This window comes from Hemitrygon akajei, chromosome 4 (genome assembly GCF_048418815.1).
Source record: "Hemitrygon akajei chromosome 4, sHemAka1.3, whole genome shotgun sequence".
NCBI classification, from domain to species: Eukaryota; Metazoa; Chordata; class Chondrichthyes; order Myliobatiformes; family Dasyatidae; genus Hemitrygon; species Hemitrygon akajei.
In genome coordinates this window covers 12792258-13080615 of record NC_133127.1, presented here as the reverse complement: position 1 = coordinate 13080615, position 288358 = coordinate 12792258, and the positions used below count along the sequence as shown (strand labels likewise).

Sequence of the window (288358 nt, the reverse complement as noted above, 5' to 3'; positions counted from 1 at the left end):
GGGTTAGTAAGTTTTTCGATAACACAAAGATTGGAGGTGTTGTGGATAGTGTGGAGGGCTGTCAGAGGTTACAGCGGGACATTGATAGGATGCAAAACTGGGCTGAGAAGTGGCAGATGGAGTTCAACCCAGCTAAGTGTGAAGTGGTTCATTTTGGTAGGTCAAATATGATGGCAGAATATAGTATTAATGGTAAGACTCTTGGCAGTGTGGAGGATCAAAGGGATCTTGGGGTCCGAGTCCATAGGACACTCAAAGCAGCTGCACAGGTTGACTCTGTGGTTAAGAAGGCATATGGTGTATTGGCTTTCATCAGCCATGGGATTGAGTTCAAGAGCCAAGAGATAATATTGCAGCTATATAGGACCCTGGTCAGACCCCACTTGGAGTACTGTGCTCAGTTCTGGTCGCCTCACTACAGGAAGGATGTGGAAGCTATAGAAAGGGTGCAGAGGAGATTTACAAGGATGTTGCCTGGATTTGGGGAGCATGCTTTACAAGAATAGGTTGAGTGAACTCGGCCTTTTCTCCTTGGAGCAAAGGAAGATGAGAGGTGACCTGATAGAGGTGTACAAGATGATGAGAGGCATTGATCATGTGGATAGTCAGAGGCTTTTTCCCAGGGCTGAAATGGTTGCCACAAGAGGACACAGGTTTAAGGTACTGGGGAGTAGGTACAGAGGAGATGTCAGGGTTAAGGTTTTTACTCAGAGAGTGGTGAGTGTGTGGAATGGGCTGCTGGGAATGGTGCTGGAGGCAGATATGATAGGGTGTTTTAAGAGGCTTTTAGATAGGTACATGGAGCTTAGAAAAATAGAGGGCTATTGGTAAGCTTAGTGATTTCTAAGATAGGGACATGTTCGCCACAACTTTGTGGGCCGAAGGACCTGTATTGTGCTGTAGGTTTTCTGTTTCTATGGGCCACAAGAGCACAGTTATCTGTATACTGCAGCTCCAGGACCTCTTCTCTCCGGAGTTTGGTGGTTGTGTGGAGCCTCCTGATTGCCATCTAATCTGACGTCCACTGCCACACCACTGCTGTCCTCAATCTCATTGTGGAGAAGCTTGGTTTCACACAAGAGGAAGATGTTACACTGCTGCCTCACCCCTGTGCGTACAAGGAAGGGCTCGGACTCTTGTCCTCCTATGGTCACCCAAGCAGTCAATCCATTGTGGAACTGGTGGAGAATGTTAACAAATTTATTGTGACAGCCAAACCTGAGGAGGACATCCCATAAGAGCTCACTTTGCACAGTGTCGAATGCTTTGGAGAGGTTGACAAAGGCCATAAACAGGTCTTGATGTTGCTCCCAGCATTTCTCCTGAAGCTGCCGGGCTGTGAAGATCATGTGGATCGTGCTCCTGTTCTTCCTGAATCCACACTGCGATTCAGGTAGCATTCACTTGGTGATGTTGCTGATGAGCCTCTGAAGCATCACCTTAGCCAGGACACAAACACACACACATACAACAGACACACACTCCCACAAACAGACCCAGGTCACCCCAACCACAAACTGTTCCAGTTGCTACCATCCAGGAAACGGTATCACAGCATAAGAGCCAGGACCAACAGGCTCTGGGCCAGCTTCTTTCACCAGGCTGTCAGACTGATTAATTCATGCTGATACAATTGTATTTCTATGTTATATTGACTATCCAGTTGTACATACTATTTATTATAAATTACTATAAATTGCACATTACATATTTAGACAAAGATGTAACGCATTTTTACTCCTCTTGTCTATGAAGGATGTAAGGAATAGAGTTAATTCAATTCACAAACACACACGCACACACAGACACACATACATACACACAGAGACATGCACATATACACACACACACACACACTCACAAAGATCAGAGTCTTATTACACAAAAAGTATTAGACAGAGAATTAAAGGGCTGTTAAAATGATAGCTGTTAGAGACTCTCTTCGAGTGGAGATGCTTATTTGTCACAGGTAGATCGAAAAATTGAAACATACAGTAAAATACATCATTTGCAGCACAAATGTGCTGGGGGCAGCCCACAAGTGTTGCCATGCTTCCGGTGACAACAGAGCATTCCCACAAATCAATAGTTTCAGACGTTGCTAATGACCAGTGAGTCTCATCTCAGTGGTTGGTAAGTTGATGGAGAAGATCCTGAGAAACATGATTTAGGAACATTTGGAGGAGTATAATATGATTAGGAATAGTCAGCATGGCTTTGTCAAGGGCAGGTCCTGCCTTACGAGCCTGATTGAATTTTTTGAGGATGTGAATAAACACATTGATGAAGTAAGAACAGCAGATGTAGTGTACGTGGATTTCAGCAAGGCATTTGATAAGGTACCCCATGCAAGGCTTATTGACAAAGTAAGGAGGCATGGGATCCAAGGGGACATTGCTTTGTGGATCCAGAACTGGCTTGCCCATAGAAGGCAAAGAGTGGTTGTAGATGGGTCATATTCAGCATGGAGGCCAGTGACCAGTGGTGTGCCTCAGGGTTCTGTTCTGGGACCCCTACTCTTTGTGATTTTTATAAATGACCTGGATGAGGAAGTGGAGGGATGGGTTAGTAAGTTTGCCGATGACACTAAGATTGGAGGTGTTGTGGATAGTGTGGAGGGCTGTCAGAGGTTACAGCGGGACATTGATAGGATGCAAAACTGGGCTGAGAAGTGGCAGATGAAGTTCAACCCAAATAAGTGTGAAGTGGTTAAGAAGGCATACGGTGCATTGGCCTTCATCAATCGTGGAATTGAATTTAGGAGCTGAGAGGTAATGTTGCAGCTATGTTGGACCCTGGTCAGACCCCACTTGGAGTACTGTGCTCAGTTCTGGTCGCCTCACTACAGGAAGGATGTGGAAGCCAAAGAAAGGGTGCATAGGGGATTTACAAGGATGTTGCCTGGATTGGAGAGCATGCCTTATAAGAATAGGTTGAGTGAACTCGGCCTTTTCTCCTTGGAGCAAAGGAGGATGAGAGGTGACCTGATAGAGGTGTACAAGATGATGAGAGGCATTGATCGTGTGGATAGTCAGAGGCTTTTTCCCAGGGCTGAAATGGTTGCCACAAGAGGACACAGGTTTAAGGTACTGGGGAGTAGGTACAGAGGAGATGTCAGGGTTAAGGTTTTTACTCAGAGAGTGGTGAGTGTGTGGAATGGGCTGCTGGCAATGGTGGTGGAGGCAGATATGATAGGGTGTTATAAGAGGCTTTTAGATAGGTACATGGAGCTTAGAAAAATAGAGGGCTATTGGTAAGCTTAGTGATTTCTAAGATAGGGACATGTTCGCCACAACTTTGTGGGCCAAAAGGCCTGTATTGTGCTGTAGGTTTTCTATGTTTCTATGGGCCACAAGAGCACAGCTATCTGTATACTGCAGCTCCAGGACCTCTTCTCTATGGAGCTTAGAAAAATAGAGGGCTATATAGGTAAGCCTAGTAATTTCCAAGGTAGGGACATGTTCGATGCCTTAAAACCAGTTGCTCCGGGCAGATGGGGCTTGTTAACCACAGATGGTATCTCACCTAGGAGAGGGAAAACTCCGATTTCAAACATCCGCTGGCTTGTGGGTATACCTGCTCATGGGAAAGGCTTTGGGAGTAAACTCCGAGGGAGAGTCTAGAGTCGGAGTCCCGAAGGCGGCTGACTGCTGTACCCAGCACCGACACGGCAACTCCTGCGATGCTGCTGGCACCAAACTGTATCAACTTTCATCGTTCCTTTGGACCCGTCATCAGCATGGAGAGGGGGGTCCCACTGCATGGGCAACAGACGGATCTCCATATCAACTCTGCCCTGGCTTGTGCCCTGGAGAGGCCACTCCCAGTGACTACCAGAGGCGCAGTACCCATGGTCGACCACGATCGACGGAGGCCACAACAGGGACATGTTCAGCACAACTCTGTGGGCCGAAGGGAATGTATTGTGCTGTAGGTTTTCTGTGTTTTTTCTCTATGAGAGGCAAGATCCCAAATAGTGCGGCAGCAAACAAAGGGAATGAGTCAGAAACAAAACTAGAAAGAGTGTAGTGATCATAAAGGATGGCAAAGTTTCAGGAGATAACAATGATAGGGAGAGTGCATTACTCTATTGGGTTTAGTTCAGAGCTGTCTGCAGTAGCCCAGTACACAAACAGTCAATTTGTCTGATTTTTTGAAAGGATAAAGCCCTGAGTAAGTATAGTTTGTAAAGCAATATCTCCATTTGTATATATCACCTTTCTTCACAGGAGCTCGGATCAGACATAGAAATAATCAAAGAGCCAATTTTACAATCACTGACTTTTATTCTGGGCAAGGACTCATTGGAATAACTTTTAAATACCAATTGTGAATAAGCTCTATTTAAACTGTGAAGATTTATATTTACTGCTCATGAATTCATGTAAAAGCCAATTTATAATTGTCAGTTAAAAGCTTTAATGTCAACCAAAGGTTGGCTGAGTTCACCAGCAGAAACTGAAGTTTTACATTGTAAATGTGTTGATTTTCCGGTTTAATACACATTCACACTTAATCTTCTGATCTCTGTGCAAATAGTTTTTAACTTATCTAAAGTGGGTAAAATCAAATCTCTGTTGACCCTTACTTCAATTATTACCATTTAAATTTCAATCTGTTCAGGCACTGAAACACTGACATAGATATAGTGTATCACAGAAACACACACACACACACACACACACACACACACACACACACACACACACACACACACACACACACACACACACACACACACACACACACACACACACACACACATATCCCTCTTTCTGGTGAAGCCAGAGTGCCAGCCTCTGACTCTGACGCAGAATCGAGCCAGCAGACCATAAGACCTTAAGAAATAGTAGCAGAATTTGCCCCATCGAGTTCGTTGTTCCATCCTAGCTGAATGAATACGCCCCTCACCCTCATTCTCCTGCCTTCTCCCCTTTGACACCTCTACTAATCTAGAACCTATCAACCTCTGTTTTAAACATACCCAATGAATTAGCCTCCACAACCGTCTGTGGCAATGTGTTCCTCAGACTCAGTACCCTCTAGCTAAAGAAATTTCACCTCATATGTTATAACGGAACATCCTTCTAATCTTGGGCTGTGCCCTCTGGTCCTAGACTCCACCACCATAGAAAACATCTCCACTACCACTCTATCTAGGCCTTTCAATATTTGATAGGTTTCAATTAAATCCCCCTCATTCCTCTAAACTCCAGTGACTACTGACGACAGAGTCATTAAATATTCATACGTTAACCAATGCGTTAAACCCTTTCATGCCCGGGATTATTCTCATTCTCAGGAAGTCTGGAATGAAGACTGCACGCCTTCTCCACTGGCTTTCGACACGCTGTGGATTCCTGCGACTTCCAGGTGCCCTGTGAGCGGTCACGGGCTTCCGATTCCAACAAGTTGGAGGGGCTTTTGAACTTCTAGAGGGAGACTCTGAATTTATTTATGAATCATTTACCATGTGATTTTATGCCATAATGGATACATAAACAAACACAAAGATCAAAGTAATTTTATTATTAAAGTACATACATGTCACCATATACAACACTGAGATGTATTTTCTTGTGGGCATACTCAGTAAATACATAGAACACAATAGAATCAATGGAAGACCACATCCAACAGGATGGACAAGCAGCCAATGTGCAACAGACAACGAACTGTGTAAATACAAAGGAAAAAGACAAATAATAATAATAATAATAATAATAAATAAATAAGCAATTAATATCGATGAAGAGAACTTGACTGTGAGTCCATGGAGAACAGTTCACTGATGGGGCAAGTGAAGTTGAGTGAAGTTATCCCCACTGGTTCAAGAGCCTGATGGTTGAGGGATATTGACTATTCCTGAACCTGGTAGTATAGAAACATAGAACATAGAAAAACCTACGGCACAATACAGGCCCTTCAGCCCACAAAGTTGTGCCGAACATGTCCCTACATTAGAAATTACTCGGCTTACCTATAGCCCTCTATTTTACTAAGCTCCTTGTACCTATCCAAAAGTCTCTTAAAAGACCCTATTGTATCCGCCTCCACCACCGTTGCTGGCAGCCCATTCCATGCACTCACCACTCTCTGAGTAAAAAACTTACCCCTGACATCTCCTCTGTACCTACTCCCCATCACATTAAGCTGTGTCCTCTTGTGGCAACCATTTCAGCCCTGGGGAAAAAACCTCTGACTATCCACACAATCAATGCCTCTCATCATCTTGTACATCTCTATCAGGTCACCTCTCATCCTCCTTTGACTCCTCAACCTCCTGTACCTTCATCCTGATGGTACCAGTGAGAAGAGAGCATGCCCGGGGTGGTGGGGGTCATTGAGGATGCTGCTTTCCTGCGACGGCATTCTGTGTAGGTGTGCTCAGTGGTGGGGAGCACTTCACTTGTGATGGAATGGACCATGTCTACTACATTTTGTAGGATTTTTCTTTTCAGGGGCAGTGATGTCGCCAGTCAATATATTCTTCACTACACATCTATAGAAGTTTGACAAAGTTTTAGGTATTATTCCAAATAAGGGAGTAGTGATGCAACTGGGCTCTCTTTGGAATTGCACTTATGTGCTGGGCTCAGAACAAATCCTCTGAAATTTTAACATCGTGGAATTTTAAATTCTTGGCCCTCTCCACCTCTGATCCCTCAGTGAGGACTGGCTCAAGGAATTCCAGTTTCCTCCTCATGAAGTCAATAATCAGCTCCTTGGTCTTGTTGACATTGAGTGAGAGGACAATGACTCAGTGATAGACACACACAAACCTATGCTGAGCTTCAAAACCATAAAACACACACAGCTTTTAAAACACCCAGACACACACAGCACAAAATGTTAATCTGACCTCTGGGCTTTAAGATTCACAGATTCTATGAACATATAATCTTGCTGATTTTTATATTTTATTGGGAGGGGGCTACAGCACAGGATCGAAGTAAGCTCCAGGGACTTGTAAACTTAATCAGCTCCATCATGGGCACTGTCCTCCGTAGTATCCAGGACAACTTCAAGGAGCAATGCCTCAAAAGGCAGCATCCTTCATTAAGAACCCCTATCACCCAGGACATATATATATATTTACTGTAATTCACAGTTTTTTTTATTACTATGTAGTGTATAGTATTACTGCCACAAAGTTAACAAATTTCACAGCACTCTCCCACCAAAGGAAACATCCTCTCCACACCCACTCTATCAAGGCCTTTCACCATTCGATAGGTTTCAATCAGGTCACCCCTCACTCTTCTGAATTCCAGTGAATACTGGCCCAGAGCCATCAAATGCTTTTCATATGACAAGGCATTCAATCCTGGCAACATGAGTGAATCTACAGATGCTGGAAATAAATAAAAACACAAAATGCGGGCAGAACTCAGCAGGCCAGGCAGCATCTATGGGAGGAGGTAGTGACAATGTTTCAGGCCAAAACCCTTCATCAGGAGTCAAGGAGTCCTGATGAAGGGTTTCGGCCCGAAACGTCGTCACTACCTCCTCCCATAGATGCTGTCTGGCCTGCTGAGTTCTGCCAGCATTTTGTGTTTTTATTCAATCCTGGAATCATTTTTGTGAACCTCCTTTGAACCCTCTCCAGTTTCAGCACATTCTGTCTAAGATAAAAGGCCCAAAACTGCTTTCAATATTCCAGGTGAGACCTCAGCACTGCTTTATAAAGTCTCAACATTACATCCTTGCTTTCAGATCCTATTCCTCTTGAAACGAATGCTAATGTGGGCTTCCCCACCACAGACTCAACCTGCAAATTAACCTTTAGGGAGCCCTGCAGAAGGACCCCCAAGTCCCTTTGCACCTCAGTTTTTTGTATTTTCACTCCATTTAGAAGCAAGTCGAGCCTTTCATTTCTTCTACCAAAGTGCCCGACCACACACTTCCTGACACTGTATTCCATCTACCATTTCTCCTAATCTGTCTAAGTCCTTCAGTAGCTTCTCTACTTCCTCAAAGCTACCTGCTTTGGTAGTGAGGTACATTAGGGACAGTTAAGAGATTCTTAGACAGGAACATGGATTAAAGTAAAAAGGAGGGCTATGTGGGAGGGGAGGGCTAGATTGCTTTTAAAGTTGGTTATAAAGGGTCAGCACAACACTGTGGGCAGATCTATATGATATATATACATACACAACTCTGTGGTGTGTGCATGTGTTTTCAAAGATCAAAGTAAATTGAATATCAAAGAACACATATATCACCATACCCTATACAATCCTGAGATTCATTTTCCTGAGAGCATACTCAGTAAATCCAATAACCATAATAGAATAAGTGAAAGACCATGTGTCTTTCTATGTATGCATGTGGAAGATATACTGAAGAGTGAAAAACATATAAATATGAGATGTGATATATATGATACATATGTATAAATACTGTATATATGAGAAAGAAAAGAAATATAAATAGAAGGACGCATAGACAAATTAGAAATCTATAGAGAAATGACTATAGAGAGAGAGAGAGACGGCACGGATGCAAATACGCAGATATTCCGCGGACATATGGAGAATATAATCTAAAGTGTATGCGCAAACATCTCGGATGCAATTGGAGTCCATTTCCAGTGTCATCCTTGTAGTTCTGCCCCTTCCCTTAAAAAAACACGTAGGGTTATGATGTTATCGCAGGTACAAATCACCTCACATTTAAAGTTACCTGCCCTCCGCGGAAAGAAACAGCGACTGGTCTCTTCCCCTCAGAAGCTCGGCAGGTCGATGCCGAGACGGACGATTGGAGTGCCCGCTCCTTCGGGGATGCTAGGAAAACAACCCGCTTAGAAAGTCAAGTTGGTTCAGTGGAGGCGAGAAAAAGATTTCAAGAGAGAGGAAAAAAAAAGACGCACTCGGATCTTCCCAGAGGAGGAAAACAGAAATGTCATTTGAAGGCAGTTCGAAGTGAAAGTCTCTGCGCGTCCCGGCGAGCTGCGGCTGAATGTATCTTGTGAGCTGTTTGGAGAGAGCGCTAAGCTAGCGCTTGGATTTTTTAAAACAGGGAACTTGGACACACAGACACAGGTTGGCAATTCATTACATCTGGTTGAACAAATATTTACCCGCTTGTTTGGAGAGCGTTTAATTTTCCTGCCGCACTTACCGAACCAGCGACTTTAACCCGTGATTCTGAGTGTGAGTGTGAGTGTGTGTGTGAGTGTGAGTGTGAGTGTGAGTGTGAGTGTGTGTGTGTGTGTGTCTGTGAGTGTGAGTGTGAGTGTGAGTGTGTGTGTGTGTGAGTGTGTGTGTGTGAGTGTGAGTGTGTGTGTGTGTGTGTGAGTGTGAGTGTGTCTGTGTGTGTGTGTGTGTATAAATGTGGTCTGATATCCTTTAGCTTTTTAAAATAAAACCGCAACAACAACAAAACATAAACAAAGTCTTTCGGAAGGTGCTTCACCTCGGCGCGGAAACTTTGGAATTTTGTCTGACACAAACTAGGATTATCTTGGACTTAAACCTTCTCCACACTTCCAGCCAGACTCAGATCCAAGATGCTTCTTCTGCCTTGGAGATTTATGTGCCTGTAAGTTTAACAATTTCATACTTTGCCTCGCGTTGTATATTATTTTTGAAGCCGGCGCGTTAGTCTGGCTGGGCAACAGTTGGAGTTTCTATTAAAGAAAAACTGCGAACATTCACGGTACCGTTTTGCTCTCCCCTTTGCAGGTACCTGCAGTTGCTTACCCTCTCCTTCCTCATCCAGGTGAGAGATGACTTTTCTTTTACATTTATTCCTTTCTCGGAATGCCAGCGAGTATATGCTTTAAAAGTTAACGCCTCTGTACATGCATTGTATTGTGTAATATTAATCTGAAAGGCTTAATCGCGGATAAAATCACTATTAATGCGTTCACTTTCGTGTGTGATTACAGAACTGTTAAAGCAGTTAAGATATATTAATCGTGCTGAATATGGGGACGCATTATAGGGCTATGTGAATATAGCTTTTTGTTAAAAAAAAAAGGTTTCCAATTTAATATGCCAACATAATTAAAGGACTTCCATTAGTGTGCGATTAGGTTCGGTGTTGAGTTAAACCGGGTAACGCAGCGCGCAGGTGGTCGGGAGCTCTGGACCACTGCTCGAAGCGAACCTGAACTCGGCTCGGAGCACACTGTCCCGATGTACCGTACTCATAGAGAGTGGCGCAGAGACACATAGCGCGACACACACACACACACACACACACACACACACACACACACACACACACACACACACACACACACACACACACACACGCACACAACTCGCAGACGCAATGACACACGCATACAAGCGACACAGAGCAAGGCACCAAATGACACTCACGACTGACACAACTCAGCCCTGAAGATGGGTCTCGACCCGAGACTCATTTCCGTAGATGCTGCCTGACCTGCCGAGTCCCTCCAGCAATTTCTGTGCGTTGCTTTGGATTTCCAGCATCTGTAGACTTTCTGGTGTTTGTGACACGGCAGACAAGCACACGCACACACACACACACACACACACACACACACACACACAGACATAGTCACAGGTACATGGACTCACATACAGAATTGTACATGTAAACACATATTGTACACAGGCACAGATAATTGCAAACATATCCAAAGACACACAAAAGGCATCACAGGTATGGGGGGGGGGGGGGATATCTGACAATGTTAAAGATTAGAAATAAAAACTATAACTGAATGAAACATTGTTATGGCTTTAACAACTAGGCACTGTCTGTGTGGAGTTTGTAGGTTCTCCCTGGGACCTTGTCGGATTCCCCCGGTGTCCCATATCCTAAAGATGCGTGGATCCTTAGGCTAATTGATTCGTTAAAATCCGCCAGGAGATCAGAATCGGGAGGGAGAATGTTGGGAGCACAGAGCAGGAAAGTATAAACGTTAGTTTGATGATCAGTGCAGACGCGACAGGGTGAAAGGTCTGTTGGTGTGTTGTTAAAGTGGAGGTTGATAAAGTCTAGAAGGTTACAAGGAGAGGGCATGAGAATGGTGTTGTGAGAGGTAATATATCATCAATGATGGGCCGATTGTCCTAGTTCCACTCCTATGTTTTACGGTCTATGACATTGTCTCCAAGTGTACAGTATGCACGAGATTATATACACCCAACAAGTAGTCGACACACAGGATAAAGAAGACATCGTACAGCATTCTTCCAGTTGAAGAGGGAAGACAATGTTCAAACCTCTCCCTTCAGCAGCTAGTCATTGAATAATACAGTATGGAAACAGTCCCTTCGGCCCTACTCACCCATACTGAACAATCTAAACTAGTCCCATAAAAAACAACACGCACAAGATGCTGGAGGAACCCAACAGGTCAGGCAGCATCTATGGAGAGGAATAAACAATAAATAAATAAATAAGTAGGTGCTGCTGGTTCTGATTCATTTGCCTGTGTTTATTTTCGTGGACATACACACCTAGAGTATAAATGCCATGAAAGTTATCTGCTTGCTGCAGTACAATACATAACAAATATAACAGAACCTGATGTTAGGGTGACAATTTAAGCGCTGGGTGCAATTGAAAAGGTCAGTGTCGGGGTCAGAGATGAGGGATGGGCTTGTTCAGCTCGCTGTTCCACGACGTTTCCTTGCTCCGCATTGAACTGAGGCTGTGGCTTTGTGCCTGTGGATGGACTCTCTTTTGTGAACTTCAGTTCTGAACACTGCTTGTTTATATTGTTTGCACGATATGCTTTTTCTCCCCCTGCTTGTTGGGTGTTTGCCAGTCTTTTTTAATGGGCTCTTTTGGCTTTCTTTTGTTTTGTGGCTGCCTGTAAGGAAACAAATCTCAAGGTTGTATAATGTATACATTCTTCAATAATAAATGTACTTTCAGCTTTGAAATCAGATGACATTAGTGCACATTGAAGGAGATATAGTGTGAGGTAGCATGCCCCTCAAGTTGCATTCATGCTGTTCTGATTATTTTTGCTGTACAGTTATGTATAATTTATGCCCCTCTGTAGATGCTGGGCTCCTCCATCAGTTTGTGTGTGCTGCACAAGATCTGCAGAAGGTCTTGTGTTTGTAGCATAGCTCTTCACATTGATTCAGGGATCTGTTGGCAGTGGGGAAGAAACTGTGGTTGAACTGGAGACGTGGTCCTGTACCCTCAGCCCATATCCCTCTAACCTTTTCCTATCCGTGTCTCTGTCCAAATGTTAACGTACCCTGCTCAACCTCTTCCCCTGGCAGCTCTGACCACCCTCGGAGAGTAAAAATTGTCGCTCAGGTGCACTTGAAACCTTTGCCCTCTAGTTTTAGATTCCTTTGTCATGGGAAAAAGACTGTGTACATCCACTTTCTATATGATTTTATTAACCCTATAAGAACACCCCCCCCCCCCTCCATCTCCTACACTCCATCAGAGCTCCACCTGTTGGAGTCCTGATGAACAGATTGAGCCTGAACATCAACTGTTCATTCTCTAACATAGATGCAACCTGACCTGCTGAGTTCCTCCAGCATTTTATGTGTGTTGCCCAAGGTCTCCAGCATCTGCAGAACCTCTTGTATTTATGGCAGAGTTAACGCTGTCTCAGAGCAGAGCCGTGTTGGCATGCCTGCTGCTCTGCTCAGGCTGACTGAACCCTCTGTTCTGATCTGAGAAGATGTGGCTCAAGGAAAGGTTTGAGTAAAGGCAGGGCTTTGCTGATGAGTCCTGTCTGCCAACAGAGTTGTCCTATCTCGTGCAGGCAGACTGGTGAGTACCTCTGCCCCTTCCTCAATGTTTCTTCAGCATCTGAGTAGACCAACATCCATCAGAGAAGAGACTCAGATTCAGACTTATTATCACAGCTACATCCAAACATAGAGTGCAGAGTATTATTTGCTTACCTTCCAACACCCAAGTATGTGCTGGAGGCAGCCCGCACGTCTCGCTACACGTTCTGGTGCCAACGCGGCATCCCCACAATATTCGGCAGTAATCTAAATTTGCTGTGTTCAGTACAATAATCTAAAATTACTGCTGACTTCCATCTTGAACTGGTTTTTAAACAACAGAGTTTTAGATCTCAATCAACTCACAACCTTTATAATATTTAACTTTTATGATCTCACGATTCTTTATAATCTTGCTATAAACCCCTTCAGCAACAGAACTGGTAATTCCCCATGATGTCCTTTAAGCGTTGTTTTTTTTAAAGACACAAACATATTCCCAACTCTAGTTTCAACAAAATAAGTGAAAATCATAATCTAAATCATGGTAGACTGGAACTTACTATTCATTGTCTGGCTTCTGGTTGACACCAGTGAGACCACCATTGTTGTGTGTGAGAAGACGGTGATGATCCAGTTTCTTGTGTCTCTGTACATCTGGTGAAACTTGTACAGTGCAGTTGGGCAGGAAGCTCCAGGTCTAAACTTAATGACAATGAAATGTCAATACTGTACATTTCCAAATCAGGAAGAGGTGTGACTTAGAAGCCTTAGGTCCCACAGCACCAGGTTCAGGAACAATCAATACCCTATGACCATCAGGCTCCTGAACTGGCACGGGTAATTTCAATCACCACAACTCCGACCTGACTCGACAACCACAAACTCACTTCCAAGGACTTGTGTTCTCAGCATTAGTTTTTATTTTTAAAGATTAGCTTTAATTGTCACCTGTATGTCAAAATGTGGAAATAGGCAGTGAAATGTGTCATTTGCGTCAGTTGCAAACACAGTCGGAAGATGTGCTGGGGGCAGGCTGTTAGAATCACCATGCATCCTGCACAAGATGGCATGACCTTAACTTACTGACCCTAACCCGCACATCTTTGAAATGTAGAAGGAAACCGGAGTACCTGGAGGAAACCCACGTAGTTTGCCCCCAGAACATCTTTAGGTGTGTTGGTTGCTAAATCAAATGACGCATTTCACTATGTTTCTATGAATATGTGATAAATTAATAAATAAATCTGAAATCTGAGTCAGGCAGTGGAAGAATTGAATCCAGGTTGCTGGCCCTGTAAAACCTCACACTGCTATGCTACTTTGCCGCCTGAAATATTTAACTATCAGGAGTGCTTTTTTTATTTTTGCACAGTTTGTCTTCTTTTGCACATTGGTTGTTTGTCAGTCTTTGTCTGCTTATGTATAGTTTTCTTGGTATTTTGTTTTTCCTGTAAGAATGTGAAACTCCATATAGTACAGGGTAACATATATGTACTTTGATAACACATTTACTTTGACCTTTGAGTACCTGTTTAGCCTGGTGTTCCCGAGTGCTCACTGCCTTCAACCATCTTGATGGTTAAAGGTCTGGGTTGTGCTCAAAGAGCAGCCTGTAATAACAGTGTATTGTACACTTTGATGGTACAGACCATAGCCATTATACTAGTGGTAATAGGAGTGAATGTTTATTATGGTAGGAAGGTTCCCAGTGAAAGAAAACATTTAAATTCATCTGTAAAGTATCACAATTAGACAGAAAGGTGACTAGTTCAAGATGGCTGTGGTGAAGCACAGCGAAGACTTGCTGGCAGCAAAAACAACTATTAATTACTATATTGGTCACACTTTTTCCTCGGAAACGATCACTGCAATCAATTGCCTGTAACTTCCCTTTAAGCTTTTGAACTGTCTGTAGCATCTGCCATTTTTGCCATGTGAACTGAAGTCTTGAAGGTGCAGGATGGTTGCAGAGTGGCGTGTACAGGCCCAATCGAGGAGGTGCGGCCCAGGTCCGAGAGCAGTGAACAAGCTGATGCTTGGCTGCTGGACTGGACTTGGAGGCAACTTGAGGCGGCAGAGACGAGGCGAGGCAGAATCGAGGCAGCAGGGCTTGGGCCCAAGAGCGAGGAATGACCCTCTTTTTGTTTGAGTTAAGCGCCGGGCCAGATTGATAAGGTTAGGGTGTCAGGGCTGGCGGTGAGGGATAGGCCAGTGTTCAGCTCGCTGCTCTGTGAGGTTTCCTTGTCTGCACTGAACTGAGGCTGTAGCCAGCAACAAACAGGCTCCCGGATTGGCTGCAGCAATGACTGGCTTCGTGCTGTGGACCCACTTTCATGAACTTCAGTTCTGAATGTTATTTGTTTACTATTACTGTTTACACAATTTGATTTTCAGCACATTGGGTGTTTGATGGTTTTTATTTTTTAATGGGGTCTGTTGGTTTTCTTTGCTTTGTGGCTGCCTGTAGGGAGATGAATCTCAAGGTTGTATATAGTATACATACTTTGATAATAACATTCAAGATGATTGTCGATACAGTCAAATTCTTCATCGTTCCTAACTTGTTGAAGTCGTGAAATCATTTCAGTTTCACTCTCAACCGTCTGATGCTAGTTCGAAACTATTCAGAAACAGTCTCCAGCCCCAATTAAGCAGCACTGTGTCCCAAATGAATGAAAGGAATAGCGGCTACTTTCTCAATTCATTTTTGTTCTTTAAGAGTTGTCCCAAATAAGCGGCTGCTCCAATTAACTGATGGCCCAATTAACCACAATCCACTGTGCTATAAATTATAATAAGAACTATGTATATATTTTAAAAAGTTAAATAAGAGGTGCTAAAAAAGAGCAAAAAATAGTCTTCAAGGGCTTACGGACTGTACAGAAATTTGATGGCAGTGGTGAAAAACAATTCCTGAAACATTGAGTGTGTAATTTGAGGCTCCTGTACCTCTTCTCTGATGGTAGCAATGAGAAGGGAGGATAACCTGGGTTATGAGGGTCTTTAATGATAGATGTCACTTTCTTGAAGCATCGCCTTTTGAAGATGTCCTCAATGGTGGGGAGGCAATTGACCAGGATGGAGCTGGCTGAGTCTGTAGCCCTCTGCAGCTTTTCCTGATCCTGTGCCATGCCTCGCCCACACCAGACGATGCTGCAACCAATCAGAATGTTCTGCATGGCACATCTGTAGAAATTTGGTATCTGTGATTAGTTAGAGTTCTACAGCACTCAACATTTTACATCATTAGTGGTTAGCATAACATTTTTACAGAACAAGCTGTAAGAGTGATGTCCAGTTCCACTGCTGCCCGTAAGCAGTTTGCACATTCTCCCCCCGACCACGTGGGTTTCTCTGGGTGCTCTGGTTTCCTCCCTCATTCCAATTCTAAAGACGTACTGAACGGGTTAACGTTAATAAGTTGTGGGCATCTTACGTGGGCGCCGAAAGTGTGGCTGCCCCTCAGCACATTCTAAATGCAAATGATACTTTTCACTTTGTTTCAATGTAAATTTGTGGCAAATAAAGATAATCTTTAACGTTTTGCAGAACCTATGGACCTGAATAAACAGGGCACTCAACTGTACTGCGTATTTCCTGAAGCAGTATAACCTGGGGATTTGTAAATATTTCAGTGACTCTGTGAGGTTTCATATTCTGTGTTTATTGCAGTTTGTGTCATTCGTTCTTTTCTTATGCACTGGTAGTTTGATGTTTTCTTTGTACGGGTTCCATGGTGGCTGTCTGTGGGTAGATGAATCTCAGGGTTGTATACTGCATACATACTTTGTACTTTGAACTTTGGACTTTATAGCATATAAAATGGAGAGAGTGAACTGAAGATTGCAAATTCAGTGTTGAAATCAGATATCAAGAACCAAAGTAAGATTGTCTTGAGAGGGAGGAACGGAGTGAGGGGGAGAGAATGTGGAATCCCTTCCCTGTTTTCCCCTTTCATTAACAGTCGTCTTATTAGATTAAGGTTTAAGATTAGCTTTATTTGCTACACGTGCCTTGAAAGATTCAGTGAAATTTGCCAATTGTGTCACTGTCATTGCCAACAATGCACTGGGGGCAGCCCATAAATGTCGCCATGCTTCTGGCGCCAAAACAGCAAGCCCACAGCCCGCTAACCCTAACTCGTACATCTTTTTCTGAATGTGGGAGGAAGTCAGAGCACCTGAAGGAAACTTGTGTGGTCATGGGGAGAACGTACAAACTCCTTGCAGACAGCAGTGGAAATCAAACCAGATCAGTTATCACTGAACTGTTACACTGCCTTGCTGCTCTAAATCTTCACAATGCAAGGCTTTGCAGAGCAGACTCGATGGACTAAGTGACTTAATTCTGCTCCTATATCTTATGGGCTGTGGTGATTTGGCCTCTTTCCCCCTTACATAGCTCATTGCCAAACTTTGCTGGATCACAGTCAGTCAAATACCAGGGCAGAGGAGATAACTTAGATAACTTGTATACCAATGTACGGCTTGTTAAGATCAATAGCAAGAAACTGGCCAGTTTTTATAAGTGTTGATATTTTTTAAATCTCTGAAAAACTCAGAGCTCAAAGAAAGGAACTGCCAGGTGTGGAATAATTAGTTCAGTAGCAGAGGGACTGATCAACTGTGCTAAATGCAGTAACACTTTCACGTGTTCATTGTTTAGGATTTAGGGTATTTCGGTCAAGAACAGCATTTATCGCATTTCCGTAATTCGTAACTTTGGGTGGTGGGGTGGTAATAAGACTCTGCCAAAGGATGTGTAAGGCGCTCCTTCCCTCTGCTAGCCTGCAGGTCACCCTTGGGCAAGGTGTAGCACCTGCAACCATTGACACCAGGCAGACAATCTCTGAAGAGTATTGATAATGGCTGGGGTCACCCGTCTTGTAAAGACACTGCCCAGAAGAAGGCAATGGCAAGCTATTTCCAGAGAAAAATTTGCCAAAAACAATTATAGTCATGGAAAGACCATGATCGCCCAAATCATATGATACAGCACACAATGATGATGATGAATTGGTAAATTGGTCTTTTATGATCATGTATACAGTGGATTCCAGTTAATTGGGCTATTGGTTAATCGGGGTAGCTGCTTTTTTGGGATAACTTTGAAAAAAACAGAGACAAATTGGGAAAATAACTGGGATTCCCTTTATTTATTTGAGACACTAATTGGGACAGAAGACCGTAGCTAGCTAGTGTTAGTGGCAGGCACTTGCGTGGACATTCAACACTACACCATGCTTAGAGCAAAGTTTTTAAATAGCATCAGTTATGTGTGTTGATGTTCAAAAAGCAGTGATTGTTGTCACTGATAGTTGGTAAGAAATAAGCAGTAAGACAATTCAGAACTGTTTTACTCACTGCGGTTTCAAGCATTTAAGCCTGGAGATACCTGAAACGGACAGGAGTGAAAATAAAACTATTTCACTACTTCAGCAAGTTAGAAACTATGAAGAATTTGAAGATATCAACAATCATCTTGAACGTTACAATGAGAATGAAGATTTGGAGGTTGAAATCATCAAAAGCATTGTATGAAGGCAGTCCGTTATCCGCATTAGGAGTCTGCACTGATTTTATTCACTTGAAGTCAATCCAAAGAACACGGTAGCACACATTTGATTAATTCCTCTGTTGATAACTATTAGGAACTAATACACACTTTCATGGTACTGTAGTAATACTGGTGTTCTAACTTATTCTGTATTTCATTTCAATGCATAAATTGTGACTCAATGTAACAGAAGTTTTTAATATAGTGTTTTGATACAAAAAAGAATTTTTGGAAATACCTACTGTATTTCCATGAAGCTTCATCTCAATTGGAGCTTCTGCTTAATTGAGCCAATATGTACTGGTCACATTGTGTCCCAATTAACTGGGATCCACTATATTGAGATAGAGTGAAAAAAATTTTTTTTTGCATGCTTTGTGTGCAGATCATTCCAAACCACAAGCATATCAGGGAAGTACAAGGGAAAAGAAGTTACTGAACACAGAATAAAGTGTTACACTTAAGAGAAAGTGCAGTGAAGTAGACAAATAAGGTGCAAGAGCTATGATGAGGCAGATTTTGAGGCTGGATGTTGAAGTTGACCTGTCCTGGGGTTGGAGAGTTGACTCTGTGTGTGTCATGCTGTGTGCTGGCAATGTCAGAACCCAAGACAGGAGGAAAGACAAACTCAAATGTAGAGAGAGCAACCCAAGTTTATTCATAAGAATTCCAACAAAACGTTGGTGGCTCAGCCAAGAGACGCCATGTACACAACATTCTCAAAACGAGAACCCCATGATTGGTGCTAATCGGGTGTCTGCTTAAATAATACAAATAACACGGCATCACCGAGCACATCAGAATAAACTTAACAAGATTAAACAGAAAGCACCAGGAGACTGCATTACGAAGAGTGAGTCAACAGAGAAAAACACAAGGAACTTTAAACAATCAATGGCTTTCATTAAACAACAATTAACCAATTCAGGTGCTCTTAAAGCCTTGGGGCCCAATGCTCTCCAGCTCCTCACGCAGGCGTGGAGAACTCATTACACAGTGTGCGTGCATGGCTGGGAGGGAGGAAAGGACCTTGTTTTACTGTGTTGTTTTGTTGCAGTTGTTCTGTCGTTGTTATCTTGTTGCTTGTGTTGTTCTGTGAACATTATGGGCATGCCATGTTGGCGCCGGAAGGTATCGCGACACTCTGGGCCGTCCCCAGCACATCCCCTGGTTTGTGTTGGCTGTTAACGCAAACGAAACATGCGATGAAACGTGTGGTTTGTGTCAATTCAAATCTGCAAGGATCGTACTGGGCAGCCTGCAAGTGTCGCTATGCATGTCCACAACTCACTAACCCTAACCATGTGAAACCCACACAGTCACGAGGAGAATGGACAACCTTCTTACAGACAGTGGTGGGAATTGAACCCCAATATAAAGCATTGCACTAACCACCGTGTCTTTGTAAATCTTAGTTAAGAGACGGAAGCAGGTAGGGCACAGTTGAAGCTGTATCAGGTGAGAGACGGGATCTCATGATGTGACGATATCTGTAATCGTCGAAGAATTTGAATTTGAATTTACTAAAGTCTTACATCTGTCCCACGATGTGAGGGAGTAAAAATTTGCATTATGACTCCGTCACAATGTGCAGACAGGTGAATTTATAAGTCTAATGGCTTGTAGAAAGAAGCTGTCCTGTAGCCTGTTGGTCCTGGCTTTAATGCTGCGGTACCGTTTGCTAGACGGAAGCAGCTGAAACAGTTTATGGTTGGGGTGACTGGTGTCCCCAGTGATATTTCCGGCCTTCTTGCTACACCTGCAGCTATTAATGTCCTCAGTGGAAGGAAGTTCACATCCACAGATGCACTGGGCTGTCCGTGCCACTCTCTGCAGTGCCCAGCAATCAAGGCCGGTGCAGTTCCCAAAACCAGGTGGTGATACAGACAGTCAGGATGCACCAGGACAGAGTGGCCTGCTGTTTGATCGTGGGTTCCTGGTCCAAAATACAAAGTAAGTTTATTATCAAAGTACATATATGACACAATATATAATCCAAGAATCATTATAGAATCATTGAAAGATTGTAACTAACAGGACAGGCAAACAATCAATGTGCAAAAGACAACAAACTGTGTACATTCAAAAAAATTATAATAAATAAATGAGGAATACCTATCTAGAACATGAGATGAAGAGTCCTTGAAAGAGAATCCATAGTTTTCGGGAACATTTCAGTGACAGGAAGAGAGAAGTTGAGTGAAGTCTGGTTCAAGAGCTTGATATTTGAGAGGTAATAACTGTCCCTGAAGCTGGTATTGTGGGTCCTGAGGCTCCTGTACCTCCTTCCTGATGACAGCAGCAAGAAGAGAGCATGGCCCAGATGGTGGGGGTCCTGTTAGATGTGCTCAATGGTGCGGAGGGCTTTACCCATGATAGACTGGGCCGTATCCATTATTTCTTCTAGGCCTCTCCATTCACTGGCAATGGTGTTTTCATACCAGGCTGTGATGCAATCAGTCCGTATTCTCTCCGCCACAATCTACAGAAGTTAGTCAAAGTTTTAGATGACTTGCCAAATCTTCGTAAACTTCTAAGAAAGAAGAGACACTCCCATGCTTTCTTTGTGCTGGACTCAGAACAGATTCTCTGAAATGATAACCCTGCAGAATTTAAAGTTGCTGATGCTCTTCACCTCTGATCATCTGATAAGGACTGGCTCATGGATTTCCATTTTCCTCCTCCTGTGTTCAATAATCCGCTCCTTGGTCTTGCTGACACTGAGTGAGAGGTTGTTGTTGTGGAACCACTCAGCCAGATTTTCAATCTCCCTCTTATACGCTGATTCGACACCATCTTTGACTCAGCCAATGACAGTGGTGGCATCGGCAAACTTAAATATGGCATTGGAGCTGTGCTTAGCCACACAGTCATAAGTGTAAAGTGAGTAGAGCAGGGGGCTAAGCACACAGCCTTGTGGCTCACCTGTGCTGATGGAGATTGTGGAGGAGATGCTGTTGCCAATCCGAACTGACTGTGGTCTGCACGTGAGGAAATCGAGGGTCCAGTTGCACAACAGAGTCTTGCTAAAGTAAACTCAAGCCAGCATTTTTCCACTGAGCTTGGGTGAGATGAGAACTAGAAGTCAGAGGCTAATGGTGAAAGGTGAAACGTTGAAGGGGAACATGTGGGAGAACTTCTTCACTCAGGGGATGGTGAGGGTGTGGAATGAGCTGCCAGTGGAAGTGGTGGATGTGGGTTCGATTTCAACCTTTAAGGGGAGCTTGGATAAGTACATGGATGGGAGGGGTATTGAGGGCTACCCTGGGCAGCCAGACTGGCCAATCTCTCCCTAATCTCAGGTAATGTTACTCCCTATATGTGCCGACAACCTTCTCACACATCTTCTTTGCAGTTATTCCGATTTAAAAGGCAACTTTCCTACAACAGAGTGGCCAATATGGTGCCAAGTGTGGTAATGGAGTTATAGTGAGTGGGCACTGGGGAAGAGGGGTTACTGAGTGACAGTGAGAGGGAATTGGATTGGGATTAGAGTCAGTATCCGGTTTATTACCACTGAGATATAATGGGTTATTTGCAGTACAGGGCAAAGATATAAAAATCTATAAATTGCCAACATAAGTGGTGCAAAAAAGGGAATAATGAGGTAGCATTCATGAGTTTATAGACTATTCAGAAATTTGATGGTGTATGGGCAGAAACTGTTTCTGAATTGCTAAGCTTAAACACAAGAGATTCTGCAGATGCTGGAAATCCAGAGCAACCCACACAGAATGCTGGATGAACTCAGCAGGTCAGACTGCATCTATAGAAATGAGTAAACAGTCGACGTTTCAAGCCGAGACCCTTCATCAGGACTGGAAAGGAAGGTCTTGATGCGGGGTATCAGCCCAAAATGTTGACTATTTATTTTCCTCCAACGATGCTGCCTGACTTGCTGAGTTCCTCCAGCGTTTTGTGCGTCTTGCTCTGGATTGATGAGTGTGGGTCTCGCACCACCTCCCTGTCGGTGGTGACGAGAAGAGGGTATGTCATGGACAGTGAGGGTCTTTAATGAAGGGTACCACCTTCATGAGTAAATACCTCTTGAAAAAGCACTCAGTGGCGTGGAAGGTTGTGCCTGTGATGGAGCTGGTTGAGTCTACAACCCTCTGCAGTCTCTTGTGACCCTGTGCATTGGAGCCTCCATCCAGTCAGAATGCTCTTCACCATAGATCTATAGAGATTCAGTGGCAATACACTGAATCAAAGGGTGATGGAGGGAGAGAGGGGTAACTGTGTGTGGGGGCTGAATTCAGGTTAATGGATGACTTACTTGCTGCCCATTATGCCGCTGGTGTTCAGAGGAGCCATAAAGGCTTTTCATCTCTGTCTGTTCTTGGCCACTCAGATGTATGTAGAAGGATTTTTCATTGCTGTGTCCGTAACTATTTTTACTAGTCGGGGATTGTTAGCCCTGAGCTGAACCTTTGAACCTGGAGCACTTCAGGTGGACCACTTTTAGTCTGGCCTCTACCCTTTGATCTGCTTGGCATGGGTGACCCTACCAAGAGCCAAAGCGTAAAGCCCTGACTCCAGCCAGCATAGATCTCTGGGTCAGTGAGGCACGCAAACCTCCAAACCCTATGACAAGATTGTGGTCCTCTTGAAGGAATAAATTTGGTCATCATGCAGTCAATAAACGGATGCTAGGCAGAGAGGTTACCATGCAACAATATCAAGGAGATGGATTATATTCGTACTGTGTTGGTTGCTAATGCAAACAACTCATTTCACTGAATGCTTTGTTGTACCTGTGACAAAAAAAGATAACCTTTTGCCTTTATTAGTGGAGATACAATCAATAAAGTGCAGCGGCATTGAGAGGGGTTACCCAGCGCCTGTTCGTGGAAGCTGGGTTAACATCAGCTGAGTCTGCGCAGTGCCCAGGGAGAGAAGTTCAAAATTCAAAGTTCAAAGTAAATTTGTTACTTAAGTACTCTTATGTCACCATATACTCCCCTGAGATTAATTTACTTGGAAGCATTCACAGTATAACAGAGCAATACAACAGAATCACACCTAAAGACTGACAAACAACCAATGAACTAAAGAGGACAATCTGTGTAAATAAAAAATAAATAGGTAAATAAATAATGCTGAAAACATGGATTGCTGAGCCCTTGAAAGCGAGTCTATAGGTTGTGGAATCAGTTCAGTATACGAAGTTACCCATGCTCAGGATCAGCAGTTTGATGATTTAAGGGTAATAACTATTCCTGAACCTGGTGGTGTGGGACCTAAGACTCTGGTACCTCCTTTCTGATAGCAGCAGTGAGAAGAGAGCATGTCCTGGGTGGTGGGGGTCCATGTTGATGGATGCTGCTTTCTCCTTGTGAACGTGCTCAGTGGTGGGGAGGGCTTTTGTTGTGATGGACTGGATTCTGTCCACTACCTTCTGTAGGCTATTCCGTTCTTGGGGGATCGATGTTTCCCTACCAGGCCGTGATGCAACCAGTCAGGGTACTCCCCATGGTGCATTTATAGAAGTTCGTCAAAGTTCTAGATGAGATGCCAAATCTTTGTTAACTTCTAAGAAATTAGAGGCATTGCCATGCCTTCTTTGTGATGGCACTTGTGTGCCTATCCCTCTGTTATGAAAACACCAAGGAATTTAAAGGGGCTAGGAGGCTTCTGAGTTTAAGATAAAAAGTGTATTTACTCTTCATTAGAACTGTTGCACTTCAGAGTACTTCAGAAGAACATGAAACGACACAAGTACAAATAGTTACACAGATCTGTTGATAACCTCAATGAGAACAGAGCAGGAGGATTTTTGGTGTTGTTTTTGTAAAAGTACATCCTTTAAAATGAGGGTCTTGACTTAAACAGGGGTACATACAAAGATTCGATTCTGCTTCTGAAAAGAATTGCTGGTTGACGGAAGGGAACCCAGAGCGTGACAGTCTCTTTCCAGTGCACTCTGGAAGCTGACGTAGCGTGGTTAGTGGGCGATGTGCAGTGGTGTATGACACATTTGTGAGCCATTAGCCTCAGATACCATCAGCTGTCCTTCTTTACCTGTGTGATCTCTCAGGTTTGAAAGCTGTAATTGAGGCTGGAGCAGCGGATGTCTCGGGGATGGTGGGCCGGGGGGGGGGGGGGGGGGGGGAGGGTGGTGAGATGCGGGTGCAGGGCTTTGGGAGGTAGGTGGCAGGGAGCTGAGTGCTGATGGTTATCTGCCTCTAACTTCTGTCCCACAGCTGCCCACAGACAGGCAGCAGGGGGTTTTTATTTCAAACTACACCTGCTGTTGTTCCTCTGCTGGGCAGCCGACTTGTTTCATCCAGACAGTCACCCTCACATCCTCCTCAGTGTGTTCGACAGCCCCCATCTCAACACCCGGTGCTGAAGGTGTTAACTCTGTGGGAGGCAGCACAAGAAGTCAAGAGGGCTGAGGAACCAATAAATTTAGCGTTTGAAACAATCATTTAATTTATTTATGCAAGGAACTGAAAGGGTAAAAAGACCCTGATGGGAGTTGTATACAGACCCCCAAACAGTAGGAAGGATGTGGTCTACAAATTACAACGGGAGATAGAAAATGCATGCCAAAAGGGAATGTTACAATAGTCATTGGGGATTTCAATATGCAGGTAGATTGGGAAAATCAGGTTGGTGCTGGATTCCAAGAGAGGGAAATTCTAGAATGCCAACGAGATGGCTTTGTAGAGTAGCTTGTGGTTGAGCCCATTAGAGAATCCGCTTTTCTGGATTGGGTGTTGTGCAATGAACCAAAATTGATTAGAGAGCTAAAGGTAAAAGATCCTTTGGGGCAAAGTGATTATAATATGATTGAATTCACCCTGAAATATGAGAAGGAGAAGCTAAAGCCAGATGTATAGTATTAAAGTGAAGTAAAGGGAATTACAGAGACATGAGAGAGGAGTTGGCCAGAATTGATTGGAAAAGAACACTGGCAGGGATGATGGCAGAACAGAAATAGCTGTAATTTCTGGAAGCAATTCGGAAGGCACGGGATAGATACATGTCAAAGAGGAAGAAGTATTCTAAAGGCAAGGTGACACAACCGTGGCTAGCAAGAAAAGTCAAAACCAACATAAAAGCCAAAGAGAGGGCATATAACAGAGCAAAAATTAGAGAATAGGGAAGCTTTTAAAAACCAACAGAAGGCAACTAAAAATGTAATTAAAAAGGTAAAGATGGAATATGAAACTAAGCTAGCCAATAATATTAAAGAAGATACCAAAGGTTCTTCAGATATGTAAGGTGTGAAAGAGAGGTGAGAGTAAATATTGGACCACTGTAAAATGATGTTGGGGAAGTAGTAATGGGGGACAAGGAAATGGTGGATTAACTGAATAAGTATTTTGCATCAGTCTTCACTGTGGAAGACACTAGCAGTATGGTGGAATTGCAGGGGTCAGGGGTCATGAAGTGTGTAAAGTTACTATTACAAAGAGGGAAGGTGCTTGGGAAAATGAAAGATCCCAAGTCACCTGGACCAGATGGTGTACACCTGGAGCATTGTGAGCAGTTTGGGCCCCTTGTCTGAGAAAGGATGTGTTGAAACCGGAGAGGGTTCAAAGGAGGTTCATAAAAATGATTCCAGGATTGAATGCCTTTTCAAAAGACTAGTGTTTGATGGCTCTGGGCCTGTATTCACTAGAATTCAGAAGAACGTGGGATAACCTCATTGAAACCTATCGATAGGTAAAAGGCCTTGACAGAGTGGATGTGGAGAAGATGTTTCCTGTGGTGGGAGAGTCCAAGACCAGAGGACATGGCCTCAGAATAGAAGGACACCTTTTTAGAATGGAAATGAGGATGAATTTCTTTAACCAGAGGGTGGTGAATCTGTAGAATTCTTTGTCATAGGCAGCTGTGGAGGTCCAGTCTTTATGTATATTTAAGGCAGAGGTTGATAAATTCTTGATTGGTCAGGGCATGAAGGGACATGGGGAGAAGGCAGGAAATTGGGGCTGAGAGGAAAATCGGATAAGCTGTGATGAAAAAGCCAAATGACCTAATTCTGCTCCTATATCTTCTCTTGATCTCTCTCTCTCCCCTCCCCACTCTCTCTTTCTCCCCTTCCCTCTCCCTCTCCCCCTCTCTCCCCCCTCTCTCTCCCTCCCTCTCCCCTCTCTCTCTCTCTCTCTCTCTCTCTCTCCCTCTCTCTCTCGTCACTCCCATTCTTTGCCTGTCTGCCTCTCTTCATCTCTTTCCCCATCTTTCTCTCTTTCTCTTTCTCCTCCTCCTGTTCTCTGTCTGACTTCCCCCCTCTCCCTCCCATTTTCTATTTTACTGTCACTCTTTCTCTCACCGCCTCTCGTTCTCTTCCCCGATCATTTACTGTTCTCTTCATCTCTTTCTTGCCAATCTTCCCTCGTAAAACATTGTTGCACCTGGAGGACGATTGAAACTTTCATGCTAAGATAGCATTCTTAGTGAGCAGGAGTGTTACTAATTAATTACTGTATTAATTGTAGTGTTCTGTGTTACCATGTGCACTGTTCACTCTGTGAGCACCCTGGTGCATGTGACAATAAACTCATCTGAACCTGACAGAAGATGTAGAGATTCAGAATTATAGTGGACTATAGTGAAGCCATCCAGAACCTAGGGAAGAAGATCTGACGCACGGACATTGGAAGAGCTTGGATCAGGAGGTGGGGAGCCACTGTCATTGTACAGCAGAAAGCAGACCCTTCACTCCAACCCTTCCATGCTGGCCAAGGTGCCCAGCAATGCTCGTCCCATTTGCTTTGACTCTCACCATATCCCTCCTTTCTTACCAAGTTCAAGTATAATTGTCATTCAGCCCTACATGAATTCAGCCAAAGGAAAGAGTGTTATTCCAGGGCCAAGATTCAAAACACAGTACCAACAATCACACACAGCATAAGGCACGTATAGCACATACCAGTGAAATATACAGTCACACGCACCCATATAAAAACTAGTCCAAGTCCCTGAGTCCATGAATGTTGCAGCAGTCTGCATTCAAACTCAATACAGCTTGTCTTCTGCCGAGCGAACACAGGAGGGCAGCACCAATACCAGCTTGGACACCGCACCACACCTCAACTGGCACTGACTCCGACACCTCTCTCCTGGACAATTCCAAACAGGCAACACCATGGCCTGAGGCCTAGTCCTTGCTATGACGAAGGCCATGAAGTTCCCTCATCGTTGGATCTGCCGATGAACCAGTGAGCCAGACTTGCAGTATTCCTCATTACCAGTGTCAATGTACCTGTCTAACTCTTTTTTAAAGGTAATTCTAAATAAACAAATAACTGTACCCACCTCTAGCGCTTCCTCTGGCAGCTTATTCCATATCCCCATTACCCTATGTGTGGGAAAACCTTTCCCTCAGGTCTCCCTTAAATCTTAAACCCTCTCACCTTAAACCCATGAGCTTTAGTTTCGGATGCCTAAATTGGGAAAAAGACTGACCTTTTTTCGATTCATAAACCTCTACAAGGGCAGGTTATTTATCCTTCTGCCACTTAAAAGGAATCTGAGGGGCAACTTCATGCAGAGGGTAATGGCTGTATGGAACTAGCTGCCAGAGGAAATGGTTGAGGCAGATGAATTATAAAGATTTAAAAAATACTTGGATGGTACATGGATAGGGAAGGTTTAGAGGGAATTGACTGGTCTGGATGGGAATCTTGGTCAGCATGGATGATTCATAGCATTGTCGAATATTACAGCACCAAATCAGGCCCTTTGGCCCATCTAGTCCATGCTGAACAGTATTCTGCCTACTCCCATCAATCTGCATTTGGACCAGAGCCCTCCATACCCCTCCCATCCATATACTTAGCCAAAATTCTCTTAAAAGTTGAAATCGAACCCGCGCCCAACACTTCCTCCAGCAGCTCGTTCCACACTCACATCACCCTCTGAGTGAAGAAGTTCCCCATCAGATCCCTTTTAAGTGGCAGAATGGCATTAAACCAACCCTTGTAAAGCTTGAAGGTGTCACGGTACACTGTGATATTACAGTGTATTCTAACGGAGTTGAATTCTAACACTACCTATAGGGAGTTTGTGTGTTCCACCCCATGAATGCATAGGTTTCCTCCGGGAGCTCCAGCTTCCGCCCACAGTCCAAAGATGTATCAATTGGTAGGCTAATTGGTCATTGTAAATTGTCCTGTAACTAGTCTAGTATTAAATAGGTAGGCTGCTGGGTGGCATAACAACAAATTTCACTATATATATATATGTTAAATTAAATAATTAGTGCAAAGAGAAAAAGAAGTAGTGAGGTAGAGTTCATGGGTTCAATGTCCATTCAGAAATATGGTGTCAGAGGGGAAGAAGCTGTTCCTGAATCCTTGAATGTGTGCCTTTGGGATCCTGTACCTACTCTCTGATGGTAGCAATGAGAAAGGGGACATAACTTGGGTGATTGGGGTCCTCAGTGATGGATGTCACCTTTCAGGGTCATCACTCCTTGGATGTCCTGGATCCTGAGGAGGCCAGTGCCCATGATGGAGCTGACTGAGTTTACAGTGTTCTGCAGTTTATTTCGACCCTGTGCAGTGCCCCCATCCCCTATACCAGACTATGATGCAGCCAGTTAGAATGCTCTCCACGGTGTACCTGTAGAAATTTGCAAGTGTCTTTGGTGACATACCAAAACTCCTCAATCTCCTAATGAAATATAGCTGCTGTATTGCCTTCTTTATAGCTGCATCAACATGTTGGGACCAGGTTAGATCGTCAGAGATATTGAGACCCAGGAACTTGAAGTTGCTTATCGTTTCACTACTGATCCCCTCTATGAGGACTGGTGTGTTTTCCCTCACCTTACCCTTCCTGAAGTCCACAATCAATTCTTTGGACTTACTGATGTTGAGTGCAAGGTTTTTGCTGTGACACCACTCAACTAGCTGATCTATCTCACTTCTGTACCCCCTTTCATCACCAACTGAAACTCTGCCTATTTATCTTCGGCAAATTTATAGAATCTGCTTGTGTAGGTCTGTAGAGAACACAAAGTACACTGCAGGTGCTGTGGTCAAATCAAGACGTACACAAACGCTGGATGAACTCAGCAGGTCGGGCAGCATCCGTTGAAAGGAGCAGTCAACGTTTCCGGTCGAGACCCTTCATCCTGCTCCTTTCAACGGATGCTGCCCGACCTGCTGAGTTCATCCAGCTTTTGTGTAGGTCTGTAGAGAGTAACTTATAATGAGCTGCCATGCTCTGGTGCTACTGATCTCTTATCACTGTTAATTACAGTTCAAAGTCAAATTAAATTTATTATAAAAGTACATATATGTCACCATCTGCTACTTTAAGATTCATTTTCTAGCTGGCATTTACAGTAAAGTAAAAAATAAAATGAAATTTATGAAAAACTATACATAAAGACTAACAACCAATGTGCAAAAGAAGACAAATCGTACAAATAAAAGACAGATCGATATATATAGAGAGAGAAATAAATAAATAATACTGAGAAGATGAGTTTTAGCCTCTTTGACTCTGTAGTAATAGAAAACTACAGTGCAAAAATGCCATTGCTTCCTGGCCCATCTTGGTCATGCTGAACATCAGTACCATGCAAAATTCAAAGACTGTATATATATAGCTAGGGTGCCTAAGAATTTTGTACAGTACTGTAGTGATTTTATGTATTACATTGTACTACTGCTGCAAAATTTCATGATACAAGTGAGTGATGATAAACCTGATTCTGATGTTCTTTGAAGCCATTCTTTACAACACCGGTTACCATATAGAGTGATCCTTAGGCATTTTTTGAATAATGGGCAAAATCAGCCTATAGACACCTGTGGGAGCCCCCTGTTCATAACCTGGGCATGCTCTGTAAGAGTGAGGTCATTACCACAGGAAAAGTACACTGAGTGGAGGATAGTACAAACCATCCAAATATAATCCAGGAAGTCAAGGATGGCATCAAACTGAAATAAAGAAAAAAATAATGCTGTGAATGTTAGTCAAAATTTCAGGAACTTTTCCTGTTAGTTTTTGCTGGTTTCTAAGATTTTGGCTGATGGTAAAATTTGTCTGGGAAATGATCTCAAATAGTATTTGCTAATCTTCTTGAGAAACACCTCTTAGCATGGAAGGTCCTGATGGTGCGACAGTGTTCAATACCAATATATGTTCTATATATCTGCTTCTCTACCATCCCTGGCAGACTACTCCGGGCACCACCACTCTCTGTGTAGAAGACTTGCCTCTCTAAACATACCCTCATCACCTTAAATGGGTGGCCGGGGAAGATGCAAGTCCACCAAAGGAGGTGTAAGGCAGTCCTCTCTGCAAGTAGGCAGGTCACCCTTTGGCAAGGTCAGGATCAGGGTCACGTAAAGCCATGGGAGCAGGTGGTGGATGGTCATTTGAGCAGCTGGTGAATGTCACAAGTTCTGGTATGATTCTACCAAACTTCTGTAGATGTGTGGTGGAAAGGGTGCTGACTGGCTGCATCGTGGCCTGGTATGGGAACTCCAATGCCTCTGAGCAGAAAAGGTAGTGATTCAATCCAGTACATCATGGGTAAAGCCCTCCCAACCACTGAGCACATGAAAAGCCATTATAGGAAAGCAGTATCCTTCATCAAAGATCTTCACCACCCAGGCCATGCTCTTTTCTCATCAGGTAGAAAGTTCAAGAGCCTCAGGAGTATACCACCAGGTTCAAGAACAGTTACTACCCCTCAACCACCAGGCCCTTGAACAAAACCAATGATCTCACTTTAAGGACTCTTTATCTTGTTATTTCATGCTCTCGTTATTTATTGCTATTTATTTACTGCTATTTGTATTTATTTGTATATGTATTTGTATTTATTTATAGATTTATTTATTTTTGCACTTGCAGTTTATTTTCTTCTGCACTCTGGTTGATCTTTCACTGATCCTGTTATCGTTAATATTCTATAGATTTGCTGAGTATGGCCACAGGAAAAAGAATCTCAGGGTTGTATGTGGTGACATACATGTACTCTGATAATAAACTTTACTTTGAACTTTGAGCTTTGGTTATGTGAGCACTGATGCCAGGCAGACAATCTCTGAGGAGTATTGATACTGGCTGGGATCACCTGTCTTGTGAAGACACTGCCCAGAAGAAGGCGATGGCAAACCACTTCTGCAGAAAAATGCTCTAAGAACAATTATGGTCGAAAGACCATGATCACCCACATCATACAACATGGTACATATTGATCACCTTAAATGTATGCTGTCGAATTCTACCCTGGGGAAAATATTCTGTCTACCCCATCTACTGTATATTCTGATTATTATTGAAAGCAATTTCATTAACCAAGATGAAAGGTCTCGTCCCAAAACATCGACAGTTTATGTATTTGCATCGATGCTACCTGGCCTGCTGAGTTCCTTCAGCAATTTGTGTGTGTTACTCTGGATTTCCCGTGTCTGCAGAATCTCTTGTGATCTCTGACTGAGCTTCTTCTCATTGTCTCAGTGACACGTTCTGTGGTTCGGTCAAATTGTATTTGCTATCACTGTTGTGAAAAGCCTTTTAGCACAGAAAGGATGGCTAACAAAAGCATCGTTTGTTTGTTGTGTCATTGCTGATGGATAGAAAGGTTTTAAAGGGATATGGGCCAAATGGAATTATCTCGGAGAGACATCTTGTTTGGCATGGATGGGTTGAGCTATTTCCGTGCTGTATAACACTGTGACTCTAAAACATCCTAAACCGATACATATTGTATCACACACTAGTTTCGCCGCCTGGCTTCAATCACTCCTTGCACTGAGGATACAACTTGTTTTTCTGACTGTTTAACGATTAAACATTTACTTTATTTGTCACACATACTGTACATCGGAACATACAGTGATATGCCCTGTCTGCATCATCATTCGCGATGTACTGGGGGCAAGTGTCAGCAAGCTTCTGGCATACAGTACTGTATAGAGCTAGGGTGACCCTGACTTTTACACAGTACTGTATTCATCAATATGGAGCGGAGAGCGAGTTTGTGAATAATATACACATATATATACTGACTGTAATTGATTTACTTGAATTTTTTTTCTCTATATTATCATATATCACATTGTACTGCTGCCTCTGTTAACAAATTTCACAACATATGCTGGTGATATTAAACCTGATTCTGATTCTAATTACTCTTACAACAGAGGAGATATCCGACCCATTAGGCTTCCAGAGGAGAAACCTGATCAGCCCTATTTTTTTTCCTGATTATTTCCCCATACTCTTCTGAGATTGTCTGCCTGGCGTCAGTGGTCGCATAACCAGGATTTGTGATCTGCACCGGTTGCTCATACGACCATCCACCACCTGCTCCCATGGCTTCACGTGACCCTGATTTTGGGGGAGGAGGTCAGGTTGCTACACGGGTGCTACACCTTGCCCAAGGGTGGCCTGCAGGCCAGTGGAGGGAAAGTAGCACCTGACACCTCCTTATGGTAGAGATGGACCTCCACCCCATCACCCTCTACTCCAAGTAGATCTCTTCAGCCCACAAGCTGAACCACCACTAGGAGGACAGGACAAGAGCATGGGAACACTACTTCCTGCAGGCGCAAGTCATCCTGGCTTGGTGTTATATCACTGGGATTAACTTATAGAAGGGTCCTTAACAGTGTTAATATACATAGGGATCTTGGGTCAAGCACATAGTACCCTGAAAGCAGCCATTATGGATAGGGTGGTAAAGAGGTGGCAGTGTGGAGATACGTCTCTACCAAAGGAGGTGGAAGTCCATCTCCCACCCCCCATCCTCATCACATTCTACAGAGGATGTATCAAGAACATCCTGAGCAGCTGCCTGGTTTGGGAATTGCACCGTCTCGGATCGCAAGACCCTGCAGCGGATAGTGAGGTCAGCTAAGATCATCGGGGTCTCCTTTTCCACTATTCCGGCCATTTACACTACACGCTGCACCCGCTAAGCTAACAGCATTGTGAAGGACCCCACGCACCCCTCATACAAACTCTTCTCCCTCCTGCCATCTGGCAAAAGGTACCGAAGCATTCGGGCTCTCACGACCAGACTGTGTAACAGTTTCTTCCCCTAAGCCATCAGATTCCTCAATACCCAGAGTCTAGACTGACATCTACATCATTTATTGAAATTTGTCCTCTACTGTGCCTATTGTCTTATTTATATAATTATTATACTGCCCTGCATTGATTTGTGCACTTTATGTAGTCCTGTGCAGGTGTGTAGTCTAGTGCAGATTTTATGTTTTACATAGTCTAGTGTAGCCTTGTGCTGTCTCACATAGTCTAGTGTAGTTTTGTGTTTCATGTAGCACCATCCTGGAGGAACATTGTTTCGTTGTTACTGTGCACTGTACTAGCAGCTTATGGTCAAAATGACAATAAACTTGACTTGAGGAGCTCCTTCCCTTCACTACCCTGCAGGTCACCCTTGGGCAAGGTGTAGCACCTGCTTAGCCCCTGATCAGGGTCAGGTGAAGCCATGGGAGCAGGTGGTAGATGGTTGTATGAGCAGCTGGTGCATATCACAAGTCCTGGTTATGTGACCACAGCCGCCAGGCTGAAGAGTATTGATAATGGCTGGGTCTGGGTCTGGGTCTGCGTCTGGGTCTACTCTAGACCTCACTCTACACTTGGGCTCTCTTGTTAGGGTCTAGTACTTGATGCCATGGGGGAGTGTCTAAGGGAGATGTGAGGGGCAAATATTTTACACAGAGTGGTGGTTGCGTGGAATAGCCAGCCAGGGGTGGTGGTGAAGCAGATTGGTAGAACATAGGACACAGTGTTGCAGAGCATGGGCCCTTCCCTGTTTCACAGCAAGGTTAGGAAGTGCAGCAGCCAGCATAATACTTTACAGTGGGGTTCAAACTCGCCACTGCCTGTAAAGAGTTTGCACGTACTCCCTGTGACAGCATGGGTTTCCTTCGGGTGCTCCCGTTCCCTCCCACATTCCAAAGACATACAGGTTAGGGTCAGTAAGATGTGAGAATGCCATGCTGGCGCTGGAAGTATGGTAACACTTGCGGGCTGCCCCCGGCACACCCTAGGACTGCAGAGGTCATTGATTCAAACGACACATTTCACTGCATGTTCCAATGTTTCAATGTTTGCGTGACAAATAAATCTAGTTCTTTTACTCTTTTTCTTTTTAAATTATGAGGGTAGACAGTCAGAATCTTTCTTTTCCCATGGTAACAACATCAGTACACTTAAGGTGAGAGGAGAAGATTTAAAGGAGATGTGAGCGGCGAGTATTTTACACAGAGAGAGGGGCGTGCCTGGAACCGGCTGCCGGGGTGGTGGTGTAGAATATAAGACATAGAGCATGGAATACAGAAGAGAAAAAAGCGGCAGATTACCGGCCCTTCCATACTAAAAGTTCAATGTTCAAAAAGTTCAAAGGAAGTTTATTATCCAACCCTGAAATTCATTTACTTGTGGGCACTCACAGTAAGAGTATGCATTTCACAAGAACGTTAGCAAATGCAGTTTGACATCACTCCCTGGCTGAACCGCAAGAAAATGAATTTCAGGTTGTATATGGTGACCTACTGTATATGTACTTTGATGATAAAATTGACTTTGAACCACAGAAGCTGTAACTGGGACAATGAGGGAGAGCCCAGTTACAGGAGTATCCATTCATAATCAGAACGTTCAGTGACAGCACTGGGACAGTCTGAGTTTGTGGTGAGACAGATTTTATGATTCACCACAATCTGGTACACCAACATTCTCAGCTTATTCAGAAAACAGAATTTACTTACAGCAAATTCTCTCAATACAGGCCATCACCAGGTTAAGAATGAACATAGAATGTCGAACAGTACAGACCAGCCTAGGCCTTTCTGCCCACAACTTGATGCCGACCTTTTAACTTACTCCACAATTACTCTAACTCTTCCCTCCTCATTATCATCATTATGTGCTGTGTCATATGACATCATCATTCATTGTTATGTGCCTATCTAGATAACTATGTGCCATGGCGTATGATGTGGGCAATCATGACCTTTCTATTACCATGATTGTTCTTGGCAAACTTTTATACAGAAGTGGTTCGCCATTGCCTTCTTCTGGGCGGTGTCTTTACAAGACGGGTGACCCCAGCCATTATCTATTCACCACCCCCAGCAACGTGTTCCATTTCCCTCCCACTCTCGGTGGAAGAGATAAAGGGGTAAAGAAGAAGGAAACTGTTAGGAAGGCCCTTCTATTCCTTGCCTGGACAATATTCTCCAACAATTCATCAGGACTGTAACTCTCTATATTGTTCTTCGAATGTATCCCTCTAGCTAGGCCTTCCCAGGATTCTGATTTGCCTGGGTCATATTTTCTACACCTTTCCCAGACTGTATCCTCCACAACTTGCCTGAATTATAATCTCCACAACTTTCCTGGACCGTATCATCCACACCTTTCCCAGACCGTATCCTATATAGCTTTCCCAGACTATATCATCTACGCCTTTCCCAGACTGTTTCCTCAACATTTTTCCCAGAACGTATCATATACATCTTGCCTAGACTGTATGCTCTACACCTTTCCTGGGCTGTATCCTCTGCAACGTTCCTGGACTTTATGGTCTACACTTTGCGTGGACCGTATCCTCTACACCTCGCCTGGCCATGTCCTTCCACGCCTTACCTTTTCTGATTGCCTTAGCTAGACCACCTTCCAATTGTCCAAGATTCCTGTTTCTTCTCCTTTTCCTTCTTCAGCTATCCAAACTAATCATCAAATTGGAACATCATCAGGAAATACCACGGTGCGATTTTCTGAACTTCTGTAGTGCTGCGGTCAGTGCACTCTTTGGGGCAATCCTCTTCCAAGATCCCTAAGACATAGGAACGAATTTAGCAATTCAACCTACCGAGTCTGGTTGGCCATTCGATCATGATTTATTTATGATTCACAATTTATTTTCCTTCTCAACCCTATTCTTCTGTCTTCTCCCCATAACCTTTGACATCTTGACTAATCAAGAACCTATTAAACTCCGCTTTAAGTATATCCAATGACTTGGCCTCCAAAACAGTTTGTGGCAGTGAATTCCACAGCTTCACCACCCTCTGGCTAAAGAAAGCAGAACCAGAATCAGGTTTAATATCCTTTCTATATCGACTGTATCTAGGTCTTTCCATATTTGTTAGATTTCAATGAGATCCCCTTTCATTCTTCTAAACTCCAGCAAGTACAGGCCCAGAGCCTTCAAAAACTCCTGAAATTTTAACCCTTTTATTCTCAAGATCATTCTTGTGAATCTCCGCTGGGCTGTCTCCAATGCCACTACATCCTTTCTGAGAGAAGGGGCCCAAAACCAATCACAATACTCCAAGTGCAGTCTGATCAATGCTTATAAAGGCTCTGACTCTCAATATAGGAGTCCCTCAGGGGTGCGTTCTGAGTCCCTTCCTTCATTCTCTGTACACTCGTGACTGTATCACCACCCACAGCTCCAATCTGCTAACTAAATTTCCTGACGACACTACATTGATTGGCCTTATCTCAGACAATAATGAGACAGCCTACAAAGAAGTCATCACCCTGACACAGTGGTGTCAAGAAAACAACCTCTCCCTCAATGTGGCAAAAACAAAGGAGCTAGTTGTGGATTACAGGAGGAATGGAGAGGGGCTAACCCCTATTGGCATCAATGGATCTGGGGTCGAGAGGGTAAACAGCTTCAAGTTCCTCAGCATCCACATCACCGAGGATCTCACATGGTCTGTATACACCAGCTATGTGGTGAAAAAGACACAACAGCACCTCTTTCACCTCAGACAGTTGAGGAGGTTTGGTATGGGCCCCCAAATCCTAAAAACTTTCTATAGGGGCACAATTGAGAGCATCCTGACTGGCTGCATCACTGCCTGGTATGGGAACTGTACCAACCTTAATCGTAGGACTCTGCAGAGAGTGGTGTGGATAGCCCAGCACATCTGTAGTTGTGCACTTGTAAAAAGAGCCCGTAGGATCTTTGGGGACCAAAACCATCCCAACCACAATCTATTCCAGCTGCTATCATCCAGGAAGTGGTACCGCAACATAAAAGCCAGGACCAAGAGTCTCCGGGACAGCTTCTTCCACCAGGCCATCAGACTAATGAACTCACGCTGATTTGAGTGTACTCTATATTACATTGACTTATAAATTATTATACAAACGTAAATTACTGTGATATGATTGCACACGGCACATTTAGATGGAAATGTAAAGATTTTTACCCCTCATGTATGAGAAGGAGGTAAGAAATAAAGTCAATTCAATGATATTCTAATCCTCTAAAAATGAATGCTAACATGCATTTGCTTTCCTTCCCACCAACTCAACCTGCAAATGAACCTTGAGGGAATCATACACAATGGTGTGCATGTGACAAATAAAGCTAATTTTATCTTGATATAGCAAAATATCCTTTATTTTGTATTGGCCTAATGCCTTTGGACATAGAGACAGAAATGCCATCCACTATGTCATTGTTGACATCTATTAAAGCATGCTGTCTTTATGGAAAGGTGTTTTCCAGCTTGGGAAGTGAGTGAGACGGAGACGATGAATCAATCCTGACATGTCTGGGTATATCTGATGATGCACCTTGGAGAATTGTTTGGCTCTGCCACAAGGCCCTTTTACACTAGAATCTGTCCCAAATGAGCAGATTGTTGACAGTCGGTGGGGGTGGGGGGGGGGGGGGTGGTGGTGGTGGTGGTGTGAGTGTGTGTGTGTGTGTGTGTGTGTGTGTGTGTGTGTGTGTGTGTGTGTGTGTGTGTGTGTGTGTGTGTGTGTGTGTGCTTTCTTGAATCAATGTCCCCTCTAAATTCAGAGACCAGTAGCGAAAGACGAACCCTGGCAGGGTGCCAATATTCCTGAAACATTTGCACAGTTTGTAAAGGGCTGCGATTAATCAAATTGCTTTGGATTCCTTGGGACTGCCACCATCGGGCAGGAGGCACAGAGGTCTTAGGGCCCACACCACCTGGTTCAGGAACAGTTATTAAACTAGGCTCCTGGACAGTGGATTACTTCACTCACCTCAACTCTGAACTGATTCCACAACCTATAGGGACTTTCAAACACACTACATCTCATGAGAGGCATTGATCATGTGGATAGCCAGAGGCTTTTTCCCAGGGCTGAGATGGCTAACACGAGAGGGCACAGTTTTAAGGCGCTTGGAAATAGGTACCAAGGGGATGTCAGGAGTGAGCTTTTCACACAGAGAGTGATGGGTGTGTGGGATGCACTGCCAGTGGTGGTGATGGAATGGGATACAATAGGGTCTTTTAAGAGCCTCTTAGATAGGTACATGGAGCTTAGAAAAATAGAGGGCTGTGCGCTAGGGAAATGCTAGGCAGTTGCTAGAGCAGGTAATGTGGTCGGCACAACATTGTGGGCTGAAGGGCCTGTAATGTACTGTAGATTTCTATGTTCTAAGTTCTATATCCTCAGCATTATTTATTAACTTAACTTTTTTTAGTTGTACAATTTGGTTTCCTTTGCACATTGGTTATTTAACAGTCTTTGTTATGTAAAGCTTTTTCATGAATTCTACTGTATTTGTTTTCCTGTGAATGCCTGTAAGAAAATGAATCTCTGGGTAGTATATGGTGACAGATATAAATAAATAAACTTTGAACTTTGATGTAACAGAAGGAAACCATCCTCATTTGGTATCTTGGAGCGCATGATATTGTTGCATCCGCCCTGTCCATTGCTCCCGTGACCAGTTCCATTGACCACGGTTCTGAAAACAGGGTACAATTCACCATCACTGTTATGGGAGTCAGGAGTGCCAAGGGTGAACTGCTCCAAGTTCCTGGGTGGCAGCATCTCACCGGGTCTATCCTGGGCCCAGCCACTGATGCAGTCATGATAGAGGCACACTAGCAGCCATACTTCATTAGGAGTGTGCAGAGATGTCACCAGAGACTCTAGCGAATTTCTGCATGGTGGAGACGTGCTGACCGGTTGCATTACAGCCTGGTGTGGTGGCTCCAGTGCACAGTTTCAAAAGAGGCTGCAGAAGGTTGTAAACTCAGCCAGCTCCTTTACGGGCACAACCTCCTCCACCATTGAAGACACCTTCATGATGCGGTCCCTCAAGAAGACAGCGTCCCAAGGACTCTGACCACCTGGGCCCTGCCCTCTTTTCATTACTATCATCGGGGAGAAGATACAGCAGCCTGAAGACCCACACTCAACGTTTTAGCAGCAGAATAGCAGTTAGCATAATGATATTAAGGTGGGAGATATACGGGAGGCAGGGTTTAAGGGTCGGCACAACATTGTGGGCCGAAGGGCCTGCACTGTGCTGTACTATTCTATGTTCTATTACAGCACCAGCTGTAAGAGTGGGGTTGATTTCTGCTGCTGTCCGTAAGCAGTTTGTACATTCTCCCCGTAACCATGTGGGTTTCTTCCAGGTGCCCCAGTTTCCTCCCACGGTCCAAAGACACACAGGATAAGTTTACCGATCAAATCACCAATTTGATTAGATGTAAATGATACATTTCATTGTATGTTTTTCTGTACATGTGACAAATAAAGCTAATCTCTTCCTCTCCCCCTCCTTCGCCCTCTCCCTCTCGCCCTCCTTCTCCCCTCTCTCTCTTCTTCTCCCTCTCCCTCCCTCCCACTCTCCCTCCCCTCTCATAGAAACATAGAAAACCTACACGCACAATACAGGCCCTCCGGCCCACAAATTACTATAAGCCTAGTAATTTCGAAGGCAGGGATGAGTTCGGCTCTCCCTCCGTCCCACTCTCCCTCCCCCTCTCCCTCACCCTCTTCTTCTCCCTCTCTTTCTCCCCCTCCCTCCACCCAGTCTACTTCCTCCTCTCCCTCACCCTCTCCCATCAGATGGCCAAAACCACCTCTTTTGCACTATTTATTTATTTATTAATTATTATTCTAATTATAACTTATTTAAATTATTTGATGTCTTACCCTGTCCTGCTGCCACAAGGCAGTGAATTTCTCAGCATCTGTAAGTGATAATAAACGTGTTTCTGACACCTGGACCTTTCAGACAGAAGGGTGGATCTGTGGCCTCACGCTGCATATACTGGGTACGGGGACCGGGAGTTACTTGTCTGTAGGACCAATGTGTGTCCTCCCAGTAGGTCCAAGGTTCTGCCTTTGGGGTGTTGAGTGGGTGATTCCAGGGCGCCAGTGCACTGAATCAACCTCGACAGGGGCCGAATGTAAGTGCTGGCTGGCAAGTCCGCAGGGAAGGCTGTTCAGGGAATTGGCGGCGTGCCACTCACCGCTGGGAGGGCCCTGAAGCAGGGGGTGTACATGTGGACAGGACAAGAATAGACAGAGCAGTGGTCACTCGATGATGCAGCTTTGTACACATTCTCTCCGACCACACCGACTGGGAACTCCCAGAGGAGGCACCGAAACCAAGGAAAAAACAAACATGGAACATTTTACAAGAATTCCTTTCCAAATCCTCTCGGGCAAAAATAAACCTGAATCAAAACAACACCAAACATCAAAATATCAAGTTAATGGATAACAAATTAGAGTAAATTGGAACATGGGTGAAGCCTGTTCCCTCTTTTGGCTGGGCCACACCTACCTCACTATCCCATCATTGAGTTTGTATCTTTTTTTACTTCAAGTATTAGTCCAAGAGTTTCCCATTCCTTGCATCACGCTGGTGAATCATGCCATACACTTTCCATGGTCTTAGTGCCTTTCTATAATGGGATGGCTAAATCTGAACTCTGTACTCTAATCACTGCGTGACTGTTGGGTTTATACAAATTATTCACGGTCTCTCCTCCCTCTTACAAGATCTAAAATGTTGCTGCTTTTCTTATTTTTACTTAAGTAAAATAAGAACCATAAGACAGGGGAGCAGAATTAGGCCATTTGGCCCATTGAGCCTGCGCTGCCATTCAATAGGATCATGGCTGGTCTGCCTGTGGATTTGCATCCACCTGCCTGCCTTTTCCACATAATTTTCCTGCTATGCATATCTATCTATCTATCGATCTAGCATCTCTCATCTCAGTTGCTATCTCTATCTATCACTATCTCCGTCTCTGCATCCTTCTCTATCTCTGTCTCTGTCTCTCTCTCTCTGTCTCTCTCTTTCTCTGTCTCTATCTCTATCTCTGTCTCCGTCTCTTCATCCTTCTCTATCTCTGTCTCTGTCTCTCTCTCTCTGTCTCTCTCTCTATCTCTGTCTCTGTCTCTCTCTCTATGTCTCTATCTCTATCTATCACTGTCTCCATCTCTGCATCCTTCTCTATCTCTGTCTCTGTCTCTCTGTCTCTATCTCTATCTCTGTCTCTGTCTCTCTCTCTCTGTCTCTCTCTCTATCTCTGTCTCTGTCTCTCTCTCTGTCTCTCTCTCCCTGTCTCTATCTCTATCTCTATCTCTGTCTCTGTCTCTCTCTCTATCTCTGTCTCTGTCTCTCTCTCTCTGTCTCTATCTCTATCTCCATCTCTATCTCTATCACTGCCTCTGTCTCTGCATCCTTCTCTATCTCTGTCTCTGTCTCTCTGTCTCTGTCTCTATCTCTGTCTCTGTCTCTCTCTCTGTCTCTATCTCTGTCTCTGTCTCCAACTCTGTGTCCTTCTCTGTCTCTGTCTCCGTTTCTGTGTCCTTCTCTGTCTCTGTCTCTCTCTCTCTCTGTCTCTATCTCTGTCTCAGTCTCTGCATCCTTCTCTGTCTCTGCATCCTTCTCTGTCTCTATCTGTCTCTGTCTCTGTGTCCTTCTCTGTCTCTGTCTCTGTCTCTCTCTCTCTGTCTCTGTCTCTATCTCTGTCTCTGTCTCTCTCTCTCTCTGTCTCTCTCTCTCTATCTCTGTCTCTGTCTCTCTCTCTGTCTCTCTCTCCCTGTCTCTATCTCTATCTCTATCTCTGTCTGTCTCTCTCTCTATCTCTGTCTCTGTCTCTCTCTCTGTCTCTATCTCTATCTCCATCTCTATCTCTATCTATCACTGTCTCTGTCTCTGCATCCTTCTCTATCTCTGTCTCTGTCTCTCTGTCTCTGTCTCTATCTCTGTCTCTGTCTCTCTCTCTGTCTCTATCTCTGTCTCTGTCTCCAACTCTGTGTCCTTCTCTGTCTCTGTCTCCGTTTCTGTGTCCTTCTCTGTCTCTGTCTCTCTCTCTCTCTCTGTCTCTATCTCTGTCTCAGTCTCTGCATCCTTCTCTGTCTCTGTCTCTCTCTCTGTCTCTGCATCCTTCTCTGTCTCTATCTGTCTCTGTCTCTGTGTCCTTCTCTGTCTCTGTCTCCGTCTCTGTCTCTGTCTCTGTCTCTCTCTCTGTCTCTGTCTCTCTCTCTCTCTCTGTCTCTATCTCTGTCTCAGTCTCTGCATCCTTCTCTGTCTCTGTCTCTCTCTCTGTCTCTCTCTCTCTCTGTCTCTATCTCTGTCTCAGTCTCTGCATCCTTCTCTGTCTCTGCATCCTTCTCTGTCTCTATCTGTCTCTGTCTCTGTGTCCTTCTCTGTCTCTGTCTCCGTCTCTGTCTCTGTCTCTATCTGTCTCTGTCTCTCTCTCTCTCTGTCTCTGTCTCTCTCTCTGTCTCTGTCTCTCTCTCTCTCTCTGTCTCTATCTCTGTCTCAGTCTCTGCATCCTTCTCTGTCTCTATCTGTCTCTGTCTCTGTGTCCTTCTCTGTCTCTGTCTCCGTCTCTGTCTCTGTCTCTGTCTCTCTCTCTGTCTCTGTCTCTGACACTCTGTTACTCTGTCAAAGATGAAGAAGATTAATCTTATTAATCACATGTACATTGAAACATACAGTGATGTGTCTTTTGTGTTGCCACTCGAGTCAAGGTAGCATTCCCGCAACGTACGAACCCTTACTAATGTGTGAGGAAACTTTTCTCAGCATTGTGTTGTTTGATGTGGACAACATCATGCTTTTATGTTGTACTGTGATTTAATAAATTGGAAAGTTAGTTTCACATGGCATTATTGATTTATTTATTTTCGTTTATCTGGTGATACAGTGCAGAGTGGGTCCTTCCAGCCCTTCGAGCCACACCACCCCAGCAACCCCGATGAACCCTACCCTAATCACAGGACAATTTACAATGACAATTGACCTACCTGGTACGTCTTTGGACTGTGGGAGGACCCGAGGAAAACTCATGCTGTCCAAGGGAAGGTTTTACAGAGACTCCTTAGAGAGTGGCACCAGATTTGACCTCCAGACTCCAGAATGCCCTGAGCTGTAATAATATTGCGTGAACCACTACGCTGTCCTGGCACTGCAACTTTTAAATACAAGGTTTACAAGATGCCTGGACGGGTAGGAAAGGTTTAGGGGGATGTGGACCCAAAAGCAGGCCGATGGGATTAGTTCAGGTGAGCACCTCGGGCTGCATTAACAGCTTGGGCCAAAGAGCCTTTTTCCATTCTGTCTCACTCTCTGACTCTGTGAACTAATTTAGAATGCACAGACCACAATCTGCTGGGTTAGCAAACTGCAAACATTCACCAAACCACTCAGATGAAGAAACTTGTCTTTATCTCACTCCCTAACCCTTATTTTGAGTCCAGTTTCTGAACTTCTGGTCCAGAGGATTCAGATTCAGATTTGTTTATCACATGTACATCAAAACACGCAGTGAAACGCGTCGTTTGTGTTTGCAACCAACACGCTGGGGGCAGCCCACAAGTGTTGCCACACATTCCAGCGCCAACAGAGCATGCCCACAATGCTTGGCAGAACAATGCAGAGCACAACAAGCAACAAAACAACGACAGCAAAGCAGGCCCCATTCATCTCTCCCTCCCATCCACCCATCCATACGCAGTCCTCCATCTCCAGGGCTGGCCTCCAGGCTCCAGGCTTCGGCCATTGGCTTCGCGTTTCGGACTTCCGATTGAACTGTCCTCCCGGCATTTACTCCGGAGCTCCCTGGGCTGTATTAGTGTCATGCGACCCGGGTCTCCCACATCCAGTGCATGTCATCCACAGGGATCATTTCATCACATCAGTTCACCGGGGTAGTACTAGGGAAAACAGCAACAGAATGCAGAATAAAGTGTTGCAGTTACAGAGACAGTAAGGTGCAAGGCCATGATGAGGCAGACTATAAGGTCAAGAGTCCATCTAGTGCTCTTATAATGGTGAGATAGAAACTGGAAGTCCATTCAGAGTTCTCATAGCAATGAGATAGAAACTATCCCTGAAACTGGTGGGACAATGCTCAAAGCTTCTGCATCTTCTCGCAGTGGACGCTGGGTGAAGTCCGAGGTGCAAAGGGACTTGGGAGTCCTCGTGCAGGGTTCCCTAAAGGTTAACTTGCAGGTCGAGCCTGTGGTGAAGAAGGCAAATGCAACGTAGGCGTTCATTTCAAGAGGACAAGAATACATAATCAAGGATGTAATCAGCTGAGGGTTTATAAGGCATTGGTGAGGCCTCACTAGCAGCATTGTGAGCAGTTTTGTGCCCTTTTGTTTGATAAACGATGTGCTGGCATTGGAGAGGGTCCAGAGGAGGTTCACAAGAATTATCCCAGGAATGGAAGGGTTAATGTATAAGGAGCGTTTGATGGTTCTGGGCCTGTGCGCATTGGAGTTTAGAAGAATGAGAGAGGATCTCATTGAACCTATTGAATATTGAAAGGCCTAGGTATGGAGTGGATGGTTCCTAAAGTGGGGGAACCTAGGACCATGGGGCGTGGCCTGAGAATATAAGGACTTCCCTTTAGGACAGACATGCAGTGAAATTTCTTTAGCCAGAGAGCGGTGATTCTGTGAATTCCTTGCCACAGACAGCTGTGGAGGCAAAGTCATTGGATATATTTAAAGCAGAGGTTGATCGCTTCAGGGTGTCAAAGGTTACGGGGAGAAGGCAAGAGATTGGGACTGAGAGGGAAAGTACTAAATCAGCCATGGTGAACTTGATGGGCTGAATGGCCTAATTCTGCTCCTATGTCTTATGGTCTAAGAGAGGATATGTGGGTGGGTGGGGTCTTTAATTATACTCCTGGTTTACTGAGGCATCAGGAAGTGAAGTCAGAGTCTGTGGAGAGAAGGCCAGTTTCTGTGATGTTATCGGAACTGATCCATTCTTTCTTCAAGGTACAGTTCATTTTCCTTTCACACAGCCATTATCCACAGGTCTGCTTCTCGATGTGGCCATCATGCTGATACTCAATGAGGAAAGATTGAAGCAAACAACAGCATTCCAAACCAAAAATTCAGTCCTCAGATCTGAATCCCGGAGCAGCCCAGAGTAGGCCCAAAGCCTCACTTATCAGTTCCTCATATTAGCGACACGGAACACAGCAGCCAGGGCAGTCTTCATGGCCTCAGCGCCATGGAGACGTGATTTGCTATTGGGTCTGAGATGAAGTACAATTGTTGTCACCCAGGCGTAATGGTCAAAGGAAGGAGAATGCATACCAGTACAGTCAAGCCAGGAGGTTGTGTGTTCAAGGCCCAGTCTGGTGACCTGAACACACAGCCCTGGGTAATGTCCCTGGTGCGGAAGGTACAGAGAGAGGTATTAAACAGAAACCCCACTCACACTCCTGGTGGGTGTAAAAGATGCAGTTCGGACAAAGTTTATCCTTTGACTCTCACATCTGTGTGTGACAACAATTGAATTTTATCTCAGACACAATCGCAAGGCATGATCAGCAGCTTCGAGTGCATGCAGTCTATGTTTAGTAATGTAACCAGTGTCCTCTGCATTTGACATGTGCAGCAACGGCTTGTTGCTCTATGCATTCTTCACGACAGGTCTTGCTGGGACCTGCACTGGAGAATGCACAAAAGGACTATTCCTTGCTGGGACCTGCTTTTGCATTGTCAAGAAAGAAGAACAGTTCAGCACAAGAACAGGCCATTTGGCCCAACAATGTTGTGCATAACGTCCTGCAACTAACGGGCTCCTGGATTGGCTGCTGTGATGACTGGTTTCATGGCTGTGGACTCACTTCCATGAACTTCAGTTCTGAAAGATATTTGCTTACTTTAATTGTTTGCACGATTTGGGTTGTACATTGGGTATTTGCAGTTCTTTTTTGTGATGGGTTCTGTCGGGTTTCTGTGTTTTGTGGCTGTCTGTATGGAGACAAAACTCAAGGTTGTATGTAGTATACAGTATTGTGCAAAAGTGTTAGGCACATATATATATATAGCTAGGGTGCCTAAGACGTTTATACAGTACTATTTGTCAACATCTAGCGGAGAGCGAGTTTATAAATCTGGTGGGAACAAAGGACGTTGGGAATGGCGAGGGTGGAGCGCCGCAGGAGGGGTGTGGGACAGGTGGCAGAGAAGGAGTGCCATGGGTGAGGGGTGGTGTGGGTGTAGACACACACAACCTTGACACACCAGGCAAGGTCATTTGATTCCAAAAGAAATTGTTTTATTGATCATTACAGAATGTTTCTCTGGTGCTTCCCACTACGTCCCCTCTCCCTCCTCTCTCCCTTCCCTTTTTCCCAACCATGATTTCCTTCTCCCTGCCCCCTTCCCACTCTCAGTCCTCAATAGAGACCCATACCAGAATCAGGTTTATCATCACTCACATATGTCATTAACTTTTCTGCAGCAGCAGTACAGTGCAAAACATAAAATTACTACAATACTGTGCTAAACCTCTTAGGCACACTAGCTATATATATGTACCTAAGACTTTTGACCAGTAGTCTTACTTTGGTAATAAATGTACTTTGAACTTTGAAATTCCTTGGTGTTATCATATCAGAGAAGGGTCAGAGCCGTCTCTATTTCCTGAGGGGACTGAGGTCCTTTAACATCTGCTGGACGATGCTGAGGATGTTCTACGAGGCTGTGGTGGCCAGTGCTATCATGTTTGCTGTTGTGTGCTGGGGCAGTAGGCTGAGGGTAGCAGACACCAACAGAATCAACAAACTCATTCGTAAGGCCAGTGATGTTGTGGGGGTGGAACTGGACTCTCTGACAGTGGAGTCTGAAAAGAGGATGCTGTCCAAGTTGCATGCCATCTTGGACAATGACTCCCATCCACTCCATAATGTACTGGTTAGGCACAGGAGTACATTCAGCCAGACTCATTCCACCGAGATGTAACACTGAGTGTCATAGGAAGTCATTCCTACCTGTGGCCATCAAACTGTACAACTCCTCCCTCGGAGTGTCAGACACCCTGAGCCAATAGGCTGGTCCTGGACTTATTTCCAGTTGGCATGATTAACCTATTATTATTTAATTATTTATGGTTTCATATTGCTATATTTCTTCACTATTCTTGGTTGGTGTGGCTGTAATGAAACCCAATTTCCCTCGGGATCAATAAAATATGTCTGTCTGTCTGTCTGTCTATCCTGGGCCTTATATGTAAATACCATCTCAAAGGAGGCACAACAACACCTCTTCTTTTTTACAAGTTTGTGTAGATGTTACCATCATGGAGAGTGTCGTAACTGGTTGCATCACGGCCTGGTATGGAAACGTCTACAAAAGGTAGTCAATACAGCCCAAGTCGATCTGACAGGCAAAGCACTCTCCACCACTGAGCACACTGACAAGGAGAGCTGCCACAAAAAGCAGCAACCATCATTAAGAACCCTCACCATCCAGGCCGTGCTCTCTTCTCGCTGCTGCCATCAGGAAGGAGGAACAGGAGCCTCAGGACCCACACCTCCCGGTTCGGGAGCAGTTATTACCCCTCAACCATCAGGCACTTAAACTGGTGTGAATAACTTCACTCACCACAACACTGAACTGATTCCACAACCTATGGACTCACTTTCTCTACAGCTCACGTTCTCAAAATAATTTATTTGTTCAGCACATTGGTACAAAAGGTTTGTCGGTACAGTTTTTCATCAACTCTATTTCTTTCTTTTCCAATGTTTGCAGGAGAAAAAATCTCAGGGTGTGTATGGTGAGATATACGTACTTTGATAATAAATTTACTCTGACTTTGAACTAATTAAGCCAATAACATCTGATTAAGCTAATCTCTTCTCCCTGTATACAGTCCATATTCCCCCATCCCCTGCATAGTCATCTACATATATTAGCATTTTAAACACCTCGTTTGTCTTTGCTTCCACCAACACCACTGACTGTGCATTCCAGGCACCACCATTGTGTAAAACAAAAGCTTGCCCTGATGTGAGGAGCAACACCTCATATTCTGTCTGAAGTATTGTCCAATCAGATGGCATCGATTTCTCCAACTACCGGTAATTTTTCCCTCTTCTCCAATTTCCCACTCTGGCCTCTTCTTCTCACCTGCCTCTCTCTGCTGTCCCTCTTCCTTCCCTTTCTCTCATGGTCCACTCTCCTCTCCTATCAGATTCCTTCTCCTCCAGCCCTTTATCTTTTTGACCTATCACCTCCCAGCTTCTCACTTCATCCCTCCCCACCCACCTGGCTTTACCTATCACTTTTCAGCTTTCTTCTAATCAATAAGCTGCAAGTCCTTGGCCTCAATGCCTCCTGCAATTGGATCCTGGATTTCCTCCCATGCAGACCCCAACCATTTGGGATTGGCAACAACATCTCCTCTGTGATCTCCATCAGCATATGGAGATATGCTGCATATGGTGATATATACGCACTTTAATAATAAATTTACTTTGAACTTAGAACTTTGAACTTTCCTCTCTCCCCCCCTTTTCTGGCATATTTCCCTTCCTTTCTGGTTCTGGTGAAGGATCTCGGCTTGTAATGTCGACTGTTTATTCATTTCCATAGATGCTGCCTGACCTGCTGAGTTCTTCCAGCATTTAGTGTGTGTTGGACATCTTCTTTGTACCTTCCCCCTCTCTCCTTAACTGTATGCCCTTTGGTATTAGATACTGTGAGCCTGCAAAAAAGATACCTGTCCAAGCCTCTCTTAATTTTATAAACCTCTATTAGGTCTCCATGCAGAAGGCAATCTGGGTAGATGACATACAAGTGAAGTAAACAGCTCCATGTTTGTTCCTCAGCTCTCCATCTCTCGTGAATACACAACCACCCAACTTCCTAGTATCGCATCAGCATTCTCCCTGTGACCATGAGTGTTTACCCCGTGTGCTCCAGTTTCCACTCAGATCCCAAAGATAAGCAGGTTAATTGCCCTTCCCGTCTAGGTGAGTGATTGAATCTGAGGAAAGTTGAGATCGTAAGGACAATAAAAATATGGGAGCAAGGCCGGATTAATACAAATGGGTGTTTGATGGTCAGGATAGACTCAACAGGCTGAATGGCCTGTTTCTGGGTAATGTGAGTCTATGACTCTATAACATAACTCCATCATGTAACACTACTGAAATAAGCACAGGAGATTCTGCAGATGCTGGAAATTCAGAGCCAACACACACACAGTGCTGAAGGAACAGCAGCTCATATGGAAATGAGCAAACAGTCGATGTTTCAGGCCAAGACCTCTCAATAGGACTGGGAAGGAGGGGGAAGATGTCAGAATAAGAAGGAGGGGGAAGGGATGGAGGACAAACCCACCGGGTGGGTGGGTGAGGGGGATGAAGTAAGAAGATGGGAGGTGATAGGTTCACCTCCCAGCTTCTTTCTTCATCCCTCTCCCCCACTCACTTGGCTTCACCTTTCTTTCCAGTCCTGATAAAAGATTTTGGCCTGAAACGTTGACTGTTTATTCCTCTCCACAGATGCTGCCTGACCTACTGAGCTCCTACAGCATTTTGTGTGTGTTGCTCTGGAATATTTGTATTTGCCTTTTGCCTCAGTTTTGCACAACTGCCTTTTAGTAACAGTACCTCAAAACAAATGGTGAGATGCATAAAATTGGATAATTTAATTAAAACATATGAACTAAATGCTCTTTTGAGTAGTGTACCATCAGAAGTTTGTTATGTGACGTGACTGCTGGTGGCTTTTCTGGTTTATTTTTGTCACAAGTACCAAGATACAGTAGGTAAGAAATTCTCTTTTTGAGTACTGCACCATCAGAAATGGGTGGTGGGGTGGAGATAAATCTCCACCAAAGGAGGCGTGAGGTGCTAATTTCCCACCACTGGCCTGCAGGTCACCCTTGGGCAAGGTGTAGCACCTGCTTAGCCCCCAATTGGAGTCATGTGAAGCCATGGGAGCAGGTGGTGGATGGTCGTACGAGCAGCTGGGGCATATCACAAGTCCTGGTTGTACAACTTCTGATGCCAGGCGGACAATCTCTGAAGATTATTGGTAATGGCTGAGGCCATCCATCTTGTAAAGTCACTGCCCAGAAAAAGACAATGGCAAACCACTTCTGTAGAAAAAATTGTCAAGAACAATCATGGTCAAAAGCTATGATTGCCTGTGTCACGTGACAGAGAATATGAAAATGATGATGATTGTCAGAAGCTTCTCCCTAATTTCATGTGAGGTGACTGCTGCTGGCTTTTACATATTGGAATTGGTTTATTATTGTCACATGTACCGAGATACAATGAAAAGCTTGTCTTGTATATTGTTCATACAGATTAGATCATTACACAGTGCATTAAGGTAAAACAATAACAGTGCAGAATAAAGTGTAACAGCTACCGAAAAGATTCAGTGCAGGTAAACGTAACAGTGTAAGATCATAATGAGGTAAGTAGATTGTGAGGTCAAGAGTCCATCTCAAAGGTTCAAAGGTACAATTAATGTCAGAGAAATGTTTACAATATACATCCTGAATGCTTTTTCTTTGCAACCATCCACGAAAACAGAGGGGTGCCCCAAAGAATGAATGACAGTTAAATATTAGAACCCCAAAGTCCCCCCCCAGCTACCCTCCCTCCCACACATAAGCGGCAGCGAGCAACAATTCCCCCCACCCCCCACCAGCAAAAAAAAGCATCGACACCGCCACCGAGCGCTCAAGCATGAGCAAAGCAACAGCAATGACAGAGACTTGCAGTTACCCCAAAGACTTCACATTTCACCCGGTATTCGACATACCACAGGTTCTCTCTCTCCCTAATGAGGGAGGAAGAGGTGTCTCCATTTTCCCAGCGAGTGGGGAGACATAACAAACAACTCATTGGTTTATGATGCTATACGTCCGTTACATCACTTTTATCAAGCTCTGTGCCTGAAGATTCCGAAGATACTGGGTCTCCAGCCACACAGTCGCAGATAATCGGACTCCCCCGATGACACGTGGGTCTCCTGTCGTGACGCCGACATTTGCCCGAGATCCTAGGCTTCTGAATCCGAGTTGGACCCTTTGGCATGCCGAACGAACATCACGGCCAATTGTGGAACCCTGACAATGGGTCCCATTCCTGCAAAGAACCGTACTCAGCATTTAACTCCAGGACAGGGTCTTCAAAAGAACCCTGAAGGGGAAAAGCAGAGATATTAAAGATGGAAATAGAACTGTTTCCATAGATGCAAGCAAAGGAGTCACGATTAGGTGCCATTAACCCTCCTAAGCTCCATCTACTTCCATCTTATCATATGAACGAGCCATTCAATATCCTTGTAAGATGAGGATAGAAGCTGTCCTTAAGACAGGTGGTGTGTGCTTTCAGGCTTTTGTATCTTCTGCCCACTGCGAGACATGAGGACAGGAGAGAAGAGGATGAGAGTGGAGGAAATATATATATATTTCTTATTGTGATTTATAGTTTTTTAATTATTATGTATTGTAATGTACTGCTGCCACAAAACAACAAATTTCACAACATACTGTATGCCAGTGATATTAATCTGTTCTACTCTGAGCTACGATGGAAGTGATGAGTACGGATTCAGTTTCAACATTTTAGAGAAATTTGGCTAGGTACATGGATGGGAGAGGTATGACAGGTTATGAGGTGGGTAGAGGTTGGTGGGACTAGACATGGACTAAATGGATGATAGGTCTGTTTCTGTGTTGTACTGTCACATGACCCTGTGACTCTAATCCCAATCCGAAGTGGAAATCCTATGTACATTATAGGGAATGGAAGTCCCTATAGGGAATATCAGTCCATGTGTATAGGGTAGGGAATGGCAGCCCATGTATATATGTACGGGAATAGCAGTCATTACATATGTTATAGGGAATGGGAGGCCAGTGAATGTCATAGTAAAGCAATCCCTCAGTATGTTCTTGAAAACATTAGGGCCCATAACAAATGCTTTGTATACATAGAACATAGAACAGTACAGTATAGTCCAGATTGTTTGACCCACAATATCGTACCAACCTTTTAACCTACTCGAAGATCAATCTAACCCTCCCCTCCTACATAGCCCTCCATTGTTCTATCATCCATGCGCTTATCTAAGAATCTCTTAAATGTCCCTAATGTATCTGTTCTACCACTATCCTGGCAGTGCATTCCATACACCCACCACTCTGTGTATAAAAAAACCTGCCTCTAACAACCCCCTATACTTTCCTTCAATCATCTTAAAATGATGCCCCTTCATATTAGCCATTTCCACCCTGGGAAGATGTCTCCACCTGTCCACTGTATCTATGCTGCTTAACATCTTATACAACTCAGTCAAGTCACCTCTCATCCTCCTTCACTCCAAAGAGGAAGGCTCTAGCTCGCTCAACGTATCCTCATAATCCATGCTCTCTGATCCAGGCAGCATCCTGGTAGATCTCCTCTGCACCCCCTCTGAAGCTTTTACATCCTTCCTATAGTGAGGTGACCAGAACTGAACACAATGTTCCAAGTGTGGTCTAACCAGAGTTTTATAGAGCTAAAACATTATCTTGGAGCTCTTGAACTCAATCCCCAAACTGATGAAGGCCAACACTCCATATGCCTTCTTAACCACCCTATTAACTTGGACTGCATCTTTCAGGGATCTATGGACGTGAATCCCAAGATTTCTCTGTTCCTCCACACTGCTAATAATCCTGCCATTAACCCTATATTCTGCCTTCACGTTCTACTTTCCAAAGTGAATCATTCACATATGTTGTAGAAAATAACTATCTTGTTATTGCTGTGTAACAGACCATCTAATACAATTAAATCAGAGAGATTCCACACTGGACTTCTGAAAATGGTGTATCCTATGTATTATATGTATATAATTGACAATACCATTTCTTAGTATATTTAAAAGTCATATTTAGCCCATCATATTTCAGTCTTATGAATTATACACATGACTGGAGTACAATAACTCAAATGGCTCCTTTAGTATGTGTGGATATTCAGTATAAAATTCACTGGGCACCAGGCAAGCATATTAATCATAGTGATAAAAGAAGAGACTGTGCCAAGATTAAATGGAATGAAAATTAGGCAAAGTAACATACCATCGATCAGGAACTGAAAATAGCCGAACAGATGGTGAACAGGGAACAAACCAGTTACATTCCAGCAAGCAAATTACTGAGGCTATCAAAGTCGAGATTTCCATGGATAAGATTAGAATTAATTTGAACCTTTTTTAAGAAAAGTAATTAGACCAGGAGAAGATCATTTTCATATATTCATGATCAACATTTGACAATTCTACAGTTTCCGAGTGTGCCAGAAAGCTGGCCACTTTTTACTTGTCAGTAACAAGCTGATTATCTGAATGTAACGTCATTGTGGCTTGTGGGATCTTACTCTCCGGTAAATTGGCCGGCAAGTTTCTTGTATCACAATAATGACTGTACTTTGAAAGTTCATCATTGGTTATAGATGTCAAGTCCCCTGAGACTTCCTAAATATTTGAAGCGTACTCTCGAACACAGAGCATAGAACATTACAGTGTAGTACAGGCCCTTCAGCTCACAATGTTGGGCTGCCATTTTCGCCTTCTCTAAGACTTCCCTCCCACACAGCCCTGCATTTAATTATCACTCATGTTCCTGTCTAAGAGATCTTTAAATGCTCCTAACAGATCTGCCTCTACCACCACTCCTGGCAAGATGTTCTATGCTCCCACCACGCTCTGTGTAAAAACTTAACTCTGACATTCCCCTCCCCATCCCAATACTTACCACCTGATCTATCATCCATATGCTTATCTCAGAGACTGTTAAATGCTCTTAATGTATCTGCCTCTACCAGCACACATGGCAGCAAGTTCCATGCACCAACCACTCTCTGTGTAAAGAACTTACCTCTAACATCTCCCAACCCCCCCCATACTTACCTCCAATCATCTTAAAATTAGCCATTTCCACCCTGGGACAATGTCACCCGCTATGGCTCTTATCATCTCTATCAAGCCACCTCTCATCCTCTGATGCTCCAAAGAGAAAAGCCCAAACTTGCTTAACCCATCCTCAAAAGACATGCTCTCTAATCCTGTTAAATCACTTCTGCACTTCTGTAAAGCTTCTTATAATGAGGCGACCAGAACTGAACACAATACTCCAAGTGTGGTCTAACCAGGGTTTTATAGATCTTCAACGTTCCCTTGCAGATCTTTAAATAGGATGAATTTGAAATAGGAATCAAAATTCAAAGTAATTATCAAATAGATTTATGTCACCATATACAACTCTGAGGTTCATTTTCTTGTGGGCATACATAGTAAAACAAATAAATACAATGGAATCAATGACAGGCTACACACAAACAACAGTGGGCAAACAACCAATGTGCAAACATAGACAAACTGTGCAAATACAAAAATAAAACAAATAATGATAATAATATTAAGTAAACACTCAGTCATCCAAGTTTCTCTGCTAAATTCTCAGGGATGGTCAGGACTGTTGCTGTGGAAGTACATTAACCCTACTGTTCCCAAATACCTCAAAATCATAACCTTCTCCCCGCAAACATGAGGAAATCTGCAGATGCTGGAAATTCAAGCAACACACACAAAATGCTGGTGCAACGCAGCAGGCCAGGCAGCATCTACTGGAAGAAGCACAGTCAACGTTTCGGGCCGAGACCCTTCATCAGGACTCCACAGTTGATGTTTCAGGCCGAGACCCTTCCTGATGAAGGGTCTCAGCCTGAAACGTCAACTGTGCCTCTTCATATAGATACTGCCTGGCCTGCTGCGTTCCACCAGCATTTTGTGTGTGTTACTTTCTTTTCCCCACCTGCTTATCACCTCCCTCTGGTGCCTCTCCTTCTCTCTCCCCTTTCCCCCATAGTTCACTATCCTCTCACACTATATTCCTTCTTCCTCAATCCTTTTCCACCTCTCACCTCCCAGCTGCTCACTCCATCCACCCTCCCCGAGTCATCCACCTTCCCCCTTACCTGGTCTCACCAGTCACCTGCCAGCTTGTATCTCTTCTTCTCCCACCAACTTCTTGTTCTGGCTTCTCCCCCACTTCCTTTCCAGTGCCGATAAAGGGTCTTGGCCTGAAACGTTGACTCTTTATTGCCCTCCGTAGATGCTGCCTGACCTGCAGAGTTCCTCTGGCATTTGTGTGTGTTGTTCATAAACAGTGAGCCGGTTTCTAAGTGTGGTGAACAGATGGAGACAAGACATGAAAATGCATGGCTGACTGGGCCAGACTCCTTCTCTCCTTTTGAACGAGGAGAGAATGAATGGAAAGTTACAGATGGCAAAATGTGAGTTGCTGCACGGTAGGGGATTGGATATAAAGGAAAAGTACTCGGTTAATGCCAGGACCCTTACCAGCACTGATGCTCTGAGGAACATCGGGTCCAAGTCGATGGCTGCCTGAAACTGGCCGCATTGATTAACAGTGGTTAAGAAGGCATATATCACATCATATTTGTCTTTATTTGCTGAGGCCTTGAGTTCAAGAAAGTAAGAGATTCTGCAGCTGCTGAAAATCTTGAGCAACCAACATGGGACGCTGACGGAACTCAGCAGGTCAGGCAGTATCTATGGAAAAGAATAAACAGTTGACGTTTCAGGCTGAGACCCTTCATGGGGATCGGAAAGGAAGACAGCAGAATAAAAAGGTGGGGGTAGGGGAGAGGAGACAAGCTAGAAGGTGACAGGTGAAGCCAGGTAAGGGAAAATACGAGGGGGGATAAATTGAACTGTCTGAACTGTAAACATGGTGCTAACCACTACGCTACCATGATATGCTGAGGAAGGAATCCAACAGGAGAGGACAGCGGGCCTCAGGAGAAAGGGAAGGAGGAGGGCACCAGAGAGAGGTGGCAGGCAGTTGAGGAGATTGAGTGAGAAGGCAATTGGAAAAGGGAAAGGAAAGTGAGAGAGGAGGGAGGGGGGAGAAATTTACTGAAAGGTAAAGAAATCAGTTTGGAAGCAGGTCGAAACCCTTTGACCTTTCTTTGGAAAGGATGCAAAAGAGGTTGACCGGGATGCTGCCTGGATTTGAGGGCATGTGCTATAAGGAAAGGGTGGATAAACGTGGGTTGCTTTACTTGAGAAGCAGAGGCTGAGGAGAGAGCTCATAGATTTTATGAGAATTATCAACAGCAGAAATGGATTAGATAGCTGGTATCTTTTTCCCCGTTCAAAATACAAGAGGACTTTTATAAATGACCTGGATGAGGAAGTAGAAGGGTGGGTTAGTAAGTTTGCTTATAACACATAGGTTGGGGGTGTTGTGGATAGTCTGGAGAGTTGTCAGAGGTTACAGCAGTTCATCAACACGATGCAAAACCAGGCTGAAATGTTCAACCCAGATAAGTGTGAAGTGGTTAATTTCGGTAGGACAAATTTGAAGACAAAATATGGTATTAATAGTAAGACTCTTGGCAGTGTGGAGGATCAGCGAGATCTTGGGGTCCGTGTCTATAGGACACTCAAAGCTGCTGCGCGGGTTGACAGTGTTGTTAAGAAGGCGTGGGATGAGTTGGCATTCATCAACCATAGGATTGAGTTCAAGAGCCGTGAGGTAATGATACAGATATATAAGATATTGGTCAGGCCCCACTTGGAGAACTGTGTTCAGCTCTGGTCACCTCACCACAGGAAGGATACTATAGAAAGAGTACAGAGGAGATTTACAAGGATGTTGCCTGGATTGGGGAGCATGCTTTATGAGAACAGGTTGAGTGAACTTGGTCTTTTCTCCTTGGAGCAACGGAGGATCAGAAGTAGATCTGATAGAGGTGTATAAGATGATGAGAGGCATTGATTGTGTGGCTAGCAAGAGACTTTTTCCCCAGGGCTGAAATGGCTAACTTGCGGGGGCATAGTTTTACTGTGCTTGGAAGTAGGTACAGAGGGGATGTCAGGGGTAAGTTTTTCTCACAGGGAGTGGTAGGTGTGTGGAATGCTCTGCTGACGATGGTAGTGAAGGTGGATACAATAGGGTCTTTTAAGAGAACCTTAAATAGGTAAATAGAGCCTAGAAAAGTAGAGCTATGCAGTAGGGCAATTCCTGGCAGTTTCTAGAGTAGGTTACATAGTTGGCACAACATTGTGGGGCGAAGGGCCTGTAATGTGCTGTATGTTATGTGTATGTTGTAGGACATGCATTTAAAATGAGGGGGGGGGATATTCAAAGTTGTGGGTGCCTGGAGCGCTCTGACAGGGCTGATGGTGATGGAGGTAGATATGATCGAGGTACTTCAGAGGCTCTTGGGTACAGAGAATGGAAGGAAATGGACTATGTACAGGCAGAGGAGATTGGGTATTATTAGATTAGTTATTTGGGAATAACATTGAGAAGATGGTGGTAAGCCTCCTTCTTGAATCGCTGCCATTCTCTTGTGAAGGTGCTCTCGTGGTGTTATTGTTGTTATTAATTGCCCATTACATCACTGCCGTTTAGGTCCTCATCTCTGTCCTTGGCCACACGGAAGCAATCTTCATTGCTGTTTCCGTAACTATTTTGTTTAACCAGTCAGAGTTGTCAGACCTGAGCTGAACCTCCGACCACTCCTAGTTTGACCTCTACCCTTCGACCTGTTTGGTGTGGGTGACCCCATCAAGAGCCAAAGCAGAAATCCCTAATTCCAACCTGCATAGATCTCCGAGTCAAAATGTAGAAGACAGTGTAATCGTAATCACACCCGAATTTCTCTCTGGATCCATAGCAACAGGAGTTTAGTAAGGCGTATTTTGTATGAAAAGGTCAGGGTGTCAGGGCCGTAAGAGAGGGACTGGGCCCGTGTTTGTTGCTCCACAAGGTTTACTTGTCTCTGCACTGAACTGAGCCTGTGGCCTGCAACTGGCTTCGTGGCCTTGGACCTACTTTTTGTGAATTTCAGTTTTGAATGTTATTTGCTTACTTTTATTGTTTGCATGGTTTGTTTTTTCTCTACACATTTGAGTGCTTGACAGTCTTTTTTAAATGTGGTCTATGGGTTTTCTTTGTTTTGAGGCTGCCTGCAAGGAGACAAATCTCAAGGTGGTAGAGTATATAGTATACATACTTTGATAATAAATGCACTTTGAACTTTGAATTTTGAAAAACTCCCTTCAGTCAACTGTGTCCATACTGACTTGTACTCACTCATATTAATCACACTTACCAGCACATGTTCCACAGCGTTCTATGAGTTGGAAATTTATAAGATTAGATGTTTCCGAAATGCTCTGAGACCTCGAGTCAGGGAGAATTAGGGAGACATTGCTTTGGAAAAATATTACTGTCATTCCCTTTAATCCCTTGGCGTCTTACTGATTACCTTGGGAAATACAGAATAAAGTGCTGTCCAATGAATGGAGGGATTGTGGTTTGTCAATACTTTGTCCCTTCACACTGCAGTGTGTTGCATTTTAAATATTTTATGTTTTTAATAAAAATGTGGCCAATAGATCACTGGTTCTTTTCTCATAAAAAATTTACAAATATTGCTGATTTGTAAATTCCTAATTAAACAAAATGAGGCAGATAGAGATAGAGCTTTCTTATTCAGAATCAGGTTTAATGTCGCTGGCATATGGCGTGACGTTTGTTGTTTTGTGCAGCAGTGCAATGTGATACATAAAAATACTATAAAATATAATAAGACATAGAGGTGAGGCTAAGCAGCATCAACTTCATGGACCCTGTACAGATTACAAAGGAGGAGATGTTTGCTAGCTTGAGACAAATCAGGCTGGATAAATCCCCAGGGCATGACAAGGTGTTCCCCCAGACCCTATGGAAGGCAAGTGCAGAAATTGCCGGGACCCTAGCGGAGATACCGGAGGATTGGAGGATAGCTAATGTTGTTCTGCTGATTAAGAAAGGCTGTAAAAATAAACCAGGAAATTATAGGCTGGTGTGTGACATCAGTAGAGGGAAGTTATTGGAAGGTATTCTAAGGGACTGGATATATGAGTATTTCGATTGACACGGACTGATTAAGGATAGTTGGCATGGCTTCCTGCACGGTAGGTCCTGCCTAAAATATCTTATCGATTTTTTTGAGGAAGTTTACCAGGGAAGTTGATGAAAGCACGGCAGTGATACTGTTCACATGGACTTTAGCAAGGCTCTTATCCAGGCACTGGATGGGAGGTTGGTCAGTCTCTCGACACTTAAGGGAGGTAATAAATCGGGTTAGATATTGGCTTTGTGGGAAAAGCCAGAGAGTGGTAGTAGGTGGTTGCCTCTCTGACTGGAGGCCTGTGACTAGTGGAGTGCTGCAGGGATCGGTGCTGAGTCCATCGTTGTTTGTCATCTATATCAATGATCTGGGTGACAATCTAGTTAACAGGATCTACAAATTTGCAGATAACATCAAGATTGGGGGTGTAGCGGACAGCGATGGAGACTGTCAGAGATTGCAGTAGGAAAAATGGGCTGAGAAAATGGCAGGTGGAATTTAATGCAGACAAGTGCGAGGTGTTACATTTCAGTAGGACCAACGAGGGTAGGACTTCCACAGTGAATGGTAGGGCACTGAGGAGTGCTGTAGAACAAAGGAGTCTTGGAATACAGGTCCATAATTCATTGAAAATGGTATCACAGGTAAATAGGGTCAGAACGAAAGCTTTTGGCACATTGACATTTATAAATAAAAGTATTGCATACAGGAGATGGGATGTTATGTTGAAGTTGTATAAGATGTTGTATAAATTATTGTATAAGACAGTATTTAGGAGTATTGTGTGCAATTTTGGTCATCTATCTACAGGAAAGATGTAAATAAGATTGAAAGAATACAGAGAAAATTTACAAGGATGTTGCTGGGTCTGAAGGACCTGAGTTATGAGGAAAGATTGAATAGGTTAGGACTTTATTCTTTAGAATGTAGAAGGTTGAGAAGAGATTCGATAGAGGTATAAAATTATGCAGAGTATAGATAGGGTAAATGAGAGCAGGCTTTTTCCACTGAGTTTGTGTGGGATTACAACTAGAGATCATGAGTTAAGGGTGAAAGGTGAGAAGTTTAAAGGGAACATGAGGGGAAACAAAGAGTGGTGAGAGTGTGGAATGAGCTGCCAGCACAAGTGGTGCATGCAAGATTGATTTCAACATTTGAGCAAAGTTTAGATAGGTGCTAGAGTTATGGAGGGCTGTGGTCCCATTGCAGGTCAATGGGAGTAGGCAGGTAAAATGGTTTGGTGTGGTCTAGATTGAATGAAGGGCCTGTTTCTATGCTGTATTTTTCTAAGACTCTATTGACTAGATTAGCAAGTCCAACTTTAAGATTCTTTAATAGCTGTCGAAGGGGGGTCACCAAAGGGGACATAGGGGAGTGGATTTCTAAATGGTAGAGGGAGTCCAAAACTAGGGACACAGGTTGAAGGTGCAAGGGGAAGATTTAAAAAAGACTTCTTCATGCAGAGAGTAACAAGTATATGGAACGAGCTGCCAGAGGAAGAGGTTGAGACAGGTATAGTAGTTTCATTTTAGAAGCACTTGGACAGGTACATGGAGGGACGGGACTTAGAGGGATATGGAACTAAAGAAGTTGGGACTAGCTGGGTGGGTAGAATGGTCAGCATGGACTAGTTGGGCCAAAGGGCCTGTATCTGTACAGAACTGTTCTATGACTATAATTTGATCATTGTTCTCACAGAAGTGTTAGTTCAGCAAGCGTATGACCACACCCGATTTCAATGGGGTAAAGAGCAGAACTAAAACCCTGTTGCTCAAAGTACAGGTGAGGTAACCCAGAAGTCATGGTGTGGTACAAGGAACTATGTAGGCCAGCTAGACCATAACTTCCTGACACCAAGGCAGGGTAGATGACAACTGTAATAAAAGCCTCCAGCAACCATTGGTCTAGTCATTTAGCTATGACACTTACACCTTTTCCATTAACCTACCAAGCATTCCCTCAATATCTGAATGGCTACAGCACTTGATGAGGCCTTCCAGATCATTCTGCCTATCATGGGAAGAGAAATAATTCTTGAAGTTCTCTTCAGAAACTTGAAAATTCTTTCTTGCATTATTTTTCTTTAAAAACATATGCTCTGAAATCTCACTTGTAGCTCCTTGATCTTACTACACACCTTTGATGGTAGTGTATGGACAGTGCAATAGTGTAGTTATTCAAAGTTCAAATTTACAGTTGAAACACATGGTTATTTGAGTTACTGTCAGCTTGAACCAGTCTGGCCATTCTCTTCTGATCACTCTCATTAACAAAATGTTTTCACCCACTGAATGTTTTTTTGGTTTTTTGCCCCATTCTCTGTAAACTCCAGAGACTGTTGTGCATGAAAGTCCCAGGAGATCAGCAGTTTCTGAGATACCCAAACCACTCAAGCTAGCATCAATAATAATTCAATGACCAAAGTCACTTAGGTCACATTTCTTCCCCTTTCTGATGTTTGGTCTGAACAACAACTGAATCTCCTGACCATGTCTGCATGCTTTTATGCATTGAGTTGCTGCCACATGATTGGCTGATTAAATATTTGCATTAATGAGTGGGTGTAGCTAATAAAGTGGCCATTGAGTGTGTGTTGGTACCGGAAGCACAGTGATACTTGCGGCTGCCCCAGAACAATCTGTGGACTGTCAGTCACTGATTTAAAATGATGAATTCCATTGCATGTTTTGATGTAAATGTGATGAATAAAGCTAATCTTTGTTGATACCTAATGGTCGCATTGTAATGTCGTAAAACGTGAAATAGAATGGAGGATACAGAGCAAATCTGTATCAAATTTTACTGTGCCCATGGTCTGTTTTTTTTAATCAATTATGCTATTGTTTGCACTGTTGTAACTATATGTTGTAAATATGTGGTTTTGTGGAGGTCTTGTAGCTTTAGTTTTTGGTCTTATTTGTCTGGTGGGATTGGAGTTCATTTCTGGGGAACGCGCTAAGACGGAAGCGCGATGTTAATACGCAGCAGCCTCTCCGGACTCTAGATTGGGGATTGCCAAACTTTATGTGGATTTTCTGGTGTAGTCTGTTTTGTCATGTGTTTTTGTGATATCATTCTGGAGGAACGTTGTCTCATTTTTTAACTGCATTGCATTTGTGGTTTTTAAATGACAATAAACTGAATCTGAATCTGAAATCAATGGTTCCATTTAATATCAGAGAATGCTATCAGTGCACAACCTGAAATTCTTATTCTTCGCAGACATCCATGAAACAGAAAAAAACCCAAAGAATGAATGACAGAAATATCAGAATCCCAAAGCCCTCCTCCCCCTCCCCCATTGCTCCAGCAAAATCACTGACCCCCACCCCCCGCTCCCTTCCCCACCAGGCAAGATGCTGGAGGAACTCAGTGGGTCAGGTAGCATCTATGGAGGGAAAATATTTTGGGTTCAAGACAAGCTAAAGGGAAAGTATAGTGTGGGTAGGGAAATGATGTGCACAACAGTGGCTTTGCTTTAAAAGTACTTTGTTTTAAAATACTATGACCTAATATAATAAGCAATGGAAACCCTATCTTACTTGCAATCTGATTATCATTTAGTCTTTCTGTCCCTCATTGTCCCCACCCTGTCACAGTCAGCTCCTTACCCTTGTCCGTGCTCTCTTTGTTGAGTTAACAGGACTCCAGGCAGACCACAGCACACTTCCGGACCTATGTGGAGAACCACACCAGGCACTCGGACGACCTGAGCCGGAAGCAAATCCGAATTTACCAGCTCTACAGCCGGACCAGCGGCAAGCACGTCCAGGTGCTGGGCAAGAAGGTTAACGCCAACGGGGAGGATGGTGGAAAATACGGTAAACGTCTTGCTGTGTGTGGCTTGAAAGATGGAACTGTATGGGTAGGAGGGAGAGTCCTCCAGCCCCTCATACCTTTCCACCATCCCATTAACGTATGCCTGATGTGGATCATCACCTATACCTAACATAACATAGACATAGAGCATAGGACCATAATACATAAGAATAGAATTAGGCCATTGAGTCTGCCTTGCTATTCCATTATGGCTGATTTATTATCCCTCTCCACCCATTTCTCCTGCCTTCTCCCCATAACCTTTGATGTCCTGACTAATCAAGAACCTATCAACCTCCGCTTTAAATATACCCAATGACTTGACCTCCACAGCCGTCTGTGGCAATGAATTACACAGGTTCCCTGCTTTCTGGCTATAGAAATTCCTCCTCATCTCTGTTCTAAGTGTAACAGTTTCTTCCCCCAAGCTATCAGACTCCTCAATATCCAGAGCCTGGACTGACACCTTACTGCCCTATTGTCCTGTTTATTATTTATTGTAATGCCTGCACTGTTTTGTGCACTTTGTGCAGTCCTGGGTAGGTCTGTAGTCTAGTGTAGATTTTTTCTGTGTTGTTTTTTACGTAGTCCAGTCTAGTTTTTGTACTGTGTCATATAACACCATGGTCCTGAAGAAACGTTGTCTCATTTTTACTGTGTACTGTACCAGCAGTTATGGTCGAAATGACAATTAAAAAGTGACTTGACTTGATTTGACTTGACTCGAAAGGGATGCCCTTGTATTCTGAGGCTGTGCCTTGTGGTCTTGGATTCTCCCACTATGGGAAGCATCATCTCCACGTCCACACTTTAGACATAGACAATACTGAAAAGATGATAAAATGCAAAGGTGACTGCCTGAAGAGTGTGGGTTGGGAATGGGGAGAAATAGGCTAGAATTTTATACACACCGTAAGACTGAGAGGGAAAATAAATCGGACATGATAGAATGGTGGAGCAGACTTGATGGGCTGAATGGCCCGAGTATGCTCCTGTGTCTTATGGTCTTATGGACTTATAGCCGTTTGTAAAGTAAACAAATCTTGGTAGGGTGAAATCAAGCAATTTCTTGATGTAGCACAACATTAAGAGGAACTAATGGATCTCGGGAAAATACTCAGCAGTGAATTCCAGAAGGACCTTAATAATGCACACGCTCAGTACAGATCAGTTCTTCAGGAAGCGACAGAGAAGCTAATTTGATAGAGGTATGGTGGTTAACGTAATGCTATTTAGCGCCATGCGAACCAGGTTCAATTCCCGCCGCTGTCTGTAAGCAGTTTGTGCATTCTCCCTGTGACCACATGGGCTTCCTCCCATTGTCCAAAGACAAGCAGGTTATCAAGTTAACAGCCATCGACTGAGTTAACAGCCAAACACTTTGTCTCAGGGTGGAAATGGCCAATACAAGAGGGCAGCACTTTGGAGGAAAGTATCGTGGGGAATGCCAGAAACAGCTTTTTTACTCAGAGGGTGGTGGGTGTGTGGAATGTGCTGTCACGGGTGGCGGTAGAGGCAGATACATTAGGGGCATTTAAGAGACTCTTAGACGGGCACAGGGATGAAAGAAAATTGGAGGGCTGTGTGGGAGGGAAGGACCGCACTGATCTTAGAGTAGGTTGAAGTGAGCTGAAGAGCCTTTGATATGATGTACTGTTTTATGTCCGAAACCCAGTTTAACTTCCCAATTTACACTCTCTGCTCTATTCTTCAAGTTCTGCTGCCTTCTTCTCAGTTATCCTTTTCTTGCACCTCCTTTGATCATCTTAATCCACCTCAGTTATATCTCTGCTGATGCTTAGTTTGGACAATAGTGGGTACAATTGAGTGAGGGTGTCAAAAGCACAGTGAGCATGCTGGGGAGGTAAGATGAAGAATGGGAGTGGGAAATGCAAAATCAGACTCTGTCGATCCCTGACTGGGAGACATTCTGTAATGATCAGTAAACCAGTTGTGTGGACCTTTGCCTGGTGTCTCAGGGCTGGGTGTGTCTGCTCACTCCAGCACTCCTCCTTTGCCACCTGTCCCACACCCCTCCCGTGGCACTCCACCCTCACCATTCCCAACATCCTTTGTTCCCGCCAGATTTGCAGACTTGCTCTCCGTTCCACGTTGACAAGTGCAGTCATGTGTAAAAGTCTTAGGCACCCCAGCTATGTATACGTGTCTCAGACCTCTGCACAGCACTGTGGGTCAGCTCAACGTCGTGGGCTGAAGAGCATTGAGGAACCTGGCGTGTCAGGCAGAACCCACGGAGCAAAATAGACAGCCGACGTTTCAGGATGACAGCTGTCTTGCTGAGCTCCCCCAGTGCTTTGCGTAAGACCAGCAAGTATTTGAATGCATTGCAGAGAGGTCAGTGCTCATTCTCCTTGCGTTCCCGCGGGTTTCAGGAAAAAATGAAATATTATTTTATTTGGAGATACAGCACAATGACAGGCCCTTCCAGCCCAATGAGCCTCTGCTGCCCAATTACACCCTTGTAACCAATTAACCTGCTAACCTGTACGTCTTTGGAACGTGGGAGGAAACCCGAGCACCTAGGGGAAACCCGTGTGATGACAGGGAGAGTGTCCCAACGCCACTGGTGTTGTAATAGCGTTACACTAACCACTACGCTAACATGCCGCCCAAATGTCGCTGGTTCACTTTGAGTGGAGAACCTCTATCTTCTCTCTTACATCAGGCAAGTGTGAGATCTTTCAAAGATCTCCATCTCCAGCCTGGAAGGAATACTATGTCTGGAGCATCACTGGCAGTGTACCAGCAGTCAGCCCCTGTCCTGATCTGAGATTACTACTGCAGCTACCACAGGTAGCAGTTTATGAAAGCATCTTGTCAACAGGCAGATGTCTCCATACTTCTCATCATTGGCATTTAAGTCGGACAATAGCCCCCTGTATCTCATGGTATCATAGGAGATTGGGGCTGAGAGGGAAGTGGATCAGCCATGCTGATATGGTGGAGCAGACTCAATGGGCCAAATGGCCTAATTCTGCCCCTATATCTTGTGAATAATACCCTAGGTAAAAGTCACCACCTCATGATAGGCACTCTTCCTCTGGTCTTCTCCATCTGTTGATTCTTGTCCCTCCTGGGCATTCTTTTTGGAGTTATTGGGCCGAAGGGCCTGTTCTTGTGCTGTAGAGTTACCGAGTCACACAGCACAGAAACAGGCCCTATGGCCCAACTCATCCATGCCGACTGCTTTGCCCAGCGAGCTGGTCCCATCTGCAGAAACATGCACAAAATGCTGGAGGAACTCAGCAGTTCAGGTCTGCACCTCCGCAGAGGAATGAGGAGTCAATAGTACTCGCCCAGACCCTCACCAGGACTCAACGTGCTTGGGTACATTGGGATATAGATCAAGTTGCTTAGAACACTACAGCACAGTTCAAGCTCTTCGTCCCAGGACGTTGTGCTGACCTTTTAATCTCTTCCAAGATCAGTCTAACCCTTCCTTCACGCATAGTCCTCCATTTCATTTTCATCCATGTACCTATTGTATCAGCCACCAGCATAAATTTCTTCCTAAAGATGCACCAACTCAAGCAAGCTACAAACTTTTGTTGGTTTGCAGAGTTGGGGAGTGACTGAAGGTCAAGAGGCGAGGTTATGACTGGCAAATTGGATCAATGGTCTGCTTGGTATGGTTTTCTACCCACCCTGTGAGCCTGTGTAAGATGCAAGCCACTTACATACTAACATCCAAACCTGGCAGGGCTGACAGAAGATAGCACATTCTACGCATCCAACACGCTCCGTGTTACCAAATCTACCTCTGAAATCCCGCCCATACCTTATAACAACACTTTAAAATATGGCTCTTTATTAGCCATTCCTGCCTGGAAAAAGGTGTCTAATATTCTCTCTGTCTTATCATCTTGTACACCTCGTGTCAAGTCACCTCCCATTCTCCTTCGATCCAAGGAAAAAAACCTTAGCTCACTCAAAATCTCTTATAGGACAAGCTCTCCTAGAGGCATTACAGTGTCTTTTTCTCTCACATTAGTGCAATCTAACGTAACTCAATATGCAATCTATCGAATGCATGGTGGGGAGTTTTATCACCACAGCCTCAAGCAGAGAACCATTTCTTTGATAAGATGCTATCTCTGTGTTGGCAGAACATTAAAGGTAGATTTATCATTTACCCGTAAACGCCTGTCCTTTCAAATCTCATCCACATTTGTAACTGTTTCTTTATTGAGTCATAGTCATACAATCGTAGAGCACTACAGCACTAAACTGGCCCTTCAGCCCATCTAGTCCATGCTGAACTATTATTCAGCCTAGCCCCACCGATCTGCACCTGGAACATAATCCTCCGTACCTTTTGAGTTCATGTACTTATCCAAACGTTTCTTAAAGGCTAAAATTGAACCTGCACCCATCACTTCTGCTGGAAGCTTGTTCCACACTCATTCCAGCCTCTGGCTGTAGATCAGTTATAAAGGGAACCATTGAAATATTTTACCCGTCACACTTAACCTATGACCACTAGCTCTAGCCTCACTCAGCTTCAGTGGAATAACCCTGCTTGCATTTGCCCTACCCATAACCCTCATAATTTTGTGTATCTCTGTTTGTACGACTGGACCTAGACTTCTGAAATCGAGAAAGTGGAACTGCCCCAGTACAATGGCTTTTCCACTTTAAAACTCTCCCACACAGGTTTCCTGTTGTCATCAGACATGATTGACAGCCACCATTTCAAATCTCCCCATGTTCTCCTAGACTCCAGGGACTAAAGTCCTAACCTATTCAACCTTTCCCTGTAACTCAGGTCCTCAAGTCCCGGCAATGTCCTTGTAAAATTTCTCTGCACTCTTTTAATCTTGTAGTTATCTTTCCTGTAGGTAGTGACCAGAACTGCTCACAATTCTCCAAATTTGGCATCACTAATGTCTTACAGAATTTCAGAATAAGATTCAGGTTTAATATCACTGGCATATGTTGTGAAATTTGTGGTTTTGCGGCAGCAGTACATTGCAATAGGTAATAATAGAAACCATAAATTACAATAAGATGGATAGATAAATAAAAATAAATTAAATAAGTTGTGAAAAAAGAAATGGAAAAAAATTCCAATGAAGTGTACATGACCGTTCCAGAAATCTGCTGGCAGAGGGGAAGAAGCTGTTAATGGAACTTTGAGTGTAGGTCTTCAGGCTCCTGTACCTCCTCCTCGATGGTAACAAAGAGAAGAGGACATGTGCTGAGTGATTGGGGGGGGGGGGGTCATTCCTGCTGGGTGCTGACTGTTTGAAGCATCACCTTTTGAAGGTGTTCTTGAAGGTGGGAAGATTAGTGCCCATAATGGAACTGGCTGAAGTTACAACTTCCTGTGGATTTTTCTGATCCTGTGCAGTGGCCCCTCCATACCAGTTAGAATAACATCCCAACATAACATAACATCCCAACTCCTGTAAAATCCTTATTGACATAAACTTTTTTATTTTTCAATAAAGTAGCTCTAACAGTTACTGGAAGCAGGTTTCTTTCAGAGGCTTTGCAGATACTTACCTGGGAGACCAGGGCTGCAAACAGTAAGTTCTGAGCAAGCAGAGGACTTGCATTCGAAGAGCTCCCCACACCACAGTTTGATATTTCAAACTTTTACATTCAATACTCTTCTGTTTAATCAGCTCTGCTGTCCCTCACATTTAAACATTTCTTCCTCTAGATTGTTAATCTGACCAACCATTCTAGTTAGCCTCCTGCCCCCTTCTATCTATGACCTCAGTCACTGTACTGCACTGTGAACACTGTAACCCACCTTTCATACATTGTGAATAGTCAGTAACACACACAAAATGCTGGAGGAACTCGGCAGGTCAGGCAGCATCACTGGGAGTGAATAGATAGTTGACTTTAGAGCTGAGACTCTCTGTCAGGAATGGAAAAGGAAGGGGGAAGAAGCCTGGATAAGAAGGAGAATGGAGGAGAAGGTGGACAAGTTGGAAGGTAATAGATGAAGCCAGGTCAGTGCAGGGAGGGCAGATGAAGTGAGAAGCTGGTAGGTGATAGGTGGAAAAGGCGGAAGATTGGAGAAGAAGGAATATGACAGGAGAGGAGAGTGGCCAGGTGGAAAAGGGAAAGAGGAAGGGCACGAGGGGGAGGTGATAGGCAGCTGAGGGGAAGCGCTAAGAGGCCAGAGTGGGAAATAGAAGAAGGAACGGGGAGGAGGAAAAATATTACCGGAAGGAGAAATCATATTCGTGGTGTTGGAGGCTACCTGGATGGAATATGAGGTGTTGCTCCTCCAACCTGAGAGAGGCCTCATTGTGGCGGAAGAGTAGGCTGTGAGCTGACACGTTGGTATAGGAATGGGGATAGGAATTAAGTCGTTGGGCTATCGGGACATTCGCTTTCTGTGGATGAAGGGAAGGTGCTCAACAAAGTGATCCTCCTGATTGACGTCGGGAGTCACTGATCCAGAGGAGGCCGCATCGGGATCACCAGACACAACAGACAACCCCAGCAGACTGGCAGGTGAAGGACTGTCAGGGACACTGAATGGAGGTGAGGGAGGAGGTGAATGGACAAGGGAATCACAGAGGGAGCAACATGTGTGGAAAGCAGAGTAGGGGGAGGTACAGATGCGTTTGGTGGTAGGGTATTGTAAATACATGCAAGCATTTCTGTATTTATGCCCATTTTATTCCATACTCATACTTCTAATTTTATTTTTATATCATTCTTTATTCTTTAACATTGTTCAGTGTTGTTTTATTTAGTTGCATGTCACTCCAACACACTACAGCAAGTTCCTAATACTTGGAAACGTACATGGTGGATAAAGTTGATTCTTGATCCTGTCCTATTGGAGAGGAACATTTTCCACACAGCAAGCTCCCACAAGTAACAGCATGATTGTAATCAGAATCAGACTTCTTATCACTAACTTACAAAACATGACATTTCCTGTTTGGGGACAGCTTTATCATGCAAAGACATAAAAGTATTATGAATGATAAAATATTTAGTTTAAAACGTAAGGAATGACAATGAAGTGTTCATAGGTTCACAGACCATTCAGAAATCTGATGGCGGAGTGGAAGAAGCTGTTCCTAAAATATTTAGTGGGTATTTTCTGGGTCCTGTACCAACTCCCTGATGGTAGCAATGAGAAGAGGGTATATCCTGGGTGATAGGGACCTTTAAAGGTTGGTTTGCAGGTGCAGCAGGCTATCTAGAAGGCAAATGGAATGTTGGCCTTCATTGCTAGAGGGATTGAATTTAAGAGCAGGGAGAGTATGCTGCAACTGTGCAGGATACAGGTGAGGCTGCATCAACTGTGTGCAGTCTGGTCTCCTTAAGGAATAATATACTGGTTTTGGAAGCGGTGCAGAGGAGGTTCACCAGGTTGATTCCAGAGATGAGTGGGTTAGACTATGAGGAGAGATTGAGTCGCTTGGGACTGTACTCGCTGGAATTCAGAAGAATGAGAGGAGATCTTATAGAAACTTATAAAATTATGAAAGGGATAGATGAGATAGAGGCAGGAAAGTTGTTTCCACTGGTAGTTGAGACTAGAACCAGGGGACATAGCCTCAAGATTCGGGGAAGTAAATTTAGGATGGAGATGAGGAGGAACTGTCTTTCCCAGAGAGTGGTGAATCTGTGGTATTCTCTGCCCAATGAAGCAGTGGAGGCCACCTCAGTAAATATATTTAAGAGAAGGTTGGTTAGATTTTTGCATAGTGGGGGAATTAAGGGTTATGAGAAAAGGCAGATAGGTGAAGATGACTCCACGTTCAGATCAGCCATGATCTTATTAAATAGCAGAGCAGGCTCGACAGGCCAGATGGCCTACTCCTGCTCCTATTTCTTATGTTCTTCAAGATTCAAAAACTTTATTGTCATTCTAACCGTACATCAGCTCTGCAGGGCAGAATGAGACAGTGCTTCCCAGGAGCAGTGCAATCATAACATAACAAACGCAACACTAAATAATAAACATAACAATAAATAGTAAAACACAACAACCACATGTCAGTTAAAAACAAGTTATAAGTGTCCAGTGCAAGTTAAAAGTGTCCAAAGCAGAGTCAGGTAGAGAAGCTATTTAGCAGTCTGACTGCCTGTAGGAGGAAGCTGTTTAGTAGACTTGTGGTTTTAGTTTTGATGCTCCTGTAACGTTTACCTGATGGCAGAAGAGCAAACAGTTCATGGAGAGGGTGTGAGGGGTCTTTAATGATATACCGTGTCTTCTGGAGGCATCGACTCTGAAAGAGGTCTCGGACAGAAGGTAGGGAGACCCCAATAACCTTCTCTGCTCCCCTAACCACCCTCTGCAATGCTTTTTTGTTGGCAGCACTGAAGCTGGAGTACCAGGTTGTGATGCAAAAGGTCAGCACACTTTCAACCACGCCTCTGTAGAATGGAGTTAAGATGTTAGTGGGGAGTGATGCTTGTTTAAGCTTCCTCAAAAAGTTCAATCTCTGCTGGGCTTGTTTCACAATCCCAGTGGTGTTCCTGGACCAGGTGAGATTGTCCGAGATCTCACCTGGTTGAGATCTCTTATGATCTCAATGACGGATACTGCCTTTTTGAGGCATCACCTTTTGAAGATGTCCTCAATTCTGGGGACGTTAGTGCCCGTGATGGAGCCAGTGGAGTTTACAAACACTGCATTGGGAAATAAAACTAATGCTCACCCTGATGAATTCCTCCACAGATTATTTTAATTTAGACATACAGCACGGCAACAGACCTGATATGTTTTGTAACTTTAAAACATTGAACTAATTCAAAGAAGACATGGGAGTCCGAATTACGGGTGTAACTTCACCTTCACTTTAAGCGATGTGCGCACATATCACATGGTAGCGTGAATACATATACAATTAACGTATTTTTATATATAACCCGTAATTATTATTTAATGAAACAAGACAGCTTAATCAACCAATATTACTCAAATATATCTGTAATATTAAATACACAACAAGACCTTCTGGCCCAACGACACCCATGTGACTGGGAGGAAACTGGAGCACCGTAAGGAAATACATGTGGTCACAAGGAGAATGTACAAACTCCTTATAGGAAGCAACAGAATTGAAACTGGGTCACTGGCACTGTAATAGCACAACACTCGTGTGCCACCTCTTAATTTTTTTTGCTCCAGAATCCAGCATTTGATGTCTCTATTAATTTGCTAATTTCAAGTTCAAGTTCAGTTTATTGTCATTCAACTGTATACCCCCAAACGAAACAATGTTCCTCAAGACCCAGGTGCAGAACACAGTGCATATGACTCAAACACAACACAAAGTAATATTACCACAAATAAATTAACAGATAATAACGCGCACGTGCAGTACAAGTATAAAAAGAGAACCTATGTGCGCTTCATACGCGATGGTGGTGGCAGGAGTTGAGTCGCCTTATGGCCTGGAGGAAGAAGCTGCTTCCCATCCTAACAGTTCATGTCATAATGTTATGGAGCCTCCTGCCTGATGGCAGGGGGTGAAAGAGCTTGTTGGACAGGTGGGAGGGACCACTGACAATGCTAACAGCTCCTGATAAATATTTCTAATGAGTGGAAGCGAGTTTTGATGATCCTCTGAACAGTCTTTGCAATCCTTTGTAGGGACTTGTGGTCAGATACCTTTTGATAATTGGGTAATATTTCCTTTGACTAACTTTACTTTTTTTACATTCACTGCTAATTTGTTTCTTTTCTCTGCTTTAACCCCCTCTAATCGTACACATTTAGCCAGGTAATCCTTGTTTCTTTCTGTTATACCACTACAATAGACTAACTTAGCTCTCTACTTTTTTAGTAGAAATTGACATTCAGTCTACTGTTTTCAAATTTGGCATTGATGAGATTTTTATAGCTAGGAGATATGGGATAAAGTGTTCAGATAGGAAACAGCCCTAATTAATTTCAAATTTGAGTTCAAGCTTATTGTCATTCAACAATACACACATACACAGCTAAACGAAACCATTCCTCTGGGGCCAAGGTACACACTATGGTACCGTGGTTGCATAGCAGTTAACGTGACATGTTTACAGCTCAGGGCATCAAAGTTCAGAGTTAATTCCATCATCCTCTGTAAGAAAGTTCAAGTTTATTGTCATTCATGTGTACAACTAAATGAAACATTGGCCTTCTGCAAAATATAGAACACTTACACACCTCGTTACTGCTGTAGTCTAGCAGTTAGCACGATGCTTTTACAGTTTGGAGTTCAACATCGGCATCCTCGGTGAGGAAGTTTGTACATTGTGTCCATGGGTTTCCTCCGGGTGCTCTGCATTCCTCCCACAATCCAAAGACATTCTGGTCAGTCGATAAATTGTCCTGTGATTAGGCTTGCTTTTAATCAGTGCGTTGCTGGGCGGTGTGGGTCAGTGGGTGGAAGGGCACTGTAGCTCTAAATAAAAACATAGTCACACACAGTATAGTTACAATCCAAGGAACAACGCTTTACAGCACCAGCGACAGGGGTTCAATTCCTGCCGCTGCCTGTAAGGATTTGTGCGTTCCTCTCTGTGAAGCCCGTGGGTTTCCTCTGAGTGCTCCAGTTTCCTCCCATAGTCCAAAGGCGGACCAGTTGATAGGTTAACTAGTCATTGTAAATTGTCCTGCAATTAGGCGAAGATTAAATCGGTTGCTAGCTGGGCGGTGCGGCTCGAAGGGGCAGATGGGCCTATTCCACACAGTATCTCAACATATAAATTAAATATCAATGCAAATCCCTGACTGACAAGGCCTGAAGATCGACAGTAACAGTAACACTTTATTCTGTATTCTGTTAACACTTTTCCCTCAATGCACTGATGTGATGAAATTATCTGTATGGACGGCACACAAAACAAAGTTTTTCACTGTACCTCGGTACATGTGACAATAATAACTGATTTACCATCCAAGCAGAGACAAGTTGGGCCAAAGGGCCTGTTTCCATGTTGTGATATTCAATGACACCAACAGGCTTCAGAATACGACTCACATTGACTCTATTCTATTTCTTCATTTCCTTGTAAATGCCTATAAGAAATCAGATCTCAGAACAGTGTATGGTGACATATATGTACTTTGTTAATAAATTTGGGGCAACAAGGTAGTGTAGTGATTAGCTCAAAGTTTTACCGTACAGTCGACCAGGTTCGATTCCCGCTGCTGCCTGTAAGGAGTTTGTACGTTCTCCCCATGACCATGTGAGTTTCCTCCGGATGCTCCAGTTTCCTCCCACAATCCAAAGACGTACTGGTTGATAGGATGATTGGTCATTGTAAATTGTCCTGTAATTCAGTTAAATCAGGGGATACACGAGGTCCTTTCAGTTAGTCCTGACGGAGGGTCTCAGCCCGAGACGTTGACAGTGCTTCTTCCTATAGATGCTGCCTGGCCTGTGTTCCACCAGCATTTTGTGTGTGTTGCTGAAATCAGGGGATAGCTGGGTGGCGCAGCTCAGAACACTGGAAGGGCCTATTCTGCACTATATCTAAATAGACATTGAACCCATTGAACACTACCTCACTGCTGTTTTTTATTTCTGTTTTTGCACTAATTATTTAACTATTTAATATATATATAATTTACTATAATTCAGTTTTTTGCTATATATGTATTGCATTGAACTGCTGCCTTCAAGTTAACAAATTTTGCAACACGTTCTAGTGATATTAAACCTGATTCTGAAAATTTACTCCAAACTCCGAACTCTGAAGGTTGAATGGACTACTCTGGTTCCTGTGACCCCAGTGTACAGACAGCATGGAAGCAATTGAAGGAGCGATGTGGGTAAACTCCATTCCTCAATAGCAGGTCAATTGTTTGACGTACTTAAAGAGATTCGCTCTTTTGCTCATAATGCACAGTCAGCACTTTGAAGTGCCAGTGCGTTCTTTGATCCCGTCAGATTACGAGTCACCCTGCCCCAATAATGTCACATCAGTGCTCAGTGAATGACTCAACAGAATCAGTGTGGAACCATGTGCTGAGAGAGGCGTGTGCACCCTTTTCATTTGTGTACATAGAGCTCTTTATATTTACATTGGGCTAATCAGTCTTGTTGTGTAAACACATGCCCTGGTGAATTAAGTAGGTCAATAGTATGGTAGCACTTTAGGGCTTCTTAAAAGGAAATCTATTTTCCTGATAGCCGTGTATAACTTACTTTCCTGCCCGCTTCCCCTGAAAGCGGCCCGTGATTTCAGCGGCATTGTTTTCTAGAGAATCTCCTGCTCACAGCCCTCGGCTTATGAAGCAAGATCTGCTGATTCCACCCGTAAAACAAACACACACACACACACACACACACACACACACACACACACACACACACACACACACACACACACACACACACACACACACACACACACACACACACACACACACACACACACACACACACACACACACACACACACTTTTTCCCAGGGTGGAATTAGTTAATACAAGGGGCCGTAATTTTCAGAATGAGAATCAGGTTTAATATCACCGGCATATGTTGTGAAATTTGTTGTCTTTGCAGCAGCAGTACAATAAAATACATTATAATAGAAAAAAAATCTGTGAAACTGTGAATTACAGTGAGTGTATATATATATATAGTAAATAGTTAAATTAAATAAGTGGTGTAAAACAGAAATAAAAAAGTAGTGAGGTAGTGTTCATGGTTCAATGTCCATTTGGAAATCGGATGGTAGAAAGAATTGTGGAGTGCATGCCTTCGGGCTCCTGTACCTCCTCCCTGACGGTAACAATGAGAACAAGGCATGACCTGGGTGATGGAAGTCCTTAATGATGGACATCACCTTTATGAGGGATTGCTCCTTGAAGATATCCTGGGTATTACAGAGGATGGTACTCATGATGGAGCTGACTAAGTTTACAACTCTCTGCAGCTGATTTCGATCCTGTACAGTAGCTGCAGCACACCCCCCCCCCCCACCGACATACCAGGCGGTGATGCAGCCAGTTAGAAAGCTCTCCATGGTACATTTGTAGAAATTCACGACGAGTGTCCTTCTCTTCAAACTCCTAATAAAATATAGCCACTGTCATGCCTCCTTTGTGGTGGCATTGATATGTTAAATCCAGGTTAGATCCTTGACACTCAGGAACTTGAAGCTGTAAAGAGATTGGCAAAATCTATAAGGGTAATATCAGAGGTAGGTTTTTAACACAGAGAGTGCTGGGTACATGGAACACCCTGCCTGCCAGGGGTGGTGGTAGAGGCACATACATTAGAGTCATTTAAGAGATTCTTCCAAAGGCACATGGATGACAGAACAACGGAGAGCTATGAGGGAGGGAAGGGTTAAAACAGCATGGCCTTTAGAGTGCAGTGCTCCTCCAGGTTAAATAACCTCATTCCAAAACCTATGGACCCACTTTGAAGGACTCTATCACTCATGTTATCAATATTTATGATTATATTATATATTTATTTATTATATATTTTTCTTTTTCTGCATCTTGCACAGATGGCTGCATTTTGCACATTGGTTGTTTGTCCTTCTGTGTCGTGGTGCTGTTTATCATTGATTCTATCATAGTTACTGTGAATGCCTGCAAGAAAATCAATCTCAGGGTGGTATGTGGTGGCATAATAAATTTACTTTGAACGTTGAACCTTTGAGCTACGAGACCCCGAACGCTGACCATTGCCAGGCTCCCTGTGACAGCTGTGTGCAGTGCAAGTGCAGAGCAGCCAGTACTTGGCCGTTTACAGTGCGAGAGGCATGCATACCGCTTCAGCAGTTAACCGTGCTGTTTAGCTAGTGAGAACTCAGTACAGAAACTAGTATGTAACCAACTTGACCACAGGCGCTTGTGGAGGACACTGTGATTTCTCATCTTGGCACGGCGGCTAAGAGGTCACTTCAAGCTTAGGGTCTTCCAAGCCAAACACTGGAGCTTGGGCCACTGCAATGAGAAATTCCACAGCTCCATATTCTTGAGAAGGGAGGGTTACAGGGCCATACGAAGGAAGTGGAGGGCGAATAGGGCTAACGATGAGCTTTCTTTGTCACACATACGTCGAAACTTACAGTGAAGTGCATCGTTTTCTGTCAAATCAAATCAGCAAAGATTGTGCTTGGGGCTGCTGGCAAATGTCACCACACAGCAAGTGCACAACTCACAAACCCTAACCGTACGCCTTTGAAATGTGGGGGGAAACTGGAGCACTGGATGAAATGGGAGAATGTACAAACTCCTTACAGACAGCAGTGGGAATTGAACCCCAATCTTACTGTGTTGCCCCCTCCGTGCTATCAAGCTGCCCTTTGGGTTGATGTATTTGGCAGCTCAGAAATAAGGCTTATTCAAAATAGGGGGCACGAAAACCTGCAAATACAGATAGAGAGCAACACACAAAAGACTGGAAGAACTCAGCAGGTCAGGCAGCATCTGTGGAGGGAAATGGACAAATGATGATTTGGATTGAGAGCCTTCATCACGATTGCAATATAGAGGGGGAGGGACCCAAGATAAAGAGGAGGAAGGGGTTGAGCAAGCGCAAGCAGGTGATAGATGGATCTCTGAGGAAGGTCACCTTACTGCGGTGGGGAGGCTTGCGAGTTGCTGAGATCCTGAGAGTGGTGCTGAGCAGAGGTCAGCATGCTGATAAGGTCAAGTGGGAGGTTCTGGAGAATGATCCAACCAGGACCTCAATGGTGGAGCTGATGGAACATGAGGACACATTACAACACAGTGAAGGTGGAGGAAGGCTGCAGCAGTGAAGGGTCCCCAGTCGTCTTACACTCCATACCACTGGATCCTGACCCTGATCTATTAAGGACCGTGTGGTGACTGCCCATGCAACAGTCCCCACAATAAACAAAGTCACGCAGTGTAACATGCTGGATTATGTGGACCCCAGATCGGCCTTTACAGCCACCAATAGACACCCCCTTAGGAGGACATCTTACTCGACTTAGGTGATCACATCACTACTGAGTGGGACTGGTGTTAGAAGGTGAGAGGTGGAAGTGACAAAGGCCTGAAGATGATGGACTCTGCAGGAAAGCAAGATGGAGCATGGAATGTGGAACAAGGGGTGGTTGGAGGGAAATGGAGGTGGGGCGAGTGGACTCAGTGGGAGGAATACGTGGCTGATGGGCAGATGGAGGGGTCTGGCTGATGACAGTGGGTAGATCACAAGGAGAGAGGAAGGAGACAGAGAGTGGGCAGGCTACCTGGAGTTGGAGAATTCAATGTTCATGCCACCAAGATGGTGACTCATCACCACTATGTACCATGTCATATGACATGGGCAATCATTGTCTTCCCATGACTGTAATTGTTCTTGGCAAATTTTTCTACAGAAGTAATTGCCTTCTTCTGAGCAGCGACCTTATAAGATTGGTGACCCCAGCCTTATCAATATTCTTCAGAGATTGTCTATCTGGCGTCAATGGTCGCATAACCAGGACTTGTGATCTGCACCAGCTGCTCATACGACCATTCACCATCTGCTCCCATGGATTCACGTGACCCTGGTCAGGGGAGGTGTGTCTAAGCAAGGGTGACCTGCAGGCTAGCAGAGTGAAGGAGTGCCTCACATCTCCTTTGGTAGAGATGTATCTCCACCCAAAGGTGCAGACTATCTAGGCAGAAAATAAGGTGTTGATCCTCTAAACTGAAGGGTCTCAGCCCAAAACATTGACTGTACTCTTTTCCATAGATGCTGCCTGGCCTACTGAGTTCCTCCAGCATTTTGTGTGTGTTGTTGTTCCTCTAGGCTGCGTTTAGCTTCATCTTGGCAGTGGACGAGCAGATTCAGAAAGGTGTCCTTGCACCGTCCTGAATATCTGGTTCAGAATAGATATAATGTAAGGAGGGGTAACCAGGGTGTCTATTACGTGATCCTGCCTTTATGTAGCCTAGTATAGAAGTCATGAGGATCTCAGACAGGGTGAATGTTCACAGTCTTTTTCTCCAATGTTTGAGAATCAGGTGAAAGGGGAGAGATTTAATAGGAATCTCAGGGGCAACTGTTCCACCAAGAGGGCGGTCAGTATGTGGAATGAGGAAGTGGTTGAGGCAGATACATTAAAGACATTACCCAGTCCATCCCGGGTAAAGCCCGCCCAACCATTGAGCACATCTGCATAAAACTTTGTCGTAGGAAAGCAGCATCCATCATCAGAGACCCCCACAAGCCAGGTCGTGCTCTCTTCTTGCTGCTGCCATCAGGTAGAAGGTTCAAGAGCCTCAGGACTTGCACCACCAGGTTCAAAAACAGTTACCACCCCTCAACCATCAGGCTGTTGAATAAAAGGGGATAGCTACACTCACTGGCTATTCATTGAAATGTTCCCACGACCAATGATCTCATTTTAAGGACTTTTTATCTCATTATCTCATGTTCTTGTTATTTATTGCTATTTATTTATATTTGCATTTGCAGAGTTTGTTGTCTTCTGCACTCTGGTTGATCTTTCATTGATCCTGTTATAGTTACTATTCTATAGATTTGCTGAGTATGCCGCAGGAAAATGAATCTCAGGGTCGTGTGTGGTGATGTACTGTAAATAAAATTTAATAAAATTTACTTTGAACATTGACCTTTCAACTTCATGAATTCCTTAAAGAATACTTTGTTTCAGTGAGAGAGACTTTGATGTTAGGGATTAGGGACAGGCAGCATGGCTTTGTGAGGGGATGTCATGTCTCATGAATCTGACTGAGTTGTTTGAGGATGTGACAAGGCACATTGGTGAAGGTAGAGTAGTGGATGTAGTGTATATGAATTACAGTAAGGCATTTTATAAGGTTCCCCATGATAGACATTCAAAAGTCAGGAGGCATAGGATCCAGGGAAACTTAGCAGTGTGGATACAGAGTTCACTTGCCCACAGAAGGCAGAGGGTGGTAGTAGATGGAGCATATTCTGCCTGGGCTTTCCTCCAACCACCTTAAAATTATGCTCTCTCATATTTCGCATTTTCACTCTTTGAGAAGATCTCTGGCTATCTATTACTTGATCTATGCCTCTAATCATCTTGTTCACATCTATCAAATCATCTCTCGTCCTCCAGTCCAAAGCGAAAAGCCCTACCTCACTCAACCTATCCTCATAAGACATGCTCTCTAATCCAGGCAGTATCCTGTTAAATCTCTGTACCTTCTTTAATGAGGCAAACAGAACTGAACACAAAAAAAAACTATCTTCTCAATGTATTTTAACATAATTTATTAGCCTGACTAATTTCAATTCTATTTGTCCAGATTTAGAAATGCTGCTTTGATGCTCCACAATTACTACGTACATTTTGGGGCTAAAAATTTTCTTTACAAGTTTAGGAGAATAATTTGGAAACACCTTTACAAAGCAGTTTGGTTTATAATCAGTGCCCACCCAGTTAATTCTTTCAGTTAACCTGTCGTCTAAAAAAGTCTCCAATTTCGACCTTTCCTGCAATTAGCTTGTAATAACATATACTTACGGTGTGTTGATGGTTTAACAAAAACAAGTCGGAGATTTCAGAGGGGCAGAAGGAGGCGGAGTGGGGGGGGGGGGGGTAGTCAGAATATCAAAAGCACACTGGAAGAAACCTGAGCTGTCATCAAAGAGATAAACAGAGGAGATGATTTGGTAGAGTAGAGGGGTTTGAGATGTGGAGGTAATTATAAAAGACATGCTACACTTTTTCAAAGAAGGGAAGAGAATTCCTTCCAGTAGTCTACCCATTAAATGCAAAAAAGCAGTGGTAATGCTGTTGGACTGGAATCAGGGAATGTAACTGTCAACAGAAAGAGACACAAGTTCAATTCCCAACACAGGCATTGGGAATTTGAATTCAGGAAAATAAAGATTATATTTTCAATAGTATGCCTTTGTTTGTTTACCTATCCATCTTCTATCTATCTATCTATCTATCTACCTGTCTATCCATCCATCTATCTATCCATCTCTCTATCTACCTATCTGTCTATATTTATTCACTTGTTTGTTTATTCGCACACTGTCTTCTTTTGCACATTGGTTGTTGGCTCGTTGTTGTTGTGTGTGGTCTTTCATTGATTCTGTCGTGTTTCTTTGTATCTACACTGAATACCCACGAGAAAATAAATCTCAGGGTAGTATATGGTGACATATATGGACTTTGATAATACATTTACTTTGAACTATGAGATTAAAGATTAAAGATTAGTCATAGAAAAGTACATCACAGAAGCAGTCCCTTTGGTCCATCTAGTCTGTGCTGAACCACTTAAATTGCCAATTAAGCTTTACTTGCCGGACCAGATGGTTTTGTTTAATTTGGCATCACAGTTGGTATAGACATGATGGCTGAACAGTCTGTTCCTGTGCTGTATTGTTATATATTCTATGCTAAAAGCTCTTTCGAGTCAAATGTCGGTCTTCTGTAAAGTCCTTCAATTGCCACTTTGATCATTAATGAAGGGTAGCTTTATTCACCACATGTACATCGGGAGCATCAAAACATACAGTGAAATATGTCGTGTTCGTCAATGACCAGCACAGTGTGAGGATGTGTTGGGGGCAGCCCGCAAGCATTGGCATGCTTCTGGTGCCAACATAGCATACCCAGAGCTTACTAACCCAGACCCGTACGTCTTTGGAATGTGGCGGAAACCCATGTGGTCATGGGGGGAGCATACAAACTGCGTAGATATAGTGGTGGGAATTGAACCTGGGTCCCTGGAGCTTACGTCTTTATGCGAACCACTATGCCACCCATAAATACATTAAATAATTAGATTATAAATTTAATAATAGATATTTCACCGCGGCTGTCCATAATGAGCTTGTATGTTCTCCACGTGACTACGTGCGTTCCCTCCGGGTGTGCCAATTTCCTCCCAAAGTCCAATGATTTTGCTAGGTTAATTGGTCAGTGTAAATTGTCCTGGGATTAGGCTAGGGTTAGAGTGGGGGATTTCTGGGCTGTGAGGCTTGAAGGGCCAGAAAGGTCTATTCCACACTGTATCTCAATAAGTAAATAAATTGTATATAAAATGGCACAATTACTGTAAAACGGAAAACCCATCTGCCACATTAAATAACACAAGAGATTCTGCAGATGCTGGAAATCCTGAGGAATGCACACAAAATGATGAAGACAATCAGCAGGTCAGGCGGCATCTACGGAGGGAAATAAATAGCTGACCTTTCGGGCCGAGACCTTTCATCAGGACTGGGAAGGAGGAAGGGGTCAGAAACCAGAATAAGAAGGTGGGCGGGGGAAGGACAACAGGCTGGCAGGTGATAGGTGAGACGAGGAGAGGGAGAAGGTGGGTGCATGAGTGGAGGGGGGGGTGAAGTAAGAAGCAGGGAGGTGATAGGAGGAAAAGATATAGAGCTGAAGAAGAGGGAATCTGATAGCATAGGAAAGTGGGCCATGGAAGAAAGGGAAGGAGGGGGGAAGCAGAGGCAAGTGTTGGGGCAAGTGAGGACAAGAGAAGGGAAGAGGGTAACCAAGTTCGTTTATTGTGATCCACTCAGCAAATGACAGGTGCCGAATAAATGAAACCTCTTTGTTAGAGAACTCCTCAAAAATGCATTGATTGCTCATCCCAGGCGGACATTGTTCACATGCTCCTTCATTATTTACTTAAACCAAATAAATTGCAGTTTAAGAGCATTAAGTGCCTCAGCTAAATAAAGAAGTGCTGATAATTTTCCTGGAAAGGGTTGGTATTGTGTAGATAGTTCCATGTACCGCTGGTTTTCTAGGCTTATTGGATGTAAAATCATAGAGTCATACAGCGAGAAAGCAAGCCCTTCAGCTAACTCGTTAGTGCCCACCAAGTTAGTTCCATTTACCCTCATTTGCCCCATCTACCTCTGAAATGTCCCTATCCTTGTACCTATCCAAATGTCTTCTAAACATTGTTATTATACCACTTCCTCTGGCAGCTCGTTCCATGTACCGACCACTCTATGTGTGTAATGGTTGCCCCTCCAGTCCCTTTTAAACCTTTCACAAACCTATGCCCTTTAGTATTTAGTACCCGTTCTTGGAATTGGATAGTAAACCCAATTCTGATTCTGAATCATAAGACGCAAAAGTATGAGAATACAAATACCAACTGGCTCAGAGACATCTTCCATCCTCCTGTTATCAAACTCCTGAACGGACAATAAAAATCAACTCCTGATTTCCTGCTGTAAGGAATTTGTACGTTCTCCCCATGGGTTTCCTCCAGTTTCAGCCCACATTCCAAAGGAGTGTGGGTCTGTAGGTTAGTTGGCCACATGGCTGTAATTCGGCTTCACAGGCTCGTTGGGCCAGAAGGGCTTGTTACTGTGGTGTATCTCTAAATAAAAATAAAATACCGGTAACTAAAAATCTTTCTATCCACAGCACCTCATGTACCCTTTACATTTTATCTGTACCCTTTACATTACATCTGTAATTGTAACACGATATTCTACATTCTGGCTTTTTTTCCCCTTTTGTACTCATTTAATGTACTTAATGTATGGAATGGTCCGTCTGGATTCACTAAACAAAGTCTTTTCACTGTGTCGGATTCTAGTGTTTAAATCTGAGATTCTTATCAAAGTCAGGAATGAGGTACAAAACTTGCTGTTGTTTTATTAAGAGTTGATAGAACAAAGAGAACAGAAACAGAACAGCGACGGGGGAGTCACTACTATTTCAGGAAGAGAGGAACTAAGGATGGTGACGAGTTTATAACAGCTATTTTTATACACAAAGACAAGATTTACAAACTCACTCTCCATTCCAGATTGACAAATACAGTGCTGGACATGGAGATAATTGATTTTTAAATAGCAAAGAAAATGACAATTAAAAGTAAACAGTGAGGTAATTAACGTACTCAGGAATGAAGATTGTTGTCATTTGATCAACTAGACTTTTGTACAGTTCAATCTGATCATTAGGTGTTAGCTGGTGAGATAATTAGTTTACTAGTGAGGTGGGCTTCATTTGCGTGGTTGGGTACAAAATGGATGAGACTCAATAAGATTGCCGGGGACCTAGAACAAGTGGGTGGCATGTTAGCATGATGGTTAGTGTACTGCTATTTGAGCCGCCAGTGCCTCGAATTCAATTCTGCTGCTGCCTGTAAGGAGTTTACACGTTCTCCCTGTGACCACCTGGGTTTCCTCCAGGTGCTCCGGTTCCCTCCCACATTCTAAAAATGTATGGGTTAGTAGGTTCATTGGGCAGTGTGGGCTTATTGGCTGGGAAGAGCCTGTGGCCACTACATCTCCTAAATAAAAAAAAAAGAATTAATAATAGAATCATTTGTTCACTCGTTATGCACCATGTCATATCACATGAGGGCTCGTCTTCCCATGAACATGATAGTTCTTGGCAATTTTTTCTACAGAAGTGGTTTGCCATTGCCTTTTTCCTGGCAGTGTGAATGGAATAGAGAGGCTATTAGTGGCATGCTTGTCCATGGGATAATAAGGATACACAGATCCATGATTTAGTGGACCAGGATCCATGCCTCAATCCTTCCTCTTCTTATTCCACAATTTTTCTTCCCTTCCCATTCCAGCTCTTCTGGTGGTGGAGACGGACACCTTCGGCAGTCACGTAAGGATCAAGGGAAAAGAGACGGGACATTACATCTGCATGAGCAAACGTGGGAAGATTCTCGGCAAGGTAATGGCTTTCATTTGAGACCTGGGCTCAGTAAATACCAATAACTTGTCTTACTGCAATGAACTATCCTGCTGGAGTCAGAATTGATTTATGGTCTCTGCCTCATTTGCTCCCAGACACTGGAAACACATTTATAAAGGCATCAGTTCAATAGGTGTCAACTATGACTTAGTGGACAGCATTTCTGTCTCTGTATCAGAAGACATTGGGCATAATCAATAGGACTAGACTATAAAAGCAAGGATGTGATGCTGAGGCTTTATAAGGCATTGGCCAGACCATATTTCAAAGTTCAAGGTCCAATGTAAATTTGTTATCAAAGTACATATCGGAGATTCATTTTCTTGCGGACATACTCATAATAGAATCAATAGAAGACCCCACCAACAGGGCAGGCAACCAGCATGCAAAAGACAGCAAACTGTGCAAATACCAAAAAAGAAAGAAAAATAAATAAATATACAAGCAATAAATATCGAGAACATGAGATGAAGAGTCCTTGAAAGTGAGTCCATTGTTTATGGGAACAGTTCAGTGATGGGGCAAATGAAGTTGAATGAAGTTATCCCCTGATGGTTGAGGAGTAATAACTGCTCCTGAACCTGGTGGTATGAGTCCTGAGGCTCCTGTATCTTATTCCTGAGGACAGCAGTGAGAAGGGACCATGGCCTAGGTGGTTGGGGTCCTTTACGATGGATGCCACTTTCTTGCAGCAATGTTTCATGTAGATATACCCAATGATGGGGAGGGCTTTACCCATGATGGACTGGGCTGTATCCATTACTTTTTGTAGGATTTTCCATTCAAGAGCATTGATATTTCCATACCAGGCTGTGATTTAGCCAGGCAATATACTCTCCACTAGACATCTATAGCTAAGTTTGTCAAAGTTTTAGATGTAATGTGAAATCTTCATGGAACTTCATAAAAGTGCTTTCTTCGTAATTGCAGTTACGTGCTAGGTCTTCTGAAATGATAATGTCAAGGAATTTAATGATGCTGACCCTCTCCACTTCTGTTCCCCCAGTGGGAACTGGCTCATGGACCTCTGGTTTCCTCTCCTGACGTCAACTATCAGCCCTCTTGGTCTTGCTGCCATTGAGTGAGAAGTAGTTGCTGTGGCACCACTCAGCCAGATTTTCAATCTCTCTCCAATATGCTGAACTTTGATTTGGCCAACGACAATGGTGTCATCATCAAACTTAAATGTGGGATGGGAGCTGTGCTTAGCCTCACAGTCACAAGTGTAAAGCAAGTAGACAAGCCTTGTGGTGCACCTGTCTGATGGAGATTGTGGAGGATATGTTGTTGACAGACCAAATTACCGGAGGTCTGCAAGTGCAGAAATTGAGGATCCAATCACACAAGGAGATATTGGCGTCAAGGTCTAAACACTTATTGATTAGTTTTGAGGGATGATAGTGGTGTCTCAGAAAGACAGTGTCCATTATCAAAGACCTCCAGCACCCAGGGCATGCATTTTTCTCATTGTTACCATCAGGTAGGAGATACAGAAGCCTGAAGGCACACACTCAGCGATTCAGGAACAGCTTCTTCCTCTCTACCATCCGATTCCTAAATGGACTTTGAAGCTTTGGACACTACCTCACTTTTTTAATATATAGTATTTGTCTTTACACATTTTTAATAATCTTTTTCCTTTTCAATCTTTTTATTAATATCAACATATTAAAAATAGCAAATATTAACACAATTATTGGGATTACATTGTTAATAGTTAACATAAATAAATATGTACTCAATTGATACAAAGGAATTAAGCCTCCCAAAATCATACAAAATACAAATATGGTGTATACAGAGCAAAAAAATGAAATAACAAATAGAAAAAAGAAGAAAAATTATATATATATATATATACTCCCAAAAAAACTAATCTATCCAAAACTAACCAAAAACTTTAAAAAAAGAAAAAGAAAAAGAAACATGGGCTGTTTATAATATCTAAAAAAAGAACTATAAGTGTCATCAACTCCAATCTTCTCTACATGTATAGGACAAGAAGAAAAAAAGAAATGGGTTTGGAAAAGGTCAAATAACATCATGTGAAAATGTTGAATTAATGGCCTCCAAGTCTTTTCAAATTTAATAGAAGGATCATATATAATGCTTCTAATTTTTTCTAAGTTTAAACATAGCATAGTTTGAGAGAACCAATGAAATGTGGTTAGAGGGTTGATCTCTTTCCAATTCAACAAAATAGATCTTTTAGCCATTAATGTAAGAAATGCAATCATCCTACAAGCTGAAGGGGTTAAATAATTTGGCTCTATCATTGATAGACCAAAAATTGCAGTAATAGGATGAGGTTGTAAATCAATACTCAATACCGTTGAAATAATATCGAAGATATCTTTCCAGTAATTTTTCAAAGATGGACATGACCGAAACATATGAGTTAGAGAGGCTGTCTCAGAGTGACATCTATCAAATATAGGATATATATGGGAATAATAATGAGCTAATTTATCCGTGGACATATGGGCACTATGCACTACCTTACAGACAGACAGACAGGCAGATATACTTTATTGATCCCGAGGGAAATTGGGTTTTGTTACAGTCGCACCAACCAAGAATAGTGTAGAAATATAGCAATATAAAACCATAAATAATTAAATAATAATAAGTTAATCATGCCAAGTTGAAATAAGTCCAGGACCAGCCTATTGGCTCAGGGTGTCTGACACTCTGAGGGAGGAGTTGTAAAGTTTGATGGCCACAGGCAGGAATGACTTCCTATGATGCTGTGTTGCATCTCAGTGGAATGAGTCTCTGGCTGAATGTACTCCTGTGCCTAACCAGTACATTATGGAGTGGATGGGAGACATTGTCCAAGATGGCATGCAACTTGGACAGCATCCTCTTTTTCGACACCACCATCAGAGAGTCCAGTTCCACCCCCACAACGTCACTAGCCTTACGAATGTTTGGAACATATAGAGGATGAGTTAACTAATTGAAGAACTTTTTCCCATTTTTCAATAGGTAAAGTAAGCTTAAGTTCTCTTTCCCAATCATTCTTAATTTTATTAGACACGTCTCGACGTATCTATTCAATATCTAATCTATTCAATATACGTAATTGATTTACCTGTTTATTTATTATGGTTTTTTTTTCACTCTACCTGCTGGATTATGTGTTGCATTGAACTGCTGCTGCTAAGTTAAGAAATTTCATGTCACATCCTGGTGATAATAAACCTGATTCTGATTGCCAAGGTATATTTGATAAAGTGCATCCTGATGTATGCATCTTTGCTGTCCAGTTGTTCCAGAGTTGAGTGAAGAGCCAATGAGATGGCATCCTCTGTGGATCTGTTGTGCTGGTAGGCAAATGGGAATGGCATTTGGAGAATTGTGAGCAGTTTTGGACCCATTATTGAAGAAAAGGTGTGCTGTCAATGGAAAGCTTTATGAGAATGATCCTGTGAATGAAAGAGTTAATGTAGGAGGAGCATTTGATGGCTCCAGGCCAGTACTCACTGGAGTATAGAAGAATGAGGGAAGAGCTCATTGAAACATACCGAATATTGAAAGGCCTAGTTAGAATGGATGTGGGAAGGATCTTTCCTAATGTGGGTGAATCGAGTAACAGAGGGCACAAGCTCAGAATACAGAGATGAGGAGGAATTTGTTTATCCAGAGGGTGGTGAATCTGTGGATTTCATTGCCACAGGTAGCTGTGGAGGCCAAGTCATACTGGTATATTTAAAGTGGAGGTTGATAGGTTCAAATGGTTCCATTTAATATCAGAGAATGCATATAGTATACAATCTGAAATTCTTACTCTTCACAGACATACACGAGAAAAGAAAGAACCCCAAAGAATGACCAGGAAAACATTATTAACCCAAAGCCCCCGCTCCTCCCCACTCACAACCTGCATCAAAGCATCAACCTCATCCCTCCCCCCACCCATTCAGCAGAAATCATCAGCACCCACCACCCACCAAACAAGCAATAGCAAAGCCCCCAAAGAGAGACCATGATCTGCAGTCAACCAAACCCATTGTTAACCCAACACTCTTTCTTTTCTCACTAATAGAGAGCAAAAGGTGAGACTAAGAAGCAGTCGCTGTTATGGTGTTACAGTCTGTCATGTTGCTTTTTATTTCGAGATCATCTGACTCAAGAATCAGCAGCAAACTCTCCCCACCATCGAGAGAAAGAGAGAGAGGGAGTGATCACTCGAGTACAGGGACCTCCATCTGCCACAAAATCCTGATGTTCCTTCTCATGTGACACTGGCATGGAATCAGTCATCCACAGGACCACACAGAGGCACATCCCAAAGGCATGTGTCTTCCAGGCTGCTCCTGGATATGTTGAAAAATGGCCCGTTGGTGAGCTCCAGGAGCAGGAACCCATCCGCTGTGAAAACCCGGAATTTGAGTGCAGCTGCAGATCACGGACTTTGACAGAGCTCCAACCACCATGAAAAGGGAAAATGAGACATTAAAGAGAGGAATTTAAGTTGTTTCCACAGATGAGCTCGAAGAAGCAGCCATTTGATGCCACTAGGTTATTGATTAGTAAAGATGTCAAAGGTTATGGGGAGAAGGCAGGAAAGTAGGTTTGAAAGGGATAATGAAGCAGCCATGATAGAATAGCAGAGCAAACTTAATGGGCCAAATGGCCTAATTCTGCTTCTATATCTTATGGGCTTATTGTCCATTGAAATCAGGTACTCAATATGGACAGTGTCCAAGATTTTCAGCATGGTTTTGCAGGAGTTACAGATATTCAGTGAGCCACCAGAAACAAAGAGGATGAACTTGATGGGACAATTGTTCACCTTCCATCTTTTATGAAAATCTTGAGGGTGAACTGATGGTTGTCACCACTACTGTAGAAATACCTGAGGTAAAGGCAGTCAGGGCTTCATCAGCATTTTATCAGAACAATCAGGAGCAGCTCTACTGTATAAAACAAAGCATGGCATGAAACAGGCCCTTCAGCCCATCTCTTTTAGACTGACTTTGTTACCCAGTGAGCTAGTCCCATCAGCCCATGTGTGGCCTATAACCCTCTAAAACTCTCCTATCCATGTACTTATAGAGTATGTAGGACAGACTTGGAGAATACTATCCACAGGACTACACGAACATCAGCCAGCCGTAAGAAGACATGATCCTCTGTCACTCATCTCAGTGCACAAAGACCAAGAAGGGCACAAATTTGTCTGGGGAAAATACAAAATTCCTGGTCAAAGTACCAAACAAGAAATCAGGAGAATTCTTAGAAGCTTGGTTCTCAGTGGAAGACTCTATTAACAAGCAATTTGAACTGGATGTAAGTTATGAAGCCTGCAGGATCAGGGCCAAGGGGTGAGCTCTGGACTCCCGAGGAGCCAAAGCTCACAACGACTGATGACCAGGGACATGGGCCAGTGGAATCACTCAAAGGTTCAAAGGTTTATTTATTATCAAAGTATACAATTCTGAAATCCTTCTTCTCCAGATAGCCATGAAACCAAGAAAGAAGGGAATGGCAGCATGATCATCAACCCCCAAATCCCCCTCTCCCACACACAAAAGATGAGAACAATCAGATCAAAAACACAAAACATAAAAAAACTATAAGACTGAAAAATAGTCTATAGTCCAAGTCCATATCCAAAATGCAGAGAACCTGGTTTACACACTCTGCCCATTGTGGCAGGCCTTTCCCTTGGTGGCAGGCGCCATCTTGACCGGTTAGGTTAGTTAGGTTACTCAGCGACCTGATTGGCTGGGACCCAGCGGAGACTAACAACAACCAATCAGAACAATGTGTTGGACCAAGATAAATACGAGCACTCAGCAGAAACAACTTTCAGTAGGACATTGATGATGTCACCAAAACTGGTGACAAAACATTTGCAACCCAACCCACAGGCTCAGCAAACAACCCTGCAAACTTATAGAGTCACAGAGCACTACAGTACAGAAACATGCCCTTTGGCCCATCTAATCCATGCCAGCCTATCTATTTGTCTAGACCCATCCACCTGCTCTTGGACTATAGCCTTCTATACCTCTCCCATCCAAGTTCCACCCAAACTTCTCTCAAATGCTACAATTGAACCTACATCCACAACTTCCACTGGCAGCTCATTCCAGATTCTCACCACCCTCTGAGTGAAGAAGTCTGCCCTCAGATTCCCCTTACATATTTCACCTTTCACCCTTAATCCATGACTTCTAGTTCTAGTCTCACCCATCCTGAAGGGAAAAAGTTATCGTTTAATTTTAATTGTTGCTAATATGCTTGTCTCAATCTCTATTTAAGGCAGCCCATTGCAAATACACACCATCCTTTGCTGCCCCTGATAACCCTGCGTATGTGGGTTGGTAGGAGCGAGGAGTGGGGCTTGTTTTGCTGTTGCTGTTTTGAAGCTCATTATGTTCTGTGTTGCTCTGCTGAGCGTTGTGGGCACACTATGTTGGTGCTGTACTGCGAGTTGACACTTGCGGGCTGCCCCCAGCACATCCTGGTTTGTTGGCTGTTAACACAAATGGTAACAATTCGCTGTATGTTTCAAAGTACATGAGATCAATTAATTAATTAATCCGGTTCTGAATCTGAACATTGTGGACATGCTCTGTTAGCACTGGAATATTTGGTGACACTTGCTCCCAGCACACCTTTAGGTTGTGTCGGTTGCTAAAGCAAATGATGCATTTCACTGCATGTTTTGATGAACAGATGAGAAATAAATCTGAATCCTGAATCTTGAATCTTTTGAATCCCTCACCATTAATGGCGTGGAAAAGAAAAATGCCTTTTTTACAGCTGAGGCTCAGGGTCAGCATAATTTGGTGCCTTTTTATGTTGAGCAACACTGAAAGTGCCTGAATAAAATGGTAGGGAACAGACAGTGTGTGCTACTGCTGGGGCCCAGGCAGCTGTCTGCTCTAAGGACATTGGAACTCAGTTCCAAATATTCCAAGTAAGAAGTTAAAGTTTAAACTCTGTAGATTGCAGGTAACAAGATTTATCATGGCACAGACTAAAGCAGAATTTTCTTTGCACAAAATGATCTATTGGCACTATTAAATCAGAGTGAATTCCAGTGCCATGATCCCAAGAATGAAAGGGTTAACATCAGAGGGGCAAGAGGGGGAGGTGTTGCATTGCTTGTCCGAGAAAATATTACAGCGGTGCTTTGGCAGGATAGATTAGAGGGCTCGTCTAGGGAGACTATTTGGGTGGATTTGAGGAATGGGAAAGGTGAAGTAACACTTATCGGGATGTATTATAGACCACCTAATGGGGAAACGAGAATTGGAGGAGCAAATTTGTAAGGAGATAGCAGATATTTGTAGTAGGCACAAGATTGTGATTGTGGGAGATTTTAATTTTCCACACATAGACTGGGAAGCCCATTCTGTAAAAGGGCTGGATGGTTTGGAGTTTGTAATATGTGTGCAGGATAGTTTTTTGCAGCAATACATAGAGGTACCAACTAGAGAAGGGGCAGTGTTGAATCTCCTGTTAGGAAATGAGATAGGTCAGCTGAAGGAGGTATGTGTTGGGGAGCACTTCAGGTCCAGTGATCACAATACCATTAGTTTCAATATAATTATGGAGAAGGATAGGACTGGACCCAGGGTTGAGATTTTTGATTGGAGAAAGGCTAACTTTGAGGAGATGCAAAAGGATTTAGAAGGAGTGGACTGGGACAAATTGTTTTATGGGAAGGATGTAATAGAGAAATGGAGGTCATATAAAGGTGAAATTTTGAGGGTACAGAATCTTTATGCTCCTGTTAGGTTGAAAAGAAAGGTTAAAAGTTTGAGAGTTCCATGGTTTTCAAGGGATATTAGAAACTTGGTTCAGATAAAAAGAGAGATCTACAATAAATATAGGCAGTATGGAGTAAATGAGGTGCTCGATGAATATAAAGAATGTATAAAGAATCTTAAGAAAGAAATTAGAAAAGCTAAAAGATATGAGGTTGCTTTGGCAAGTAAGGTGAAAATAAATCTGAAAGGTTTCTACAGTTATATTAATAGCAAAAGGATAGTGAGGGATAAAATTCGTCCCTTAGAGAATCAGAGTGGACAGCTATGTGTGGAGCCAAAAAAGATGGGGGAGATTTTGAACAATTTCTTTTCATCGGTATTCACTAAGGAGAAGGATATTGAATTGTGTAAGGTAAGGGAAACAAGTAGGGTAGTTATGGAAACTATGATGATTAAAGAAGAGGAAGTACTGACGCTTTTAAAGAATATAAAAGTGGATAAGTCTCCGGGTCCTGACAGGATATTCCCTAGGACCTTGAGGGAAGTTAGTGTAGAAATAGCAGGGGCTCTGACAGAAATATTTCAAATGTCATTAGAAACGGGGATGGTGCCAGAGGATTGGTGTATTGCACATGTGGTTCCATTGTTTAAAAAGGATTCTAAGAGTAAACCTAGCAATTATAGGCATGTAAATTTGACGTCAGTGGTGGGTAAATTAATGGAAAGTATTCTTAGAGCTGGTATATATAATTATCTGGATAAACAGTGTCTGATTAGGAGCAGTCAACATGGATTTGTGCATGGAAGGTCATGTTTGACAAATCTTATTGAATTTTTTGAAGAGGTTACTAGGAAAGTTGATGAAGTGGATGTCTATATGGACAACATATAAGGACAATATATAAGGTTCCACATGGAAGGTTAGATTGAAGGTTTAATTGTTAGGTTTTACTATTGAAGTAGTAAAATGGATTCAACAGTGGCTGGATGGGAGATGCCAAAGAGTAGTCGTGGATAACTGTTCGTCAGGTTGGAGGCCGGTGACTAGTGGTGTGCCTCAGGGATCTCTACTGGGTCCAATGTTGTTTGTCATATACATTAATGATCTGGATGATGGGGTGGTAAATTGGATTAGTAAGTATGCAGATGATGCTAAGATAGGTGGTGTTGTGGATAATGAAGTAGGTTTTCAAAGCTTGCAGAGAGATTTAGGCCAGTTAGAAGAGTGGGCTGAAAGATGGCAGATGGGGGTTAATGCTGAGAAGTGTGAGGTGCTACATTTTGGTAGGAATAATCAAAATAGGACATACATGGTAAATGGTAGGGCACTGAAGAATGCAGTAGAACAGAGTGATCTAGGAATAATGATGCATAGTTCCCTGAAGGTGGAATCTCATGTGGATAGGGTGGTGAAGAAAGCTTTTGGTATGCTGGCCTTTATAAATCAGAGCATTGAGTATAGGAGTTGGGATGTAATGTTAAAATTGTACAAGGCATTGGTGAGGCTGAATTTGGAGTATTGTGTACAGATCTGGTCACCGAAATACAGGAAAAATGTCAACAGGGGATTTACTAGGATGTTACCTGGGTTTCAGCACCTAAGTTACAGAGAAAGGTTGAACAAGTTAGGTCTTTATTCTTTGGAGCGTAGAATGTTGAGGGGGGACTTGACAGAGGTATATAAAATTATGAGGGGGGTAGATAGAGTTGACGTGGGTAGGCTTTTTCCATTGAGAGTAGGGGAGATTCAAACCAGAGAACCCAAGTTGAGAGTTAAGGGGCAAAAGTTTAGGGGTAACACGAGGGGAAACTTCTTTAGTCAGAGAGTGGTAGCTGTGTGGAACGAGCTTCCAGTAGAAGCGGTAGAGGCAGGTTCGATTTTGTCATTTTAAAAAAATTGGATAGGTATATGGACAGGAAAGGAATGGAGGGTTATGGGCTGAGTGTGGGTCAGTGGGATTAGGTGAGAATAAGCGTTTGGCACAGACTAGAAGGGCCGAGATGGCCTGTTTCCGTGCTGTAATTGTTATATGGTTAACATATGATTGGTGGCTCAGGGCCAGTACTTACTGGAGTTTAGAAGAATGGGGGGGGGGGGTGGAGGACGGGGGGTGGGGGGAGAGGTTGGAAATTCACATTGAAACCCATCACATATGGAAGGCCTAGATAGAGTTGACGTGGACCGGATGTTTCTCCACGTGGGGGAGTCTATGAGCAGAGGGCACAGCCTCAGAGTAGAGAGATATTCCTTTAGAATATTAATGAGGAACAATTCCTTTAGACAGAGGGTGGAGAATCTGTGGAATTCATAGCTATGGACAGCTGTGGAGGCCAAGTTATTGGGTATATTTAAAGCCAAGGTTGATAGTTCATGATTAGTCAGGGTGTGAAAGGATACAGGGAGAAGGCAGGAAAATAAGGTTAAGAGGGATAATGAATCAGCCATCATGGAATGACAGAGCAGACTCAATGGGCTGAATGGCCTAATTCTGCTCCTTTGTATGGTATTATTGGAGTTGGAGGATCTCAGTGCGGGAAGCCACTTTCAAGGGTGCATAACCTGCCTAGACTGGTTTCTGGCTTGAGATTCACAGATAACAGAATTACTGCACGTTACTGGCCCTTCAGCTCACGATGTTAGAACATAGAACATTACTGCAAAGTACGTGCCCCTCTGCCCACTATTGCGTGCTGAGCTTTTAACCTACTCCAAAATCAATCCTCTCACCCCCCCCCCCCCCCACATAGCCCTCCATTTTTCTATCATCCAAGTGAATCTCTTAAATGTCCCTAATGGATCTGCTTCCATCTCCACCCCCAGGAACATGTTTCACACACTCACCACCCCCCTGTGTAAAAAACATACCTCTGACATCCCCCCTATACATTCCACCAATCACCTTAAAATGATGTTCCCTTGTATTAGCCTTTCTGCCCTGGGAAGAAGTCTCTGGCTATCCACTTGATCTATGCCTCTTATCATCTCGTACACCTCTATTGAGTCACCTGTCATCCTCCTTCACTCCAAAGAGAAAAGCCCTGGCTCACTCAACCTGTCCTCATAAGACATGCTCTCTAATGCAGGCAACATCCAGGTAAATCTCCTCTGCACCCTAAACTCACACACACCCAGAACAGGAACAGCTCAGATTAGACACAGAATGAATCTCCCCCCACACTCTCACACTCCCAGGACAGGGACAGCACAGATCGGACACAGAATAAAGCTGCCGAGGTCCAAAACAGTCACGCACTAGGGAATTTCTCAACGGCCGCCAAACACAAACATTGGCGCCAAGCCAACCTCTGCAACCCAACAAAGATCTTTCTGCTGCCACGCCAACAATAAGTAATGTCTACTTAGCCTGACTCAGCTGCTCACCTGGAGAGCCTGAGTAAAGCAGCCGCTGAATGTGACGGCTGTGTACCTAGTGTGTTCAGCCTGAGCTCTGCGGTGTGTGACTAGAGATGGCGCTGCACAGGCAGAAATGAAACGAGTCAACAGTGTTTACCATGGAAGAATGGAGCAAAGACTTGCATTTCTGTCCTGATGCTTACACCCTTGAGACGTCCCACAAGGTACCTCCTGTACCTAATAAAGAGACCACTGAGTGTATGTTCGTGGTCTTCTGCTGCTGTAGCCCATCCACTTCGAGGTTTGACATGTTGTGTGTTCAGAGATGCTCTTCTGCACATCGCTGTTGTAACACGTGGTTACCTGAGTTGCTGTCACCTTCCTGTCAACTTGAACCAGTCTGACCTCACTCATTAACAAGGCATTTTTGTCTACAGAACTACTGCTCACTGAATGTTTTTTAGTTTTTGTGTCATTCTCTGTAAACTCTAGAGGTAGCTGTGCATGAAAACCCTAGGAGATCAGTAGTTTCTGAGATACTCAACTACCCCATCTGACACCAACAATCATTCCATGGTCAAAATCACTTAGATCACATTTCTTCCCTTTACTGATGTTTGGTCTGAACAACAACTGAACTTCTTGCCCATGCCTGCATGCTTTTATGCATTGAGTTGCTGCCACATGACTGGCTGATTAGATAACTAGCAGGTGTGCGGGTGTACCTGATAAAGTGGCCGCTGAAGCATGTTACAAAGGTCTGCAGAGCAAATGGGACTGACGAGGTGTTTCCACAAGAGGAAATATAAAATATGGTCGCTTTCTGTGTCAAACTATTCCACATCCCAGGAAACACAGAGGCAATTTTGAGTCATAGAACACTGCAGCTAGTCCGTCTCGACCCATCTGGTGCATGCCGAACTGTTAGTCATAGAGCACTACAGCATAGAATCAGGCCTTTTGGCCTATCTACTCCATGCTGAACTGCTAGTCCTACCTGCACCTGGACCATATCCTCCCCCCATAATACTCCCATCCATGTACCTATCCAAACTTCTCTAAATGCTTAAATCATACCCACATCCATCAATTCCACTGGCAGCTCATTTCACACTCACACAACCCTCTCAGTGAAGAAGTTCCCCCTATTCTTACCTTTAAACATTTCAACTTTCACACATGACCTATGACCTCTAGTCCTAGTCGCTCCCAACCTCAGTGGAAAAGCCTTCTCGCACTTACCCTATCGATACCCCTCATAACTTTGTGTACTTACATCGAACTTCCCCTCATTCTCTTACACTCTGGGGAATAAAATCATAATTTATTCAACCTTTCCCTATAACTCAGGTCCCCAAGTCCTGGTAACGTCCTTGTAAATTGTACTCTTTCAATTTTAATGATATCTTTCCTGTTGGTAGATGAGCAAAACTCCAAATTAGGCCTCACCAACATCTTATACAACTTCAACGTAACATCCCAACTCCTGCACTCAATACTTTGATTTATGAAGGTCAATATGCCAAAAGCTTTCTTTACGACCTGTGACACCAATTTCAAGGAATTATGGACCTGTATTCCCAGATCCCTTTGTTCTACCGCACTCCTGTGTCCTATAAAAATGCAACACCTCACACTTGTCTACATTAAGTTCATCTGCCATTTTTCAGCACATTTTTCCAGCCATTCCAGATCCTGCTGCAAGCTTTGATAGCCTTTCTCAATGTCCTTTACGCCCCCAGTCTTAGTGTCGTCCACCATTCCATTGGAGACTCACACCATCCTCTTGAGAAGTTCCCCATGTGAGTCCTGAAGATGGGTCTCAGTCCGAAACATTGACTATTCATTTCCAAAGATGCTGCCTGACCTGCCGAGTTCTTCTGGCATTTTGTGTCTGTTACTCTGACATGTTGAATTTCTTTAGCCTCCTAAGGAAATAAAGGCACCGGTGCAAATTCTTGTCATGGTTGGACCAGAACAGGACATAGGTGATGTTCACTCCCAGGAATCTCAGGTGGCACAAGCGAATGTTTGGAACGCCCTTGGTACTGAGCTTGCTACGTTGGCCTACATCTTGTGGAACACTTATAGTGTTTCATATTCTGATTGTTTTAATGTCAAGTACACCAGGGTGCAAAGAAGCTCACAAACTAAACAGTGTAAATGGTTATAATAAATATAACACTAAATGCAGCAAAGAGCATATAGACTATGGAATGGAACAAGCACTGTAGGGCAGTCTGAAGGAATGGCAACGGAGATGATAAACTGACAAGAGGTAGAGGAATTATGAGTTCGAGAATGTGGCAGACACCACTGGGAAGGTGATGTGAGAGACATGATGGGTTCAGAGTTTTCAAGATTGGAGATTCTTTATTCAGTGTAAAGGAGAAATCATAATTTCTCTGGATTCAATGCAACATAAAAAAACACAACAGGCACAAAGATCACACTAAAAAAACAATAAAAACAATCCTATAAAACACAATGTACAAGTAGCTGTCAACCAAATTATATTACAAACCTACTGATTCCCATGGTTATCTTGACTATACCTCTTCCCACCCTATCTCCTGTAAAAATGCTATTCCTTTTACTCAGTTTCTTTGCCTCTGCCACCTCTGTTCCCTGGATTCCCAGGAAATTCCCCTCCCCTCCTCTATTCCTCCACTCTGACATTTTACATCTTCTCACCTGCCTATTATTTCCCCTGGTCCCCTCCTCCATCCCTTTCTCCTATGGTCCATTGTCCTTTCCTGTCAGATTCCTTCCTCTTCAGCCCTTGACCTCTCCCATTCACCTGGCTTCACCTATAACCTTCAATCTAGCCTCCTCCCCCTCCCCCACCCTTTTATTCTGGCATCTTCCCCCTCCCTTCTCAGTCCTGAAGAAGGGTCTCAGCCAGAAACATCGGCTATCTAGTCATTTCCATAGGTGCTTCATGACCTGCTGAATTCCTCCAGCGCCTTGTGCACATTATTTTGGATTTCCAGCAGCTGCAGAATTGCTGGTGTTTGTGAGTAACTGTTATGTTTATTTATTCAGAGATACAGTGCCAAACAGGGCCTGTTGGCCCTTCGAGCCACATCACCCAGTAACCCCTAATCTAACCATGAGACAATTTACAATTAACAGTTAACCTATTAATCAGTATGTCTTTGTGGGAGGAAGCTGGGAGCTCCTGGAGAAAATCGACGCATTCTACAGGAAGGATATGCAAACGCCTTACAGAGGATGATGGGATTGAACTCTGAACTCCGACGCCCTGAGCTGTAATAGCATGGCACCTTACATAGACTGATTGTATGTACATAAAGTGACACTAGATGATGTGTATGTAGTGATGGTGGGAGGTGCTGATCCCTTGGGGAAACTCACTGTTTTTGAGTCTGATGATCCCAGTGTGGATACTGTCTATCCTCTTCCCTGATGCTGGTGGGTCAAACAGTCCATAAGCAGGTTGGGTGGGATCCTTTATAATACTGCTGGCCTTTTTTCCAAGAGCTTTTAGTATATACGTCCTTGATTTTGGGTAGGCTGGTGCATTGGGCAGTTTTAATCACCAGTTGTAGAGCCCTGGTGTCAGCCACAGTGCAGTGTCCGAACCACACAGTAATGCAGTATGTTTCGATGCTCTCCATAGCGTTTGATGACAGTGGGTGAGAAGCCGTTTTTGAGTCAGATCATCCGGGCTTTCAAGCTCCTGTATCTTCTCACAGAAGACAGAAGAAAGAAAAAGGAATCCTCAAAAGCAATCCTCATTCATGCCTTTCACATACTTCATCTGGAAAACATTACCAATCTAATAGCTAACACCTACTCCTGTTGTGTTAAAATGCCAGCATGTTTAATATTGAATATTGAAAGGCTTAGACAGAGTGGATGTGGAAAGGGTGTTTCCTATAGTGGGGGGAGTCTAGGACCAGAGGGCACAGCTTCAGAATAGATGATCGTCCATTTAGAACAGAGATGAGGAGGAATTTCTTTAGCCAGAGGGAGACGAATTTGTGGAATTCATTGCCACAGGCAGCTGGGGAGGCCAAGTCATTGGGTATATTTAAAGTGGAGGTTGATAGGTTCGTGGTTAGTCACATCATCAGTTACAGGACGAAGGCAGGAGATTGGGGTTGAGAGTAATAATAAATCAGCCATAATAGAATGACAGAGATGACTCGATGCTTCTATGTCCTATGGTCTTATGATATATTAACGGGTTTTCTGAAATGTAGTTAAGTCAGAATGTAGTGTTTGCACTCAGTGCCCACCTGCTCATTAATGCAAATATCTAATCAGCCATTCATGTAACATCAACTCAATGCAGACATGCTCAAGAGGTTCAGTTGTTGTTCAGACCAAACATCAGAATGGAGAAGAAATGTGTCTTTGACTGTGGAATGATTGTTGGTGCCAGATGGGGTGGTTTGGGTGTCCTAAATACTGCTGATCTTCACACAGAACAGTCTCTAGAGCAGAGATTCCCAACCTTTTTATGCCATGGACCAATGCCATTAAGCAAGAGGTTCGTGCATCCCAGGTTGGGAAGCCCTGCTCGATAGTTTACAGAGAATGGTAGGAAAAACAAAAAAAAAATCCAGTGAGCAGCAGTTCTGTGAGAGGTAACACCCTGTTAATGGGAGAGATCAAAGGAGAATGGCCAGACTGGGTCAAGCTGACAGGAAAGCGACAGTAACTCGAATAACCACGCGTTACAACAGTGTTGTGCCGAAGAACATTTCTGAACAATACACTGAAATTTGAAGTGAACAGGCTACAGCAGCAGAAGACCACACACCCGATTCCACTTCTGTACCTAATAAAATGGCCACTGCGTGTATAGTTGTAAGAGTCTCTGAACCTTGCTACGTTTCTCTAAGAGCTGTCACAATACTACAATGGAAATTCAAATATTGTACAGAAATACATCACATGGACTTTGATATGCTGAGTTCATATTTGTATCAAAGCGACTATTTGCACAAAGGTCTGATACTATTGGGTTCACCATTAAGCCAAAGTCATGATTCAAAGGCATGTGGCTATGACGTAGTTTGTCTCTCTCCTCCAATTTCCTCTCTACAACCTCCTTTAAAACTGATAGCATTCCCCAAGTGAATAATAGCAATGCAGGCTGCCTGCCCATTTGTCACCATATTTCCACAGATCCTGATTTGCTCAGATTGTCAGCTTCACCTTCAAGTCCTTAACTCCCAGCAGGAATCAGCTCCCTCCACCCTCTTCACCCCCGCTCCCTCAAGCCCTCGGAAACCTCAGCTGAACATGTCTCAGTGCGAGTTACGGCTTGGTGGTAAATCAAAAGCTCCAGATCACTCAGTTCAAAGTTTGAAGTAAATTTATTATCGAAGTTTGTATGTATCACTATATACTACTTTGAGATCCATTTTGCAGGCATTCACAGTAGAACAACAAAATACAATAGAGTCAATGAAAAACAACCAAAGTGCGAAAGAAGACAAACTGTTCAAATTGAGTAATAATAGATAGATAGATAGATAGATAGATGGATGGATGGATGGATGGATGGATGGATGGATGGATGGATGGATGGATAGATAGATAGATAGATAGATAGATAGATAGATAGATAGATAGATAGATAGATAGATAGATAGATAGATAGATGGATGGATGGATGGATGGATAGCTAAGTAAATAATACTGAGAACATGAGTTTACAGCCTTTGAAAATGTCTATAGGTTGTGGAATCAGTTCAGAGTTGAAGTGAGTGAAGTTATCCACGTTAGTTCAGGAACTTGCTGGATAAAGGGTAATAACTGTTCCTGAACAGGGTGATGTGGGGCTTAACCTGTACATCCTGCCCAGTGGTAGAGGTGATAAGACCGCATGGATTGTCTGGTCTTTAATGATGGATGCTGCTTTCTTGCGTCAGCATTCCTTGTCGATGGGCTCGGTGGTGGGGAGGGCTTTGCAGTGATGGACTGCGCTGTACCCTTCACTTTTCCATTCTCGGGCCTTGGTGTTTCTATACCTGGCCGTGCTGCAAGCCTTCAGGAAACGCTCCACTGTGCATCGATAGACACACAGATGGTTTCACTGCCAGAAACCTGAGCCTGACACTCGCAAGATCGAGATTCCATTTCCATCGTTGTCTGTAAGGAGATTGAATATTCCTGCCATGACTGCATGGGATTCCTCCATGTGTTTCAGTTTCCTCCCACATTTGCAAAGACAAATGGGTTACGGTTAGTAAGTTGTGGTCATGGAGTCATAGAGCAATTCAGCCCATCTAGTCTGTGCTGAACTATTATTCTGCCGAGTCCTGTACCATACCCTCCCAACCCTCCTAAACTGCTACTTAATGGTGAAACAGAGCCTGCATTCATCACTTCTACTGGTAGCTCATTCCACACTCTCACTACCATCTGACTGAAGAAGTTCTCCCTTGTTGCAACCTACTGAATGTTGAAAGGACTAGATAGGATGGATGTGGAGAGGGGTATCTAGAACTAGAGGGTACAGCCTCAAAATTGAGGGGGCAACCTTTTAGAAAGGAGAATTTTTTTTGCCAGAGAATAGTGAATCTGTGGAATGCTCTGCCACAGACTGCGGTGGAGGCCAAGTCCATGGGTATATTTAAAGTGGAAATTGATAGTTTCCTGATTGATCAGGGTATCAAAGGATATGGTGAGAAGGCAGGTGTACGGGGTTTGAGTGGGATCTGGGATCGGTCATGATGGAATGGCAGAGCAGACTCGATGGGCTGAATGGCCTAATTCTGCTCCTGTGTCTTATGGTCTTATAGTCTTATGTTCCATGGAAATATTTCCTCTTCCATCCTAAGAATCAGTGCTGAAACACAGAAATGAACAAAGGACTGTGGTGAACTACATATACCTGTCTGGACACGCCCCCCCCCCCCCCCCTGCTGACTGCTCCTGTGGCTCCTCCCACGGACCCCGGTATAAAGGCGATTGGAGATACAGCCCTGGCCTCAGTCTCCAGGATGCAGTGTGGTGGTCAATTGCTGCTTGTTCTTTCTTCCAGCCAATAAAAGCCTATACCTCGCCTCACATCTCCAAGAGTTATTGATGGTGCATCAAGGACCTTTAGACTTCAGTCTAGCACTCTCTTAACTGAGCCACTTCAGCTTGTTGGCGCCAAAAACATGAAGGCACTTACGGACTGCGCAGCTCAATCCTCGCTGGTTTGAATTGACGCAAATGATGCATTTCGCCGTATGATTCGATGTACGTGTGGCAAATAAAGCTAATCTGAATAAAGACTTGCACAAAGGAATGGAGACAGAATGGAGCACTGCTTTTGGCCAGTATGGAGCAAAGGGCTGAGGGAGTAACACACACAAAATGCTGAAGGAACTCAGCAGGTCAGTCAGCATCCGTGGAAAAGGAATAAACATTCTATGTTTCAGATTGAGACCCTTCATTACACCTGATAAAGGATCTCAACCGGAAACGTTGACTGGTTAATCCTTTCCTGACCTCAGAATCAGAATCAGGTTTAGTATCACCAGCAAAAGTCATGAAATTTATTGTTTTGTGACAGCACTGCATTGCAATGCATAATGATTTTAAAAACTATAAATTACATTGAGAAATATGTACAGTATTATATAGAAGTCTTAGGTACCCTAGACTTTTTATATGATTTCAGATGGTATGGGCTTCACAGAGTCCTGATCTCAACATTATCGGGGCTGTCTGGGATTACCATGCAAGACAGAAGCAAGCGAGACAGCCAAAGTCTACAAAAGAACTGTGGCAAGTTCTCAAAGATGCTTGGCGCAACCAACCAAATGATTTTCTTATAAAACTGCATTAAGAGAATTGATGCAGTTTTAAAGGTGGGGGGGTCATACCAAATATTGATATGATTTAGTTTTTTTTACTGTTTACTGCTCTTAACAGTAATTTTTTGATATTTAGAATTTTTTCATTTCATTATTTTTGAAAGCATCTTCGTTTTACAGAATTTTTTATTATGTGCCTAAAACTTTTGCACTGTACTATATATAGAAATGCAGAAACATAGAAAACCTGCAGCACAATACAGGCCCTTCGGCCCACAAAGTTGTGCCGAACATGTTCCTACCTTAGAAATTACTAGGCTTACCCATAGCCCTCTATTTTTCTAAGCTCCAAGTGCCTATCCAAAAGTCTCTTAAAAGACCCTATTGGATCCGCCTCTACCACCGTTGCCGGCAGCCCATTCCACGCACTCACCACTCTCTGCGAAAAAGCTTACCCCTGACATCTCCTCTGTACCTACTCCCCAGCACCTTAAACCTGTGTCCTCTTGTGGCAACCATTTCAGCCCTGGGGAAAAGCCTCCAACTATCCACACGATCAATGCCTCTCATCATCTTATACACCTCTATCAGGTCACCTCTCACCCTCTGTCGCTCCAAGGAGAAAAGGCCAAGTTCACTCAACCTGTTTTCATAAGGCATGCTCCCCAATCCAGGCAACATCCTCGTAAATCTCCTCTGCACCCTTTCTATGGCTTCCACATCCTTCCTGTAGTGAGGCAACCAGAACTGAGCACAGTACTCCGTGGGGTCCGACCAGGGCTCTATATAGCTGCAACATTACCTCTCGGCTCCTAAATTCAATTCCACGACTGATGAAGGCCAATACACCGTATGCCTTCTTAACCACAGTCAACCTCCACAGTTGCTTTCAGCATACTATGGTCTCGGACCCCAAGATCCCACTGATCCTCCACACTGCCAAGAGCCTTACCATTAGTACTACAGTCAGCCCTCCTTATCCGCGCGGAATTGGTTCCAGGACCTCCCGCGGATGCTCAAGTCCCTTATATAAAATGGCGTAGTATTTGCGTATAACCTACACACATCCTCCTGTATATTTTAAATCATCTCTAGATTACTTATAATAGCTAATGCAATGTAAATACAGTTATTAGACTGTAATGTTTAGGGAATATTGACAAAAAAAACTGTACATGTTCCTCTCGCTTACAACACAAGCTGCGAATGAACGAGTTGTGAGGCAAACAATGATCAAACAACGAGTAAAACTTCTAATCATCTCTTGATTACAGAACTTATAACACCTGATACAATGGAAATACTATGTAAGTAGCTGTTACACTGTCTTGCTTAGGGAATATTGACAAGAAAAAAAACTGTACATGTTCCTCTCGCTCACAACACAAGCAGCAAACGAACGAGACGCGAGGCGAACAATGATCAAACAATGAGTAAGACTTGTAATACCTGTACAGTAGTTGTTACACTGTCTTGTTTAGGGAATAAGAATACTTTGGAGGAGGTTCAATAATGCTAAAGTCAGGATCTTTACGTTCTTGAAGTTGTAGCGCTTTACATAGCCAGCCAGCCATCCCTTACTAGCCTTAAACTCTTTTCTCTCGCTCTCATCAACTCCATCACAGTAGTGCTCATAGAGACCAAGAGCTTTTTCACGTATAATTTACGAACGAATGAGATGCGAGGCGAACAATGCTCGAACAACGAGTGCTAGAAGAGCACTTCGGGGTTTTCTCAATTCGCGGTTGGTTGAATTTGTGCATGCGGAATTCACGGATAAGGAGGGCCAACTGTATATTCTGCCATCATATTTGACCTGCCAAAATGAACCACTTCACACTTATCCGGGTTGAACTCCATCTGCCACTTCTCAGCCCAGTTTTGCAACCTATCAATGTCTCACTGTAACCTCTGACAGCCCTCCATAGTATCCACAACACCCCCAACCTTTGTGTCATCAGCCAACTTAATAACCATCCCTCCACTTCCTCATCCATATAATAAAGCATATATATGTATATGTATGTAGGTGTGTCTTTAGGCTCCTGTACCTCCTCCTTGATGGGCGTTATAACAGTGTCGTGTAGTGATTAGTACAATGCTCTACAGTACCAGTTACCTGGGTTCAATTCTTGTAAGTAGTTTGTATGTTCTCCCAATGACCACGAGGGTTTCCTCCGTATGCTTAGGTTTCTTTTTCCCTCCAAAGGCATACTGGTTGGTAGGTTAATTGGTCATTGTAAATTGTCCTGTGACTCGGCTAGGATTAAATTAGGGGACTGCTGAGCAGTGTAGCCCAAAGGGCTCATAGGCCCTATTCCATGCTGTAGCTCAATCAATCAATCAATAAATAAGGGAATGTCCTGGGTGGTGGGGGCCCTTAATGATGGATGTTGCATTTTAGAGGCATCACCCTTTAAAAATGTTCTTGATGTTGGGGAGTCTAGTGCCCATGATGGAGACAAGTTCCCTCAGCACTTTGTGTGTGTTACTCTGGATTTTCAGCATCTGCAGAATCTCTTGTGTTTAGAAGGGCTGAAGAACTTCCTTCAATGGTTCCATTACCGTTCCCCTTCTCCCTTTGTGATTTCAGTCTTATTTTCCTTCGCAGGTCAATGGGAAGAATCGCGAATGTGTGTTCGTCGAGGAAGTGCTGGAAAATAACTACACAGCGCTGATGTCCGCCAAGTACAAGGGGTGGTACCTGGGATTCACCAGAAAAGGGCGGCCAAGAAAGGGATCCAAGACGGAGCAGAACCAGAGGGAGGTGCACTTCATGAAAAGGCTTCCCAAGGATAAGGAGGAGCATCATAAACCCTTCAAATACACCACAGTGACTAAAAGGACGAGGCGAACTCGCCATCAGAGGCCAGCTAGAGCCTGAAGGACCTTCATCAACAGCCCACTGGCTGCCACAGATAAAAGTTTGTGTGCTTGGGTTTCTGTTTTCTGAAGACTAAAGAAGCTTTATTTTTATACTCATGAAAGGAACTGTTCTGAGCTGACCTATATTTATAGGGAAACTGGGTGTGGTTGTGTGTGTGAATGTATGTGTGTGTGTGTATTTAGGTTATTTATAAAACGGCCATTTTTGCTGCGGAATTCTGGGTAGGTTAGGCACCGCTCCTTGACGACCTGCTGCTGAGTCTGCAGTCTGATTGCTTCAGAGAAACCAAGAGAGGGCTCCCCTCTCTAACAGGTTCCCCTTTGTGCAAGTTGCACCACAGCGGTGAAGTTAGACAGGGTGGGAGGTTGGGTCCAAGCTTGCTTCAGCTGTGGGGAAACACCCAGTGATGTACCACAAGCTTATCAGTTTCCAGTGTTGGGGGTGTGCCTGAAGAGACCATTTTAAGCTCTGATGTGCTGGGATGGAAAACTTGTCTGCTACAGAGGCAGTTTGCCATGCTGTCGGCTGCATGAGCTCACTCATTGTAGCTAAGTGTTCCCTTCCTCAGTTCACTAACCCTAGCACCCCCTCACCCCCTACCTGAGCTTATTATAGAACTATGAATTCTTGAGGTTACTGTGACCTTCTCTTTTCTATTTCTATTTCACTTTATTCTTTACCACTAGCTTCTGAACGTTTCCTAAAACCAAGTTTGCCATCATATAATTATTATTTAGGTTCATAGACTCACAGAGAAGCAAAAGAAACCCTTTTCCTCAACTGGCCCATGCTATCTAAGCTAGTCCAATTTACCACCATTTGGTCCATATCCCTCTAAACCAGGGGCTCCCAATCTTTTTGATGCTATGGATCCCTACCATTAACAGATATCCATGGACATCAGGTTGGGAACTCCTGGTCTAAACATTTCAGTCAATGTATCTGTCCAAATAATCTTTTAAACATTATAGTGCCTGCCTCTACCATTTCCTCTGGCAGCTTGTTCCAAACATATACCACCTTCTGGGTGAAAAGGTTGCCCTCAGGTTCCCATTAAATCTTTACCCTCTTACTTTCAATCTCTAGTTTCCTGATTCCCCAATCCTTGGAAAAAAATCTGAGTGCATTCACCTTATCTCTTCCTTGCATGATTTCATAAGGTCACCCCTGAGAGCTCTTCGCTCCAAGAAATGAAGTTCTACCCTGCCCAACATCTTCCTATATCTCAAGCCTTTCAATCATGGCAACATACTCATAAATCTTCTCTGTACCCTTTCCAGCTTTTCATCTCTTTCAGGTTTTCTTCAGGCTTTTTTTCCACTTCATTTATGGGATGTGACCATTTAGCAAGGATCAACACCTCATATTCTGTCTGGGTAACCTCCAACCTGATGGCACAGACATCGATTTCTCCTACGTCTGGTAATTTCTCCCCCTTTCCTCCTTCTCTCTTTTTCCATTCCCCACGCTAATTATCTCTCATCCCTTCTCACCTCACCTCCCTCTGGTGCCCCTCCTCCTTCCCCTTCTTCCAAGGCCCAGAGTCCTCTCCTATCAAATCCCTTTTTTCTACAGTCCCTCACCTCCTCCACCTATCACTTTCTCAGCTTTTCACTTCATCCCCTCACTTGGTCTCACATATCACCTCAAATCTTGCACACCCTCCCCTTCCCCCCACCTTCTTATTCTAGCTTCTTCCCCTTTCTTTCAAATCCTGTTGAAGGTTCTCGGCCCAAAATGTTGACTGTTTACTCTTTTCCATCGATGCTGCCTGACCTGTTGAGTTCCTCTAGCATTTTGTGTGTGTTGCTCTAGATTTGCAGCATCTGCAGAATCTCTTGTGCTTGTGGTTAGCAAGGCCAAAATCTGTTGCCCACCCTGAAATGATCTGATTTGGTAACCCTGACGCTTACCCAACACTTCCCCGAAGACAAAAATTGAACATTTGTTTGTCAAACATTGTAAAGTTCTCTGATCTTTCCTGACTTTCTTCTGTTTTATAAGTTTATAGAGTTAATTCAGGAAAAATATTGTACAGAATCTGTTAATGTGTGTAATTATTATTGTATCCTTTCAATTATTATTTACATTATTGTGATCAATGGCAAGTTAAGGCTGGGTTAAAAACAAGTTCTCTAAAAACCTTTATCTCAGTGATTTCAAACTGGACTCACAGCCTTACTTTGTCACATTGAGACAACTTCCAAGCCCTCCTGTTTATGGGATGGTGGAGTTTGAGAGACAAGATGATTATCAGTTCTAGATGATAGACACTGCTCGACAAGGCTCTTGTACAAACTCAAATGCTTCTGAGCCGCTTGTGTTATGGACATGTTGGCAAAGGGTCAACGGAATCACTGGCCGACCGTTCTCGGGAATGGATCCATTTCAGAAATGTACCCAAATGTGAAATACATTGCCGAGCTGCTAGGAGGGGAATTTCTAGGGCGGACACCCTGAAAGGAAGCCTGGGAAACTCCAGGCACATTTAAAAGTTGAAGTGTTACAGAGGACATACTGGGTACTTGCTCCATGGGTGGAGGTACTCTAGAGACCAAAGCCAAAACTCAAAAGATGGGAGGCAAGATATCAGATGCTCTTCTGTTCAGATTTACACAATGTTCAAAGTTCAAAGTAAGTTGATTATCGAAGTGCATACATGTTACCATATACAACCCTGATTTTCTTTCCTTGTGGACGTACTCAGGAAACCCAGTAACCGTAATAGAATCAACGAAAGACCGCACTCAACAGGGCGGGCAACAAGGGTAAAGAAGACAACAAACTGTGCAAATACAAAAGAAAAAGAAGAAATGACAATAATAAACAATAAGTATTGAGAACATGAGATGAAGAGTCCTTGAAAGTGAGTACTGAGGCTCCTGCACCTTCTTCCTGACGACAGCAGCATGAAGAGAGCATGAGCTGGACGGTGGGGGTCCCTGATGATGGATGCTGCTTTCCTGCAACAACGCTCCATGGAGATGTGCTGAATGGGTGGAAGGGCTTTATCTGTGGTGGACTGGGCCATATCCACCACGTTTCACAGAATTCTCCATTCAAGGACATTGGGGTTTCCATACCATGCTGAGGGTCAATATACCCTCCACCACACATTTATAGAAGTCTGGTGAAGTTTCTGATGTCATGCCAGATCTCCGCAAGCTTCTCAGGAAGTAGAGGAAAGAGAGACTTCCTAAGGAGGAGGAAAACCTGCTGTGAGCAACTTGTCTGCCAGGCACACTTTTTCCCCGGATTTCATCTTACACATGTACCGTAATGGAGCCCTGAGAAAACAGTGACAGTGCTTACTGGTAGACTACAGAGCTACAGGCAAGTGAAACACATGATTCTTTGTTTGGCTGGGGTGAAAAGACATCGCCAGGAAAGATATCAAAGCTGGACACTTATGTGTAAAAGAAATCATTTATGTTTGGGAACTGGTCAGAAACTCTATTAAAGGCAATGCAAGACGTGATGAAAGAGTCTGGATCGCTGGTTTGGAAATGGCTTGGTACAGTAACACTGTGGATTGCTTTCATTGGAGCCAATGGTCTAGGCCAACTTCAGATTACACATTCATCATCTCTGACTTGGAAAATAGTTTCCAGTAACAGTCTGGTTCATTTTCTATACAGTGTAAAGTGTATGAAAATAATTTTTATGACTATTTTAAAGATCGCTATTTATTGCATCTGTATGTAAAATGCAACAAGGAGACGAGTCTGCCCTCATGATTAAAGAATGAGGATTATATGGAAAAGTAGGGTATGTTGTTTTATCTTTCATGGAGTAAAATGGTCTCTTGAGGGTTGATTAAGGTAAAGATTAAAGATTCGGTTTATTTGTCACATGTACATTGAAACATTGGAACCCACAGTGAAACATGTCATTATCATCAAATCAAATCAGCGAGTGTTCTAGTGAGGATTGTGCTGAGGGCAAGCTGCAAGTGTTGCCACCAACATTCCCTCTGAGATTTTTTTATAGCCGCGCAGACCAACCATTGCTCTGAGCAGGAAATTTTCACCGGGCCTGAAAACTGCGCCAACTTTTAATAAAACATTATAACAGCTGCACGGCAACAAAGGCTACGTGAGTGGGAGCATTTCAGTTACCGTGCGGCTGCACACCCAAGGGGCTTCGAAGGAACAGAGGCTGCAACACTTCTGGCACCAACACAGCATGCCCACAGCTTACTAACCCTAACCCACACGTCTTTGGAATGTGGGAGGATACCAGAGCACCCAGAGGGAACCCATATGGTCACAGGGGGAAACGTACAAACTCCTTACAGACAATGGCAGGAATCAGACCCTGCTTGGTAATCGCTGGTGCTATAAAGCTATTGTGCTAACCACTAACTGCTACACTACTGTGCTTTTAATTTGATTTCATCACCTTGTCTCCAGAGTGTAAGTTCAGCAGGTCAGGCAGCATCAGTAGGGGAAATTGGACAGTCAACGTTTAGGATTGAGATCCCTCATTGGGACTGAAAGATGAGAAGGAGATAGTTTGAGTGTTAGGCTATCTCCCTGATTGTACCAGCAATCTCTTCTCTATCTTTCAATCCATTTGAAGGGTCTCAATCTGAAATGACAATTCTCCATATCCTCTGACAGATGCTGCTTCACCAGTGGAGTTCCTCCAGCAGTTAGATTTTTGCGCTAGATTCCAATATCTGCTGTTTCTTTCTGTCTGTCTACATTCAGTATCTCAAGATGTTCTACAGCTGATTCCCAGGTTCATAAGATCATAAGAGTTATGTCATTCAGCCCATTGTTCTGCCATTCAATCATGGCTAATTATTTTTCAACCCTATACTCACAACTTCTCCATGTAACCATTAACCCCTTTACAATCAAGATCATATCAATCTCTGCTTTAAACATTCCCAATGACGTGGCTTCCACACTCCTCTATGGCAATGAATTCCACAGATTCACCACTCTCTGCCTGAAGAAATTCCTCTTCAACTCACTTTTAAACAGATCAAATTTAAGTTTAATTGTCATTGTACCAAACATGAATGCCCATGAATACAGCCAAACAAAACAGTGTTACTCCAGGGCCAAGGTACAAAACGCAGTACTAAAGGTCACACACAGCACAAGGCACACATAAAATGTCAGTAAAATAGAGTCATGCAAAAACATATAGTCCATGAATGTTGCAGCAGTCTGCAGAGAACACAATACAGCTTGTCTTCTGCCAAGCAAACATAGGGGGCAGTGATGTTTCCAGCTTGGGTGCCACACCACACCACCTCCAGTGGAGCACAGCTATTCCAACTCCTCTCTCCTGGGCGGCTGTAACAGGCCACACCCCAGCTTGAGGCCTAGTCCTTGCTATGACCGAGGTCACGTAGCTTCTCCGCTCTCCGCCAATAAATCAGTGAATTGGACTTGGAAGAGAGCATGGCCAGGGCGGTGGAGATCTTTAATGATGGATGCTGCTTTCCTATGACAGGGTTTCATGTAGATGCGCCCAATAGTTGGCTGGGCTCTCCCCTGCATAGATAGATAGATAGATAGATACTTTATTCATCCCCATGGGGAAATTCAACTTTTTTCCAATGTCCCATACACCTGTTGTAGCAAAACTAATTACATACAGTACTTAACTCAGTAAAAAATATGATATGCATCTAAATCACTATCTCAAAAAGCATTAATAACAGCTTTTAAAAAGTTCTTAAGTCCTGGCGGTAGAATTGTAAAGCCTAATGGCATTGGGGAGTATTGACCTCTTCATCCTGTCTGAGGAGCATTGCATCGATAGTAACCTGTCGCTGAAACTGCTTCTCTGTCTCTGGATGGTGCTATGTAGAGGATGTTCAGAGTTTTCCATAATTGACCGTAGCCTACTCAGCGCCCTTCGCTCAGCTACCGATGTTAAACTCTCCAGTACTTTGCCCACGACAGAGCCCGCCTTCCTTACCAGCTTATTAAGACGTGAGGCGTCCCTCTTCTTAATGCTTCCTCCCCAACACGCCACCACAAAGAAGAGGGCGCTCTCCACAACTGACCTATAGAACATCTTCAGCATCTCACTACAGACACTGAATGACGCCAACCTTCTAAGGAAGTACAGTCGACTCTGTGCCTTCCTGCACAAGGCATCTGTGTTGGCAGTCCAGTCTAGCTTCTCGTCTAACTGTACTCCCAGATACTTGTAGGTCTTAACCTGCTCCACACATTCTCCATTCATAGATGCTGCCTGAACTGCTGAGTACCTCCAGCAGTTTGTGTGTGTGTGTTGCTCTAGGTTTTCAGCATCTGCAGAATTTATTGTGTCTACTGAATTAAGTTGTATTGGTTTATTATTGTCACATGCACAGAAATACAGTGAAAAGTTTGTCTTGCACACTGTTCATACAGATCAGGTCATCACACATTGAGCTAAGACAAGGTAAAACAATGACAATGCAGAATAAAGTGTAACAGTTACAGAGAAACTGTAGTACAGGCAGATGATAAGCTGCAAGATCATAACAACGTAAATTTTGAGGCCAATAGTCCATTCTATTGTTTTCATTCTAGGGAACTGTTCAATAGTATTATGAAAATCATAGTACTTGGGTGGTGGACTGGAGATACGTTACTACCAAGGAGGTGTAAGGCGCTCCTTCCCTCCGCTAGCCTGCAGGTCACACTTGGGCAAGGTGTAGCACCTGTTACCCCCTGATCAGGGTCATGTGAAGCCATGGGAGCAGGTGGTGGATGGTTGGATGAGCAGCCGGTGCATATCACAAATCCTGGTTATGCAACCACTGACGCCAGGCAGACAATCTCTGAAGAGTATTGATAATAGCTGGGGTCACCTGTGTTGTAAAGACACTGCCCAGAAGATGGCAATGGCAAACCACTTCTGTAGAAAAAATTGTCAAGAACAATCATAATCATGGGACCATGCTTGCCCACGTCATACGACATGGCACATAATGATGACGATGATGATGATGATGAGAGCATCACAGCATAGTACAAGCCCTTCAGCCCATTATGTTATGTCGACCTTTTAAACCCTCTTTAAGATCAATCTAACCCTTGCCTCCTACATAGACCTCAATTTCCTCCATCTACATGCCTATCTAAAAGTCTCTTTAATGTCTCCCATGTATCTGCCTCTACCAGCTCTCCTGGTTCCATGCACCCATCACTCTCAGTTTAAAAAATAGGCAACTGACATTGCCTATATTTTCCACTAATCACCTTAAAATTACACACTCTCACCTTGTACCCTGGGGAAAAGTCTGTGGGTATCCACTCGATCTGTGTGTCTTATCATTTTACACACCTCTATCAAGTCACCCTTGAATTAGCCATTTCAACTAGGGAAAATAGCAATATTGGTACATGCTTTAGGGCTTTTGTATCTCTCCCTAATTCTATCACTGACCTATATACTAGGAGTGGTTTACCATGGTGAATTCACCAACCAACTCAAGTGTCTTTGGGATGTGTGAGAAAAACTCTTGGTCGCAGGATGAGTGTGCAGATTCCACACAGACAGCGGCAGAACATAGAACATAGGACAGTACAGTGGAGAACATGTCAGCACTGTACAGGCCCTTCGGCCTACAATCTCACGCTGACCTTTCCCACCAAAGGTGGGGATGAATCCCGAGTCTGTGGGGATGTGGGGCTGCAGCTCTGCTACCTGTGCCAATGTACTGTCCCGGATGAAAGAGAATTCCCTCAGGTGACTCGCTCGTGGTGTGATACAGACAACGTGGACGATCTTCAGATGACTGGAATGCCATGACCTCGTCTCACCTCCGTGGAGACATGGAATGCGGCTTTTACAAAGAGGGCATGCCTCCCAAGAAGGTGCTCCCCACTCCCCGTCAATTAAAGCGCTGCATATCTTCAGTGCAGTCTGCTGGAACCATCTAACTCTTTTGTGTGTTTCAGTTTCTGTCAGAGTGACCGCTTTGATATAGGTGCAGGCCTCTCCCTCATTAGGTAATAAAAGGGGCCTCTGAAGTGAAATCTACCCAATCACCTGCTCTGCCTGAGTCTGCCATCTCTGTCAGGATGTCGGCTGGTACAGGTCACCACTTCTTAAAGAACATAGAAATCGAACATAGAACAGTATAGCTCAGGAACAGGCCCTTCAGCCCACAACGTGGTGCCAAAGCAAATAAATTAGCAATCAAACAGCTAACTAAACTATCCCTAATTATCCAGATCCTTCCATTCATGTGTCTAAACGTCTCTTAAAAGTCCCCAATGTTTCTGCCTGTACCACAATCCCAGGCATCCAGCAATCTGAGTAAAAAACCTGCCCCTCACATCTCCTTTGAATTTAACCCCTCTCATCTGAAATGCATGTCCTCTGGCATTAGACATTTCAACCCTGGGAAAAAGATACTGTCTGTCTAATCTATCTATGCCTCTCATAATCTAATAAACTTCTATTAGATCTCCCCTCAGCCCCCACCATTCCAGCCTCTAATCCATGCAGCATCCTGGTAAAATTTATTACTTACTTATTGAGACACAGCACGGAGTAGGCCTTCTGGCCCTTTGAGCTGCGCTACCCAACAATCCCTCGAGTTAATCCTAGCCTAATCACGGGTCCATTTTCAATGACCAGTTAATCTGCGTCTTTGGACTATAGGAGGAAACCCATGATCACAGGGAGAATGTACAAGCTCTTTACAGGCAGTGGTGGGAATTGAACCCTGAGTCACCTGCACTGCAAAGCATTGTGCTAACCTTTATGCTACAGTGCCACCCCACTTCTTCTGCATCCTCTCCGGAGCCTCAATGCCCTTTCTACAACAGGGTGAGCAGAACTGTAAGCAATACTCCAGATGTGGCCTAACTAGAGTTTTATAAAGTTGCACTTTGTAGAGAACATAGAATATAGAACAGTGCAGACCCTTCAGCCCACAATGTTGTACATACCTTTAAACCTACTCTAAGATCAATCAAACCCTTCTCTTCCACGTAGCCCTCCATATTTCTTTCATCCATGTGCCTATCTAAGAGTCTCTTAAATGCCCACAATGTATCTAGAACACAAGAGACAAAAAAAGGTCATTTGGCCCAACTGGTTCATGCAGATTACAGTGCCTTCCCGGGAGAGTCCTATTTATCTGTGTTTGGCCCATATTCCTCAAAACTAGGGTTTGCAACTTGGGGTCCACGGGCCCCTTGCTTAACGGTATTGGTTCATTGCATTAAAAAGGCTGGGAACCTCTGTCTAAACTTTTCCTTTCCTTGTGCACCTGTCCAAATGTTGCTTATATGTTGTAATTGTACCTGCCATTGCGGTTCAATTCCCACCGATGTCTGTAAGGAGTTTGTTCTTTCTCCCTGACTCCATGTGGGTTTCCTCCCAAATTCCAAAGGCATATGGGTTAGGGTTAGTGAGTTGTGGGCATGCTACGCTGGTGCCAGAAGTGTGGCAACACCTGCGGGCTGCCCCCAGCACATCCTCGGACTGTGTTGGTCGCTGATGGAAATGGCAAATTTCACTGTATGTTTCAATGTTTCAAAGCACTTGTGACAAAGATCATCTTCTTCTATCTTTTCTACCACTTCTCTTTGCAGTTCATTCTGTACCCTCCATATGAACAATTTGTCCTTTAAATTCTTTCTCCTCTTACCTTACACCAATGCCCTCTAGCTTTAGATTGCCCAGCCTTGGGTAAAAGATTGTGACCATCCATCTCATCTATTCTCCTTGTGATTTTATAAAGCTCTGTAGGATCACCTCTCAACCTCGTACACTCCAGGGAAAACAGTCCCAGCCTATCCAGTCCCTCCTCATAACTCAAGCTGTCCAGCCCTGCCAACATCCTTGTGAATCTTTGCTGCAGCCTCTCCAGCTGAGTGGCACCCCTCTTGCAGCTGAGTGACCAGAAATTGGTAACAACACATTGTGGTCTTCCACAACACATTGTGGTCTTCCTGCCGACACTCTTCACAATTATAACATGATCATCGTGCATCTTCAGGGAGCCCCACCATCTTGGACATGCTTGTTGATTTGATTTGATGCAAACGACACTTTTCACTGGATGTTTCGATGGTCATGTGGCAAATAAAGCTAATCCTTAAGAAGAACAAGGGCAGCGGGCACTTATTAACCCTGCATCTTCCCCACCAAGACAAACACATTCCTGTCCTGGAAGTATGTCTTCAGTTGACCACAGCAGTGTCAGAGAGTGACAGAGTAATGCAGAATGGAAACAGACCCCTCAGACCAACACATCCATGCTGTCTAAGCTACCCACCTAAACCTCTGTTATGCCCAAATTCTCTCCCCATTCCTTTCCTCTCTATGCTTCTCAAAGTTCAAAGTACATTTATTATCACAGTACGGTGTACATCATACAACCTTGAGATTCATCTTACCGGCAGTTGCAAAACGGAGAAACCCTAAAGAACACTGAGGAGCATTTCTATGTTTCTAACCCATAAAAAAAAGGAGGCTGTTGAATAGTCAACGTGCAGAGAGGAAAAAAGAACAAATCATAGAAACAATAAAGGCAAACAAATAGCGCTCTGAACTGAAGTCCACTGAGAGAGTCCGAGACCCTTAGTTCAGCGCAGAGCTGAGTAAACATCGTAGAGCAGCAAGTTGAACTGGCCTATCCCTCACCTCAGGCCATGACACCCTGGCCTTTTCAATCAGGCCCGGTGCCTAAATCGATGTCTGGTTCAGCCACCTCGATTTGGCATGGCTCTCAGCAAGGAAATTCCATAATTGAACCACCCTTACCACTTCCTCTGACAGTCCATTCCAAATATCCACCACTCTCTGGGTGAAACACCAACTTCTTGGGTCCCTCCTAAACCATTCCCTTCTCAGCACTCTAGACTCCCCACCTCTACCTCTTCCTCTGGCAGTTCATTCCACATACTCACCACTGTCAGTGTGTGAAAGAGTTGACCCCTCAGGTTCCTTCATTTCCCCAACCCTGGGAAAAAGACTGAGTCCAGTCTTTTGACTGGAATCTCATGTGGATAAGGTGGTGAAGAAAGCTTTTGGTATGCTGGCCTTTATAAATCAGAGCATTGAGTATAGGAGTTGGGATGTAATGTTAAAATTGTACGAGGCATTGGTAAGGCCGAATATGGAGTATTGTGTACAGTTCTGGTCACCAAATTATAGGAAAGCTATCAACAAAATAGAGAGAGTACAGAAAAGATTTACTAGAATGTTACCTGGGTTTCAGCACCTAAGTTACAGAGGAAGGTTGAACAAGTTAGGTCTTTATTCTTTGAAGCGAAGAAGGTTGAGGGGGGACTTGATAGAGGTATTTAAAATTATGAGGGGGACAGATAGAGTTGACATGGATAGGCTTTTTCCATTGAGAGTAGGGGAGATTCAAACAAGAGGACATGAGTTGAGAGTTAGGGGGCAAAAGTTTAAGGGTAACACGAGGGGGAATTTCTTTACTCAGAGAGTGGTAGCTGTGTGGAATGAGCTTCCAGTAGAAGTGTTAGAGGCAGGTTCAGTATTGTCATTTAAAGTAAAATTGGATTGTGTAAGCTTCGGCACGGACTAGAAGGGCCGAGATGGCCTGTTTTCGTGCTGTAATTGTTCTATGGTTATATGGCAATATATGGTTCCATTCAACCTAATTTGGAGTATGGTGTACAGTTTTGGCCACCTAGCTGCAGGAAAGATGTAAATAACATTGAAAGAACACAGATAAAATTTATTATGTTTTAAGGAAACATTGAATAGGTTAGGACCTATAACTTGGAACGTAGAAGATTGAGGGAGATTTGATAGAGGTGTACAAAATTATGAAGGGCATAGATAGGGTAAATTAAAGCAGGCTTTTGCCACAGAGGGTGGGTGGGACTACAACTAGAGGTCATGGGTTAAGGGTAAAAAGTGAAAATTTTAAGGGGAACATGAAGGGAAACTTCTTCACTCAGAGGGTCGTGAGAGTGTGGAACGGGCTGCCAGCATAAATGGAGCATGCGAGCTCGATCTCAATATTTAAGGGAAGTTTGGATAGGTAATTGGATGGGAGGAGTGTGGAGGGCTATGGTCCGGGTGCAGATTGATGGGACTAGGCAGTTTAAATGGTTCGTCATGGACTAAGTGTGTTGAAGGGCCTGTTTTTGTGCTATACTTTTCTATGATCCTATTACTCTTTCTATGCACCTCATGATATTATACACCTCTGTAAGATCGCATCTCAGTCTCCTACATTCCCAGCATGTCCCACCTCTCCTGATTATTCAGACACTCGAGTCTTGGCAGCATCCTTGCATAGAAACACACACAAGATACTGGAGGAACTCAGTAAGTCAGACAGCATCTATAGAGGGGAATAACCAGTCAACATTTCGGGACAAAGCCCTTCATCAGGATTGGAAAGGGAAGGGAGGAGGCCAGAATAAGATGGTGGGGTGAAGAGGAGAAGAACAAGCTGGCAAGTGACAGGTGAGACCAGGAGAGGGGGAAGGTGGGTGGATGGAGAAGGGGAGAGGAAGTAAGAAGCTGGGAGGTGATGGGTGAATGAGGTAAAGGCTGAAGAAAAAGGAATTTGATAGGACAAGACAGTGGACCATGGAAGGAAGGGAAGGAGGAGGGAAACTAGAGGGAGATGATGGGCAGGTGATGAGAAGGGAAGGGGTTGAGAGGGGAAACAGAATGAGGAATGGAAAAAGAGTGAAGAAAGGAAGGGGAGAACTGACCAGAAGCTAGAGAAATTGATGTTTATACTGTCAGGTTAGGCTACCCAAACTGAATTTGACATGTTGCACCTCCAATCTGAGTTTGGCCTCAGCGTGGTAGTACAGGAGGCCATGGAATGAGAATGGGGATTCAAATTGAAGTGGGAAGCCACCAAGAGATCCTGCCTTTTGTGGTGGACAGAAAAAAGGTGATTGACATTGCAGTCCATGAATCTTCTCTGAACCACTTCCAGCTTAATGGCATATTTCCTATAACAAGGTAACTAAAACGCCACACAGTCCTGACACTCCATACTTAAACCACGTTGGGGTACATCCCAGAACATCTGCGGTCATCTAAGAAGGCTTCACCAGGGCAATTTGCAAAGGGTAATAAATTCCATTCTCAGAAGCTCTGGTTGAGGCAAGAGACACAGTCGAAAGCTGGTTTCCATGAGTGGTTAGAGTTTCACTGCAACACACACAAAATGCTGGAGGAACTCAGCAGGTCAGGCATCATCAATGGAAGTAAATAAACAGTCAATGTTTCAGGTCAAGACCCTTCTTCAGGACTGGAAAGGATGGGGGAAGACACCAGAATAAAAAGGTGGGGGGGGGGAGTGGAAAGAGGATAGCTAGAAGGTGATAGATGAAGCCAGGTGGGAGAAAAAAATAAAGGGTTGGAGAAGAAGGAATCTGGTAGGAGAGGAGAGTGGACCATAGGAGAAAGTGAAGGAAGAGGGGATACAGAGGGAGGTGATGGGGAAGAGGCCAGAATGGGGAATAGAAGAAGAGGAGAGGCAAAGGGAAGGAGAAATCGATATTTACGTCATCAGGTTGGAGGCTCCCCAGATAGAACATTAGGTGTTGCTCCTCCACCCTGAGGGTGGCCTCATTGTGGCACAAGAGGAGTCAATGGAGCGGAGGTGCTTGACAGAACAGTCCCCCAGTTTACTACGGGGTCTCACCAATGTAGAGAAGGCTCCATCGAGAGCACCAGACACAACAACCTCAGCACTTCACCACGTTGCCTCATCTAGGAGGACTGTTTGGGGCCCTGAATGGAGGTGAGGGAGGAGGCGTTTAGGCCAATAGCAGGGCTAAGGGCCAGGTGGGAGATCAGTGGGGAGGGACAAATGGACAAGGGAATCATGGAGAGAGCAATCCTTGTGAGGTTCATTGGTTTTTAAGCAAGTCCAGAGTAAAGGAGAAATAAATAAATTCAAGATTCAAGATTATGTATTGTCATTGTTCAGTACACAAATGTAAAGGAGAACAAAATGATTGTTACTCCAGATCCGATGTAGCTTAATAACACAACAAGTATGAAGAATAGAATAAACTAGAACACAATAAATATAAACATAAAAGCACTCCTATCCTAATGAACCTGTTCCAGCAGAACTTTGACTATAATACCATCTAATTTATAGCGACTTCCCTTCTTATCAGTAAATGGAATATGCACTTATATGTTATTTATTATGAGATGTTTTGACAGAGTAAATAAGGAGAAAATGCTTCTCATGGTAACCAAAGGACAAAGATGCAAGATAACTGTTACAAAGTCCAAGGAGAAAAGGTAGAGAAATTCTTTTAGCCAGTGAATTGTTACAATCATGAATGCGATGCCAGATACTTAGGGGGTGGCATTAGAAACCTCCAAGGTTCAAAGTTGAATTTATTATCAAAGTACGCAAATATCTCCACATACTAACTTGAGTTTCATTTTTTTTGCATGTAGAACAAATAAATACAATAGAATCAATGAAAAACACCATACAAAGACTGACAAACAACCAACATGCAAAATAAGACCAACTGTGCAAATAAAAAGAAATAAGTAAATAAATAATACTGAGAACATGAGTTGCCAAGTCTTTGAAAGTGAGTCCATAGGCTGTGGAATCAGTTCAGTGCTGAGGTGAGTGTAGTTATCACGCTGGTTCAGGAACGGCTTCTTCTCCCCTGCCATCAGATTTCTGAATGGACATCAAACCCAACAATACCACTTCACTATTTTTTTTCTCTTTTTGTGCCTTTTATTTAATTTAACTATTTAATATAGATATACTTACTGTAATTTACAGTTTGTTTATTACTATGTATTGCAATGTACTGCTGCCACAAAACAACAAACTTCACAACATATCAGATTCAGTTTATTGTCATTTAGAAACCACAAATGCAATGCAGTTAAAAAATGAGACAACGTTCCTCCAGAATGATATCACAAAATCATATGACAAAACAGACTACACCAGAAAATTCACATAACGTTTGGCAATCCCCAAATCCAGGGACCGGAGAGGCTGCTGCATATTAATATTGCGCTACCATCTTAGCGCATTCCCGGAAAGGAGCTCCAAATCCACCAGACAAAACACGACCAAAAACTGAAGCTACAAGACCTGCACAAAACCACATAGTTACAACATATTGTTACAACAGTGCAAACAGTAGCATAATTGATTTAAAAAAAAAACAGACCATGGGCACAGTAAAACTAGTCCAAAGATGTTAAAGGACTATAAGTTCAAAAGAAGTCACCACACAGTTTCCACAAGTCCCCAGGGTCCAGACAGACTCGCCATCCCACGCCAATATGCTGATGATATTAAACTGATTCTGTTTCTGAGCCTGATGGTTGAAGGGAAACACCAGTTCCTGAGCCTAGTGGTGTGGGACCTAAGGCTCCTGTACCTCCTTCCCAATGGCAGCAAGGAAAAAATAGCTTGGCCCGGATGGTGGGGATCCTTGATGATGGATGCTGCTTTCTGGTGGCAGTGCTCCTTGTAAATCTGATCAAAGGCGGGACCAGATAAATAATTAAAGGTAACGATTTTACCAGGCTATGGAACTGGACTGTGGAATAACTTCAGAGATCTACCTAACAGCCAGCACAAGTATGCAACACTGCAAATATATCTGCTGCATGGTGGTTAAAAATGGTTTGTGAATTTTCTTTCATTTAAATCATTGTCTTTCTTGTTCAACAATCTTTATGATAGTGGTAAGATTTAGATTTAGATTAGTTTATTGTCAGCTGGTCGCGCTGCAGAAGCTTGATTAAGTTCTTTGAGTAAGTGGCAAAACAAATTGATGAAGGTAGAGCAATGGATAAGACCAATAAGACCATAAAACACAGGAGCAGAATTAGGCCATCCAACCAATCAGGAAAGTATTAACTTCCGCTTTAAATATACCCACACACTTGGCTTCCATCACAGTCTGTGGGAGAGAATTCCACAGATTCACCACTCTTTGGCTAAAAAAAAAATCCTTCTTACTTCTGTTCTAAAAGGTCACCTTTCAATTCTGAGGCTGTGCCCTCTAGTTCATGATACCTCCGCCTCGGAAACATCCTCTCCACATCCACGCTATCTCGTCCTTTCAATGTTCAGTAGGTTTCAATGAGATCCCCCCGCATTCTTCTAAGTTCCAGTGAATACAGGCCCAAAGCTGCCAAACCCTCCTCATATGTTAACTCCTTCATTCCCGGAATCATCCTCATGAACCTCCTCTGGACTCTCTCCAATGACAACACATCCTTTCTGAGATATGGGGCCGAAAACTGTTGACAATACTCCAAGTGCAGTCTGACTAGTGCTTTATAAAGGCTCAGCATTATCTCCTTGCTTTTATATTCTATTCTGCTTAAAATAAATGCCTACATTGCATTTGCCTTCTTTACCAAAGACTCAACCTATAAATTAACCTTCTGGGAGTCATCCACGAGGACTCCTAAGTCCCTCTGCACCTCTGATGTTTGAACCTTCTCCCCATTTAGATAACAGTCTGCACTGTTGTCCCTTTTACTAAAGTGCATTATCATCCATTTCCCAACACTGTATTCCATCTGTCACTTTTTTGTCCATTCTTCCAACTTGTCTAAGTCCTGCTGCAATCGCATTGCTTCCTCAGCACTGCCTACCCTTCCACCTATCTTCATATCATCCGCAAACTTTGCCACAAACCCATCAATTCCATTATCCAAATTATTGACAAACTGTAAAACGTAGCAGTCCCAATACTGACCCCCAAGGAACGCCACTAGTCACTGGCAGGCAACCAGGTCCCTTTTATTCCCACTCGCTGCCTCCTGCCTGTCAGCCATTCCTCTATCCATGCCAGTATCTTTCCTATAATGCCATAGGATTTTATCTTGTTAAGCAGCCTTACATGTGGCACCCTATCAAATGCCTAGGACTATTATGAGTAAGTGTGATGAACTTAGAGCATGGATCAGTACATGGAACCATGATGTTGTAGCCATTGCTGAATCTTGGTTGAGAGAGGGGCAGGTTTTTCAAGTGTTAGACAAGATAGAGGAGGAGGTAAAAGGTGCGGGGAGTGGGATTTGTACTACTAATCAGGGACAAAATCACAGCTGTACTCAGGGGAGACGTAATGGAAGTGTCAGACACTGAGTTCATTTATGTTGAACTCAGGAATAGGAAGGGTGTAATCACAAAGATGGAATTGTACTACTGACCCCCTAACAGTCACCAGGACATTGAAAAACAGATATAAAACCAGATTAAGGAAATGAGATCTGTTGTCATGGGCAATTTCAATTTCCATAATATAATACAGATGCTCAGCGAATCCGTAGATGTGGACTTCCCACTATTCAGAACACTTACAAAGACAGGTGTATAAAAGGGGCCCAAAGGATCATTGGAGATCCAAGTCTCCCCAACCACAAACTGTTCCAGCTGCTACCATCCTGGAAACGGTACCACAACATAAAAGCCAGGAACAACAGGCTCCAGGGCAGCTCTTCCATCGGGCCATCAGACTGCTTAATTCATGCTGATGCAACTGTATTTCTATGTTATATTGACTATCCCGTGTACATAATTTTTTTTTCAAATCTTTTTATCATTATTATTCAAAAATAACACAGGTACATCGAAGTAACAACACTTACAATGCCTCAAAAAAGAAGAAATTATCTTAAAGATTGAACATTTTTGTGAATAAAAAAAACCCTACTAAGCAAGAAAGTGAGAGAAAAAAAGAACCCATTGAGGGTACAACCCCGGAGCCGTGCATCATACAAAAAGCTTCTAAAAATAAACATCAAACTGCCAACAAGAAAGAAAGATATATAAAAAAAAATTACACTTAGATTGTGGAGGAAACCTATCAGTTAACTGAAATGATAGTAACGAGCAAATGAGCCCCATCTCTTCTCAAAATCAAATAAAGGCTTCTAATTTTCTCCAAGCTAAGACACAGCATCACTTGAGAGAACCATTGTGACAAAGTAGGAGCTGATGTATCCTTCCATTTCAACAAAATGGCCTTCCTAGCTATCAATGTAACAAACGCAATAACATGTTGGTCAGACACAGAAATACCATGGACATTTTGAGAAATTATTCCAAAAAGCACAGTCAATTTATTAGGTTGTAAGTTGATTCTGAGTGCTTTAAAAATTGTCGAAAAGACTGACTTCCAAAACTGTTTTAATATAGAACATGACCAGAACATATGTGTCAGTGTAGCTATCTCAGTTTTACATCTATCACAATACTTATCAACATTGGGAAATATTTTAGAAAGTCTCTCCTTCGTCAAATGGTAATGATGTACAATTTTAAATTGAATCAGTGAATGATTAGCACAGATCGAAGAAGAGTTAACGAGCTTCAGAATCCGCATTCAATCCTCCCATATAAAAGTCAAATTGAGTTCCTTCTCCCAATCCTGTTTAATCTTAAGTAAAGGACACTTATCCCATTGTAATAATGAATTATAAATTCTTCCAGTAGAACCTTTCATTGAAAGGTTCATATTCATAATAGTATCTAACAAGTCAGCCTCCAATATGTAAGGAAAATTATTTAAATGAAGTTAAATAAAACTGTTTCACAGCTCTCAGTTCCAGGTCTACCCAAACTGGCCGATCATTCATATCACCCCAATATAACCAAAAGGACATATATCGCAAATTAACAGCCCAATAATACATTCTTAGATTAGGTAAAGTGAGACTTCCATCCTTTTTCAACTTTTGTAAATGACATTTACTAATTATTGGTCTTTTATTATCCCAAATAAAAAGATAGAATAATAGGATTAATCTGATCAAAAAACTCCTTAGTCAAAAAAACAGGAATATTCTGAAATAAATATAATAATTTTGGTAAAACCATCATTTTAACTACATGAATATGACCAACAAGTGAAAATGTGAGTGGGCTCCATCTACTAAATGAGTACTTCATAGAGTCCACCAAAGGAGGAAAATTGGCTCTATAAAGATCTTTTTTTTTTAGTAATTATGACACCTAAATATTTAAAAGAATCCGTAACTTTAAAAAGGAATATTATCATATATAGAAACAGATTCATTTAAAGGAAGTAATTCACTTTTACTAAGATTTATTTTATATCCTGAAAAATCTCCAAATTTGTCAAATAATTTTATCAAAGCAGAAATGGATTCTTCAGGCTTAGATATATATACCAATAAATCATTAGTGTAAAGAGAGATCTTGTGCATGGTCTCATTCACAAAAATCTCATGAATATTTTTGGCTTCATGAACAGCAATAGCAAGGGGTTCTAATATTAAATTAAATAACAAAGGACTTAATGGACAATCTTGTCCCCTGTGATAGCTGAAAAAAGGAGACCTACAGTTTTTAGTGACAAAAGTAGCAATATCCAATTAATCCAATTATTGAAATTAATACCAAACCAAATTTTACTAAAACATTGAATAAATATTTCTATTCGACTCGAGGAAATGCCTTTTCAGCATCCAAAAATACAATGCATTGTGGAGTTTTAGAAGAGGGCAAAAATATAATGTTAAATAGTCTCTGAACATTTGAAAAAGAATAACAACCCTTTATAAAGCCTGTTTGATCTTTAAAATGATTTAACCAAAATACTCTCCAACCGATTAGCCATTATCTTTGAGAGAATATTAGCATCAACATTCAATAATGAAATAGGTCTGTATGAGACACAATCAGTAGGGTCTTTATCCTTTTTGAGATTTTGAGAGTAAATAATATTTACTATAAATTACTATAATTGCACATTGCATATTTGAATGGAGACTTAACAAAGATTTTTACTCCTCATGTATATGAAGGATGTAAGTAATAACGTCAATTCAATTCAGCTGGGACCATCTTAGTGCAAGGAATTTAGATGGGGCATAATTTTTTAAGTGGGTCCAGGGAAGTTTCTTGAATCACTATGAGGAGGGGCCGTACTGGATCTGGTGTTGAGTAATGAGCCTAGCCCTGTGACTAACCTTCATCCACCTATGATCCTCAATGATGACTGGCTCATGGACCTTTAGTTTCCTCCTCCTGAAGTTAATAATCCACTCCTTGGTCTTGCTGGCATTGAGTGAGAGGTTGTTGTTGTGGAAACACACAGCCCGATTTTCAATCTCTCTCCAATACGCTGATTCGTCACCACCTTTGACTCAGCCAATGACAGTGGTGTTGTCAGCAAACTTAAAGATGACATTGGAGCTGTGTTTAGCCACACAGTCATAAGTGTAAAGCGAGTGAAACAGGGGGCTAAGCACACAGCCTTGTGGTGCGCCTGAGCCAATGGAGACTGTGGAGAGATGTTGTTCCCAATCCAAACTGACTGCGGTGGACCTGTGGTGAGCAAACTGGAGCGGATCCAAGTTGCTACTCACACGTGAGTTGATATGTTTCATCACCAACCTCTCAAAGCACTTCATCACTGTGGACGTAAGCACTACTGGATGATAAACACTGAAGCAGGTTACCAATATCTTAGGCACCAATATAATTGTAGCCAGCTTGAAGCAGGTGAGTGCTTCAAACTACGGAAGAGGTTGAAGATATCAGTGCACACTCCGCCTAGTTGATGAGCACATCATAAACTAATTCCAATATAGAGGAATAGAACTTGCCATTCAGACTCATGATGCCTGTTAGCTTAACCTTGCCACAGGGAATTTGTATTTATTTATTTGTTTGTTTGGTTATTTATTTAAAGTTGCCACATGGAACAAGCCCTTCTGACCCACTGTGCTTCATTGCCTAGCAACCCACTTATCTAACCTTTAGCAATTTACAATGACCAAGTAACCTACTAACTGATATGTCTTTGGGCAGTGGGAGCACCCGGCAAAAACACGAGGTCTCAGGGAGAATCTACAAACTCCCTTCAGATGGCGACAGAAATGAACGCCAAACTCCAATGGCCTGAGCTGTAACAGCATCACGATAACCGCCAAACTACCTTGGCGCTCCCTGAAATCCATCAACTAATTGTAGCAGGCCCTCGGTAAATTATATTACAAATAACCAGAATCAGCATGATTTTATAAGACACTAATTTATTTATTATTTACTTATTTATTGAGATACAGCTCAGAGTAAGTCATTCCGGCCCCTTCGAGCCACACCACCCAGCAGTCCCCCGACTTAACCCAGCCTAATGTCAGTTTACAATGACCAATTAACCTACTAACCAGTAAATTGAGCTTGATAAATTTATTAGAGTTCTTTGAAAGTGTCATGAGCAGGATCAATCATGGAGAACCAGTAAAAGTTGTGACTGGACTTCAAAGAGGTTTTTGGTAAGGTGCCAGATTAAAGAGAGGAGATTTTAGTATTTGAGTGATATAGTAGTACAAAGAGATGTTTGGCTAATTAACAGAAGGCAGAAAGCAGAGATAAATAGTTTGCAAGCTGTAATTAGGAGTGTTCCAGAGGGATTAGTGTTCACTGCTCAAATATTTATGATTTATGGCCATGATTTACCTTAAGAGACCAAATGTACTGTGTACCAAATTTGCCGATGAAGCAAGGATACATATATAGATATGATTTATCTTATAGATATTTATAGTGTATCTATTAATATGAATAGATTTGACAAAGTCCTGCATGGGAGGTTGGTGTAGAAGGATCAGTCACTCAGCATTCAAGGTTAGGTAGTAAATTAGATTAGACATTGGTTCAGTGGGAGAAGCCAGAGAGTGGTAGTAGATGGTTGCCTCTCTGACTGGAAGCCTGTGACTAGAGGTGTGCTACAGGGATCAGTGTTGGGTCCATTGTTGTTTGTCATCTGTATCAACGTTCTGGATGATAAAGTGGTTAAGAGGATCTCCAAATTTGCAGATGACACCAAGATTGGGGATGTAGAGGACAGTGAGGAAGGCTACCATAGCTAGAAAAACAGATGGCAGATGGAATTTAATGCAGACAAGTGTGAGCTTTTGCACTTTGATAGAACCAGTCAGGGTAGGCGTTACACAATGAATGGTAGGGCACTGAGTAATGTGGTAGCAATGCAGGTCCATAATTCATTGAAAGTGGCATCACAGCTAGATCAGGTCGTAAAGAAAGCTTTTGGCACATTGGCCTTCGTAAATTAAATTATTGAGTACAGGAGGTGGAATGTTATGTTGAAGTTGTATAAGACATTGTTGACACCTGATTTGGAGTATTGTGTGCAGTTTTGGTCACCTACCTACAGGAAAGATCCTTTTCTCCTTTATATCTGCTCAGCTAGGACAATAGAGATGTCAGGTGGGCTAGTATGATGCTCCTCTTAGACTATAAGATATAGGAACAGATTTAGGCCATTTGGCCCATTTCTCTCAGCCCGTCTCATGCCTTCTCCCCATATCCCTCATCCCTTGACCAATGAATCTATCAACCTCTGCCTTAAGTCTAAATAAAGATTTGGCCTCCACACCTGACTAAAGGAATTCCTCTTCATCTCCGTTCTAAAAGGACAGATGGCAGATGGAATTTAATGCAGACAAGTGTGAGGTCAAATGGCAGAATATAGTATTAATAGTAAAACTCATGGCAGTGTGGAGGATCAGAGGGATCTTGGGGTCCGAGTCCATAGGACGCTCAAAGCAGCTGCACAGATCGACTCTGTGGTTAAGAAGGTGCATGGTGTATTGGCCTTCATCAATCGTGGAATTGAATTTAGCAGCCAAGAGGTAATGTTGCAGCTATAGAGGACCCTGGACAGACCCCACTTGGAATACTGTGCTCAGTTCTGGTCACCTCACTATAGAAAGGATGTGGAAGCCATAGAAAGGGTGCAGAGGAGATTTACAAGGATGTTGCCTGTATTGATGAGCATACCTTATGAAAATAGGTTAAGTGAACTCAGCCTTTTCTCCCTGGAGCGATGGAGGATGAGAGGTGACCTGTTGGAGGTGTATAAGATGATGAGAGGCATTGATTGTGTGGATAGTCAGAGGCTTTTTCCCAGGGCTGAAATGGTTGCCACAAGAGGACACAGGTTTAAGGTGCTGGGTAACAGGTACAGAGGAGATGTCAGGGGTAAGATTTTCACACGGACAGTGGTGAGTGCGTGGAATGGGCTGCCGGCAATAGTGGTGGAGGCGGATACGATAGGGTCTTTTAAGAGGCTTTTAGATAGGTACCTGGAGCTTAGTAAAATAGAGGGCTATAGGTAAGCCTAGTAATTTCTAAGGTAGGGACATGTTTGGCGCAACTTTGCGGGCCGAAGGGCCTGTATTGTGCTGTAGGTTTTCTATGTTTCTATGACACCCCTCCATTCTGAGGCTGTGTCCTCTGGCCTTAGACTCTCCCACCACAGGGAACATCTTCTCCATATTCACTCTATCAAGGCCTTTCACTATTCAGTAGGTTTCAATGAGGTCATTCGGCATTCTTCTGAATTCTAGTCAGTACAGGCCCAGAGCCATCAGATTCGAACAAGAAGGCAGCGGGAGAGCACCTAAGGATTTTCAGCAGGAAGACATTTTGAGTTCTCGGGGGAAGAGAGAGGCCAGACTGCGCAGGCACGTGACGTCAGTCGGTTGAGCGTGAACAGTTTGAAAAGAAGGCAGCCATATCCAGCAGGCAGCGGAGTGAGAGGCATCAGGGTAAAAGGGCTTTGGCTCAATGAGCTTTGGCGGTAACAGAACGAGGCGAGGCAGTTGTTGATTGCAAAAGGAAGTAGTATGTGTGTGAGGCCGGTTTTCTACAGTCGGTGTCAGATGTGGGAGGTCCTGGAGTCTCCCGGCGTCCCAGACTGCCACAACTGCACCCAGTGCATCGAGATGCAACTCCTAAGGGACCGTGTTAGGGAACTGGAGCTGCAGCTCGATGACCTTCGTCTGGTCAGGGAGAGTGAGGAGGTGATAGAGAGGAGTTACAGGCAGGTGGTCACTCTGGGGCCACAGGGGACAGAGAAGTGGGTCACAGTCAGGAGAGGGAAAGGGGAAGAGTCAGGTACTAGAGAGTACCCCTGTGGCTGTGGCAACAAACTCATTCATAAGGCCGGTGATGTTGTGGGGGTGGAACTGGACTTTCCGATGGTGGTGTCTGAAAAGAGGATGCTGTCCAAGTTGCATGCCATCTTGGACAATGTCTCCCATCCACTCCATAATGTACTGGTTAGGCACAGGAGTACATTCAGCCAGAGACTCATTCCACCGAGATGCAACACTGAGCGTCATAGGAAGTCATTCCTGCCTGTGGCCATCAAACTTTACAACTCCTCCCTTGGAGTGTCAGACACCCTGAGCCAATAGGCTGGTCCTGGACTAATTTCCACTTGGCATAATTTACTTATTATTATTTAATTATTTATGGTTTTATATTGCTATATTTCTACACTATTCTTGGTTGGTGCGGCTGTAACGAAACCCAATTTCCCTCAGGATCAATAAGGTATGTCTGTCTGTCTGTTTGACAATAAGTACTCCTGTTTGAGTACTGTTGGGGGGGGGAACAACCTACCTGGGGGAAGCAACAGTGGCCGTGCCTCTGGCACAGAGTCTGGCCCTGTGGCTCATAAGGGTAGGGAAAGGGAGAGGAATGCAGTAGTGATAGGGGATTCTATAGTCAGGGGGTCAGACAGGCGATTCTGTAGACGCAGGAAAGAAAGTCAGATGGTAGTTTGCCTCCCAACTGCCGGGGTCTGGGATGTTTCTGATCGTGTCCAAGAGATCCTGCGGTGGGAGGGAGAACAGCCAGAGGTCGTGGTACATATTGGTACCAATGACATAGGTAAGAAAAGTGGAAGAGGTCCTGAAAGAAGACTACAGGGAGTTAGGAAGGAAGTTGAAAAGCAGGACCTCAAAGGTAGTAATCTTGGGATTACTGCCTGTGCCACGCAACAGTGAGAATAGGAATAGAATGAGGTGGAGGATAAATGCATGGGTGAGGGAATGGAGCAGGGGGCAGGGATTCAAATTTCTGGATCATTGGGACCTCTTTTGGGGTGGTTGTGACCTGTACAAAAAGGACGGATTGAACTTGAATCCCAGGGGGACCAATATCCTGGCAGGCAGATTTGATAGAGCTGTTGGGGAGGGTTTAAACTAGTTTGGCAGGGGGGTGGGAATCAGAATGTGAGTGCAGGGATTAAGGTAGAAGGACAAGGGCATGATGCTAAGAGTTCTGAGTTGATGAGGAAGGACAGGCAGGGCACGAAACATAATTGTAGCCAGTTAAAGGGGTTGAAATGTATCTATTTCAATGCTAGGAGTATTAGGAACAAAGAGGATGAACTTAGAGCATGGATTAGTACATGGAACTATGATGTTGTGGCCATTACTGAAACTTGGTTGGAGGAAGGGCAGGATTGGACGATGCAGGTCCCGGGGTTCAGGTGTTTTAAAAGGAATAGGGTGGGAGGTAGAAAAGGGGGGTGGGGGCGAGTGGCATTACTGGTCAGGGATGGTATCACGGCTATAGAAAGGGAGAACTCTCCAGAGGGAGTGTCCACGGAGTCGGTCTGGGTGGAAGTCAGAAATAGGAAGGGATCAATCACTGTGCTGGGAGTAGTCTATAGGCCCCCAAATAGCCCTCGGGACACCGAGGAGCAGATAAGTAGGCAGATTTTAGAATGGTGCACAAAATACAGGGTAGTAGTTAAGGGTGATTTCAACTTCCCTCATATTGACTGGCACCTCCTGAGTGCAAGGGGGATAGATGGGGCTGAATTTGTCAGGTGTCTTCAAGAAGGATTCCTAACACAATAATGTAGACTGGCCGACGAGAGGAGAGGCTATACTGGATCTAGTTCTGGGTAATGAACCTGGTCAGGTGACAGACCTGTTAGTGGGGGAGCATTTTGGTGAGAGTGACCACAACTCCCTTAGCTTCAGCATAGCTATGGAAAGGGATAAAATCAGACAAAATGGCAAAACGCTTAATGGAAGGGCTAACTTTGAAGGGATGAGGCAGGAACAAGTGAGAGTAAATTAGAAACAGATGTTCAAAGGGAAAAGCACAGAAGTAATGTGGGAGAAGTTTAGGGAGCACTTGAGCTGGGTTCAGGATAGGTTTGTCCCACTGAGGCAAGGAAAAAATAGTAGGAAAAGGGAACCATGGCTGATGAAACACGTGAGGCAACTCATCAAGAGGGAAAAGGAAACATATGTCAGATATAAGAAGCAGGAAGTAGGAGGGGCTCATGAGAAATATAGGGTAGCCAGGAAGGAGCTAAAGAAAGGACTTAGGAGAATTCGAAGGGGGCATGAGAAGGCCTTGGCATGTAGGATTAAGGAGAACCCCAAGGAGTTCTATGCGTATGTGAAGAACAGGAGGATGACGTGAATGAAGGTGGGACTGTTAAAGGATAAAGAGGGCAACATGTGCCTGGAGTGGAGGAGGTTGGGGAGGTCCTAAATGAATACTTTGCTTCAGTATTCACAAGTGAAAAGGATCTTGATCAGGGTGAGATCAAAATAGAGCAGGCCTATGTGCTGGACAGTGTGGAGATTAAGGAAGAAGTGCTGGATCTTCTTAAAAACATCAAGATTGATAAATCCCCAAGGCCAGATATGATACACCCTAGGTTGTTGTGGGAATTGAAAGAAGAGATCGCTGGAGCATTAGCTATGATCTTTGAATCCTCTTTGGCTACAGAGGAAGTGCCAGAGGACTGGAGAATGGCAAATATAGTTCCTTTGTTTAAAAAAGGTAATAGGGAGAAACCTGGGAACTATAGACCAGTGAGTCTTACGTCGGTGGTCTGCAAACTACTGGAAGGGATCCTTAAGAATAGAATCTATGAGCACTTGGAGAAGTACAGTCTACTCATGGATAGTCAACATGGCTTTGTGAAGGGAAGATCGTGCCTCACGAGCCTGATTGAGTTTTTTGAAGAGGTAACAAAAGACTCATCCGGAAAGTCATGAGGCATGGGACCAGTGAAACCTTGGCTGTTTGGATTAAAAATTGGCTTAAAGGAAGAAAGCAGAGGGTAGTTGTGGAAGGAAAGTATTCTGCCTGGAGGTTGGTGACTAGTGGAGTGCTGCAGGGATCTGTCCTGGGACCCCTGCTATTTGTGATTTTTATCAGTGACCTGGATGTAGAGGCAGAAGGATGGGTGAGTAAGTTTGCGGATGACACGAAGATTGGAGGAGCTGTGGATGGAGCTGCAACTCTACAAAATCTCTGGTGAGACCGCACTTAGAGCATTCTGTTCAATTCTGGTCACCTCATTATAGGAAGGATGTGGAAGCTATGGAGAGGGTGCAGAGGAGATTTACTAGGATGTTGTCCAGTTTGGAGAACAAGTCATATGAAGCAAGGTTAGCAGAGCTGGGACTTTTCTCTTTGGAGCATAGAAAAATGAGAGGGGACTTGACTGAAGTCTACAAGATTATGAGAGGCATAGACAGGGTGGATAGTCAGTACCTGTTTCCCAGGGCACCAATAGCAAACACCAGAGGGCATATGTACAAAATTAAGGGAGGGAAGTTTAGGGGAGACATCAGGGGTAAGTTTTTTACACAGAGGGTTGTGAGTGCCTGGAATGACTTGCCAGGGATGGTGGTGGAGGCTAAAACATTAGGGGTATTTAAGAGCCTCTTGGACAGGCACATGGATGAAAGGAAAATGGAGGGTTATGGGATAGTGTGGGTTTAGAACTTTTTTTTAAGGATTACATGGGTCGGCACAACATGGAGGGCTGAAGGGCCTGTACTGTGCTGTAGTGTTCTATGGGTCTATGGTTCTATGCTCTTCATATGACAAGCCATTCAATCCTGGAATCATTTTCATAAACCTTCTTTGAACTCTCCCCAGTTTCAGCATATCCTTTCTAAGATAAGGCGCCCAAACATGCTCACAATACTCCAAATGAGGCCTCACTAGTGCATTATAAAGTCTCAACAGTACATCCGTGCTTTTATATCCTCATCCTCTTGAAATGAGTGCTAACATCACATTTGCCTTCCTCACCACAGACCCAACCTGCAAATTAACCTTTAGGGAATCCTGCACAATGACTCCCTAAACTCTTTGCACCTCAGTTTTTTGTATTTTCTCTCCATTTAGAAAATAGTCAACCCTTTCACTTCTTCTACCAAAGTGCATGACCATACACTTTCCAACACTGTATTCCATCTACCATTCCTTTACCTCTCTACTTAGCATTAACAAACATTTCCACTAGGATATTAGACCCCCTCCAGTTCAGGTGCAAACCATCCCTTCTGTACAGGTCCACATTCACCAAAAGAGAGCCCAATGATCCAAAAATTTTATATCCTCCCTCCTACAACAACTCCTTAGCTATGTATTAAACTATATAATCTTCATAGTTCTAGCGTCCCAAGCATCAAGTATAGGTAGCAATCCTGGGATCCTGCCCTTTAACTTAGCACCTAACTCCCTGAACTCCCTATTCAGAACATCATCCCTCATCCTACTCATGTCATTGATACCTACATGAACCACGACTTCTGGCTGTTCACCTACCCGCTTAAGAATGCTGAGGACTCAATCTGAGATATCCCAGGAGGCAACATACCATCTGGGAATCTCGTTCTCAACAACAGAACTTCCTGTCCATTCTCCTAACTAATGAATGCCCTATCACCAGAGTGTCTCTTCTTCCCCCCTTCCCTTCTGAGTCACAGAGGCAGACTCACGTCAGAGACCCAACCACTGTGGCTTTCCTCTGACAGGTCAGCCCCCTTCCCCTAACAGTTTACAAAGTGATATGCCTGTTGTTGAGGGGGATGGCCACAGAAATACTCTGCCATGGCTCCTTAACCCCTTTTCCCTACCTGACTGTCACCCAGTTTCCTGTGTCCTGCACCTTAGTTCTAACTACCTCTCTACCTGTCTTATCTATTACCCCTTCAGCCTCACAAATGATCCAGAGTTCATCCAGCTCCAGCTCCAACTCCTTAACACAATTTGTTAGAAGTTGCAGCTGTGTGCACTTCTCACAGTTGTAGTTGTCATGGACACCGCTCGGTCTTCCTGCCTTCTCATGGGGGGGGGGGGGGGGGATCTCATTAAAACCTGCCAAATGTTGAAGGGACTAGATAGGGTGAATGTGGAGAGGATGTTTCCTGTCATAGGGGTATCCAGAACTAGAGGGCACAGCCTCAAAATTGAGGGATGCCCTTTTAAAACCGAGGTAAGGAGGAAATTGTTTAGCCAGAGAGTAGTGAATCTGTGGAATGCTCTGTCACTGACTGTGTTGGAGGCCAAGTCCGTGATTATATTTAAGCCAGAAGTTGATCGTTTCCTGTTCGGTCAGGGCATCAAAATATGGCATGAAGGCAGGTGCATGCGGTTGAGTGGGATCCAAGATCAGCCATGATAGACTGGCAGAGAAGACTCGATGGACTGAATGGCCTAATTCTGCTGCTATATCTTATGGTCTTATCCCACAAAGAGGAAGAAGTATTCTAAAGGAAAGATATAACAACCATGGCCAACAAGAGAAGTCAAAGCCAACACAAAAACCAAAGAGAGGGCATATAATAGACCAAAAATTAGTGGGAAATTAGAGAATTGGGAAGTTTTTAGAAGCCAACAGAAGACAACTAAAAAGTCATTAAGAAGGTAAAGATGGAATACAAAAGAAAGCCAGCCAAAAATATTAAAGAGGATACCAAAATTTTCTTCAGATACATAAAGTGTAAAAGACAGGCGACAGTAGATTTTGGACTGCTGGGAAACAATGCTGGAGAGGTAGTAATGGAGGACAATGAAATAGTGGATGAACTAAACAAACATTTTGCATCAGTCTTCACTGTGGAAGACACCAGCAGTATGCTGGAAATTCCAGGTGTCGGGGGCATGAAGTGTGTGAAGTTACCATAACCAGAGAGAAGGTTCTTGGGAAACTGAAAGTTCTGAAGGTAAATAAGTCACCTGACCCAGACAGTGTACACCCCAGAGCACAAAAAGAGATGGCTGAAGAGATTGTGAAAGCCTTAGTAATGATCTTTCAAGTGTCACTAGGTTCTGCAATGGTTCTAGAGGACTGGAAAATTGTCGATGTCATTCCACTTTTCAAGAAGGGAAAGAGGCTGAAGAAAGAAAGCTATAGACCAGTTAGTCTGACCTCAGTGGTTGGGAAGATGTTGGAATTGATTATTAAGGATGAGGTCTCATGATACTTGGAGACACATGATAAAATAGGCCGTATTCAGCAAGGTTTCCTCAAGGGAAAATCTTGCCTGACAAATCTGTTGGAATTCTTTGAAAAAATAACCAGCAGGATAGACAAAGGAGAATTTGTTGATGTTGTGTACTTGGATTTTCAGAAGGCCTTTGACAAGGTGCCACACATGAGGCTGCTTAACAAGCTGCAAGCCCATGGTATTACAGGAAACATTCTAGCATGGATAAAGCAGTGGCTGATTGGCAGGAGGCAAAGACTGGGAATAAAGGGAAACCTTTCTGACTGGCTGCAGGTAACTGTGGAGGACAAGTCTTTATGTACATTTAGGGCAGAGCTTGATAGATTCTTGATTGGTCAGGGCATGAAGGGGTACTGGGAGAAAGCAGGAGATTGGGGCTGAGAGAAAAATTGGATCAGCCATGATGAAATGGTGGAGCAGATGTTCCACAGGGGTCTGTGTTGGGATAAACTCCTTTTACGTTATATGTCAATGATTTGGGTAATGGAATTGATGGCTTTGTCGGCAAGTTTTCAGATGATATGGAGATAGATGGAGAGGCAGGTAGCTTTGAGGAAGTAGAGAGGCTACAGGAGGACTTAGACATTAGAAGAATGGGCAAACAAATGGCAGATGGAACAGTGTTGGAAAATATATAGTCATGCACTTTGGTAGAAGAAATGAAGGGGTTGACTATTTTCTAAATTGACAGAAAATACTCAAATCTGAGGTGCAAAGGGACTTGGCAGTCCTTGTGCAGGATTCCCTAATTGTTAATTTGCAGGTGAGTCAGTGGTGAGGGCAAATGTAATTTTAGCATTCATTTCAAGAGGACTAGAATATTTTAATAGGTTTCAATAGGTGCATTTAATGTCAGAGAAATGTATACAATATACATCCAGAATTTTTTTTCTTCACAGACATCTTCAAAAACAAAGGAATGCCCCAAATAATGATGACAGTTAAAACATTAGAACACCAAAGACCCCTCGCCACCCCCTCCCACGCACAAGCAGCAGTAAGGCAACGACCCCCACCCCCTCACCCACCCGCACCAGCAAAAGAACTCTATCGAGCACTCAGGTGTGCAGCAAAGCATCAATAAAGGCACAGACATGCAGTATCCCAAAAACTACTTGCTCATCTGCTAATTCGACATACCACAAGCTCTCTCCCTAACAGGGGAAAAAGAGGTGTCTCCATTTCACAGCGAGAGGGGAGTCATAGCAAACAACTCGCTGATTTACGAAGTTAGAAGTCTGTTGTGTTGTTTTTTCCGAGCTCTGCACCCAGAGAGTCGGCACCAAAAAGGTGCAGCTCTCCAGGCACCTGCTAACCTACTGATCCCGATGTTCCACGTTCTCCCACGTCACTTCAGCCTAGAATCAGCACATCTCCCTATCCATAAAATCCCAGAAACCTGATGGCGCGCTTGTCTTCCAGGCCTCATCCTTGGGATATCAAAAAGCGGCCAGTCATGAGGCCCCAAGAGCAGGTCCCATTCCCACAAAGAACTGAAGTAAGAGTGTAACTCCAGGTCAGGGTCTCCAAAAGGGAAAAAAGAGAAATCAAAGAAAGAAATAAAGCTGTTTCCGAAAATACAAGCAATGGAAACACTGTTTGGCGCTATCTTAACTTTACCCCGCTATAAAAGCAAGGATGTAATGTTGAGAATTTATAAAGCACTGGTGAGACCTCACTTGGAATATTGTGAGCAGATTTGTGCCCCATATCTTAGAAAGGATGTGCTGAAACTGGAAAGGGTTCAAAGGAAGTTCACACAAATTAATCCAGGATTGAATGGCTTGTCATGTGAAGAGTGCTTAATGGCTCTGGGCCTGTATTCACTAGAATTCAGGAGAAAGAGGAATGACCTCATTAAAATCTATCGAATGGTGAAAGGCCTTAATAGAATGGATGTGGAGAGGATGTTACCTATAATGAGACAGTCTAAGATCAGAGGACACAGCCTCAGAATAGAGTGGTGTCCTTTTAGAACAGAGATGTGGTGGAATTTCTTTAGCCAGAGAATAGGGAATCTGTGGAATTCTTTGCAAAGTCTTTATGTATATTTAAGGCAGAGGTTGATATATTCTTGATTGGTCAGGGCATGAGGGGATACTGGGAGATGGTAGGAGACAGGGGCCAAATGGCCTAATTCTTCTAACCCTTATGGTCTTATGAGGTTGAAAGAGTACAGGGAAAATTTATAATGATATTGTTGGGTTTGGAAGACCTGAGTTATATGACAAGATTGAATATATTAGGACTTTATTCCTTGGAATGTAGAAGATTGAGAGGAGATTTTAAACAAAATTATGAGGGGTATAGATAGGGTAAATGCAAGCAGGCTTTTTCCACTGAGGTTGTGTGGGACTACAACTGGAGGTCATAGGTTAAGGGTGAAAGATGAAAAGTTTAAGGGGAACATGAGGGTCTTCCCTCAGAGGGTCGTGAGAATGTGAAGCAGGCTACCAGCACAAGTGGTGCATGCAAACTCAATTTAAATGTTTAAGAGAAGTTTGGATAGGTACACGGATGGTAGGGGTATGGAGGGCTAAGGTCCCAGTGCAGATGGGTGGGAGTAGGCTGTTTAAATGGTTCAGCATGAACTAGATGGGCCAAAGGGCCTGTTTCTATGTTGTACTTCTCTATGACTCTCTGACTCTATAGGAAAGCAACGTGAGGAGGTCACAAGGAGTCTGTGAAAAGGCATAGTGAGTCTTAGGAAGCCGGCAAAAATTAGGAGGTGGAGAACAGTGTGTGAAAATATGAGGTTAAAACACAGCATGCCAAACTCAGCAGGTCAAGCAACGTCTATGGAGGGGAATAAACAGTCAACCTTTTGGGTCAAGGCCCTTCACTAGGATTGGAGAGGAAGAGAGCAGAACCCAGAACGAGGTGGGGGTTAAGGAAGGAGTACAAGCTGGCAGGTGATTGGTGAAACCAGGAGAGTGGGTGGGGGGAGGCGGTGAAGCAAGAAGCTGGGATGTGATAGGTAGAAATGAAGGACTGATGAAGAAGAAAACAGATAGGAGGGAAGAGAGGACCGAGGGAGAAAGGGAAGGAGAAGGGGCACCAAGGCTAGGTGATAGGTAGGTGAGGAGAAGGGAAGGAGGTGAGAGGGGAACCAGAATGAGGAATGGGATAAGAAAGAAGGGGGAGGGGGAGAAATTATTGGAAGCTGGAGAAATCAATATTTATGCTGTCAGGTTGGAGGCTACCAAGATGGAATATGAGGTGCTCCTCCTCCAGCGTGAGTGTGGCTTCATCTTGGCAGCAAAATCCTTCTCCTTCAGCCCTTCATACCTTCCACCTATCACCCCACAGATACTTACTTCATCCCCCCCTCGAACCTACGACTGTTTATTGTTCTCCACTGACATTGTACAACTTGCTGAGTTCTGCAGAGAATCTCCGGGTGTGGGGGTGTTTTTGTGTGCGTGTGAGTGAGTGACACAGAGAGAGAGAGAGAGAGAGAGAGAGAGAGAGAGAGAGAGAGAGAGAGAGTATGTGTGTGTGTGTGTGTTCTTCAAGATTTCCAGCAACTGTAGAATCTCTTGTGAATATGAGGCTTTGGTAGAATTTGTTTGATGGCTCACTGTGGCAGGCGGGTAGGTCTCCCTGCCTCGTGTGGTGTCCCTCTCTTTTGATGAATGTCAGTGATATCAAGGGATGACATTGTGGTTCTGCATTTATGACCTGTGGATGTTTTCAGGTTTATGGTGTTTACATACTGTGTGTGTTTTTATCACCCATTCCTTTTCCGTTTTGTTGTATAAGGGGAGAGTGATGTTTGATGTTCAGTTGTGTTCTGCCAGCTTTTTTGTGTGGGGGAGGGTTTGTTTTTTGGGGGCCGATGTTCCTGTTCTGTTACGTGCAGGCAGCTGGAAGTTTTAGGGGGTTGATGGTTGGGATGCCATGGGGAAGTGGGTTTGATGTTTCTCTCTGAATGACTTTCATGCTCCTTCTCTGTGTCGTGGCTATCTGGAGAAAACAAATTTCAGAGTTGTATATGGATACATGCGAAGCCTGGATAGGCCGGGATGTTTTTCTCCCAGAAGTGTAGGGGCTGAGAGATGATCCTAAAGTGGATGATAAAATTATGAGGGGCATTGATAATGTTAATAGCCATGGTCTTTTCTCTGGGGTAGGGAAGTCCTGACAGAAATGTCATGGTGTCACGAGCAGTAAGCAGTATATTTACTCCCTATGTCACCAGGATAGTTCAACAATGTTCAACAAGAGGGGCATGCATTGCACACCTATCAAGCAAGCAATTTAGGTCCAGAGCATATCTGAGTGCTGCCATATACTGTGCTACACTGAGATACATTTTGTTGCAGCTATTGACAGAAAAATAAAGAAATACAATAGAATTTAAGAGGAACTATACATTAGCAAAGAGTGACAAACAGCCAATGTGCAGGAGATTCATCTTGAATGAAGTTGATGGAGCAGTAGGCGATCAGAGAATGCAGAAACCTTTGAAGTAACCAGCTCAGAGATTATCTCAGCCATCTTTGTTATCATACCACACATATCACTGTGGGTCCTAGAGGTAATTACAACATCACAGATCCAACGGGGCACCTTGCACCCCTGCCAACACTGTAGCAATAACCTTCAGTCATATTTATCTGCAGGATTTCAGCCACTCTAGGCTCTGGGCCACAATAGCACAGAGACAGTTACTCTAAGAACCATACCAGTCACGCCAAGAGAAGTTGACATCAAAGTGCTTTGCAGCCAATGTGCAGTGTGATGCCATCATCCTGTGTGAGAGCTTGCTAAAGCACTGCCTACACAAAGAAAAAATAACTTGTTTTCATTAAACAGCTGCAGCTTCTAACAACTTGCTAATAGTTACACTCAAGGTGCAGGTCACAGGAGACTGGAGGACAGTCAGGAAGGGGAAGGGGTTAAGGAGCCAGTGCAGAGTACCCCTATGGACATCCCCCTCGACAACAGGTATACTATTTTGGTTGCTGTGAGGGGTGGGGGGGTTGACCTAACAGAGGAAAGTCACAGCGGCCAGGTCTCTGACACTGACTCAGAAGGAAAGGGGGGAGAAGAAGTGAGCCGTGATGATAGGGGATTCATCAAAGGAAACTGTACAGATGAAAGCGAGAATCCTGGATGGCATGTTGCCTCCCAGTGCCAGGGTCCAGGACATCTTGGATCGAGTCCTCAGCATTGTGGCAGGGTGAGTAGCCACAGGTCGTGGTCCATATAGGTACCAACGACGTCGGGAGGAAGAGTGATGAGATTCTGCCAAGTATGTTCAGGGCGTTAGGTGCTAAGTTAAAGGGCAGGAACCTCCAGGTTTGTGATCTTAGGATTGTTACCCGTGCCATGTGCTAGTGAGGCCAGAACTAGGAAGATTATACACTGTTACAAATGGCTAAGGAGTTGGTGTAGGAGGGAGGGCATAAGATTTTTGGATCATTGAGCGCTCTTCCAGGGAAGGTGGGACTTGTACAGAAGAAATGGTCTGCTACTGAACTGGAGGGGGACTAATATCCTAGCGGGAAGATTTGCTGGTGCTTCACAGTGGCATTTAAATTAGAGGTGCAGGGGCATGGGAACCAGAGTGCCAGAACATATAGTGAAAGATTGTGAAGGCAAATGTTGTTAAGTCCTCAGACAAAGTCAGGAATCAAAATTCTGAGCAAGGTACGACTGATGTCCTGAGCTGTGTATATTTCAATGCAAAACGTATTGTAGGAAGGCAGGTGAGCTCAGGACAAGGATCAACACCTGGAATTATGATATTGTAGCCATTTGTGAGACTTGGTTGCAGGAGGGGTAGGACTGGCTACTCAATATTCTGGGATTCCATTGTAATAGACATGACAGAGCGGGAGAGATTAAAGGGGGGAGGTGGCATTACTAGTTAGGGTAAATGTCACAGCAGTGCTCAGTCAGGACAGACTGGAGAACTCACCTAGTGAGGTTTTATAGGTAGAACTGAGGAATAAGAAAGGAATGACCATGTTAATGGGGCTATTTTATAGACCACCCCCTTGTCACAGGATTTAGAGGAACAAATCTGCAGAGAGTTCGGTGACTGCTGCAAGAAACATGAAGTTGTCATAGTAGATGATTTTAACTTTCCACATATCAGAATCAGGTTTAATATCACCGGCATATGCTGAGAAATTTGTTAACTTAGTGGCAGCAGTACAATGCAATACATAATAATATAGGAAAAACATAAAAAATAAGTAAATCAATTACAGTAATTAGATATTACTGTATTTACATTGTATTACATATGCTGTATTACATTTTCAATAGTTAAATTCAGAAAGTGCAAAAACAGAAATAATAAAAGTGAGGTAGTGTTCATGGGTTCAATGTCCATTTAGGAATCAGAAGGCAGAGGGGAAGAGGTTGTTCCTGAATCACTGAGTGTGTGCCTTCAGGCTCCTATACCTCCCTCCTGATGGTAATAAGAAGAAGAGGGCATGTCCTGAATAATGGGGGTCCTGAATGATGGACACCACTTTTCTGAGACACTGGTCCTTGAAGATGTCTTGTATACTATAGAGGCTAGTACGCATGGTGGAGTTGACTAATTTTACAACTTTTGGTAGCTTCCAGTGCAGTAGGCCCCCCTCCACCCCACCAGACAGTGATACAGCTTGTCAGAATGCTCTTTACGGTACATCTGTAGGCATTTTTCAAGTGTCTTAGGTGACAAACCAAATCTCCTCAAGCTTCTAATGAAATATAGTCGCTGTCTTGCCTTCTTTGTAGCTGCATCAATATGTTGGAACCAGGTTTGATCCTCAAAGATCTTGACACCCAGGAACTTGAAATTGCTGACCCTCTCTATTGACTGAGACTCCCATACAGTAAAAGGTCTAGATGGGATAGATATTGTCAAATGTGTTCAGAAAGTTTCCTTAATGAGTACGTAGAAGTCCCAACAAAAGAGCATGCAATACTTAATCTGCTATTAGGGAATGAGACAGGGAGGGTGACAGAAGTTTGTGTTGGGGAGCACTTTGCATCTAGTGATAAGAATGCCATTGGTTTCAAAGTAAATATGGAAAAAGTTAAGTCTGGTCTGTGGATTGAGATTCTAAATTGGAGAAAGGCCAATTTTGATGGTATCAGAAAGGATCTGGCAAGTGTGGATTGGGACGGGCTGTTTTCTGGCAAAGATGTACTTTCTAAGTGTCAGATCTTCAAAAGTAGATATTATCTAGAAGGCACTTGACAAGGACCCACATGGGAGGTTAGTCCGGAAGGCTCAGCTGCTCGGTACTCACGATGAAGTAGCAAATTGGATTAGGCATTGGCTTTGTGGGAGAAGCCAGAGAGTGGTTGCCTCTCTAATTGAAGGCCTGTGACAAGTGGAGTGCCACAAGGATCGGTGTTGGGTCCATTGCTGTTTGTCATCTGTATCAGTGATCTAGATGATAATGTGGCTAACTGGATCAGCAAATTTATGGATGGCACCAACACTGGGAGTGTAGTGGGCAGCAAAGAAGACTATCAGAGCTTGTAGCAGTATCTGGACCAGCTGGAAAAATGGGCTGAAAATGGCAGATGGAATTTAATGCAGACAAGCTTGAGGTGCTGCTCTTCAGTTGGTCCAACTAGTGTAGATCTTCCATGGTGAACGGTAGGGCACTGAGGAGTGCGATAAATCAAAAGAGATCTGAGAATACAGTTCCATAATTTATTGAAAGTGGCATCACAGGGAGATTGGGTCATAAAAATACTTCTGACATATTGGCCTTCATAATTCAACGTATTGAGTACAGAAGATGGGATGTTGTATTCAAGTTGTATGAGACATTGGTGAGGCCTAATTTGGAATATTGTGTGCAGTTTTGGTCACACCTACAGAAAAGATGCAAATAAGTTTGAAAGAGTACAGAGAAAATTTACAAGGATGGTGCCAGAACTGGAGAAACTGAGTTATAAGGAAAGATTGAATAGGTTAGGACTGTTCCTTGGAATATAGAAGATTGAGGGTGATCTGACAGAAGTATGCAAAATTATGAGGGGTATAGAAAGGGTAAATACAAGCAGGCTTTTCCACTGAGGTTGGGTGGGACTACAACTAGAGGTCATGGGTTAATGGTGAAAGGAGAAGAGTTTAAGGGGAACATGAAGGGAAACTTCTTCGCTCAGAAGGTTGTGAGAGTGTGGAATGAGCTGCCAGTGAAAGGGTGCATGTGAGTTTGATTTCAATGTTTAAGAAAAGTTTGGATAGGTACATGGATGTGAGGGTTATAAAGGGTTATGGTCCTGGTGGGAGTGGGCAGTTTAAATGTTTTGGCACAGATTAGATGGGCCAAAGAGCCTGTTTCTGTGCTGTACTTTTCTATGACCTTATGACTCAAAAATTGGAAAGCTTTGGGGTCTAGGCCTGAAAATCAAACCCATGATTGGAGATTCCTGGAGTCTAGTCGTGAAGGTCAAACCCGCGATTGGATATTCCTGGAGTCTAGTCCTGAAGGTAAAACCCGCGATTGGAGATTCCTGGAGTCTAGTCGTGAAGGTCAAACCCGCAATTGGATATTCCTGGAGTCTAGTCCTGAAGGTAAAACCCGCGATTGGAGACTCCTGGAGTCTAGTCCCGAAGGTCAAACCCGCGATTGGAGACTCCTGGAGTCTAGTCCTGAAGGTCAAACCCGCGATTGGAGACTCCTGGAGTCTAGTCCTGAAGGTCAAACCCACGATTGGAGATTCCTGGAGTCTAGTCCTGAAGGTCAAACCCGCGATTGGAGACTCCTGGAGTCTAGTCCTGAAGGTCAAACCTGCGATTGGAGATTCCTGGATTCTAGTCCTGAAGGTCAAACCCGCGATTGGAGATTCCTGGAGTCTAGTCCCGAAGGTCAAACCCGCGATTGGAGACTCCTGGAGTCTAGTCCCAAAGGTCAAACCCGCGATTGGAGACTCCTGGAGTCTAGTCCCGAAGGTCAAACCCGCGATTGGATATTCCTGGAGTCTAGTCCTGAAGGTCAAACCCGTGATTGGAAACTCCTGGAGTCTAGTCGTGAAGGTCAAACCCGCGATTGGAGATTCCTGGAGTCTAGTCCTGAAGGTCAAACCCGTGATTGGAGACTCCTGGAGTCTAGTCCTGAAGGTCAAACCCGTGATTGGAGAGTCCTGGAGTCTAGTCCTGAAGGTCAAACCCGCGATTGGAGACTCCTGGAGTCTAGTCCCGAAGGTCAAACCCGCGATTGGAGACTCCTGGAGTCTAGTCCTGAAGGTCAAACCCGCGATTGGAGATTCCTGGAGTCTAGTCCTGAAGGTCAAACCCGCGATTGGAGATTCCTGGAGTCTAGTCCTGAAGGTCAAACCCGCGATTGGAGACTCCTGGTGTCTAGTCCCGAAGGTCAAACCCGCGATTGGAGATTCCTGGGGTCTAGTCCTGAAGGTCAAACCCGTGATTGGAGAGTCCTGGAGTCTAGTCCTGAAGGTCAAACCCGTGATTGGAGAGTCCTGGGGTCTAGTCCTGAAGGTCAAACCCGTGATTGGAGAGTCCTGAGGAAAGTCCAAAGTTGTAAGCCTGATGGCTGAGTGTCTGAAGCCAAAGACTGGAGGCCTGAAAGTGGTCTTCTCTGAGTTGGAGTCTTGTTTGTGTGTGTGAAGGGGTAGGAGTGTGGAAAAGGGACCTGTTTCGCTGATTTTGTCTTAATTTCATTTGTTTTATTGTTACTTGTTGCTGTTGTTCTGCTGAAATTGTGGCCATGCTGTGCTGGCGCCAGAAACTGTGGCAGCACTTGTGGGCTGCTCCCAGCACATCCACGGGAACGTTGGTTGTTGACACGGACAACACATTTCACTACATGTTTCGATGTACACGCGATAAATAAATCAGAATCTGAATTAACCTCTATAACTAATCAGAGACATAAGGATGAAAAACACACAAATGTATACTTCTCAATTAAAATAAGTTAGGTGATAAAGTTAAATAGTGTTTCACAAGTCTAATATCACTGCACAAACTTTAACCCCATCACATCGACCACTCAGTTGGTCATACCCTGCTTGGTGTGATGGTTAAAGCTGGACAAAGTATTTCTTCTTTAATGAGTAATTAATTTATATATATATATATAAACAGTACACACACACACAAACACACACGTACGTGTAGATATATATATATATAGATATATATACACACATAGCATCACCATAACATAACACTGCTGTCTGTAAGGAGTTTTTACGTTCTCCCATTGACAGCATGGGTGGGTTTCCTCTGGGTGCTCCAGTTTCCTCATACATCTCAAAGATGTATGGGTCAGTAGGTTAATTGGCCACATGGGTGTAACTGAGTGGCATGGGCTCGTTGGGCTGGAATGGCCTGTTACCAAGATGTATCTCAAAATATATAAATACTGCCATCAGATTTCTGAATGGATAATGATTCCATGTACACTACCTCATTATTTTTGCTCTCATTTTGCACTATCACTTATTTTTATTTTAGTGCTGCAGAGGAGGCCATTCCATTCCTTTGAGCCAGCAACCCCCGAGAAAACTGATTAGCCCTAACCTAATCACGGGACAGCTTACAATGACCAATGAACCTCTCTGGTACATCTTCGAACTGTGGGAGGAAACCGGAGCACCCAAGGAAAACCATGGGAGGATATACAGAGATTCTTTACAGAATGGTACCAGAATTGAACTTTGAACTACAGAACACGGCGAGCTGTAATTGGGTCGTGCTAACCACTATGCTACCATGGCACTCAATTAAATTATTTCATATATGTGTGTGTGTATATATGCCTATAGATATATATATATATATATATATAAAAATATATGTGTGTGTGTGTGTGTATGTCTTATAAATGATGGTACATTTTATGTATTGCACTGTACTGCTGACACAAAGCAACAAATTTCATGACCTATATCAGTGGTAATAAACTGATAAATGGCCCTCATCCATGTTGGAGTGAGATTAGAGGGGAGATGGTGCAACTCTACCATCTGCTGGTACAGTTGCAGATGTGGACATCAATCAGAGGGACGATCGGCTGAGATCGTATCAATGCAAGCCACCTGGCAATGGTGGAATAATGCTCGGACATTCAGTAATTGTTTGACAGTCTATTTTGAGAACTTGTTGGGATTGTTATTTTATTAACCCCAACGTTTGAATATTGGTTCTTATAAAGATGAAAATGAAGATCAGATTTATTATTAGTGACTTAATGAGGTGCAATTTCTTGTTTTGCAGCAGAAGCAGAAGGCAAAGTCATAAAATTACTATAAGTTATAGACGTACACTCAGTAGCCACTTTATTAGCTACAAGACTGCTCATTAGTACAAATATCTAACCAGTCAATCATATGGCAGTGGCTCAATGCATTAAAGCACCCTTCTATTGAGCACATCTACTTGGAGTGCTGCTGCAAGAAAGCCATATCAGGACCCCCACCAGTCAGGCTATGCTCTCTTCTCGCTGCTGCTATCAGGACGAAGGTACAGGAAACTTAGAACTCACACCACCAGGTTCAGGAAAAGTTTGAACTAGAGAGGATAACTTCACTCAACTTCACTTGCCCCGTCAGTGAACTGTTCCCACAACCTAGGGACTCACTTTCAAAGACTCTTCATGTCATGTTTTCGATATTTATTGCTTTTTTTTCTCTTTTGCATTCGCACAATATATTGTCTTCTGCACATTGCTTGTTTGTCCACCCTATTGCTTGGGGTCTTTCACTGATGCTATTATGTGTGTGTGGCCTCCATTGGCAGTGGTCGACCATGGGTACTGAGCCTCTGGTAGTCACTGGCTTGTCAAGCAGCCACGACTGTGGCTATTGAGGCCGATCCTGGGACAATAGGCTCTGCCACAGTTGCCTCATGTGTAGGGTGTTGTGGAATTGTTGTCCACTGTGCTCTCCACTCCTCAAACTGACTTGGGATCACTCTTTCACCTTGTTCGACTACTGAAAATGCTCACATTCAATGAATCTTAGGGTTGTATATGGTGTCATAAAGTGTACGTGCTTTGATAGTAAATTTGCTTTGGACTTTGAGATGTAGTTGTTGCTCAGACCAAACAGCAGAATGGGAAAGGAATGTGGTCTAAGTGACTCTGAGCATGGAATGATTATTTGTGCCAGACAGGGTAGTCAGAGTATCTCAGAAACTGTGAATCTCCTGAGTTTACAGAGAATGTTGCGAAAAACAAAAGAAAACATTCAGTGAATGGAGCTCTGTGAGTGAAAACACCTTGTTAATGAGAGAGGTCAGAGGAGAATGGCCAGACTGGTTCAAGCTGACAGTAACCCAAATAACCATGCATTACAATAGTAACATGCAGAAGAGTATCTCTGAACGTACAACATGTCAGACCTTGAAGTGGATGGGCTACAGCAGCAGAAGACCAGGAACATAGACTCAGTGGCCACTTTATTAGGCACAAGAGGTATCTAACAAAGTGGCCATTATGTATACAAATCCAAGACTAAGCAGAGCAGACCAAATTCCCAATTACTCCTGACATTTTGCTGACATTCTGGCTTGGTTCTCCAAAGGTTAATCCAACAGTGGTTAAAAACAGACAGTGTCGTTTTGGAAAGCCCAACCTCACCAGATGACTGTGGCCTTTGTTGTAATGAATGCCCTAGCAGGGGTGTCAAATTAATTTTAGGTCACGGGCCGGATTGAGCAAAATGCAGCTTCATGCGGGCCGGATCAGTCGGACGCGTGCGAACGCAGCTTTCGTTGCCTCCGTTTTTTCAGCCTGCTCTCATGTGTCTCAGTCTCTGCTATAGCTACAAAGTGTTTCACTTTACAAATTCCGTTTCTTATGAAGAAGACTGCCGAATAAACACTAAAAACCCTGAAAACCTGGTACCTGAATAAACTCAGCATTAGCCATATCATACGCCATAGGCGCTTCGATTACTGGGGCCAGCTTTAATAGTAATTAGATATTATCTCGCGGGCCAAAGATAATTCCACCGTGGGCCGGATTTGGCCCGCGGGCCTTGAGTTTGACATATATGCCCTACAGGATATTCTCCAACCAGACGGTGAGCATCTGGTTCAGTTGATTGGAAATGTTTAGGGGAACTTGGAGGCCTATTCAGAGCAGAGTTGATGTTGTAACAGTTCTGTTTTGGACAACTCCTGTGTCTACAATTTGATAGATTGACCTAGGCTCCAACTACCCTTCACTGTGACCACTCTCAGGGAATTCTCCATGAAGAGTTGACTGTGAAACTGAAACAATGTGACTGAGAAATCCTTGGCCTGTGACTGCAATTTGCAGAGAACATGCAGAGAAGAACTTCATGGCAGGGCAGAGACAACACAGGTCATTTAGACAAATGCTCCCTCTTCACTATCCTATCAAATATTTCCAAAGCAAGTTCAGCAAAATTAGATACAAAGTAAAGCTCTTTCTATACTCTTCCATCAAAAACTCCCAGAGCAAGACTTCCTCTACACGATCAAAGTTCAAAGTAAATTTATAGTACTTATATGTCACATACAACCCTGAGATCCATTTTCTTGCGGGCATTCACAATAAATACAAGAAACACAAGAGAATCGATGAAAGACCACACCCAATGTGCAAAAATAAAACAGCAAACTGCAAATACAAAAAGTGAGAGAAAGTAAAAGAAATAATGATAGATCAATATGTAAGCAATAAATATTGAGGACATGAGATAAAGAGTCCTTGAAAGTAAGTCCATAGGCTGTGAGAACAGTTCAATGAGCAGGCGAGTGAAATTATCCCCTTTGGTTCAAGAACCTAATTGTTGAAGTGCAATAACTGTTCCTGAATTCCTGAACCTGGTGTGTGGGTCCTGAGGTTCCTGTACCTCCTTGCCGATGGGAGCAGTGAGAAGAGATCATAGCCCAAATGACGGGAGTCTTTGATGATGGATGCTGCTTTCCTTTGGCAGCACATTACCTATCCAGAGTGAATGGAGTTCAATCTTACAGAGGAAGGAATGAACAGAACAAAGCCAGTTACAGTATGAGTGGAAAAGAGTTACTTTAATAGGCCTGGATATCTACAAAAAGCTAGATAATTTATGAGTACCTCATGCTCTCATTCAGTGAAGCCATTGAGATGTGTACAGCTGGTTCTATGCAACATCCTCAGAAATTCAGAGGAGCTATCAATTCAGTAATTTCACTCAAAAATCAGGTTAGGCAATCAAGATTATAGTTCCCGTGCTGTAGTTTTAGCATGTTCTTGGGCTGGGAAATGACTTGTCTCTAAGCCTACAGAGTATTCAGGTTTAGCTTTCAAATTCAAAGGAGCTCACATCTAAGGTAAGAATTCTCTGGTGATGTAAGTAGCATCAAAGGAGTTCATTTGGATACAGGATGTGGATGTGCATGCGGTATGCAAGATGGTGGGTTCTGTCTTCTTCGGTGGGCTCATTTAGTGGATGTGAAAGGCAGAATGCTCTATTATCTATAAAGATGTAGCAATAATAGGGTTGTAGCAGCAGGAGATTTTTATTTCTTTAATATTGTTTGCGACTAATAGTTCTCAGGGAAAAAGTGGGTCTTAATTTGCTGGACAGTTTCTTATCGTCATAGAGCACTAAAGTACAGAAGCAAGCTCTTTGGCCCATCTAGTCCATTCTGAACTGTTATTCTTCTCAATCACATTGACCTCCACCTGGTCCATAGCCCTCCATGCCCCTCCCATCAATGTACTTAACCAAACTTTTCTTAAATGTTGCAATCAAACCTGCGTCCACCACATCTGCTGGGAGCTCGTTCCACAGTCTCACCACCCTCTGAGTGAAGAAGTTCCCCTCAGGTTCTCCTTAAATATTTCACCTTTCACCCTTAACCTACTGCATGACCTTTATAGTCTCACCCAGCCTCAGTGGAAAAAGCCTGCTTGCATTTACCCTAATTGCACCCCTCATAATTTTGAATACCTCTATAATTCTACTACACTCTAAGGCAGGGTTTCCTCAGAATTTTCTCTGTTCTCTTTCAGTCTTATTGACATCTTTCCTGGAGGTAGGTGACCAGAACTGCACACAATATTTTGAAATTTGGTCCCACCAACATCTTATACAACTTCAACATGACATCCCAACTACTGTATTCAATACTTTATGATCCTGCACTTGACCTCCTCTTAGGAAAAGAGTTTGGGAAAGGGGTTTATGAGTCAGTGGGGGAGCACTTTGGGACCAATGACTATAATTCTACTAACACCAAAATAGACCTGGGTATTCCCAAATTAGGGGAAGGCTAATTTTTCATCTCATCAGAAAAGAACATTTAAAAAGTTGATTAGGAGAGGCTGCTTACAGGTAAAGGGGGTGCCAGGAAAGTGGGAGGATTTTAAAAGGGAGATAGGAAGAGTCAGAGCCAGCATATTCCTACTAGAGTGAATGGCAAGGTTGGCAAGACGAGGGAAACACACATAAAATTCTGGAGGAACTCAGCAGTTCAGGTTGGACCGCATGAACATCGATTTCTCTAACTTCAGGTGATTTCTGCCCCCTCCTCCTTCTCTTTCTATTCCTCATTCTGACTCCTCTCTTACCCCTTCTCTTCTCCTCACCTGTCCAGTACCTTCCTCTGGTTCCCCTCCTCCTTCCCTTTCTCCTATGATCCACTCTCCTATCAGATTCCTTCTTCTTCATCCCTTTACCTTTTTCAATCATCCCTTCCCAGCTTCTCACTTCATTCGTCCTTCACCACCCACCCACCTTCCACCTCACCTGGTCTCACCTGTCACTTGCCAGCTTGTACTCTGTCCCCTCCCCCCACCTTTTTACTCTGACTTCTTCCCCCTTCCTTCTTCCTTTACAGTCCCGATGAAGGATTTCAGTCTAAAACATTGACTCTCCATAGATGCTGCCTGACCTGCTGAGTCTCTCCAGCATTTTGTCTGTGTTGCTCTGGATTCCCAGCAGCTGCAACATCTTCACTCCATCCACAACAAGCACGATCTCCTGTTGACCAAGTCCAATCCCCATTCCCATTCTGACTTGTCCCTTCATGGCCTCCACTACTGCCAATATGAGGCCACAGTCAGGTTGGAGGAGCAATACCTCATATTCCATTTGGGTATCCTCAAACCTGACCATAAACACATCGATGTCTCTAACTTCTGGTAATACCTCTCCTCTCTCTCCTTTTTTATCCATTCCCCATTCTGGCTCCACTCTCACCTCTTCTCTTCTCTTCTCCTCACCTGCCCATCATCTCCCCTTGGTGTCCCTGCTCCTTTTCTTTCTCCCATGGTTCACCTCCTCTCCTATCAGATTCCTCCTACTTTGGTCTTTTATCTTTTCCATAATCAACTCTCAGCTTCTCATTTCAACCCCTCCATCATCACTTACCTTCCCTCTCACATGGCTTCACCTATCACCTTCTAGCTTGTACTCTTCCCCATCCCTCCACCTTCTTCTGGCTTCTTATTATGTGAGTTGTTCTGGATTACCAGCATCTCTCGTGTTTAGAACATTCTGGAAGCTGTTTCTGCTCCTTGTTTCTCCATATCTGCTGCCACCTATCACCAATCTGCCTCTGCCTTCCGACCTGGCTCCACCCGTCTGTCAACCCTCAGTGCACCTGCAACCCGCCTCTCCTTTCCCCTCCATATACCAGACATCTTCCCTCTCTACTTTCAGACCTGATACAGGGTTTTGACCCAAAATATCAACAATTCCTTTCCCTCCATAGATGCAGATCATCCCGATAAGCTCTTTGAGCAGCATCTATGCTATGGACAGAGAACCACTATTTACATGAATGTTGCCAGGATTGGAGGACATGACATATTTGGAAAGATTGAATAGGTTAGGACTTCATTCTCTAGGGTGTAGCAGAATGGGTGTAGATTTGATAAAGGTATCCAAAATTATGAGGAGAATAGACAGGATAAATGCAAGCAGGTTTTTTTTTCCACTGCGGTCAGGTGGGACTACATCTAGAGATCACGGGTTAAGAATTAAAGATGAAATGGTTAAGGGGAGCATGAGGGAGAATATCTTCACTCGGAAGGTGGTGAGAGTGTGGAATGAGCAGTCACAGAAAGTGGTGGACATGGGTTCGATTTCAACATTTAAGAGAAGTTTGGATAATTATATGGATGGGAGGTGTATGGAGCACTATGATCCTGGTGTGGATCGATGAGACGTGGCAGAATAATAGCTTGGCATTGACTAGATGGGCCAAAGGTCCTGTTTCTGCACTGAAAAGCTCTATGACTCAATTTATCTTGGGTGAGGCACGTGCTTTGGTTTTGTTTCATAAACTCCCCTGAATTGTGAGTGATTTTATCAGTGCAGGAAGTTCCTGCATCTCTCTCACTATCATTCTGTTGGGAATCTCAAAGGATATTTTCAATTAGGATAATGTCTTTGAAATAGATAAGATATGAAGCAAAGATAAGACCCATATACATCAAAAGCTCTTCCCATGGAGTTTAGCTATGTCTCACATTTGCTCTCCGCTTCTTCCATCTTAAAAGACATAGGCGCAGAATTAGGCCATTCAGCCCATCAAAACTGTTCTGCCATTATAGGAGATGAGTTTTTAACTTCAAACTTTCTGCATTTTACTCAAAGAGTTGAACTGCACGAGCATGTAACAAGAGCTATATAACTCACCTCATTCTACGTGTGTGTGTGTGTGTGTGTGTGTGTGTGTGTGTGTGTGTGTGTGTGTGTGTGTGTGTGTGTGTGTGTGTGTGTGTGTGTGTGTGTGTGTGTGTGTGTGTGTGTGTGTGTGTATATATAGATAGGTAGATAGGGTGGCTAAGACTTTTGCACAGTACTGCAATAATTTTATGTATTGTACTGTACCGGTGCCACAAAAAAAACAAATTTCATGACACATGTCAGTGATGATAAACCTGATTCCTATATGGGTCTCTATTGTGGACTGAGTGGGAAGGGGCAGGAAAAGGGGAATCATGGGTGCATAAAGGGGAGGGAGTGGAAAGCACCAGAGAGACATTCTGTAATGATCAATAAACCAGTTGTTTGGAATCAAGTGACCTTGCCTGGTGTCTCAGTGCTGAGTGTGTCTGTACCCACACCATTCCGCACTCCTGGCACTCCTGCTCTGTCATCTGTCCCACAACCCTCTCACGGCACTCCACCTTTACCACTGCCACCAGATTTATATGCATGCTTTTCCACTCCACATTGACAAATACAGTACTGTGCAAAAGTCTCAGGCACCCTAGCTATATATATATAAAGCAGTAAGCTTTGGGCAGAACAAGGGGTTGTATTTCACCAAGCTGATGATCTTCCAGCAGCACGATGTCTGATGGTAAGTGTACCTGTGAAAGATCTGAGACCAGGACCCTTGAGAGCCTTCTCAAAGTCATGTACTTTGGTAGGGGAAAGACAGGCATAAACTATTTTCTAAACAGGAAGCAAATTCATGTTTCCCAAGATGGTGTCAGAAGGTGGCGGCACATTCAAATGCAAGGACCACTTTGTCTCCGGGTGTAATAGTTTATCTATGTCCTGTACGTCTTTGTTATGGTCAGAAAACACTGTTGGCGATTACATATACTGTGCACAGTAATTCCACCACACTAGTTATGTGTGATTCATCTGTAGATTTTATCCTACCTTCGTAAGTTATTGTGTGTTATGTGTACTACTGTGCTTTACACCCTGGTTCAGAGAAATGTTGTCTCATTTCTGTATACATTATATGGTTATATACATGTACATAGTTAAATGACAATAAACTTGTTTTGACTTGACTTCAGAAATCAGAGGTGCAAAGGGACTTGGGAGTTCTAGTGCAGGATCTCCTGAAGGTTAATTTTCAGGTTGAGTCAATAGTAAAGAAGGCAAATGCAATATTAGCATTCATTTCGAGAGGACTGCAATATAAAAGCAAAGATATAATTCTGAGGCTTTAGAAAGCATTGGTCAGGTAGCACTTGGGGTATTGTGAGCAGTTTTTGGCCCTATATCTAAGAAAGGATGTGCTAGCATTGAAGAAGAGTTTGCGAGAATGATTCCATGAATGAAAGGCTTAATGTATGAGGAGTGTTTGATGGCTCTGTAGTTTAGAAGAATGAGGGGGAATCTCAATGAAGTTTACCAAAAAATTGAAAGCCTAGATAGAGTGGACCAGGAGAGGATGTTTCCATTAGTTGTAGAGTCTTGAACCCAAGGTCACAGCCTCAGGATAGAAGGATGTTCCTTTAGAACTGAGATGAGAAGGAACTTGTTTAGGCAGAGAGTGGTGAATCTGTGAAATTCATCACTTCAGGTAGCTGTGGAGTAGAGTATATTTAAAGAGAAAGTTGATTGGTTCTTGATTAGTCAAAGCATCAACGGTTACAGAGTGAAGTAGGAAAATGGACTCAAAAAGGAAAATAATTACTGAATTAACTAGCCCTAGTCAACAGGCTAAGTAATTTACCAGTTGTTGCTATCACAGGCAAGGCCATCAGTTATTGCCTGTGATGCTGCTGCAAGTAAGATGTTCATTGCACCTGTGCACACATGTACTTGTCCAGATGATAATAAACTTCACTTAGATTTTGTTAAATGCCATGAAAACTGCTGGTTGAACAAGCAAAGATGCTCTCCTGTTTCTGTTCGTATGTTGAAAAAATCAATAAATTAATTCAGAAATGTGAGGCCCTGGTAAAATACGAAATTATCTTACTGAATGACAGAGCTTGTGGAAGAGGCCAAATAGTCAGAGGCTTTTTCCCAGGGCTGAAATGGCTATAATGAGAGGGCACAGTTTTAAGGTGCTTGGAAATAGGTACAGGGAGATGTCAGGGGTAAGCTTTTTACGCAGAGAGTGGTGAGTGTGTGGAATGGGCTGCCGGTGACGGTGGTGGAGGCAGATACAATAAGGTCTTTTAGGAGAATCCTGGACAGGTACATGGAGCTTAGAAAAATAGAGGGCTATGGATAACCTGAGGTCATTTCTAAGTAAGTACATGTTCGGCACAGCTTTGTGGGCTTCTATTTACAGTATATATTCTCATGCATCACAAATTATTAGCTCCTAAAGAAAATTCACCTAAAATTCATTGGAGTGACTCAATCTATCACTCAGTAATATATAATTTCTGCAGATTGTTTAGAAAGTGAGAAGTCATCATCGAGGGATCAGTCGTGGAAAGGGTGAGCTGTTTTAAGTTCCTGGACGTCAACATCTCTAAGGACCTAACCTGAACCCAGCATATCATTGCAGTAACAAAGAAGGCACAACAGCAGCTATATTTCATTAGGGGTTTGAGGAGATTTGGTATGTCACCAAACGCACTTGCAAATTTCTGTAGATGTAGCACGGAGAGCATTCTATCACCGCCTGGTATGGGTGGTGGGGGTAGAGGCACTGTACAGGATCAAAATAAGCTGCAGAAAGATGTAAACGCATTCAACTCCATCACGGGCACTAGCCTCCCCAGCATCCAAGACATCATCAAGGAGTAATGTCTCACAAAGGCGGCATCCATCGCTATGGAACCCCATCACCCAGGACATGCCTTCTCCTCATTGTTACCATCAGGGAGGAGGTACAGAAACCTGAAGGCATACACTTAATGATTCAGGAACAGCTTCTTCCCCCCCTACCATTAGATTCTAAATGGACATTGAACCCATGAACACTACCTTTTTGCACTATTCATTTAACTTTTTATAATGTATCTACATACTACAATTTACAGTTGTTTTATTATGTATTGCCACATAACAAAACATTTTACCACATATACCAGTGATATTAAACCTATTTCTGATTCTGATGGTGCTTCATTAGTATTTGGGTGTCTTAAAATTTAAAGTTCAAAGTAAATTTATTATCAAAGTCTGGATATGTCACCATATTGTACACTGAGATTAATTTTCTTCCAGGCATTCACTGTAGAACAAAGGAATACAAATAGAATCAATGAAAAACTACACACAAAGACTGACAGACAACCAATGTGCAAGCAAGTAATTAGGAGAGAAATTATATGTTATTTTTAACTCCAAAGAGGTTGGAGTAAATGAGTAAGGTAATCTCTCTGCAATTACATGGAAGCTTGGTATGTATGCACCTGGAATGCTGTTATAATTTCTTTACCTAAGAGGGATGCCGCAAAGATGTTTTGTAGAACACACACTAGTCCTCATCGAGGAATCAGCAGAGAGAGAGCAGCTTCACGTCCCTGAGTAGCAACCTCTCCAAGGATCTAACTTGGGAACAACACATTTATGCAATCATGAAGAAGTCACAGCAGCGGCTATACTTCATTAGGAATTTGAGTATGTCATCAAAAACTTCAGCAAATTTCTACTGAGCACTCTGACTGGTTGTATCGCTGCCTGGTATGGAGGCTCCGCTGTGCAGGACTGAAATATGTTGCACATGAACATAGACTCAGATAGCTCCATCACAAGCAAAACACACCACCATTGAGGACATCTTCACAATGCAGAGCCTCAAGAAGGCAGCATCCATCATTAACACCCCTCATCATCTGGGAGGTGCCCTCTTCTCAATACTACCACTAGGGAGGAGGTATAGGAGCCTGAAAACACACACTCAACATTTTAGGAACAGCTTCTTCTCCTCTGCCATCAGATTTCTAAATAGTCCAAAAACCCATGAACACTACCTCATTATTCCTCTTTTTCATTATTTATTTACAAAACTTATAGTAATATTTATGTCTTGCACTGTACCGCTACCACAAAACAACAAGTTTCATGACATATATCAGTGATGATAAACCTGACTCTAATTTACTTATTATTATTTAATTATTTATGGTTTTATATTGCTATATTTCTACACTATTCTTGGTTGGTGCGACTGTAACGAAACCCAATTTCCCTCGGGATCAATAAAGTATGTCTGTCTGTCTGTCTGTGTCTGTCTGATTCACCAGATTGATACATGGGATGAATGGGGTCTTTTGAGGAACATATTTTTATCCTGTGGATTTTAGAAAAAGAAAGTTCGGAAGCAGCTGGATTGTGTCAAGAACCAGGACCAGGTCTTATGGATCTAAAGGAGGTTAATGGAGGGAATATTCAGCTATTGGTGGTAGTGTCCTTCAAAGTTCAAAGAAAATTTATTATCAAAGTACATACGTGTCACCATATACTACCGTGAGATTTGTTTTCTTGCGGGTATACTCAGTAAATTCAGGAATCTTTATAGAATCAATGAAAGACCACACCCAGCTGGATGGACAACCTACCAATGTTCAAAGATTCAAAGGTTCAAAGGATCATTTTATTGTCAAAGTATGCAGTATAATACAACCCTGTCTACTCCAGACAGCCATTAAATCCAGAAAGAAACAGACAGCAACTCCCTCCCCTACCCCCGGAACGGAAGAAAAAGAATCAAAACTCACATACCCCCAAAATACTCCCCCAACAGCAAAAAAAAGCGACAATAACAGTCCCCCACCCTATCACTAGCAGAAAACAATAATGACAATAACAGTGCCCGACCCTGTCAGTCGCAGAATAAACAGCAACAATGTGCAAACACATTAGAAAAAACAAACAAACAAATAAATAAATAATAAATATCAAGAACATGAGGTGAAGTGTCCTTGAGAGTGCGTCCTTAGGTTGTAGGCACAGTTACTGATGGGGTGTGTGAAGTTCTCCCCACTGGTTCAAAAGCCTAATGGTTGTAATGTAATAACTGTTCCTGCACCTGGTGGTGTGGGCCTTGAGGCCTAGTCAATATACTCTCCGCCACACATCTATAGAAGTTTGTCAAAGTTTCAGATGTCATGCCATATCTATGCAAACTTCTAAAGAAGTAGAGGTGATATTCTGCCTTCTTTCTAATTGCATTTATGTGCTGAGCCCAGAACAGGTCCTATGAAATTATAACACCAAAGAATTTAAAGTTGCCGATTGTCTCCACTTCTGATCCCTCAATGAGGACTGGCTCATGGAGCTCCAGTTTCCGCCTCCTGAGGTCAATAGTGATTTCCTTAGTCTTGATGGCATTGAGTTGTTGTTGTAGCACCACTCAGCCAGATTTTCAATCTCCCACCTTTGAGATATCACCACCTTTGATTCAGCCCACAACAGTGGTGTCCTCAGCAAGCTTGAATATGTCATTGCAGCTGTGTTTAGCCTCACATCCATAAGTGTAAAGCGAGTAGAGCAGAGGGCTAAGCACACAGCCTTGTGGTGCACCTGTCCTGATGGAGGGTGTGGAGGGGATGTTGTTGTCAATCCAAACTGACTGGGGTCTGCGAATGAGGAAATCAAGGATTCAATTCCAGAAGGAAATACAGAGACCAAGGTTTTGAGTGGATGATTGTATGGAAAGCCAAGCTCTAGTCAATAAAGAGCATCTTGACCATCAAGAATGCCTACTGTGCTATTCCACACTCTCACTTCGGGAAGTCTGATCACCTGGCTGTACTTCTACTGAGTACAGGCAGAGACTGAAGACTGCAGCACCAGTGGTGAAGACCAAGAGGTATGGACAAGGGAAGCACAGGACTGCTTTGAATCAGTGGACTGGACCATATTCAGGGATTCATCTTCGATTCTGGATGAGTATGCTGTAGTTGTACCGACTACATTAAAACCTGCATGAATGAGTGTGTGCCTACGAACACTCACTGTACATTCCCTAACCAAAAGCCATGGATGAACCAGGAGGTACATCATTTGCTGAAGGTAGATCTGTGGCATTCAAGTCTGCTGACCCAGGTCTGTACCAGAAAACCAGATATGATTTGTGGAGGGCTAGTTCAAGGGTGAAGAGACAATTTTGAACTAGGTTGGAGGTGACATCGGATGTACAACAACTCTGGCAATGTTTGTAAGACATTACTTCCTACAAAGCGAAACCCAATAGCATGAATGGCAGTGGTGTTTCACTACCAGATAACGTCTTCTATGCTCACTCTGAAAGAGAGAATATAACTACAGCTGTGAAGATCCCTGCTGCACCTGATGACCTTGTATTCTCTGTCTCAGAGGCCAATGTTAGGCTGTCTATAAAGAGTGAACCCTCGCAAAGCTGAAGGTCCCGATGGAATACCTGGTAAGGCTCTGAAAACCTGTGCCAACCAACTGGTGGGAGTATTCAAGGACATTTTCAACCTCTCACTGAAAGGTCCCACTTGCTTCAAAAAGGCAACAATTATGCCAGTGCCTAAGAAGAATAATGTGAGCTGCCTTAAAGACTATCACCCGGTAGCACTCACATCTACAGTGATGAAATGCTTTGAGTGGTTTGTCATGACTAGACTGAACTCCTGCCTCAGCAAGGACCTGGACCCATTGCAATTTGCCTATCACCTCAATAGGTCAACGGCAGATGAAATCTCAAAGGCTCTTCACAAGGCTTTAGAGCACCTGGACAACACAAACACCTATGTCACGATGCTGTTTGTCAACTATAGCTCAGCATTGAATACCATCATTCCCACAATCCTGATTGAGAAGTTACAGAACCTGGGTCTTTGTACCTCCCTCTGCAATTAGATCCTTGTGTGCAGATTGTTGATAACATCTCCTCCTCACTGGTGATCAACACTGGTGCACCTCAGGGGTGAGTGCTTAACCCACTGCCCTACTTTCTCTATACCCATGACTGCGTGGCTAGGCATAGCTCAAATACCTTCTATAAATTTGCTGATGATACAACCATTGTTGGTAGAATCTCAGGTGGTGACGAGAGAGCGTACAGGAAGGAGTGAGATATGCCAACTAGTGGAGTGGTGCCACAGCAACAACCTGGCACTCAGTCAGTAAGATGAAAGAGCTGATTGTGGACTTCAGGAAGGATAAGATGAAGGAACACATACCAATCCTCATAGAGGGATCAGAAGTGGAGAGAGTGAGCAGCTTTAAGTTCCTGGGTGTCAAGATCTCTGAGGATCTAACCTGGTCCCAACATATCGATGTAGTTATAAAGAACATGAGACAGTGACTATACTTCATTAGGAGTTTGAAGAGATTTGGCATGTCAACAAATACACTCAAAAACTTCTGTAGGTATACTGTGAAGAGCATTCTGTCAGGCTGCAGCACTGTTTGGCATGGGTGGGGGGCCGAAAGAAGCTGCAGAGGGTTGGAAATTTAGTTAGCTCCATCTTGGGCACTAGCCTAGAAAGTACCCAGGGCATCTTCAAGGAGCGGTGTCTCAGCAAGGCAGCATCCATTAATAAGGACCTCCAGCACCCAGGGCATGCCCTTTTCTCACTGTTACCATCAGGTAGGAGGTACAGAAGCCTAAAGGCACACACTCAACAATTCAGGAACAGCTTCTTCCCCTCTGCCATCAGTTCCTAAATGGACATTGAACTCACTTTTTAAATATATATTATTTATGGTTTTTGCACAAATTTTAATCTATTCAATATATGTATACTGTATTTTATTTATGTTTATTTATTTTTTTTTCTTCTTCTTCTATATTATGTATTGCATTGAACTGCTGCTGTGAAGTTAACATATTTCACAACACATGCCAGTGATAATAAACCTGATTCTGAAATCTTCACTGTTTTGAATTGACTTTATTACTTATATCCTTCATATACATGAGAAGTAAAAATCTTTACGTTACCTCTCCATTCAAATGTGAAATTACAGAAATTTATAACAAATATTATGTACAACAGGATAGACAATATAACATAGAAATACAGTTGTGTCAGCATGAATTAAGCAGTCTGATGGCCTGGTGGATGAAGCTGTCCTGGAGTCTGTAGGTCCTGGTTTTTATGCTGCGGTACGGTTTCCCGGATGATGGCAGCTGGAACAATTTGTGGTTGGGATGACTCGGGTCTCCCGTGATCCTTAGAGCCCTTTTTACACACCTGTCTTTGTAAATGTCCTGAACAGTGGGAAGTTCACATCTGTAGATGTGCTGGGCTGTCCACGCCACTCTCAGCAGAGTCCTGTGATTGAGAGAAGTACAGCTCCCATACCAAGCAGTAATGCAGCCTGTCAGGATGCTCTCAATTGTGCCCCTGTAGAAAGTTCTTAGAATTTTGGGGGGTCATACCAAACTTCTTCAACCATCTGAGGTGAAAGAGGTGCTGTTGTGCCTTTCTTACCACACAGCCGGTATGTATGGACCATGTGAGATCCTCGGTGATGTTTATGCTGAGGAACTTAAAGCTGTTCACCCTCTCAACCCCAGATCCATTGGTGTCAATAGGGGTTAGCCTGTCTCCACTCCTCCTGTAATCCACAACTAGCTCCTTTGTTTTTGTGACGTTGAGAGCGAGGTTGTTTTCTTGACACCACTGTGTCACGGTGATGATTTCTCTGTAGGTTGCCCCATTATTATTTGAGATTAGGCCAATCAGTGTAGTGTCATCAGTAAATTTAATTAGCAGATTGGAGCTGTGGGTGGTGACACAGTCATGGGTATACAGAGAGTAAAGGAGTGGGCTTAGTACACAGCCCTGAGGGGCACCTGTGTTGAGCATGTCCAGATGTTCAAGTGTTGAGTGAAGAGCCATTTGCTGTGGACCTGTTGGACTGATTAGAGTGGATCCAAGTTCCTTCACAGGCAGGAGTTGACATGTTTCATCACCAATCTCTCAAAGCACTTCATCACAGTGGATATATGTATGTGCTAGAGGATGACAATCACTGAGACAGGTCAGCTCAATGTTAAACTGAGAACTTATCTGCCTATATGGTCAAGCATAAGCAGCTTGCATGTTCTTCCCGTGACAGTGGATTTCCTCCAGATGCTCCGGTTTCCTTCCACATTCCAAAGCCGACCTGGTTAGAAAGTTGTTAGTCACATTGGGCGGCACCGACTCAGTGGGCCAGAAGTGTTATTTTATATCTCTAAATATAAAATAACATTTTAAAAGGAACTCACGTATTTGTCAAAGGGATTCTTTACTAGAATCAAAGCAAACAAATAGTTCTCAAGCAACACCATCAAAATGACTGGGTTGTTCATATTGGTTACTTGTGTGATTTTACGACACAGCAATTATCATTGAGTAAAGGAAGTCAACAGCTATGGTCATGAGCAGAAAATAAGAATGGAAACATTTGGGTTAGCATAACACTTTACAGTACCAGCGATCCTGGTTCAATTCTTGCCACTGTCTGTAAGGAGCTTGTATGTTTTCCCCATGGACCAGGATAACTAAGGGGTAAAGGATAACTACACTCATTCTACTTCTGGTGTTCCCACAACCAATGCTCTCACTCTAAGGACTCTTTTATCTTGTTATCTCAGGCTCATTATTAGTTGCTATTTATTTATATTTGCATTTGCACAGTTTGTTATTCATTGATCCTGTTTACATCTCAAGGTTGTATGTGGTGACATGTACGTACTTTGTACGTACAACATCATGGGCCGAAAGGTCTGTATTGTGCTGTAATATCCTATGCACCAAATACCTTTGGAATGTGGGAGGAAACAGGGAGAACATACAGATAGCAGTAGACTTGAACCTGGATCACTGTCACTGTAATACCGTTACACCAATCAATATGCTACCTTTTCCAACTGACCCCAATTGCATCTGCCCTGGGAGTGTTTTATGCTGCTGTGCAAAAGGAGCCTCTATCTTGCATCTAGCCTCTGCTGTCCCTGCACTGCGCGGTTTAATGGGACAATGTAGGAAGAGCTTTACTCTGGACCTGACTCATGTGGCACCTGCCTAAGGTACACTCAGTGTCCACTTTATTAGGTACACTGCACACCTGTTCAGTAATGCAAATAACTGATCAATCATGTGGCAGCAAAGCAAAAAAGCATGCGGACCTAGTCAAGAGTTTCAGTTGTTGTTCAAACCAAGTATCAGAATGGGTAAAAAATGTGATCTAATTGACTTTGACTCTGGAATGATTGTTAGTGCCAGATGGTGTGGTTTGAGTATCCCAGAAACTGCCGAACTCCTGGGATTTTCACACACAACAGTCTCTCGAGCTGGGATTCTCTACCACCTTTTTTATGCCATGGACCAATACCATAAAGTAAGTGGTCCGTGAACCTTGGATTGGGAACACCTGCTCTGGAGTTCACAGAGAATGGTGTGAAAAACAAATGAGCGGCAGTTCTGTGGGCAAAAATGCCATGTTAATAAGAGAGATCAGAGGAGAATGGCTAGATTGGTTCAAACTGAGAGGAAAGCAACAGTAACTCACATAACCATGCGTTATAATAATGGTGTGCAGAAGAACATTTCTGAATGCGCAACACCTCAAACCTTGAAGTGGATAGGCTATAGCAGTGGAACACCATGAATGAAGACTCAGTGGACACTCTTATTAAATACAGGAGGTAGCTAATAAACTGGCCACTTAGGATATATTTGATGGAACAAATCGCAGAGAGATTTAGTATGTGTCCATTTCATGGCTTGGGAGTATTTAATGCTGATACATCATTGCCTTATGTGCAAACAAAAGTTTAAAAAAATCACAATAAACAAAATGCGCAAAATAAATCTATGGCCATATCTCTGTCAACTCAGCCACTTGCGTATTAAAAGGAATTGCCAAGGGCTTTTACAGCTGAATTTACTCAGGGCGTTCACCATTAATCCACCTTTATCTGAGCTCATTAACTTGGGCCTATTTTATTTCAGTTGTGTAAAGATCTGTGAAAATGCACTGGTCAAACTTTCAAGTGCGTATATTCAACCCTGTGAAATGCAAACAACAGGATTCAACATCCTAACCCAGTAACCACTACACCTTCTTCAACTAAGTAAAACTAGCTGTGGAATGCTTTGGCTGCTCCCTTCAGGAGGGGTTCCGGTTCTATGTGGGATCTACAGGAATTTAGCATTTTAAAAGGAAAGCCACAAAATGGAGGGATTAAGAAGGAATTCTGTTAGATGTTCAGAGTACCACAGAGAGCAATCTAACTGGTTGCATTACCATCTGGTATGGAGGGGGCCACTGCAAAGGATAGGAAGAAGCTGCAGAGGGTTATAAACTCAGCCAGCACCATCACGAGCACTTGCCTCCCCAGCGTCAAGGACATCTTTAAAAGGCAATGCCTCAAAAAGATGGCACCCATCAGTAAGGACCCCCCACCCATCACCCAGTTCATGAACCTCTTCTCATTTCTACCTTCGAGGAGGAGGTACAGGAGCCTGAAATCACACACTTAACATTTCAGAAACTGCTTCTTCTCCTCTACCATCAGATTTCTGAATGGGCAATGAACCCATGTACACTACATGGCTATTATTTTTTGTTTTTTGTTGTTCTCTTTTTGCACTACTTATTTTTTTCATAGTTATCATAATTTATAGTCTTTATTATATGTATTACCTGTTGTAGAGCCTTCCTGTCCACCACAGTGCAGTTTCCATACCAAACTGTGATGCAGCAGTTTAGGATGCTCTCTACTGTGCTTCTGTACAACAACATGAGGTTAACACAAAGTGTACTGCAGATGTTGTGGTCAAATCAATACGTACAAACACGCTGGAGGAACTCAGCAGGTCAGGCAGCATCCGTGGAAACAAGCAGTCAAGGTTTCGGGCCGAGAGCTGACGAAACGTTGACCGTGTCCTCACAAAGGGTCTCGGCCCAAAACATTGACTGCTCGTTTCCACGGATGCTGCCCAACCTGCTGAGTTCCTCCAGCGTGTTTGTACATGTTAACATGAGGTTATAGTCCAGCTTCAGAAAGTAGAGGCATTAGTGAGCTTTCTGGCTGTGCATGATGTATTCTGAGACCATGAGAGGTTGTGCAAGATGTGCACTCTCAGGAGTTTAAAGCGGCTATGGTTGTGCCTCCGATGTGAGTGGCATGAGATCTCCTGAAGTTGATAACCATCTGCTTTGTCTTGTTAACATTAAGGAAGAGGTGTTTGCCCAATGCCCGGCTTTGAGCTCTTCCACCTCCCTCTTTCAGCCACTGCACTCCTTATTTTATAAATTATGTAATGCAGTCCTCTCTTCTCTATCTTGTCTTGCTTTTATCTATCTTAAAAAGTGATTTCCACTCCTGTTTTATGGATTACAGAATATAATCCATTTTTCTTATATTCTTAGAGAATATAATCTCTTTTTCTTCATCTTAGAACATGGAACACTTCAGCACAGTACAGGCCCACAATGTTGTGTTGACCTTTTAACCTACTCCAAGATCAATCTAACCCTTCCCTCCTCTATAGCCCTCCTTTTTGCGATCACCCACATGCCTATCTAAGAGTCTCTTAAATATTCCTAAAGTATGTGCACCTACCACCATCCCTGGCAGCATCTTCTATATATTTACCACTCTCTGTGTAAAAAAACCTACCTCTGACACCACCACCCCGCACTTTTCTCCAATCACCTTAAAGTTATGCTGCCTCGTATTAACCATTTCTGCCATGGGAAAATGTCTCTGGCTATCCACTCGATCCATGCCTGTCATCATTTTGTACGCATCTATCAAGTCACCTCTCAACAAGACCCTATACCTCCATGTTATTTTCCTGTATCACCATAATAAGAATTTCAGTATTTACCTGACCTACACCTTTCATAAATCTGTCTATGGAGGGATAGGTCATCATGATCTACAGGGTTACTACATCCATATCTATCCTTGTGATAGCATCACCTGCTTGACTTGAGATAATCAGCAATAGGGAGCTTCGCTTTAGCAAAGTGTCTCATCTTACTTAGCTAAACTGCAGCAGCTTTCCTGGTCATCTCTTTCACACTCCCCTTTCTACTGGTGGTATTATGTTATCATATTCTTAATTCTACCTGTCTCAGTTAGACCACACAGCATGAGAGCAGATTCAAGCCACTCAGCCCGTTGAGTTTGTTCCACATTCCTTCATGGCTGATTTATTATCCCCCTCAAACCCCATCTCCAGCCTTCTCTCCATTGTTATGTTTTGTAATTCCAGAAACTAAGTGAAAGAGAAACACAGGAATGGGTTATGTTCGGTCTACTTTATTTTTCTTTCCTTTTTTTAAAGTGAGGTGCTCATATATGACGTGATAATGTAATGATGTACAGTATGGCATCCACATATTGCTTGTGTATAACCCATAACTAATTATGTAAACAAACAAAGATTGCTTAATCAAACAATATATTTACAATATTACTCAAATATTATTCAGAGATTGAATACACTACACTCATAACCTTTGACACCCTAACTAATCAAGAACCTATCTACCTCTGTTTTAAATGCACTCAATGACTTACCATCTTTGGCAATGAATTCCACAGATCTATCACTCTCCAACTAAAGAATTTCCTCCTCATCTCCATTCTGAGTGGACATATTTTTATTCTGATGCTGTGCCTTCTGGTCCTAGATTCCCCCACGACCTGAAACATCGTCTCCACATCCACTCTATGTACAGTAGTTATTTTGTTATTGTCACTATAGCATTTCATTTTGCACTATTCAGATTTGCACTACAAACTTTTTTTAAGATTGAAGATTAGCTTTACTTGTCACATGTGCATCATTGGCTGCAGCCCACCATTACTGCAGGACTTGTCTGTGTCCAGGACAAAGAAGTGAGCAGATAAAATCATCACTGAAACTACTCGCCCAACAAATTTCCTTTTCCAAAAGCTCCTACCTGGAAAGAGCTATAGGGGTAATAAAACAAAAAAAAACTTCATGTCATCTTAAATGTTTCTTTCCCTTGGCAGTTGATTGATAAACCATTCTAGTTAGCCCCCTTCCACCCCCCTCTGTCTATTAACTGTCCAAAACTAAAAACACTTTAAACCACTTTTTATAATGCTGTTTTCATTATAACTACATCTATACTTTTAACTTTATTTTATATAATTCTTTATTCTGTATAATCATTGAATGTTGTTATTTTTTTGTTGCATGTAGTTTGTTCCCTGACCAACACACCACAGCAATTTTCCCAAACATGTAAATGTATATGGCAAATAAAGCTGATCCTTGAAACTTCAAAACATACAGTGAAATGCGTCATTTGCGTCAACAGCCAACACTCTCCGAGGATTGTGCTGGGGGCAGCCCACAAGTGTTGCCAATCTTCTGGCCCATAACTTACTAACCATAACTGCCAACTGCTATAACAGGTTGACAGTTTTGAACCGTTGGAGGTTCAAACCGTTGGAGCCATGTGGTCACAGAAAGAAGATACAAATTCCTTATAGACGGTGGTGGAGTTAAACCTGGGTCACCAGCGCTGAAAGGTGAAATGCTAATCGCTATGTTACCTTGCTGCAGAAGTGAATATTTGCGTAATTCTGCTATTTTGCGCTTTTCATTGTATTTTATATATACAGTTTACTCTGTGAGCTTCATGTGAGCAAATCCTGATGAAGTCTCAGCTCAAAACATCAAGACTGTTGCCATAGATGCTACCTGACCTGAGTTCCTTCAGCATTTTGTGTGTGTGTGTGTGTGTGTGTGTGTGTGTGTGTGTGTGTGTGTGTGTGTGTGTGTGTGTGTGTGTGTGTGTGTGTGTGTGTGTGTGTGTGTGTGTTGCTCTGGATTTCAAGCATGTTGTGCTGATCATGTAACCCACTCTAGAAACTGCCTAGAATTTCCCTACCACATAACCCTCTAATATTCTAAGCTCCATGTACCATGTACCTATCTAAGAGTCTCTTAAAAGACCCTATTGTATCTGTCTCTACCACCGTCACTGGCAGTGCATTCCATGCACCCACCAATCTATGTGTGAAATACTTATCTACTTCCAAGCATATTAAAACTTTGCCCTTCCTGTTAGCCATTTCAGCTCTGGGAAAAAGTCTCTGGCTATCCATACAATCAATGCTTCTCATCATCTTATACACCTCTACCAGGTCACCTCTCATCCTCCATCACTCCAAGGAGAAAAGGCCAAGTTCACTCAACCTATTCTCAAAAGGCATGCTCTCCAATCCAAGCTACATCCTTGTAAATCTAAATCTCTTCTGCACTCTCTCTATACTATCCACATCCTTCCTGTAGTGAGGTGACTAGAAATGAACTCAGTACTCCAAGTGGGGTCTAACTAAAGTCTTATATAGCTGTAATATTACCTCACGGTTCTTGAACTCAATCCCACGGTTCAAGAAGGCCAACACACCATATGCCTTCTTAGCCACACTGACAACCTGTGCAGCAGCTTTGAGTGTCCCATGGACGTGGACCCCAATATCTCACTGATCCTTCATACTGCCAAGAGACTTACCATTAATATTGTATTCTGTCTTCAAATTTGACCTACCAAAATGAACCACTTCACACTTACCTGGGTTGATCTCCATCTGCCACTTCTCTGCAGAATCACTTGTGTTAAGGAATTTAATTGCACCCTAGTGTATAGGACAATAAACTAATCTGAATTTGGATTTAGCTACACTTGGAAAACATTTGAAACTAAACATTTGATGTGGGTCAGTGAATGGAACTCTTGCATCTAAATCATGAGTTGGTGGGGTCAAACCCACCCCTGATACCCAAGTCTTAATCCAAACCAACACATTAGCACTGGAGGAGTGTTGTATCATCAGTAGGTGACGTCTTTGGATGCCATTTTATCATAGGCCCTATCTATCCTCGACAGTGTACAAAACACTGAAATGTCTGGATAGGGTGGATGTGGAGAGAATGTTTCCTATAGTGGGGGAATCTAGGACCAGTGGGCACGCCCTCAGAGTAGAAGGATGTAGAGGAAGAGATAAGGAGGTGTTTCTTTAGCTCGAGGGTGCTGAATCTGTGGAATTCATTGCCGCAGACAGCTGCGAAGACCAAGACATTGGGTATATTTAAAGTGAAGGTTGGTAAGTTCCTGATTGGTCAGGATGTCAAAAGTTACATGGAGGAAGACAGGAGAATGGGGTTGAGAGTGATAATAATTCAGCCATGATCGATTGGCAGAGCAGACTGATGGGCTGAATGACCTAATTCTACTCTTAGACCTTATGGTCTTATGGACTAACACGCAGCGATATCTAAAAGAAAAGCAAGTGGACCTACCCTCCAATTGTGACCAGGGTAAAAAGGGAACAATTTCATAAACAGATTGCTGCTACTATGTATAACATGACCAGCCATGGGTGGATTGCTGGCAAGACTTTTCAGGAGCTTTCTCATAATTGAGAGCATGAGGGGGATAAACAGTGAAGGTGATTACAAGTAGGAGAGTTTCTGTTTGAAAGTGTACCTGGGTGGGGTAAGTCAGCCTTTTCACTCACTGCCTTGAGGTGAACACATGGAGAATGAAGAAAAGATTAAAATATGCCTGCATGCTGCAAGAAGATTAAAAGGAATGCAAAAATGAATACAATGACAGTGAGCTCCGTTATTGATGGTCGACAAGATATGGGCTCCTTTAATCTGTCCTCGGAGATGGGTCCTGTGCACAAAGCGAGGCAAGGAAAAAATTGAAGTAATAACCCAAGAGAGCTTCAAAGGCACTGTTATCTTCCGCCCCTTGCTACAATTTATTTCAATGTTTCAGTCGCTTTTTATATTTCTTCCCCGTCTTATTAATCACCTGCTTTGATCTGATGGCAGTACTTAACAGAAATGGAGTCAGTGCTAAGTGGTTTCAGATACAATGGTTTAGTGATACGTTTTTAGTTACAGGAAACCTAGTCTCTTGCCCTACCACATGACAAAGGTTGGCAGCCGCAGTTGCTCCTGCCACTTGCTTTTGAATGTGACTGTGAGAGAGATAAGGCACAAAAATACTTGCAATTTGTGCAGTTTTTACTGTGCTGCTGAGATGATCATAGAAAGAAGGTATAGGACCCCTGGGACCCACACCATTAGGTTCAGGAACAGTTACTACCCCTCAGCCATCAGGCTCTTGAACCAATGGGGATAACCTCACTCAACTTCACTCATCCCATCACTGAACTGTTTCAACACTCCTGAATTGCTGGAGATATAGCAAACATTTCTTTTATCATCTCCTCCATAAGGTCCAACTGCAGGGTCAGAAAATGGCAATCTCGCACTCTTGTGTTGATCTAGTCTTCACTATTTCCCAGGTCAGATTTACTTCACAATCAGGTTTATTGTCACTGGCACACAGTACAGTGTATAAAGCTTAGGCACACATATATGGTTCCTAAGGTTGTCATAGCCAGGGGTGGTAGTGGAGATAAGCTCCCACTATCTATAAAGTGCTCTTAATGGCGTGCAACTCTAACAGCCTCTGACAACCAAGTCCAACTCTTGGCCTTCACGTCTGGCTTAGCTAATAGGCCCGGTGGAACTATTTCTACTGATATGAGAAGGGGCAAAGGCGGACCACTGACACCTCAAAACCAGTTGCTCTGGGCAGGTGGGGCTTGTCAGCCTTGGACAGCAGCCCACCTAGGAGAAGGAAAGCTCTGATTTTAAACCTCTGCTGCCTTGTGGCCATTCCCACCCATGGGAAAGGCTTCAGGAATAAACCCAGAGGAAGAAATCCGGAGCCAGGTGTCCCTAAGGCAGTTTGATGTTGTTTACAAACTTCACTCTGGCAACCTCTGTGAGAACACTGGTATCAAGCCGTATCAGCGCTTGCCCTTCCCTTGGATGACATCAGTGACGTGGAGAGGGGGAATCCGCTGCATGGGCAACAGCCGGTTCTTCAAATCTTCCCACCCAGGCTTGCGCCCTGGAGAGGACACTCCAGCATTGCTACTCAGAGTGACACAACACAGAAAGCATTAGTTACCAGTGAGAAGCCGCTGCACTTGATTGGTGCAGAGTGAGGTGCCGGGGCTGCTTCTAACGGTAGGAGAGATCCTATGACCCCACTGGGCAGCTACTGCCCGCCTCAAATAGGTGCTGCCTCGCCACAGTCCATTTGCTCCACTGGGTGTGTGGGGTGCAGGGTACCCCCAGCAGGTGGATCAATAACCTTACACCTGGCAAAAAAAGGAAAAATCAGAAGTATCCAGCCCTCAAGATAGATACTTGGAATGTACCGACCATGACACTAGGCCTTACAGAAGACCTGCAAGATATGAGTGAAGCCCGCAAGACCGCAGTCATCAACAATGAACTGAGCAGTCTGCAGATGGACATCATCGCCCTTCCTCTGGAAGCCTTCGAGAGGAAGACTTCTCCTTCATCTGGCAAGAAAGAGCAGGAGGGAGGACATGATAATATTGAGATTGATGTTTAGGCATACAGGGTTAAATAGTACATTAACAGGGTTAAATAGGTCCCGTTCTGATATGTCGGTCTATGGCCTCCTCTTGTGCTAAGATGAGGCCATCCTCAGTGTGAAGGAGACCTTATATTCCATCGGGACAGTCTCCAACCTATTGGCATGAATATCAATGTCTCCTTTCGGTAAAAAAAAAATTCCCCTCCCTCCTCTCTTCTTCTATTTTCCACTCTGGCTTCCTATTTCATCTCACCTGCCTATCACCCTGGGTCCCCTTCTCTTTCCCTTTCTCCCATGGTCAGCCCTCCTCTCCTACAGGTTCCTTCTTCTCCAGCTATTTATCTTTCCAACCCAACTGACTTCATCGATCACCTGCAAACTATCCTCCTTCTCCTCTCCCCACCTTTTTATTCTGGTGTCTTCCCCCTTCCTTTCCAGACCTGAAGAAGGGTCTCAGGCCAAAACATTGGCTGTTTACTCTTTTCAGTAGATGCTGCCTGTCCCTCTGAGTTCCTCCAGCATTTTGTTTGTGTTGCTCTGGATACCTAGTATCTGCACTTACTCATGTTATAAATAGAAATTTGTTTTTAATGAAGAAACACAAAAATGGGAGGTGTGAATATTGTAATCAACAAGAAATGGTTGAGCAAGTACTGGTGAGGGGTCCAAGATATAATCAAGATAGGTGATGGTTGATTTTAAAGTTATCATGGAATAAAATAGAAATTAACATTAACAATATTTTGAAGAAAGGATTGCAGGATTATTGTTTTAACTATACAGTATAGTGCAGTTCCTTATGAATACAGGTTGTTTTAATAAAATTTGATGCAAGTATAAATATATAGGATTTAGCTATCCTGACCCACACTCTAGTTCAAAAGATGCTGGTGAAGCATCTTAAAAACTGTTTGCCATCTGACATAAAACCTCCAAAGACAAAGAAGAAAAACATAATGTCCTTGTTGAAGAATCTCAGCCCAAAATGTCAACTGTTTATTCCTCTCCATAGACACCGCTTGACCAGCTGAGTTCCCCCAGCATTTAGTGTGTGTTGCTGAAGGCTTCCAGCATCTGCAGAATCTCTGGTATTCCAAATTAGAACTGATTTATCAACTTACAACAGAAAATGTTAAATCCATTAGTCAGAAGTAATCTGTGCCTGCTTTCCTTTATCAAATCAAACGGTTTTTAAGTGGCTATAAATGTCTTCCATAATTATTATTGCTAAAAGCTTCATTCCATTTGAGGATAAGCATACTATGTAGAAAAGTATAGCACATTAGCAGGACCTTCTACCCACAAGGAGTAAGCAGAAATTGCAGTTGGAAATGGAATTGGTTTATTATTGTCACTTTGAGTAGAAACAGAAAAAAAAAGCACAATGAGTGTGACAGAAACTAGGGGGGAAAAAGAGGAAACATAAGAAAATGAAGAATGACTATGATGTTCCAGATGCTGTCAGGATTAGAGAGCATGTCTTATCTGGATAGGTTGAGTGAGTTAGGGTTTTTTCTTTGGAGTGAAGGAGAATGGGAGATGACTTGGTAGAGGTGCTTAAGATGATAAGAGGCATAGACTGAGTGGACAGCCAGTATTTTTTTTCCCAGGATGGAAATGACTAATATGAGCAGGTTTAATACTAAGGTGATTGGAGGAAAGTATAAGAGAGATGTGAGAGGTAGGTATTTTATACAGAATGTGGTGGGTGTGTTACATATTCAGGCAACAATAAATATATATGAGTTAGGCAAGGGTTTGTATAACAAATAACACGTTTATTAAACACTGAAAACAAACCCCCCCAAAAGTAAACAAACACTAGCTTAACCGGAATTCAGCTGCTGTGCGGCAGATTCACAGTTCTTAATAGCGTTGCAGTTCAAACAGTTCTTAAAGCGGTATTGAAAAAAAACAGTTCTTTAAAGCGGTATGCCGAAAGTTCAAAAGCTCACAGTCCTTTTAAAAGGAGAGACTTTTTTAAAGCGATTTATATTCTCTTCCACGTCGTTGTCCTTCGATTCCCGGCGTCGAACTTTCCCACGAAGAATTTTATGGAATATAACGGCTTAAAGGCACTGACCTTTCTTCCACACTATTCTCAATCTCCCGCTATCCCAGCGGAGATTAACACGAGAACAGTCAACGAAATCCTTCCGAATGAGGATCACACAAGGTCGAACTTTCCACCATCGAAAATCGATTCTCCTCGATCTTTATCTTCCAAATTCTTATCTTCACTCTCCACCAGCAAAGAAACCGCTGGCAATGACCTTTTAAACTTTAGGCATTATACAAAACTTCATTTTTCAACTAAACTGCGTCATCACATTAAATCACGCAGTGACATGAAGTCAACGGCAAATCCAGCCACGAACTGCCCCACCTGACAGGGCGGGTCTTCCTTTTATACCCTGTAAAAAAAAAACCTGTCACATGACCTCTACTGGCGGGAAAATGACATCACTCCACCATCACAAGACCATTACCTCAAGTCCAGTATAACTTCAACCCCAGTCACGTAACAAGGGTACCACTGTCACGTGTCACGGGTACGTAACAGGTGCGTGGAATGCACTGGCAGGGGAGGTAATAGAGATTCTCAGGGATTCTTAGATTTATAACTTAGAAACATTGATGAAAGAAAAATAGGAGACTATGTAGGGAAGGGTTAGATTGATCTTAGAGTAGGTTAAAAGGTCAGCATAACATCATGGGGCAAAGATGCTGCATGATTGGCTTGAGTATCTCAGAAACTGCTGGCTTCCAGGGATTTTCATGTAGAACAGTCTCTAGAGCAGGGGTTCCCAACCTTTTTTATGTTGTGGCCCAATATCATTAAGCAAGGGGTCCGTGGAACTCCTGATCTGGAGTGTACAGAAAATGAAAGAAACAAAAGCAAACATCCAGCGAACGGGTGCAAAAAGCCTTGTTTTTTGCCTGTGGGCAAAAAAGCCTTAATAAGAGAGGTCAGAGGAGAATGTCCACACAAGTTCAAGCGGACAGGAAGGTGGCAGTGACTCAAATAACCATGTGCTATAACAATGGTGTGCAAAAGTACATCTCCGAATGCACAATACATCAAACCTTGAAGTGGACAAGCTACGGCAGCAGAAGACAACACTGGGTTCCACTCCTGTACTTAAAAAAGTGGCCAGTGACTGTATATCAAAGCTTTAAAGTCCTTTTTGGCCTTCACAGATCAGGAAGGATGTTGAATAAGAAACAGAAGGAGTAAGCCATTTGCTCTATTCTGATAAATCAAGAAGATTTAGGCAGATCTTTCATATTACTGAATTAAACAGTGCCAACACTGTTCCCACAACCTATGGACTCACTTTCAAGGATTCTTCATCTCATGGTCTTAAAATTTTTGCTTATTTATTTATTATTATGTTTTCTTTTAGTATATGCATAGTTTGCTGTCTTTTGCACATGGGTTGTTTGTCTTTCAAACACAATTGATCCTATTGTGCTTCTTTGCATTTACTGTGAATGCCTGCAAGAAAATGAATCTCAATATGGTGACACGGAAGTACTTTGATAATAAAATTACTTTCAACTTTGAACTTTTAGTGGCACTTCACTGTACTGATTCCATTTTCCATGACTCCCATAAGATTAAAAACATCTATTGATCAGTTTTGAAAATATTAGTGACAGAACCTCAACCTCCCCCTTAGATAGAGAACTTCAAAGATTCACTACTGTCTTGGTGAAGTAATTTCTTTGCATTTCATTCTTGAAAGCTGAAACTTTATTTTGAGACTAGGATTTTGTTCTAGACACTCCAACCAGGGAAAGCATCATCCCTATATCTACTTCTCAAACATTACACATTTCATTAAGATTGCCAATCATAGGGAATACAGAACCAGTCTACATAACCAGTCCCAAGAATCCCAAGACCTGAGGGCACAGCCTCAGAATATAAGTAAGTCCCTTTAGAACAGAGATGAAGAGTAACATATTTAGCCAGAGAGTGGAAATCATTGCCACAGACAACTTTGGAAGCCAATTCATTGGGTATATTGCAAACAGGAGTTGGTAGATTCTGGATTAGTAAAGATATCAGAGGTTATGGAGAGTAGGCAGCAGAATGGGGATGTGAGGGATAATACATCAGAGCTGATTGAATGGCAGATCAGACTCAATGGGCCAAATGGCCTAATCCTGCTTCTATATCTTATGGCCTTAACATCTAATCAACTGGCAAAAATTCAATACACTCCCTTCCTATCCTTCTCAGGTAGGAAGACCAGATCTGCACATAATATTGCAAATTTGGCCTTACTGAGACCCTAGTCAATCACAGTACAACACCTTTACTCTTTGATTTGTATGATCTTGTTATAAGGCAAATACACAGCTTATCTTCTTTGCTACACTCACTCATTCGCATACAAGAACACTTGAACAACGCTTTTCATATTCTTGCCATTTTGAGAGTACTCCACTTTTCCATTACTTCCATCAAAGTAGATGATCTCACATTTTCTCCACAATATTTTCCATCTGTTATATCCACACCTATTTGCTCAACCAAATAATGCCTTCTGTAGTTTCTCCCATTAACTTACTCATCCACCATCAAATCTTTTACAACACACATGAAATGCTGGTGAAATTCAGCAGATCAGGCAGCAGCTATGGAGAGAAAGGAAGAGTCGATGTTTCACACCAAGACCCTTTATCAGGACCAAAATAATGATTTTTTATTCCTCTCCATAGATGCTGCCTGACCTGCTGAATTCTTCCAGCATTTTGCTTGTGTTGCTTTGGATCTGAAGAATCTCTTGTGTTGGATCTATTATACTTACATTCCTGTCAAATCATGATAAAGACTGTGAGTAGCTGAAGCCCCACTGGCACCCACAGGTCAGAGACAGCGAATCAACAGAAGGCTCTAGCCTGTGGGTGCCAATTTATGTCTACCATTTTCCATCCATTAACCAATCCTCTAATATTGTTGTCTAAATTTCCCATTACAATTTCCTCCATTATAGTTCATTGCATTGTCCAGATGTCAAACTCTCTGGCCTGAAAATCCCTGATTTGTATCTCTCTCCTTTATGAAATAATAGTTAGATTTACTAGTTCCAAGTTGTAGCAACCATTCTAGAACCATGGAATTTTGAAAGATAACAAACACATTCACAATCATCTCTGCATCGCTTTCAAAGGCCCAAGGATGCAAGATTACGTGTAAAATGTGTGGATTTCTCAGATTTCCCTAAACCTAATTCATAATTATTAAGGTACATATATGTCACTCTATACTGACCTGAGATTCATTTTCTTGTGGGTATATTCAGTAAATCCAGTAACCATAATAGAATCAATGGAAGGTTGCACCAACAGGGTGGACATCCAGCGTTCAATAGACAAACTACAAATATAAAAAGAAAGAAAAAAATAATAATCTTAAAGAGAAACAGTATGCTGCAGATCTGCAGAGAGAAATTCAAAAGGGTATATTTAGAGGTTTGGTACGTAGCCTGCAGAACATCACTGGTTTACCAGTGCCATCTTATTGTCTCTCAATCTCTCGAGGTGTTGTTCACTAACTTTTTAGAATTTCTGATTCACGGGCCTCAAGAAGGTGGCATCCATCATTAACACCCGCCACCATCCAGGACATGACCTCTTCTCATTACTATCGTCAGGAAGGAGGAATAGGGCACTCAACATTTTAGGAACAGCTTCTTCCCCTCTGAACAGACCACGTAACCACGAATACCTCATTATTCCTCTTATTGCACTAGTTTTTTGTTGTTTATGGTGATTTTGTCTTTGCACTGTACTGCTGTCACAAAACAACAAATTCCACATCATTAAGTCAGTGAAAATAAATGGGATCCGATTGTGAAGAGCTACTGAATACTCCCTTTGGAATTTATTCTAGTTATATAAGAATTTGATAAATTCTAACTTTTTGAAAAATCTTTTTGCTTAAGCTGCCATCTCTTTATCCTCACCCTGGATCAAAGATCATCTTAAGTCAAGAGAAAATGCAATGTGATGGGCCACTCATTCAAAATTCAAGATTCAGATTTATTTATACATCGAAATATATAGTCATCGCACATTCCAGCGCCCACATAGCATGCCCACAATGCTTGGCAGAACACCACAGAACAAACAAAACAGGCAATAAAACAAAAGAAAACAAGCTCCGTTCCTTCCTCCCATCCACCCACATACATACACAGACTCCAACACCAGGATAGCCCGTCTTCGGCCTCCAGCCTCCAGTGAACTAACAATCGCAGGGCACAATTGAGAACACAAAATAAATATGGTTCATTCTAAGCATCCAAAGCAACACACACAAAATGCTGGAGGAACTCAGCAGTTCAGTTAGCAACTATGGAATGAACAGTCAACGTTTTGGGCTGAGATGATTCTTCAGGAATGGAAAGGAAGGAAAAAGATGCCAGAATAAAAAGGTGGTGGGGGAGAGGGTAAGGGGGAGAAGGTAAGGAGGACAGTTAGGAGAAAGGAAAGGAGGAGGGGCAACAGGGAGAGGTGATATGCAGGTGTGAAGAGGCCAGAATAGGAAATAGAAGAGGGAAGGGGGAAGGATTTTTTACCCGAAGGAGAAACCAATATTCATGCTATTCAGTGGGACGAGAGTAGGCAGAGATAATGGGCCTACTCGAACAGTCAGACTTGTTGATCTTGGATAGGAGGTAGAAATGAGTAGCACGGGGTAGGGGAACGATGAGTTTGGTGGCAGTGGATGGGAGTTCTCCAGAGTTGATGAGGTTAGTGATGGTGTCAGAGACAGTTTTCTGATGGCCAGAGTGGGGTCCTCTTCAAGGGGTAGGTATGAGGAGGTGTCTGAGAGTTGCCACCTGGCCACAACAGAGTAGAGGTCAGTCCGCCATGCTACAACAGCAACCTAAGGGTTTGATAATAAGGTTGGGATTGGTGCAGAGAGAGTGGAGGGTTCAGAAGGGGTAAGGTTTAAGGAGGAGAGAGGAGCAGCTTATTCTACTACGATTGGATTACCTGAAAATTGGTGTCACCTGGTGGCCTTCGGGGGAATTAAATCTCCAGTGCATAAAAAAGAGATATTAAGACTTTTACTTGCATTGCAGCTTTTACTACCCAAGGACACCAAAAAGTACATTAAAACCAATGAAATGTTTGGGAAGTTCAGTTACAGTTGTAAGGTACTGAAGATTTAGGACATACCAGGACCCTCATCACCCAGGCCATGCTCTCTACTCATTACTGCCATCAGGAAGAAAGTACAGGAATTTTTGGACTCACACCACCAGGGTCAGTAACAGTCATTACCCCTCAACCATCAGGTTCTTGAACCAGAGGAGATAACTTCCGTCAAGTTCACTTGCCTCATCATTGAAATGTTCCCACAACCAATGGACTCACTGTCAAGGACTTCTCATTTCATGTTCTCAATATTTATTGTTTGTTTATTTATTATTATTTCCTCTATCTGTATTTGTGGAGGTTGCAGTCTTCTGCACTCTGGTTGAACGCCCAAGATGGGCAATCTTTCATTGATTCTGTGATTAAGAGTTTGGCAGATGTGGTTAATAGGTGTGTATAACTGTGCCCAGGACAGAATAGATTCTTGTATTTCTCAGAAACAATTTCAAGGTGTCAACACAAGAGATTCTGCAGATGGTGTGTCCACTCTGCTCTCCTGTCTGATTCCTTCTTCTTCAGCTCTTTACCTGTTCCACCTATTACTTCCTAGTTTCTTACTTCTTCTCCCACCCCCCCCCCACCCACCTACCTATCACCTTCTAGCTTGTCTTCCTTCCCCTCCATATTCTTATTCTCGCATCTTCCCACCCCCCACCTTTCCAGAACTGATAAAGGATCTCAGCCCAAAATGTTGACGGTTTTTGCTTTTGCTTAGGCCTGTCCTGGTGAGTTCCTCCAGCATTTTGTGTGTGTTGTTCAAGGTGTCAACACTATTGTTACAGGACAGGTGATTTAAAAAAACACTCCACTGTGGAGAACTGCAGTAGTTGTCCCTGTTAGGCAGCCGTAACTGGGAGGGGAGGGGAAGGGAGGGTGCTGGCAATCTGCCAAAGATGAGTTTTCCCCAAATGTTGTTTCTGCACCCCCAACTGTATACCAGTGTTGCCGCACAAGCCATTGACAACAATATAGCCTTTACACCATGACCAAGTTCTCACTAGTAAATTTTCAGGGACCAGGAAATCAATCCCTTGCATTTCAGTCACCTCAATTGGTACTCGTTTAACATCACATGGGGTGTCCAGGGAGGGGTAGCACCTCTGGTGAAGGGGCTTATCATGTTCATTCCTGGGCAGCTCACTCATCTTTGGTCCCACCAGACACTCAGCTCTCATCTTAGGCTCCAAGTATTTTTGCATGCGACAGAACTAAACCAAGTGAGGGTAGCTGGCAGCCTCATACCTTGGTGAGATAGGGACATGCCTGTCCTGGCATGCAAAGTCAGCTCCGGTGGACGGGGAGGATGAGATCTAGTGACAACCAATGACCAAGAAAACAGTACTGCAACACTCCATGGAGAACAAAGGGCATGACGAGACACAGAAGACAATGTGGTCATCTGCTGCAACCAACGAAAACACCAGATGGTGACGCTTGTTCATACCAGTGGACTCAGACCTCTGAGGTCAATGGAGTGGATCTACCACCCAGTACAAAGGTTTTTCCACTTTAAAAACTCCCCCGCACAGATTTCCTGTCATCATTGAACTGACGTACAGTGAAAAACCACACAGATTTCAGTACAACAGTTTATTGACGGTGTATAAGGGAAAACAATAAAAGAATAAAGTGTCACACAATCACACAGTTACATAGAAAGTGTAGACACAGGATATTATGTAGATGCTGGAAATCTTGAGCAACACACACAAAATACTGGAGGAGCTCAGCAAGTCAGGCAGCATTTACAGAAGGAAGTGAATAGTCGACATTTCAGGCTGAAACCTTTAATCCAGCATTCTGTGTGTGTTACTCAAGGTTTCCAGCATTTGCAGAGACAACTCTGATGATGAGTTTCAGTCCAAATCATCAATCATTCAATTCCTTCCATAAATGCTGTCCGACCTGCTGCGTTCCTCCAGCATAGAAAATGCCATGGAGGAAGACAATAAAGTGCAATGGGAGATATTGTAAGTCAAGAGTCCATCTTACTGTATACTAGGGCACAAGTAAAGAGTCTTATAATAGCAGGATAGAAGCTGTTCTTGAGCTTGGTGTTATATGCGTTCAGGCATTTGTATTTTTCACCTGATGAGAGGGGGCAGAAGAGAGAACGCCCAAGGCAGGTAGGTTCTTTGATTATGTTGGTTGCTTTACTGAAGCAGTGGCAATCCAGAAATCCAGGTTTTCCTGATCAGAAAAACATGAGGACTAACAGGTTTGAATTACGAGGTCAAGTTGTAATAGTTATTGGAGATTAGAAGATTAATGGCTGATTGTATTGAGATGTTTAAGGTTGTTAAACAAATTAAAAGACTGCGTAGATTTTTTTTAAAATAGTGCATGTGTGGGTGGTCTAGTAAATGGGATATAATTTTAAAATAGAGCAAAATCAGTCAGGGGTTACTTCAAGGAGCATTTTTTTCCCTAAACCAAAGATAAAGGCACTCTGTTATTTCCCACTAACACACCAACACAAAGTCTTGAAAACAGATGCTAATGGTTTGCAATTTAGAGAACAATAACAGGTAAATGGATTTAAGGCTGAGCAATGTTCAGATAGATCTAATAGGCTAAAAGGATTCAATGACCTTTTCCACATTATGTTATTACCACCAATCCTAGTAATTTGTTCCTATTTTGGTTCATATTATGGAAAAGATGCGATCAAACCTGGGAGAAATTCTTCAGGGGATTGATCGCTTTGATACTTGGTTAAGGAAGAGTAAGAATTATCTTTGGGAATTGAACAGAAATTCCTAAGTTCTAGGTTGAACAAATATTGAGGGCTATGGAAGAGATGCTTCATGCCAAGCCTTTAAACTCAAATAGATTTATCCAAGAGGTCAGTATCATCCTGATTTAAGTAATTTTATGTATGTTCATGGTGAAAAATAATTCCTGACTTATAGAAAAAATAGAATTTTGAGGCATAGAAAACTGAGTGGAGAACAGTAATAGACCTCAAGGAGATTAGGCAGAGAGGTGCTGGATATTTTAATACAAAGGAATGTGATGGGTAACATTTTCTTAATGTTATAAAAAGCAACATTAAGTTGAGGGTACAATTGGTCATAAAGGTATTGATGCAAATTTGTTGGATGTGTGGTGATGGTGCTATACTTGCCTAACTTGTTGGAACTGCAAGGTAGGTTGACAATATTTGAATTTACAAACACAAGAGATTCTGCAGATGCTGGAAGTCCAAAGTAATACACACAGAATGCAGGAGGAATGCAGCAGGTCAGGCAGCATCTATGGAAAGGAATAAACAGTCGATGTTTCGGGCTGAGACCCTTCATCAGGACTGGAAAGGAAGGGAGAAGAAGGAGTCCATGAACTGACATTTCAGAAAGAGGAATGGAATTAAAATGGTGGACCATGGGGAAATACTGCCTCTTGTGAATGGAGCAAAGGCACTCAATGAAGTGGTTCCACAATCTAGGTTGAGTCACACTGATTCTTATGGGTAAAAATACATGAGGTACCAAGTTTTGGTAAGAGCGGTATAGGATACAAAAGAAAGGAAATCATGATGAATATTTGGCCTCAGCTCAAGTACTGTGTCTAGAAAGATTGATTTTTGAGAGGGTGCATAAGATTGCAAAGAAGAAAGAAATTAAGTTATAGACTGGAGAAGTTGGAGTTCTTGTAAAGAGGACCATCTGCATTGCTTTTACTAGCTTGGAGCTAACTGGTTTAATGGCCTAGAATCAGCTTTATTATCATCGACACGTTGTGAAATTTATTGTTTTATGGCAGCAGTACAGTTCAAGACAGAAAAATTACTCTAAGATTCAAGATAGTTTAATGTCATTTCCAGTACACAAGTGTAAAAGAGAACAAAATAATTGTTACTCTGGATCTGATGCAGCACAAAACACTCAATAATTTAAAAAATAAATAAATATAAATACACGATAGCTTATATTCATTGTCTATAAAATGAAGCAAGGCACAGGAGTGTCTGTACATAAGGTGATTCTGATAGGAAATGCTTAAGTAGTAGTAGTGGTGGTTCGGGATATGAAGGGGTGGGTTAGTGGTTGGTATTGATCAGCCTTAGTGCTTGGGGTAAGTTTTTGAGTCTGGTCTTCCTGGTGTGGATGCTACATAGTTTCCTCCCTAATGGGAGTGGGACAAACAGTGCAAGAGCAGGGTGGGTAGATATGATATTACAGACCTTTTTCAGGCATCTTTCTGTATACATCTCCTTGATGGCAGGTAGGCTGGTGTTGGTGATGCATTCAGCAGTTGTGACTACACACTGTAAGCTATAAAAATAAATCCTACAAAAGATCAATAATGAAGTGGTGTTTTTGGATTCCGGAAATGTTCAGAAATCTGACAGTGGGATAGGTGGAACAGCTGCCCTTAAAATGTTGAGTGTGAGTCTTTAGGCTCCTGTACCACCACCTGATGCCTTCAAAACTTGGCAAAATGTCTCTTAACTTGTACTTTAATGCTCTAGTTTAAGTAGTGAAAATTCTTCCTCATTTATTGTATAATTTAAAAATGAGGGTTGAAAATATAGCACTTGAATTTTGTTCATGTTCTTCTAGTTGAGCAGTAAGCCTACATTTTTTTTTTGCATCTACAAACACTAGATGTATTCCTGCTCAACAGGAGTCTCTTTCCCTTAATTTTATTGCCATACTGTTCTTCCTCTTGCCCTTTGGGTGTATTCTTTTCCTTTAAATACAATCTCTGTTGAACACCTCAGATACTCCACTTTGGTCGGGAGCTTTGCATTCTGGGTAGTGAACTCTTCATTGAATTTCTTACTGGGTTTAACTGTGTCTGGTCACATTAATTGTTGAAAGATTATGAACACTTCAAACATTAAAGTTTAGATTGGACTGCACCCAGCCTATTCAGTCCAAAGACCTTCCCACCTGAGGGATTCACTCTTCTCCCAGTCCCCTCTTCCTTCTGGCAGAAGACAAAAATGCTTTAGAGCACGCATCTCCAGACTCAAGGATAGCTTTTATCCTGCAGATAAAATTATTGTGTTCTCCTTTACACTCTGGTACTGGAAATAACATTAAACAAACTCGAATCTTAATATCCCTGACAAAGGTTGTGAAAATTGCTCACATATCCTGAAATTTGTTTGGTTTTTTTTGGGTTGCTGTACAGTGCAATATACAAAATTACAGAACTCTGCAAAAGTCTTAGGCACCTAGCTGTGTATGTGTGCCTAAGAATTTTGCACTGTAGTGAATAATTAAATAGGCAGCACACAAATAGTGAGGTAGTGTTCATATGTTGATTCACATAAAGATGAACTCCTGATCTTTCAATCTTCCTTATGGTCCTTGTACAGCATCTACGTGCACCATACTTTCTCTGTAACTGCAACACTATATTCTGCATTCTGTAACTGCCGTTCTTGTACTAACAGCTTGAAAAAGTCAGTTTTTCACTACATCTTGGTATGTGCAACAATAGTAAATCAATTGTATGGAATTTAATATGCCAATTCACAATTTGGACTTTGTGTTCTGGGATTGAGGATGTGGCTGTTACAGCCACCCTTGCATTGGACTGCTGCAGTCTGGATACTGGAGGAATTGGCAGTGCCTTTTGGTAGTCTGAAGTTACTCTTGCAGCAGAGATAAACTGGTGAGCTCAATATATTGTGGGCACATTCCTGAGGTGCTGCCTCAAAGAAACATCTATCATTTATAGTGGACCAGAGGGCACAACCTCAGAATTGAAGGATGTCTCAGAACAGAAATGATAAAGAATTCTTTTAGCCTAAGGGTATATAATTCATTGCCACAGACAGCTGTGGAGGCCAAGTCATTGAGTATATTTAAAGTGGAGGTTGATGGATTCTGGATTAGTCAGTGTGTCAAGGGTCACGAGAAGAAGGCAGGAGAATGGGGTTGAAAGGGATAAGTCAGCCATGATGGAATGACAGCAGACTCAGTGGGCTTACTGGCCTAATTCTGCTCCTATGTCTAATGGTCTTTCAAAGATCCCCGCCATCTTTTCACATAAGGCATGATGTATTCAGCCTGAAATTCTACTCCACCAGGTTGAAGAACAGCTCCTTCAAATATTCTTAAACCAATCTGCACAACCTTAATCATAACCTTGGTATAGGAACATCTTGTATTATAATGGATTTTTTACTTTCAAATTGTTTGTTTTATAATGTATTTTTCTAGTCGATATTGTACACATGAATCACCTGTCCAGCAACAGTACAACCACTTTATAACACACACAAAATGCTGGTGGAACACAGCAGGCCAGGCAGCATCTATAAGGAGAAGCACTGTCGACGTTTCAGGCCGAGACCCGGACTCCTGACGAAGGGTCTCGGCCCGAAACGTCGACAGTGCTTCTCCTTATAGATGCTGCCTGGCCTGCTGTGTTCCACCAGCATTTTGTGTGTGTTGTTTGAATTTCCAGCATCTGCAGATTTCCTCGTAACCACTTTATAATATTCCTTACACTAAGATGGACTTCCTTTTGTTCTTATGGTGTTTATTTATTGTAGAAATATGTATCTTGTTTTTCTTGTGTATGTAGTGGCTCTAAATGGGGTGTAGATAGCAAGGAGTGGTAGCACCTCTGGTGAAAGGGCTTGTCGTGTCCATTCCAGGGCAGCTCACTTAATCTTTGGTCCCCACCGGACACTCAATTCTCACCCGTGGTTCCAAGTAGCTGTTTGCAGGCAACAGCAGCCACACCCTGGTACAGCACTTCCACAGGCAGGTTAAACTCGGTGAGGGTAGCTGACAGCCTCATACCCTGGTGAAATTAGGACATGCTCGTCCTAGCAAGCGAAGTCAGCTCCAGTGAATTGGTGTGAATGAGATCAACCGCGAGATTCAAATGGCAGGAAGGTGGTTCTGCAACACTCTGTGGAGAGTGAAGGGCATGACGAGGCACAGAAGTCATGGTTATCCACTGCAACCAAGGACAACCCAGTTTGTGACGGTTGCTCGTACCACTAGACCTGGACTTCTGAGGTTGAGAGGGTGGAACTACCCCAGTGCAATGACTTTTCCACTTTAAAGCTCTCCCACACAGGTTTCCTGTAATCATCAGACATGACCAGTTTCTTGAATGCTACGTACCTGTGATGCTGCTGCAAATAGAGTTTTATTACACCTGTGCATACAAGTACGTGTGGCAGGGTGGAGATGTATCTTTACCAAAAGAGGTGTAAGGTGCTTTTTCCCTCTGCAAGCTCACCCTTGGGCAAGCTGTAGCACCTGATTAGCCCCCGATCAGGGTCACATGAACCCATGTGAGCAGCTGGTGCATTTCACAAGTCCTGGGTTATGCAACCACTAATGCCAGGCAATCTCTGAAGAGTACTGATAATGGCTAGGGTCACCCATCTTGTAAAGACACTGCCCAGAAGGCAATAGCAAAGCACTTGCGGAGAAAATTTTGCCAAGAACAATCATGGTCAAAGAGCATGATCGCCCATGTCATATGACACGGCGCATAATGATGATGCATGTGTAATTGTGTGTAAGCGCGATTTATTGACTCTTCTGCACCATACACGAAAGTGAAACTACACAGTTGAGGCAGTGCCTGAGGGAAACAGTTTCTGTTTCAGACTAAGACCCTTTGTAATGTCTGCACTCAACCTATGTCAACTGTCCATTTCCCTCCATAGATGCTGCCTGACTAGCCGAGTTCCTTCAGCATTCTGTGCATGTTGCTGAAGACTTCCAGCACCTGCAGAATCTCCTGTAACCTCTTGACTCCTGAGATTTTCCAGACCAGTACTGGGGTGCGACTTGCATGTCCACCTTGTGCAGGTACTAATAGCTTTACCTGAGTGGTTTCTTTTTCACCTAATAGTCACTGCCTCACTTCCAGTTGCACAATGACCATCCACTGATCACCCCCCATGTGATTTACAAGGACGTTACTGGGATTCGAGGGACTGAGTTCTGGAATATGCTTGAATGAGTTGGGTCGTTCTTCACTGAAGTGTAGGAAAAGGAGGGTGGTGTATACACCACCTTAAGGTGAATGTGCAGAGTCCTTTCACTGGGTTAGAAAATCAAAAACTTGAGAGCTTAGATTTAATGTGGGGGGGGGGGGGGGTAACAGGTTTAATAGGAACCTAAGAGATTACATTTTCAGCCAGCCGGTGATCGGTAAACGGAATGAGTTGCCAGAAGGGGTTGAGATGGGTATAACTTTTAAAAGGTACGGTACTTGGTTATGAAAGGTTAAAGGGATATACTGGTAAATGGAACTAGCTTAAATGGGAAGTTAGGTCAGCATGAAACAGACCAAGGGGTCCACGCTGCATAACTCTGTAACTTCATAACCGACCCACCCACTATGTACAACACCTCCACTCACTCGGTCGCCTTCCGGATCGCCAAGCGTGCGCAGTGCGTGATGACGCAAGGCGACCATCACTCCTCCACCCGCGGCATCGGCTGACGCAGTGCGATGGCGGTTGACGCTCCGATGGCGAACGCGATGCGGCTCCGGAACCAGCTGCAAACGGTCTACAAGCTGGACCCGCTGCGGAACGAGGTGGGGAAGTGTGAGAGGGGGCGACCTTACAGGGGCGGGGGTTAGATATTGGCACGGTCCGGGGGAGGTGGGTAGGGACGGTCTCTGAGAGTCTGCAGCGATCGGCAGATGGGCCGCTGGTTCCGCTCTCCGTCGCCATGTTGATCGGGAGGAGGGGGGAGGATGGTGGTTGGCAACGTCGCACTACGTATGCAGCGAGCTCTCTGGTGCGCATGCGTCTTGTTAAATTGTTTTTCTTCGCGGCAAAAGGCATGTGGTTTCATTGCACTCGGTGCTTTAGGAGCAGCAATGTAGAGGATTGTGCATCGTGTCCAACGATGATAGGAATCGTGTGTGGGAGAGTTTGACATTTTTTAAAAAGTGGAAAAGCCATTGCACTACAGCAGTTCCATTCTCCCGACCTTAGCGAAGTTCAGGTCCAGTGGTACAATCAAGCATCACAGACTGTGTCTTCCTTGGTTGCAGTAATAATACAAGGCTTCGGCCCAACTGACCAAGGTGTCCTGTACCAGCGAGTCACACTTGCCGGTGTTTGGCCCAACACCGTCTCAACTTTCCCCATCCAGTACTTGTTCCAACTTTTTAAGCAGTTGTACCTGCCTCAACCACTTCCTCTGGCAGTTGACCCCACACCAATACAACTCCTGTTAAACTTAAATAAAAATGAATTGCTCCTCAAGTTCCTGTTAAATCTTTCTCCTCTCACCTTAAATTTGTGCCGTTAAGTTTTTGACCCTGTGAAAAAGACTATGCTTTCACCCTATATTGTGAATAAGAATGGTTTAATGCACTTCTATCAGAGTACCTCTCTGCCTCCTTAGATCAGAGAATTCCTATGGGGAATATAGTTAATGTTTATGATTAATAAGAGCTTGAAGCTTGCTTCAGTGGGAGAAGAGGAAGAGAACATCATTGGGAAAGTGTGACAATGATGAAGCTGTGGTAATCATAGTTGAGCTATCTACAGATGTCTCTGTGAGATTACAGATGCTGGTATCTAGAGCAACACAAAAATCTGGTGAATCTCTGCAGGATAATGGGGTCAGATAGCATCTGTGGGGTGGTTTGCTGGGCAACCATTTCAGGACAAGACCTGTCATCTGTCCATATGAAGGATCTGAACCTGAAACATCAGTTATCCATTTCTACCACAGATGCTTCCTGACCCACTGAGTTCCTTCATTGTTTTTATGTGTTGTCTATGTTTTAAAAATAAGAGAGAGATGGCAGCAGAGTAGTGCAGCTAGTGGACCTATTGTCTCACATTTCCAGCAATCCATGTTCAATCCTGAGTTCTGGTACTCTGTTTACCTGCCACAACCCAAATATATCCCTTTGTTGCCCTGGTGGCACTTTCTTAGCGACAATAAATAAAGTTATTTTTTTATTCATCCAGCTCTGCTGTCTAACCCCTGTGTCCAAACTTAAATTCACCTATCATCTTCCTCAAGTTTATTAATGTGTACTGACACTCATTTAAGTAACATCCCTTATGACTGTTGTTTTCAAATCCTTGTATGATCTTGTCAATTTTATCTTTGTATATCTTCCAGCTCTATTACACTCAAGATCTGGTTCCTCTAGCTGAAGTCTAAATAATTTCTGATCTTAATCATGCCACCAGTGGCAGGTGTGCCTTTGGTTCTCAAGGCCTTGCTTATTTCACCTCTCCTTTCAAAATCCTGAAATCTTGTCCTTTGTCTATAATTTGTTTGTCTTTTATTTACTTTTTGAGCACCTCAGTGTCATTTTTAATACTGTTCTGAAGTGTGGGGATGTTATATTTTAATTATTTACCGTATTTGGAGATACAGCATGAAATAGGCTCTTCAGACCCAATGACCTGCACTGCCCACCAATGTGAACCTGGCGTCACCTAGCTTCCCCTCCTCCCACCACCTTATTCTGTTGCCTTTCCTTCCAGCTCTGATGAAGGGTCTCGGCTAGAAACAGTTGATTATTTCGGGCCAAGACCCTTAATAACAGGAATTTACAATGACCAATCAAACTATTAACTGGTACGTCTTTGGAATACAGCAGGAAACCCCATGGTCACAGGAAGAGTGTACAATCTCCTTACAGAGGACATCAGAGTTAAACGCTAAACTCTGCCTTGAGTGTAATAGTGTCTTGCTAACCACTATGCTACCGAGGCACTCTAATATTGTAGGGTCTGTATTAATGGAAGTCATTGATACGTTTTGTCTGTTACTTTGACACTGATTTCCTGAAAGATATATCTTGATATTTCCTTTAGAGATTGCAGCCAGGAGGGAATACTGTGAGCATGAAGAGTGAGTTTGCTTAAGGTTATCTTTTGGGGGGAGGGGGGTGGTTCTGTATCCATGGAATGTAATTTGATCCATTTGATAGTGACTACATTTAAGCCTTGGGATTTGAGTACATTACCTCATGCTCTCATTTGGTGAAACAAAATTGTTACAACTTTACTGTAGAGTAGTGGTCACCAACCTTTTTAAGCCCAAGATACCCTACCTCAGCTTTAGTGAAAGGCAAGATCGACCCCAGATCGATTAGTCACACACGTGCGCACCGGGGCAGAAAAGACTGGAAGTGAAACCCTGTAACCCGGAAGTAGAAATAATGTATAAACACCAGGGGTCACCTTTTTTTTTGCACCGTGGACCGGTTTAATATCAACAATATTCTTGGGGGGGGGGGGGGGTGTTAGACACAATGGGAATACAGCCATACTCGTAGCAGGTTCTTTATGTCCAGCCTATGCCGCAATTTAGTTTTCGCGGCTCTCGGCACATAGCTTCTGTCCCACTCGCTCACGTTTTTCTCCGCTCACAAAACTCAATGGGTTTGTCTTTAAATGCAGGGTGCTTGGACTCTAGGTGCCGAAGCAGTTTTGAGGGCTTCATTGCCTCATTAGACAGCCTCCAGGCCTGAACTGCAGCCTCCCGCCCACCTGCCGCCAGACGCCCTGGCCAGGTGCGGCTGGTCGTTGGTGGGGCGAGAGGACAAGGTCAAGGCCAGAGGTCCCCATGCTGGGGCTGCGGCAGTCACAGTCTGGAGAAAGCGACCGACCGAGCGAGGAGAATGACAGGCCCGCGCCCGCCCCCCTTGTAGGATCAATCAGCCGACAAAAGTTTGTTTCAGTAGATCGCAGTGAGGTAGCTGCTCTGCTACTTATGAAACCCTGAGCCTGGATTAGGTTGTCTGCTAATATTTGAGCACCGAGTTCCCCACGAACATTCGGTATGGTAAACAGGTTTAGAGGCGGTGCCCATCTGTCCGCACTCCAGGCCGGTAGCAACAGCACTTCCCGCCAGCCGCGCGAGACCAACCAGTGATCCCTGGCGCGAAGGTATCACTGCGTTTAGGTGACTGATGACCTCGCGTGGGTTCAGGTTCAGTGGGTGTGACAGGGAATGAGGAAAGGTGCAGCTGACTCATCGTTTCCTCGCGGCCCGGTGGTTAGGGACCACTGAAGTACACTGTATAAGGCGGGGGAGCTACATGCATGTGCATTGGGCAGAAAGAATGGAACTAAAACCCCGGAACCTGGAAACAATCTCTCAACAGTATTTGTGTATTTATTTTTGTTTTTTTGGGATCTACTGGGAAAGTCTCAAAGATCGACCAGTCGATCATAATCAACAGGTTGGCGACCACTACTGTAGATAATGCTGTCTATTTTTCTAAATTTACCATAGATTCCATTCAACGGTTACATCGAGTGGCCACTTTATTAGGTACACTGCACCTCATTATTGCTAAAATCTAATCAGCCAGTCTCATGGCAACAATTCAGTGCATTAAGCATGCAGATATGATCAGGAAGTTCAGTTGTTAATCAGACCAAACATCAGAATAGGGAAGAAATGTGATCTAAGTGATTTTGACCGTGGAATGATTGTTGGTGCAGACAGAGTGGTTTGAGTATCCCAGAAGCTACTGACTTGCTGGGGTTTTCATGCACAATATACTCTAGAGCAGGGGTACCCAACCTGCAGTCCATGGACCCCCTTGGTTAATGGTCCATGGCATAAAAAAGATTGGAGTCCCTACTTTAGTGTTTACAATGAATGGTGCAATAAACATTGAGTGAGTGGCAGTTCTATGGGTGAAAATGTCTTGTTGACAAACAAGGACAGAGAAGATTGTTTCAAGCTGACAGAAAGGTGACAGTAACTCAAATGACCAGGCATTACAACAGTGGTGTGCAGAAGAGCATCTCTGAATGCATAACACAAGTAGGTGGACTACAGCTGCAGAAAACCACACTGGATTCCACTCCTGTACTTCATAAAGTGGTCAGTGACTGTACATCTGTTGGAAAGTGGAAACCTGGAAGTATATTGATTCAGTAAGTTAGGGTGCTATTGATATATAAAAGGATCTAGATAATGCATGTAAACAAGACAATGAAGATCAACATGCAGCAAATTATACTTTTATATTTACATTGGTGTTTATTATGAGACAACAAAGAAAGTTAGGAGCAGGAGTAGGAGATTAAATTTAAGGAGGAGATTGACAGGTATCTAATTAGTCAGGGTATCAAGGGATATGGGAAAAAAGCCGGAAATTGGAACTAGATGGGCGAATAGTTTAGCTCATGGTGGAGTGGCGGAGCAGACTTGATGGGCCGAATGGACTACTTCTGCTCCTTTGTCGTGTGATCTTGTGAGTAGAACTAGTATTGGTTTATTATTGTCACATGGACTGAGGTACAGGAGAAAACTTTGCTTACTGTCTATATAGATTGTTTCATCACATTGGTGCATTGAGGTAGTACAAGGGAAAAAAATAACAGATAAAGTATGGATGAAGTTATTGGGAAAGTACAGGCAGTCTATAAGGTGCAAGGCAATGATGAGATAGATTGAGAAGTCAAGTGTACTAGGAGATTGTTTAGTAACCATAACAGAACGGATAGACACTGTCCTTGAGCCTGGTAGTACATGTCTACAAGCTTTGATATCTTTTGTCCGATGTACCTGCGGCAGCCTGCAAGTGTCACCATGCTTCCGGTGCCAACACACTAACCTTAGCCGCTAAGAATTTGGAATGTAGGAGGAAACTGGAGCACCCGGAGGAAACCCATGGTGTCAATGTACAATACTGTGCAGAAGTCTTAGGCACATACATATAGCTAGGGTGCCTAAGACTTTTGAACAGTACTGTATTTGTCAAATTGGAGTTTGTAAATCTGGAGAGAGCAAAAAATGTTGGGTATGGCAAGGGTGGAGTGCCGTGGGAGGGGTGAGGCACAGGTGGCAGAGGAGTAGCGGGGGCAGAGGGTGATAGGGGTGCATACACACCCAGCTCTAAGACACCAGTTGAGGTCATTTGCTTCCAAACAATTGGTTTATTGATCATTGCAAAATGTCTCTCTGGTGCTTCCCACTCCCTCCCCTCTCCCTTCCCCTTTTCCCAGCCATAATTACCCTCTCCTTGCTGTCTTCCCACTCTCACACTCTCAGTCCACAATAGAGACCCATATTAGAGTCAGGTTTATCATCACTCACACATGCCATGAAATTTGCTTTTTTTTAAAGACAGTAGTACTAGTGCACTATATAAAATTATTACAGTACTGTGCAAAGTCTTAGGCACCCCAGAGACGTATATCTAAGATGTTTGAATAGTACTGTACAAGCTCCTTATAGACAGTGGTAGGAATTGAATGCCAATTGCTTGACTCCATGCAAGGGAGAGCGGGAAAAGGTTAATGACCAGGTACAGAGGACAGTCTGGTTTTCATGGACTGGGCAATGTCCACAGCTCTCTGCCATTTGCATAGAGTCTTGGGCAGAGCAGTTGCCCTACAAAGTTTTGATACGATGCTTTCTATGGTGCAGTGTTCTTTAAAGCAAGCTGTCCATTTAGTTGTATATTTGCTCGTTTTTGCAAAGACCTACACATTTTCCTGTTACCTTTTGGAAGCTGCAATGCAATTAGGACCCATGCCCGAATTGTCCTATTTAGGAAGTTCTTTCAGAATGTAATCTCACTGCTTTTTTAAAAATCTCATCTATCCATCTTTATAATCAAACTTTAAATCTTTGCTTCCTGCTTACTGACCCTTGTGCCGCATAGGTCCCTGCCAATGTCTTTTTCTTGTTTGTAGCTTTTTAAAAAGGAAAGTTATTAACAATTAAGTATCATCGTGAGAAGGTGTTGACGCTGGCTTCTGATACGATCAATTGCGTGACTAGTGGGTTTGTGCTTTATCGTTGGCAGGAAGAAGTAAAAGTGAAGATTAAAGACCTGAACGAACACATCGTCTGTTATCTGTGTGCTGGCTACTTCATAGATGCGACCACTATCACAGAGTGTTTACATACATGTGAGTTTTTGAAGAGCAAACTTTTGTGAGGCACTGACTCGTAGAAATTCAACATTAAAGGGTCTATGTAGAACTTCCGTGGAATGTTGGCTGGGAATCTAGGATAGAGGGAGGAGTAGAGATGCAAAGGATCTTTCTGCTTAGCTTTCAAATGAGGGCTGCTGTGTCACGGAAACTGCTGGGAACATCACCCTGTCAATGTTATGCAATAGTCCAGAGCCCCCAATTCTAAAGAAGCCACTCTGAATCATCTTGTCCTTGTATAGTTCATTTACTGTAATAGGTGGACATACACTGAGTATAGATGCCATGAAAATTAGCTTTTTTTGCAGCAACAGCACTGTTACTACAAATAGTACAAACTGTTAACAATGACTTAAATTGATGTAAATCGTACATAACAAGATACAAACATAAGACTCAAGTTGAAAGATAGAAAAAGTCCTGAAAATTATTTTTTGTAATCAACTAGACATGTATAACACAAGCTCTTTAATCAATTTTTAGTGCTGCTTCTATTCCAGGGATTCCCAAACTTTATTATGCCATGGACCATTACAATTAAGCAAGGAGCTGTGAACTCGGATTGAGAACCCCTGCTCTATTAATTCTTTGCTCATGCACTCTTCCCCCCCCCCCCCCCCCCCCCAACCCACTCCTACTTCTTCTTAAGTCCTTTGTCCTGGACCAATCTATCAAGTTGTATCCAGGTGTAACCCAACTTCAAAGATTCTTCCTGTCCCAGGATTGGGGTCTTTGGAGCTTCTATTGGTGTTTCTCTAGTTCTGGGTGTTTATGAGATGCAGTTGCTAGCCCCCTGCCCGACCTTCCTCCTTTCATAGATGGGCTTGGCACCGTCCATGGCCGAATTGAGCCCACTGTATACGGTATATCTTATCATATCGTGGACAGTTTTTTTGTCTGAAATTCCATCATTTTCCTTTGAAACTGCCTGTTCTCAGCATTCCTAGGCCTGAAAATGGGACGCTATAATGTTGTGTTATAAGCCAAAAGCACCTTCTCTCTGACTGGGGAGTAGACCTTTGGTGAAAGAGAAGGAGGAGGAGCACCGGGGCAGGTGGTGGGTAGGTGAAGAAAGTAGAAGTCAGAAGGGTGTCAGACTGGGGAATGGAAAGTAGAGGAAGGGGGAAACTATTGGAATCTGAAGAAATGGATATTCATGTCATCAGTTTATTCTAACCAGACAGAATATGAGGTGTCTTTCATCCTGAGTTTGGCCCCATTGTGGCAGTGGAGGAATGGGGATTGGAATTAAAACAGTTAGCCACCAGGAAATCCTGTTTGTTGTGGATGGAGCAAAGGTGCTTGACAGTGCGGTTCCCCGATCTACAGTTGCTAGGAAAAGTTTATGCACTCTTTGCATTTACCTGGTTTTCTGCATTAATTACTCATAAAATGTTGTCTGATCTTCATCTAAATCACAATAATAGACAAACATAAATTTGTCTAAACTAATAACACAAGCAATTGTACTTCTCATCAATACTGAGAACATGATTAAACAGTCTAGGTTCAAAGAAAGTATGTGAACCTCTGGGGTAATAGGGACATTGAGGAGCAGATAGGGAGACAGATTCTGGAAAGATGCAATAATAACAGGGTTGTCGTGGTGGGAGATTTTAATTTCCCCAATATTGATTGGTATCTCCCTGGAACAAGGGGTTTAGATGGGGTGGAGTATGTTAGGTGTTTTCAGGAAGGTTTCCTGACACAATATATAGATAAACCTACAAGAGGAGAGGCTGTACTTGATCTGGGAAATGAACCTGGTCAGGTGTCTGGTCTGTCAGTGGGAGAGCATTTTGGAGATAGTGATTACAATTCTATCTCCTTTACCATAGCATTGGAGAGGGATAGGAGCAGAGAAGTTAGGGAAACGTTTAATTGGAGTAATGGGAAATATAAAGCTATCAAGCAGGAAATTGGGAGCCGATGTTGTCAGGGAAATGAATGGCAGAAATGTGGCAAATGTTCAGGGGATATTTGCGTAATGTGCTGCATAGGTACGTTCCAGTGAGACAGGGAAAGGAATGTAGGATACGGGAACCATGACGTGTACAAAGGCTGTTGAAAATCTAGTTAAGGAGAAAAGAAAAGCTTACGAAAGGTTCAAAAAAACTAGGTAACGATAGAGATCTAGAAAATTATGCTAGTTGAAAGGAGCTTAAGAATTAAATTAGGAGAGCCAGAAGGAGCCATGAGAAGGCCTTGGCGAGTTGGACTAAGGAAAACCCCAAGGTATTCTACAAGTATGTGAAGAGCAAGAGGACAAGATGTAAGAGAATAGGACCAATCAAGTGTGACAGTGGAAAATTGTATATGGAACTGGAGGAGACAGTGGAAGTACTTAAGGAATACTTTGCTTCAGTATTCACTAAGGAAAAGGACTTTGGCGATTGTAGGGATGATTTGCAGCGGACTGAAAAGCTTGAGCATACAGACGTTAAGAAAGAATGTGCTGGAACTTTTGAAATCATCAAGTTGGATAAGTCACCGGGACCCAACGAGATATACCCCAGGCTACTGTGGGAGGCAAGGGAGGAGATTGCTGGGCCTCTGGGAATGATCTTTGCAACGTCAGTGGGGCTGGAGAGGTTCCGGAGGATTGGAGGGCTGTAGATGTTGCTCCATTATTCAAGAAAGGGAGTATGGATAGCCCAGGAAATTATAGACCAGTGAGTCTTACTTCAGTGTTTGGTAAGTTGATGGAGAAGATCCTGAGAGACAGAATTTGTGAACATTTGGAGAGGCACAATATGATTAAGAATAGTCAGCATGGCTTTGTCAAAGGCAGGTCATGCCTTACAAGCCTCATTGAATTTTTTTGAGGATGTGACTAAACACATCGAAGGTAGAGCAGTAGATGTAGTGTATATGGATTTTAGCAAGGCATTTGATAAAGTACCCCATGCAAGACTTATTGAGAAAGTAGGGAGGCATGGGATCCAAGAGGACCTTGATTTATGGATCCAGAATTGGCTTGCCCACGGAAGGCAAAGAGTTGTTGTAGACAGGTCATATTCTGCATGGAAGTTAGTGACTAGTGGTGTGCCTCAGGGCCTGAGACTCTTTCTCTTCATGATTTTTATAAATGACCTGGATGAGGAAGTGGAAGGATGGGTTAGTAAATTTGCCTATGACACAAAGGTTGGAGGTGTTGTGGATAGTGTGGAGGGCTGTCAGAGGTTACAGCGGGACATCAATAGGATGCAAAACTGGGCTGAGAAGTGGCAGATGGAGTTCAACCCAGATAATTGTGAGGTAATTTATTTTGCAAGATCAAAAATGATAGCAGAATATAGTATTAACGGTAAGACTCTTGGTGGTGTGGAGAATCAGAGGAATCTTGGGGGTACACTCAAAGCTGCTGCGCGGATTGACTGTATGGTTAAGAAGGCATACAGTACATTAGCCTTCATCAACCGAGGGATTGAGTTCAAGAGCCGTGACGTAATGATACAGCTATATAGGACCCTGGTCAGACCCCACTTGGAGTACTGTGCTCAGTTCTGGTCACCTCACTACAAGAGCGATGTAGAAACTGTAGAAAGGGTGCAGAGGATATTTACAAGGACGTTGCCTGAATTGGGGAGCATGCCTTACCAGAATAGGTTGAGTGAACTTGGCCTTTTCTCCTTGGAGTGACGGCAGATGAGGGATTGACCTGATAGAAGTGTATTAAGATGATGAGAGGCATTGACCGTGTGGATAGTCAGAGGCTTTTTCCCAGAGCTGAAATCGCTATCATGAGAGGGCACAGTTTTAAGGTGCTTGGAAGTAGGTACAGAGGAGATGTCGGGGTAAGTTTTCTTATGCAGAGTGGTGAGTGCGTGGAATGGGCTGCTGGCGACTGTGGTGGAGATGGATACAATAGGGTCTTTTAAGATGCTCCTAGATAGGTACATGGAGCTTAGAAAAATAGAGGGCTATGTGTAACCCTAGTTAATTTCTATAGTAAGTACATTTTGGCACAGCATTGTGTAGTAGATTTTCTATGTTTCTATGTAATACTTCCTATAAAAGTTATTTGGAGTCAGATGTTCTGATCAATGAGATAAGATTGGATGTGTGGGTTGTAGAGGTGCTCTGCCCTATTTCAAAAAAAGACACACAAAGTCAGGTTACTGACAGAGCCTGCTCTTCTCAAGAAAGGTCTGTGCATGTGCACCATGTCTCAATCAAAACAACTTTCAGAGGACCTTAGAAGCATTGTAGAGATGCATGAAGCTGAAGAAGGTTACAAAAGCACTTCTAAAGACCTGAGTGTTCATCAGTCCACAGTAAGAGAAATTGTCTGTAAAGGAGGCAATTCAGCACTGTTGTTCCTCTCTCTAGGAGTGGGCATCCTGCAAAAATCATACCAAGAACACTAGTGCAATGCTAAAGGAGGTGAAAAAGAACCCAAGGGTAACAACAAAAGACCTGCAGAAATCTCTAGAACTTGCTAAAGTCTCTGTTCATGTATCTGCTATAAGAAAACACTGAACAGAACGGTGTTCATGGAAGGACACTGGGAGGAAACTCACTTTCCAAAAAAGCATTGCTGCATGTCTCAAGTTTGTGAAAGACCACCTGGATATGCCACAATGCTTCTGAGACAATGTTCTATGGACAGATGAAACAAAAGTAGAACTTTATGCCAGAAATGCACACTGCTATGTTTGAAAGAAAAATGGCACTGCACACCAACACAAAAACTTCATCCCAGCTGTGAAGCATGGTGGAAGGAGCATTGTGGTTTGGGGCTGCTTTGCTGCCTCAGGGCCTGAACAGCTTGCAGTCGTTGGGAGCAATGAATTCAAAATTGTATCAGGACATTTTACAGGAGAACGTCAGGGTTACGGTCCATCATATGAAGCTTAATAGAAGTTGGATGATGCAACAATAATCCGAAACGAGTAAATCAACAACAGAATGATTCAAAAAGAAGAAAATTTGTGTTTTGGAATGGCCAAGTCAGAGTCCAGACCTTAACTCAATTGAGATTCTGTGGCATGACCTGAAGAGGGTGGCTCACGCAAGGTATCCCAGAAATATTGGTGAACTAAAATGAGGAATGGTCTAAAATTCGGTCTCGCCGTTGTGTGAGTCTGATCAGTAGCTACAGGAAATGTTTGGAAGTTATTGCTGCTAAAGGAGGTTCTACCAGTTATTAAATACAAGGGCTCACATATTTTTCCATCCTGGACTGTAACTATTAAACAATGTGTTCAATAAAGACATGAAAAGTATAACTGCTTGTCAGTTTGGACATACAGTGTTTGTGTACTATTGTTAATTATTGTAACTTAGATGAAGATCAGACCACATTGTATGAGTAATGCAGAAAATAGGTAATTGCAAAAGGTTCACAAGCTTTACTTGCAACTGTATGTCCGGTCTCACCAATGTAGAGGAGGCCACACCAAGAGCACCGAATACAATAGACAACCCTCTATAAGTGTTGCCTCATCTGGAAGAACCATTTGGGGCCCTACATGGAAGTGAGGAAAGAGATGAATAGGCAAGTGTAGCACTATTTTCCACTTGCAGGAAGGAGATTAGTGGAGAGGGACAAATGGACAAGGGAATCACAGAGATGGCAATCTGTGACTCTGAGTTCTGTCTCTGCGGAGTTTGCACATACTCTCATGACTGGGTGGGTTTCCTCCCATATCCCAAAGACGTGGATTGGTAGATCAGTTGGTCACTGTAAATTACCCTTAGTGTGTGGAATCTGGGAGGTATTGAATCAGTTTTTTTTAATCACTGTTTTCATGACTTGAAGTATGTTGCTTTGTGGCAACAGTACAGTGCAAAGACAAAATAATGATAAATAACAAAATAGTGCAAAACGCAGAGTCATTCGTAAAACTGATGATGAAGGGGAAAAAGCTGCACTTGAATTGATAAAGTATGTCTTCAGTCTCCTCCACCTCCTTCCTGGCTGTGATAATGAGAAGAAGATATGTCTCAGATGGGGAGAGTCTTTGACCTGGCCTCAGTGACTATCATCCAGTAGTACTTACATGCACAGTGTTGAAGTTTTTTGAGAGGTTCATGAAACATATCAACTCCTGCCTGAGAAGCAACTTGTTTTCATTCTAATATGCCCACAGGCAGAGCAGATGCCACTTCAATGGCTCTTCACTCAACCCTGCCACATCTTCACAACCAAGATGCATATGTCAGGATGCTCTTTATCGACTACAACTCAGCATTCAATGCTATCATCCCCTCAAAACTAATCAATAAGCTTCAAGAACAGCCTCAGTACCTCCTCCTACAATTGATGCAAACACGAAGAAATCTGTAGATGCTGGAGATTCAAGCAACACATGCAAAATGCTGGTGGAACACAGCAGGCCAGGCAGCATCTATAGGAAGAAGTACAGTCGACGTTTAGGGCCAAGACCCTTCGTCAGGACTAAATGAAAGAAGAGATCCCTCCTGCCTTCTATCATTTTGGATCTTCCCCTCCCACTTTTAAATCTCTTACTATCTCTTCTTTCAGTTAGTCCTGACAAAGAGTCTCAGCCTGAAACGTCGTCTGTACTACTTCCTATAGATGCTGCCTGGCCTGCTGCGTTCCACCAGCATTTTGTGTGTGGTCCTACAGTTGAAGCCTCTTTCCTCACTTGCAGATCCCAGTCAGTTTAGATTGGCAACAACACCTCCATCAGCACAGATACACCACAAAGCTGTGTGCTTAGCCCCCTGCTCTACACTTATGACTGTATGGCTAAGCACAGCTCCCATCCCATATTGAAGTTTGCTGATGACCTCACTGTCATTGGCCATATTGAAGGTGATGACAAATCAGCATATAGGAGGGAGATTGAAAATCTGGCTGAGTGGTGCAACAGCAACAGCATCTCACTCAATGTCAGCAATACCAAGGAGTTGATATTTGACTTCAGGAGTCATAAACTAGAGGTCCATGAGATAGTCCTCATCAGAGGTAGAGAGGGTCAACAACTTTAAATTCCTGGGTGTTATTTCAGAGGACCTGACCTGGGCCCAGCAAGTAAGTGCAATTATGAAGAAGGCACGGCAGTACCTTACTTCCTTAGAAGTTTGCGAAGATTCCCCATGACATCTAAAACTTTAACCAACTTCTACAGATGTATGGTGGAGAGTATATTGACTGACTGCAACACAGCCTGGTATGGAAACATCAATGTCCTTGAATGGAAAATCCTAAAAATAAGTAGTGGATGTGGCCCAGTTCATCATGGGTAATGCCCTCCCCATCATTGAGCACATCTACACGGATGTCGCTGCGGGAAAGCAGCATCCATCATCAGAGATGCCACCCTCTCTCCTCACTGCTGCCATCAGGAAAAAGGTATAAGAGCCTCATGGCTCACCACCAAGTGCAGGAACAGTTATTACCCCTCAACCATCAGGCTCTTGAAGCAGAGGGAATAACTTCACTCAATTTCACTTGTCCCATCACTGAACAGTTCCAACAATCTATGGATTCACTTTCAAGGACTCTATATCTCACCTCAATATTTATTGCTTATTTATTAATATTATTTACTTTTGTATTTGCACAGTTTATTGTCTTTTACACACTGGTTGTCCACCCAATTGGTGCAGTCTTTCATTGATTCTATTATGGTTATTGGATTTATTGAGTATGCCTGCAAGTATATGAATCTCGGGGTTATATATGGTGACATATGTACTTCGATAGTAAATTTACTTTGAAGTTTAATGATGGATGAGAGTGTAGGGAGAATAGAATGAGTGTATGTGGCTGGCTGATGGTCAGTGTGGACTTGGTGGGCTGAAAACTTTGTTTCCGTGCTGTATCTCCATGATACTAATAGTACAGCAGTCTCTTTTCCATTGCACAGGAGCAAAGTCCAAGATGACTGAACAAGTCTTTGGATTGAGACTCAAACACACAACCAACTGAACTGAATATAGTGGATTCCAGTTAATTGGGCCATCAGTTAATCGTAGCAGCTGTTTAAGACCATCAGATATAGGAGCAGATGTAGGCCATTCAGCCCATCGAGTCTGCTCTGTCATTCAGTCATCGGCTGATCCAATTCTTCCAATCATCCCCACTCCCCTGCCTTCTCCTCTTTGATGCCCTGGCTAATCAAGAACCTATCTATCTCTGCCTTAAATGCACCCAATGACTTGGCCTTCACAGCCGCTCATGGCTACAAATTCCACAGATTTACCACCCTCCGACCAAGGTCATTTATCCGCATCTCTGTTCTAAATGGATGTCCTTCTATCCTGCAGTCGTGTCCTTTTGTCTTAGACTCCCCTACCATGGAAAATAACTTTGCCATATCTAATCTGTTCAGGTCTTTTAACATTCGGAATGTTTCTATGAGATCCCCCCTCATTCTCCTGAATTCCAGGGAATACAGTCCAACAGCCACCAGACATTCATCATATGGTAACCCTTTCATTCCTGGAATCATTCTCGTGAATCTTTTCTGAACCCTGTCCAATGTCAGTATAAAACAAGGAGCCCAAAACTGTACATAATACTCCAAGTGTGGTCTCACGAGTGCCTTATAGAGCCTCAACATCACATCCCTGCTCTTATATTCTATACCTCTAGAAATGAATACCAACATTGCATTTGCCTTCTTCACCACCGACTCAACTTGGTTAACCTTTAGGGTATCCTGCACAAGTCCCTTTGCATTTCTGCATTTTGAATTCTCTCCCCATCTAAGTAATAGTCTGCCCATTCAAAGTGCATGATCGTACACTTTCCAACATTGTATTTCATTTGCCACTCTTTGCCCATTCCCATAAGCTATCTAAGTCTCTCTACAGGCTCTCTGTTTCCTCAACACTACCCGCTCGTCCACCTATCTTTATATCATCAGCAAATTTAGCCACAAATCCATTGATCCCATAATCGAAATCACTGACATACATCGTAAAAAGCAGCGGTCCCAACACCATTCCCTGTGGAACTCCACTGGCAGCTGGCAGCCAGTCGGAATAGGCTCCCTTTATTCCCACTCTCTGTTTTTTGCCGATCAGCCAATGCTCCGCCCATGCTAGTAACTTGCCTGTAGTTCCACAGGCTCTATCTTGCTGAGCTGCCTCATGTTCAGCACCTTGTCAAAAGCCTACTGAAAATCCAAGTACACCACGTCTACTGCATCTCCTTCATCTATCCTGCTTATAATTCCCTCAAAGAATTCCAGTAAGTTTGTCAGGTAGGATTTTCCTTTCAGGAAACCATACTGACTTTGGCCTATCTTGTCTTGTGCCTCCAGGTATTCTGTAATCAATTCCAACAACTTCCCAACCACTGATGTCAGGCTAACAGGTCTATAGTTTCCTTTCTGCTGCCTCCCACCCTTCCTAAATAGCAGAGTATTATTTGCAATTTTCCAGTCATCCGGTACAATGCCAGAATCTATCGATTCCTGAAAGATCATTGTTAATGCGTCCGCAATCTCTCCAGCTACCTCCTACAGAACCCGAGGGTGCATTCCATCACGTCCAGGAGATTTATCCACCCTCAGACCATATAGCTTCCTGAGCACCTTCTCAGTCGTAATTTTCACTGCACGTACTTTACTTCCCTGACACCCTTGAACGTCTGGTATACTGCAGACGTCTTCCACTGTGAATACTGATGCAAAATTTGCATTCAATTCCTTTGCCATCTCTGTGTCTCTCAGTGCCATATCTCCAGCATCATTTTCTATTGGTCCTATATCTACCCTCAGCTCTCTTTTGCTCTTATATACTTAAAAAAAGCTTTTTAAGCTCAGACACTATGTAACACATTGTAAGGATTCACTGCTAATGTAATGGTTTCTCTGTAATGTTCACTGCTGAGATAATGGTTTCTCTGTAGCAACAATGTTTGGGTTATGGCTGCAGATAACAGGACTGTGGTATGCATGTTAGCCAATCAGAGATTGGTGCTCTGTCTTGTGAATCTGGAAGGAGATTTTTCGAAGTCTTTAGTCGAGGAGAGATGAAGAGGGAAGACACGTGAGGAGAGAGCTGATAGACCACCGGACGGAGTGGAACAGGATTTGAGGGTTCGAAAGTTGGCGATGCTCGGAGGAGATCGATGGTGGCAGAATAGCAAATGAGTGAGCTCCAAAATGCACTTTTGACTTTTCCTTGAAATGGGCCCTTTTTTCATTTTCATTACTAACCCTATATTCAGATTAAGATTCATAAAGTTCAATCATGTAATTGCATATGGTGTACTGTCTGATATTTTGCCTTGTGGGTTTGTAACTGGGCGGAACGTTACACAGCATCCACACAGCCGTGATTTCTCAGTTTGGCAGGGCCAGAGTCTGTTTTCCCCTAGATAAACCTGAGATGGCCAAGCCTGAGGGTTACAATTGTGGGGTCTGTGTTCGGGATTGATTCCATTGGATGCTGTGTGATTGCCCTGTTTTAAATCTGTGCTGATATGGAGTGGTGGTGTGCCTCTGTGGGGGTGCCGGTAATTAATGCATGTGTGTTGAGTGGGGTGAATATTCGTATCCCAGATGAATTGTTAATTTGATTTTTGAGTGTGGTTAAAGTTGTTGGCAAAGTTGAAACTGTAGCGCGAAGGTTTGATAAAATGGCGGCTCAGACCTTGTTTTAGTTCAGACTAGTGCTGACATAACGACAGTGGGACTGCCCGCGTTTATCGGTGCCCCAGGTGAGGCGGGGCTGTGGCCTGTCCTTATTGTCAGTGAGGAGGAGAAGGGAGCTGAGCAGGCTAAGTCACAAGCTGAGTTGCCCGTAGTTGGGGGCAGAGATTTCAGAGACAGGGTTCTATCGTTTCTGAGGAGTGAGGGGAAAGAGTGGTCTGATTTGGAAAGTTTAATTAGTTCCCATCCCCCAGTGAAGAGTGAGAGTTCTGTGTTGGCATCAGCCCTTACCTCCCTGGTGAGTAAGTGGCCCAGTGTACAGGCAGACGGTTCCTGCCGTAAGCTAAGAATATTCTCTGGGATAACGCCCACCCCCGAGGGGGAAGAGGAGTATGAGATATGGGTGAAGCAGACCTCTCAGTTGTTAGGTGAGTGGCTGTGCTTTGATGGCGTAAAGTGACAGAGATTGGTTGGAAGTTTGAAGGAGTTGGCAGCTGATGTAGTGAGGGCTGTGAAAACTAGCCAACCCTCTGATACCCTTGGCAAGTATCTAGAGGCATTGGAGAATGCATTTGGTACGACAGGGAACCCACTGGAGCTCATGGCAGGGTTTCAGAACATGTGTCAGGATAACGGGAGAAGCTTTCTGCTTACATTTTTCGGCTAGAAAGGCAGCTAAATTGTTTGCGGCGCTGGGGGAGTCATTCAGGCAGCTCAGGTGGATAAGTTAAGGATGGACCAGATAACCGAGGGTGACCAGTCCCAGGACATGATTGCTTGGGGTCTCCGACAGTCCCATAAAACACACCACCCTCCCTCATTTGTTGAGCTGATCCGAGAGGTGGCGGGAGGAGGAGAACGCGTCGGAGGTGCGAGAGGACTCCGTCAGCAGGGTATACTCCTCGGTAGTAGCCCCTTGTGGTGAAGTGACCGCGGCCAGCCCAACATGGGGAGTGGTAAAGGAGGTGGTGGCAGAGTTGAGAACTGAGATGTCCCGGGTGTTAACAGTGGACGTGGACCCTTCGTATGATAGGACTGGTAAAGATGTGGGCACCCAAGGGGACGGACTACGCAGAGGGCAGCCGGTGGCCAGGGTTCCGCAAGAAGAGGAATGGCCGGTAGCATCTCCTATAACTGTGGGGAAGAGAGACATTTCCGGCGGGAATGTGAGTGGCAGGAAGCCCCTTGGAGAGTGAGCCCCCAGGTACCTCAGCAGGGAGAGGTGTCAGGAAACTTAGAGAGACTCAGTGAGGGAAAGGCCTGGTGTCTCTGGGGGAACACGTTCCCAGCAATGTACCAAGGAACTCCCGAAAGCAAAAGACCGTATTCCTGAAGGCTTAGTGGGACCATGCTCCAGTGTGTCGCTATGGATAGAGGGTATTTATGCTAAAGCCATACTCGACACCGGGTCACAGGTCACGTTACTGTACCGTTCATTTTACAACCGGTATCTGAAGCATTTACCATTGACACCATTCAGTGCACTGGAGATCTGGGGTCTCAGTGCTGGTGATTATCCGTACGACGGTTATTTGTCAGTGAAACTGGAGTTCTCGGAGGCTGATGTGGGAGTGTCTGAGGTCTTACTGGTTTGTCCGGACCCCGCCAAGAAGGGCAGCGTTTCAATTCTGGTGGGGACCAATACCCTTCTTGTGAGGAGGCTCATGGGGGCCTGCAAGGAGAAGGCTGGTGAGAGCTTTCTAGGGATATTGTCCATGCACCTGGTGTGTCAGGCTGCTTTTGAGGAAGCGCGTGGCAGCATTGGGCTGGATACTGAATTTAAACGAGGGACTGTGTGGTTCGCCCAGTCGAAGCCAATGGTGGTACAGCAGGGGAAGTAGCAAGAGTAATGGGGACCCCCAAGTTTCCCAGAGTGCCTGAGGACGCTCCGGAAAACCACGAGGGGGAGTTGGGGTTTCCGGCTGGGGTACTGGTGAGGCCCAAGCTGCAGAAGCCCTCAGTTGTACAGGCAAGCCAAATGGCTGTGATTATCAGGAACGCTATGAAGAGAGATCTCTTTCAAGTGGGAAATGGCCCTGGCGTACCTGTTCCGGGTGACGGTAATGTCTAGTGTCCCTGTGAGACAAGCCTGGGAGAAACTATTGGAAGAAGGGGGGATGTTGACAGCTGAGTCGTTCAACTTTGGGGACTCCCTGGTGCCACCAGGTTGGAAAAGGAGGCTGGTAGAGAAGATGTTGAAGCTGGAAGTTGTCTTTTCCATTGGCGAGTTTGATGTGGGTTGTTCCAGGAGCACTCGTCACATTATCTGCGTGACCGAGGACACCCCGTTTAGAGAGAAGTTGCAGCAACTGGAAGACATGTGGCAGCATTTGTGTAAGTTGAAGGAAGCTGGGATCATCACTGAGTTCCGAAGCACCTATGTGTCCCCAATAGTAGTGGCCCAGGAGAAGAACGGGAAGATACGCATGTGTGTGGACTATAGGACTCTGAACAGGCATACCGTCCCTGACCAGTATACGGTCCTGAGGGTCAAAGACATGCTGGCCTGTCTGAGTGATGCAAAGTGGTTTAGTGTGCTGGATTTGAGGGGTGGATATTACCAGATCCCCATGAGTGAGGCCGACAAAGAGATGGCCTTTGTATGTCCCTGGGATTCTTCCAGTTCGAAAGGATGCCCCAGGGCATATCGGGAACCCCTGCAACCTTCCAGCAGGTCATGGAGAAGACGGCGGAGGATATGAACTTGCTTGAAGTGTTGGTGTATTTGGATGACTTCATAGTGTTTGGATCCACTTTGGAGGAACATTAAGTGAGGCTACTGAAGGTGCTCGGCCACCTGAAAGCTGAAGGGTTAAGACTTTTCCTGGACAAGTGCCAGTTCTGCAAAACATCTGTTAGCTATGTCAGACACATAATCTCACGGAATAGAGTAGCTACAGACCCAGCTAATACTGAGGCGATGACCACCTGACCAAGACCCTCAGGTTTAGTGGTTACTATTTGAGATTTGTGAAGGGCTACGCCAAAGTGAGTCACCCATTAAATCAGCTTATGTGTGGTTACCCTCCCTTGGGGAAGAAAGGGAGGGGAATAAAAGAACAGGAGGGTGGAGAGTATCTTAACCCATTGGAGCCCTTTGGACAGAGGTGAGATGTAAAATGAGAGGAGGCCTTTCAGTCACTGAAGTAGTTGCTGACCCATGCACCAGTGCTGACTTTTGCAGACCCCTGATTGCCGTATGTATTGCACACAGATGCCATTCGAGAGGGTTTAGGGGGGGTGTCCTGAATCAGAATCAGGGCACCGGATTGAGGCCCGTGGCGTTTGTCAGCCGGAGTCTGTTGCCCTACGAGAGAAACTATCCCACGCACAAGTTGGAATTCCGGGCGTTGAAATGGGTGGTGGTGGATAAGCTGAGTGACTGTGTCTACAGGGCCAAGTTTGAGGTGAGGACGGACAACAACCCCCTAACATATCCAGTCCTCAGCGAAACTGGATGCCACAGGCCATCAGAGGTTGGCAGCGTTGTCTGCCTATGATTTCAGCCTGAAGTACTGGCTGGGGAGCCGGAACATTGATGCTGATGCTTTGTTCCGACGGGTGCACGAGGGACTGGACAGGGACGAGGAGTGGGAGAGCGTTCCTGCCCCTGGGGTGAAGGCCATGTGTTAGTTTGCCATCACCGTGAAGGCAGAGGAAAAGGAGAGGCAGGGTCGAGCGGTGGATCAATTGGGGGCTTCTGATGACACCATTCCCCAAGTTTACTGTAACCTGACTGCTCTGAAGACAAATCAATTGCCAGAATTGAGTTCTGGGGAAGTGGCAGCTGCTCAGCGAGATAATCCAGGCATTGGCACTGTTTGGTTGGCTGTTGAAAAGGGAGACATGGCTCAGGCGGAGAAGATGAAACACGCTTCAGTGCTTCCATTACTGAGAGAATGGCCTCGGTTGGAGTTGAAGAACCAGATCTTCTACTGGTTCAGTCACCCCTGTACTGACCTCGGCATTGCCAGCTGGTTTTGCCCGAGAAGTATCAGAGGATTATGTTGAAGTCACTTCATGAGAACTCTGGACATTTGGGAGATTGCTTAGAGACCAGTTTTACTGGCCCCGAATGAAGTCGAAGGTTGAAGAATACGGCAAGTCATGCATTCGCTGCATACGGCAGAAGACACTGCCTACGCGTGCAGCTCCCTTGTCCCATTTGCAGAGTGCAGAGCCCCTGGACCTGGTGTGTATGGATTTCCTGTCAAGAGAACCCGATGCCAGCAACACGGCGAATGTCTTAGTCATTACAGATCACTACACCAGATATGCTCAGGCTCTTCCTACCAAGGACCAGAGGGCTTCTACTGTGGCAAAAGTGTTATGGGAGAAGTATTTCGTTTATTATGGCCTTCCCAGGCGGATACATAGTGACCAGGGATGGGATTTTGAGAGCAGACTCATCCACATGTTACTGGGCATGCTTGGAGTTGAGAAATTGAGGACCACGTCCTATCACCTGCGGGGTGATCCCCAGCCTGAGAGGTTTAATCAGACCTTGCTAGACATGCTCGGGACCCTGGAGATCAGCAAGAAGAGCAGGTGAAGTCAACATATTGGGCATCTGGTTCACTGTTACAACTGTGCACAAAATAAAGCTACTGGGTACTGGCCATATTATCTGATGTTCGGGCACGAGGTGAGGTTGGCCATTGACCTTTGTTTTGGGACTGATGAGGGTGACTTACCACTGAAGACTTATCTGAAGTATGTGATATGAGGAGACAGCTGAAAAGGGCTTATGAATTGACTGGGTTCATGGCAGCCAAGCAGAATCGAGGAAATAAGAGGAGTTATGATCAAAAAGTGAGATTCTCCCAACTCCTGCTGGGAGACTGAGTCCTCATAAGGAATTTGAGGCTACCTGGAAAGCACAAGTTGGCTGACCGCTGGGCGGCCACACCCTTTGTGGTAGAGAGTCCGATGCCAAACCTACCAGTTTTCTGGGTGAAACCAGAGGATGGGGATGGGCCTGTCAAGATTCTCCATCAGAACCACCTGGAGCCCCTGAGTCAAGACGTGCAGGTAGACCCAGAGCCCGACTTGGAGCCTACACCTAGTAAGAGGACTCTGCAAAAACGCAGGGTGACTGCAGGGCCCACAGCGGGAGAAGCTGGACCGGGCCCTGCCCATGAGAAAGATACTGATTCGGAGGATGATGATCCGGATGTGTGGTACATGCTGCCGTTCACTAACTCCCCATTGATTGAGGAAGAGATTCCTGGCCCTTCTCCCACTGAGTCAGGTGAAGTGGGTGGGGGCTTTCTGTGGGCAGTCTGGGTTACAGCAGGACCCTGAAGGAGTTGGTCCTTCTTGTATACAGTAGCGTTTGAGCCTGAAGAGTTCGGTGAGGAGGTACAGCCACCAGATAGGTTGGCTTATGTAGCACCCGGGGAACAGGGCATGATCTCTACCGTTTTGGGGAGCTATGTCACTACCTTTTACACCTGGATTGGGCTTTGTGTTTTGCAGTAAGGGTTGGTGAACTATCTCAATGTCATGAGGACATGACTAAATTTGGTGGGGGGGAGAGTGTAACGCGCTGTAAGGATTCACTGCTAATGTAATGGCTTCTCTGTAATGTTTCACTGCTAAGGCTAATATAAAGGCCTCTCTGTAATGTTCACTGCTGAGATAATGGTTTCTCTGTAGCAGCAATGTTTGGGTTATGGCTGAAGATAACAGGACTGTGGTATGCATGTTAGCCAATCAGAGATTGTTGCTCTGTCTTGTGAATCTGGAAGGAGATTTTTTGCAATCTTTGTTGAGCGTTGAAGAGGGAAGACACGTGTGGAGAAAGCTGGTAGACCACCGCCAGAGTGGACTGGGATCTGAGGGCCCAAAGGTCGGCAATGCTCAGAGGAGATCAATGGTGGAAGAATGGCAAATGAGTGAGTTCCAACGTGCACTTCTGACTTTTCCTTGTAATGGGCCCTTTTTATTTTCATTACTAACCCTATATTCAGATTAAGATTCATAAAGTTCAATCATGTCTTATGTAATTGCATATGGTGTACTGTCTGATATTTTGTGTTGTGTAACTGGGCGGTACAGCATCCACAAAAACATGATTTCTCAGTTTGGCGGGGCCAGAGGCTATTTTTTCCTGGACCAACCCAAGCTGGCCGAGCCTGAAGATTACAACTAAATCAAGAAAATAGCTGGGGTTCCCTTTGTTTTATTTGGGACACTATGGGGCAGGAGACTGTTGTGAAACACTTTCTCTAGTTTCTGTCATGTGCACTTGCATGGCTAAACCATGCTTAAAGTGATCAGTTTTTAAATAGCGTCAGTTGTGTGAGTATTTTTAAAAAGCAGTGATTTTTGTCACTGATAGTTGGCAAGAAACAGGCAGTAAGACAGTTCGGAACTGTTTTGCTCACCACGGTTTCTGGCATCCAGGCCTGGAGATGTCAGAAACAGCCAGGAGTGAAAATGAAATGATTTCACTATTTCACCAAGTTAGGAATTATGAAGCTATCGACATTTGTCTTAAATGTGATAATGAAAATGAAGATTTGTAGGATGCAGTCGTCTAAGGCTTCTAAAGCAATGGAAGGCAGTGCATTATCTGCACTAAGAGTCTGTGCTAATTTTGGTCTTTTACAGTCAATCAAAAGAAAATGGCAGATGAATTGCTCCGTCATTAATTATTAGAAACTAGTACACAGTTTTATAGTATTGTAGACTACTATTCGTTAAAATTGTAGTTTCTCTTGTTTATACCTTTTAATTATTTCCATGAAACTTCGGTTAATTGGGGCATCCGCTTACTTGGGCCAAAATGTACTCGTCCCAATGTGTCTCAGTTAACTAGAATCCACTGTATGTTCTCAGTTCAAAATAGCTTTCTCAGAATTGTGTTAAATCAATGTTAAATTTCTGTTCCAGTAGAGTAGCAAGAAGCCTTGACAGTCTTTACAAGCAGACGATCTATTAGCAAGACTCAGTAAGAAATGTGCGTGAATATACAGACTCTTTCCAGCTCTATGGTTTCATGGGTTAGAAATGATCTTTTTCACTGCTCATATGGATGATGGCCGCAATAGGAATAATGAACGCTACCTTGTAATTTCTTTTTTGGCATTATTTACTTTTGTAATTTACAATAATTTTGCCTTTGCATGATACTGCTGTCATAAAACATCAAATATCACATCATAAACATGAGATTCAGCAGATGCTGGAGATCCAGACCAACACATAAAATGCTGGAGAAACTCAGCAGGTAGGGGGCTTCTATGGATAGGAATAAGCAGTCAATGTTTTGGGCTGAAACTCTTCATTGGGACTCATCATCTAAGTCAGTGGTCATAAACCTGATTCTGGACCGTTGAGAATTGTTACTCTTCATCCATCCTTCAGGAATCTGAGTTGTAAGTTCATGATGCTTATTTTCTTTCATTGACCATCTCTATTCTATTAAGAAATGTTTTGATAGGTTCATGAATGTGAGGGAACTAGAAGTATATGGACATTGTGTAGGAAGAAGAGATTAGCTAGGTTGGCCATTTGATTAATTTGATTGGTCTGAAATAGTTTCTGTGGGCCGAAAGGCTTGTTCCTGTGCTGTACAGTCCAATATTAATTTTCCTCATTGAGCTCAAAGCTTTCACACAGACCTTTTGAGAAACATTCCTGTGAATCAATTAATATCTGCACCATATGTGAACTTAACCTCCTGCAATAAATACAGTTGATATTATTGTGCCTTGGCAGTAACCGAATACATTGTAAATCTTAAAGCAATTGGGATTTTTATTGGTGCACTTAAATCTCCACACTCTTTCTCTGAGATGAGTGTTGCAGATTTTGAGAAAGCGATTGTGAAATTTAATCAGTGCCTCTTCTGAAGACTGTAAAGATTCCCGTGGAGTAAATGTTGCCTAATGCCCAGAAGTGCGCAGGGGAGCAACAGAGAAGAGATCATTATACATTATGACACTTGATGGGACATGAGTTGCATCAGTGCGCCCTGAGTGGGGAGGGGATGGGGTAGGTGGGGTTGGACAAAAGTGGCTGAGACTCATGCAAACTATTTTACAGATTGAACTTTGTGCAAATTAAGCTCAGGGAAATCTTCAGTTCAATCGTATCCATCAGTATCTCAGTAACAATTGTTAGAGTCTTTGTATCACCATGTGCCCTACTTGTCATCCAGGTGCATCCCAGGTACATGTGGAGAGGACCTACAAGTATCTGAGGGTGCACCTGGATGAAGACTTCAGTGGAGCAACAACACAGAGGCTGTGTACAAGAAGGGCCAGACTGGCCTCAACTATCTGAGGAGACTGAGGCCCTTTGGAGTATGCAGGCCTCTCCTTCACATGTTCTACCAGTCAGTTGCTGCCAGTGCAGTCTTCTATGGGTGGTGTGCTGGGGTAATGGCATCAACATGGGTGATTAGAAAGATGGCTCTGTTATAGGAGTCAAACTGGACATACTAGAGGCTGTGGTAGAACAAAGGGCCCTACGGAAAATCCTGACAATTCTGGGCAGTGTTTCTCACTCTCTGAATGTCACCTTGGCTAAACAGAGGAGTAATTTTAGTAAGAGACTAAGACAACTGTGCTGCTTCAAAGAGTGTTATATGAGCTCATTGTTACCCTTGGCTATTAGACTCTATAATGAGTCAACCTATAGTCAGGGAAGCGATGACTCCTTCCTGTTAGACTGTGAAACTTGTTATTCTTTCTACTTCTAATATTTTTATCTCTACACATGTAATGTTTGTGGCACTGTAATTTCCTTTGGGATCAATAGAGCATCTGTCTTACCTCTCTTTCTCTTGTGTAATGGTAGTGGAGTGATCACTGGAGTTGAGTATGATGTTCTCCTAAGAGGTTGTGTATTGGTGGGTCTCAAGGTGACTGTAAAGGGGGAAAATCCAACAAAACCTAGTGGATACAGCCCACAATGTTCCCACAATCTGTGGACTCACTTTCAAGGACTCTTCATCTCATGTTCTTGATATTGATTGCTTATTTATTTATTTACTTATTATTTCTTTCTTTTTGTATTTGCTCAGTTTTTTGTCTTTTGCACACTGGTTGAACGCCCAAGTTGTTGCAGTCTTTCATTGATCCTCTTATGGTTGTTATTCTATTGAGTTTATTGGGAATATCCACAAGAAAATGAATCTTAGGGTTGTACATGGTGACTTTTATGTACTTTGAAATTGGAGCATATTCTGGTGCACTGTGGGCAAGAGTAAGTGGTGGCTGTGATTAGTGGTTGGGTCATTTGGTTCTTCGGTCTCTCCTTTCACAGCTGCCTCGTGTTCTCTGCGGCACAGAGGAGGTCGTTCCCATGTAGGTGCAGCTCCCTGTTGAACAGATTTCTTCCATGTGTACCTATAGAGTGCAATGTCTTAAAACATGCCAAAAGGATAGCCTTACAACACCACATCATTATGTTACCCACTGCTTTGTCATGACCCCATATCTTTCCTCAGTAGCATGAAGCTTCTGTGTTCCAGCTTGTATCTAAAAGTATGGCATATTGGTTTATTATTGTCACATAAGGACCAATGTTCCTCTTGCAATCCTTTTGCTCTTATCATATGTAGAGAATCCCTTAGGATTCTCCTTCACCTTGTCTGCCAGGGCAGCTTCATGCTTTCTTTTAGACCCCCGATTTGCCTATACCTGTTATGCCCTTCCTTTTTCTTAACCAGGGCCTCAGTATCTCTTAAAAACCAAGGTTCCCTAAACTTGTTATCCTTACCTTTTTATTCTGACAGGCACATAAAAGCTTTGTACTATCAAAATTTCACTCTTGAAGGCCTTGCACTTACCAAGTACATCTTTGCCAGAAAACAGTCTGTCCCAATCCACACTTGCCAGATCATTTCTGATGCCATCAGAATTGGCTTTTCCCCAATTTAGAATCTGAACCTGCAATATTAGAATCTCAACTTATCTTTTTGCATATTTACTCTGAAACAAATGGCATTATGATCTCAAGATGCAGAGTGCTCCCCTAGACAAGCTTCTGTCACCTGCCCTGTCTCATTCCTTAAAAGCAGATTAAATATCACACACTCTTTCGTTGGGACTTCTGCATACTGATTAAGGAAACTTTCCTGGACCCATCTGACAAACTCAATCCCATCTAGACCTTTTACAGTATGGGAGTCCCAATCAATTTGTGGAAAGTTAAAATCACTTACTATAACAACCTTGTGTTTCTTGCAACAGTGTGCATTCTCTATAAATTTGTTCTTAAAAATGCCCCGGACTGTTGGTGGTCTGTACTGTACATGTTCTGAGATACAGCGAAGAACTGTTTTGCATGCCATCCATGCAGATCCTTTCATCACATCAGTACATTGAGGTAGTACAATGGAAAACTATAACAGAAGGCAGAGTAAAGTGTTACAGTAAAAGTGTAGAGCAAGCTGACAGGTACAAGGCCTTGACAAAGAAGATGGTGTGATCAAAAGTATTGTACCACAGGACTGTTCAACAGTGCGATAGAAGCTGACCTTGAGTTTGGTGGTACACATTTTCAAACTTAAGTAACTTCTGCCTGATGGGACAGTAATATTTACAGGTGGCATTTCCTCAAGAAGGCCATACTGATGATCAAAGATCACTATCATCAGGTACAGAAGCCTGAAGTTCCACACAACTAGATGCAAGACCTGCTACTTCCCTTCAACTATTTGGTTCTTGAACCAACTGTCAGAATGCTCTGACCAGTTTGATGTCTTTGCACTAAAATAGACTTTTTTATTGTCCTAATTGTTCTTTCTTAGAAAAAGTGTATAATTTAACTTAATTTGTATTTTTCTTGTGAATGTTGCTTCTGTGATGCTGCTGTGAGTAAGTTTTTCATTACACCTATGAATACTTGTACATATAACAATAAACTTAACTTTGACTTTGAGAAGAGTGAATGCCCAGGGTTGGAGGAGTCTTTGATTATGTTGGCTGCTTTACCGAGGCAGCAATATGTTGACAGAGGAGGCTGGTTTTTATCATGTGCTGAAATATGTCCAAAATTCTGTTTTGAATGTTTGGGTGAGACAGAAACTTCATTTTTATCCTAGTCCTGTATTTTGTAGAGGTGGACAGGATGGAGAAAAAATTTGTGCTATTTGCTTTTTCATTATCATTTACTGAGGTGTGGCCTGAGGAGTTTGCTGGGGTGATACAGAAGGTGAGATGCCTGTGGAGTCTTTTCCATGAAACTTCCTCTCATTCTACTTTCTTTCAGACCAATTAAAAAGCTCTCTATTAAAGGAGTTTATAGTGTCTGTGTCCATATTTATGGCAGAAAATGAGACATTTAACCACAGTCTATTGAAAGACCTTTTCTCGAGCCTCGTGCATAGCACTGTCTGGCTCTGATTAACTGCAGCCTTTGCCATTGTTTAGTAGCAGTGCAAACACTTGAGTCGAGTATGATGTTCTCTGAAGGGGTGGATTCCCTTAATGCAGACTGCCTGTGTGTAACTTTATTTACTGTAGAGGAAGCTGATGCATGGGCATCCACCATATGGTTTTGACAGGCCAGAGTGGCCATAGCATCCAAGACAACCCTTCACTGCAGTTGTGATGTGTTATCATCCTCTGTCAGCTCTACCGTTAAGGTCCTGGTTGGATTGCTCTTTGTCTAGAACCTCTCCTTGACCTTATCACCAGGGGGTGACCCTACCAGTAGGTAAGTTCTAGGAGGAATTACTCTCGGGATCTCAGGAACACACACGCCTCTCCACCACAACACAATGATGATCCTTGGAGAAGATTGTTTAGTAACTTCATAGGAAACTAGGAAAGAAAAAGGCTTAGGACCATCACTCTGCTGTGCTACTGGTTGTAGGCAACCATGATGGGAATGGAGCATTTACAGTAAAATGGGCTACCACAGTAACGTAGCAATTAGTGTGGTACTGTTACAGCATCAGAGTTCAATTCCATCGCTGTCTGTAGGGAGTCTCTGTACGTTCTTCCTGTGGAATGTATGGATATTTCCCAAGTGTTCCAGTTTCCTTCCATAGTCCAAAGACGTACCAGTTTGCTTAATTGTAAATTGTCCCATGATTAGGTTAGGGTTAATCAAGGTTGCCTTTCTTCTTGAGGGCAGGAGAGAACAGTCTGATGAAACAAAGGGTGCATGCTTCATGCCAAAGGCCAGGGTACATACAGGGGCTTAAAGTTCCTGATACATCTGTAGTTTTTTGTGGTCTTGCGGTATTGGGAGGAGCAATTGCTGTACCAAGTCATGATGCACCTGGATAGAATGCTTTATTGTAGAGTCAAATAGCATAAACAGTCCCTTCAGCCCATCATGTTCATGGTGACCATCGTACCCACCTGCACTAATCCCATTTACCATTGATCTCTAGACCACTGTGTCTTGATGATTCATCTAGATGCTTTTTAAATCTTCAGATAGGCAGAGTCAACATTTGGGCAACATAGTGGCATTATGGTTTACAGCGCTCTGGCAAAATGTTAAAAAATTCTTGCTCCCAACAGTGCCTCTTAACCTGCTAAGTTTGCAATCAGATTTCTGAATGGCCAATGGATCATATACAGTACCTGACTTTTTTCTTTTTCGTTCTCTTTTTGCATGACTTATTTAACTTAACTAAATATATTTTATAATTGTAATTTATAGTTTTATTATTGTGTATTGCAGATTGTACGACGTATGCCAGTGATATTATATTCTGAATCATCCAGAGCAGATCATTAAATCTGACATAAACCTTGCTTGCAAATCTCAATCATGCCACAAGGTGATGCTGTTTCTCCAGAAATCATTCTGTGAATCAGAATCAGCTTTAATACACTGAGCACTGGTGCATGTTGTGAAATTTGTTGCTTTGTGGCAGCAGTGCATTGCAATATATAATAAAAATATAAGTTATGATAAGATATATATAAAATATAAAATAAATATGTTGTACAAAAAAGAGGGTGGAAAAGCTAGAACAGTGTTCGTGGGTTCATTGTCCGTTCGAAAATCTGATGGCAAGGGGGTGAAGGATGTTGTCGATGGAGGATGCTAGTGCCCATGATGGAGCTGGCTGAGTTTACAACATTCTACAGCTTATTTTGGTCCTGTGCACTGGTGTCTCCATACCAGAAGGTGATGCAACCAGTCAGAATACTCTGTATGGTACATCTGTAGAAATTTGTGTTGTCAAGTAATTGTCATGCTAGCGTAGGGAAACGGGCCTACTCAAATGCATTGATCAGTTCACTATGCAATCTGGAGTTATATGGCTTGGAACTAGGCCCTTCAGTTGCCCTTATACACTGCCAGCCTTAAAGTGCCTCTCAATTCTACTCCCATTCCCCATCTCTTGGTTCCTAGCCTTCTATACCAGCGTAATTCAAATGCTCATCTGTTACTGGTTGAATGCTGTAGAGTTTTGCATGCACCATCTTCTCAGGCATAAAGTCCTAGTCTGCTCTATCTCTCCCTATAATCCAGTCTCTCAAATCCAGGCAGCATTACCATACATCTTTCCTTCTCTTCCTAGTTTAATGGTACATTTCCTGTAACATGGCAACCACAACTGAACACAGTATTCCAAGTGTAGCCTTGTTAATGTCTTGTACAACTGCAGCATAACATCCCAGTCTCTGCAGTCATTGTCTGATGAAAGCTGGAAATACAAAGTGAAGACAAGAGTATGAGAAACACTCAGCAAGTCGGGCAGCATCTGAGGAAAGAGAAACTGGATTAATGTTTGATGTCAGAGATTGCTTTCAAAGAGGAATCAATGACCATGGGGAACAGGTTAAAGATGAGAAGGAGATTTTAATAGGAGACTAAGGGACAATGTTTTTACCCAGAGGGTGGTCAGTATATGGAATGAGCTACCAGAGGATGTAGTTGAGGCAAAGTTAAAAGTAAATATATTATCAGAGTGTGTGTATATGTCACCATATACTACCCTGAGATTCATTTTATTTACTGTTATTCACAGTAGAACCAAGAAACACAATAGAACCAGAACAACCAGGTACATTAGCAGCTTTTAAATGGTACATGGTAGGAAGGATTTAGAAAGATATGAGCCAAACTCAGGTAAATGGGACTAACTCTTGGTCAGCATGGACCCATTGGGCTGAAGGGACTGTTTTGATGTTACCTCCAAGAGCTGGTGTGGCCTCGATCCGATTGCCAGCTTCAGTGCTGAGTCCTTTGAGAAGTTTGCTTTCTGAGTCCTGCACAACTCAAAATGCCCCTTTCCTTTCCAGTTTGCAAGAGTTGCATTGTGAAGTACCTGCAGACCAGCAAATACTGCCCAATGTGCAACATCAAAATCCACGAGACCCAGCCCCTCCTCAACCTGAAGCTCGATCGAGTGATGCAGGATATCGTCTACAAACTAGTCCCAGGTTTGCAGGAGAGTAAGTATGTTCACCGCACATTAACTCGTCATTTGGATGAGCTGATATTCTATGTGCCCGTGCAACAGGGGAAGAACAGCGAAGATTCACCAGACCAGACAGAGCTAGTCTTAATGAGGAGAGAATTGGCAATCCGGGCCTGTATAACCATAAAGCAGAAAACTGCAGGTGCTGGGAATCTGAAATAAAATCTATTTAATAGTTTATTGTGATCCAGCACAGAATAGTCCCTTCTAGCTATTCAAGCTGCACTGACCCGCAGTCCCCTCATTTTATCTTAACATAATCACAAGACAATTTACAATGATAATTAACTTACTTACTGGTACATTTTTGGAGTGTGGGAGTACCTAGGAAAAAAACCACCTGGACATTAGAACGTACAAATTCCTTACAGGCAGCGACAGGAATTGAACCTGGGTCGCCTGGACTGTAAGCTGTTGTACCATTCTGCACTGTTTGACGTTGTCAGATTAGGCAGTGTCTGTGTGGGAGAAAACCTAGAACATAGAAAAGTCCTGAAGGAACAAACACTACAGCCCACGATGTTGTGCCAATTAAATCTCCCTCTCTGTACGTGCTGCATGTGCCTCCATTTCCCACATATTTGTGTGTCTAACAGCTGCTTAACCACCACCATTGTATCTGATTCCACCACTAATCCTCACAGCCTATTCCAGCTCCCCACCACATTCTGTGTAATTTCAAAGAAAAACTTGTCCGGCGACTCCCTTGTCCACTCCACCAATCTCCCTCCTGGCACTTATCCTTGTAAGCGGAACAAGTGCTACACCTGCCCTTACACTTCCTCCGTCACCACCATTCAGGGCTCCAGACAGTCCTTCCAGGTGAGGCGACACTTCACTTGTGAGTCGGCTGGTGTGGTATACTGCGTCCGGTGCTCCTGGTGTGGCCTTTTATATATTGGTGAGACCCGACGCAGACTGGGAGACCGTTTCACTGAATACCTACGCTCGGTCCGCCAGAAAAAGCAGGATCTCCCAGTGGCCACACATTTTAATTCCACGTCCCATTCCCATTCTGATATGTCTATCCATGGCCTCCTCTACTGTCAAAATGAATCCAAACTCAGGTTGGAGGAACAGCACCTTATATACCGGCTGGGTAGCCTCCAACCTGATGGCATGAACATTGACTTCTCTAACTTCCATTGATGCCCCTCCTCCCCTTCTTACCCCTTCCCTGACATATTTAGTTGTTTGCCTGTTCTCCATCTCCCTCTGGTGCTCCCCTCCCCCACCTTTCTTTCTCCCGATGCCTCCCGTCCCATGATCCTTTCCTTTCTCCAGTTCTGTATCACTTTCGCCAATCACCTTTCCAGGTCTTAGCTTCATCCCACCCCCTCTGGTCTTCTATCATTTCGCATTTCTCCCTCCCCCCACTACTTTCAAATCTCTTACTATCTTTCCTTTTGGTTAGTCCTGACGAAGGGTCTCGGCCCGAAACGTCAACAGCGCTTCTCCCTATAGATGCTGCCTGGCCTGCTGTGTTCCATCAGCATTTTGTGTGTGTTGTTGTTTGAATTTCCAGCATCTGCAGATTTCCTCGTGTTTACTTGTCCGGCATACCTGCTTTGATCTTCTACCACTGCCCTACCTTCATTGTAAGTCCTCTAGTACTTAACATTTCCACCCTGGGAAAACTTCTGGCTGTCTACCCTACCTGTGCCTCCCATAATTATATATACTTCCAGCGTGTGTCCCCTCAGTCTCTGTCACTTCAGAGAAAACAACCCAATTTTGTTCAACCTCTCCACGTAGCTCATTCAGACAGACAGACATACTTTATTGATCCCAAGGGAAATCGGGTTTCGTTACAGCCGCACCAACCAAGAATAGTGAAGAAATATAGCAGTATAAAACCCTAAATAATTAAATAATAATAAGTTAATCATGCCCAGTGGAAATAAGTCCAGGACCAGCCTATTGGCTCAGGGTGTATGACACTCCGAGGGAGGAGTTGTAAAGTTTGATGGCCACAGGTAGGAATGACTTCCTATGACGCTTAGTGTTACATCTCGGTGGAATAAGTCTCTGGCTGAATGTATTCCTGTGCCTAACCATACATTATGGAGTGGAAGGGAGTCATTGTCCAAGATGGCATGCAACTTGGACAGCATCCCCTTTTCAGACACCACTGTCAGGGAGTCCAGTTTCACCTCCACAACATCACTGGCCTTACGAATGAGTTTCTCTCTTAATCCAGGCAGCATCCTGGTGAACCTGTCTTGCACCCAATCCAAAGCCCACCCATCCTTCCTGTAATAGGGTGACTGGAATTGAGTATAATTTCTATTAACATGCAGCATGGAATCAACCCTTCAGGCCATGCCTCTCAGTGACCACCAACCCCACCCCTCCTCTGATTTTAATCCTAGCCTAATCACAGGACAGTCTACAATGACCAATTAACTTAGCAACTGGTACGTCTGGACTGATGGAGGATTCTGAAGCCCTGGAAGTCAGGAGGAGAACATAGAAACTCTTCACAGACAACAGTGGGAAATGAACCTGGGTCACTGGTACCACAAAGTGTTGTGCTAACCACTACGCTACCATGCATGCAATACTTCCAAATGCGGCCTAACCAAAGATTTCAGTGGCTGCAATGTGACTTCTTGACTTTTACCTTCACTGGTCGGGGCAGCGAGTGCAAGTGTGCAAAATGCTGCCATTATCACCCTCTCACTGTGTGGCTATGTTCAGTGAACTGCACACTAGGTTCCTCTGTACAGTAGATGGAGACACGAGACTGCAAATGCTGAAATCTGGAGCAACAGGTCAGGCTGAATCTGTGGGATGGGGGAGGGGGGGAAGAGTGAGAGAGAAGAAAGAAGACAGAACTGCAGATGTTTGAACCTTACGACAAAACAGCAAGCTGCTAAAAGAACTCAACAGGAAAACATGTATTCATTGTTTCCTTTCAAGACCTTGCATCAGAGCAGTGTGTAGAGAGGCAATAGCTGGTATAGAAAGTTGAGAGGAAGGGGTAAGTCAGGGATGGCTGCCTGTAGCTGGAACTATGAGAGGGTGGTGGAGCTGGAGTTAGGAGACAGAAGAAACTTTGATCTATTCTCGGAACTGGGAATAGATGGGCAGAACAAACGCAATGTCTGGACAAGGATCCATCAGATGAAAGGAAATTAGATCATGATCCCCTTGAAACAAACCCGATTTCATACCGTACACACAACAAGGCACTGAAATCTCAAGCAACAGACAATCTGTTAGAGATACTCAGGAGGTTGAGCAGCAATCTTTTGGGGTCAAAATCCTGCATCTGGACTGATAGAGTAGACTGCCTGTATGAAGAGGTGGTGGGGGTAAGGAGGGGACTGGCCACCTATAGGAGGAACCAACTGAGGAAGGGGGCAGGGGGCGGAATAAGGGGGAAGGCTGAAATTGGAAGACAGCAGGTAACGGGATCTGAAATAGGAACTTTAAATATGGAAATGAGTGAGAAGAATAAAGGAGATGTTTGTTTATTTATTTAGTGTTACGGCACTGAGTTAGGCCCTTCCAGTCCTTCAAGCAGTGTCACCCCAGCAAACTCTAACAACCCCGATTAACCCTAACCTAATCACGGGACAATTTACAGTGACCAGTTAACCCACTAACTGCTGAGAGGACGTGCAGACTCCTTACAGAGGACACTGGGATTGAACTCTGAACTCCAATGCCCTAAACCGTAATAGCGTCATGCTAACTGCTACGCTACTGAGGTGGTACTGTTTATGGCAAGGTGGAGACAATGAGTGTATGAGTCCCTGAAAGGTAATTGGTAAAAGCTTAGATGATTGAGCCGTGATACAGGAAACATGAGACTGCAGATGCTGGAATCTGGAGCACTAAGCAATCTTTTGGAGGGATTCCAGCAACTCGAGCAGCATCTGTGGGGAAAGGAGAGGAAAAACTGACAATGTTTGGGTCAAAACCCTGCATCAAAATTGAGAGGGTAGACAGCCTCTTAAGGGAGAGGTGGAGGATGAGACAGGCCAGCAGGTGAAGGATGACAGGCAGATGGAGCCAGACTGAGGTGGATCCACTCCTACCCTGCCTCACCCTGCCCTCTCACCTCTATGTACAAACTGTCTTGGTGAGATAAATGCAGGAAATCGTAAACACAAGAAAAGTATGCAAATGCCAGAAATCCAAAGCAACACACACAAAATGCTGGAAGAACTCAGAAGGTCAGACAGCATTTATGGAAATGAATAAGCAGTTAACATATTGGGTTGAGACCTTTCTTCAGGACTGTTTATTCATTTCCATAGATGCTATCTGACCTGAGTTTCTCCAGCATTTTAAGATAAATGTAGGGCTGCTTAGGTAAATAAAGGAGGAATCTGCTGGGCTACAGGGAAGCAAATGGAAATATTTTGGATTCTTGTACACTGAGCCAGTACAGGGTAATTGGCCTCTGCCTGTGCAGTAACCATGCTGATTGGGATCAGAGGTCAAGTGTAAGCCAGTAAAGAGCAAGTGTGCCTGGGTTATAAAAGCAGAATAAGGTTAAACGATGCTCTGTCCATGTGGCAAGGACTGGATAGATGAGATAGTCAGTCTTTCCCCGGAGTGGAAGTGTCAAACACTAGAGAGACATTTACATTGCATGGGGACAAATTGGTTTATTTTCATCACGTACTGAGGTAAAGTGTGCAACCCTCTCATTGGGATTCGTATACAAATTTGGCTCGTTAGCTAACTCTGCTAATAGCCATGTGATTCACCGATTACTCAGGAGGCCACCTTTCATAAGCAATATATGTCTATATATGATTTGGGGTTCAACCAAACAGGAAAGTTGTAATGTTCCAGAGAGGAACATTGATTATAATGAATGTTGTGTAAATATTGCCCCATGCAGAGTTATCGATCACCAGAAAAATAACAGATCAGCATAAAATTACAAAGGAACTATTTACCAATATATCAACTTTAACAAACAGCTAGTAGGAAAAAAGAAGAAAAGGACCGAATTCAGTTATATTGTAATTATGCGCTGAACCCACATTCTGTGTGAAAGACACCAGTTATAGTTTGAACTTCCCTTGAAGACCATCTTGAACAAACTGGCTAATTCAGGAGTATTGGCATTTAACTCCTTGGAACCATTCATCGGCACAAGGTACTTTTACAATGGAGTTTCTCCATCAAGCAGCATTCTGCAGGCATCTTTCCTTGTGCCCCGCTCCACAGCTCCTACAAAAAAATCCCCAAACTACACTACTGTCCTTCAGAGATCTGATCCTACTCAGCTACCTGGAATCTTCCATCACATCCCACTGGGCAGAAAATTACAACACATACCAGGACAATCCTGAGTGGCTGATACAACATTCCTAAGTTGAACAAAATGGCTCCTTATCTTTAGCTGAAGCCAAAACACTGACTAACAGGACACTCTCCTTTTGCAGAAAACTGCTGAAATAAAAATAACTCACCCCCAAAAGCAGTCGAAGTCTTAGTCAGGGCCTTACAAGTGGAAAAACCTGTCTTGTGTACTGCCCATACAGATCAATTCAGCACAACAATGCATTGAAGGGTACAGGTAAACCAGTGACAGAATGCAAAATAAAGTACTACAGTGCAGAGAAAGTGTAGTTCTGATAGACAGAGTAACACACACAAATGCTGGAGGAACGCAACAGATTCTCAGGCAGCATACCCCTTCCTTTCCAGTGCTGATGAAGGGTCTCGGCCCAATCCATTGACTGTTATTCTTCTCCACAGATGCTGCTGGACCTGCTGAGGTCCTCTACCATTCTGAGTGTACTACCCTGGAATTCCACCATCTGCAGAATATCTTGTGCAGGTAGACAGTAAGGTGCAAGGTTGTAGGAAAGTTTAAAGATTTGAGGTCATTATTGGGTGACATGGAAATGTGTCTCTACCAAAGGAGGTGTAAGGGGCACCTTCTCGCTGCTAGCCTGTAGGTTACCTTTGGGCAAGGTATAGTACCTGCTTATGGGAGCATATGGTGAACTGTCGTATGAGCAGCTGGTGCATATCACAAGTTCTGTTTATGCAACCATTGACACTAGGCAATCTCTGAAGAGTATTGATAATGCCTAGGGTCACCCATCTTATAAAGACTCTGTCTAGAAGAAGGCAACGGCAAACCACTAGTGCAGAAAAAATTGCCAAACACAATCATGGTTATGAAAATACCATGATCATCCACATCATACGGCAATGCACATGATGATAATGTAGACAAGTGTGCAGCGTAAATTGGTATCCTAGTCGACACAGACATTGTGGGCCAATGGGTCTGCTCCTGTGTTGCCGAGTCCCATTCCCCCCTTACCTGTAACCTGTTCTCTCTCTCATACCCATCAAATGCTTCCAATTCTCCTCACACTTGGAGTAACAAGTTAACCTACCAGCTGGTACGTCTTTGGGATGTGGGAAGAAATAGCATAGAGGGTTGGGGGGGGGGGGGGGGGTGGGAGGGAGTTCTGCAGTTACAGGGAGAAAGTACAAACTCCTCACAGAGAGCTTCTGTTGTTGGGATTGTACCAGTGTCACTGGAGCTGTGAATAAGCAATTCTAGCAATTGCCACTCATATTGATTTGCAGAGCCTCTGTTTTCCCATATTATGGATGTAATTTGATTTAAATTTCCCTTGCTGCCTTGCTCTTAGCCATAACCTGTGGATGGGTATGTCACAAGGCAATGCCACTCATGTCTGCCTCCATCTGTAAGGAAACAAGATTCCCTTGGGCTTGATTTTGTTTCCCTGGTCACTGCAGATGATGTCTTATTTATGCCAGGTATAAAGCACAATTAATAACCCCTATTATTCCCAGTCCTCCCCACCCCTCTTCCCTTCCCTTTTATTCCATATCACTGCTTAAACTGTGTGAACTGTATTTCCTTCTGCAGGTGAAGAGAAGCGAATTCGAGAATTCTATCAGTCCCGAGGGTTGGACAGGGTCATACAACCAGTTAATGAAGGTACGGGGGGGGGGGTGGGGGTGTGTGTGTGTGCGTGCGTGCGTGCCAAGTGGAGTTATGTCATTTGTCCTGAACCAGTGTGGATAATGTCACTGACCACGACTCTGAACTGATTTCACAATCCATGGACTCGCTTTCAAAGACTCTACAACTCATGTTCTCAGTTTTATTTATTTACTATTTGTTGTTATTATTTGTTTCTTTATGTATTTGTACAGTTTGTCTTTTGCACATTGTCAGTCTTTATGTGTGGCTTTTCATTGACTATTGTATTTCTTTGTTTTACTGAAAATGTCCACAAGAAAATGAATCTCAGGGTAGTATATAGTAGAACATACAAACCCCATTTCCAGAAAAGTTGGGATATTTTCCAAAATGCAATAAAAACAAAAATCTGTGTTATGTTAATTCACATGAACCTTTATTTAACTGACAAAAGTACAAAGAAAAGATTTTCAATAGTTTTACTGACCAACTTAATTGAATTTTGTAAATATACACAAAATTAGAATTTGATGGCTGCAACACACTCAACAAAAGTTGGGACAGAGGCATATTTACCATTGTGTTATATCACCTTTCCTTTTAATAACACTTTTTAATCGTTTTGGAACTGAGGATACTAATTGTAGTAGATTTGCAATTGGAAATTTTGTCCATTCTTGCTTGATATAAGACTTCAGCTGCTCAACAGTCCATGGCCTCCGTTGTCTGATTCTCCTCTTCATGATGCGCCATACATTTTCAATAGGAGATAGATCTGGACTCCAGCAGGCCATTGAAGCACACGCACTCTGTGTCTACAAAGCCACGCTGTTGTAGCCCGTGCAGAATGTGGTCTGGCATTGTCCTGCTGAAATAAGCATGGACGTCCGGGGAAGAGACATCGCCTTGATGGCAACATATGTCTCTGTCAAATCCTAATATACGCCTCAGAGTCAATGGTACCTTCACATACATGCAACTCACCCATGCCGTGGGCACTGATGCACCCCCATACCATCACAGATGCTGGCTTTTGCACCTTTCACTGATAACAATCAAGATGGTCGTTTTCATCTTTGGCACGGAGAACTTGACGCCCATTTTTTCCGAAAACTAGCTGAAATGTGGACTCATCTGACCACAGCACACGGTTCCACAGTCTTTCAGTCCATCTGAGATGAGCTCGGGCCCAGAGAACTCGTCGGCGTTTCTGCATAGAGTTGATGTATGGCTTTCTCCTTACGTAATACAGTTTCAAGTTGCACTTCTGGATGCAGCGACGGACTGTGTTAAGTGACAATGGTTTTCCGAAGTACTCCCGAGCCCAGGTGGCTATAATTGTCACAGTAGCATGACGGTTTCTTAGGCAGTGCCACCTGAGGGCTTGAAGATCACACGCATTCAACAGTGGTTTCCAACCTTGGCCTTTACGCACTGAGATGTCTCTGAATTCTCTGAATCTTTTCACAATATTATGTACTGTAGATGTTGAAAGACCTAAATTCTCTGCAATCTTGCATTGGGAAATGTTCCTTTTGAACTGACTAACAATTCTCTCACGAATTTTGGCACAAAGAGGTGAGTCACCACCCATCCTTGCTTGCAAAGACTGAGCCTTTGATGGACGCTACTTTTATACCCAGTCATGATACCAATTAGCCTGCTTATTGTGGAGTTTTCCAAACCGGTGTTACTTGAATATTCTGTGCACTTTTCAATCTTATTTTAACTCTGTCCCAACTTTTGTTGAGTGTGTTGCAGCCATCAAATTCTAATTTTGTGTATATTTACAAAATTCAATTAAGTTGGTAAGTAAAACTATTGAAAATCTTTTCTTTGTACTTTTGTCAGTTAAATAAAGGTTCACGTGAATTAACATATCACAGATTTTTGTTTTTATTGCGTTTTGGAAAATATCCCAACTTTTCTGGAAATGGGGTTTGTATGTACGAATGGTGGACGCAGGCAAGTTCAGTGAATGCACAATGTCTTTATTTCATACACCACGATTGAAATGCTTAATTACGTCCAGTTTTACGCTAAGCATAATACCCTTACAAGCTCTCCTAGGCTTTTCTGATACCTTAGGACACATCTTGCTAACAGATGCAGAAAATAAATCGAGATAAAACACAGATGCTCACAGACACAGTCAGTTCAAAGCTATGGCAGCTTGATGCTGAGCGTAGTTCCCAGGGAAGGAGCTTGGCGGCGCCACTCTCACTGCTTGGGATGCGCGCTGCCTCTATAACAGCTCACTGCAAAACAAATGCTGAATGCTATTTTTACTTTCCGCCTTTTTTCATGAAAGCGAAAATCCTCTGGATTTCTTTCGGTTAGTGAAAACAGGTACTAATGTAGGTCTTTCATAAAAGCGAAGTGGCGTAAAGCGAACTTTCGAAAAGCTGGGGTACCTGTACTGTATTTGTCAACATGGAGCGGAAGAGCGAGTTTATAAATCTGTTGGGAGCAGAGGATGTTGGGAATTGTGAGGGTGGAGTGCCACAGGAGGGTGTGGAACAGGTGCTAGAGAAGGAGTACTGGGGGGTGGGGGTTGTCGCGGGTGCAGATACTCCCAACCCAGAGACACCAGGCAAGATCATTTGATTTCAAATAATTGGTTTATTGATCATTACTGATTGTCTCTCTGGTGCTTCCTGCTCCCTCCCCTCTTCCTGCCCCCTTCCCACTCTCAGTCTGCAGTAGAGATCCATCTCAAAATCAGGTTTATCATCACTCACCTATGTCATGAATTTTTATGCAGCCGCAGTACAGTGCAATACATAACATTACAGTAATGTGCAAAAGTCATAGGCACCCGTACCTATGTATATGAACGTACAACATTTGCACAGTACTGTACATGGGCATACTTCTGTGTAACTGAGCAGGGGTTGGTACTTTTCGAGGATGAACACTAGAAAGAGGGAGATAACATGCAGACTGGCTTGTCTACTGGCATGGTGATCCAATGAGAAATGTTTAGCACCGAGGCAATAATACCAGATTTTTTAATATTGAAGTAAGGCCCATAGGAGGACTGAGTGGAAGGGAATTCATTCATCTTGCTGTTTTGAAAATAAAATTGCAAGAGACTTGCAGTCTGAGGGGACAGTTTCCCTCTTTATGCTGGCCTCATTTAATTGCAGTTCAGAGCTGGAGGAAGATTGGGGGAGGTTGCACTGGGAAACGTAAGGCTAGGCAGTTAATCGCAAGTCTTTGTGCGTGATTTCCTTATCACTAAATGTGAGCGTGTTCCTGCAGGTGGTTAGGCAAATAGAATGGGAGATGCAAAAGGTCTTCCCATAACGTCTCCCATTTTAATTGCTATACCACCTGTAACACTCGAGTTCTTTAATATCCAGCACCTAACCCTGACAATTCACAGTGAATTAAATACAGCAGAGTCCTGAGTTTTAATCTTCAATTCCTGGAGACCCCAGAAAGTTGGAAGGAGTGGGGGTGGTGTGGTTTCTGTGGAGTTTGGAGTGATTAGTTGGGGAAGGGGCTTTTTGCTGTGCATCTCGATTGTATAAGGCAGCATAGGTGTGAAAAAAAAATTTTTAGTCATTGGGTATCAAAACAAAGGAATAGGTTTTAGATGAGAGTAAGGAGTTTTAAAATGTCAATCAAATTTAGATTTATTTATCACATACATTGAAACAAACTGAAATGTGTCATTTGTGTTAACCACCAACACAACCTAAGGATGCGCTGGGGGCAGCCCACAAGATTCACTGCACATTCTGGCACCCACAGTGTTCAGCAAAGCAAAAAATGGTAACAGCAAAACAAGTCTCTGTCTCACCCATCCACCCACTCAAACCACAGTCAGACCTCCTACCCCAGGACAAGCTACCTCTGGGTTCAATCCCAGGACTCCCCGATAACGAGTATGACCTTCAGATCTCAACTTCTTCTGACCCCGGTGATTTGAGGAGTGACTGGCCCTCTGACTCCTACCCGTATAACTTCTGACCCGGGACTTCAACCTGGGGATTGTTTGTCTCCTCATCGCCTGTCATTCCCACCTTCACTGATCTTTGACTGTGGAGTGTTCTGACCTGGACTCTGAACACATCGTACCTGTGACTCTTTGTTTACTGCCCGGGCCTGTTAACTTCCCCTTATCACTGTCCACAATGCCTAACTTCTCATGCTATGAATCTAAACAAAAACTAGGTCTGAGTCACAACATAGACAGACATTGCAGCTCAGTGCCATCTTGACTGGAAGTGATCTGACAGAAAGATTTTGTTTTTAACACAGAGTGTCTGATATCTGGAATGTGCTGCCAGTTGAGCGGATGGAATCAGATACAGTTGTTTTAATAAATAGGCAAGGCATAGGAGGATGCCATTCTATAGGGGGCAAATTAGTGTGGATTGGCAACAATATTGGCATGGACTTAGTGGGCCGATGGGCCCATTTCTGTGCTATACAACTGGATGACCCGATGTATCTTGATCCTGATGGATGAACATTAAATGCCCAGATTTATTTTAAATCTCACACCAGAAGTGTCTAGAAAAAGATAGTAGGTGAGTCAGAACCCAGGAGGGAGCAGAAAGTGCCCTCATGTTGTGTCCAAGCTGGCCTGTCTCACTCAGACATTAACCTGACCTGACCATTTCATGGAATTCCTACATTTTTAAATAAAACAACTCAATATTGAACTTGATTTGCTACATAAATAAAGTGAGGCGGAGTGATTTTTATTGCTGCCACACAGTGAGCTCATGTAAATTTAGAGCAGACCAATTCACTTTGACATTCAGGATAATGCAGAAAAGAGTGTGTGCATTTTGATTGTTCAGTAGTTGTGAATATGTTGCAATCTATGTGTCTCTCTCTCTCCTCAGCTGTGTCACCGGACTTGGCCAGTTCACCATACACCACCTTCGATCACTCCAAAGCCCACTACTACCGATACGATGAACAAGTTTCGCTCTGTTTGGAGAGGCATGGGTGAGCTCTTGCACAGAATTCGTTGCTAATGGCTGCCTGCTTATTAGCTCAGAACCAGCACTACTACAAGGCAGCAGTGGGGAATAATCAGAGTTGGTTCACCTGACCAAGCGGCTCATCAAACTTGCTGATGTCTTCTTTTATTTATGGGGAGATCCCTGTTGTGTCAGGGCCAGCAGAATCCATAAGACATGACGTCTTCCTGTTCTAATAGTGTCTTGCTGCTGGGAAGCTTGCTCCATTAAAGAGATCTGAAATGGGAGAGGAGGGTGCAATTATGTTTAAAAGACATTTGGGCAGTTGCATGGGGTCAAAAGAGATGTTTAAAAGACTCCTAGATGGGCAAATGGATGATAGAAAAATGAAGGGCTATGTGTGAGGGAAGGATTAGATTGATCTTGGCATAGGTTAAAGGGTTGGCTTAACACCGTGGGTCGAAAGGCCTATACTGTGCTGTACTGTTTATGTCTATGGTTAACAGCAGCAAGGAGAAATTGGGAGTAATATCCAGTACACCTTTGTACTCAGAAACTAAGCCAAGGAAGGTTGGAAATGGAAGTTCTTTTTAGTTGGAAAGAGAGGAGAACAGGGCTGGTGGTAGAGGCAGATACATAAGGGAATGTACGAGATTCTTTATTAGGCATATGGATGTAAGAAAAATGAAGGGCTATGTGTGAGGGAAGGGTTAGGTTGTTCTTGGAGAAGTTTAAAGAGTCAGCACAATATCATAGGCCGAACAGCCTGTACATTGTATGAAAAGTTTAGAGCAGGCTATCTCATTAACCTTCTTGGTTGTCAGGGACATGTTGGGCTGAAGGGTCTATTGTCATAATGACTCTGTCTGAGGGAGCTTTGTGAAGTTGGGTATAATGTTGACTATAAGCTTTCAATTGAAATCGATTCAATTGTATTCTATTCAAGTTCGTCATTCAGCCATACATGAATACAGCCAAATGCGACAGCGTTACTATGGGCTCAAGGTGCTTTGTTTTTAAATCTCTGTTGCAGAGAAATCTGGTAGCAACTCCTGGTTTAGGTTTGACTGTTTCATTTAATGGAAATATGTGCAGGTCATTCGGAGCCTTCAAATAACACAACCTGTTGCTTTACTGAGATATTTGTAACTGGACCTTGACTGTCCAGGGACAGGAAAAATTGGTCTATTAAAAGAAAGTATATGCAAATTCAGTGAATCTTGCATCTCACTTTAAAAAGATGGTCCAGTTACACAGAAGGACCTGACACCAAGAACATTAATATTAGATGTTTTTGTTTATTTATTCATGGTACATGGGCTTCATAGGCTGAGCCAGTCTTTCGTTGCCCATCCCCATTTGCCTTTGAGATGGTAGTGATGAGCTTGCTTATTTAACAACTGCAGTCCTTGAGGTGTGGGTGCATTGTTCCAGGTTTTTGACCTAGCAACAGTGAACAAACAGCGATATATTTCCAAATCAGGATAGTGTATGACATGGAAGACAAGTTCCAGAGGCTTATGTTCCCCATGTTACGATGTGCTACACACAGCGCTGAAATAACGACACACAGTCTGTAAGCCGTTTCGAGACTAGTTTATTCAAACTTCGCGGCGCTGGCATTTAATCCCTAGCACCCGCCCTTTCCGAGCGGAAATGACATCAGAGGTGCATTACCAAAGTCTCTCCCTGCGCGCTGGCTATTTGTGAGCCGTTTCGCCTGCACAGAAAGTGGGTCGCCACATAACCCCCCCCAGAACCGGCGATACACCCCCCAATGTCCACAGTCTGGATCAGCCTCTGTTTGGGAGGTTTGCCTCTGCGCGGCGGTGCCTGAACCTCAACCGGCTGCGCCAACTCCACATGGGCTGGTTTGAGTCGGTCCACCGTGAAAACCTCCTCTCTCCCCCCAATTTCCAGAACGTACATGGACCCGTTGTTGTTGATCACCTTGAACAGCCCATCGTACGGCCGCTGTAGCGGTGCCCAGTGTCCGCCCCTTTGTACAAACACAAACTTACAGTTCTGCAGGTTTTTGGGTACATGGGTCGGGGTCCGTTCTTGCTGTGAAGTTGGTATGGGAGCCAGGTGGCCGAGCCTTTCACATAGCCTGTCCAGGACTGCTGTGGGTTCTTCCTCTTGCCCCCTTGGGGCTGGAATGAACTCTCCTGGGACACCAACTCGGCCGACGAGTCGTGCAGATCCTCTTTGGGCGCTGTGTGAATTCCAAGCAGGACCCAGGGAAGCTCGTCCACCCAGTTAGGTCCTCTCAGGCGGGCCACGAGAGCCGACTTCAAGTGACGGTGGAAGTGTTCCACTAGTCCGTTCGACTGTGGGTGGTAGGCAGTTGTGTGGTGTAGCTGCGTTCCCAACAGGCTGACCACAGCCGACCACAGGCTGGAGGTGAACTGGGCGCCTCTGTCGGAGGTAATGTGGGCCGGTACCCCGAAGCATGCTACCCAGGTTGCAATCAGTGCTCGGGCGCAGCAATCGGCAGATGTGTCGGTGAGCGGGACCGCCTCTGGCCACCTCGTGAACCGGTCTACCATAGTTAGGAGGTACTGTGCTCCTCGGGACACTGGTAGGGGGCCCACGATATCCACATGAATGTGGTCGAACCTCCGGTGGGTGGGTTCAAACTGCTGCGGCGGGGCTTTAGTGTACCACTGCACCTTGGCTGTTTGGCACTGCGCGCACGTTCTGGCCCATTCACTGACCTGCTTGCGAAGTCCGTGCCACGCGAACTTGCTGGAGACCAGCCGGACAGTTGTCCTGATAGCTGGGTGCGCCAAACTGTGTATGGAGTCAAAAACTCGCCGCCTCCAGGCTGCCAGGACGATGGGGCGAGTTTGGCCGGTAGCCACGTCGCACAGGAGGGTCCTCTCACCTGGGCCTACGAGAAAGTCTTACAGCTGCAAATCCGAGACTGTGGTGCTGTACCCCGTGTCTGGGCATGGCTGCCGTGAACTGCGGTGCCAGAATCGATGGAAAGTCCGCCAGGATTCTGGTGAATTCGTTGTCCGACAGCATGATGGAGTCCAGGTGTGGGGCCGGCAACTTGGCTTCACCCAGGGAGAACGTCTGGAAAGTCTCGGCATGTACCAGTCTTTTCCCTTGCAAGTTGACCAGCAGGCTGTGAGCTCGCAAGAAGTCCGCCCCCAGGAGTGGTTGGGCCACGGCGGCCAGTGTGAAGTCCCACATGAACCGGCTGGGGCCGAACTGCAGCTGCACTGTGCAGGTGCCGTAGGTCCGTATCGTGCTGCCGTTTGCGGCCCACAGGGTGGGTCCTGGCTTACTGTTGCGGGTGTCGTACCCCGTCGGGGGCAAGACACTGATTTCCGCTCCGGTGTCGACCAAGAAGCGGCGTCCTGACTGTTTGTCCCAGATGTACAAGAGGCTGTCCTGGTGGCCAGCTGCCATAGTCATTAGCGGCAGCTGGCCCTTGCAGGGCGGGTGACAACGGCGGGCTTTTGTGCCCCACCGCTGGTGGTAGAAACACCACTGTTCACTGTCCTCCTCACTCCTGCCTCTGTGTTTTGTGCGCCCCCCTGCCGGGCCTGGTCTGGTCTGCTGTTGGGCACGTGGCCTGGTAATCTGACCGACGGACGCCACGCTCTCCCTCTTGGCTTTCCACAGCACGTCTGCCCGGGCCGCCACCTTCCGGGGGTCGCTGAAATCTGCGTTGGCCAGTTGCTCTAGGAACGCTTGCTCGAACATGAGGCAGGGCTTGTGTCCATCAGCCAGGGCCAGCATCTCATTCATCAATGCTGACAGCAGCCTGTCTCCCAAACCGTCCAGGTGAAGCAGGCGGGCACCTCGCTCACGCCGTGAGAGGCCAAAGGTCTCAATGAGCAGTGGTTTGAATGCTTCATATTTGCCTTCTTCCGGGGGCGACTGTATGAAATCCGCAACCTGGGCGGCTGTCTCCTGGTCAAGGGCGCACACCACGTGATAGTAATGCGTGGAATCAGAAGATAGCTGCTGAATCTGGAACTGGGCTTCTGCTTGGCTAAACCACACGCGTGGTCACAGTGTCCAGAAAGTCGGCAGTTTTAGCAAAACTGCGTGAACAGATGACGAGTTGGTCATCTTTGGTCCAAGTCCCGTTTGGACCGTCGGGGTCACCAGTGTAGCAATGTGCTACACACAGCGCTGAAATAACGACACGCAGTCGGTAAGCCGTTTCGAGACTAGTTTATTCAAACTTCGCGGTGCTGGCATTTAATCCCTAGCGCTCGCCCTCTCCGGGCGGAAATGACATCAGAGGTGCATTACCAAAGTCTCTCCCCGCGCGCTGGCTATTTGTGAGCCGGTTTGCCTGCGCAGAAAGTAGGTCGCCACACCGATGTATTTGCTGTCCTTACCTTTCTAGTTGGGAGAGATGATGGGTTTGGAAGGTGTTGTCTAAAGAGTCTTGGTGAATTGCTGCAGTGCATGCTGTAGACTGTACAAACTGCTGTTATTCTGGATGAGTAGTGGAGTGAGTGAGTGATTGTGTGTGGGCTGCTTGAATGTTACCGAAGCTGCACTCACCCAGACAAGCGGAGAGTGTTCCATCACATTTCTAGCTTAACTCTTGTAAGTGGTTGTCCAGCTTTGGGGAGATGGGAGGTGAGTTACACTCCAAGGTTCCCAGCCTCTGAACTTCTCTTGAAGCCATATACTGTGTTTGGGCTACTCCAGTTCAGCTTCTGGTCAATGGTAACCCCCACAATGTTGATGGTGGGGGATTCAGATGTAGTTATCATCATTATGTGCCATGTCGTATGACGTGGGTGATCATGGCTCTATGACCATGATTGTTCTTGGCAAATTTTTTTATAGAAGTGATTTGCCATTGCCACCTTCTGGGCAGTGTCTTTACAAGATGGGTGACTCCACCCATTATCAATACTCTTCAGAGATTGACTGCCTGGCGTCAGTGGTCATATAACCAGGACTTGTCAGATGCATCAGCTGCTCATATGATCATCCACCACCTGCTCCCATGGCTTCACGTGACCCTGTTTGGAGGGCTAAGCAGGGCCCAAGGCTGATCTGCAGGCTAGCGGAGGGAAAAAGCGCCTTACACCTTTAGTAGAGATGTATCTCCACCTCGCCAACTCACCAGTGATGGTCATACCACTGAATGTCAGGGGGTGACAGTTGAATTCCTTTGCACTTTAAAAATGTATACAATTGGTGTGAATCATGTATTGTACCTAATTTTAAAGAAAATACCTTAAATCAGAGGCCAATTGCCTTCTAACCGGGAAATAAATTGTGTTGCGGAGTGTGGAATTCTGTGTTAATTTGAAGAGTGACTGACAAGCTGTGTAATTTGGAAGTAGATATGTTGTTTGGAAGCTCTGACTCTTCCTCTGCCTGGGGCAGAATAAAAAGGCTTATATTTGCATAATGCCTCATCACCCCACCATTAACATCTCAAAGTGCTTCCCAAGCAAGAATTACTTCAGTGACTTTGCTAGCACCTTTGCGCACAACATCTGAGAAAAGAGACAAGGGGACAGTAAGTTGGTGTTCTCCATTCCAGCCTTGTGGCAATGCCGTTTAATATTTTGTTTTGGTATCTATTAAAAGCTGTCTTGTGGTTGCCTATTGTCCTGCAGTGCCTAAGTTCTTAAAATGTAGTATAGTGCAACACAATACAGGCCCTTTGACCCTTGATGTTGGATCCACCAAAGGAGGTGACCCAGGATTCTTTAACCTACTCCAAAATCAATCTAGCACTTCCCTCCCATATAACTCTCTATTTTTCTATCGTTTATGTGTTTATCTGAGAGTGTCTTAAGTCTCCCTAATGTGTCTGCCACTACCACCAGCCCTGGCACCACACATCCACCACACTCTAACAAAAAAAAAGATTACTTCTTACATCTCAGCTGTACTTTCCTCCAAACATCTTAAAGTTATTAGCCATTCCACCTTGGGATAAAATCTGTGGCTCTGCAATCTTTTTAATGCCCCTTGTCATGTACATCTCTATCAAGTCACTTCTCATCCCCCATCACTCTAAAGAGAAAACCCTGAGCTCACTCAACTTATTCTTGTTCTAGATTTATTGCATCAGTCACAGTTTGATGTTGTTTATAAAGACTTAGTCATACTGCACAAAACAGGCCCTTGAGTTCAACTGGTCTATGCTGACCAAAATTTCCATCTAAACCTGTTGGGCCATTTTGTTCACACTTGGCCCAAGTCCCTCTCAACCTTTCCTATCTATATACTTGTCCAAGTGTCTGAAACGTATATAATGTTCCTGCTTCAGCCACTGCTTCTGGCAGTTCATTCCATGTACCAATCACCCTCTGGGTGGAAAAATTTCTCCCTTGGGTTCCTACTAAATCCTGCAATATTATACTGTACTGTTCCATGTTCTAGTGTAAATGGAGCTTTATAGTTAGCATGAACTCAGTGGGCCAAAAGGCTGAATGTCTCTAGGATGCAATACATTAAAAAAAAACTAACAATTACAATAAGAAACGTATATAATTAAATAAAGTAGTGCAAAGGCAAAATATATTGTGAGGTAGTGTTCTTGGGTTCTTTGTCCATTCAGAAACCTGATGATCGAGGGAAAGAAGCTGTTCCTGAAACATTGAATGTGTGTCTTCAGATTCCTGTACCACCTCCCTGATGGTAACAATGAGAAGAGAGCTGTCATGGGAGGTGGGGTCCTTGATGATGGATGCTGCCTTTTTGATGCATCATTTTTTGAAGATGTCTTTGATGCTGGGGAGGCTAATGCCCATGATAGAACTGGCTGAGTTCAAAACTCTCTGCAGGTTTTTCCGATCCTGTGCAGTGGTCCCTCCATACCACACAGTAATACAACCAGTTAGAATCTGTAGAAATCTGCAGTCACTTGAGTCTTCAGAACCAGCTGTATGGTTCTCCTCTCCTCTGCATCTGTCCATGCCACCGTGTTATGCTCCGCTACCATCCAATGGCATTTCCCTCTGCGCTATGATTTGCCAGGAACGATTTTAATTACTGCACGGAGCACTTGTGGAGTGTTACCTTGACGCCAGCGAAGGGATGGGGAAGGGAGAGTTTGCTTTGTACAGCACAGAAGGCAGAGAGAGTATGTTCAATCAATACACCAAGGGGGGGAAAAATGAAAAATTCCTATCGAACGGCTTGTCCGAGTCTAGATTCATCACTCAATCTGGTGAATTTGTAGCAGCTGGAAGGCACTGGGGTCGATACTAATTTTAAAGCAATTAGTTTGGATGTGTTGCTATCAGCAAAGCTCTCACACAGGGCTGCTGCAAACTCTGATAAACAGCTTACCACCAGTGTTTAAGGAGACTGGTTCTTTTCTTTTCAGCTTGCCTGCCAATAATTTCAAATTTGATTTTTATTTTGTCTCGGTGGGTGAGAATGAGCCCAACCCAGTGACGGGCAATTAAGGTGGCATGGCTACTGAATGGACAGAAGCATTGCCAGGTTCCTTTTGGTGAGGCAGGGTGGTCCTAGTATTTCTCATAGGGTTAGGAGGCTGTGCATTTTAGGCAGGAGGGGGTAGGTAAGTTATTTTAGTCTTAAGCAGGCCCTACACCCCATTTAGTCCATTTTGAACTATTATTCTGCCAAGTATCAACCTGAATCCTAACCATAGCTCTCCATATCTCTTACTTCCATTTACCTATCCAAATTTCTCTTAAATGTTGAAATCAAACCTGAATTCACCATTTCCACTGGCAGTTCATTCCTTACTCTCACCACCCTCTTGAGTGAAGAAGCTCCCCCTCATGTTCCTCTTAAACTTTTCATCTTTCACCCTTAACCAATGATCTCCAGTTGTATTCCCTCCTAACGCTAGTGGAAAAGGCCTGCTTGCATTTACCCAGATTTATACCCTTCATAATTTTGTATACCTCTGTCAAATTTCCTCTCAATATTCTATGTTCCAAGGAATAAAGTCCTAACCTATTCAATGTTTTCATGTAATTCAAGTCCTCCAGACCCAGCAAATTTTCATAAATATTCTCTGTACTGTTACAACCTTATTTACATTTTTTCCTGTAGGTAGACCAAAACTGCATGCAATACTGCAAATTGGGTCTCACCAATGTCTTATCCTACTTCAATATAACTTCCTAATTCTGTACTCAATATATGCCAAAAGCTTTCTTTATGACCCCATCTATCTGTGATGCTACTTTGAATGAATTATAGTTCTGTTTTCCCAGATTTCTTTGCTCTACTGCATTCCTCAGTGCGCTACTATGTACATTTTCTTAACTCTCTGGAATGTGCTGGGTGGGTGGTAGAAGCAGATACGATAGAGGAGGCGTTCCCAACCTTGGGTCCACGGACACCTTGCTCAATAGTATTGGTCCTTGATATAGAAAGGTTGGGAACCCTGCGATAGAGGCATTTAAGAGGCTCTCTGGCACATAAATTTGAAGAGAATGGGTTGGGTGTCATTAGCCTAGTTAGTTTGGCACAACATTGTAGGCCAAAGGGCCTTTTCCCAACCCGTGCTATTCAATGTTATACTACAAGTAAAAGGACTCTTGGCCCAACTCGACAGTGCTGACCAAAGTGCCTATCTAAGCTAGCTCTATTTACCTGTATTTGGCCTATATCCATCTGGACCTCTCTTATCCTCCATTGTACCTGCCTAAGTGCCTTTTAAATATTGTAATTCTACCCAGCTCTACCGCTTTCTCTGGTAGCTTGTGCCACATGCCCCCACCTTGTCCCTCAGGTCTTTTCCATTCACTTTAAATCTGTCTTCTAATTTTAGAACTCTATCCTGAAGGGTGATCTTATAGATTTTTATATAATCATGAAGGGCATAAATAAGGTGGATGGTCTTTCTCCTGTAGTCTAAAGCTAGACAGCATAGATTTAAAACAGGAGGTCCCAACCTATTTTATGCCATGGACCAATGCCATTAAGCTATGGGTTTGTGGACCCCAGGTTGGGAACCCCTGGTTTAAAATAACAAGAGAGAGATTTAAAGAGGTAGCTGAGGAGATTTTGGAGGCATTAGTAGTGATCTTTCAAAAATCACCAGATTCTAGAATGGTTCCAGAAGATTGGAAAATTGTAAATGTCACTTCTCCCTTTAAGAAAGGAGGCAGAAGAAAGGAAATTATAGGCCAGTACAGCATGCAATAGAATTATAGGGAAGTCACCAGCATGGACAGAACATTGACTGATTGGCAGAAAGCAAAGAGATGGAATAAAGATGCCTATCGTGGATGGCTTTGGGTGACAAGTGGTGTTCCACAGGAATCAATATTGGAAAACCTTCTTTTGACATTGTATGTCAACAGTTTGGCTGACAGAATTGGTGGCTTTGTGGCCAAGTTTGTAGATGATACAAAGATGGAGGGGCAGGGAGTGCTGAGGAAGCAGTGAGTCCGCAGAATGACTTTGAAACTTAAAGAATAGGCAGACTGGCAGATAATGTTGGGAAGTGTATGATTATGCACTTTGGTAGAAGAAATAAAGGCATAGACTATTTTCTAAACAAGGAGAAAATTCAAAAATCAGAGGTGCAAAGGGACTTGGGAGTCCTTGTGCAGATACCTTAAAGGTTAACTTGAAGGTTGAGTTGGTGGTAAGGAAGCCAAGTACAATTTTACTTTGAGGGGACTAGAATATAAGATCAAGGATATGATGCTTTATAAGCATTGATCGGACTGCACTTGGATTATCATGAGCAGTTTTGGGCACCTTACCTAAGAAAAAATGAGCTGGCATTGGAGTGGGTCCAGAAGAGGTACACAAGAATGATTCTGGGAATGAAGAGGATTAACGTACTAGGAGCATTTGGCTCTGGATCTGTACTCACTGGAGCTTAGAGGAATAAGGAGGGATCTCATCAAAACCTACTGGATATAGAAAGGGCTAGATAGAGTAGATTTGGAGAGGATGTCTCTTATAGTGGGTGGGTCTAGGACCAGAAGGAATCCCAGAATAGGGGAATGTCCATTTAGTACAGAGATTAGAAGGAATTTCTTTGGCCAGAGGGTGGTGACTCTGGAATTCATTGCCACAGATGGCTGTGGAGCCCAAGTCATTGAGCATATTTAAAGCAGAGATTTATATGTTCTTGGTTAGTCAGGGTGTCAAAGATTATGGGGAGAAGACAGGAGAATGAGGTTGTAAGGGATAATAAATCAATCATGGCGGAATGGCAGTGCAGCCTCAATAGGCAGAGTGGCCTAATTCTGCTCTTGTAGAAAATAAAAAATAAAATTTAAAAATAAATAATTAAAGTGGACCCGTGGGGGCAACTTTTTCACAGAGTGAATGGTGGGTAAATGGAACAAACTGCCAGAAGATACGGGTACGATTACAATTCTTTCAAAACCTTTAGACAAGAGTATTGGTAGGAAATGTTCAGAGCAGGGGCTCCCAACCTTTTTTATGCGATGGACCAATACCATTAAGCAAGGGGTTCATGGACTCCCAAGTTGGGAACCCCTGGTTTAGAGGGATGGAGATCATTGGGTATGGAGATCCCACGTGTACCCTTGTTTGTGAAGTCACCACTGGAGACTGGTCAGTAAGTTAAACCAGGGAAAGCTGGTCTAATCCATAGAGTGGTCTGTGTTTTCCTGGGTCTCACAGTGAGTCTTCGTCAGATCATTTATCTCTAAACAAGGGATTCCCAACCTGGGGTCCACAGACCCTCATTAATGGTAGGGGTTGATGGCCTTAAAAAGATTGGGAAGTCCTGCTCTAAATCTCTCCTGATCATGAACTTTTCAGGGTATCTTTCAAATGTAAATGTATCTTCTCAACCACTTCCTCTGGCAGCTCATTTCATATACTTACCACCGTCTGGTTGAAAATGTTACTGCTCAAGTTCCTGTTAAATCTCCCCCTCTCACCTTAAACCTATGCCTACTAGTTTTTTTTTAAATTTTCTAACTGAGAAAAAGACCCAATCTATGCCCGTCAAATTGATATACTTCCTTTAAGATCATTCATCATTTTCCTATGGTCCAGTGATTATAGTGCCAATCTGCTCAACCTCTCTCCATAACTCTGTCCCTGCAGTCTGGCAACATCATTGTAAGTCTCCTCTGCACATTCTCCAGCTTAGTAACATCTTTCTTATAGCAGTTTAGTGCTGGTCAGAAGGTCAAGTTCCCCTTCTTGAAAGCTGGTGTGTAAATGCACCCTTAATTCTATCCATACACCATCGCAAACATTATTTGTGTGTCTATAACTGGGTGGGAAATGAGGGAATAGCTCTGCAGCAAATTTCATCAGAAATATTGAGTTAATGCTTGCATCAGAGTAATGAGAATTGATGCTGGCTGTTTAATTCATGAGATGGGGTAACCTTGTTCTGACTCAGGCAGGCTGATGTAAATCAGCTTATTATTCAACCATTGCACATGGGATAAAATTTTTGTGCAAAATCAAAAAAAAACAATATGGGGTCACCACAATCTGGCTTTAATGCGATGCATTAAAAAATAAATTGGTTTGTGACCATTTCTGCTGCAGATTCTACACTAGGGGTGAACCTCATTTGAATATTGCAGTGCATGCAAAATACTGGAGGAATTCAGCAGGTCAGACGGCATCTATGGAGGGGAATAAACAGTTGATGTTTCGGCCCGAGAACTTTCAACAGGACAATGAAACATTGACGTTTATTTCCCTCTTTAGATGCTGTTTGACCTGCTGAATTCCTCCATCATTTTGCATGTGTTGCTCAAGATTTCCAGTCTTGTGTCTCTGAATATTGCAACGTTCCCCTCTTTCTTCAAGCACCCTGATGAATAGCCGTCCAAGTTTGCTTTGTGAATTTCTCTGCTTTATTTTTTCTTCTACTTAAAGGTGCTACTTATCAATTATTATGCAGGAAAGCAGACCCTTTGGCCCAACTCATCCTTGCCAACCAACATACACACCTGAGGTGCCTCCATTTACCTGTGTTTGACCCATGTTCCCTAAATGTGGTCATGGAGAGAGTGGGATTCAAGGGCACAGCCTCAGAATAAAGGGACATGCCTTTATAACTGAAATGAATTTCTGCAGCCAAAGGGCGGTGAATCTGTTGAATCAGTTGCCATGGAGAGCAATGAAGGACAAATCATTGGGTGGTTGTAAGAAGAGACTGATAGGTTCTTGTTTGGTGAAGGGGGGATGTTAAGGGTTATGGGGAGAAAACAGGAGAATGAAAAATCAGCTACGATTGACTAGTGGGCCAAATAGCCTATTCCTGCTCCAGTAGCTTATGATATTGGCTAAAACTTTCTCTATCCATGTACCTGTCCATATGCTTTTTAAACATTGTTATGTACCCATATCTACCAGTTCTTCTGGCAGCTTATTCAATATATAAAAATTGGCGTACACGTCACCTTTAAAATTTTCCCCTCTCACCATAAACATCTGCCTTCTGGTTTTAGACTCCCCTACCCCATGGAAAGCTTGTCCCTCATGATGTTTGTAATTCCCGGTAAGTTTGCCCTCAGTCTTCTACTCCCCAGGGAGAATGGTGGCAGCTTCTCCATTTTCCCTGTCACTCAAGCCATCCCATCCTGTCAACATTCTTGTGAAGCTTTCTGCAACTTCTAACTTCCCTGTAGCCTTGCTCTATGCACAAGTGTCCATGTAGACTACAAGACAGTAGGAGCAGAAGCTGGCCATTCAGCCCCTGTAGCCTGTCCTACCATTCAATATATTCATGGCTGATCTCTCTTGGGCCTCGTCTCCTCTTCTGTGCCTGTGCCCCACACCCTCAATTCCCTGGCCTTTTAATAATTGATCTACTTCCTTGTCAAATGCCTTCAATAATCTAGTATTCACAATAGCACTCTGCAGTAGAGAAATTCAGACATTTCTGAGAAAAGTTCTGTGTACCTCATCTGATCTTTCTTATAAGACCAGGTTTAGGTCTAGAACCAGAGGGCACAGCCTCTGACTAGAAGGATGTCCCTTGAGAAGAGAGATGAGAAGGAATTTCTTTATCCAGAGAGTGGTTAATCTCTGGAATTCATTGCCACGGATGGCTGTGCAGGCCCAGTCATTGGGTGTATTTGAAGTGGAAATCGATAGGTTCTTGATTAGTAAGGATGTCAAAGGTCATGGGGAGAAGACAGAAGAAATGGGTTGAGAGGGATAATAAATCAGCCATGATGGAATTGCGGAGCGGAGTCTGGGCCAAATGGTCTAATTCTGCTCCTAAGTCTAAGTCTATGTAAATCCTTCTTGCACGTAACTTAATTTGCTATCAGTAAAGCAACCAGCATAATCAAGTATCCCACCCAACCCTGAAAAGCTTGAAAACACACAAGGAAAGGTTCTACCCTCCTGTTATAAGACTGTTGAATGGCTCCCTAGTTCTTCATTGGTCAGAACTTTGAGTATGGAGATTAGAATGTTTATGTTGTTGTACAAGACATTGGTGAGGGAATATTTGGATATTTTATTTTGAATATTTGGAATTTCCTCTTTTGCCACATTGAGGCTACTCTTAGAGTGGAGGAGCAACACCTCATATTCCATCTGGGCATCCTTCATGAACATCCTGTGAACGTCAATTTCTTCTTCCGGTAACATTTTTCCTTTCTGCCTTCCCTCCATCTATTTTCCACTCTTCCCCTCATCTACCTACCACCTCCCCCACCTTCTTCCCTTGCTCCCATGGTCCATTCTGCTTTCCATGCCTTTACCTTTCCCACCCACCTGGCTAGTCCTACTTCTCCTACCCCCCTTTTTATTCTGGCATCTTCCCTCTTCCTTTCCAGTTCTGAAGAAGGATCTTGGGCAGAAATGTTAAATGTTCATTCATTTCTATAGATGCTGCCTGACCTACTGAGTTTCTCTAGTGTTTTGTGTGTGTTACTCTGGATTTCCAGCATCTGCACAATTCTTGTATTTTGAAATAAATTGCTATAGGAAAGATGCCATTAAGCTGGAGAAGGTGGAGAGGAGATTTATGAAGATGTTGCTGATTTACGAGGTACTTCCTTAGGAGTTTGCAAAGATTCGGCATGACGTATAAAACCTTGACAAACTTCTGTAGATGTGTGGTGGAGAGTATATTAATTGTCTGCATCACAACTTGGTATGGAAACAGCCAATGCCCTTGAATGGAAAATCCTACAAGAAGTAGTGGATACAAAGTCCATCATGGGTAAAGCCCTCCCACCAGTGAGCACATCTACATGGAGTGTCATCCCAGGAAAGCAGCATCCATCATCAGGGACTCAACTCAACCAGGTCATGCTCTCTTCTCGCTGCTGCCATCAGGAAGAAGGTACCGGAGTCTCGGGACCCACACCACCAGGTTCAGGAACAGTTATTACCCCTCAACAATGAGGCACTTGAAAAAGAGGGGATAACTTCACTTGTCTCATCACTGGTAGTTTCCACAACCTATGTTCTCACTTTTAAGGACTCTTCACCTCAATTCCATGAAATTTATTGCTTATTTATTATTTTTTTTTGTATTTGCGCACTGGTTGTATGCTCTGTTGGTGCAGTCGTTCATTGATTCTATGATAGTGATTGGATTTATTGAGTATGGCCACAAGAAAATGAATCTCTGGGTTGTATATGGTGACACAAATGTACTTTGATAATAAATTTACTTTGAATCTGTCATAATTTTATAAACTTCTAAGGTAATCTCCCACACTCCTAAGCTCCAAGGAATAAAGATCCATTGTAACCAATGCAGCCTATAACATAGACCCTCTTGTCCAGTCAGCATCCTTGTAAATCTCTACTGTACCCCCTCTATCTTGCCAATGTATTGCATCTTGGAATTAAAATCTGTATTTAATAATGTTTTGTTTGTTTGGGTTTTGTAGCTCCCCTTTGGGAAAGGAGAAAGGGAAACTAGTATTGCAGGTAAGTCTGTGAGCTTGAATAGCAATGATGTGTGACCTTCATTCTGTATTTAGTTAACATCTCTTGCTTTCAGCTTGGGCCAGCAGATCAAAGAGCCTTCATCGAAGCTTCCATTCTAGTAGTTCTGATGAATGATCTTTGAGTTAAAGCATTGACTCTTTCTCTTACTTCAAATCCAGGTCAGCCCACTGACTGCATAGAGCTTTCTCTGTTTTGCTGTGCCTTGGAGACAAGTTTTGCCTTAATGATTTTCATGTGAAATACTTTAGGACAGTTTGCTTATTGCTCTGTGTACCAACATTAGATCAGCCAGAAATGCAGTTCCATGGGTTAAATGCAGAAGTGAAAGTAACTTGAATTTATTGCCAGCTTAACCCATTCATACTGATTCCATCAGCCAGTACTTGCTTATATTCGCAGCCCAGTGGTATGAGCATCAAATTTCCAACCTTTACTTCCTATGTCCTTTCTCTTTGTGTTCTTTCCTCCCCATCTGATCCATCTCTAGTCCTCCTGTTTTTGTCCCCCTGACCTCCCCCAACCCAGTTCCAATCACCTAGCACACGTACATTTCATCTACCAAATCCCCTCTCCTAAACAAATCGATCTGCCTAGCACCTCTCCTTTAATGGTTCCCAGATTCCAGCATTGGTAGCTTTTGTGTTTTTGCTTATTTTCCTCCAACGTCCTTTACTCCACCTCAATCTACCAATCACCTGCAGGTTTCTGTCTTCCCTTTCCTCTATGTACTAGCAATCTTCCCTCTCTGCTGCCCTTTTCTTCCTGGTGCAGGTTGTCAACCTAAAACGTCGACCATGCAGTGAATAGTGATGCTGTTCCACCTGCTGTGTTCCTCCAGTTGTTTGTTTGTTGATCTGATTCAGGCATCCATCTGCAATCACTTTAGCATACTTTCACCTCTGTTTAAATGTGAATGAATTTACAGCCTTTCCAGTCTTCAGGTTGGTAACTGGAAGTGTAGAAAGTCCTAATTTTGATGAGGTAGCTTGTGAATGATGAGGTTAGCACCTTACAGTAGCTGGTAAAGGTTCAGCCCATTATTACTATGCAAAAAGTGTGCTATTTGGATGAACCAATGATCTTAATGTCTTAATAGAGTTATGCTAATCACTTGGCTCACCACAGCAGCATGGTAGCATAGCAGTTATCGTAACGCTTTGCAGTGCCGGTGACCCAGGTTTAATTCCTGCTGCTGTGTATATATTCTCCCTGTGTCCATGAGGGTTTCTTCCAAGGGCTCCAGTTTCCTCCCACATCACAAAGATGATGGGATTAATGGGTTAATTGGTCACAATGGTGTAATTGGGCAGTGCAGGTTCATTGGGCTGGAAGGGCCTGCTACCATGATGTATTCCTAAATAAAATAAAAATGTGGAAGGATCTTAGCAAGCCAGGCAGCATCTCGGCCCAAAACGTCAACCGATTATTCCTCTCCATAGATGCTACTTGACCTGCTGGGTTCTTCCAGCATTTTGTGTGTTACTATTATATCTGCTTTCATTATCTCCCCTGGCATGCATTCCAAGCAGCTGCTGCTTTGTCTAAAAATCAAGCATGTCGCTTAAATTTCCTTTAGACTACCCCCCCCCCCCCCCCCACCTTGCTTTATTCAACCTGATTCGAACTCCAAGTGACTAGTTCAACACCATACAGACCAAACTGAGGTTTACACCATTGGGATGGTTGGGAGCTGAGAGGGTGCAGATGGTCTTTAACCATAAGGACTACTGAAATTTGCCTGCAGCCCTCTCCCCTTCTGGTCCGTTGATCGGGGAACATTCCATCAGCACAGTCAGCTCTCCCCTGACACTGTTTCCAGATGCAGGAGCTGTTTTCATGTGTGTCTGTTCCAATAGCCAGACTCTCAGTAAATCCAAAACATATTTAACATGAAGTAGATACAAAGCTTGCAGTTAATCTGAAGGCTCAAGGGTCACAAATCATTTCACATCGCTACACTGAAGCAGATGGGGGTCTATTGATTTTTTTTTCCGTCCTGTGTTTTCAGATCATTGAAGTAAATTCAATTATTCCCACTCTTGTCAGGAGGCAGTCTGAGTACTCCCTCCCCCCCACCATTCAGTGAGCACGTGCGTAGAGTCAATAATATTGGAGCTGTATGATTCATGCACTGCTTACTTCATGCAGTGGAATTCAAACATTATCTGCTTCTTGTTGAGAGCATTGATAATGGTAAAATTCAACCCCCCCACCCTTCCCTCCAGACAGCATCCTGGTATATCTCCTCTGTACCCTCTCTTAAAGCTTGCACGTCTTTCCTATAATGAGAATTGAACACAATAAGTGTGGTGTAATCAGTCTGATAGAGCTGCAACGTTATCCTTGTGGCTCTTGAATTAAGTCCCCTAACTAATGAAGGCGAACAAAACACACACTTTCATAACTACTTCATTTGTGCGTTATTTTCTTAATTGCAAAGAGGAAGAAAATATCTCATCAGCTTGTATGTTATCAGTTGGGATAGGAGCTGATTCATAGATCCCTTGAAATTGCAGTGCAGTTAAGAAGACTTAGGGTGTGTTAGTCTTCGCAGACCGGGGACTGCGTTCAAGAGCCTCAAGGTAATGTTAGACCACACTTGGACTATTGTGTTCAGTTTGGTCACCTCATTAGAGGAAGGATGTGGAAGCTTTAGAGAGGGTGTTCTGGAGATTTACCAGGATGCTCCTGGACTAGAGAGCATTTCTTAAAAAGAAAAGGTAAAGATTTAAAGACTTGCATTATTTGTCACATGTACATCGAAACATACAGTGAGATCTGTTGTTTGCGTCAAATCAAATTAGCAAGGATTGTGCTGGGCAGCCCTCAAGTGTCACCACACTTCTGATGCCAACATAACATGTCCACAACTTACTAACCTTAACCCTGCTACTTTGGAATAAAAAAGGAAATTGGAGCACCAGGAAGAAATGCAGGTCGTCACAGGCAGAACATACAAGTTCCTTACAGGTGGTAGTGGGAATTAAACCCCTATTGGTGATCTCTGGCATTGTAATAACGTTATGCAACTGCTTGACTGACTACCATGCTGCTTGGGCTTTTCTCTTTGGAGAGGAAGACATGAGGTGACTTGATAGAAGTGTACAAGGCGATAAGAAACATAGATAGTGGACAGCCAGAAACTTTCTCCCAGGGTGGAAAAGGCTAATATGAGGGGATGTGATTATAAGGTGATTGAAAGAAAGTATGGTGGGGATGTCAGAGAGATTGATGGGTGTGTGGAATGATAGTCACATGGGTGAAAGAGGACAATGTGCAAGGGAAGTGCTAGATTGTCCTTAGAGTAGGTTAAAGAGTTAGCACATTATGGGCTGAAGAGCCTGTACCATACAGAAGTGTTCTATGTTCAGGCTTTTTTCTTCCCACACATCTGCAAACCCAGTCAGTTTTCCGAGATGTAAGTTGATATTACTGCCCTGCAAGCAATTTAAGAAAGTGCTCTTTACTACTTTCCCTCCTCCGATGCACAGCTGGCACAAGCCTGGGCTTAGTGGGTGGCAATTGTCACAGGGATCAGAAGTTGATTTCAAGCCCCACCCCAGAGGTTGCAGAACTTGAATGCGACATAATATTGTCATCAGGGCTGTGAGACGTTTTAAAGAGCCCTCCACCATCTTCTCTAAATTCAAAGAACTCCTTGGCAATACTGGCTGGTGTTAAATTTTCAAGCAGTATCGCCAAGATAGACAGCAAAATTATTGGAGTGCCTACGATGCACTTGATGTCCTTTTTGAAATGTTCTGAAAGCACAAGAAGGTACCAGGCATTTGTTGAGTCTATCTTGAGTTCTCCCATGTTTGTAACCACTTTGAATAACTTCACGGTGTTAGACTCTGGTGTTTAAATCAAAGGTTCTTTTAGAAGTCTGAAGCAAGGCTGCTTCATGATCATTTCGTTATGAGTTGATAGAACAAAGGGAAGTTGAAACAGACAGGCAGAAGACTTCTACTTGAAAAAGAGAAACTAAAGAACAGGAAAAGATGGTACCTATCATAAAATGGCTACTTTTATACCCATGAGATAAGAAAAATTCCATAGATAAGAGACAACCAATTAGAAACTACTTAATACTGTAGTGAAAAGTTAACCAATGGAGGGAAACATTTGTTCACCTAACGTAGTACAAAGCTTTCAGAATTATACTTTCTATAGCCGCTAGAGGTATATTAAATTATTACGTACCTAAAGGCTACTTAAAATAAAGCAGATAATTGATTGTTTAACTGCAAAGAAAATGACAATTAAAATTAAATGACGGGTAGACAGGGTGGTGAAGAAGGCTTTTGGCATCCTGGCCGTCATCACTCAAGACGTAGGTATTTGGAATATTGTGTTCAAGTTTGGATACCCTACTGAAGAAAAATGTCCTTAAGCTGGAGAATGAGGGTAATCTTAAGGAGATATATAACATCATAGTTGGGTTTAATGCACACATTCTTTTTCCTCTGATAGGGGAATCAAGAACTAGAGGGCATAGGTTTAAGGTGAGAGGAAAAAGAACCTGAGGGGGCAACGTTTTCATCCAGAGGTTGGTCTTTATAGAATGAGCTGCCAGAGGAAGTGGTTGAGGCAGGTATGTTAACGGCATTAAAGGCATTTGACAGATACATGGATAGAAAGTTTAGCTTTTTTTTTATATAGATTAGCTTTATTTATCACATTTATATCAAAGTGAAGTGTTTTTTGTTATAACAACTAAAGACGGAGGGATATCGATGATACATAGGAGAACATTTAATATAAAGTGGTATCAAGATCAGTACAAGATTGTGGGCTGAATGGCTTGTCCAGTGTAGTACTGTTCTGTGTACGCAAAGGTCAGTAGTATGTGGAAGGTCTAAGCCAGAACTTAGTCACTCTTCTGTCAAATTTACTTTTTGTCTTTGACCATTGCAGCAAAAGTATGTGCGATGTTCAGTCCGGGCTGAGATCAGGCATCTACGGAGAGTTCTGTGCCACAGAATAAATGTACTAGATCTGCAGCAGGTACGTTGTAGAGGGAGGTGTGGGAGGCAAGTGCAGAGTTTGTTCTCCAACAAATCATATGAAAATATAATGGAGTTTCTTTCTGCAGGTACAGATACTATTCGACAACGAGCCTCTGCCAGAGCACATGACCATGAAGCAACTTTGGCTCTCGAGATGGTATGGCAAGGTGAGAATTAGAATCAGGTTTAATATCACTAACATGTCGTGAAATTTGTTTTGCGGCTGCTGTACAGTGCAATACATAAAAAACTATAAATTACAATAAGAAATATATTTAAAAAAAATAAGTTAAATAGTGCAGAAAGAGCAAAAATAGTGAGGGAGTGCTCATGGGTTAGTTCATGAACTATTCAGAGATCTTGAAATTGAATAATTTTTCAGACTCCTGTATCCTCTACAATGAAAAGAGGGCATGTCCTGAATAGTGAGGGTCCTTAATGACAGTTGCTGCCTTCTTGAGGTGCTAGCTTTTGAAGATGGTGATGGTGGGGAGGCTAATGCCCATGGTGGAATTGGCTCAGTTTACAATCTTCTTCAGCTTTTTCTGATATCTAGCCTTGCCATTACCATACCAGACAGTGATGCAATCAGTCTGAATGGTCTCCGTGGTACACCTGTGAACATGTTCCCTGGGATGGATATTGATTTTGAGCGTACTGTTCCTATCTTCCCAACTTTCACCCTCTCCTTATCTTCTCTGTCCCTCAGCCCACACCAATGGTCCTGCAGTACAGCGTGAGGGAGAAGCGAGGAAGATGAAGTACAAGGTGCATTCTGGTGCCATTTGCCAGATGTCTCAGTGTGTTTGAACTGTGGGCTGGGTAAGCAAGCTTGGGCTGGACTGATCCTGCAGCCACACGGTCCTAGAGTACCTCTGTTCACTGACGTCACTAGACTGAATCAAGTAAACGCAGAGCTGCAGCAACATTCATAACTTTGAAGACGCCACTACTCTGTGCTCTGATGTGTGAAAGAGCTGAGCTCACCCCATCTCGGTCTGCACTCCACCCCTTCTCCACCACTTCCTCCTGAGGAACTGAGTCCTGAGAATGTACTCCTTCTGATCAGCAGCTAGCATTGATGGGCCTTTGGAGAACTGAACTGTATTCCTGATGACACCACAAAATGCCAATCACTCTTATGGCAAAGGGTCTCAAGCCACAGCCCTGAATATCGTTGGCACAGCAAAATTGACCTGGATGACGAATGTCTCGGATTCACCACTCCACCTTCAAGCAGCTCAATGTAAAGCTGTCAAGGGGAGCCAGAAATACATTTTGTTTGTTTGTTTATTTATCTCTTTTAATTATTTTTCTTTATTCCAAGTTAACCACCCATCAGGAAATTTGGGCTAAAGTTAGTTTTTAATGAAATGAGTGTTCATTACTCCTTTCCCCACCCCCTCCCTTTTCGCCCAGTGAAAAGCAGCAGTCCAGAATGGAAAAAGTGTTGTTTATCAGCCCCATTCCCATTAATAAATCACACCCAGCAACGAGCGGAGATCAGCCTGTCTTGTTTTTGACACTTCTCCGCAATCCTTAATTGCTCCACTTCTTCGATGTTATTTCTCGATTTTAAAGGTTGTGATGAATGTATGTGCATAAAGTTTCTGTATTATTGTAAAACTTCTACTGAAGCTTAAACTCAACTCTGTTCAAATTATCATTTTTTTGTCTTTGTGGGTGGGGACCCAGATTACGCACGGAGGAGAGCCTGTGCAACTCGTCCAAGTGGTCATCTTAAGACATAGGAGCAGAATTAAGCTGTTCAGCTCTTCCAGTCTGCTCTGTTAAACCCATCACCCCTACTGGGGCATAGGCCACAGACAGCAGCTAGTCAAGAGTTCCTTGTCCTGGTACAGTCTTTTAAATTGTCCCCAAGTCTTTTAAATTATCTTCTTCCTCCCAGGGATTAAGTCTTTGGAGCTTCTGTTGGAGTTTTGTAGCTGTAGGTTTTTATGGATAGGGTTGCTAGCCCCATGCTCAACCCTCCTGCATACATGGTGAAATTGATTCGATCAAGGCTGATTTATTATCCCTCTCAACCCCAGTCTCCTGCCTTGTCCCTGTAACCTTTGACACCCTTACTAATTAAGAACCTATCAACCTCCACTCTAAACATACCCAATTCCTTTATAATATGGTACTTAATTATAAGGATATTGATAGGTAAATGCAAGCAGGCTTTTTCCACTGAGGTTTCAAGATTCAAGATTCAAAAACTTTATTGTCATTCTAACCGTACATCAGCTCTGCAGGGCAGAATGAGACAGTGTTTCCCAGGGGCAAGTGCAATCATAACATAACAAACACAACAATAAATAGTAAACGTAACAATAAATAGTAAAACATAACAGCCACATGTCGGTTAAAATCAAGTTATAAGTGTCCAGTGCAAGTTATAAGTGTTCAAAGCAGAGTCAGGAAGGGCAGCTATTTAGCAGTCTGACTGCCTGTGGGAGGAAGCTGTTTAGTAGCCTTGTGGTTTTTGTTTTGATGCTCCTGTAACGTTTGCCTGATGGCAGAAGAACAAACAGTTCATGGAGAGGGTGTGAGGGGTCTTTAATGATGTACTGTGTCTTCTGGAGGCATCGACTCTGAAAGAGGTCTTGGACAGAAGGTAGGGAGACCCCAATAACCTTCTCTGCTCCCCTAATCACCCTCTGCAAGGCTTTTTTTGTTGGCAGCACTGCAGCTGGAGTACCAGGTTGTGATGCAAAAGGTCAGCACACTCTCAACCACTCCTCTGTAGAATGTAGTTAAGATGTTAGTGGGGAGTGATGCTTGTTTAAGTTTCCTCAGAAAGTTCAATCTCTGCTGGGCACCGTTTCACAATCCCAGTGGTGTTCCTGGACCAGGTGAGATCGTCTGAGATCTGCTCCCCAAGGACTAAACCAAAGGTACTGGTTAAGAGTGAAAAGTTTAAGGGGAACATGAGGGGAAACTTCTTCACTTAGAAGGTGGTGAGAGTGTGGAATGAACTGCCTGCGCAAATCGTGCATGCAAGCTCAATTTTGACATTTAAGAGAAGTTTGGATAGGTACATGGGTGGCAGGGGTATGGAGTGCCGTCCTCTGGGTGCAGGTTGATATGAATAGGCCGTTTAAATAGTTTGGTTTGGGCTAGATGGGCTGAAGTGCCTGTTCCTGTGCTGTACTTTCCTATGACTCTATGTCTTAGCCTCCACAGTCGTCTGGTAATGAATTCCATCTTCACCTTGTTAGTAAACTGGCGCAGTACTGATTCTTGGAAGGCTTGGACCTTGGTCTGAAGCTGCTCTTACAGACACGTGAAGCTGTGGAATATTGACTGTTGCCCTTGTTTTCTCAGAGTAATACACCTCTGAAGCAGGTCCTTTGGCCCAGCTCATTCATAGTACCCACTGTGTTAGTCCCATTTGGTATTATTATTATTAGTATTGGTTTATTATTGTCACGTGCACCAAGCTTGTCTTGCATACTGATCAAATCATTACACAGTGTGCATTGAGCTAGAGCAAGGTTAGAAACAATAACAATGCTGAATAAAGTTAACAGCTACAGAGAAAGTGGTCAGATAAGCAATAAGGTGCAAGGTAAATTGTGAGGCCAACAATCCATCTTATTGCACCAGAGTCTGTTAACAGTGGGAGCGAATCTGTTCAAGTCTGGTAGTAAGTGCTTTAAGGGTTTTGTATCTACTACTTTAACCACTCCTACCCATGTACTTATCCAAGTGTATGTTCAATGTCATCATGACTGCTTCCTCCAGCAGCTCGTTCCATATACACACCATCCTTTGTAAGAAGAAGTTGCTTCTCGGGTCCCTTCTAAATCCTTCCCTTCTCACCTAAAACCTTTGCCCTCCAGTTCTTAGTTACCCTTCCCTGTGAAAAACACTATGTGCATTTGCCCCATCTATACCTCGTGATTTATATACCTGTGGCAGGTCATCCCTCAATCTCCTTCATTCCAAGAAATAAAGTCCCAGCCTGCCCTTTAGTGCTGGCAACATCCTCTTAAATCTGTTCTGCATTTCTGCCAGCTTAATGATACCTTTACTATAACAGGGTGACCAAAACTCTACACAGTACCCCAAGTAATGGCTACACCAATATCTTTACAACTGCAGCATACTGTCCCAACTCCTATACTCAGTGTCCTGACTGATAGAGGCCAACATGCTAAATACCTTTTTCACCACCCTGTCTGCCTGAGGTGCCACTTTTCACAATGTGCTTGTAGTCCTAGGTGTCTGTTCCACAACATTCAATACCCTGTCTAATGGTTATATGATACCAATGAAGTTCCCTATACAACTTCTCAAAGTTGCAGTGCAATTTGATAGGGCTGGTTAAGAAGAGGTATGGTGTGTTGTCATGATTTGTCAGGGAACTGATTTCAAGAGCCTTAGGTTAGACTACTCTTAGTAAGTACAGTGTTTATTTCTGGACCCCACATCATAGGAATGTGGAAGCTCTAGAGGGTGCAGACAAGATTTACCAGGACGCTGTCTGGACTGGAGGATCATGTCATGAGGGTAGGTTGAGTGAGCTAGGGTTTTGTTTTCTCTTTTGAGTGAAGCAAAATGATAAGTGTCTTGATAGGAAATGTACGTGATGATAAGAGACATAGAGTGGATAGCATCTTTTTCCCAGGGTGGAAATGCTAATGCAGGAGTGTATAATTTTAAGGTGATTGGAGGAAAGTATAAGGGGAATGTCAGAACTGGGTGTTTTTTTTTACTGCAGAGTGTTTTTACTGTTCCCTGTGCATGGAACAGGGTGCCAGGGATGGTGGTGAAGACCTATATTAGGGACATTTTAGAGACACTTAGGCTCTTGGATTAAAGAAAAATGAAAGGTTATTTGTGAGGGAAGGGTTAGATTCACCTTGGAGTTAGTTTAAAGGTCAGCACGACATCGTTGCCTGAAGCGTCTGTCCTGTGCTGTACTGTTCTCTGTTCTGTATCCTGCCTCATCCATTGCTGTTGAAGCAGGGACCTCGTAGTCTTGTGCGACAGGTTATCCAACTGTCTGTGGCTTTCTGCAATGTCTGGAAGGTAAGTGTGTACAAAGCTATTTTTTTACCAGCTGTAAACATGAGCTTTGAAACCAACCCTTCCCAGTCCATACAATTTCTCTTTCTCTTAACTGTTACTAATGCTCTCAATAGTCTGGAACCGGAGTAAATCACAGAACTGCTTTTGTTTCCTAATCCTGTTCAAGTTCTCGGGTAGCCTTCTGCCAGTTTCTTAAATTTAAACAATCTCCCTGAAAAGGAAATTGGCAGCTTTTTTGAACGACGTTCCTGAACTGTAGAACTCAGTTCCTAAGACTGTGATGTAGACTCAGTTGACATTTGAAGCACCAGCTCAAAACTTATTTATTTAACCTTGCTTTTAACTAACATTGTTTGTATGATTATTATTTCCATTCGTACTTCAACCAGGTGAGTGTGGTTGGTGGACCTTGTGGCCACTCCCTTCTTCAGGGAAGGGCACTCTTGCAGTTGTGAGAGTAATCAGCTTATGTACCAAGATAGTGAAAGGCATTATTCTACATGATCATTCTAAACATAATTACTGTGAGGTAGCACGGCAGGAAACAGTAATAGACTGCAGATTGTATTTAGACAGATCAGGTGTAATGGTTACAATGAATTGGATTGAGAAATCAGAACTATTGTACAAGAGGTCCATTCTTAACAATAATTAATATTCAACAATGGATTAAGATTAACTTTATTTGTCAAATGTATATCAAAACATACAGGGAAATACATTGTTTGTATCATTGATCAATATAGTGCAAGCATGTGCAGGGGGGCATCCCACAGGTGTTGCCATGCTTCCGGTACCAACAAAGCTTGCTCTCAGCTTACTAACCCTAACCAAATATCTTTGACATGTGGAAGAAAACTGGAGGAACAGGTACACCACAAGGCTATGTGCTTAGTCCCTGCTCTGTTCGCTTTATACTTATGGCTGTGAGGCTAAGCACAGTTCCAGTGCCAAACGTATTTGAATTTGCTGGCAACACCACTGCCATTGGCCAAATCAAAGGTGGTGATAAATCAGCATACAAGAGGGAGGTTGAAAATTTGGCTGAGTGGTGCCACAACAACAGCCTCTTACTTGATTTCAGCAGGGCCAAGGAGGTGATTATTAACTTCAGGAGGAGGAAGCTGGAAATCCATGAGCCAGCCTCATCAGGAAATTATATGGTGGAGGGAGTCAGGAATTTTAAATTCCTTGGTGTTACCATTTTAGAGAATCTGTCCTGGATCCAGCACGCAAGTGCCATCATGAAGAAAGCTCAGCAGCAGCTCTACTTTCATAGAAGTTGGCAAAGATTTGGCATGTCATCTAAAATTTTGACAAACTTGTATAGATATGTGGTGAAGAGTATTTTGTTGTATCATGAATTGGTATGGAAACAACAATGCTCATGCATGGATGGAAAAAACCTATGAAAAATCCCTTATCGAAATGGCCCAGTCCATCACAGGTAAAGCCCTTCCTACCATCCACAGAACGTGTTGAGGCAAGGAGCATCCATCATCAAGAGCCCCCACTACCCAGGCCATGCTCTCTTCTCACTGCTGCCATCGGGAAGAAGGTACAAGAGCCTCAGGACCCACACCACCAGGAACAGTTATTACCCCTCAACCGTCAGGCTCTTGAACCAAAGTGCATAATATCAACACTGAATTGTTCCCACAGCCTATGGATTCACTTTCAAGAACTTTTCTAATGATCTTGAAATTTATTGCTTATTTATTTGTTGTTATGATATTTTTTCTTTCTTTTTGTATTTGCACAGTGGTGCTTTGAAGCATATTGGCTGTTTGTTCGTCCTGTTGGGTGTGGTCTTTCATTGATTCTATTGCATTTCTTGTATTTACTGTGATTACCTGCAAGATAATGAATCTCATGGTTGTATATGATGATGGATGTGTACTTTGATAATAAATTTACTTTGAACTTTGAAATCCATGCGGTCATAGAGATGGTACTATCCCCTTATGGACGGCAGCAGGAATCAAACCCTGATCAGTGCTAACCCCAACTGTACAGCGATTGTGCTAACCCCTTCTCTGGCGAGCCACCCGTTGTCCTTGAGACAGGTGGTGCATGTTTTCTAGTTTTTGTATCTTCTGCCCAGTGGAAGGGGGAGAAGAGAATGACTAGTGACAGAAGGGCCTTGGATTATGTTGATTGCTTTCCCAAGGCAGTGGAAAGTGTGGATGAAGTCCATGGAAGGGAGGCTGGAGTTCGTGTAAAATGAGCTGTGTTGACAACTCTCTGCAGTTATCATTACCATGTTGTGATGTACCAGATAGGATGCTTCCTATGGTGTAGCTGTAAAAAGGAAAATTGGTAAGGATCATGAGGGGCATGTGGAATTTCCCTAGCTTTCTGAGGATAGGTTGAGCAAAATGTACAGAAAGGCCATACTTTTCTGAAAATTAGTGGGAATTGTCTCTGGTTGTCAGCAAAGGTTCACGATACATAATACTCCAGGTGTTGTTTCCTTATCCTTGTCTTATGAGGATAGGTTGAGCAAGCTAGAGCTTTTCTCTTTGGAGGATGAGGTAACTTTATATATGTGTAAAACATGACAGACATGCATTGAATGGGCAACCAGAGCAGAAGATATCTGGAGGAAAGTATGGTTGGGTGAGGGAAGGAATGTCAGAGTTAAAGTTTTCACACAGTTGGTGAGTGTGTGGAACATGCTGCCAGGGTTGATAGTAAAGACAGATACATTAGGGACATTAAAGAGACCTTTAGATTGGCTCATAGATGATGGAAAGATGTAAGGTTATGTGGGAAGGAAGGGTTATATTGACCTTAGAGTCAGTTCAAGCGTTAGCAGACCATTGTGGGCAGAAGGAACTGTGCGTACTTTCTATGTTCGGAGGAAGTAAAGGTGCTGGTATGCCTTAGCTATTGCATTGCCATGGTTTCATCAGCACAAATTGTCAGTAATAAGTCCCAGGAACTTGAAGCCCTTAACCATTTCCACCTCGGCATCATTGTGTAAAAGAATAGGGTTCTCCCCATACATGCCTACATAAAGGCAGTGGGCAAGGTGAGGAATGTCACAGCCTCTGAAATGTACAGAAAGGTGGTATTTTTCTGAAGATGAGTTAGAACCGTCCCTGGCCATCAGCAAGAGGTTCACTGTATGTAATAGTCCAGGGACAATCTTGCCAAAGCCCTGTGAAATTGCGCCAAGAATTCCCTACCTTTTGTTGAAAACCTTCACTCCGTCCATCACAACAGGTGGGATAGACACAGTAACCACCCATTTTAATTCTACTTCCCATTCCCATTCTGTCATGTCAGTCATGGCTGCCTCTACTGCCATGATGTGGACATTCAGATTGCAGGAGCAACACCTCGTACTCCATCTGGATAGCCTCCAACCTGATAGTGTGAACATTGAATTCTCTAACTTTCTGGTAATTGCTACCCCTTCACCTCCTCTTTTTCCATTCCCCTTTCTGACTCCTCTCTTACTCCTCTCTTCCTCACCTGCCCTTCACCTCCATGAGAAAATTCACATGGTCACAGGGAGAACGTGTAAACTCAGCACAAACTATGAGCATTTGAATATAAACTAGAGGATCTTTTTTAAAAGTGCAATGTATGTCTCTTGGATCAATTGTATTAAAATAATACTGTTCCCTGCAATTAAACCAGTAAATATACTTCTTATTTCACCTCTCCAATCCTGATGAAAGGTCTCAAATTGTGAAACATCAATTGTCCAATTTCTCCAAAAATGCTTCCTGAACCGTTCAGTTCCTCCAGCTCCAGCTCCTTAGTGTGTTACTATAGAAAATATGTTCCTCACTTGGAAAAACTGATTGCAGGCAGTTTTCTAGAACAGACCCCTGTGTGACCCAGGGACTAGCTGTATATTATGTCACTCCACTCTTGAACGAAGAAAGGAGATTATAGGCCAGTTAATTTGAGTTGGAATAAAGGAAGCCTGTTCTGATTGGCTGCCAGTGACTAGTGGTGTTCCATAGTGGTCTGTGTTGGGACCCCTTTTTATGTTATATGTCAATGACTTGGATGACAGAGTTGATGACCTTGTTGCAAAGTTTGTGGACAATATGAAGATAGGTGGAGGGGCAAGTAGTCTTGAGGAAGTAGGCAGGCTACAGAAGGATTTAGACATTAGGAAAATGGGCAAAGCAGTGGCAGATGGAATACAGTGTTGGGAAGTGTATGGTCATGCACTTTGGTAGAAGAAATAAAAGGGGAAGACTTTTCTAGATGGAGAGAAAATCTGAGGTGCAGAGACTTGGGAGTCCTTGTGCAGGACTTGCTAAAGGCTAATTTGCAGACTGAGAAAGGCAAATGCAGTGTTAGCATTCATTTCAAGAAGACAAGAATATAAAAGCAAAGATGTAATGTTGAGGCTTTATAAAGCACTGGTGAGGCCTCACTTGGAGTATTGTGAGCAGTTTTGGGCCCCTTATCTTAGAAAGGTTGTGCTGACACTGGAGAGGTTTCAAAGGAGGTTCACAAAAATGATTCCAGAATTGAACAGTTTGTCATATGAAGTCTGTTCACCTGAATTCAAAAGAATAAGGGGTGACCTAATTGAAACCTATCAAATGGTGAAAGACGTTGATAGAGTGGATGTAGAGAGGACGTTTCCTATGGTGGGTGAGTCTAGGACGAGAGGACACAGCCTCAGAATAGAGGGGCATAATTTTAGAACGGAGATGGGGAAAAATGTCTTCGATTAGAGTGGTGAATCTGTGGAATTTGTTGCCACAGGCAGCTGTGGAGGCCAAGTCTTTATGTATATTTAAGGCAGAGGTTGATAGATTCTTGACTGGTCAGGGCATGAAGAGATATGGAGAGAAGGCAGGAGACTTTACTGTGCCATATGGTCCATGACCATGATTGATCTTGGCAAATTTTTCTACAGAAGTGGTTTGCCATTGTCTTCTTCGGGGCAGTGTCTTTGCAAGATGGGTGACCACAGCCATTATCAATACTCTCAATTGTCTGCCTGGCATCAGTGGTCACATAACCAGGACTTATGATATGCACCAGCTGCTCATACGACCATCCATGGCTTCACATGACCCTGAACTGGGGGCTAAGCAGGTGCCACACCTTGCCCAAGGGTGACCTGCATGGTAGCAGAGGGAAGGACCTTTTACCTCCTTAGGTAGAAATGTATTTCCACCCCAGCACCCAGTATATAAGATTGAGGGGCAAAGATGGGATAGATGGCCAATATCTTTTCCCAGAATAGTAGTAAAAACAAATGGCCATAGGTTTAAAGTGAGAAGAATGAGTTGTAAAGGGGATATGTAGAGTTTTTTATAGAGTCATCATAAGCATGTGAATCAGAGTAACACAAAATGCTGGAAAAACTCAGCAGATCAGGCAGCATCTATGGAAATGAATGAACAGTCAACGTTTCAGGCCAAGGCCCTTCTTCGGGACTCATGACATTGACTGTTCATTTCTGTGCACAGGTGCAGCCTGACCAGAGCTTCTTCTGCATTCTGGTGTGTGTATTATCCCTGTTTATATGGCATAGGGTTTGTTGTTTTGCAGCAGCAGGTCAGTGTTGGTGCTGAAAGCTGCCAGAGGAGCTGGTGGAGCCAGATAAAATAATCACTTTTAAGAGGCATTTAGTTATTTCTGCTTGCACTAAGTCAGCAAGGTGTGTGGTCCTAATGTGGACAAATTAGTGTAGATGGGGTTTGTTAAGGTCACAGCTGGGATGGAGGGGTGGGTGTGGTAATGGGGACAAGTTCTCACTACCTATTTAAATGCTCCCAAATAGCCTCTGACAATCATGGCCAATTCCTGGGCTTCACATGCAGCTTAACTACTTAGCCTGGTGCAGCCAGTTTTACTGACAGGAGAAGGGGCAAAGGTGGCTTACTGGCACCTTAAAACCAGTCACTTTGGACTTGTAAGCCATGATTGGCACCTCACCTAGGAGGAGGTCTGAACTCAAACCTCCACTACCCACTCATGGGGAAGGATTCAGGAGCAAACCCCGGGGATATGTCTGGAGCTGGAGTCTCTATGGCAGTCCTATGTTGCATTGAAAGTTGACCGGCAACTCCTGCAATGCTGTTGCTGCCAAACTGTGTCAGTCTTTGCTACTCAAGACACTGGAGGAACTCAGCAGGCGATGCAGCATCCATGGAAAAGAGTACAGTTAATGTTTAGGGCTGAGGCATGTCAATTCTGAACATTTTGCCCATCTACACTATCAGGCCCTTCATTGGTTGGGGTTGAGTGCAGGGGGGCAAAGGTGAGACCCTTACTGAGGACAGAACATACTGCCTCAGAGAGGGGATGGCGAAGACCCAGCACGGATGGGAGGGGGAAAGGGGGTTGGTACTGTCAGAGGAGAGCAGAGTGTTGGGGTGTTCAGGGGCGGTGGGGTGAGAGGAAGATTAAGTCTCTGAGGACCTAAGAGCTGGCAGTGGGACCTGAGAGACACGGGATTGCGGAATGGTGGTGGGGGAACTGGAGATGGGGGTTCCTGCAGAATCGGTCTTTGTTGTTGCTTTGAATCTATCAGCTGCATGGAGAGGGGGAGCCTGCTATATGGGCAACATGCTCTCCATATCATACAAGCCTGGCTTGTGTATCACTTAGACAGCTCGGACACAATATGCATGGTCAACCCCAACCAATGAAGGGCCTTGTAGTGTAGATGGGCAAAATGTTCAGAATTGACATGTTGGGTTGAAGGGCCAGACTCTATCATGCACATGTCTGTTAATGGACAACCTATTGATCTGACACAATGATTTCTGTTCCTGGGCACTCTAGGCCAGGAAAATGTCTGAAAAGCAAAAGAATATGCTGAAAATGCTCAGCACAAGGCAGTAGTGGGTAGCACTGCCATCTGGTGGACAATGAGACTTGAGATTCAGATTCATTTGTTTATCATGAGTACATTAAAATGTGCAGTGAAATTTGTCATTTACGTTAACAACCATCACAAAGGGTATGCTGGGGACGGCCTGCCAGTGTTCTCATTCTCTCTCTCACTCTCTCTCTCTCTCTCTCTCTAACACACTCAGGTGATGATGGGGCCCTCTGTATCAGGGAGAGTTCCAGTGACCCATGGCCCTCTGAGAGAAAACCTTTTGCTTCCTGGGTTTTGAATTGGTGAACACTTACTTTTAAACAGTGACTCCCAGTGATCGATTCTTTCACAAGGGGGATCTTTCTCTCCATATCTGCTTTGACAACACCCTTCAGGATCTGTGTGTTTCACAGATGAATTGTCTAACCTATCCTCATAAGACCAACTCGCCCCTTCTAATTATTCATTTTCACTCTTTTTTATTGATTTAAAAAAATAAGGATAAGTACAAATCAGAGGAGAAGTGATATCAAATACATATTTCAAGAAAAGTACAAAGAAAGGAATAAACATGGTCAAAATCATGTATAGTATAATATTGAGCTAATATAAAAAAGGAACCACAACTCCTCTTGACAATTCATAAAAAAAGACTCAAAATTTCTATAATTGAGAAGAAAAAACCCCACTAAACTAACCTAAAACAAAAAAGACTGGGCAGTCCATTTGAGGATATAATTACAAAAAAAGGGAAAAATCACCCCGTTCTAATTATTAAGAAAGTAAACATTTTCTGAATTGTTTCTAGTGTATTTAAATCCTCCTTTAAGTAAGGATCGACTCTATTCCACTAGTAGCTTCACCAATTTCATAACAATAAGATCGAAAAGGTGCAGAGAAAATTTACAAGGATGTTGTTGGTACTTGAGGATCTGAGTTATAGGAAGGGTTGAATAGGTTAGGGCTTCATTCCCTGGAGCATAGGAGAGTGAGGAAATTGGAACATAGATTCCTAGGAGAATGAGGGGAGGGTTGACTGAGGTATGCAAAATTATGAGGGGTAGATAGGGTAAATGCAAGCATGCTTTCTCCACTGAGGTTGGGTGAGACTAGAACCAGATATAAAGGGCTATATTGATGACAAACAATAGCTTTGCTGAGAACAGCAGAAGGTGAAACAGAACTGTGTTTACTTGAATGAGGCTTATTGTTATTAGTGTAGTAAAATAAATTTCCCCAATTTGATTAGGTCAGGACTAGATTGTAATAGATAAGCCAGCATTTATATCACCATCTTGAACAATTGTTAACTACCATTGATAACAGTTCCTTGCTTTGACTCTTGTTGGAATACATCCATTCTGTGTGTTCCAAAAGATCTCCCAACAGGTCTGCCATTGCATCTCTGCTACCCAATCCAGTAACCTAACTTGCCATTCACATTGGTGAGCTCTGTGGTCAGTTACCCTCATTTTCAGCATAGAATACCAGACACAAAGAGATTGCACAGATGCTGGAAATCCAAAGCAACATGCTCAAAATGCTGGAGGAACTCAGCAGGTCAGGCAACATCTATGGAGGGGAATAAATAGTTGATGTTTTGGGCCAAAACCTTTCATCAGGAAATGAAAAGAATGGGGAAGAATCCAAAATAAGAAATAACTAGTCTTGGATCTGTTCTTGTCTTCCCCCAAACTCAATATAAAATTCAGTCATGTTATGAAGATTTCACAGATCCAATTGACATTAGCATTACTGTGTATGTAACACACTGTGAATGCTTTATTATAAAGCATTTCCTTAACTGTCCCATCGTATATTTAAAGACAGGGTGCCGTTGTGTATGTAATATTTTGGTAATACTGTAAATTTGTTGTTGATTAAGCATTCTTGTTTGTTTAAATAATTCATTAAGGATTATGTGTAAAAATAAGTGAACTGCATGTGTCATGACACCACCATGTGGTACAAATGCACTTCGCTTGAAGTAAAAAATGAAGTTGGACTCATATTTCGAACTCCCGTCTTTTCCTTTCAATTAGTTTAATGTTTTGGAGTTACAAACGTAACAGTGCTGACAAGCAACACAGACAAAATGTTGGAGGAACCCAGCAAGCCCTTTGGGTCTGGGCCCAAAACATCGATGGTTTACTCTTCCATAGATGCTGCCCGCCTGCTGAGTTCCTCCAGCATTTTGTGTGTGTTGCTTGGATTTCCAGCATCTGCAGATTTTCTCTTGTTTGTTGATAGTGGTGATGAGGAAGTTTTAAATGACCCCTTTGACTACTGCATTGTATTCTTGAAGCACAGTGAGATGTCTGAGTTTTTCAAAAAGCACAACAAGAAGCGGTTGAGTAAAATGAAAGCAGCACAGCAGTTTTGATTCACAGAAGGAAACGTGATCCAGTTTAAGAAAACTGGCAGGAAAATGGAAGAATTCACGGGTTCATAAACAGTGGGTACCAGGTGAAAATGATCATTAAAAAAAGAGCAGAAATGTCTGGCTACATGGGAACGATCAATGCATTTGATCACACAACAGATAACTGGATATTTTTTCAGGTTTCTTGTTTTGTGGCTGCCTGCTAAGCAGATGAATCTCAGGGTTGTATAAGATGATGAGAGGCATTGATCATGTGATTAGTCAGAGGCTTTTTCCCAGGGTTGAAGTGGCTAACATGAGAGGACACAGTTTTAAGGTGCTTGGAAGTAGGTACAGGGGAGATGTCAGGGGTAAGATTTTTATGCAGAGAGTGGTGATTACGTGGAGTGTGTAGCGGTTAGCGGGACACTTTACAGCATCAACAATCAATTTCACCACTTCCTGAAATCTCTAATTTCTGGCTACTCAATACCACTCATCTTCTCTGTTGCTGACCTGAGGTCCAATCCAAGTCTCAAACAATTCAGTCCTATTTCCCCCATTTCTTTCCTTGTGATCTACCTTCTCTCCCATCAATTTTACCCTTATTCTCCTACACCTTGGGTACATTACAGAATTAGTATGAGATTTATTACTGAGGTATATATATATATATTACAAATACACATGCACACCACCTATAAGGAGTCAGAAAAAATATATAAAGTTGTTAAATTAAATAAGTAGTGCAAAAAAAGTAGAGAGGTAGTGTTCGTGGGTTCAATGTCAATTCAGAAATCTGATGGCAAACAGGAAGAAGCTGTTCCTGAATCATTGGATGTGTGTCCCAGGCTTCTGTACCTCCTCCCTCACGGTAACAATGAGAACTGTGTATGTCCTGCATAATGGGCATCTTTAATGATGGATGCTGCCTTTCTGAGGCATCACTCCTTGAAGATGTCCTGGTTACTTTGGAGGCTAGTACCCATGATGGAGCTGGCTGAGTTTACAACTTACTGCAACTTATTTCGATCCTGTACAGTAAGACCATAAGATATAGGAGCAGAAGTAGGCCATTTGACCCATCGAGTCTGCTCCACCAATTAATCATGGGCTGATCTAATTCTTCCAGTCATCCCCACTCCCCTGCCTTCTCTCCATACCCTTTGATGCCCTGGCTAATCAAGAACCTATCTATCTCTGCCTTAAATGCACCCAATGACTTGGCCTCCACAGCCGCTCATGGCAACAAATTCCACAGATTTACCACCCTCTGACTAAATTAATTTCTCCACATTTCTGTTCCAAAAGGATGTCCTTCAATCCTGAAGTTGTGCCCTCTTATCCTAGGCTCCCCTGTCATGGGAAATAACTTTGGCATATCTAATCTGTTCAGGCCTTTTAACATTCGGAATGTTTCTATGAGATCCCCCCTTCATTCTCCTGAACTCCAGGGAATACAACCCAAGAGCTACCAGACATTCCTCATATGGTAACCCTTTCATTCTCATGAATCTTCTCTGAACCCTCTCCAATATCAATATATCCTTTCTAAAATAAGGAGCCCAAAACTGCACACATTACTCCAAGTGTGGTCTCACGAGTGCCTTAAAGAGCCTCAACACATCCCTGTTCTTATATTCTATACCTCTAGAAATGAATGCCAACATTGCATTTGCCTTCTTCACCACCGACTCAACCTGGAGGTTAACATTTAGGATATCCTGCACAAGGGCTCCCAAGTCCCTTTGCATCTCAGCATTTTTAATTCTCTTTCCATCTAAATAATAGTCTGCCCGTTTATTTCTTCCACCAAAGTGCATGACCATACACTTTCTAACATTGTATTTCATTTGCCACTTCTTTGCCCATTCCCCTAAATTATCTAAGTCTCTCTACAGGCTCTCTGTTTCCTCAGCACTACCTACTCCTCCACCTATCTTTATATCATCGGCAAATTTAGCCACAAATCCATTAATACCATAGTCCAAATCATTGACATACATCGTGAAAAGCAGCGATCCCAACACCAAACCCTGTGGAACTCCACTGGTAACTGGCAGCCAGCCAGAATAGGATCCCTTTATTCCCACTCTCTGTTTTCTGCCAATCAGCTAATGCTCCACCCATGCTAGTAACTCCCCTGTAATTCCATGGGCTCTTATGCTGCTAAGTAGCCTCATGTGCACCACCTTATCAAAGGCCTTCTGAAAATCCAAGTGCACCACATCTACTGCATCTCCTTCAGCTACCCTGCTTGTAATTTCCTTAAAGAATTGCCGTAGGTTTGTCAGGCAGGATTTTCTGTTCAGGAAACCATGCTGGCTTTGGCCTAGCTTGTCATGTGCCTCCAGGTATTCCATAATCTCACCCCTAGCAATCAATTCCAACAACTTCGCTAACTGGTCTATAGTTTCCTTTCTGCTGCCTCCCACCCTCCTTAAATAACGGAGTAACATTTGCAATTTTCCAGTCATCTGGTACGATGCTAGAATCTATCGATTCTTGAAAGATCATCATTAATGCCTCCACAATCTCTCCAGCTACTTCCTTCAGAACCCAAGGGTGCATTCCATCAGGTCCAGGAGATTTATCCACCCTCAGACCATTAAGCTTCCTGAGCACCTTCTCAGTTGTAATTTTCGCTGTACATACTTCACTTCCCTTGTCTGGTATACTGAAGATGTCTTCCACTGTGAAGACTGATGCAAAATGCGCATTCAGTTCCTCTGCCATCTCTGCATCTCTCATAACAATATCTTCAGCATAATTTTCTATTGGTCCTATATCTACCCTCAACTTTCTTTTATTCTTTATATACTTTGTTGCGTACCCATGACACGTGACAGTGGTACCCTTGTCACGTGACTGGGGTTGAAGTTATACTGGACATGAGGTAATGGTCTTGTGATGGTGGAGTGACGTCATTTTCCCGCCAGTAGAGGTCATGTGACAGGTTTTTTTTAACAAGGTATAAAAGGAAGACCCACCCTGTCAGGTGGGGCAGTTTGTGGCGGGATTTGCCAAGCTGACTTCATGTCCCTGCGTGATTTAATGTGATGACGCAGTTTAGTTGAAAAATGAAGTTTTATATAATGCCTAAAGTTTAAAAGGTCATCGCCAACAGTTTCTTTACTGTGGAGAGTGAAGATAAAAGTTTGGAAGATAAAAATCGAGGAGAATCGATTTTCGACGGTGGATTGGTCTCGACCTTATTTGATCCTCATTCGGAAGGATTTCGTTGACTGTTCTCGTGTTAATCTCCGCTGGGATAGCGGGAGATTGAGAATAGTGTGGAAGAGAGGTCAGTACCTTTAAGCCATTATATTCCATAAAATTCTTCGTGGGAAAGTTCGACGCCGGGGGAATTGAAGGACAACAACATGGAAGAGAATTTAAATCGCTTTAAAAAGTCTCTCCTTTTAAATGGACTGTGAGCTTTTGAACTTTCGGCATACCGCTTTAAAGAACTGTTTTTTTTCAATACCGCTTTAAGAACTGTTTGAACTGCAGCGCTATTAAGAACTGTGAATCTGCCGTACAGCAGCTGTTTTCCGGTTACGTTTGAGTTTGTTTACTTTTGAGGAGGTTTGTTTTCAGTGTTTAATAAACGTGTTATTTGTTATAAAAACCCTTGCCTAACTCATATATATTTATTGTTGCCTGAATACGTAACAACTTAAAAAAGCTTTTAGTGTCTTCTTTGATATTAGTCCTTGATTCATTTCATAATTCATCTTTTCCTTCCTAATGACCTTCTTAGTTTCCTTCTGAAAGTTTTTAACAGCTTCCCAATCCTCTATCTTCCCACTAGCTTTGGCTTCATTATATGCCCTCTCTTTTGCTTTTACTTTGGCTCTGACTTTACTTGTCAACCATGGTAGTGTCCTCCTTCCATTCTTATTTGGAATATATTTGTCTTGCACTGCCCTCATTTTTCACAGAAGCTCCAGCCATTGCTGCTCTGCTGTCCTCCCTGCTAGTGTCTCTTTCCAGCCAACCTTGACCAGTTCCCCTCTTGTGCCATTGTAATTTCCTTTATTCCACTGAAATACTGACATATTGGAATTTAGTTTCTCCTTCTCGAATTTCAAAGTGAACTTGATCATATTGTGATCACTGTTCCCTACGGTTTCCTTAACCTTAAGCTCTCTTATCATGTCCGGATCATTGCACAACACCCAATTTGGCACAGCCTAGTGGGCTCAACAACAAGCTGTTCTAAAAAGCCATCCCTTAGACATTCTACAAATTCACTTTCTTGAAGTCCAGTACTAGCCTTGTTTTTCCAATCCACTTTCATGTTAAAATCTCCAATGATTATCATGACATTGCCCTTCTGACACGCCTTTTCTATCTCCTGCTATAATTTGTAATCCACATCCTAGCTGCTGTTTGGAGGCCTGTGTACAACTGCCATTAGGGTCCTTTTACCCTTGTCATTTCTTAACTCAACCCATAGAGACTCTACACCTTCCAATCCTATGCCATCCCTTTCTAATGATTTACTATTATTTCTTATACACAGGGCCACACCACCCCCTCTGCCTACTAACCTATCTTTCCATTACACAGTATATCCTTGGACATTCAACTCCCAATGGCAGCCATCCTTTAGCCGAGTTTCAGAGATGGCCACGACATCATACTTGCCAATCTGTAGCTGAATTTCAAGATCATCCATTTTATTTCTTCTGCTGCGTGCATTCAAATATAACAGTTTCAGTCCAGTATTTGCTGCTTTCTGTTTTAACTGCACCACACCTCTATTGCCCTGAAACTCATCCCACTGGCTGTAATTATGCCTCATCTCCTGCCTGTCCTTTCTATAATCTCTGTTGCACGCTATCTTTGATTTATTTCTGTTTTCCCCTTCCTCAGCCCTATCACTCCGGTTCTCATCCTCCTGCCAAATTAGTTTAAACCCTCCCTAACAGCTCTTTTAAACCTGCCTGCTAAGATATTGGACCCTTTTGGATTCAGGTGTAACACGTCCTTTTTGTACAGGTCGTACCTCCCCCAGAAGAGGCCCCAATGATCCTGGAACCCAAAGCTCTGCCCTCTACATCAGTCTCTCAGCCACGCATTAATATGCCTGATTATGCTGTTCTTGCACTCGTTTGCACGTGGCAAAGGCATCAATCCCGAGATTACTATCCTGGAGGTTCTGCTTTCCTACTTCCTACCCAACTCCCTGAATTCTCTCTTCAGGACCTCCTCCCTTTTTCTATTTATGTCATTGGTACCAACGTGTACCAAGACTTCTGGCTGTTCACCCTCTCCCTTCACTCTGCACCCAATCCGAGTACCCCCCCCCCCCCCCAATTCCAGGTGGTGATGTAGCCAGTTAGAATTCTCTCCACGGTACATCTGTAGAAATTAGTGAGTTTCTTTGAGGACATACCAAATCTCCTTAAACTCCCAATGAAATGTAGTCACCATTGTGCCTGCAATGTAACTGCAACAATATGTTAGGCCCAGGTTAGATCCTCAGAGATGTTGACACCCAGGAATTTGAAATTGCTCACTCTTTCCACTTCTCTATGAGAACTGGTGTGCAATCCCTCATCTTACCCTTTCTGAAGTGCACAATCAATTCTTTGGTTTTACTGATATTGTTGCTGCGACACCACTCAGCCCGCTGGGGAGGGTTGTGCCTCTGAATGAGCTGGCTCAGTCGACAACCCTCTGAAAACCTCTTGCAAGCCTCTGCATAGGAGCCTCCTTATCAGAACTCTCTCCACCGTACATCTGCAGAAATTTGCAAGAGTCTTTGATGAATCAGGTTTATTATCACCGTCTGAAATGTTTTGCTTGTGGCAACAGTACAGTGCAAAACAAAAATAATATATGTAACACTCTGGTTCCGTCGGCTGCGTCAGTCTAGGGAAGAGAATCTCCAGCCCCATCAAACGTGGGAGATTGAAGTGCAAGTCCCTGATTCCCCATTTGTGTGGATAGTATGTGATTTTTTCCCGTTACAAATAAGAACCACAAAATAACAGACAGTACACCACATACAGTAAAAGACTCAGCTTTATAATTCTTAATTTCACTAAAGGGTCGGTAAAAGAAAAACAATAAAAGAAAGAAAAAGGACCCAGTTTAATGAAACAGTCTGATGTGCACAAGTTGGAGCTCATAGTTTCCCCCTTGCCAATCCTCTTTCGATCTCCCCAGACTTCGTCGAATCACAGCCCCACTCAGGGTCGACTCCTACAACCTCTGCTCTCCTCTTCCCCAACAAAGCCCCCGAGCCCAACCTTAACTCACTGGAGAAACCTCCCTTAAATCTAGCCTTCCTAACTGGATGGGATACAATTCTCCTGTCTCTTCAACATAACCCAAACAAGCAGCGTACACAGAACAGAACAGCATACCAGAGAAAAAAATATGAACCACCTGAACCAGGGCATTACTTAAAATAAATAATGCAAAAGAGAAATAGGAAGGTATTGTTCATGGGCTTTCGACCCTAAAACTTCTGAGTATGGATCTTCGGACTCCTGTACCTCCTCCCTGATAGTAAGAGATTGCATCAATGCAGGTTATCCGTCAGCCTCTGCCTTAAATATACTCAATGATCTGCTGTGGCAATGAATTCCACAGATTCACCACTCTCTTGTCTAATGAATTCCCCCTCATCTTGAATGGAAACACCAATGCCCAGGAACAGAAAGGCCTACAAAAAGTGGTAGATACATTCCAGTCCATCACAGATAAAGCCTACCTTACCATTGAGCTGATCTACAAGGAGCACTGGGACACATCCATCATCAAGGACCCTTTTTTATGTTATAGTTTTTCATAAGTTTGATTCTTTATTTTCCCGCAAGAAAATTAATTTCTAGGTAGAGTACAGTGACAGATACATACCTCAAAAATAAATTAACTGTGACAGCAATAGTATTTGCAGAGTTTGGACTGATCTGAGGTAGTATTGCTGCTCGGTGTAATGCTGATCCGTCACCAGCAGAGGGAGCGCCTGCGCCATGTACGGTGAAGCTCGGCGTTGACAATGAACGTGGCTGGTTTGGTTTTAATTGACTCCTGGCACCCGCGTGTTAGTTCTTTACTCAAAGAATTTCCTGCAGGTCTGAGCTGTGCAACGAGGATGACCTCAACAGAAGATTCAGTACAGCTGTAGTTTCTGTAAGAGGTTCCTTTGGCCGGGGGTGCAGTGCTGATCTTTTAGGTGCCGGAGCTGACAAAATGTTTGCCATTTCCTATATCCTCTCTATATATATGTCACACCCAATTTGTGTACCTGCTCATTTCATGTTCTGGGCAACTTGCTTGCCCCATTCATGTAATGAGCAGGTACACAAATTGAATAGAGCTTCTTATATTGTCAAGCACCAAACCCAAGATGAAAGAAATATATGAATCCTAGAGCTCCACAGAAATACAGTGACAGTTAAGACATTAACAAGATTACAGCCTATCCCTACATTTCAGTGTATAACTGGTACAATAAAACATATAATACTTAATAATGAGACAATTTATTGCACTCACTAATTATCATAAAATATAATTATCAAGCAAGTAAAGAAAAAGTCGGTAATCATGTAATTTACCAATTTAAAAGTAGTTACCTACTTACCAAATGTTACCAATGAGAAGTTTCACAATAATTTCCACAAAGGGTCAGGCGTAATATGTGTTTGGGGTCTGAGGCAACTCTTGTCCTGGTGTCATCTGCTGATCTGTGGTACCGCAGCCATGATGTGACACACGGCTCAGGGTTCCACTGAACTAGAGGAGGTCCGTCTAGTTTAACAAACGTAAGTGCTGATACATGATTTATGAGACTCTTGAGCGTGTTGTTGTTATTATCAAGTTCATGTGACTGAATCCTCTCTCACACTCAGCAGTACCAATAGGAATAACTTCTGCACAGCTCCGTAATGGGCGTAAATCTTGGGGGATGCGGCATCCACCATCCTCCACACAATCTCTGAAGGCATTTATTCCAGAGGAGAAAGAAAGCTTAAACCTCTTACAGAGACATGATATTGCAGCTTCTCCATAATCAGGCGGTATTTCAGCAGGCCAGTTATCTTTATCAAGGACACACATTTCATTTAGCAGGGATTTATACATACTTTGAGATTTAGAAGTTGGAGAACTTTTCAAGGATGTTGCCGTGAACATACGGTGCTGCAAATTGTTTATAAGACTGGTAAGAAACTGTAGTTAATTAATGGAGACAATGTTGTTGTTGCTTGTTAAGGTAATTTCTCCAAACTTCCCCTTTTCAACAGCCTCTTGAGCTTCTAGGGTTTTTGTAGGAGGTTGCCCTTTCAGTCCACGCAGTGAACTTGTGCTCCATTGGATCACTTTGTCTGCATTAACAATCGTAGTAGTGCGTTTCTGTAAACACTCAGACAGTAAACCATCATGTCCTACGTTAGAGCTCAGTCCAATAGAAACTGTTCTAAAGAGTCTTTTCAACAGACCTTCATAGGTTTTTCTGTTGCTCCCAGATCTAGTTTCATCCTTCATTGCTTTTTCAAAATGAAAACTCAGTGCTTCATAATTTTGCCACACTGCTGAAACTGTTCGAAACGAGCTAGCTACCCACCTGGTGCCCAGAATGAGGCCTATTTTGCAAGTTTGTTGTTCTAGTTGAGAGGCACATTCAGACAGTTCCTTTTGATTTTGAGGTGATCTACTGTAAACAGAGTGCAATTTGTCCATAAATGATTGAAAATGATTTATTCCATGGACTTCTCTCACTGAATCACCTACTGCAAGCTCTAATCTGTGATTAAGACAGGGCCAAGTTATCACATCAGGGTACTGTTCCTTGAGAATTGTAACAACACCAGATTTGACACCAAGCATTACGCTCACCCCATCAGTAGCAAACGCTACAAGGTTCTGTTTCAAGTAAGAGTCATCAAACCCATGGTTATTGAGACAGTTCAATAGTTTCAGCTTTCTGATCTGGCTGTTCAATTAGATCTAAAAACACAAAATGGGGATCACCTTCCTTATCACTTCCACATTTCAAATAAACTATTAGGGCGGTCTTAATGCTCAGGTTTGTTGATTCATCAATGAGAACAGAAATTTAGCCATTTATCTGCTTGATATGCCGGCAAATTTTCTTTTTCATATTAATGGCTATGTGATTCATTATCTCTGTAGCTCTAGTGCAGGTGTGCAGTCTATTTCCAATGTCAATGCCATTTTTTTTTTGAAGTTCCAATAAGCCAAAGTGATCAGAGTATGGTCTGTCATTCTGAGCTAAATAATATGCAGAACGGAAAATTGAACAAGTTGAACAAGCATTCGTGGTGTCACATAATTTTCCAAGAGCATCTTCACTAGCTATATTTTCAACACTTAGAGCAGCAGTGTGAGCTTTTGATAGTTTGTGATCAACAATTTTTTTCAGAGAGACTTCAAGCGTGTACTTGATCGGTTCCATAATAGGATACTTGGTACAGCTGTTATGCCAATTCTCCCGTGATCTTTAAGTTCTTGAGGCTGTAGCACTTTTCATAGCTAGCCAGCCATCCCTTACTAGCCTTAAGCTCCTTCCTCTCGCTCTCCTCAACCCCCTCACAGTAGTGCTCATAGAGGCTAAGTGCTTTTCCACGCATAATTTTGCCATCAACAAGGATATGCTTCTGTGTCATGTCCTCTAGCCACACACTTAATGCTTTCTCAGTCTTTGCAAGCACTTTATCACGAACCGGGGGACCATTTTTGCCGTTGTAGAGGTAGCACCGACACTTCCACGAACTTCAGCTTCTTTCTGCTCAGTTCATTCTTACCGACCTTACGGCCCACTTCAGCGAGCGACATGCCACTTTTCAAAAGATCTAACATTTTTATTTTCTTGGCGAACAATGCTCAAACAACGAGTGCTAGAGAGAGACTGAGGATCTGTGAAATGGCGGGAGTATACAGCAGGGAATGCTGGGACAACAGGTCGAGCGAGGAGGAATTTCACAAAACAGTCACAGCTCCAGGACTTCATCAAAAATGATCAAATATCCTAATAACAACACACAAAATGCTGGTGGAACACAGCAAGCCAGGCAGCATCTATAGGGAGAAGCACTGTCGACGTTTCGGGCCGAGACCCTTCGTCAGGACGAAGCTTCTCCTGACGAAGGGTCTCGGCCTGAAACGTCGACAGTGCTTCTCCCTTATAGATGCTGCCTGGCCTGCTGTGTTCCACCAGCATTTTGTGTGTGTTGTTGTTTGAATTTCCAGCATCTGCAGATTTCCTCGTGTTTGCTCAAATATCCTAATGCTATTAGTGGTATTTTCCCCACCAGCCTCCACCCGCTCTCCCCAACCCCCACTTCTGTAAAATTCCCTCTATTTAATGTGCGGCGGCTGGTAAATTTCCCACTTGTTTATTTTGACTCCTCTTTACAGAGGTGCTGGAGTGGTGCTGTGGTGAGCTCTGGCGGCTCTGCACCCCTGCCTTTGGCTGATGGAGAAGAACCCTGAGGAGACGGCGTGTCGGTGGCTGTACTTCATTGCTAGGTCACCGGAGACTCCAGCTAATTTCTGTAAATACGTGGTGGAAAGCATTCTAACTGGTTGCATCCCAATCTGGTGCAAGAACATAAGAAACAGGAGCAGGAGTCGGCCATCCGGCCCGTTGACCCTGCTCCGCCATTCAATGAGATCATGGCTGATCTAACCATGGACTCATCTCCACCCACCTGCCTTTTCCCCAGAACCCTTAATTCCCCTTCCATGCAAAAATCTGTTGAGCCTTGTCTGAAATATATTTACTGAGGTAGTACGAGTGAATCTGCAGATGCTGGAAATAAATAAAAAACACAAAATGCTGGCAGAACTCAGCAGGCCAGACAGCATCTAGGGGAGGAGGTAGTGACGACGTTTCGGGCCGAAACCCTTCATCGGGAGTGAAGTAACATGGGATGGTCAAGGTGGGATAAGAAGTGGGGGGGGGGGGGTGAAGTAGAGAGCTGGGAAGTGATAGGCTGGAGGGAAATAGGCTAGGGGGAAGGTGGAGAATTATGGGAAATAAAAGAGAAAGAAAGGTAGGGCTGGGGGAAGAGATTATAGTGAGGGGGGAAAAAGAGAGAGAAAGAGAACCAGACTAAAATAATAGATAGGGATGGGGGTAAGGTTGGGGGGCAGGGGTATCAACGGAGGTCAGTGAGTTGGATGTTAAAAGGTAGTCTTCACTACTTCAGTGGGCAGAGAATTCCACAGATACACCACTCTCTGGGAAAAGCAATTCTTCTTCATCTCCATCCTAAATTTACTCCCCCAAATCTTGAGGCTTTGTTCCATGAAAACTAACTCACTATCAGATATAGGAGCAGAGTTAGGACATTTGGCCCATCGAGTCTGCTCCGCCATTTCATCATGGCTGATCCATTTCCCACTCAGCCCCAATCTCCTGCCTTCATTCCATATCCCTTCATGCCCTGACTAATCAAGAATCTATCAACCTCTGCCTTAAACATACCCAGTGACACCTGTAGCAATGAGTGGCACAGATTCACCACTCTCTGGCTAATAAAAGAACTTCAATTTTCACTGAGTTCCCACGGCCGCAGGAGTGCCCGTCCCTAGACAGCGTTGTGGTTGAGGGTTAAAACTGTTCCTGAACGTGGTGGTGTGGGACCTAAGGTTCCCGTACCTCCTTCCTGAGACCATGGCCTGGATGGTGGTGGTGGGGAGGGGGGGGGGGGGGTCCTTGATGATGGATGGATCTGCACCTGTTGTGATTGTGCCCACTTTTACCACCTGCTCTGGCAGCTCGTTCCATATACCCACCAGCGTCCAAAAACACCTCAGGATCAATGGTCAACATATTTTGCCGTATCCATTCACACATATTGGGAATTTGCTGTGGTGTGTTGGTCAGGGTGCGACATGCAGCAAAATAAACAAAGTTCAACAGTTATGAACATAAGAGATTCTGCTGGTGCTGGAAATTCTTCCAGAGCAGCTCACACAACATGCTGGAAGAACTCAGCACCGTCAGGCAGCGTCAGTGGGAATGTATAAACAGTCAACATTTCGGCCAAGAACTTTCTTCGGGACTGAAAAGGAAGGGGGGGGGGGAAGATGCTAGAAGAGAAAGATGGGATAGCCAGAAGGTGGTAGGTGAAGCCAGGTGGGTAGGAAAGGTAAAGGACTGAAGAGGAAGAGGTGAGTGGACCGTGGGAGAAGGGGAAGGAGAAGGGGCATCAAGAGGAGATGATAGGCAGGTGAGGAGAGGAGAAATGTCAACATTATAAAGGATAAATAAAGTGAGATGTTAAAGTGCAAATATAGAATAAAACATTCATAAATGGATATATACCAGTATATATTTACAAAGTAAACAGCATTATAAGATGTAGTTTAAGTATTTACAGTGCAGTGATGGGGGGGGATCATAGAGAGAGGGGGTGGGTTAGCTAACTGATGAATGATTGATCGGCTTAACTGCCTGGGGAAGAAACTTTCTGAGATATTGAGAAGTTTTTAATAGCCCTATAGCACATTCCAGAAGGGAGCTTTTGGAAAAGGCAGTTTGCTGGGTGGACAGTGTCCACAATGATTTTTTTTTTCCCCTGCCCGCTTCTTCGCCCTGGGTAACTCCAGTGTTGGTAGGTTGCAGCCAGTGAAGTGACCTTTCCCTCTGCACTGGCAGTGTGCTGTAGCGCTGGGACAATATGACGATTCTCTCTATGAAAGCAGTGTAGAATTCGACTTGCAAGTTGGTAGTAGGCACTTCTCCTTTGCTTAGAAGTTTTCATAGATTTGGCATACCATCTAAAGCTTTAACTAGCTTCTATAGATGCGCAGTGTAGCGTATCCTGGCTGGTTGCATCATGGAAACACCAATGCCCAGGAGAAGAAAGGATGACAAACAGTGGTAGATGCAGCCCACCAGTCCATCACAGGAAAAGCCTGCCTTACCACCGAGCTCATTGACAAAGACCTCTGCAACAAGAGAGCAGCGTCCATCATCAAGGACCCCACCATCCAGGCCATGCTCTCTTCTCACTACCACCAATGGGGGAAGGTACAGGAGCTTAAGGTCCCACACCACCAGGTTCAGGAATAGCTGTTACCCTACAACCATCAGGCTCCTGAACCAATGTGGATGACTTCACTCGCCACGACTCTGAACTGATTTGAGGACCAGCTTTGTACAACTCACGTTCTCAGTGTTATTTATTTACTTTTTCTATTACTTGCACAGCTTTTATTCTTTTGTACATTGGATGTTTGTCAGTCTTGGTATGTGTATAGTTTTTCATAAATTCTATTTTATTTCTTTATTTTCCCATAAATGTCAGCAAAAAAATGAATCTCAAGGTAGTACAGTACATGATGACATGTGTAGGCCTCCATTAGTCTCGATAGACCATGGATTTGCACCTTGGAAAGTTTCCAGGGCACAAGCCTGGGCAAGGGTTTTTTTTATGGATGACCAGCAGTTGCCCAAGCTGCAAGTCTCTCCTCTCCACGCCACCGATGTTGTCCAAGGGAAGGGTACTAAGACCCATACAGCTTGTCGTCGCAGAGCAATGTGTGGTTAAGTGCCTTGCTCAAGGACACACACGCAGCCTCAGCCAAGGCTCGAACTAGCAACCTTCACTAGACGAACACCTTAACCACTTGGCCACGTGCCAACACATGGTGACATATACATACTTCGGTAATAAATTTACTTGGATCTTTGAAAAGCCTGCTGTTATCTGTAAATACTGTATAAAGTGGGAGAGCCATTTCAATAGAGAACATTATGTATGAGGAGCATTTGATGGCTCTGAGCCTGCACCCACTGGAGAATAGGAGAATGAGGAGGGAACTCATTGAAAACTATCAAATATTGATGGATAGAGTGAACTTGGAGAGGATGTTTCCTATAGAGGGGAGTCTAGGACCAGAGAGCACAGACTCAGAATAGAGGGCGGTCTGTTTGTGACAGGGGTGAGGAGGAGTTTCTTTAGTCAGTGGAATTCATCTGGAGCAAATCTGTGGAATTCATTGCCACAGACGGCTGTGGAGGACAAGTTATTGGCTATATTTAAGGTGGAGGTTGATAGATTCTTGACTAGTAAAGGCATCAAATGTTACAGGGAGAAGGTGGGAGAACGGGGTTGAAAGCGATAATAAATCATCCATGATCGAATGGCACAGACTCGATGGGCTGAATGGCCTAATTCTCCTCCTCTGTCTTGTGGTCTTATAGTAGGGTCAGTGCAGAGAGATACTGAGCTCCAAGTGCCTTGCTCCTGGAAAGTGGCTGCACAGATTGATAGGGTGGTAAAGAAGACATACCGTACCCTCACCTTTATTAGTCGAGACATTGAGTTCAAGAGTTTGGAAGTTTACGTTGCAGCTTTAGAGGGCAAGTACTATAAGGAGGGTAGCTTGTGGCCTCATACCCCAGTGAGAGATAGGGACATGCCTGTCCTAGCCATCCAACAGCCAGGAAGCTGGTACAGCAACACTCCATGTAGAGCAAGGGGCATGACAAGGCACGGAAAATGCCAAGGTCATTCACAACAACCAGGACCCCAGTTTGTAACTCTCGTCCGTACCACTGGACGTGAACTTCTGAGGTTGAGAGAGTGGAACTGCCCCTGTGTAGCAGCTTTTCACTGTTAAAAACGCCCTCGCACAGATCTCCTGCGGTCGGGCGCGATGGGAAAACACCGCTATAAAGTGAGATGGACAAACTTGGGCTGTTTTCTCTGGAGCAGCAGAGGCTGGGGGCGGGGGGGGGGGGGAGATCTGACAGAGGTTATAAGAGGCATCTTTGTCCCAGGAGTAAATATCTGATACCAGAGGGTCTAATTTAAGATGAGAAGGGGTAAGTTCGAAGGAGATGTGAAGGGCAAGTCTTTACACAGAGGGTGTTGGTCCCCAGAGTGCACTGAAGGGGTGACGCTGAAGGCAAATACGGTCAAGGCATTTGAGAGACTCTTAGATAGGATACAGAACATTACGGTTCAGTCCAGGGGTTCCCCTCAGTTAATGGTAAGGGTCCAAGCTTGGCAACCCCTGGTCTAGACACTTCAGCCCACAGTGTTGTGCTGACTCCAAGATCAATCTATCCCTTCCGTCCCACATCACCCTCCATTTTTCTTTCATCCATGTGCCTGTCTAAAGGCTGATTTATACTTGTGCGTACGGGCTACACCGTAGCCCTGATTTTCACTTCTGCGTAGGCTCTATACGCCATAGCGAGCAAACGTTGGTGTGCGCCAGAACGCTAGTTGGCGGTGGGGTTTCTACGCCACTGTGTTGAGTTTCTTCGTGAGGGACGCGGACGAGGAAATGCATTTCAAGCATTTTCGCATGTCGGCGGGTAGATTTGACGATTTGGTTCATCTATTTCGCATCGGTATACAGACGTGGTGGAGAAGAAGCAACTGGAAATGCGTAGGCGGAAACGCGATGGTACCACGCGGACCAATCACAGTTGTTGCGGTCTGCGTTGCCGTGATGCATGAGTTACTTTTTTGGGGAGGTGCACGTCACCCTACAGCATAGGGTACGGCGTAGGGTATGCGGTACCTACGGCGTAGATGCGACGCACAAGTATAAATCAGCCTTAAGTGTCTCTTAAATGCCTCTAATGTATCTGTCTTTAACACCACCTCTGGCAGTGCATTCCACGTACCCTCCGCTCTCTGTGTAAAAAATTTACCTCTGACACAACCCCTATACTTTCTTCAATCACCTTAAAATTAAACCGCCCTCATATTAACCGTTATCAGCCCCGGGAAAGAGTCTCAGGCTGTCCACTCGATCTATGCCTCTTATCGTATGAAGTCAAAGTAGGCAGATGAATGTGCGACGATGAGGGCGATGGACCTTGCGTAGTTTAGTCATGCATTTAATTACTAGTTTAATTAGGTCGGACAACACCGTTGGCTGAAGTGCCCGTTCCGAAGCCGTACTGTTCTAAGCTCTGTGAGCGTAGGGTACGGGACCGAGCCGTGAAAATAATAAGGAGAAGCAGCTACGTACAACTCAGGGTGCTTGCTCAGTTAAATGCATGGCTCAGAGGAAAACCAGGCCACTGGCCTAAAGACAAAGAGAGGGGAGAGAAAGGGGTTGCAGAGATGAGTTTGAGAAAGAGAGGGTCTGAGGAAGGCAGACTGCTTAGTGAAAGCGTTGGATATAGTGTTGTTAAAGTAGAAGAGTGTCCAGGTACAATTAAAGCCCAAACTTATGTCAATTTGAGCGCTTTCCCTATTTTTAGGGCTTATCTTTCTGAATGTGGTCCCTTCCCAACACACCCTGGCTCGGCACCTTCATCAGGAGCCTAGACCATCAACTAGAATTTGATTAATATGCAAATTCCAGGCAATAGCAACTCAAGAGGAGGGTAATTAATCACTAGTTAAAACAAATTAATACATGCATCAGTTTTGTCAGGAACACGCTTTGGGTTAATCATCTGTAAAATTGGAAGTCCAAAGGATGAGGTGTGGAATAATGTTGTGAATAACATATTCAAATACCGCCCTTCCCTTCCTCAATTCCCAGATCAGTCACCCTTCAGCTGTTCGTTTATTGCAGATACAGACACACACACACACACACACGCACACACACTCACACACACACACACACAGACACACACACACACACTCACACACACACACACACAGACACACACACACACACTCACACACACACACACTCAATAGACAATAGACAATAGACAGTAGGTGCAGGAGTAGGCCATTCGGCCCTTCTAGCCAGCACCACCATTCACTGTCTTCATGGCTGATCATACACAATCAGTACCCCGTTCCTGCCCTCTCCCCATATCCCTTGACCCCGCAATCTATAAGAGCTCTATCTAACTCTCTCTTGAATGCATCCAGAGACTTGGCCTCCACTGCCTTCTGGGGCAGAGCATTCCACATATCCACCACTCTCTGGGTGAAAAAGTTTTTCCACATCTCTGTTCTAAATTGCCTACCCCTTATTCTTAAACTGTGGCCTCTAGTTCTGGACTCACCCATCAGTGGGAACATGCTTCCTGCCTCCAGCGTGTCCAATCCCTTAATAATCTTATATGTTTCAATCAGATCCCCTCTCATCCTTCTAAATTCCAGTGTATACAAGCCCAGTCGTTCCAATCTTTCAACATATGACAGTCCCACCATTCCGGGAATTAACCTTGTGAACCTATGCTGCATTCCCTCAATAGCAAGAATGTCCTTCCTCAAATTTGGAGACCAAAACTGCACACAATACTCCAGGTGTGGTCTCACCAGGGCCCTGTACAGCTGCAGAAGGACCTCTTTACTCCTATACTCAATTCCTCTTGTTATAAAGGACAGCATGCCATTAGCTTTCTTCACTGCCTGCTGTACCTGCATGCTTGCTTTCATTGACTGATGTACAAAAACACCTAGATCTCGTTGTACTTCCCCTTTTCCTAACTTGACTCCATTTAGGTAGTAATCTGCCTTCCTGTTCTTGCCACCAAAGTGGATAACCTCACATTTATCCACATTAAACTGCATCTGCCATACATTTGCCCACTCACCCAACCTGTCCAAGTCACCCTGCATTCTCATAACATCCTCCTGACATTTCACACTGCCACCCAGCTTTGTGTCATCGGCAAATTTGCTGATGTTACTTTTAATCCCTTCATCTAAATCATTAATGTATATTGTAAACAGCTGCGGTCCCAGCACCGAACCTTGCGGTACCCCACTGGTCACAGCCTGCCATTCCGAAAGGGACCCGTTAATCTCACACACACACACACACACACACACACACTCACACACACACACAGACACACACACACTCTCACACACACAGACACACACACACACACTCACACACACACAGACACACACACATACAGAGAGACTCACACACACACTCTCACACACACACACACTCACACACACACACACACATTCAGAGAGACACACGCACACTCACACACACATACAGAGAGAGACACACACACATGCACAGACACAGACACAGTCACACACACACACACACATACACATACATAGACACACACACACACACACACACACACACATGCACACACACACACACAATTTCTCACTGAAATATGCAGATATAGACATACTAATTGCCACAATCATGAATACAAATACACAGACAGATCAATTCACAAAGACACTCAGACACATATTCTTGGGTACAACACTCTGTCTTTCAGACACAGCTTTCTTTCACACAGTCACCCAAGTTAAACTGATTTGGACGCAGACACACACAAGACATGAATACAAAGATAGTTAATAGCACACATGCACAGAGATACACAAACGTGCAGACGGAAATCAACACACACAGGAGCACACACATGCACAGAGATACACAAACGTGCAGACAGACCCCTTGAAGCAAAATCATCCGCAATACAGACACAGACTGACCAAAGTTTTAAAAAGAACATCTTGATTTACACATGCACATACAAAAACACACGTACATACACACACAGATTCACATGTGCACACAAACACACCAATGCACGTACACACACTCTCACCTACACATGGCCACACACACACATACAAACGCACAGACATGATCACACACACACTCATGTATGCACACTCAAATAGACACACACATTCCCTCACACAAACACACTCTCTCACCCTCTCTCTCTCTCTCTCACACACACACACACACACACACACACACACACACACACACACACACACACACACACACACACACACACACACACACACACACACACACACACACACAATCTGTACTGTGGAGCAGAGAGTTTCCTGCAGCCACTGTCACACCGGCTCAGCCTGATACAACACTGTATCTTTGTCAGGACGTCATCACTGAACTCTTTAATGTCTATTTAACTTCCACTTAGAGAGAGTTTCCAATGTGTAGCTATGAAGCACTCTATTCATCTAAGTATTTATCTAGCTAACCTTAGGCCTCCCTGCTGCACTATCCATCTATCTAACCTCTTTCTCAATCCATCCATCACTCTGTCTATATTTCTTTGTGTTGATCCATATCTCCACACCTTGGAATTACCTCCTGTTCATCACTGTCGGTACCCCTGCCCGTCTTCATATTTCCTCTCAGAGATGTCTGCCTCACTACCCATTTCCCGCACTGTTTCAGCCGCAGCATCGCATTCTTAAAGCGCGCTGAGATCAGGTGGAGACACAAGGGAAAGCCGACAAAGCCCCTTCCATTGATTTTGAGCTGTAATTAATATATTGTACAAGTCTGTACAAAGCGGTTCAGCAGATCAATAGCCCTGTGTCTCCGGTGAGTACCACCTACAAAATATATTGCCATTCTTCCGTCGGTGTCAGTGGGTCCAGATCCCAGGATAACCCCTCCACAGTACTGTGGGAGCACCGATAAAAGTGTGAAGTGATTCTCTCTGGAAGGTCAAATAATACAGATTTATTTATTTTATGTACTACATAGTTAGCTTGATCTCGGAGTAGTTTAAAAGGTCAGCACAGCATCATGGCTAGAAGGGCCTGTACTCTATGTTCTATGTATTATGTTCATAAAGTGACACTAGGCACGGGAGGGTCTGAACATAAAGTGACTGGCAGGAAATGATAAAGTAGTGGTGGTTGGGGGTGTGGAGGGGTGGGTTAGTGGGTGGAGGTGTTGATCAGCCTCACTGCTTGGGGAAAGTAGCTGTTACTGGGTCTGGTAGTCCTGGTGTGGACGCCTCATAGCCTCGTCCCTGATTTATTTAGAGATACAACACAGGAACAGTTGTATCTCTAAATTATAAAGTATAGAGTCATAGTGTCATAGAAAATTACAGAGCTGAAACAAGCCCTTCAGCCCATCTAGTCCATACCAACTGTTCTGGAAGGAACAGTCCCTTCCAGCCCTTTGACATGTGCCACCAGCAACCCACGATTTAGCGCTATCCTAATCACAGGACAATTTACAACGATCAACTGAGCTACTGACCAGAGTGCGGGAGGAAACCGGAGCACCAGAAGGAAACCCTCACACTCCGCGGGGTGAACGTACACACTCCTTACAGAGGGCGCTGACATTGAACTCTGAACTCTGATGCCCCAAGCTATAATAGCATCGTGCTAACCGGTACACTACGGTAGCTGCCTATGGGAGAGAGACAAACGGCCCGTGTGGGATCCTTCGTGATATTGCTGCCCTCTTTCTAGGACCATTCTGTACAGAACCTATGTCCTTGATGGCAGCTATTCATTACAATAACATTAGTCAATTTTAAAAAGTATGGAGTCATAGTTTCATAGAAAAATACAGTGCTGAAACAGGCCCTTCAGCCCATCTAGTCCATACCAAACCATTTAAGCTGCCTAGTCCTGTCAACCTGCACCAAGACCATAGACCTCCATTCCCCACCCATTCATGTACCTACCTAAACTTCTCTTAACAGCCAAATGAAACGGTGTTCCTCTGGACCATGGTGTACCCACAAAATGTATACCACACTGAGCACATAAATCAAAAAAATTACCATAAGCAAACAAAATATCATTCAAAATGCATGCAGTGTAGAGCCCAGGTAAACAGTAAACAGCTCGCTGTCCGAATGACGAGACCTCGGTGGTGGCAGGGTATTCATTAGTCTCTCAGCCTGAGGGAAGAAGCTGTTACCCAGTCTGGCAGTCCTCGTCCTGATGCTCCTGTCCCTCCTTCCTGATGGTAGAGAGTCAAAGAGATTGTGGGATGGGTGGTAGGGACCTGAGCAATGCTTCGAGACCTTCGTCTGCATTGCTTCCTGTAAATGTCACCAATGGGGGGGAAGGAGACCCTGATGATCCTCTCGGCTGCTTTGACAATCAAATGACATATTGACTCCATTGATGTCCGATGATAGATATGTTTCTTAATGTAAAATACATTTAACATTCAGGGTCTGTGTGTTTAATAAGTGGCTGTGTTAACTTGAATCTTTACAGTGCCTTCAAGGGCCTTCGCAATGTCCCAAAGTGTTTCACAACCCACCGTGTTTGTACTGTAGTCATTTCTGTAAAGTAACAAATGCATCAACTAATTTACACATAGAGGCTTCCACAATTAGAAAAGAAAGGTTGTGACTGGTTAATCTTTCAGTGAGGTTGGACATTAGCTTTATTCGTCACATGTACATCGAAACATCCAGTGAAATGCACCACTGAGAGTATTTAAAAGCAGTGAGCTTGAACATTTACAGCATTATTCGTCACGCTTAGGGATTGAGAAGGCTGCCAAGAAGTTAGAACAGACTTCTCCTAGTGAAGGATTTATCGTTTTGTTTCTGAAGCTGATTGTTCGGGATACTGATCCTCCTTCTCCAACACAGACGGCCAGGTGTGTGTTGCCACTTCAAGTCTGTCTATTTCTCAATTGATCTTTAAAACAAAGCATAAAGAATAATTGCACGAGTTAATGGACTTTAGTTGTAGGGGCTGCTACTTCCATCTGTTTCCAATACACTTGGTAATCCAAACTTTGATGTCCCCTCAGTGGGAACTTTATTGGAAACCACCTGTACCTAATAAATTGCCACTGAATGTATGTTCATGTAGCCCATTCTCGTCAAGGTTCGGCCATAAGACACAGGAGTAGAATTAGGCCATTCAGCTCATCGAGTCTGCTCTGCCGTTCCATCATGCCTGATCCCAGATCCCACTCAAACCCCATACACCTGCCTTCTCACCATATCCTTTGATGCCCTGACCGATCGGAAAACTATCAACTTCCACTTTAAATATACCCATGGACTTGGCCACCACCGCATTCTGTGGCAGAGCATTCCACAGATTCACTACTCCCTGGCTAAAAAACCCCTCCTTAACTCTGTTCTAAAAGGTCGCCCCTCAATTTTGAGGCTGTGCCCTCTAGTTCTGGATACCCCCACCAGAGGAAACATCCTCTCCACATCCACCCTATCTAGTCATTCCAGTAGGTTTCAATCAGATCCCCACACGTACTTCTAAATTCCAGTGAGTACAGGCACAAAGCTGCTAAACGCTCCTCACATGTTAACCCCTTCATTCCCAGAACCATCCTCATGAACCTCCTCTAGACTCTCTCCAATGACAACAAATCCTTTCTGAGATATGGGGCCCAAAACTGTTGACAGTACTCCAAGTGCGGCCTGACTAGTGTCTTATAAAGCCTCAGCATTATCTCCTTGCTTTTATACTCAATTCCTCTTAAAATAAATGCCAGCATTACATTTGTCTTCATTACCACAGACTCAGCCTGTAAATTAACCTTCTGGGAGTCTTGCACGAGGACCCTCTGCACCCCTGGTGTGCGAATTTTCTCCACATTTATATTTCTAATATTTCTTTTACCAAAAATGCATTATGATACATTTCCCAACACTGTATTCCATCTGCCACTTGTTTGCCCATTCTTCCAATTTGTCCAAGTCTTGCTGCAATTGCATTGTTTCATCACCACTATCTACCCTTCCACTTATCTTTGTATCATCCACAAACTTTGTCACAAAGCCATCAATTCCATTATCTAAATCATTGCTGTAAAAAGTAGTGGTCCCAATACTGACCCCTGAGGAACACCACTAGTCACGATAGCCAACCAGAAAAGCCCTCTTCATTCCCACTCACAGCCTCCTACCTGTCAGCCATTCCTCTATCCATGTCAGTATCTTTCCTGTAACGCCATCGGATTTTATCTTGTTAAGCAGCCTCGTGTGTGGCATCTTATCAAATCAATTCTGAAAATCCAAGTAAATGACATCCACTGCTTCTCCTTTGTCCTCCCAGCTTGTTACTTCCTCGAAGAACTCTAACGGATTTGACAGGCAAGCATTCCCTTCACAGAAATAACACTGACCTTGACTTATTTTATCATTAGTCTCCAAGTACCTCAAAATCTCATCCTGAATAAC

At 43.5% G+C, this 288358-nt stretch overlaps 2 protein-coding genes and 1 long non-coding RNA gene across 4 annotated transcripts; 2 read left to right on the top strand and 1 right to left on the bottom strand.

Annotated features, from left to right (window-relative positions):
* Positions 1 to 9452: 9452 nt before the first annotated feature.
* fgf24 (fibroblast growth factor 24) lies at positions 9453 to 106514 on the top strand. Its single transcript, XM_073042101.1, has 5 exons — positions 9453 to 9543; positions 9687 to 9723; positions 62862 to 63039; positions 84522 to 84628; positions 106133 to 106514. The coding sequence occupies exons 1-5, from the start codon at positions 9512 to 9514 to the stop codon at positions 106403 to 106405; spliced, it is 627 nt and encodes a 208-aa protein (XP_072898202.1). The 5' UTR covers positions 9453 to 9511; the 3' UTR covers positions 106406 to 106514.
* Positions 106515 to 121350: 14836 nt separating this feature from the next.
* Positions 121351 to 188286, bottom strand: LOC140726132 (uncharacterized). The gene is made up of 3 exons (XR_012098582.1): positions 188000 to 188286; positions 177756 to 177860; positions 121351 to 121472 (listed from the first exon to the last, which is right to left on the bottom strand). It is a non-coding gene; the product is annotated as an uncharacterized lncRNA (long non-coding RNA).
* pcgf1 (polycomb group ring finger 1) lies at positions 188029 to 252923 on the top strand. Of its 2 annotated transcripts, XM_073042099.1 has the most exons (9): positions 188029 to 188179; positions 194396 to 194501; positions 219331 to 219483; positions 226393 to 226464; positions 231312 to 231417; positions 246194 to 246233; positions 251172 to 251261; positions 251350 to 251430; positions 251973 to 252923. In XM_073042099.1, the coding sequence occupies exons 1-9, from the start codon at positions 188093 to 188095 to the stop codon at positions 252021 to 252023; spliced, it is 786 nt and encodes a 261-aa protein (XP_072898200.1). In that variant the 5' UTR covers positions 188029 to 188092; the 3' UTR covers positions 252024 to 252923. The 2 variants fall into 2 exon arrangements, with proteins under 2 accessions (XP_072898200.1, XP_072898201.1); XM_073042100.1 differs by lacking the exon at positions 219331 to 219483.
* Positions 252924 to 288358: the final 35435 nt, after the last annotated feature.

Excerpts from the sequence above, each read along its gene's own strand:
- fgf24 (XM_073042101.1), top strand. The coding sequence starts at position 9,512 with ATGCTTCTTCTGCCTTGGAGATTTATGTGCCT. Across the intron at positions 63,040-84,521 it reads GGAGGATGGTGGAAAATACG|CTCTTCTGGTGGTGGAGACG; the intron begins GTAAACGTCTTG and ends TTCCCATTCCAG. Across the intron at positions 84,629-106,132 it reads GTGGGAAGATTCTCGGCAAG|GTCAATGGGAAGAATCGCGA; the intron begins GTAATGGCTTTC and ends TTTCCTTCGCAG.
- pcgf1 (XM_073042099.1), top strand. The coding sequence starts at position 188,093 with ATGGCGGTTGACGCTCCGATGGCGAACGCGATGCGGCTCCGGAACCAG. Across the intron at positions 231,418-246,193 it reads CTCTGTTTGGAGAGGCATGG|CTCCCCTTTGGGAAAGGAGA; the intron begins GTGAGCTCTTGC and ends TGGGTTTTGTAG. Across the intron at positions 251,431-251,972 it reads TCTCGAGATGGTATGGCAAG|CCCACACCAATGGTCCTGCA; the intron begins GTGAGAATTAGA and ends TCTGTCCCTCAG.